We start from the raw sequence: 284187 nt of genomic DNA on the forward strand, positions 1-284187 counted from the left end.
TCCATTTCCCAGGTGAGAAACTGAGTCACAGAGGTTAACAGCAATTTGCTCGATGTCATACACTAGAAAGTGATGGAGCTGCTACCCAGCTCGTAGCCATTACAGGTGTCAGTAATATGTCTTAACTTCGCTTAAAAGGATCAGAAAACCGCTCACCTTTAAGACTGCTTGGCAGGGATTGCCAGGTAAAGCAGCTGACTCCTAAACGTCTTTTGAGATAAGGAATTACTCTGCGGAGAAGGGTGTGTGAGTCAAAGGTGAATTCCCAGTGTGCGTGAGAGGCGAAAGGTCGACGGTCAATTCTTAGCCGGTCGAAGCTGAGAACGTGTTACCCATCTCCGTCAGAGCCCCAAAGCTCGCCAGCCCAGACGGATCACTCAGCCAGAGCCGGCCGCCAGCCACGTGGCCCAGCCTGGGAGCTGAGGGGAGGTCCGCGGAGGCGCGGCCCGAGGGGGCGGGGCTGGGGCGCTGGAACTCGCGGGCCCTACAGAGTGCGCCTGCGCGCGGCGTGGGCTCGCGGGCACCAGCAGCGTTAAAGGCTGCTCCCCGCCCTGCTGGCCGGTACAGTCACGGCAGTGCGCAGGCGCAGAGCTTACTCCTTGTCAGTCGGCGTCGCGTGCTGGCTAGTGGCTTTGTAGCAGCGGCGGCAGCGGCGGCTGGTCTCCGGCATCATGAGCGGCTTCAGCAGCGAGGAGCGCGCCGCGCCCTTCACCCTCGAGTACCGAGTCTTCCTCAGTGAGTGTCGGAGGCCCGCGGCCCCTCCCTGCCCGCCCGCCCATTCATTCCTGAGTCTCGCCTCCCCTCCCGCCCTGGCAGCTTCGGCCCGCGCTCGGCACCTTGTCCCGGGCGCCGGCCGGGCTCCTCGGGCCGGTCCCGGGGGCCTGGGCGGGCCTGGCCCTCTCATTTCTCACGTCCCGCTCGCGGCCAGGACGGCGTGGGTCGGCGTTCCTCTTTCACATGCTCGATTGGACCTGAACCTGGGCCAGGCTAGTTTTGCAGGTGTCTGCCTCGGGCAGTGTCTGATGGGAAAAGGAAACCACTGAGTCACCCTAGAAAAGGTGGCTGGGGGTAAACTAATCCCCGTAAGAGGATTATTCAGTTTGGAGGAACGGCGTGGCGAGGGGGAGGAGGTGATGGTGGTGACTCCCTAAGACCTTAATTCCTCCACTATAGCTCAGATTGTGGGCACGTAGCGGGGTCAGGTACAGGCCCTCGTCCGACAGACGGGGAAGCTGAGGTCCAGATCTGGAGCGATCAGTGGAGGACTGGACCCATCCCTCTGGGGCCCCAGCAGCGCTCCTGCCTCCCTGACGCGTGCTTTCCAGTAGCACTGATGCTGGGAAAACGCCTTGTGAAACAGAAATCTGTTCCCCTCCAAACAGGTGACGTCAATCTGGGAAGCATGAGTAAGAAAGTGCCAAATTTTGGCCCCTGTGCAGCGGATCGCGTCTAAGGGGTACCTCCCCTAAGTCTGCGTTTAGAGCCGAGGAGGCTGCAGGCTCCGCTTTGCTTGGTGCACCACCTTTAGCCTTGTAGGTGGGGGAAAGCTACCTCGGGTTTATCTTTATCCTCTTACCACCTCCCCGCGCCCCGCCCCCCAAAAATTATTAGAGATAACGGAGGCGTTTCTATTTTAACTTCTTTACAATTTTGTTCCCAAGGAAATAGGCAGGTGCCTTGAATTCTATGAGTTCCGGTGTATGAAGGGAAGTAAAGAGAGAGGAGGAGGGGATGAATGGTAATACTGAAAGAACAAAGCTCCTAGCAAAAACTAGCCTGGTGTGAGAGGAAAAGGAAAGTGAACTATAAAGTTACACAACTAAAGTTTAGATTGCCATGTAAAATCCAGTGACGTGTGGGACCTCCCCCACGCATTTTATTTAATTTCAGAATTCAGCAACAAGGGCAGTGCAGGAACTTTTGACAAATAGTTCCCTGAACTGTTTTTCTGGAGTTGATGTTGGCTCCAGAATTTCTCTGTAGGAGGGATTTAGAGAGGTGACCCTCTAGTTTGTAGGTGGGGGGGATGATTAGGGTAATTTTTTCAAGCTATATTTGCAGAACAAATACAGTTTTTTACTTAGATTATGTATTGGTAGTGAGTACTATGTAATTTTAACTTAAAAAATCATAGATTTCTTAATATCCTTCCTTAATAGGAGGAGATTTTTACCTCTATAATGTTACATTTGCCAATCTCTTTAAAATTAATAGTGGGTTGGATCGCAAGTCACTATTGACACTGACGGGACCAATATGCCAATTGGGGATGGTCACAGATCAATTTTGCCTATTCCACTTTGAGTTTTTTTGTCCTTTTTTTTTTTTTTGGCCACGCCATGCGGCGTGCAGGATCTTAGTTCCCCAACCAGGAATCGAACCCGACCCCTTCACAGTGAGAGCACAAAGACCTAGCCACTAGACTGCCAGGGAATTCCCTCCACTTTGATTTTTAATCATGAAGGGATGCAGTGTGGACTGACCCTTAAGGTTTCCTAAAGAATAGTAAGGAAGTTTTAAAATTACTTTTTGGATATGGTAGTTAGGTCTCTAGAGTACAGAAATTACCTGTGAGAGTGCTGTTACAGCTAGATTATCCTTAAGAAAAATCCTAATCTATGATGGCTGTGTCTCCCTGGAACACCACTTAAAGCAACACGGTTTATAATTTGGCAAATTGGTCCCCTGCCTTCTCCCAGAGCCCAAGTATTTCATTAGCTCTGTTAACTGTTAACCGGTATAAAATCAAACAATTTGATTGCCTTTTGTATACCAGGCACTTCTAGGCTCTGATACAAAGGCTTGTAAGGCAGTCCCCACCCTCACCATAGAGGTTAGTACCTTTTAGGCCCCTAAGGAACATGTAGGATGAAAACCTAACCTGATCTTGGAGCAGTCAGGAAGGTGAAGTATATAGCCAGTTTTTCTGGGGTGGGAATAAGATCTGGTGAGTGATGTTGATAATGGGAAGAGAGAGGGCATGTGGGAAATCTTGGTACCTTCTCAATTTTATTGTAAGTCTAAAAATTCTCTTAAAAAAAGTCTTAAAAAATGTGTGCTTCATGCATCTGGAAATATAATTAACCAATAAAAGCAATAACTTTTTCTAATTAATTTTGCAGAAAATGAAAAAGGACAATATATATCTCCATTTCATGATATTCCAATTTATGCAGATAAGGTAAGACATCCTTCTCTGACCTTAGTCTCATTGCTCAGATCAGTTAGTTCCACGTACGGATTTTCTTATATGTCTTAACAAGTGCTTAAAATGCCTCATTGTGCTGTGAGTTAAAGGTGCCTTGACTAAATAAGGAGACAGTCTTAAATCTAGATTATTTGGTTTGAAGAAGCAACTATCATTTGGAGAAGGAGTAGAGGAACAGAAACAAATGTTTTAAAGCCGCCTTGATTAACAAAAATCACCAGAATTGCTGGTAACTCTTTTTGTTTTTCTTTTCTTTTCTTTTTTTTTTTTTTTTTTGCGGTACGCGGGCCTCTCACTGCTGTGGCCTCTCCCGTTGCGGAGCACAGGCTCCGGACGCGCAGGCTCAGCGGCCATGGCTCACGGGCCCAGCCGCTCTGCGGCATGTGGGATCCTCTTGGACCGGGGCACGAACCCGTGTCCCCTGCATCGGCAGGCGGACTCTCAACCACTGCACCACCAGGGAAGCCCCTATTTTCATTTTTGCCTTTTTATATTTCCTTTTTTTTTTTTTTTTTTTTTACAGAGAGCATGCATTGTTTGTGCAAATTTAAATAGTTATTTTTTTTAAAAGCCATTGCTTGTTTTAGCCTCCCTCCCAATAAGAGAAGTTTGTGCTACATTTAGGAACCGACACAAGGACAAATGTCTGATTCTTTTTTTTTTTTTTTTTTTTTTTTGCGGTATGCGGGCCTCTCACTGTTGTGGCCTCCCCCGTTGCGGAGCACAGGCTCCGGACGCGCAGGCTCCGGACGCGCAGGCTCAGCGGCCATGGCTCACGGGCCCAGCCGCTCCGCGGCATATGGGATCCTCCCAGACCGGGGCACGAACCCGTATCCCCTGCATCGGCAGGCGGACTCTCAACCACTTGCGCCACCAGGGAGGCCCTGATTCTTTTTTATACCTTAAAATTTGTTTCATTCAACCAGGAAGGATCCACACTGAGTGCAAATCTTTTTGAGTCGTAAAAGCGTCATAGGTTATTGATCTTCCTTAGCTAGATGTCAATACATAATACATGTGAATATCACATTCCAATGCATGTCTAGAATAATAAAGATGACATCTTATCCATGTGTGTGCTGAGTCTTACTTTTTTTCTGTGCTTGACGATCATAAATTGATAAATTCATGTACTTCTACCAGGAAGATTGCTACAGTTCTGCACTGACACTTGGCCACTGGCAGAAAATCTAACCTGAGTGTTGCTTCTGAGCAGCCAGCCTGAGCTGGGCTCTAGCTGGAGACAGTAGAGCAAACAGCCCGAGGGCAGTTATGTCCCACAGTTACAGGAGGGACCTCTAATTGGCATGTGTTCTCCTGTGGGATTCTCAAAGATCTATTTATTCAGAAACTTTTAATTTGTTACATCTGATTCCCTGGGAGTTGACAAGAACTTCCTTCCTCTTGAATTGGCATCATTTGGTTGGCTTAAATTAGCTGTTGTATAATTAGTATGTATATGAAAGTACTTTGCAGTAACATCTCAGACCATTTTGAATAATGAAGAGGTATAAACTGATGACCCTAAGTTTACTGATGGTACCTTGGCATACAGATGTACTAGGGAAGGGAAACATTTTCTTGACCTGTAGCTGGGTTTCTTTGCGTTCATAAGTGTCTTAGCCTGTTTGGGCTGCTATAACAAAATACTATAGACTGGGTAGCTTATAAACAGCAGAAATTTATTGCTTACAGTTCTGGAGGCTGGAACTCTGAGATCAGGTAAGGGCCCTCTTCTGGTTGCAGACTTCTAGCTGTTTCCTTATGTGGTGGAAGGGGCTAGCGATCTCCCGGGAGCCTCTTTTATAAGGCGCTCATCCCATTTATGAGGGTTCCACCCTCATGTCTTAAGCATTTCCTAAAAGTCCCACCTACTACACACCATCACCTTTGAGGGTTAGGATTCCAACGTATGAGTTTTGGAGGGACACAAACATTCAGACCATAGCCTTAAGTTACTGGACAATATTCTAGCCAAGGACCAGAAGAATCAGCAGTTATGGTGCCTAATCTTGTTGCTGCTGCAAGTTACCCCAAAATAGGAAGCTGAGACTACATTTTGGTGTCGTGTAAAACATCTTCACTCAGGTTACTCTGCAACTCCTTGAAGTCTTTTACAGGACTGGTTGTATCTGTAATTTGGGATTACTCAAATGAAGAATCTGCCTTTTGTACCACATTCGGCTGGCTCAAAAGTACAAGCTCTTGCAATGACTCTGGATTTCACCAGTGGTCCAGACCTCAGTGAACTTCAGCACTTCAGATTCCTGCCTCAGGGGCAGGAAAGAGTTCTTTTTGTTTTGTTTTTAAGGAAGTTTAGTTTATACAAAGCACAAATAAGGGTGTGGCACACATAACCCATTTTGGATTCTAGCCTAAATAAAAGATCTGATTAATTCCGTTGGTTACAGAAGAGTATGGTTTTTGAAAAAAAAATTTCATTATGATTAAGTTTATGTAAATACATTTTTGTGTGGGTAGCCATCGACTTTATCCCTAATATGGTCAGTCATTTGAGGGGTGATAATGAGGGAATGTGCCTTTAACACAACTCAGCTCTATAAGGAAAAAATGCCCAAAGGCTTATATTCTACTCCACATCAGGACCTTTCAACATGGACAGAATTTGATTTAGTATATGTGTCATTAGGTAATCCATCCAGCCAGTTTTGGAAATCCTTGTGACTCAGATACCCTACTTGGGTTATTTCCAAATCCACTGGGTGAAAGAAGGCAAAGGCAAGGACTCACTGGATGTATATATACTGTAAGGCTGTTCTTTGCTTTGGGTCTATTTTGGAATCAAATATAAAAAACCTGTAGCTCAAAGTGTCTTCTGACATAAAACTTCTGAGATAACAGAAAATTTAAGAATCCAGAACATAATCAGCATAAACAGTGTGAAACACTGGGTAGATTAAAAGCTTTATCTAAATCTTAGAGTACTCAAGTATCATGACTTGATGTTCTAATTTTAGAAGTTTGGTATTTTCTATTCTATATCTTAAACTTCCATGTTAAATACTAGTTCTAACAATATAGGCTTCTAAAATGTTTTTCAGCTGACTGTTGGGAGAATATATAAATATGGAACTGTTCTCCTCTAAAAAAAAAGGCAAGCTACTAGTCAAATAGGTGGGTGCTTCAGAAACTGAATAGGATATCTTTTGCAGTTGTGTATCATTCTTAAATTTTTAAAGACACTATCTTACTGTACCTGAAACTTTTAGAGGAGATATGCCACCCAAGTGGATGCTTTTTAAATTATAGTTGAACCTTGAACAATGCGGGGGTTAGGGGCCCTGACTAGCGTATAATTTATAGTTGGCCTCCTGTATCTGAGATTCCTCCGTATCTGGAGATTCAACCGACAGGTCATGTAGTTCTGTAGTATTTACTATTGAAAAACATCCACGTATAAGTGGACCCACACAGTTCATACCTGTGTTGTTCAAGGGTCAGCAGTACTCACTTCCGTACAGGGTTTGCTTTGTTTTGAATTTTCTATTTCTTTTTGTAGACAGTTCTATAAATGGAACTTTAAAAAATGTCACCAAATTAATCATTTAAATACTGTTGGTCTTCTCCAACTTTATATGTATATAGAATGGTTGGGGTTTTGTTTTATGTTTTCCAAACCGAAGTTAGAACTGGCAGCATAGGTGAAAACTGATAACAGACTTAACTGGCATGTCATAACTAAGAATAAACTCCTATTTTTTCCCCTCAGATGAGCTTTAAGGTGACTCAATTTTGAAAACAGATATTCTAACCATAATATCTGTGGTTTAACAATTTTATCAAAAAGATAAAGTTGTAAAACAAACTTAACAAAACAGAAACAGACTCATACGTAAAGAGAACAAACTGGTGGTTGCCAGAGGTGGTTGCCAGAGGCGGGGATGAGGGAAATAGGTGTGGGAGATTAAGAGGTAAATCTTCCAGTTATAAAATAAGTCATGGGGATGTAGTGTACAGCGTGGGGAATATAGTCAATATTGTAGTGACTTTGTATGGTGACAGATGGTAACGACTTACTGTAGTGATGATTCTGTAATGTATATCAGATCACCATGTGGTACAGCTGAAACTTGTATAATATTTTAAGTCAGTTATACTTCAATCAAAAAATAAGTTTTAAAAAGACAAAAGTTTTTTGGATAGCTTTGACTAAAAAAAAAAGTTGTGTTGATTAAATATACATGTAATGTGCAGTCACAATGCCTGGCTTATAAAGTCTCAATATACAAAAACCAAAAAAAAAAAACCCCACAATAGGATGATGATGTTTACCACAATGACTGGTTATGTCTGAAGCCTTTCAGAGCTCTATTGTATAGAGTAAAGATCACCGAACTGGAAGTAAGAAACCTTGGTTTTAGTCCTGGTTTTACCACTAACTGGCTTTGCCATATTGAGCAAGCTGCTTTACCTCTGAGCACTATTGGTGTTCGTGGGTGTTTTAGATTACATTTAGCACTATGCTAAAGCCCTTATGTGGATTTTCTCCTTTAGCCATCATTTCAATCTGTGAGCTGGGTTCTTTCAGTAACTTAGTTGTCCAGGATTACCAACTAGAATTCATAAGCGGTAGTGGCAGGATTCAGACCCAGGCATTCTTGTTCAGAACCTGTGGTGTTAGCCACTGAGCCACACTGCCTCAAGTGATAAAGGGTGGTGGATTTTACTTTGTGTTTTTTGGTATTTTCCAAATTTTCTACAGTAACTATCTCTTTGATATTTACAAAGAAAAAAAGCAGAAAGAAAAGGCTTGCTTAATTTTTTTTTTTTTTTTTTTTACGCTTAGAATTCAAGGGAAATGAGTAAGAACTTCCTTCATTCGGGAAAGCTATTAAGTCTTCTAGTCCAGGAATTCTTGGTGGCCCTGAGACCCTGGAATACTCATCGATGGGTTTCTGAGGTTCTGAGTTCTGTCTGAAATTGCAATTTGGTGTAAATGTGCATTTTTCTTGGAAAAGGTTCTATGGTGAAAATTCTTAGTCATTGCAGATCATAGAAGATGTTGACAGCTGGAAATCCAGACTCTTGCTTGATTTTATAAAGATAAGAAAGTAAACAGATTATGGTTAGAATATCTGTTTTCAAAATTGAGTCATCTTAAAGCTCATCTGAGGGGAAAAAATAGGAGCTTATTCTTAGTTATGATGTGTCAATTAAGTTTTATTACTTTCCGTGTATGTGGCATATGGCAGTATGCATTACCAAATACAATAGTTTGTTGAAACTGCTATGAGTAGAACATCTGTGTGATTGCAAAACAAGTGAGCATTACTGAAAGGTGTTTGTTTTTTAACTATCTCCCCTGCTCAACAACTTGTTGAGCAATTTTTTGGGGGGTTGGTGTAAATCATGTTTTCCTTTGTGAAGTTATAATTCTAAATGAATAAGAAGCACACAGTGTGAACTTCGGTCATCATATTTCTTCTGTATCAGCTTCTCCAATAGACATTTGTCACTTGTCACTGAAAGAAGTCAGGAGCCCATTTATTTTTTCTTTAAAATTTTTTTAAAAATTTATTTTTCAGCTTTATTAAGGTATGATTGACAAATAGTCATTGTATTTAAGGTGTTCAGTGTGATGTTTTGATATATGTGTACATTGTGAAATGATCCCACTAATCACGTTAGTTAACCTCTATCACCTCACATATTTATTTTTGTTGTGTGTATGGTGAGAACACTTAAGATCTACTCTCTTAGCAACTTTCATAGAGCCATACTGTACATTAGGTTTCCAGAACTTATCACTTATAAATGAAGTTTGTACCCTTTGATCAACATCCCCTCCTATCTCCCACCCATCCAGTCTTTGGCAACCATTTTTCTACTTTCTGTTTCTATAAGTTGAACTGTTTTAGATTCCACATACAAGTGAGTTTATGTAGTATTTGTCTTTCTCTCTCTGACTTATTTCACTTAGCATAATATCTTCCACATTCATCCGTGTTGTCACAAATGGCAGGGTTTCCTTTTTTTTTAAAAAAAAAAAAGGCTGAATATTCCAGTATGTGTGTGCGTGCGTGTGTGTGTGTGTGTGTGTATGTATGTATCACGTCTTCTTTATCCACTCATCCATTGATGGACACTTAGGTTGTTTCCGTATCTTGGCTATTGTGAATAATGCTGCAGTGAACATGGCAGTGCAGATATTTCTTTGAGATTCTGATTTAATTGCTTTTGGATAAATACCCAGAAGTGGGATTGCTGGATCATATGGTAGTTCTTATTTTGTGTTTTGAGGAAGTGCCATGCTGTTTTCCATAATGGTGCACCAATTTACAACCCCATTGGTACTGCACAGGAGGAACCCATTTACTTTTAACAACTTAGAATATATCCTGTAATCACAGAACTAGCTTTGAAGCCAAAACTTAAAACCAAGTGTTACTTGGTGAGCACTTAATACGATAAAAATACTCTTGGAAATGATGAAATCTGCTAAACCTTTACAAAAGCACCTTTACGTGAGTAGAGCATTTCCTTACTAACTACATGAGCTCTTCTGATAGGAATTTTATTCTCCAAAAATATTCTAGAGATTAAAAAAAAAGGCAAGCTGCCCTTGTTTTCTATTAGCCTCTTGCTTTATATCTAATCTCTAGATAAATTTAGAAGAAAATCCTCTCTACCACCATTGTTTTTCTCCAAATTTTATTGCAAAATGGAAAAATAAAAGAAAGGATAGTGAAATCAGGATGATTTTGTATTTCTTCGTAAGTCTGGTATTTATTGTACTTGGTTTCTGAAGTTATCTAGAGAAACACATGAAGAGTCATAAATGCTAATTTAAGTAACTTATGCAGTTTTGCAATACAGTAGGTCATGTTCACTAGGCTTCAGGTCCAGTGTTGGGAAAAGATCATAAGTCATAAGGTGTTCGTAAGTCTCCCAATAAAGACACATTTAACTTTACTACTAAGATTCAAAGATGGGATGTAATTAAGAGTATGTTTCCTGTATATGTACTTAATGATATTAGAAATAATAGCCTACCAAGTAGCTATAGCCTATTCATTAGTAAATGACTTGTCAGACTACTGACTTGATCCACAAGAAAACGAACCAGTTTGGAGATGAGACCTATGATCACTGTACTACTGTGATACTCCTGTTTCATCAATGAAGTTAAAAGCCCGATCAAGAGATGTAGGTTATATTTCTTCTATCTGTAAAACAATTTTATTTTAAATCTTTTTGATTAGTGGAATGCTATGATTTAGACTTAAGTTTCTAATCTCCTTAGAATCTGGACATCTATAACATTAACATACTTGTCTTCCTGTTGAAATGACTGTAAATCTGGGAAGTCAGACTGATTGCTATGTCTTTGACTTTGGAAGTCACAGCTTAGAGCTATGCTTTGCCTTTCCCCTGCCTCCTACAGCCTTGTCAGCATCATCCTACTAGGGATACCAACGTCTTCCTTCCTTCCTTTCTCTGAAACTGTAAACAGGGAGCTGAAAGCTTGGTGCCAGAGCAGGGATTGAGAATCCAGAGCATAGTAGAAGTGGAGAACAGTTCTGAGAAGTCCTAACAATGGGAATAATAAGACACTAAATCCAGGATTGAGCTAAGTAATAGTTTAAACCAGTTAGGATTAGAGAAAGAAGGCATGAATTTTTAACTAGGTAGTACTAAATTTCCTAAAATCTTGTCTCATTCTTTTAAATTCCATAAACATTGGAAATATTAGAATGCATAATTTTTTCCAGTTTTTTAATGTAAAATACATAAAGCATAAAATCTACCATTCTAACTATTTTAAAGTATACAGTTTGGAGGTATTAAGTACATTCATATTGTTGTGCAACCATCACCACCCTTCATCTCCAGAACTCCTTTCATCTTGCAAAACTTACTTTCCATACGCATTAAACATTAATTCCCCAGTCCCCTGGCAACCACCATTCTGCTTTCTGTCACTATGAATTCGACTTCTCTAGATACCTCATGTAAGTGGAATCATATAGTCATTTGTCTTTTTGTGACTGGCTTATTTCACTTAGCATAATGTCCTCAAGGTTCATCCATGTTGTACCACATGTCAGAATTTCCTTTTTAAGGCTGAATAATATTCCATTGTATGTACATACCACATTTTGCTTATCCATTCATCCTTTGATGGACACTTGGGTTGCTTCTGCATTTTAGCTATTTTGAATAATGTTGCCGTGAACATGGGTATACAGATATCTCTTCAAGACCCTGCTTTCAATTTTGGGGGGTATATACCCAAAAGTGGAATTGCTGGATCATATGGTAATTCTATTTTTAATTTTTTGAGGAACCACCATACTGTTTTCCACAGTGGCTATACCATTTTACATTCCTACCAACAGTGCACAAGAGTTCCAAATAGAATGCATAATGTTTTAACAGTAAAAGTGTTTTTTTCTAGTAGCAATGGAGTGATTGGTTGAAATTCTCATGTCAGTTGCCCTGAAAATCCTAAGTATCATTGTGTACCTAGTGGCAACTCCCTGAATTGTATCCATGGTGTCTAGGAGAAATAAACTGTTCTTTACTAGTACTTCCTTCTAAAGAATAAGAACGTCCGCCCTCTTTAATATCAAAAAAAACCCCAAAAACCTCTGGGTTTTTTTGTTTTTTGTTTTTTTGTTTTTTTTTTGTGGTACGCGGGCCTCTCATTGCTGTGGCCTCTCCCCTTGTGGAGCACAGGCTTCGGACGCGCAGGCCCAGCGGCCATGGCTCACGGGCCCAGCTGCTCGCGGCATGTGGGACCTTCCCAGACCAGGGCACGAACCCGTGTCCCCTGCATCGGCAGGAGGACTCTCAACCACTGCACCACCAGGGAAGCCCCCTCTGTTTTGATAATGATTGATGGGGAAGGTAGTGACAAAATTACTACACATTCATTGCTTTAAAAAAAGATACTTCCCCGGTGGCACAGTGGTTAAGAATCTGCCTGCCAATGCAGGGGACATGGGTTCGATCCCTGGTCTGGGAAGATCCCACATGCTGTGGAGCAACTAAGCCCGTGCACCACAACTAATGAGCCTGCGCTCTAGAACCTGTGCTCCGCAACAAGAGAAGCCACCGCCATGAGAAGCCCATGCACCACAATGAAGAGTAGCCACTGCTCGCCACACCTAGAGAATGCCCGCGTGCAGCAATGAAGACCCAACCAGCCAAAAATAATTAAATAATTAATTTTAAAAAAGATCCAGTAATCACTACGGTATCTACATACACTTGAAAATGTGCTAAACATTCATTTTACAGACTAGTCTCTCACCTAGATTTGTGGACCCTAGGCTACAGGCTGAGGCCTGCAAGCTGAAATGACCTGGTTTGGCGATCCAACTCTTAGGGAGTTAGAAGAGCTTTAATTCTGTTCACTGCTAGTATCTGGCACAAAACAGTGGTGCTCAATAAATATATGTTGGCAAAAACGAATGAATTGTCTCTGAGGCTCCTTGCAGGATACTCCTTGCTATTTTTGGCCCAGCTAATTTCTAAAAAGTACCAAAACCTCAGGCTTTCAGAGTTCTTCTGTTTGCAGTAGAGTCTTTTCCTGAAAGATGTTTTCTTTCCTGTAATGTTGGTTCTTTCTCCTCTCTTTCTTTTCTTTTCTTCTGCTTTCCTATTAGTTATGTAGGTTTGTAATATTAGGTAATGTGGTTTTTGAGGATCTCTATGTATTTATCATTTAATTCCATTAAAGTGTTCAGTATAGTTTCCAAACTTTGAATCAGTGATTTTAGCTTTATTTGCTACTTTTTTTCTTGAGGCAATTTATTCATTTGGTAATATTTTCTTTTGAAAAACTAGCCAGTTTCTTTGGTTTTCTCTTCTCAGGTGATCTTTCATGTAGTAACAGCTCTATCTTGTGGACCTTTAGGGTATTACTGCTGTACAGTTTTAAGTTTGACTTGGTGGTGGACGTGCAGATCTTTCATTTTAACACCTGAGGCGTAGGGGTGGTGCTAGATAGACACAGGTCTCGCTTACAATGAGTAGAATGAAATGTAATCGAAGATTGGGTCTGAGGTTTCCTACCCATGAACAATGTGTTACTTTTTCTAAAACCACCCAGTTATGACTTTACAGGGATAGAGCAGTTTATTCAGTCCTGGATTTAAACAATGTCTCCATTCATTGTGTTTTTTATATCGTATGGAGTAGGCAGACGTCAGGAGGCTTGGAGCAGAAACTATGGAATACCTTAGTCTCCCTCAGTAAATGACAGAAGTTTTAGCCTCTTGAATGCAAATCTGTGGAGCTTTCTGCTTGGCTAAAATAACAAGCTAATTATTATCTGGAAATCTTTGACTTATTCCCTTGTATTCAATATTTTTTTTTTTTGCGGTATGCGGGCCTCTCACTGTTGTGGCCTTTCCCGTTGCGGAGCACAGGCTCTGGACGTGCAGGCTCAGCGGCCACGGCTCATGGGCCTAGCCACTCTGCCACATGCGGGATCTTCCCGGACTGGGGCACGAACCCGTGTCCCCTGTTTCGGCAGGCGGACTCTCAACCACTGCGCCACCAGGGAAGCCCAGTACCTGTTTTTTGATGCAAAGTAGCAAAGAAGTAATTCTAGCAAGTGTGTAACTAAGTGATTTTCATTTTAAATCAATTGTTTAAAATATGCATTTTATAAAAGTAATGGCAGAGTTGGCTTCATGTGTGCCCTTTGTAGAGGTTTTAAATTGAAAAACTGAACTTAGTTTTATTCCTTGGCAAAAATAATTTTCTGACTATTTTAAGCTCAGTTTTAATTACAAAATGTATTTCAACTTGGTATTTGACTCTGGTGTGCAAAGGAGATAGCAACGTGTGGTTTTTCATTAATTGGGTTTTTAAGCAGTAAGCATCTGAGAATTTTTTAATATGTCATCCAATTTCAAGTAGTCAATTTAAGGCTGTAAACTAATTACAATAGAACTGCCATTGGTTAAACTATTTTTGGAACATAATATTTTATCTTCAGTATCAAACTTCTTGTCTTTTTGAGGAGTATCTGATTTTTAAAAACAGCCTAATTGGGAGAATAATGTGGGTAATCAAGCCGATTGATTTTGTTTGAGGCTAAAACTAAAGTATGACAAATAAATTTTCTGATTTGGGGTTTGTCTTATAAACCACCTCTGAAATAGAAGTTCCAAAAACATTTTGAGTAATTGCACTGTCACTGGAGGATATGCATAGCCTTTGGAGACAGTTGCTTTGAAGATGGCCCTCCTCAGAGATACAAGTTCTGCTGTGTTTAAAACTGTTTCCGTTCTTTATAGGAAAATTCTTTCCACCCCACCCTTTCAACATTTTATTATGAAAAATTTACTGTGTTTATTAAAACAAACAAAAATTCTAAAGAAATACAGTGAACAATCATACACCCACTACTTTGATTCTACAATTATTTTGCTGTATTTGCTTTACCTCTTCATCCATCAGTCTGCCTTATTTTTTGATGCATTTTGTTGAAAGTCCGTGACTTCAAAGATTTGATACAATGAACAGTTTAACTTTGGAAGGACTGGGACATACTCACTGAAGTAATAGAATAAATGAACTCCTGTGACCATCTCACCTTCTCTGTGTTTTTCAGGATGTGTTCCACATGGTGGTTGAAGTACCACGCTGGTCGAATGCAAAAATGGAGGTATGTTTCACCTTTGCTAGTCAGATGTAGGATATTAGTTTTGATCTAGTTGCACCGATTTGCTCAAGGGTTAAACAACTAATGTCCAAGGTTGTCCTCTTTCTAGTCCCAAGCTATTTTCCAGCTGTATCTCCCATTGCCTGCCAGTCTTCCCTCTGTGCTCCAACTAAACTCAACCATTTACTATTTACAAATATGCTACAGACTTTCCTTCTGGCATTCCCAAAGCCTAGAATTACCTTTTTCTCTTCTGCCTTCTTCCCTTTAATTCCATCGTTGACTCCTCCATGTAGTCAACAGGCTTGCTTCAGTCACTCCAGCCATAAATTATTTTATTGGAATTTTTGTCACATTTTGTTAATTTATTTCTTTTTTAAAATATTTATTTATTTATTTATTTTTGGCTGCGTTGGGTCTTCGTTGCAGTGCGCGGGCTTCTCATTGCGGTGACTTCTCCTGTTCCAGAGCACAGGCTCTAGGCGCGTGGGCTTCAGTAGTTGTGGCACAAGGGCTCAGTAGTTTTGGAGCACGGGCTTAGTTGCTCCGCAGCATGTGGGATCTTCCCGGACCAGGGCTCAAACCCACGTCCCCTGCATTGGTAGGCGGATTCTTAACCACTGTGCCACCAGGGAAGCCCCTGTTAATTTTTTTCTGATGATACCTAATAGATTTGACTTTTTGTTATGGATATTTGTAACATTTTCTGTCACTTAATAATGCGTCCTGGCAGTAACAACACGTCACATGTAATAGACAGTCAAATATTTGAATAATTTTAAATGTTTTAAAGGAAAGCTGAAGTTAGATATTTTCTCAAATGTTAGGATTTATTCCAGCTAATTTTTGCTTTCTGGAATTAGAAAATGTTCTTTTTCCCTTCTTGATAGTTCCTCTGTACCTCAAATGTTTTCCACTTGAAGGCTGATTATGGAGAAACTTATTTCAAATTATAAAAGGGTTAGGGGTAAAAATACATCATTAAAGTGGAACTAGTGCATTTCATAATTCATTTCCTTAAATCCTTATTTGAATAGTATTTCACATACAAATATACAATGATTTGAAATTTTTTATTTCAGATTGCTACAAAGGATCCTTTAAACCCAATCAAACAAGATGTGAAAAAAGGAAAACTCCGTTATGTTGCAAATTTGTTCCCTTATAAAGGATATATCTGGAACTATGGTGCCATCCCTCAGGTATGTCTCTGTGCACTTGCTAGAAATGTACTTTTTAGCTTACAAAAGTTTAACCTACTACTGTTAGTAAAAAAGATTTAAACACCTTCAAAAAGTTTTTGCTATAGTAGATTATAAAAACATAAGGGGTAATTAACTCATTTTAATACTTCCTTAAATAACTTATTTTCAAGATGAACTAAAAGGTAAATATTTACAATGTTTGAATTCACATTTGAAAGTTTGTTCTTTTCTGAAGTATTTTTTTATATGGACTGGTTATAAACTACACAAATTCTTTCTTTACAGAACGAGTGGCGTATCTATTGAGAGCGGCTGTGTAGACTAGTGCTTAAAAGCACTGATCTTATGGCACCACACAGATGAGGGTGCAAATCCCAAGTCTGCCACTTTCTTCTTTTTTTAAGATTTTTTTTGATGTGGACCATTTTAAAAGTCTTTATTGAATTTGTTACAATATTCTTTCTGTTTTATGTTTTGGCTTTTTGGCCGGGAGGCATGTGGGATCTTAACTCCCCCATCGAACCCGCACCCCCTGCGTTGGGAGGCAAAGACTTAACCACTGGACTGCCAGGGAAGTCCCAGTTGCAACCTTCTAAAGCTTAAATCAGATTCATTATCATGTCCCTGCTTAAAACCTACCAGTGGCCCTCACTAAAGCTGGAAATAAATCTAAACTGTCTACGAAAGCTTATCTAACTTGCCTCTGCTTCTTCCTCCCTGAGATGTTAATATTTTCTCCTGGGATATTCCTAGTACATAGCTTGTGTGGCTATTTGAGGAATAAAGCACTTAGTACCTGGCACATGTAAGTTCTCACAGCTGCTGACTTGTATCTCTATAGTCCTGATTACTTTCTTTGTGCCAAGCTCTTTGTGGTAAAGTAATAATGGGATTCTGTTTCCTGAACAGTCAAAGCTTTGAGGAGGGGGGATATCTGCATTGTTTACCAATTTATCCCCAACACAATACCAGTGTGTAGTAGACTCTTATTTAATATTTGAATGAAGAATCACTAGAATCATGTCTACTATGAGTAAATAACGTATATTTAATTCTGGTTTGGTTAAGCTAATGCTGTGGCACTTAGGATCTTTAAATGAAATATTCAATTTATTTTCTTCCTGTTGATAAATGGTTTGTTTTTATTAACCATTAAGTCTATTAAGTGGAATCTACTGTGAAACAATCTGTAAGTTACTAAAACATAGGTCAAACCCATCTAGCTTACTAGGTAGTCACAAAGTTGTTTGCTTTCGTTATAGCACTTCACCTTGTGCTTCAGTTGATTCACTATTTAGCCTTGAAATATCATCCCTCTGGGAACACATTGCTGAAATACTTACTCTTCTGTAGGTTGGATTTGGCTTTGTTGGGTCCAGTCTTCCTTTTCCCCCTTTACTTTTATTTCTCTGCCTTTACTCCAGCTGAGTAAGCAAACAAATCCAAGAAATATGTTCCAGATTGGGAGGGAAAAGAACCCAAACAACAGCTACACTTTAAACTGAACTTCCTGGCAGGCACAGGCCATCGCTTCTTCTGTGAGCTGCTCTGCAAGGACTCTGTCTTGCAGTTTAGCAGGGAAGAAACCCAGCCATTGAAAGCTTCAGCAAATCCTGATTAAACTTTTTATTCTTGGCTCCTGGTCAGCAATGACATTTTTGCCACCAGCACACGTCATTTCCATCTTAATATTACCACCTACCCATCTCTGCTTGGAGATTTATTTTAAAGAAAATCTGGTTAGTAGAAGACAGTAAATACTAAAAGTTGACCAAAGCAGTTTTCTTTTACTATATATATATATATATATGTATATATATATATATATATATATTTTTTTTTTTTTTTTTTTTTTTTTTTTTTGTGGTACGTGGGCCTCTCACTGTTGTGGCCTCTCCCGTTGCGGAGCACAGGCTCGGGACGCGCAGGCTCAGCGGCCATGGCTCACGGACCCAGCCGCTCCGCGGCATGTGGGATCTTCCCGGACCGGGGCACGACCCCGTGTCCCCTGCATCGGCAGGCGGACTCTCAACCACTGCGCCACCAGGGAAGCCCTTTACTATATTTTTTAAGTGAACATCTGGCTCTACATTTGTGTTTGCATATTGTCTCAGTTATTAGATAGTTGGGTTTTGTTTGTTTAAAATAGCATCATTATCCATTTTAAAGATTAAATTTAGTTCCACATTATGCGCTTAATAGGAGCCCAGCATTTAGTTAAGATTATTGTGTGTAGTTAAGATTCTTAGACGTGAATAAAGAATTATTTTTTAAAAAAAATTCTTTTTAATGAGAATAAATAGCTGAAGATTCATATTTTTGCAGAAAGATCGTGGGATGTTATCTTTTAATGCCAACATGATCCACTTTGTCATTAGCATATACAGGAATGATATACTGTATCTTATTTTTTTTCTTAGACTTGGGAAGACCCAAGACACAATGATGAACACACCGGCTGCTGTGGTGACAATGACCCAATTGATGTATGTGAAATTGGAAGCAAGGTAACGGAATCTGAAATATTTTTCTGTAGAGTTGAGACGATATCAATGAAATATACAAACTTCATACCTTTAAAATATTGTAAATAAAATATATGAATATTAGTGAAGTTATGATGGGTCTCTTTGGGTGACAAAAGCTTCCATTCCATTCTAAGCATTTCTACATTATAATTTGTACATTTAAACCTAGCCTAGAAAAAATTGTGTATTGTATGCATGTGTGTGGAAGAACTGGACACGTTCTGCATTGCTTTAGAAGGCAGATGAGTAGTCAATAGATGAAGGCTACCAGGAGTCAACAAGGCAAACCTTGCCTAAGGATTTGGAGTGACCAGTGAATTGGCCCAAACCAGGTAACCTCATGAGTTGGAGATTTATGGTAGGGATTCCTCTCTCAAGTAGGGTTGCTCTAAGATTCTGACTATAGTTATTTTCTTTATGATCTTTCCCAGGCTCAAGAAAATATTAAGCGACTGAAAAGAAAGTTGTCATTCAGTTGCTTAACTCATCAAGTTCAGGCATATTGTATGACTTGCCTAACTCAGTGACTTCTATAAAATAAAAGGTAAAGAAAGTACATTAAAATAGGTATTTGAAATAAATTATGGAGGACTTATTCTTCAGCACAATCGATGACAGTTTAAAAACATTAATTACCCTGAACTCTGATGGGACTAATGGACACTTGTTTAGCTTTTTTTTTTTTAACATCTTTATTGGAGTATAATTGCTTTACGTTGTTGTGTGAGTTTCTGCTGTATAACAAAGTGAATTAGCTATATGTATACTTATATCCCCATATCCCCTCCTTCTTGTGTCTCCCTCCATCCCTCGCTATCCCACCCCTCTAGGTGGTCACAAAGCACCAAGCTGATCTCCCTGTGTTATGCAGCTGGTTCCCACTAGCTATCTGTTTTACATTCGGTAGTGTATATATATCAATGCCACTCTCTCACTTCATCTCAGCTTACCCTTCCCCCTCCCCGTGTCCTCAAGTCCATTCTCTACATCTGCATCTTTATTCCTGTCCTGCCCCTAGGTTCTTCAGAACCTTTTTTTTTTTTTTTTTTTTTTTAGATTCCATATATATGTGTTAGCATACGGTATTTGTTTTTCTCTTTCTGACTTACTTCACTCTGTATGACAGAGTCTAGTTCCATCCACCTCACTACAAATAACTCAATTTCGTTTCTTTTTATGGCTGAGTAATATTCCATTGTATATATGTGCCACATCATCTTTATCCTTTCATCTGTCGATGGACACTTAGGTTGGTTCCATGTCCTGGCTACTGTAAATAGTGCTGCAGTGAACACTGTGGTACATGACTCTTTTTGAATTATGATTTTCTCAGGATATATGCCCAGTAGTGGGATTGCTGGGTCATATGGTAGTTCTATTTTTAGTTTTTTAAGGAACCTCCATACTGTTCTCCATAGTACTGTATCAATTTACATTCCCACCAACAGTGCAAGAGGGTTCCTTTTTCTCCACACCCTCACCAGTATTTATTATTGGTAGATTTTTTGATGATGGCCATTCTGACCGGTGTGAGGTGATACCTCATTTTAGTTTTGATTTGCATTTCTCTAATGATTAGTGACGTTGAACATCCTTTCATGTGTTTGGTGGCAATCTGCATATCTTTGGAGAAATGGCTATTTAGGTCTGCCAATTTTTGGATTGGATTTTTTTTTTTTTTTGATATTGAGCTGCATGAGCTGCTTGTATATTCTGGAGGTTAATCCTTTGTCAGCTGCTTCATTTGCAAATACTTTCTCCCATTCTGAGGGTTGTCTTTTTGTCTTGTTTATGGTTTCCTTTGCTGCGCAAAAGCTCTTAAGTTTCATTAGGTCCCATTCATTTTTGTTTTTATTTCCATTTCTCTAGGAGGTGGGTCAAAAAGGACCTTGCTGTGATTTATGTCATAGAGTGTTCTGCCTATGTTTTCCTCTAAGAGTTTTATAGTATCTGGCCTTACATTTAGGTCTTTAATCCATTTTGAGTTTATTTTTGTGTACGGTGTTAGGGAATGTTCTAATTTCATTCTTTTCATGTAGCTGTCCAGTTTTCCCAGCACCACTTATTGAAGAGGCTGTCTTTTCTCTATTGTATATTCTTGCCTCCTTTATCAAAGATAAGGTGACCATATGTGCGTGGGTTTTTCTCAGGCCTTTCTATCCTGTTCCACTGATCTATATTTCTGTTTTTTTGCCAGTACCATACTGTCTTGATTACTGTAGCTTTGTAGTATAGTCTGAAGTCAGGGAGCCTGATTCCTTCAACTCCATTTTTCGTTCTCAAGATTGCTTTGGCTATTCGGGGTCTTTTGTGTTTCCACACAAATTGTGAAATTTTTTGTTCTAGTTCTGTGAAAAATGCCAGTGGTAGTTTGATAGGGATTGCATTGAATCTGTAGATTGCTTTGGGTATTATAGTCATTTTCACAATGTTGATTCTTCCAATCCAGGAACATGGTCTATCTCTCCATCTGTCTGTATCATCTTTAATTTCTTTCATCAGTGTCTTACAGTTTTCTGCATACAGGTCGTTTGTGTCCTTAGGTAGGTTTATTCCTAGGTATTTTTTTCTTTTTGTTGCAGTGGTAAATGGGAGTGTTTCCTTAATTTCTCTTTCATATTTTTCATCATTCGTGTACAGGAATGCAAGAGATTTCTGTGCATTAATTTTGTATCCTGCTACTTTACCAAATACATTGATTAGCTCTAGTAGTTTTCTGGTAACATCTTTAGGATTCTCTATGTATAGTATCATGTCATCTGCAAGCAGTGACAGCTTTACTTCTTCTTTTCTGATTTGGATTCCTTTTATTTCTTTTTCTTCTCTGATTGCTGTGGCTAAAACTTCCAAAACTATGTTGAATAATAGTGGTGAGAGTGGACATCCTTGTCTTGTTCCTGATCTTAGTGGAAATGGTTTCAGTTTTTCACCACTGAGAACGATGTTGGCTGTGGGTTTGTCATATATGGCCTTTATTATGTTGAGGTAAGTTCCCTCTATGCCTACTTTCTGGAGGGTTTTTATCATAAATAGGTGTTGAATTTTGTCAAAAGTTTTTTCTGCATCTACTGAGATGATCATATGGTTTTTCTCCTTCAGTTTGTTAATATGGTGTATCACATTGACTGATTTGCGTATATTGAAGAATCCTTGCATTCCTGGAATAAATAAACCCCACTTGATCGTGGTGTATGATCCTTTAATGTGCTGCTGGATTCTTTTTGCTAGTTTTTTTTTTAATTTTTATTTATTTATTATTTTTGGCTGTGTTGGGTCTTCGTTTCTGTGTGAAGGCTTTCTCTAGTTGCGGCGAGCGGGGGCCACTCTTCATCGCGGTGCACGGGCCTCTCACTATCGCAGCCTCTCTTGTTGCGGAGCACAGGCTCCAGACGCGCAGGCTCAGTAGTTGCGGCTCACGGGCCCAGTTACTCCGCAGCATGTGGGATCTTCCCAGACCAGGGCTCGAACCCGTGTCCCCTGCATTGGCAGGCGGATTCTCAACCACTGCGCCACCAGGGAAGCCCTTTGCTAGTGTTTTGTTGAGGATTTTTGCATCTATGTTCATCAGTGATACTGGCCTGTAGTTTTCTTTTTTTGTAACATCTTTGTCTGGTTTTGGTATCAGAGTGATGGTGGCCTCGTAGAATGAGTTTGGGAGTATTCCACCCTCTACTATATTTTGGAAGAGTTTGAGAAGGATAGGTGTTAGCTCTTCTCTAAATGTCTGATAGAATTCGCCTGTGAAGCCATCTGGTCCTGCGCTCTTGTTTGTTGGAAGATTTTTAATCACAGTTTCAATTTCAGTGCTTGTGATTGGTCTGTTCATATTTTCTATTTCTTCCTAGTTCAGTCTTGGAAGGTTGTGCTTTTCTAAGAATTTGTCCATTTTTTCCAGGTTGTCCATTTTATTGGCATAGAGTTGCTTGTAGTAATCTCTCATGATCCTTTGTATTTCTGCAGTGTCAGTTGTTACTTCTCCTTTTTCATTTCTAATTCTGTTGATTTGAGTCTTCTCCCTTTTTTTCTTGATGAGTCTGGCTAATGGTTTATCAATTTTGTTTATGTTCTCAAAGAACCAGCTTTTAGTTTTATTGATCTTTGGTACCGTTTCCTTCATTTCTTTTTCATTTATTTCTGATCTGATCTTTTTGATTTCTTTCCTTCTGCTAACTTTGGGGGGTTTTTTTGTTCTTCATTCTCTAATTGCTTTAGGTGTAAGGTTAGATTGTTTATTTGAGATTTTTCTTGTTTCTTGAGGTAGGATTGTATTGCTATAAACTTCCCTCTTAGAACTGCTTTTGCTGCCTTGCATAGGTTTTGGGTCATCGTGTTTTCATTGTCATTTGTTTCTAGGTTTTTTTTATTTCCTCTTTGATTTCTTCAGTGATTTCTTGGTTATTTAGTAGCATATTGTTTAGCCTCCATGTATTTGTGTTTTTTACAGTTTTTTTTCCTGTAACTTAAATTTAAAGGCTTGATTTGTAACCCAGGATATGATCTAGCCCAGAGAATCTTCCATGAACACTTGAGAAGAAAGTGTATTCTGTTGTTTTTGGATGGAATGTCCTATAAATATCAGTTAAGTCCATCTTGTTTAATGTATCATTAAAAGCTTGTGTTTCCTTATTTATTTTTATTTTGGTTGATCTGTCCATTGGTGAAAGTGGGGTGTTAAAGTCCCCTACTATTTTTTTTTTCCTTTTTTTTTTTTTTTGCGGCACGCGGACCTCTCACTGTTGTGCCCTCTCCCCTTGCGGAGCACAGGCTCTGGACGTGCAGGCTCAGCGACCATGGCTCACGGGCCCAGCTGCTCCGCGGCATGTGGGATCTTCCCAGACCGGGGCACGAACCCGCGTCCCCTGCATCGGCAGGCAGACTCTCAACCACTGCGCCACCAGGGAAGCCCAAAGTCCCCTACTATTATTGTGTTACTGTCGATTTCCCCTTTTATGGCTGTTAGCATTTGCCTTATGTATTGAGGTGCTTCTGTGTTGGGTGCATAAATATTTATAATTGTTATATACTCTTGGTCTGATCCCTTGATCATTATGTAGTATCCTTCTTCGTCTCTTGTAATAGTCTTTATTTTAAAGTCTATGTTGTCTGATATGAGAATTGCTCCTCCAGCTTTCTTTTGATTTCCATTTGCATGGAATATCTTTTTCCATCCCCTCACTTTCAGTCTGTATGTGTTGCTAGGTCTGAAATGGGTCTCTTGCAGACAGCATATATATGGGTCTTGTTTTTGTATTCATTCAGCCAGTCTGTGTCGTTTGGTTGGAGCATTTAATCCATTTACATTTAAGGTAATTATCCATATGTATGTTCCTATTTCCATTTTCTTAATTCTTTTGGGTTTGTTATTGTAGGCCTTTTCCTCCTCTTGTGTTTTCTGCCTAGAGAAGTTCCTTTAGCATATGTTGTAAAGCTGGTTTGGTGTGCTGAATTCTCTTAGCTTTTGCTTGTCTGTAAAGGTTTTAATTTCTTCTTCGAATCTGGTTGAGATCCTTGCTGGGTAGAGTAATCTTGATTGTAGGTTTTTCCCTTTCATCACTTTAAATGTGTCCTGCCACTTCCTTCTGGCTTGCAGAGTTTCTGCTGAAAGATCAGCTGTTAACCTTATGGGAATTTCTTTGTATGTTATTTGTTGCTTTTCCCTTGCTGCTTTTTTTTAAAAATAAATTTATTTATTTTGGGCTGCGTTGGGTCTTCATTGCTGTGCATGGGCTTTCTCTAGTTGCAGTGAGTGGGGACTACTCTTTGTTGAGGTGCGTGGGCTTCTCATTGTGGTGGCTTCTCTTGTTGTGGAGCATGGGCTCTAGGCGCGCAGACTTCAGTAGCTTGGCTCGAAGGCTCTAGAGCGCAGGCTCAGTAGTTTTGGTGCACGGGCTTAGTTGCTCTGCAGCATGTGAGATCTTCCCGGACCAGGGCTCGAACCCGTGTCTCCTGCATTGGCAGGCGGATTCTTAACCACTATACCACCAGAGGAGCCCTCCCTTGCTGCTTTTAATATTTTTTCTTTGTATTTAATTTTTGATAGTTTGATTAATATGTATCTTGGTGTGTTTCTCCTTGGATTTATCCTGTATGGGACTCTTTGTGCTTCCTGGACTTGATTGACTCTCTCGTTTCCCATATTAGGGAAATTTTCAACTATAATCTCTTCAAATATTTTCTCAGTCCCTTTCTTTTTCTCTTCTTCTTCTGGGACCCCTATAATTCGAATGTTGGTGCATTTAATGTTGTCCCAGAGGTCTCTGAAACTGTCCTCAATTCTTTTCATTCTTTTTTCTTTATTCTGCTCTGTGGTAGTTATTTCCACTATTTTATCTTCCAGGTCACTTATTTGTTCTTCTGCCTTCGTTATTCTGCTATTGACTCCTTCTAGAGAATTTTAAATTTCATTTATTGGGTTGTTTGTCATTGTTTGTTTGCTCTTTAGTTCTTCTAGGTCCTTGTTAAACATTTCTTGTATTTTCTCCATTCTATTTCCAAGATTTTGGATCATCTTTACTATCATTACTCTGAATTCTTTTTCAGGTAGACTGCCTATTTCCTCTTCATTTGTTTGGTCTGGTGGGTTTTTACCTTGCTCCTTCATCTGCTGCATATTTCTCTGTCTTCTGATTTTGCTTAACTTAGAGTGTTTGGGGTCTCCTTTTCACAGGCTGCAGGTTCGTAGTTCCCATTATTTTTGGTGTCTGTGCCCAGTGGGTAAGGTTGGTTCAGTGGCTTATGTAGGCTTCCTGGTCAGGGGGACTTGTGCCTGTGTTCTGGTGGATGAGGCTGGATCTTGTCTTTCTGGTGGGCAGGAACGCATCCAGTGGTGTGTTTTGGGGTGTCTGTGGACTTAGTATGATTTTAGACAGCCTCTCTGCTAATGGGTGGGGTTGTGTTCCTGTCTTGCTGGCTGTTTGTCATGGTGTGTCCAGCACTGGAGCTTGCTGATCATTGAATGGAGCTGGGTCTTAGTTTTGAGATGGAGATCTCTGGGAGAGCTCTCGCTGATTGATATTACGTGGGGCCAGGAGGTCTCTGGTGGTCCAGTGTCCTGAACTCGGCTCTCCCACCTCAGAGGCTCAGGCCTGACACCTGGCTGGAGCACCAAGACCCTTCTGGGAAGTCTGAGGTCTTCTGCCAGCATTCAGTAGGTGTTCTGTAGGAGTTGTTCCACATGTAGATGTATTTTGATGTATTTGTGGGGAGGAAGGTGAACTCCACGTCTTACTCTTCCGCCATCTTGAAGGTCCCTCCTAGCTTTTTAAAAATTGCTTAAAGGAACTATCTTAAGTTTGCAGAAATTTGGCGTCTTCCTCATTTCCTATTATCCACCAAGTAGAACTTTTCTTCCAAAGTTTCATTCTGTAGTATTGACCTGGCTGTGGTTTTTGACTTTCAGGTATGTGCAAGAGGGGAAATAATCAGGGTGAAAGTTCTGGGCATACTGGCTATGATCGATGAAGGGGAAACCGACTGGAAAGTCATTGCCATTAATGTGGATGATCCTGATGCAGCCAATTATAATGGTAAGAAATATTTGTAGGGTCTGAAGTCTTTATACCTAAATCTTACCCAGCACCAAACTTAACCTGTAATGACAGAGTTGTAAGCCCATGCCTTCAAACTGTTAAAGAATGGAGGAGCAAAACATTTGACAAAGCATTGTTATTTCTACTACTGAAGTTCTGTGGTTAACTAAGTAAACTTTCTCCCTCATTCCAGGAAAGAAAATATCTGGTAGTTTGTATTTCCTGTTTTCTTCTTTCCTTCCCCACATGCTAACACTTAGTTGCTCTATTTATTTATTTTTAAAAATTTGAAAACTGAGATATAATCCACATACCATAAAATTCACCATTATAAAGTGTACAGTTCTATGGTTTTTGATACATACACTAGTCTGTTAACCATCACCACTGTCTAATTCCAGAACATTTTCACCACTCTGACAGAAAGCCCCATATCCCTTAGCAGTCACCCTCTATCCCCACATCGCTCAGTCCCTGACAACTACCAGTCTATTGTCTGTCTTTATGGATTTGCCTATTCTGAAAATTTCACATAAATGGAGTCACATGATATCCGGCTTCTTTCAGTTAGCATACTGGTTTCAAGGTTCATCCACATTGTAACGTGTATCAGTACTTCATTCCCTTTTTTTTTTGGTGGTAAAATTAACATAACATAAAATTCACCATTTGAACTATTTTAAAGTGTACAATTCAGTGGCATTAGTACATTCACAGTGTTGTGCAACTCACCACTTATCTCATTCTAGAACATTTACATCACCCCAAAGAGAAACTCTGTACCTTTAAGTAGTCACTCCCTGTTCCCTCCTCCTCCCAGGACCCGACAACCACTAATCTGCTCTCTGTGTCTATGAATTTGCCTATTCTGGATATTTCATATACATGGAATTGTAAAATATGTGGCCTTTTTGTGTCAGGTTTCTTTTACTTAGCATAAGGTTTTCTAGGTTCAGGCATGTTGTAGCATGTATCAGTACTCATTTTTTAAATGGTTGAGTTATATTCTATTATACAGATATATATCACATTTTATTTATCCATTCATCTGTTGATGGACATTTGGGTTGTTTTTGGCTATTAGGAATAATGCAGCTGCTATGAACATTCCTGTACAAGTTTTTGTGTGGACGTGTGTTTTTAATCCTCTTGGGTATATATACCTAGGAGTGGAGTTCCTGAGTCATATGGTAACTCTTATGTTTAGCCTCTTGAGGAACTGCCAAACTTTTTTCCAAAGCGGCTGCACCATCTTACAGTCCTGCCAGCAGTGCATAAGCTTCCGATTTTTCTACTTCTTTGCCAGCACTAGTTGTTATTTATCTTTTTAAATTATAACCCTTCTAGTGGGGTGTGTCTTTTTATTTTTGAGTTATAAGAGTACTTATATGTTTTGGATTCTAAACCTTTATCAGATATATGATTTGTCTGTATTTTCTTCCATTTTGTGGATTTGTCCTTTCATTTTCTTAATGGTATCCTTTGAAGCACTCAAGTTTTTCGTTTTGATGTAGTCTATTTTTTTATTGCTTGTGCTTTTGGTATCATTATCTAAGAAACCATTGCCTAATCCAAGGTCACAAAGACTTAGTTGTTTCCTTTTAAGAATTTTATAAATATAGCTCTTACATTATTTCTTTCTGCTGTTTTACAGAGTACGATCTCATATATATTTAAATATATGCAAATTTATATGTAAACGCATTTAAAAAGGACTCAACAACAACCTTTAATAGTACAATGGGAAGAAAGATGAAAAGAGTCTGACTTTTTGTTTCAGATACTTCTGTATTGACTAAATTTTGTACAATGAGAATGCATTCCTACATTTAGCTCTGATTCTAAATGTAGGAATGTGTGTCCATTTTCAGATGTGCTATTTACACAAGAGTGCACATGCTAAATAGCATGCTTTGGCCACAGTTAATGAAGCCACACCATCATTACATCAGCACAGTTTTCTGGGTGTCATTTCCCTGCAGTAGAGGTTATTAGGACCCTAAAATTTTCTCTGGGGGGCTGGCCCCATGATGCAAGCAGTATGCAGCTTTCCTTAAATGTCAACCTAAGGCAATGTCCATCATCAGTTATAACTGGAAGAGTATTAGGTAGAACTAACTAAGAGTAGAACTCTTGACAAGCCACAACTTTGTGAGGGATACACACAGAGCCATGGAAGAGGATGGCCTACCCAGTAAAGCAACCAAGTTGGCCATATTGATCCCCTTTGTTATTGTGGGCCCACGATGGCCAGTAATCCTTCTGCCTCAGTTGTGGGCATCAGGAAATTGAGTATTTTATGCTCATGGTTGTGGGCTGGTTAGAGGCTGAACCCAGGGAACAGCACAGAATTGGTGCTGTCTTTGGTAGGATCTATTTTTAATTTATTTTATTCTGAAATTCAGTGACTTTGGAAGGGGCTATTTTTATATTTTAATCCTGGGGGTATTTTTTTTTTTTTTGCCATGTTTTTTGTGGGATCTTAGTTCCCTGACCAGGGAGTGAACCTGGGCCCTTGGCAACGAAAGCACAGAGTCCTAACCACTGGACTGCCAGGGAAGTCCTTGTCTTTGGTAGGATCTTGATGTGGCATCAGGAGGCAGTTCAGGGAGCTCTGCAGACCACTGGCTTTGTCTGTACGTGTATAATGTACAACTGGAGGAACAAAAATTGACTGAGTTCTTTTCTCCTACTTTTTTCCTCTGGGTCTGGTGTTCACAGTTCCCTAGTCAGGATCCAGCATAGCTTTCAATACCTGGTTCACAGTGAGTGAGTTAATCAACGGTTACATTTTTCCTTGCTGCAATGTAATACAAAAATATGTTTGATCTTTGTCTCCAGTTCCTGGCAAGGAACTCCTAAAACACTTGGACTTTCCTGAGTGACGAGTGTCTTTTTTATTCATAATGAGCCCCTTTCATCACCCCTGAGTTTATGCTAATAAGGTGACTTACGGTGGGGCCCCTAGCTAGCCTCAGACCAGCTCAGTCAACAGAAAAAATGAATGATTAGAGGGTGGGAACCTCCAGCCCCAACCACTGACCTCTGGGGTCGGGAGGGGAGGCTCCATAAAAAGTCTGGGGTCATGAGATGCAGAGCACTTGTGAGTTGGTGAACACACTGACTTGCTGGGAGGGTGGCACGCCTCCCCACCAGAGGGCATGGAAACTATGCACCCCGCATACTGTGCCCTATGCATCTCCTCCATTGGACTGTTCCTGAGTTGTATCCTTTATACTAAACCAGTAAACATAGCACAGTGTTTTCTTGGGTTTAGTGAGTCTTTCTAGCAAATTATCAAACCTGAGGAGAGAGTTGTAGGGAACTCTGATTTATAGCTGTTGGTCAGAAGTATGGGTGGTCTGGGACTTGCGACCAGCGTCTGAAGTGGGATCAGTCTTGTGGAACTGAACCCTCTGACTGTGGGACCTGATGCTAACTCCAGTTAGATAGTGTCATAATTGAATTGTCGGACACCCAGTTGGTATTCCTAAGGAATAGAACTGGATGGAAAATTTGTTGGAAGATACCCTACACTTGTATTTTGGGTTTCTGGGTTTTCAAACTATTTCTGTATCAGGTGATATGTTTTATATGAATTCTAAGTTCCTTGAAATTTATCAGTGTTTAAACATTTCCCAGTTCAGTTTGTAACCTTTCCATACTTTTAGTGGTACCCTGATAATAAAATGCACGATATTCTCTAACTATGTAGATTATAAACTGGGGTTAAACAAAGTTATTTTATAGAAATATAAATAAGCTGTTGTTGAATGTATTCCTCCTTCCAATTACAATTTTCCTGATGGATTTTTTTTTTTGCACATGTATCTAATATTTGTTTGCATGGAGAAGCAGTTCAGTCATTTAAACTTGAATTTGATGACATTGAGGCTAGGCACTGTTAATGGCTGTACAGAAACTTTTAAAAGTTTTTTTTTTACACAGGACACTTTTTTTTGTTGGCCAGAACTAAAGTATTGTGATACCGAACGCCTATACTGTAGAGTGAGAAAAGCCTATTCACATTTAATATGTAACCTATCAATGAATATGTGTAATGCATTTTTCTTGTCTTTTTGTATGTAATTGGGGTGTGATCCTCGAACACAGCCTCAGCCTGTCTTTTGGTATCTTCTGTCCATCTCTTAGAAGTTATGTACACCTGCCAAACTATTCTCATTATGTAGCTGCCAGTTATTTCTCCCTTCTCTTATCTAATAGGAGTCACTATGGTACTGATTGTTCTCTTAGTATACTTAATGTCAGAGCTATTTTAAGACACTAGACGATTTCCTTTTATTTATTTATTTAATTTATTTTTGGCTGCATTGGGTCTTAGTTGCTTTGCGGGCTTTCTCTAGTTGAGGCGAGCGGGGGCTACTCTTCGCTGCAGTGCCCAGGCTTCTCACTGTGGTGGCTTCTTTTGTTGCGGAGCATGGGCTCTAGGCGCGCAGGCTTCAGTAGTTGTGGTGCAAGGGCTCAGTAGTTGTGGCTCAAGGGCTCTACAGCACAGGCTCAGTAGTTGTGGCGCATGGGTTTAGTTGCTCTGTGGCATGTGGGATCTTCCCAGATCAGAGCTCAAACCTGTGTCTCCTGCACTGGCAGGCGCATTCTTAACCACTGCGCCACCAGGGAAGCCCCGATGATTTCCTTTTAATGTGTGTATGTGTTCTCTTCTCAACAAGGTGTTAGCTCTAACATTGTCTTGAAAGTTTTTGATAATCCATCCCGTAGCTCTTTCCAAGTAAGCGCTTGATATTTTTATTGAATGCATAAATAATTACATACACATCTTGCAATCTGAGAAGAGAATCTTATTCTCTTCTTAGATATTAATGATGTCAAGCGGCTGAAACCTGGCTACCTGGAAGCTACTGTGGACTGGTTTAGAAGGTACAAAGTTCCTGATGGAAAACCTGAGAACCAGTTTGCTTTCAACGCAGAATTTAAAGATAAGGTAATGTGTCACTCAGAACTGTAGCTTTAGGCCTGTTTGTATTGAGACTTATAATTTAACCATATTGTTACCATCTAAAGACAATATGATCATAAAACAGATGTCTAAAGACACACAACAGGCTTGATGTTGATTTATTCATTTAAATGTTTTCTTCCATTGTTGATAGAAAGAAGTGATTCAAAAGAGACAAAGTTATCAGGCTTTGGGAAAATATTGAGAATAGAAAAGAACACGTTTCTATTATTCTAATGTATATCTCTTCAAATTATAGGACTTTGCAATTGATATTATTAAAAGCACTCATGACTATTGGAGAGCATTAGTGACTAAGGAAACTGATGGAAAAGGAATCAGTTGGTAAGCATTAACTCTTTTCTGCATGTTTAACACACAAAGCAGACTAGCTTACTCCAGAGGTTTTAATTACCTTAACATACTCCACCGTTACATTCACTTAGGGAAAGAGACTGGTTTTGTCAGTGCTTATTAAGTCAGTAGGAAGTGTAGACTGAAAGAAAAACCACACAACGGGAAGGTTGTGAGTTAAGTTTTATTTGAGGACTGTAGCCCAGAAGATAGCCTCTCAGAGAGCTCTGAGGAACTGCTCCGGAGAGATAAGGGAGGAGCCAGGATATATATGAACTTTTTTGCCGGGAAAACGTGTAGTCAAGTATAAAAAGATTACTGCTATTCATAAAGAAGAGACCTCTCAAGTTAATGATTTTAGTGTTTTTCTATGTATGGGAAGAGGCAAAAATCTGGGGTCATGTGAAATTTTTTCTTAGAAATGCATGTTAACTATCTAGGGGCCAATATACCCAAATGTTTCCTGGTTTTCTCCATCCTGAATTCCCCTCAGGGCTCACTGTCCGTGGGTGGCTGTAGTAGCTAATGGCTTGATCCTTGTAGAACTGGAATGGCAGGCAACATTTTTTTTCTTTACAGAAGGTAACTATATAAACAACTGAAAAATGCCACAAGATACTCTCTGAATAAGTACAAACTAAAACTATAAAGGGCACAGTGAGATCAGAGCTTTGTAAGGCTAATCGGGAAAACCTGCCTAGAATCAGAGTGCTCAGAATGGGATGGGTATAATCAGGTTGAGTTCAAGGGTTGGTATTCTCTGATGTGAATATGTAAGGTTCATTACAACTAAACCAGGATCTACTATGCACACTGAATTAACTACTACTAATAATAAAGCTAATATGATTGAGCAGTTAATATTTGCCAGGCCTGCAACACAGATGCAGGGAGATTAAACTTAACCAAAGTCATACCACAGTAAGCGTTTTGGAGTTAGGACTCGCATCCAAATCTGTCTGGCCCCAGATCATTTTTAGTACAGTACTTCCTCTTTTAAAGATTATAAGAGAATGCCCACCATTACCACTTAACTAGTGTCGTTCTGGGAATACTAGCTGATGAAGTAAATATGAGAAAGAAGACGCAGAAATATTGGAAAAGGGGGAGCAAATTGTTGCAGATGATATGATTGTGTACCCAGAAAACCCTAGAAAAAAGAACTCAGCAAGGTGAATGATTACAAAATGAGTATATATGTACATTGCTGGCTTTCTATATGAAGTGTAACAGAAACTATAATGGAGGAAAAGATCTCATGTCGAATAGTATTTAAAAACAAAACGCAGTATAAATAAGAAACCTGAAGGACCCAGAAGAAGAAAAGTTTGACTCTATTGAGAAATATAAAAGATGTTAAATAGAAAGGTATATATTCATGAATAACATTCAGTTTCATCTAGAAAAAATCTGCATCTCAGAATAACGAGGGAAATTCTGAAAAAAGTAAGGGTAGTGGTGGTGAGGAAGAGTGTTAATTATTTTGGTACTGTTTAGTAATATTGTTTTACTAAGAATTTGGTACTGAAGAAGAAAGTCAAATTATTCAGTTCTGTTAGAGTTTGATAGACCTAAAGTAGACCTAAAGATGTATGGGAATTCAATTTATAATAAAGAAGATATTTTAAATGAGTGGTTTGGACCAACTGCCTGTTTAGGAAGAAAATAAGACTAGATCTCTATCTCGCTCCTTACATTCCTTATGCCAGATATACACACTGGCAACCACCCTCATGGCTGTGGCCGTTTCATTTTGGAAAGGTGCTGTAAGCAGGCAGGTGCTCCACGAGTGCCCTGTGCAAGCAACCCAGCACCAGTGTTCTTACCTCCAACTACTTTATATCCACATGTTAACTGGGTGCTGGCTGAAAACTAGGGTTTGTAACCCTAGTCTTACATCAGCATTTAATTCCAGACAGATAAATTGTAATGTGAGAAAGTTCTAGAAAAAGTATAGGTGAATTTATTCATTAGCTTGTAGTAGGGAAGACCTTTCCAAACAGAAGACAAACTCAAAATCCATAAAAGAAAGATTTACTTGTGGCATTATTTTTTTTATGTATCAGGGACAATTTTTCCCAGTTTCTGCTTAAACAACACGACAGAGGGCTAAATTCCTTAATTTATAAATAGCTTATTCAAATTGATAAGAAAAAGAATAATAGAAGGAGAGGAACAGATAAAAAAAGAAAATTTACATATAAGAGGATGTACAGGCTCATTTTATAATTTTTTTAAATAAATTCTTTCAGGATTTGTTTATTTCATTCGTAGTGGAATTAGTTTATTCTTTTTTTTTTTTTTTTTTGGCCGCGTTGGGTCTTTGTTGCTGTGCGCAGGCTTTCTCTAGTTGTGGCGAGCGGGGGCTACTGTTAGTTGCGGTGCACAGGCTTCTCATTGCGGTGGCTTCTCTTTGCAGAGCATGGGCTCTAGGCATGTGGGCTTCAGTAGTTGCAGCACGCGGGCTCAGTAGGTGCAGCACGTGGGCTCTAGAGTGCAGGCTCAGTAGTTGTGGCACATGGGCTTAGTTGCTCCACAGCATGTGGGATCTTCTCAGACCAGAGATTGAACCTGTGTCCGCTGCGTTGGCAGGCGGATTCTTAACCATTGTGCCACCACAGAAGTCCTCATTTTATAATTTAAAATGCAGCTCAGAAAGATAGTGTTATCCCCCAGTAGCTTTGCAAATTTTTTTTTTTTTTTTTTTTTTTGCGGTACGCGGGCCTCTCACTGTTGTGGCCTCTCCCGTTGTGGAGCACAGGCTCCGGATGCGCAGGCCCAGCCGCTCCGCAGCATGTGGGATCTTCCCAGACCGGGGCACGAACCCGTGTCCCCTGCATTGGCAGGTGGACTCTCAACCACTGCGCCACCAGGGAAGCCCTGCAAAATTTTTAAAAATTAAATGATAGCGGGGATGGCAAGAATATCACTATATCTATCTATCTATCTATCTATCTATCTGGTTGGTGAGAGTTTAAATGGGTACAACCTTTGTGAAGGGCAATTTGACAATATTCAGCCCAAAATTTTAAATGCATGTATTTCTTTGTAGAACCACTACTAGGAATGTATCCTATAGATATGGTCCCAAAAGATTTATGTATAAGGATGTTCATTGCAGTGTCATTTATAATAGCAAAAAGTTAGAAACAACAAAAATGTAATGGTTAAGCACATCCATATAACAGAACAGTATATGTCAGAGTTAAAAAAAAAAAAAAAGTTCTATGTTGATAAGGAAAGACGACCAAAATATATTAAGTGAGAAAAGCAAAGTCCATAGTAGTATATTTAGTATGATCCCATTTATGCAAGGTGAGATACACAACCCCCCCCACCAGCATCTGTTTATATTTAAATTTTTTTTCTGGAGGGAAACAAGAGCTATAGATAATGATTGGAGATCATTTGGAGATGGGAGGGAGAGAGGCTTTCAATTTGTGACTTTCTGAATTTTCTAACTATATATGTGTATTACTTTTTTTTTTATAAATGTCAGTTTATCTGGGTAGTAAGATTTTTTTCTGATTATGAGAAAATCCTAATGTAAAAATAATTCTCAGGAATCTTCTGTAAGTCAGGATAATGTCCTGTAAAATGCAAACATTGTCTCTCCACAAACATAAGAAAAACTGAGCACACTTACACATTTGTGTGAAAATGTACAATCATGAGACTTTGCTTTTAATAACTTCTCTATTTTGTGGTGTCCTATTATTTCTATGGAAATGGGCTTAATGCATGTTAAGTGGCAGGTAACTGAAGATATTTCTTTTTCATTTTAATAGAATATTTCTGATCATACCCATGTTATAATACACAATAATTTAATACATAGGAAATTTTGAACTATAGTTAACCCAAAAAAGTTTTTAAAAAATCATTTTAACCACAATTTTTCCATAGATACTCTTATTAACATTTAGAGTTTTTTCTTTTTACAGTCCTTTGTGTATAAGTATAATATTTTCAAAAATAATTAGGATCATATTGTATATACAATTTGTTTTATGGTTTAAAAAAGTTAACACTATAAGCATTTCTCATGTCATTAAGAATATAATACTTTTATACTATATAACATTCCATCTGTGTAATACTCCATCTCATGGATAAATCATTTTTAGTCATCCCTGTTGTTGGACATTTTGGTTACTTCCAAGTTTTCACTCTTACCAATAGTGAAATCGTGTATGTTGAACATCTTTGTACATCATAGTTTAAGTCTCTGAGTTCCGACATGTAGAATTTATCTATCAAAGAGTATGTGCTTTTTAAAAGGTTTTAGACACATTTGTTTGTTTGTTTTTTTATTTTTTTCTCTTACTTTTTCTTTTTTTATTTTGTTGTGGACAGATTTTACCAGGTTATTTTTCAGGAATATTGAACCATGTGTTACTCCTGCCAGGAGTGTCTATCTCAGATGTCAATACTGACAGAAACCGGATTCTTTTGTTTTTTGTTTTTTTCATTTTATCTAATTAGGAAAGATATGTTTGTCATTTTCATTTGCATCTTAGCTCTTTCATTGAGAATTACACTGCATTCAATCACATACTTTAAAATGTGAACTTGTTAAGGGATTTGAGTAAAATTGACCACAAGAATAGCTGTATATTAAATAATTAGAATATTTAATATAGGTGAGAAAGCTTTCAACTAAGCCAGACTTGAATCTCATCTGGCCTACCACCTTCAACTTGTTATTTTTAACAAGAGAGAGTTTTAATAAGAGAGAAGTTTTTGTTACTGTGACTCATGACAACTTTCCTTTATTCAATAGCATGAATACAACAGTGTTTGAGAGCCCCTTCCAGTGTGATCCTGATGCTGCCAAAGCCATTGTGGATGCTGTAAGTAAAGGTTTCCTTGAAAAAGAACATGCCTGGTGGCCAAAAAATATGGTGTTGAATGGGGAGGGAAAGTACCTTCAATAAATATTTGAGGATGTCCTGTACACATATTACAATGTGAGATCTTGAAATTACAAGCCATAAATACAAGAAGACATTTGACTGAGGGGAAACCTGAGGAGGGTCCTAGCCAACACTATATTGGGCAGATAACAAAGTAGGACAATTTGTAAAAATCAAAATGACTCCAGAATGTTCTAAGTAACCCAAGTGCCTGGGTACTTATCATAAGCCATTTTTTCACAAAAGTACCAATGGGAACTTACTTGACTTGGTCATAGCAAGGAATGAGAAAGTTACCAAATTTCGGGTACCATTGCAGGAGTGGTTTATAGTCCTAGAGGAGAATTTCATGTGAGGAAGTAAACTGTCCATCAAAGAAATAATTTTGTTTTTGTATTATTTTTAATGATCTGATTTGTATTAACCTAAAGACTGAAGATTGTCTAAAATTATTCTTATTTACAATATTAAATAAGGAAAACAAATGAAAATGAGGTCTGACTTTACAGCCTTGTAAACAGGGTAATACAAGGGAAAAGGACAATTTAATGATGAAGGCAATATATTTAGATTTATTTTTATTTATATATGAATTTTGACAAAGTTGAGATGAATAAGATAAATTGGAAGGGAAAAGCCATTGGTTAACAATCATAACTTTTCAATGAGAACATTCTGCCTACATTTTATATATATGTGTGTATATATAAAACCTTTATATATACATATGTTGGTTTTTTAATTCTTTATTTCAAAAAGCAGGGTTTTTTTTTTATTGGAGTATAGTTGTTTTACAATGTTGTGTTAGTTCCTGCTGTAACAAATTTATTTTTATTATTTATTCTCCTGTATGTCATTAAAAGGTAAGAGGTTTGAATTTGTTAGCACTTCTTAGCAGTAGAGCAAGCTCTGCATTGTTACTATCTATTGTAAATTATTTTTAGGACCTAAAAATTGGGATGGTTGTCTTCTGTTTAGATTCCTTTTAATTTTTGTATCAGTATACTTTTTTAGCTTATTCTTTTTCTGGGATTAGACTAATACATTTTAACATTTTATTTTAGTTACCACCACCATGTGAATCTGCCTGCACAATACCAACAGATGGTAAGATCTATATCTAGTAAAATTACATTAAACATTATGCATATGTGTGGGAAAATTACATCTATATCTATAGATACATCTTACATACCACATACATACAGAGAAAGAGAAGGGCGGGAAGAAGAAGCATTTTTAGAGTTCTGTAGCATATGTGGGAAGAAAAATGGCTGTACATACCACCTTTAGGGCCACCCCTGTGACAGCATGACCATGACCCACTGTTCTCGGAGTTCCTGGTAGATGCCTTGTGGAGGTCGGAGCAGGCTGGGCTCTTCGTCCCCATCTGGCCCCAGGCTGCTTCACCCAGGAAACAGTTCTTTCCACCTTTAGATGTTAGAATTCTCTGTAAGGTTCTTCTGGTGAGAATTGCATGTCCATAGGATCAGCATCAAGAGTAAAGAAGCCCAAAAGAAAACACTGGTAAATTACCTGTTTTTGCTGTAGTGAAGCTTTGCATGTATGTAGGTTTGTTTTAATGTAATTCATAGGAGGATACATTAAAGCAAACATATTATTTATTGTTATATGTTGGGTGTAATTTTGATTCCTAACAGGGATTCTAATTTTTTCTTTTCCCTGACTACAGTGGATAAGTGGTTCCATCACCAGAAAAACTAAGGACATTTCTCTGGAATACAAGCTGATATTGCTGCATCCTTTTCATCTGAAAGCATTAGATGCAAAAGTAGTAACTTTTCCAAGCTTTAAATTTATAGAACTAATCAATCAAATTCTGCTGTGACCAATCCAATATATCCATACTGTTATCCATCTAAAAGCATCTTTCATATCAACTAAGATAACTTTTAGTTCCTGCTTAAATATCAAGACAGTTGTAGTTTGGAAGTCATCTGTGAATAAATGTCCAAGATAAGTATGTATTGGATGTATATGTTTGCCATGTGTTAGGAAATAAAATTATTTTATTGAAACTTGGTTTATGATATTTTTATTTTAATCTGAAGCCTAACACTACCAAGCAGGCTTGGGTGCTGTTTGGTATTTGTTTTCTGTGAATGATCTTATAATTCACTTTTATTTATTAGACTAAAACTGACTTTTTTTGTAGGCACCTGAAAATGAAATCCCTTATATTTACAGCAGTCTTGACACTATACTCTTACCTAATTACTATCATCCCATCGTGAGCCATCAGCCAAGATAGTTTTGTGATTAAATTCGTGGTTTTGGAGCTGTGCAGACCTGCGTTTTTAATCCCAGCCCGTCTACTTATTTAGCTCTATAATCTCAGGTCAGTGTTGGCATCCACTGACTGTTTTCTCAATCAAGTTGTGATTTTCTTGGTTGTTGGTATGATGGGTGATTGTTAATAATATCCTAGACATTTTGTCTGTTATGTTAGGAGACACTAGGATCCATTTAAATCTTTTAGCAGGCATCACCCTATTTAGGGTTAGCACATGGGTCTTGGCCTGCTTTTGTGGACTGTGGTTTCAATGGCAGTTTCATTTTCGGCAGCTTTGCAGTGTTATTTTGGTCAGCTTGGTTTATCTGGTGCCACTGGGGCTTCTGTTGGTTCCTGCTGGTGCTGCCTGAGGGGGCTGAGTATCTCTTGGTAGAGGAGGAGAGTCTTAGGCTACAGGGATAAAGAAGCTTCCTGAACTGGTCTACCCATTATAGCTGGATTTCTCCCTCAGGCTCAGCTCACCTGCCTACCTAGGTAACTCTTGGTGGAAAAGGGGAGTCTCAGGCCTTGTGGGGAAGGAGAGTGTCTCCCTGGTTGTTTATTTCTGCCTGGGCTCCCAATGAGCCCCTTTGCCAGGTAGTGTCGTGCCCACCAGAGGGACCCCCATTCCCTATGGGAGAGGTGGAGGAATGAGCCTATCTGGACTGCCTTCTGTTGCTAGGTTAGGGTTTGGGAAGGACTCTTCTCCTCCTCCTGGTGGTGGTAGGATGCATGTGCCCTGTCACTGCTGTTCTCTGGTCCTGGGGGCCCAAACCAGCTTGCCTTCTTAGCACCTTTCAGAGTTCTTGGTTGTGTCTTGTCATCTCCAGGGTTCATAGCTGTGCTTAGCAGGAGAAGTAGAGAAAAACAGGTCTATGCCTTGTCTGGTCCAGGACCAGAAACATCAGCATTCAGATTTTAGTAATATTTCTCTTATTCCTTTTATAAGTTCTGTTTTTAAATGCTGCCCCAGTCATTGTAATATATGATTTCTGAAGTGATTTGTTAGGATAAGAAATGTGTTTTCTAATGAAAGACTGTACAAAGTGGGGGACTTCACAAGTATTGGTCCAATAAATAGGAATCATCCGCCCAAATTTATGGAAAGCAAAGGGGATAGAACACTAGTCAGAAGAAATGTCAGCAATAGTTCTCCTGTATGAGATCCTCTGTAGAAAGCTTCCGCTCATCTGTTCAGGTAAGAAATGTAAAATACTCTTGTATTCACTTGCTAGGCAACCATAACCAAGTACCACAAACTGGATGGGCTAAACAAGAGAAATGTATTGCCTCACTGTTCTGGAAGCTAGAAGTCTGAGATCCAGGTATCAGCAGGCCCATGCTCCCTCTGAAGGCTATTGGGAAGGATCTGTTCCAGGCCTCTCCTTGCTTTTGATAGTTCCTGGCTTGTGGCAGCATAACCCTAATGTACACAAGGTGTTCTCCCTGTGTGCTTGTTTCCAAATTTCCCCTTATAAGGACATCAGGGGAAAGAATTCCCTGGGGTCCAGTGGTTAGGACTGTGCTTTCACTGCCATGGGCCTGGATTCAATCCCTAGTCTGGGAACCACAGGCTGTGTGGCACGGCCAAAAAGAAAAAAATATGAATATCAGTCAGGGCTTCCCTGGTAGTGCAGTGGTTAAGGATCCACCTGCCAATGCAGGGGACACGTGTTCGAGCCCTGGTCCGAGAAGATCCCACATGCCACGGAGCAACTGAGCCCGTGCACCACAACTACTGAGCCTGTGCTCTAGAGCCCGCGAGCCACAACTACTGAATGCACGTGCGGCAACTACTGAAGCCCGCGCACCTAGAGCCTGTGCTCCGCAACAAGAAGCCCACTCACTGCAACAGAGTAGCCCCCGCTCGCCACAGCTAGAGAAAGCCTGTGCACAGCAATGAAGACCCAACGCAGCCAAAAATTTTAAAAAATAAATAAATAAATAAATAAAGTATACGACACAATGGTTCTTCCTATTAAAAAAAAAGATACGTGCACCCCAGTGTTCACTGCAGCACTGTTTATAATAGCCAAGATATGGAAGCAACCTAAATGTCCATTGACAGAGGAATGGATAAAGAAGATGTGGTACATTTATACAATGGAATATTACTCAGCCATAAAAAAACAATGAAATAATGCCATTTGCAGCAACATGGATGGACCTACAGATTATCATACTAAGTGAAGTAAGTCAGACAGAGAAAGACAAACATCATAGGTTATCACTTATATGTGGAATCTAAAAAAATGATACAAATGAACTTATTTACAAAACAGAAACAGACTCACAGACTTGGAAAACAAACTTATGGTTACCAAAGGGGAAAGGTGGAGGGGAGGGATAAATTAGGGGTTTGGGATTAACATATACACACTATTATATATAAAACAGATAATCAACAATGACCTACTTACTGTACAGCACAGGAAACTCTACTCAGTATTCTGTAATAACCTTATGGGAAAATAATCTGAAAAAGAATGGATATATGTATAAGTGAATCACTTTGCTGTACACCTGAAAGTAACACAACATTGTAAATCAACTACACTCCAGTATAAAATAAAAATTAAATTAAAAAAATTTTTTAAATGTAATCTCAGCAACACTGCATGATCAATACAATTTTTCAGGTAAGGGAATCTGAAGCGTTGGCCCAGTTGTAGAAAGGGTCCGAATGAGAACTCCAATTAGAAACTCAAAATTCATTTTCACCATCCCTGAGCCCAGGCCTGCATGTGCTGCAGCTGTAATGGCAATTATGTCCTATCTAATCAGCATATTTGCTACGCAAGGGCTTATATTGTGCTTTTGCACAGAATGTTCTTTACATTTAGAACAGCTGCCCTTACTGCTTTCTGGGAGTCTAGGCCAAAGGGAATTTGCCTTTACACTGACAAGAATGCTGTGCGAATTGCTTCATGATAGCAAGTATTTACTGAAGAGTTATTGAGTCGATTGCCACAGAGTTTATTGCTCCCTCTGTCTCTCTTTGGGATCTTTCCCTTAGTTATTACAAAATCTTTAACAGAAAATATTTGCCAGAAATAAGATTAAGCAATGAACACCACAAGGGTATGTGGCAATCTGAATTTTTTAAAAAGCCTGAGAGCAATTTGGCAATCTCTATCAAAATTTTAAATTTGTCTTTATACTTTGAGTCATCAATTCTGCTCTAAGAATTCATTCTAGTTAACTAAGAATAGTCAACCGGGCACACAGCCTATGGCAGCTTTGTTAAGTATAGCAAAACCTGGAAAAATATCTAGCAGTCCAGTTGAGGAATGGCTAAATATTCGTACATGTAGCAGTCAATGAAGTCACTGCATGGGCTGATAAGGAAAAGATGTTCAAAATACCTAAGTGAAAAGAGAAAAAGTTGTAGTACTCTATAGCTGCCAGCTATGGCCTGTGGACCAAATCCAGCCTGCCAGAGGTTTGGTAAAAACACTTTATTGGAACACAGTCACACCCGTTCATTTATGAATTGCTGTGACTGCCTTCCAGCTACAATGAAGAGAGAATTTAGTAGTTGGGATAGAGACCACATGACCTGCAAAGTCAAAAATATTTACTATTTGACCCTTTACCAAAACCATTTGCCAATCCCTGCTCTATCCTATGACCCTATTTGTGTTTTTACAAAGGGAGCACTGTGGGGAAAGAGACACATTAATGGATATGCTTGTATGGGTATAGACAATTTCTGGGGACAGACAAACAAAAATAAACCACAGCCAACAATGGTTATCTCAGGGAGTGGGAATGAGTTACGTGCGGAAGAAGGCAGGCCCATGGGGTTTCCTTCCACTTTGTAAGCTCCTATGCTCTTTTTTTGTTTGTTTGTTTGTTTGTTTTTCTTTTTGGTTGTGTTGGGTCTTCGTTGCTGTGTGCGGGCTTTCTCTAGTTGAGGCGAGCGGGGGCTACTCTTTGCTGCAGTGCCCAGGCTTCTCATTGCGGTGGCTTCTCTTGTTGTGAAGCGTGGGCTCTAGGCGCGAGGGCTTCAGTAGTTGTGGCACACAGGCTTAGTGGTTGTGGCTCGCGGGCTGTAGAGTGCAGGCTCGGTAGTTGTGGCGCACGGGCTTAGTTGCTCCGTGGCCTGTGGGATCTTCCCGGACCAGGGCCCGAACCCATGTCCCCTGCATTGGCAGGTGGATTCTTAACCACTGTGCCACCAGGGAAGCCTGTAAGTTTCTATGCTCTTTGAATTGTTTTTCTAAAATCATGTATAAAATTTTAAATTTTTTTTAAGAAAATCAAATGAAGTAGGAGAAGGACACCAGTGGACAGTGCTCAGCACAGCTAGTGGCAGGGGGCTTCTCTTTCTCTCTCTCTCTCTCTATATATATATGTATACATATGTGTATATATGTTATATATATATCATATATATGTTACATATATATACATATATATGTAACATGATATATACAATATATATACTTATATATGGATATACACACGTGTATATATATTATATATACTTTAGACATACAGAATAAGGACTGGGAGGGGATGAGCCCTGGAATCTACTTTTTAACCAGTTCCCCAGGTGATTCTAACATCGCCTATGTTTGAAACCACTGCTCTAGTCGTAAATTTCAGAGATCAGGAAAAATTTCTCATGGGGTTGTAGTTATGATCAGCATGAGATAACCCAGCAAACATCTATCACAGCAACAGCAGCAAATGATAATACCTCCCATTTGTGAACACTTCCTAAGTGTCAGGCCCTGTGCTATAGGCTCTGTGTGCTTCATCTCGTGGGCATCCTTGTCCTGTTCCTCATCTTAGAGGAAATGCTTTCAGCTTTTCACCATTGAGTTTAATGCTGGCTGTAAGTTTATCATATATGGCCTTTATTATGTTCAGATAAACCTACAGATGTTGGCCGTAGGTTTATCACATATGGCCTTTATTATGGCCTTTATTATCATATATGGCCTTTATTATGTTCACTGTATACCGACTTTGTTGAGAATTTTTATCATAAATGGATGTTGAATTTTGTCAAAAGCTTTTTCTGCATCTATTGAGACAATCATATGATTTTCATTCTGTAATTTGTTACTGTGATGCATCACACTGACTGATTTGTGGATGTTGAACCATCTTGCATCCCAGGGATAAATCCCACTTGATCATGGTGTATGATCCTTTTAATGTATTGTTGATTTAATGTATTTTATTTGTTCTTAAAATTACACAAAATTTTTAAAATTAATTTTTTTGGAGTATAATTGCTTTACAATGTTGTGTTAGTTTCTACCATACAGCAAAATGAATCAGCTATACATATATATATATCCCCTCTTTTTTGGATTTCCTTCCCATTTAGGTCACCACAGTACATTAAGTAGAGTTCCCTGTGCTATACAGTATGGTCTCATTAGTTATCTATTTTATACATAGTATCAATAGTGTATATGTGTCAGCCCTAATCTCCCAATTCCTTCCATTCCCTCTTCCCCCCTTGGTATCCATACATTTGTTCTCTACATCTCTGTCTCTATTTCTGCTTTGCAAATAAGATCATATATACCATTTTCTAGATTTCACATATATGCGTTAATATACGATATTTGTTTTTCTCTTTCTGACTTACTTCACTCTGTATGACACTCTAGATCCATCCACATCTCTGCAAATGACCCAATTTCGTTCCTTTTTATGGCTGACTAATATTCCATTGTTATATGTACCACATCTTTATTGATTCCTCTGTTGGTGGACATTTAGGTTGCCTCCATGTCCTGGTTATTGTAAATAATGCTGCTATGAACATTGGGGTGTGTGTGTCTTTTTGAATTATGGTTTTCTCTGGGTATATGCCCACTAGTGGGATTGCTGGGTCATATGGTAGTTCTATTTTTAGTTTTTTAAGGAACCTCTATACTGTTTTCCACAGTGGCTGTATCAATTTACATTCCCACCAACAGTGCATGAGGAGAAAATATTTGCAAACGAAGCAACTGACAAAGGATTAATCTCCAAAATATGCAAGCAGCTCAATATTAAAAAAAAACCCAATCAAAAAATGGGTGGAAGACTTAAACAGACATTTCTCCAAAGAAGATACACAAATTTTAATATGTTAAAAATTCAAAAATTACAGATAAAGTCCTCCTTGCTTGCTGTCAATCCTACTCCCTTCTTAGAGATTAACCACTATTAGTTCGGTATGAATCTTTCTTGATTTTTCTCTATGCTTTTACACACATTTATCTGAATATAAATATACAATTTAGTATTTTTTAAGTATGTATGGGATCATAGTTATATACATTTTGAAATTTCATGTTTTTATAGATGCTACCTAATTCTTTTAAACTGGTGTAAAGATAATACAGATGTATTGTTGAACACATATTCTTAATCCACTCCATGAGACATGTTCCTGAAATCTAATGTGTTGTAGGTAGCTGGGATGCTGATTACAAGTTGGAGAATAGAAGGGGGCCAGGCAAGAAAGGTAGGCAAGGATCAGATAATGAAAGGCCTTGCTAAGGAGACCCTGGACTTTAAGAGGCCCTCGAGAGGCACCAACAGTTTTTAAAACTGGAAAGAACTATTATCTTATTTCCGTAATGGGTACAGAAGTATTCAAGGAATCCTGGTGATCTGCAATGCTGTTTGATAATATCTACCCCTCCCCACCATACCCTTCTCATTAGGAAATATCCAAGCATATTTACTGAATGCATGACTCCTCTATAAATACTGGAATGGTCATGGTGTGATATGCCATTTGAACATGTTCCACAAGCATTTGCTGGGTGGCCCTATAGGAGGCAGTGGAGGGGAGTACAAAGTAGTGTAGTGGCTTCCAAAGCAGGGTCCAGGGCTCTCTGGATGTGCTAGAGCGCCCTCCAGTGGGGCCATTAAAAATCTAGGAGATGATTTCCAAGTACCACTGGACTGCAAGACTCATGAGGGCAGGGACCCTATCTCTTCTGTTCCCCTCTGTATTATAAGCACCTAGCATATGTCCTCACATATAGCATGTACTTCATAAATATTGAATGAATTAATCTAAAAAATACAAATTCTTTCATTGCTTCCTAAAGGGAAATAAATATGTAGCAAAATATCACTATAACTGGGTATTCACAAACTAAAATGTGTATTTTTGGACTTCCCTGAGAACTCTAATTCAATATTCAAAATAGTCAAAAATTTTGTAAAGCTTCCACATTCAGGCTTCTTTTCTTTTCCTTTTTTGCACGTATGGAGGGGGTTGGAATTTCTGCAATGTAAGGAAAGAATCTTTATTTTGTTGCATCCTTAATGCTTCTTGGGGACCTCGACCAATGTTTCTAAATTAAGAACTATTATTAATTATTCTACTAATATTAAGGGAGTATGTTGTGGGTGCTGGGTTAACCCTGTAATATGAATAGATACAAGAGTAGCTGCTAAACCTGTGCCTCCAAAGCCAGAGCCCAAGCCTGAAAAGACCCCTGTAAAGAATGGAGAGTAGGGACCCAAAGAGAAAAGTGGAGGGACTTCCCTGGCGGCACGGTGGCTAAGACTCCATGCTCCCAATGCAGGGGGTCCGGGTTCAATCCCTGGTCAGGAAACTAGATCCCATATGCATGCTGCAACTGAAGATCCCGCGTGCCACAATGAAGATCCCACACGCGGCAATGAAGATCCTGCGTGCTGCAACTAAGACCTGGCGCACCCAAATAAATAAATAAATAAATAAATACTTTTTTTAAAAAGAGAGAGAGAAAAGGGGAAAAGTCGATGTTGGCAAGGATGAGAATAACCCTGCAGAAAATGGAAATGCCAAAACACACCAGGCATAGAAAGATGAAGGTGCTGGAGGTGCCAAGTGAAACCAAAAACTTTTGTTGTTTTTTTTAAAATTTTTTAAAATATTTATTTTTATTTATTTGACTGCATCAGGTCTTAGTTGCAACACTCGGGATCTTTGTTGTGGCACACGGGCTCTTTTGTTGTGGTGTGCGGGCTCAGTAGTTGCGGCACGTGGTCTTAGTTGCCCCGCAGCATGTGGGATCTTAGTTCCCTGACCAGGGATGGAACCCGTGTCCCCTGCATTGGAAGGCAGATTCTTAACCACTGGACCGCCAGGGAAGTCCCCTGTTTTGTTTTGTTTTGTTTTGTTTTGTTTTTTGCAGTATGCGGTGGCCTCTCCCGTTGCGGAGCACAGGCTCCGGACACGCAGGCTCAGCGGCCATGGCTCACGGGCCCAGCTGCTCCGCGGCATGTGGGATCTTCCCGGACCAGTCCCCTGCATCGGCAGGCGGACTCTCAACCACTGTGCCACCAGGGAAGCCCCCCTGTTTTTTTTTAATTGTCGTAAAATACACATAACATAAATTTACCATCTTAACCATTTTTAAGTGTACTGTATAGTTTAGTAGTGTTAAGTACATTCACAATGTTGTGCAACAGATCTCCAAAATTCTTTTCATCTTGCAGAACTGAAACTTTATAACCATTAAACAATTCCCCATTTCCGCCCCCTCCCAGGCCATGGCAAGCACCATTCTACTTTGTCTCTAGGAAGTTGAGAACTCTAGGTACCTAGAATAAGTGGAATCATATAGTATTTGTCTTTTTGTGACTGGCTTATTTCACTTAGCATGTCCCCCAAGCTCATTCATGTTGTAGAATGTATCAGAATTTCCTTCCTTTTTAAGGCTGGATAATATCCATTGTATGTATATATCACATTTTGTTTATCCGTTTATCCATTGATGGACACATGGGTTGCTTCCACCTCTTGGCTGTTGTGAACATTGCTGCTGTGAACATCAGTATACAAATATCCCTTTGAGACCCTGTTTTCAATTCTGTGGGTTATATACCCAGAAGTATACCCAGAATTGCTGGATCATATGATAATTCTATTTCCTATTTTTGAGCAACCCCCGTATTGATTTCCGTAGAGGCTGCACCATTTTACATTCCCACCAACAGTGCACAAACTAGGAAACATACAATTAGTTTAAGAAGAATTAAGGTTTTTTCCTAATTGCACTCCAGATTACGTCAAAGGGAAAACATTTAGAAATCTTAAGACTTTTACCTCTTCAAATTTTAGATGGATTGCTTTTCAGAATGATTTTTCTAATCAACATTTTATGAAATCCTCTAGCTGATAAAAGGCTAGACATTTACATTCTTCTCAAGAATTGAATGAATTTTTATGTATTAACACAGATGGTATTCCAGTTTTTACCATGCTCAATGCAGCAAGGGATCATTAATTTTCAGCATCCATGCCCTTTCGGCTCCCTGGTCTCTCCTCTCCTTCACAGCCACATTTCTAATGGCACCGGCCAGGGTCACTGCCCCCTTTCCTCCTCTCACGGTCTCTCCTTAGGTCACTCCAGTCCAGCATCCATCCCCATTACTCCCCTGAAACTGCATGGGGGTCCCCATGGCCCCCATGTTGACAATTCCAATAGGTGGTTAATTTTATGGGTCAACTTGACAGGAATAAAAAACACCCAGATAGCTGGTGACACATTATTTCTGGGTGTGTCTTGTGTTTCTGGAAGAGGTTAGCATTTGCTTCAGTACATTGAGTAAAGAGATGTGCCCCTCACCAACGTCGACGGGCATCATCCAATCCATTGAAGGCCCAAATGGAACAAAAAAACACAAAGGAAGGGCAAATTCTCTCTCTTCTTGAGCTGGGACATCCACCTTCCTGCCTTTGGACATCAGAGTTCCTTGCTCTAGGAGCTTCAGACTCCAAGACTTACACCACCAGCCCCCTGATTCTCAGGCCTTCAGAGTCAGACTGAACTATTCCACCAACTTTTTTGGCCCTTTAGCTTGCAGATCGAAGCTTGTTGGACTTCTCGGCCTCCATCACTGAGTGAGCCAATTCCTTCATGTATCTCCTCTTATACAAATCTATGTATCCTATTGGTTCTCTTTCTCTGGAGAACCTAACACAGTTGCTTTTCAGTCTCCATTTCAGTTTCTGAGTGCCTGTCAACCTAATGTTGAGCATGCATAGGGGGAAAAGAATAGAGTGGGGAGAAGAATTACATAAAACTCCTCTGCTTAAACCCTCCATCTCCAGATCACTCACAAGAAAGTCTAAAGTCCTCACAGTGGCCTACAAGGCTCTAAACATTTGCCCCTGTTGGGAGACAATTCTCTATGAATCTCTTATATTTCTGCACTTCTTGGAGCAGAGGTCCTGGAGGCCTTTATTTCAACTATCTTTTCAAGGATGTTTATATAAAGAACAGCCTTGGAAGAGACTCTCCATCTGAGGCAGGGGATAGTTTTGTCTGCTGTCCAGTGTAATACTGTCTCCATCTGGGTCAAAAGTCAGCCAGGTTTGCCTGCAGTCCATTATGAAAGACTGGGGTTCCCTAAGCTCTGGGTTCTTCAGCTGTGATGCAAATCCACTCTATGGGCAGCATCCGCCCAGGCTGCTCTGCATCACCCCAGAGGACTTGTCGGGGGGGGGGCAAGTACAAAATACACAAACATTAAGCTCATGCTTTGCTTGAGGTAATAAAGTCCTTTGTCTCTGCCCCAGGAATCTCGTGTTTGCCAGTGTCCATGGAAGTGTGCCTGGCTAACTCATTAGGTAAAATCTCAGAACCTTCCCAATTCTTAACCACCTACCCCACACCTTTCTCACCTCACCTCCTGCTACTACTTCCCTTTTCACTCTGCCTGGCTATGCTGGCCTCCCAGCTGCTCCTGGAAGCTGCCATGAACACTCCTCCTTGAGGCCTCTGCACATGCTGTGCTGTCAGCCTGGAACATTTTACCCCCAGATGTCCTTCAGGTCCTGTCCAAATGGCACCTTGGTGGGGCCTTCCTTGACTACTCTCTACAACAGCCTCGCCACCAATAAACAGGTCGACTTTTGCCAACCTGATGGGTGAAAATGGTATCTCAGTGAGTTTTAAATTTATTAACTTTTGTTAGTTTCTGTATCTATTATATTTGTATTATGAGTTTATTATGATTAAGAGGCATGTGTATTTCCTTTCCTGATAAACGTCTGATTCCTTGTCTATTTTTTTTAACAAGTCTTTTTCAATTTTTCACTTGCCTATGATGTGATTACACATATTTTTTCTCGTCATGTCTTGAGTTTATGGTGTCATCACTATTGCTGTTTTGCCATATAAAATATTTTTATTTTTCTGTGGTTAAATTTATCAATCTTTTCTTTTATGGCTTCTGGATTTTCAATCATAGCCAGAAAGGCCTTCTCTATTCCAGGATTATAAGGAATTCATCCATGCTTTTTTTCTATTTTTCTAGTACTTTTATGGTGTCATTTTTAAACATATATATCTTTGAATCATTTGGAACTCACTTGATGTGGCATGTGACTTATAAATTCAACTTTTAGGTTTTCTTGACAACCCAACTGTCCCAACCCTTTTATTATTTATTTATTTTAAGCACATAATTGAAACACTTCTTGAAAACGTACTCTGAAAAAATTGCTTACGTGCACGACAATGCCTCTTTCACTCATTTTAGAGGTGGGTACACTGTGGTTTGGGGCATTTGTCAACTTGACCAAGGCTGCCCAGCTGGTACGTGAAGTTTGCAGCTCTCCTGAGAATCTGCCTGTGTGCCCCCTCCTTCCTCCCGAGTCCCCCAAGTCATCCTTGTCGTTTGGAAGCCTCTTACCTTACAGCCAGGCTTCTAACAAGGCCCGGTAGTCCAACGCATTAACTTGAACCATTAACTTGCACCGGGGCCAACTTGTGCCTCCAGGTGTGCACACCGGGGTTCCAAGCCCTCTGGACATAGTTCCCCTGGTTTAGTCAAAGCTGGTGAGAGGCCTCAGAACATAGCCCAACCCCTTTCAAATGTGTCTGGGCGGGATTCACACTCAATGCTGAAGACCCACAGGATGAAAGGAGGGGGAAGGTGGTGAGCTCGCCTATCCAGCCCCCTCTGAGTATTGCTGGAGTTGCCAGGTGCCATTTTATCTTTTTAAAATTTTATTGTTTAAAATTAACTTTGGGGGACTTCCCCGATGGTCCGGTGGGTAAGACTCGTTGCTTCCGATGCAGGGGGCGCAGCTTCGATCCCTGGCTGGGGAACTAAGATCCCACATGCCACGCAGTTTGGGCAAAAAATAAAAAAATAGGGCTTCCCTGGTGGCGCAGTGGTAGAGAGTCCGCCTGCCGATGCAGGGGACACGGGTTCGTGCCCCGGTCCGGGAAGATCCCACGTGCCGCGGAGCAGCTGGGCCCGTGAGCCATGGCCACTGAGCCTGCGCGTCCGGAGCCTGTGCTCCGCAACGGGAGAGGCCACAACAGTGAGAGGCCCGCGTACCGCAAAATAAATAAATAAATAAATAAATAAATAAATAAAATTAACTTCTATTGGAATATAGTTGATTTACAATGCTGTGTTAGTTTCTGCTGTACAGCAAAGTGAATCCGTTATATATATACACGTATCCTCTCTTTTTTAGATTCTATTCCCATATAGGTCATTACAGAGTATTGAGTAGAGTTCCCTGTGCTATACAGTAGGTCCATATTAGTTATCTATTTTATATATAGTAGTGTGTATATGTCAATCCCAATCTCCCAGTTTATCCCTCCCCCTACCCAGGTGCCACTGAATTTTATTTCTGCATGTATTTGAGTTTATATCTGTACTTCGTTCCATTGGTTTGTATGCCTTTTTGTGCACTGGTACCAAACTGTTTTAATTACTGAGCATCTATAATGTTTTAATATCTGATAGTGCTAGATCCCTCTCATTGTTCTTCGTCAGTGCCTGTTTTCTGACTATTCTTCTTTATTTTTCCATTTGAATTTTAGGAACAAACAGGGTAGTTTAAAAAACACACACATAACACTCCCCTTTCACTTTGTCAACTGGACTTATGTCTTTATTAGTCATTCAAGTGGGGCAAAGGAAATACCCTTTTAAAACTCAAGTAAACGGGGTGTTTGTCTCGTAACCTGTCAGAGGAAACAAATTGTAATAAAAACACACACATAATAATTAATCCTATTAGTTCTTTTATAGGAATCATGTTAAATTTGTAATTTTACTTACAGAAAATTGAGATCTTTATGATAGAGTCTTCCCATCCAAAAGCATCATTCATCTTTCCATTTGACTCAGCTTTCTTATCTGTAAAATCGGAGTAATAATACCAATCTCATAGGGCTGTCCTCAGAATTAAATGAGAAAATGCAGGTGAAGGAACCAATGATTTGGTTTGGAAGTGAGTTGCCACTTCCTAGGATATGAACTCGGGCTTGGTTACCACAGTATTCTGAACTTCGGTTCTCATTTGTAAACTGGGGATAACAATAGTATCTGCTTCACAGGGCCGTAATGAAAGGGTCAAATGAAATGAGGCCTGCAAAGTACTCAGTGCACTGGAACATAAGTACTCAATGAATATTAGCTGTTCTTCTAGAAAACAGGCTATCCCAGGGAACTGCGATTTAACGCAGAAGCTCGCTGGGATCCATCTTAGGTCGAGGGCTCTGAGGTCAACTCTTCCTTCCGAGAACCTACCTACCTGCCGGTCGCCACTTCTGATTTTCCCCCAGCGTCTGGGAACGCACTCGGTCGGATTTGAAGCCGTCTAGGTCCCCCGCGAGACTCCAGGATGACGCCCCCACCCTCCGGGCCTTGGCGCTGCCACGTCTCGCGGGTCCCGCACTCCCTACGGGAGGAGGCGGGGCCAAATCGGGCCCGCCCCCGAGAGCCTTCGTCTCGCCTGAGGCCCGCCCCTCCGCGGTCCCCGTCGCTGGTAGGGTGGCACCGGGTGTCAGAGCGCCGTGACGCTGCGAAGGGGCGGGGGCGAGCACGCGCCCGGAAGTCCCGGGGGAGGGGGTGTTACGTATATCCGGCGAGTAGGTGGCGGTTCTGGGTGCTTCTGGGCTCTACGCTCTGAGGGAGGGTCTAAGCCGCCTGCCGCCGCCGGAGGAACCCCTTAGGCCGTGAGTCGGGGGCCGCGGCGAAGGAGGGAGCCGGGGCCGGAGGGGCTGGGGTGGCCGGCGGAGAGGGTCGGGGCGGAGGCCGGCGCAGGCGGGATTGTGGGGGGGAAGTGACACGCAGGCGGTTCTGTGGGGCCGCGGGACTCGTTCTGGGCGGGGACGGGCCGGCTTGGCCGGGTCTGCTCGGTCCCCTGCCGGCCTCTCAGGTATCGGGTCCATCAGCATTTCGCTCGGGGGTCTTGCAGCTGCTGAGCAGGATAACAGTTTTCCTGTCGGTACCGTGCACTCTGGTTTACGAATCGGCTTCACATCCCCTGTCTCGGATGAGCTTCAGCCCTCGGTGAGGTGGATTGAAGTCCTTGATGATTATCCTTTTTTTTTTTTTTTTTTTTTTTTTTTTTACAGATTCGGGGACTAAGGCTCGTTGAGGCACAGTGAATTGCCCAAGGCCCCGCAGATAGCAAGTGTGAGCGTTCGAACCAGATCTCCTGGCTCCTAGTCCAGGGCTCTCCCCACCCCCACTTCAGCTGTGTGTTATCATCTGCTGCTGTCCTGGGTCGAACCCCGTGTTTTCTTCTTCCACTTCCCCCTTTTTCCCCTCTCTCTTCAGTGCATGGAAAAAAATCTCTTAGTATTCTCCCTTGTTCTCGTCTTTTCTCCTTTACCGCGATGCATCTGCTTAGGTTTTGACAGGGGGCTTTACAGAGTTTTGCAATGGGGCTGACCTTTGACGTTTACCCTGCAGCCAAGCAGAGTTTCTTAGCTAAAAACCAGCGGCTTGCTACCCCCAGATCTGTCTGAAACAGTGTCTTCAAGTTGCTCTGAGCATGAATAAGAAGTAATGAATATGTATAAGAAGTGATGCATAGATTTTTTACTGGTTAATTGTCAGTCTAGTGCTCCTCCTTTTTATTTATTTGAGTCAGTCAGTCCTGAAATTTTCAAATGTTAGTTTTAGGTACGTTGGCAGTGCTTTTGTTGGTAGTTAGAGCACTTAGATTGTAGTCTAATTTGCCATAAGGTGCCATAAGGTGGTAAAGTGGATCAAGGATAGAAAAGGAATAAAATGCTAGTTATTGATATATAGTTCAGAAGTTGTGATGAGTTGTAAGGAAGAAAACAGCAGGTTATCATCTGTGTAGTTGGTGGTTTAAGGAAGCTTTATGTTTTTTTAAAGCAGTTTTGTGATTTGCGTTGGAATTTTATGTGATATTAACAGGAAGAGCTTTGGCTTTGGCATTAAAAGAGGAGGGTTTAAGTCCTGGCATTGTTACTTTTTCAGCTGAGCAGTCTTGGTTAAGCTAGCTAATCTAGGACCATCAGCGTCCTCATCTTGTTAAATGAGGCTAAGGATTCCTACCTCATAGGGTTGGTGTGAGGCTGAAATGAGATATATGTGCAGGCACTGTATAAACTGAAAAACTACTCACGAGGGGGTACAAAGCCTAAGATCTCAAGGATGGAGGAGCCATCAGACACATTTCCTTAACTTTGGGTAACAATACAATGCAACTCTTTGGGTCCAGTAAAGGGTTTTATTATTTTTTAACATCACCTGAAGAGTTTCTTCAAGTACTTTCCGTAGATCATTTTGGAGGGAAGAATTATGGGACTTTTAAAGCAGGGATGTCAAGGGAAAATAAATTGGAAAGTCAAAGTAGTTCAGTTAACCATGAAAAGTTCCCTAAAATGGGCTTTTCCCCTTGTCACCTTGGGAGAATTTATCTAGTTGGGAATACTTCTAAAATGATGTAGTAAAACTTTACAAACTGTCTAGAAAGTAATGACTGCAAACCAGTGTAGTATAAATGAATATATAAGTGTTGGGTTTTAAAGCCGTAATCATTGGGAGTGACCTTAATGAGAGGTGCTCTCTAAAGGTGAGCCCTGCTTGTCCAAGTGGTAGACGGAGAAAATAGGGAAGGATGACTGGTTTGGTGGGATTGCAGAGGAGAGGCACATTGTTCTTTTACTTAACCTACAGTGGAAACTTAAGCACAGGAACTTTGTAAGTATATTTAAGTCATTGGACTTCTTAAAGTAGAGACAAAGTTTCCGGACAAAACTATTATTTAACATACTAAATTTGGGTTTTCTGCCAAAATATATTTTGATGTTACTGAAGAGGGGAAAAAAACCTTATTTAGTATCCTTTTTTTTTTGGCCACACTGCACGGCATGCAGAATTTCCCTGAACAGGGATTGAACCCGTGCCCCTGCAGTAGAAGTATGGAGTCTTAACCACTGGACCACCGGGAAGGTCCTAGGATCTTTCTATAAAAGCTTTTTCCTTCAGTCTCCACCCCACCCAAATTCCCAAGCTTCATTTGGCCCTTCTATGGTAAGAGCCATAGAATATAAGCACTACAGCAGTCCCTAAAGTTTACCTGTCAGGCCACAGGCCTGATTTTTAAAAAAACGCAGTAATTGGATGAAAAAGAAAATTAACACATACTGTCTCCATTTTTCAATTTCTTCTTAATCTAGCATTCTTTGAATGAAGAATATAGGTGGGTTTTTGTGGCTAACCCTTATACAGTAGACTTCTGTTTACGTTTTTTTTTTTTTTTTTTTTTTTTTTTTTTTGCGTTACGCGGGCCTCTCACTGCTGTGGCCTCTCCCGTTGCGGAGCACAGGCTCCGAACGCGCAGGCTCAGCGGCTGTGGCTCACGGGCCCAGCCGCTCCGCGGCACGTGGGATCTTCCCGGACCGGGGCATGAACCCGTGTCCCCTGCATCGGCAGGCGGACTCTCAACCACTGCGCCACCAGGGAAGCCCTGTTTACTTTTTTTAAAAAACAAAACTTCAGCAAATTTGTTTGATAGCAGTTGGCCACCTTGTGTTCAGGTGTTCTTGCTGATGGAGAGGAGTGAAAATGGGGGATCATTCTTTTTTCTGCACCAAATCTGAGATACTGAGGCAGAAGTTCAGCGTGATCAGGACATGCTGACTCTGAGAAACCTTAACACCCACCATTGGCTCTAGATCCTACCCTCTTAACATTCAGAGGTCCTCTTGCTTATTCCCCAGTGTATGTAGACCTTTTAGGAGCTTTGGGTCATCTTCTGTTTTGTCTAGGCTTATGGGAAACAGTAGAAAAAGTGGTGTTAATATCAGTATTGAGGTATGTACTTGGCTAGGAACCTACTTCTATGCCCTGAATGAGTATTCTTTTTTTTAAGAAAGTCCATATTTGTAAAATGGGTTAGGTAGGTCTTGACTATTCACATTATGATCAGATTCTCTTATCTCTTCATGGTTCTCCATTATAGTGATATCATCTTTTTTTAAGTTGAGATATACATATTATAAGAGGGGTTAAACAAATATTAAGAAGAGATAACATTGGTAAATGGAACAGTGCAAATTGTGCCAGCCAGTAGGATTTTGGTGACCTTGTTTTTTAGAGTTGTTTGCAAGGATGGGTTAATATGCTTTTCATTCAGGTTAATATGCCTTTATTCTTATTTTCTACTTAGTGCATCAGTGTGACATTTTGTTCCAGATTATTGATGGGGCTGATTTCCTAGAAGTTTTGCTAACTGGTAGACAGCAGTGGTGTATCTAGGGAATGCGAATGAGCAGCTGCCTGGAGGAGTGAATCACACAGCAAAAGAGGAAAGTATCTTTAACTCCTAGTCTTCTGAGTATCATAGATTGAAAACTTAGAAAACCAGAAGTTTGTGCAGATCTGAGGACCCCAGAGACTTCCCTCCAGAGTGCACAATCCTTTGTTTTCTTATGCCCCAAAACATGGGACTGTAAACATGCATCAGGGCCAGCGAATGAGAGTTAACTTCTCCAGAAATATACTAGCATTCAGAAAGCTAATGTTTGCTGCTTTCCTATTTTATACAGGTAGTAAGCATTAATAATGTCTTTCATCTTTGAGTGGCTCTACAATGGCTTCAGCAGTGTGCTCCAGTTCCTAGGTAAAGCCATTTCCTTGAAATATATCATAGGTTTCAAACTATGTGTATTTCCTGTAACCATTTAAATGTTGATACCAGTAGGCTTTGGTGTGTAGAGAGCAAATTATGTTAACTTTTTTTTTTTTTCTTTTTAGGACTCTACAAGAAATCTGGAAAACTTGTATTCTTGGGTTTGGACAATGCAGGCAAAACCACTCTTCTACACATGCTCAAAGATGACAGATTGGGCCAACATGTTCCAACATTGCATCCGAGTAGGTTTGAAAATACCCGGTGACCTTTTGATATTTGAGGGTCAGTGTCAGGGCTCTAGGATGAATCCCAAGTTGATACAGTTCTGTTATTAACTGAAGCCCCAAAAGACAGCTTACTTGAAAAAAACTCTATAGGACACACTCAGGTCAAATACCCATAAATTTAAACCTCTGGAACTTTGCCACTATCTGTTCTCACTAGTCCAGCAATGGGATACATCTCCCATATCTACTTCTAAGGAGCAGCAAACACCTTGGAAGAAAAGAAACTTGACTTTTTAGAATTATTTAAGAGTGTGTTCACCCTTGTATCTTTTTTTTTTTTGCGGTACACTGGCCTCTCACTGTTGTGGCCTCTCCCGTTGCGGAGCACAGGCTCTGGACACGCAGGCCCAGCGGCCATGGCTCATGGGCCCAACTGCTCTGCGGCATGTGGGATCTTCCCAGGCCAGGGCACGAACCCGTGTCCCCTGCATTGGCAGGTGGACTCTCAACCACTGCGCCACCAGGGAAGCCCTCCTTTTCTTTACATAGTGAAAGCTTCATTAGGTTTTGCATTTGTATTGGATTAGAATACTGGTAGTTGGGCCTTGTTGGATGGAGAAGTTTATTTCCTTCCTTTATTTTTCAGCATCAGAAGAGCTGACAATTGCTGGAATGACTTTTACAACTTTTGATCTTGGTGGGCATGAGCAAGGTAAGAGATGATTCATTGGAAGGGGTGGTTGATTTCTGGTTCATTTTGTTCCCCTTCTTTTTTAAAGCAGGGTGTCATATATACCTTTTAAATTGCTTGAGATCTTACTTAATGATATTGTATTATTCAATTATTTTTAAGTAATTTCAAATTTGCCAAAAGTTGCATAAATAGTACAGAGAACTCCCCTCCTTTATAACTTTTGCCCAAGTTTATTAGTCTCCCTCTCTGTGTAATACATGTTAATATTTATTTTTCTTGACCCTTTTGTGAGTTCATCATCTTCTTTTACTCCTTAAATACTTTAATGCATGTTTCCTAATAACAAGAATATTCCCTTACATAATCATAATAATTATCAGACCCAGGAAGCTTTATTTGTCTACTCTATAGTGTATATTCCCTTTTTTTGTCATTTGTTCTAATAATCTCCTTTATACCATTTTTCCTTTTATGCAAGATCCATTACAATATCACATATTGAATTTAATCATGTCTTTCTTGTATCCATTATTCAATGGAGTTAAAGTATGTAGGAAATTAAGTTATTTGTAAGTAATTTTAAATTTGTCAAAAGTTGCAAAAATAATACAGTGACTGTTTGTGACCACCGTGATCTGAATTGGTTTTTTGTATACTCTCCCCATTTGGGGCAGTTGGTGGAACATTTTCTTCTGCCTTCTTGCTCTCCATTTGGTTCCCAGTTCTTGTCAGGTGTTTTGGAGATATGCAGAATGGGGCATCTTTATCCGATCAATGCCCACTTTACATTTGGCAAGACTCTAGGCTTAGGAGTAAAACATTGAAGATGTGGGAATAAATATTCTGGGAAGGTAGACGAAAGAACCTATTGAGATTCTGTCAGGTTTACTCATTTGTTATTAAATTGAGTTGAGATGTTTCCTTTTGGAGCATTATGTTATTAGGTTGAATCTAATACAGTTTTTTTTAAAGTATAGTTTAAAAAAATAGAATATTGGTAATTTTAAATGTAAAGTCATATAATTTTAGCTAGAAGGCTGAGAAGAGATCCAAATAATTTTATAGTCAGTGATTTCATTAACATATAATTACATTTATTTTATTCATTTATTATTTACATCCTACAAAATCATTTATGTAGTATGAGCACCATCACATAAAATACCTATACAGGGGAAAGATTGAAAGAAAGTATGCAGAAACATTAGCAGTGGCTGTGTATTGATGGAGGATTATAGATTATCTTGTTTCCTTTTTTTCTGTAATGAGCTTGTATTATTTCCACTTGGGTAGGGATGGGTGTATGGTCTCTTTTCTGCTTCTTTCAAAAGTATTTGTAACTGCTTACAAATTTAAATTCAGAGATAACGCGGTTATAAGCTGAACTGAGACCATCTGGAGAATGCAGAAGGAGTAGGTGTTTTTAGACACCTGCACGGGGAATTGTGTATTATTTGGTGTGATAAATTTAGCTTTCAGGTTTTGATAGAGAAAGGAAATGCGTTTATGTACAGATGGTCCCCAACTTAATGATGGTTCAACTTAAGATTTTTTTACTTTATCGTGATGCAAAAGTGGTACGTATTCAGTAGAAACTGTACTTCAGATTTTGAATTTTGATCTTTTCCCAGGCTAGCCACGTATGGTATTGTACCATACATAGTCTCTCATCATGCTGGGCAGCTCCCAGTCAGCCATGTGATCCTGAGGGTAAACAACTGATAAACTTACAACCATTCTGCACCAATGCAACCATTCTCTTTTCCACTTTCAGTACAATGTTCAATAAATTACATGAGAGATTCAACACATTATAAAATAGGTTTTGTGTTAGATGATTTTGCCCAACCATAGGCTGATATAAGTGTTCTGAGCACTTTTAAGGTAGGCTGGGCTAAGCTCTGTTCGGTAGGTGTATTAAATGTATTTTTGACTTATGAGATTTTCAATTTACAATCTATTTATCGGGACATAACCCCCATTGTTAGTCAAGAAAAATCTGTACATAGTTTTGTTTTGTTTGAGGAAAATTTACTTAACAGAAACACTTTTTCATGATAACCTAGCCACCATTTTACACAAATTACTAAAATTCTGTACATTTGGAGGTTTCCTTTTTTTTTTTTTTTTTTTGGTATAACTGAAAAATTTTAACTTATGCAAGTAGTCCAGGCTCAATGTCACAAATTCAGTATACAATCAGTATCCAACTATGGGAGGTAAAAGTGAAATTCCCCAACCTCCCCTTCCCAGTCCCACTCTTCAGAGGTAACCATTGTTAAATGTTTGATGATTTTAGACACCTAGAGATGCTTCTTTAATCATCCCATTGAAAGGACCAGAAACGAATGGCTTAGAAATTATAATACAATTAAAGCATTACTTCCCAGACCATTATCACTTCATGTCATAAACAAAAAAATAAAATTTATAGGGCACACTGGGTTAAATAAGGAAACTGAGGTAATTGGCCTGGGAACTTCAACCACCTGTCAAGCCTAGTCTCCCTATGGGCTGTGTGGATGAATGTGTCAGTACGCTTACACATTGGTTACTTAGGAACACATTGATTACTTGGGACGAAAGTTATATTGAAAAGTAGTTTGCATCCTGATACTTTAACTCAGAGGTTGCAAACTAAAATGGCTCCAGGGGTGAGGTAGGTCATTTAAGTGAGTGAAATTGGGAGTAAGTAGGGAGTGGTGGTAACTTTTTCAGACTGAAGAACTGAGACCTCATCTAAAGGGGTAGCCACTACTCAGTTCCAGCTGATTATTATCCATCCAGCATGTGGATAGATATGCCAGATGTTGCACTTTTTCAGAAAGTCAGGCAGAAAACCCTGATTTTCAGATTTTAAAAAATCAGATTCAGTTCATGGACCATCATTTTATATCCTCTGTTCTGACTTAATACTGGCTAGGACTTGGAGAATCTATACAGAGTCTAATGCTATTGAAACCTGGCCAGGATTTGTCTACTTTATAGACCATTAGGTTATTCATTTTCAGTATATATGTTTTTAAATTGATGCAGCTGCAAACTTTGTCTTTTAGCCCGTCGAGTTTGGAAAAATTATCTCCCCGCAATTAATGGGATTGTCTTTCTGGTGGACTGTGCAGATCATCCTCGACTCATGGAATCCAAAGTTGAGCTTAATGTATGTTTATATTTTTTTCCTTTCTTGGCCTCTGTTTAAGAAATACAGCTAAGTAGTGCTAATACTTAATCATTCCAGTTAACATTTGGTAAAAGTCCTAGTTACAGGAAGAAAGTGTTTTAAAATCTTAAGACATTGCTTTTTGATGTTCTGAGGAAACTTGGCTTGAACACGAGTAAATTAACTTTGCTTATATCTATCATAGGGTGACTCTTTGTGCAGTTTGCTCAGGACATTCCTCAGTTAATGCCTGTTTTCCCAGCATAATTAATGTCTTTCCCTTTCACATATCACATATGTTCACTGTTTATGAAGTGCTGGCATAGTGAAACTTTAAAGGAGATATTAGTGTTCTTTGTGTTTTTGAATCTGTGTTCTCAGGTTGTGCCTGCCCACTCTTGCACTGAGTGACTTGTCAGACCTTAATAGTCTGTTCTGTCTTCAGTTTCAGTCACGTGCAGTGTTTGATACTAACTAGGACTCACCTCAAGTTTTTTCCTTTCTCAACATTGCATTTTCTTGGCTTGATAATTTCTGTAATGTTGCCTTAGTAATGCCTACTGTGTTACCCTGGGCCTCTTCTTTCTCTTTGATTTACAACTCTCTCTCTGCATTTTTGTTCCTGGCAATTTGAACCTCTCAGGTTTAAGTATGTTTGTTGAATCTGAAGCTCTAGTCTCATGGAGAATCACCTACAGGGCAGTCCTTCCCTTACTTTACCCCTTGGCACTGTCATTCTCTCTCTAAATTCCCCTTTACATTCTTGGTTTTGGTGCTTTCTCTCTGGCTGATACTTCTCAGACTCTTTCACAAGTATCTGTTCCCTGCTTAGCTCTTAAATCTTGGTGCTTTCCCAGGCTGGTCCAGGCTTCTCCCATTCCTTCATCTGCAACCCACATGCCAGCGACCCCCAAATGGATTTCTCTTGTTTAAACCTCTCTTGTGCTCCAGCCTCATACATAATGCTACTTATTAGAAACTCTGCCTACCATTTCTGTTCTCCCAGAATGGAACTGTTCATTTTCCCTCATCTACGTGGACATGCAGTGAATTACTGTAGATTCTACCACCACCCTGCCATATACTGTAATGCTGGAAGGAACTTACTCAGACTTGTCTTTGCCCTACTTAATATTCTTGAATAGATCTCTTACCACTTTGGGGATAAAATCCACAGATCTTTTGCTTAGCACATAAGATCTTTCATGATCTTTCCTCATTTATTTCTTCAGCTTTACTCTCTATTGCCTACCTTGAACTACATTCCAAACATAGATAACAACTTGTTCTCCCTTGCATATGCAGAAGTAACTGTCTCTGCCTGGTTTTCTCACCTGACCCTTACCCCCTTTTGCTGGTAAATTTCTAAATGTCCTTTTAAGAGATTTCAGAATTCAGGTATGACTGCTTCTGGGAAGCCTTCTCTGACCTCTCAGACTGTTAAACTCTCCATCTTATCAGTGTCTGTTGTCTTTGCTGATTTTCTTTTAGGTCTCTCCCATCGGACTGTGAACTTAGATGGTAGGGACCTTGGCTTATTTCTTTGTGAAACCCCTGTACCTAGTAAAGCCTCGGGCACATAATACGCCCTTTGTTAGTATTTAATGAATGAATGACATTTTTACTCTGATTTTGTATAACATTTCCTGGAACTTGAGATGTTCAAAGTAGGTTTCTCTTCAACTCTGCTCTTCTTTCCTAGCTTTTCCTGTCAGTGAAATAGATTCCCAGGCTTGAAATCTCTGCGAGCTTCGACTCCTGTGTTGTCTGTCTTATCATTTAGATATCAGTCTCTTCACTTCTTTCTCCAGAATGCCTGCTGCACTATTCATTACATGCTGCTAGCTTAGGCTAGATCATCATCCCTTACCTGAGCACCACCAGGTAGATACTATTTGCAAATTCATTGTACTAAAAGTGTAGATTCTATCTAATAATTTCTGGATTTGGGGTCTTTGGGATCTATCGTAGCTGACTTCTCAAACTGGCACTATAATGCTCGTCATCGCTTCCCAACCCATTTACTCTGTCAACACCTGTCACCATAAATGCTTTAATCCAGCCAGGTGATACTCCATGTGGCTTCCTGAATTCTTTTCCTGCCATAATGCCATTGCTTATATTCTTCCTTCTTTGGATTCTGCCTATCCACACCCTGCCCCTCCTTCAGAGTCCAGTTTAGTTTCCACATCTTTGCTAAGACTTTCCTCAAGCCCACATTGCCATTTTATTTTCCTGAACGTCTTTTAGTATTTATATTCTCTTCCTATTCATTGAGACACTTAATCATCCACTTGCCTTGCTTGCTGACAGATGAATATAGAGTGAGGATTTCTTGAGCCAGGGATGTCTTACCTTTCCTTTTTTTAAAAAAATTTTATTTATTTATTTATGGTCGTGTTGGATCTTCGTTTCTGTGCAAGGGCTTTCTCTAGTTGTGGCAAGCGGGGGCCACTCTTCATCGCGGTGCGTGGGCCTCTCACTATTGCGGCCTCTCTTGTTGTGGAGCCCAGGCTCCAGACGCGCAGGCTCAGTAGTTGTGGCTCACAGACCCAGTTGCTCCGCGGCATGTGGCATCTTCCCAGACCAGGGCTCGAACCCGTGTCCCCTGCATTGGCAGGCAGATTCTCAACCACTGCGCCACCAGGGAAGCCCCTTACCTTTCCTTTTGTCTTCCTCTCAGTGTCAGAGATAGTGCTTTGCACACATGGGACATCTAGTGGATATCTGGGGACTCCAGTAGTCATCTTTGAGGCTCTGTAGCCAGAGCTTTGTTCTTCTAGGACAGTGCTCAGGGGAGAGCTGAGGATGGCCTGTGGCTGAGTGATTTAGCTCAGAGTTAAGGTTGGGCAGTTTTGCTGCCTTGCAAGTAGACACAGCTTTACATTATAATTGTTTTGAAGTTGTTAGGGGATTTCTAACTAACGTCAAGGTAATTTTTAGGGGCTATAATGTCAAGATTAACTTTTAGTTAATCACTCAGGTATAAATATGGTCAGATTTTCACTTTACATTTGATACCTTATAGACAAGTGAAAGTCAAAGTTGTTTTCATTATTTGGTGGGCTTTTATAGATTCCTCACTCAACTCATTTTTTATCTTGTCTTTAGGCTTTAATGACTGATGAAACAATATCCAACGTGCCAATCCTTATCTTGGGTAACAAAATTGACAGAACAGATGCAATCAGTGAAGAAAAACTCCGTGAGATATTTGGGCTTTATGGACAGACCACAGGAAAGGCAAGAGAAAAATCTTCAGGGGACATATTATAAAGGAAATTCACAGCTTGTGAAACATTCATGTTGTGCTATCTAGATTTTACTTGTCTTTCAAAAGTAACTGGGCTTAGTATTTGTTTAACTAGAGGTGATTTGTAGACTCTCTGAAGCCAGGAGCATGTTCTTTTTTTAACTGTTTTCTAATGAGAGTTTCCTCGGGTATATAAGGATGAAGGAAATGGTAGAAAAAGCAAACTTGTCATTTTAAGAATTTTCTGACTGTCTTTCAAATCCAGTTCTGAGAAATCAATTTTGAAAGCCTCCTTAGCCAGAAATTTTTTTCCACTGGAAATTTCAGGTTATGAAGAGTGATCATTTATATCACTTTCCAAGCATTGAAATCAGAGCACTGGATTATCCTCAGTGCTCCTTGCTGAAAGAGGTAGGACTGTTACCCCTATTTTGAAGATGAGGAAACTCTTGAGAGTTATTGGCTCAGGTCTACACAGCAAGTCAGTGATGAAATCAGGAATAGAACCCAAGTCTTCCAGGTCAGTAGGTTATGCCGTTTCCAGTAGGAAGCAGAACCTTGTGGCAGAAAAGTATGCTTCGGAGAGAAAAATCTAGATCAGCCATAATTACAGGAATCCTGGTCTTCTGAGCTTGGGGTTTTGGCATATTTAATTTTTAAAAATGTCCTTTTTTGGGATCTTTAACTTCCTGACTTTTTTGCATGGCTCCTTAGTCTTGCCTCTTCTTGGTTATCTAGTTCTTTCTAGAAATGCTTCCTTTAATTAATTAAGTTTTCCCTCTTACACGCACATGAATTTTTAATTTTCTTAATGTAACCTGTCATTAGTGTATATTTCTGAATGCTTGTGTTAATGAGAATGTCCTTATTTCTAAGAAGCCCTGGACTTCTTTTGTCCATGAAAGAGCCTCCTGGTTCTGTGGGTCCCAGTGGCCTTTTCTTGGTTTGCTGCCATAGCTTTCCAGATGCATGTTGGTGTGTTCAAAGCAAAGGCTCTTCACAATGAGAGGGAGAACCTGGTAATAGGACTGGGCTGCTTATCTGTCCTGAAAGCACGAACCCCAATGGCCTTGACCACATTTCTATAATTAATCCCTACTCAGATTTGCTTTTGAGGGACAGAGTGATTTTTGTTGTCACCCTTTCAAGTTTTTCCACATGGAGACGCTAATGGACCTTTCTTGATTTTGCCTCCCCTAGGGAAATGTGACCCTGAAGGAGCTGAATGCCCGCCCCATGGAAGTGTTCATGTGCAGTGTGCTCAAGAGGCAAGGCTATGGCGAGGGCTTCCGTTGGCTCTCCCAGTATATTGACTGATGTTTGGACAGTGAAAATAAAAGAGTTTTACTTCTCTGGACTGATCCTATTCACAGCTTCCTCATGAACTTTTCTAATAGAACAAGGAAAGCTCTCCGACCATGTCTGGCGTTGAGAAGCCAAGAGTCTCTGTCAGCCCTCTCATCGCCCAGTGGTGACATGTGCTCTTCTCCACACTGTTGGGAGATAACGCTGCCCCACGTGCTGGTGCAGGTCAGCACCCCGGGACTTGGAAGCGGCAGGATTTGCCGGGTAGAGCTGTGTGCCATCATGGAGCACCTGGAAAGAAAAACACGTCTCACCACTGTGGTTGATTTCAAAAGAAAGTGATTCTATTTTTTAAAGAAAGTGTTATTAGTGTAATTGGTGACCCTCCTAATAACTTCTTGAGTTCACAATCTACTTGGTCCAGAGTTTGCTTTTTTTTTTTTTTAACTAGTGAATGGCATTTAGATACTTCATAAAATTATGCACAGATACACGTTGGAGGCCAGAGCTCAGTCAAATGAACAGCAGGCTGGTGAGAGAGGCTCCCATCTCACTAACTGCCTTGTAGCAGGTGGCACCACCTTGTGCACAGAGTACTAGGAAAGGGCAGAACCCCGGCCTTGCAGTTGAGGCCAGTTCCCACAGTCTCGGGCTACCGTCATTCCTCATCCCAGCATGCATAGCAGATTGTTCACTGCGGAGGAGTTAATTGTAGAGTGGGTTATTGTTACTATTTTTACTCATTAAGTTACAAATTTCAGCCAGTCTTTACTTTTATGTAGTTGTGAAACTTCATTTCCCTCTGTAGCACCTTTTTCATTTTCAGTTGTAAAAAGTGACTTTTGCCTCATGAAAGACTTGAGAACACATCCCTTGTTGTCACACACTGCAGGTGTGTCTCAGCCATTTTGTCAGATTCTAGGGGAAATTTTTCTGGATAGGAGAGTCACACAGGATGAAGTTAACAGCTTAAGGGCTCTTAATTCTGTGAGTTGAGAACTTAAAAATCTGGTAGCATTTGTTTGAATCTAGGAAAGATTCATTCATTGGGCTTTAAAATTTCCACTTGCAGAATTTGGTTTCTTTATTGGACTCTTCATGAGCTCTGTTTTTTTTTATTGGTTATCAACTTATTTTTGACGTTAAAGGTTAACATCTGTAGCTTTTCCAGATTTTTTGGGGTGGGGTGGGGGGTGTTAGGAAATGGCCTTTCTCCAGTCCAGAAATAATCTGGGGAAACTCTAAGCCAAGAACTTTGTGTTGAGCTGTTCTTTTGGGCCAGCATCACTTGTCAGTAAGCACCTGGTATAAAAGCCTCAGCATCCCCAGTAGTGTGATGAGGATTATTTTTATAGCATTCCATTTTCCTAATGCCACCTGTGAAATTGGATTTTCATGATCTTAACCAATATTTTACCCTTGTAGTAAAGGAGGAAGGGATAGGAGATGGTCTTCATGTGGGAGGATATCTTCATTCATTTTTCCTTTAATGAAAGATAAGCGGTATTTTCCTCAAAACTGAAAATTGTAATTCCGAGGCGTATTTGCAGAGGCCTGAACTAAATTCAGTGGATTGTTGCTTCTAATGTGAGGGCGGGGAAGGTGTGGATAATGTATTCCTGGGGTGAGAGAGTATCGTTCTTTAGTTGGATTCCCCATTGTTAGTCTTCAGTACTCACCTGTTGGGAAAGCATACTTTTTCACTGCTAGGTACCAAATGCAGAGGCTCAGTGAAGTATAAAGCTGGGAAGAGCATGCCTTTCATTTATTAGCAAGCATAGCTGGTTTGGAAAGCGGTTAAAGCCTTAAGTGAACAAATCTAGCTAACAGTGAATGAACTAGGTAGTTAACTTGCATACTTTTAATTTTCTTTGGCTAAAGGTAACCCATACTTCTCTCTCCAGAGATACGAGAGGTATGATTGCTTCAGTGTTTTCTGGTTTTTGTTTTTGTTTTTTAATATTTGTCCCTAATCACTTTTTAGCAAGCTAGAAAACTGTGGATTCTACACAGGGCATCTCTTTGTGAAGGTGGTTTATTTGGGCCACTGGAGAAAGAGTCGGGATTGAAAAATCAAGTGGCAGCAGTCTATTTCTTGCCCCACAGAAATAATATACAGGAAAGAAGCCGCTGTGAGGAACTTGGCTCCTGACAGTTAGGTCAGAGCTTTGTACTCGAACTCCCATGAATTGAGACTTTTCATTCTGTTTTATCAGAGTGCATATATGTCCTATTTCAGGAAAAGTAAAACAGTCATTTACAAAAGAAAGTCAATCTGTATCCGAAGCGTTTTAATAAAAAGTTAAAACAAATTTGGTATCTTGCACCTTTTTTTGGCATTGGTTTGTTCTGTGTGTGAACATAGCATGACATTTGTTGTGGGGAGGTGCAAAAGTTCTTCCATACTTATGGGAAGAAATATTTACAACGGGTGTGAGAGACAAACTTTGCTACGGCGGGGCGTGGGGTATGGGTGGAAAGGCCAGGCCAATTTACACATTCCACTGGAAGTAATAAATGTTAGTACCATTTGAGAGCCTTGGGACATGCAGTGGTCTCAGGATTGGTGGTCATTTATGCAACAGGAAGGACATGGCAGACTTTTGAACAAAATCTCCTATTAACATGCTAGCAAGGACTGGGTCCAGTTTAGCTGTGTTTCATCATTTGATACAAAATTGGAGAGAATCTGGTTGAATGCTACATTTGACAAAATAGTAATGAAACCTGTGCTTGTGCATTTACTAGGCTTGTAGGAAGCTTTGCTTTTAAAAAACCCAAATGAGGTTCTAAAACTAAAGTACTGGAATAAAATAGAATGGGAAGCAAAATGCACCAGGTTCTTTTTGACTGAGTATTAAATTACTGGAGGCATCGAGATTGAAACTAATACAGTGGGATGATGCCATGGGTTTTACGCTTATATGGGTTGGTTTTGTGTCATTTGAGTCAGAGCGGAACATGAAAATTAAAGGCTGAGTCAATGAGCCCAGCACTAGGGTGTCTCACTTTGGCTGTTGACTGTGACTTGGGACTCCACTGTGATGTGCCGTAAACAGAAAAACATGCAAACAGTTCATGCTGGAGGCTTTGGCGTCATTAAGGGAGAATCACTGGACTCCAGAGAGAAAGAAGCAATTGCCAGGAAGTTGGATAGTTAATAGGTTTTACTGCGATCAAGCCATCTTCTATGTCACAGAACCAAAAGAAGACAGTACCTGCTATAGGAAGACTGCTGATTTCAGTCCTGCCTCATGCTATAATGGATCATCATTTCCCTTTCTCAAACAGGTTTGTGTCACTGGGAGCATTGAGCATTACCCTGTGTTGTGCTTGGGATACACCAAGCAGTGTTAGTTTATTCAAAATTTTGAGGCAGAAAGGTTATGTAATTTAAGTAGTAATTGAATATTTTCATTAATGCTGACATAAATATGTATTAAAATAATCTTATTAAAATTACTTTAGTTGACATTGTGATAGACCTTCATAAAATGTCTAGCTTGTGGTGACTGCTTCAGGGATATCCTGCAGCCCCCCCAAAACATACTTGTTCGTGTTCCTCTGTCCTCAGGGTGACTTCATTGGAAAAGTAAGGATGTTTTATGTCAGGGTAGAGCAGGGATGGCAAACTACAGCTCGTGGTCCAGATCTGGCCTGCTGCCTGTTTCTGTATGGCCTGTGAGAAAAATTTTAAAAAAGAATGAAATTTTGTGACATGCCACAATTATATAAAATCAAATTTCAGGGCCCATAAGTAAAATTTTATTGGAACACAGCCACCCCATTTCTTTAGCTTTTGCATGCTACAACAGCAGAGCTGAGTATTTAAGACAAAGAAGGTATGGCCCACAAAACCTCAGCTATTTATTTACACTCTGGCCCTTTACAGAAAAAGTGACCCCTGATCTAGATAAATCCTGGGTGATGGTTATAAATCATTTTGTGAAATGTGCATAATGCAAACTATAGGGTTGTGTAATTTAAAACTTTGACTTCAGCTACTGTTTATCATAGTTTTAAAAGGCAATTTTTGGAGCAAATCCAGTTTCCATGAGATATGTAGGGTGTGGCTTTGGCATCAGAAGACCGGAGGTGTAATCTTACAAGCTCCATTATCCCCCCTAGTGGATTACTGTATGGTTTACTTACAAAGTTTCAAAATACTGAACAGCTTCTTTTTTATTATTAGTTAATTAATTAATTATTGGCTGTGTTGGGTCTTTGTTGCTGCACGCGGGCTTTCTTTAGTTGCTGCGAGCGGGAGCTACCCTTCGTTGCGGTGCGCGGGCTTCTCATTGCGGTGGCTTCTCTTGTTGCACGGGCTCTAGGCGAGCGGGCTGAGTAGTTGTGGCACGTGGGCTGAGTAGTTGTGGCTCGCAGGCTCCAGAGCGCAGACTCCGTAGTTGTGGCGCACAGGCATAGTTGCTCCGCGGCATGTGGGATCTTCCCGGACCAGAGCTCGAACCCGTGTCCCCTGCATTGGCAGGCAGATTCTTAACCTCTGCGACACCAGGGAAGTCCCCTGAATGGCTTCTGTGCCCGTCTTATCCCAGGGATCAGAGGTCGGATGTCTCCTACACCTGGGCAGATACTGACAGGTCCTGTCAAGGCCTGGGCAAGTCTAGCCACCTCAGGGCGCATTTCTGTTCCCTTTCCTGCAGCTCAGCGAACAGAGACGAGACTAGGCTCCGAGGGACCAGCACGCCCCTATCTCCCAGTAAAGCCACATTCTTGTCACTCTCCCGGGGCTCGTCCTCCGGTCCCGCTTCGCCCTCCCGTCCCGCTTCGCCCTCAACGTCGCACAGGCGACCTGAACCATCTAGGGCGCGGAAAGGCGGGGTCAGCCCCAGCAGCCAATCAGGGCTCGGCCCCTAGCCCAGCCAATCGGGCCGGGCCAGTTGGGGCTTAGCCAATCCGGCCGGAAGAGGAAGACCTGGGATAGTGCCTGCGCTTCTCGCTGCCAGCCTTGGGTGGCGCTACGTGGGGTCAGCTGGTGGCGGCCGCGGTCCTTGCTCGCTCGCTTGTTCCCCGGGAAGCCCGTAGTGTGCCGTCCCCGAGGCCATGGGGCGGCAGTGGGGGCCAGCCATGAGGGCGGCCGAGCAGGCGGGCTGCGTGGTGAGCGCCACCCGGGCCGGGCAGCCCGAGGCGGGCTCGTGGAGCTGCAGCGGGGTGATCCTGAGCCGCCGCCTGGGCCTGGTGCTGTGCCACGGGGGCATCTTCACCCCCTTCCTGAGGGCCGGCAGCGGGGCGCTAACCGCGGCCGGCGCCGCCTTCCTGACCGGCGACAGTTGCGGCGACGACCTGCGCCTGCACGTGCAGTGGGGCCCAACGGCCGCGAGTCCGGCAGGCCGCGCGGAGCGGGGCCGCCCGGGGCTGTGCACGCCTCAGTGCGCCGGCCTGGAGCCCGGCCCGCCCGCCCGGTTCTGCGGGCGGCCGCTGCAGCCCCCCCGCCCCGCCGAGCTGCTGCTGCTGTTGAGCTGCCCGGCCTTCCGGGGCCACTTCGCGCGCCTCTTCGGCGGCGAGGCGGCCAAGCAGTGGAGCTTCGCGAGCGCCGCACCGGACGACGAGGTGTCGGAGGAGGAGGAGGAAGACCAGCTGAGAGCGCTGGGCTGGTTCGCTCTGCTGCGCGTGCGGCCGGACCCGGAGAAGGAGGCGGAGGCGGAGGAGCGCGGGCCGGTATTGGCCGTGGCGCCTCTCGGGGCTGTGCCCAAGGGTGAGCCGCTGCTGGCCTGCGGCTCCCCGTTCGGGGCCTTCTGCCCCGACATCTTTCTCAACACGCTCAGCTGCGGCGTGCTCAGCAACTCGGCCGGCCCTCTGCTTCTCACCGACGCGCGCTGCCTGCCAGGCACCGAGGGCGGCGGCGTGTTCGAGGCGCGGCCCGCGGGGGCGCTGGTGGCGCTGGTGGCGGCGCCCCTCTGCTGGAAGGCCCGCGAGTGGGTGGGCCTCACGCTGCTTTGCGCCGCCGCCCCTCTCCTCTGCGCCGCCCGAGCTGCCCTCTGCCGCCTGCACCCCGGCGCCGCCGCCCTGGCCGCCTTCCTACCGCATGAGATCGGTGCCCCGGGGGGCCTGCCCCTCCGAGACCCCGGCCCCCCCTGGGCAGCTGCGGCCGTGCTGGTGGAGTGCGGTTCCGTTTGGGGCTCCGGAGTGGCCGTGGCACCCCGCCTCGTGGTGACCTGCCGGCATGTGGCCCCTCGGGAGGCGGCCAAGGTCCTGGTGCGCTCCACCACCCCCAAGTAAGGCCCACAGGGTTGCCCCCACTCCACTCCCTCACCAGCTGTCATATCTGGATCCCAGGTCTCAGATCATAATCCTGAGGATTATGGAGGCCTTCTGGTCTCACGCTCATGCTTGGTGGTGCAGTGTGGATAGAGACCTGGGACCCTCCCCTCATCCTTGGCACCCAGAACCCCAGAGTAGGGGGTTCTGGACCTCCTGGCAAGGGGTGAATGGGGCTTGGGCAAGATGACAAGCAACTCTGGGGAACTGTGGGGTGGTCCAGCATCCCTGGCTAGGTATCTTTGAGCTCCCCCTCCCAGTCTCAATTCCTTCTGGGCAACTTCTCTGTCTCAGCCTTGCACCCACACACCAGAGGCCCTTGAACAGAGTCTTCCTAACCCTGCCCACTTTCCCCTGAATGCCGTAGTGAAGCCCCAGGGGCCCAGGATGCTCCCCTCCTGGGTTAGGAGAGGAGCCTGTTACTCTTACTTGATTTATCTCTTAGATCTTAATCAGAACTTCCCTTCTGGATCAAAATGAACAGATACGCGGTTCCACCTAATTAGAATGTGGGAGTGGGGGCCAGGCAAATATATTTTGAACAATCATTGAGTGCTCTTGGCAGCCAGGTTGGGACTTGAGACAGTCATTTGTTCCCTCTCAGCTGGGAGAGCACTCTTACCCTCCTTTACTTTCACTTGCTGTGACAGTGGAGACAGCAGCCTTGGCTTCCTGGCTTGGTTTTCTAATACACGTTCTGGTTCTTCTGTAGTCCCAGGTGCTTGGCTTAGGCCAAAGCAAACACTATAGCACCTTGGTGTTAATGCCTGTTGTTCTGTACCTGGCTCAGCCTCTCAGCCCAGACCTTTCCAAATGCCTCTGTTGAACTCCTGAGGTTAACCCAGCCCGGCTTTGCCATAGAGTCCCCTCTGGCAGCCACCTGGGCAGCCATGACTTCATAGGGAAGACTGATGATGAGAATTTTCCTCTGTGTGTGGTCCCCAATTGCTCACCCCTCCACCTACCCCCACATACTCTTGGTCCTAGGGAACCCAACAGGTCTGCTGGAAGCTACCCCAGCAGAGTGTGTAGTAGGAAGCCCTTGTGTAATCTTGGGCAATTTGCTGAATCTGTCTAAGCTGCCTTCCCATGACATGTAAGGTCTTGGAACAGCCTGCCACGTAGTAAGAGCTATAGAAGTGCTGGCATGTATGTAAACAGGTACCCAGAGGGATGAAATCGTATCATGTCTGCCCCCCCACCTGACAGGATTGTTGGTATCAAATGAGGCAGTAAAGGAAAATGCTGAGGATGTGTGCCCTGGCTCCTGCCGCTAACTGTGGGACCTTGAGAAATTACTCAACCTCTCTGGGCCTCAAATGCACCATCCAAAATGGAGATAATACCAGTGCCTAGTTCATAGGGCAGCTGTGAGGACTAAAGGAAATCATGTCCGTAGAACATTAACGCCAGGCCTGGCCCACAGTGCCCCCTAGGTGTCAGGTGTTTGTGATGACGGTGAGGCACAGGAAGCTTTACACAGAAGTACCCTGCAGTTGGTAGAGCATGTTTGGAAGTTCCACTGTGGATGTGCCCAGAGTTGCATGCTGGTATGTTTCAGGACTGACAGCAAATCTTTTGAGTCCCAAGTTCATGACTTTTACTGTCACTCTCATTATTTTGCTTCCTCCCCATGCTGAATGTTCGGAAAGCTAGCCTGTCATTTTGTTTCCCTTGTTCCCAGGAGCACTGTAATCTGGGGACATGTGGTATTTGCCACCCAGGAGACATCTCCCTATGATATAGCAGTGGTGAGCCTGGAGGAGGACCTAGATGGTGTCCCGGTACCTGTGCCCGCTGAGCATTTCCATGAAGGTAAAGGACAGAGGGGTTCTCTGGTCTGGGGTGGACCTCAGGAAGGAAAGTCAGTGTTGGGCACCCTAACCCTGCAGATCAGGGGCCAGTCCCGCAGGTCAGCTCCCTTCCCCACCCCTGCTGGAGTAATGAGTCAGGCTGGCACCTTGTTACATCCTGGTTACAGTGCTTTAGCCGGAGTTGCTCTTGGAGGCCTCCCTGCTCATGCCCAGCATGCCCAAGGTCCTGGGGGGCATGTGGAATTCCCAGCGAAGGGTAAGGCATGCCTTTTTCCTGAGGCCCCACAGCAGTGTAGTGTGTTGAGCCTTGGGGTCTCCTTATAACACTGCAGGCTGGTCTGAGAGGTGTGTACTTTTGAAGCTCCAATGGCATGATTTGAGTAAAAGGCTTTGTGACGCTGCCACAGAAGTACCAGAGGTCTCGCTTTGTGGATGTCGTATGCTATAACGTAATAAGAAGGATTACAAGCTCTCTGCGTTGGCATCTTCTGCCACTTATTAGCCCCGTGTCCTTAGGCAACTTAGTGAACTCTGCCTCAGTTTCCACATCTGTAAAATGGGGACAATGCTCCCTACTCCTGGGCCTTGTGAGGAGTGGGTGAGATATTGTCTGTGAAGCACTTGGTGAAGGAAGGTGGTGCCCGCTTTGTAGTCATCATCACCATTTTAGTCTTACCAAGAGACTTCTTAGTCTCAGGAGGTGGGTGTTAATTTCACAAACATTTATTAAGCCCCTGGCTAGGTGCTGGGAATCCTAAAAAGTGACTACCCAGTCCAGCAGGGGAATGAGGGCTGGAGAACAGCCTGATGCTGAAGAGAAGTGGTTGAGCAGAAACAGTGCCGGGAGCTCAGTGGAGGTCCTGGCCTGTTCCCGGGGGGTGCCTGGGGAAAGTTCTCATGGAGACAAGAGTATCTGAGCAGAAACTCAAAGGGCAGAGAGCGTTTGGAAATTTGGAGAGTCCAGGGAGGGGGTTGGGGAGTGTGTGAGTCCTGCCAGACAGAGGAGGCTCCCCAGCTTAACCCTTCTTCCCTCCCTGGCAGGCGAGGCTGTCAGTGTGGTGGGCTTCGGTGTCTTTGGCCAGGCCTGCGGGCCCTCGGTGACCTCAGGCATCCTGTCAGCTGTGGTGCAGGTGGATGACACACCAGTGATGCTTCAGACCACGTGTGCTGTGCATGGTGGCTCCAGTGGGGGACCTCTCTTCACCTGCTCCGGGGACCTCCTGGGTAACCAGCTCCTTGGTCCTCTCCCAGCCTTCCCCTTGCCAGAGCCTCAGTCCCATCCTGGGAGTGCTTGGTTTCCAGCCCTGGGAGCCACCCTCTGTCTGGAAAGATGGTGGGCCTTATGCGCAGAGGTAGTTAGCCAAGGTTTTCAGGCTCTTGTGCTTCTGAGGGTGGAGAGGGACAGATGCTGAGCTTGGAGGGAAGAGATCTGAGTTCTGGTCGCTTCTCTGCCACTGAGCCACTGCACAACCTTGGGTAAGTCACTTAATGTCATTTGATCTGTGAGACTCAGGAGTTGGATTAATCCAAGGGTCACAAACTCAAAAGCCTACAGAGGCTGGGCTGGTAAAGTGAATGAATGAGTGAGTGAGTGAGTGAAGACAGCAGTGAGTGGAGGGCAAGGGGGACCTGGGGTGAACACCACTCAGCTCTAGCACATTGTTGCCTCATACAAAGATATGTGGGCCTAACGCTGGCCGACGTTCCAATTTTTCACAAGAAGCTGTGAACCTTTTTTTTTTCAGAATTCCTAACCAACCACACCCCCATGAGAAACGAATTTACCAGCTAGAGAACAGTATTTGAACATGTACAGTTCTTTTTATCTTTAGCCTTAAAGTGTCCAGTCAAAACACTCTTTTCCAAAGTCTCTTAGATTAGCTCCTTCCCCTTCCCCTTCAGTTATGTGATTCATTTGAAATACAGTTAGGTACATTTGTCTTAGTCTGCATTCCATTTTTCTCCCATATACTGGTTGACCTTTTAAAAGATATATACAGATAAGTGGACACATAAATAAATATAGATGTATGTATGCATGGCTTAGTGTGTGTGTGTGTGTGTATATATGTGACTCCTAGCTCAGTCTGCTGAGAGGGGCTAGAAGCAGTGACATCCATTTGTAATCAACACAGCTAGAGTTCAGATCTTGGTTTCTAAGAGTCATTCTCTAGGGCTGCCTTGTGGTGCTGGAAAGGAGGGAGGGGTAACAACAACAGCAGCAGCAAAATGATGGGCACGTCAAATGTTGAAAGAACCAGGAGCTGACGTGAAGGAGCTCCCACTGGAACAACTTGAGCAGCAAAACAAATAGTAGTAGTTTTGGTTTTCAGAAAAATTCCCATTAATGAATGTAGAAGAAATGAGGGAAATAGAAAATCACTCTTAGGACACCCCAGTAGGAACTGCTGCCGACAGGATCCATCGATGGATGCCAAAATCAGTAGGCAAAAGTTTAAGTAGAAACAAGATAAATGCATAATCCTAAAATATTTCGTACTTACCAAGGGGGTAATAGTAAGTCTACAGCGGAGGAACCTGGCAGATACCACCCAAGTAATGAAGGTTAACATCGCAAGCAGTGCTTATAGTCAGCACACATTTCCTGATAGCATGCACTGAAAAGGACACATTGCTTCTATGGTTTTCTCCTCAGTAATGTATAACCTCAATCTTATCATGAGAAAACATCAGGCAAACCCAAATTGAGGGACATTCTACAGAATAACTGACCTGTACTCTTCCAAGTGTCAAGGCCATGAAAGATAAGGAGAGACTGTGGAAGTGACCCAGATGGGAGGAGACCTAGGAGACATGACGACTAAATGCCATGTGGGATCCTGGATCAGAAAAAGAGCATTAGTGCAAACACTGGTACATCCAAGTGAGTTCTGTACTTTAGTTAATAGCATTTCACCCAGGTTAATTTCTTGGTGTTGATGAATGCTGTATGGTGACAAGGAAAAGCTGGGTGAAGGGTATACAGGAATTCTGTACTATTTTGGCAAGACTTCTGTTAAGTCTAAAATTGTCTTCAGAAAATTCATACACATGCACTGAGCAGGCCAAACAAAAGTTCTGTGTGGGTCTGATTCATTTATTCAGTCACTCAGCTAGTATTTGTTGAGGTCGTCCTCTGCCAGGCACTGTTCCAGGTACTGGGGAGACTGCATGGACAGAACGCAGCAGTCCTGCCCTCATGGAGCTGAAAGATAACAGAAGTTGGAGAGAGGGATAACAAAACAAGTGAAACATGGGCTATTAGATACTGATAGTGCTGGGGAGAAAGTAAAGCCAGAAAGGAGGATTGAGGCATGAGGAGCCCGTGTCCATGAATGAAGCCTGGTGCCTGTCCCTACGAGGGGGCTTCAGGCAAGTCTAGGGCCTCCAGGTTGGAGGTGAGCCTCCCTCCCCTATCCCCTGGCTCACGCCCTCTTTGGCTCCTGAACAGGCATCGTCGCCAGCAACACCCGGGACAATAACACGGGGGCCACCTACCCCCACCTGAACTTCAGCATTCCCATCACGGTGCTCCAGCCGGCCCTGCAGCGGTACAGCCAGGCAGGCGACCTGGGCGGCCTCCGCCAGCTGGACCACGCCCCTGAGCCAGTGAGGGTGGTGTGGCGGCTGCAGCGACCCCTGGCAGAGGCCCCGCGGAGCAAGCTCTGAAGCTGTGGCACCCCTCTGGAGAGAAGAGCAACCATCTGATGCCATGGGGAGTGCTGAGGCTGGTGGCCTGAGGACATGGCACACCCCAGCCAGGCTGCATCCCCATCACCACCCACCTTGCTCAGCTCTGGAGTCTGGACCAAACTTCTCTTTAGCCCCCACAGATCTCTTACCTGGCAGCCCGTTTTGGGGTGCTTTCTCGAGCCGCCACCTCTCCCTGCCCCCGACACTAGGCTCAGCTCTTTTCCCTTCTGGGAAGCTGAGCCTAGTGTCGCCACCTCTCCCTGCCCCCGACACTAGGCTCAGTTCTTTTCCCTTCTGGGGAGCCCAGTACAACCGTACAACAGACAGATCTGGTCCTGACAGACAGATGTCGGCTAGAAGGTAGGCCCAGCCACGGTCCCCTGTCTCCTGACGGTCACTGGCCGCCTGCAGCGGCGGCTTCCCTGGGGCCTGGGCTCCTCTCTGCTCTCGGTCAGAATGGGGTTGACAGCACTGGGGCTTCCTCAGAAGACCTCAGCAGAGAGGCCCTGCTCTGAAGACCAGAGGCGGAAGGGAAAGAGCATCTTCCTGTTCTGCTGGACCAGCGGTGGCGTCCCCGAAAGCCAGGACTCCCGGCTCTTCATATGTCGGGTGCCCTGACCTACAGGGGCACGCTGACACAGTGCCTTAATTTTCCGGCCCGTAAAGTGGCTCTCAGGGGTCGGGGGTGGGGACGTGGCGGGAGGGGTAGAATGTGTCTGGCTGGGGTTTGAGAATAAACAGGATCTACGAGGGACAGGACCTACTTCTATATATCAGCTTCTTTTTTTTCCTTCTTTGTTTTGAGAGTTGAACAGGGAATAGGAAAGCACCAGGCACAGAAATATACCTTTCCGTCCTGCTTTCTCAGGGGAGTTTGATCTCACGGGACACTCTTGCGCCAGACTAGTCCTGGTAGCTGGTCGCGGTGCCAGCTAGCACTGGGTGGGGCTTGCAGATCCCACATGGTGGCCTTGGCCTGGCAGCAACTGTTTACAGGCTGCCTGGATGGGCCCAGGCCTGTGCCAGGTCCTGGGATGGATGGGAGTTGGGGAGTTCAAAGGTGAATGAGGCCAAGGCAGGCCCTAGGAGCTAAGACCAACCCTGGGAGTCAGGAACATGCACTGTGTGCCCAAGGCCCTGCCTGTGCAGGCCGTCAAGAAATGATTGTTAAATCACTGACAGGTTGAATGCCATTGGGGAATGACTGGGGCAGAGGGGGCTAATCTAAGCAGAGAGAATTGCTGTGAGTACTTTGTTTCTAACATCTGTTTGCTGAGCACCAACTCTGGGCGACCACAGAACACCCCTGAGACAGTTGTTCTCCTCTGTGTGGATTAGGAATGGGGCCGGAGGGCAAAGTTAACTTGAGAGAAATCCTATAGTAAATTTATGGAGGTGGGGAGGGAGAGCCGAGTTCTGACTTGGCTGCAAGTGGGAAGGGGAGAATTTATTCCAGCATGTGTGGGTACCAAGGAGCTCAGGCTATTCTGGGGAGACTGGTGTGTCACCCCATTAGTGGAATGAGCAGGGCGTGTCTGTCCTGTTCAGGTGGAAGACCATGTCCAGGGGCCCAGAGCAGGGAGGGTCAGGCAAGGATTCATGCAGCTGAACCCTGAGGGGAGAGTAGGTGTTTACCAGATGGAAACAGGAAACAGGGAGGGTGTCCAGATTGAGGGCAGTGGGAGCTGGGACAAGGAAGTGTGAAACTACATGTGTGTCTGGCCATGCTAAGTGGAGAAGAGATTGGAATGGAGGCTGGGAAACCAGTGACAATGGCCCTGGTGACGGGGAAGATGGCCAAAGCAGGTCTGGTGGACATAGCGATCAAGCATGACACAGGAGGTGGACCTGACTGGATGTGGGGCAATGCAGAGAGAGAGAAGGGTCAAATGGCACTGGGTCTCTAGCCAGGATAGTGATGAGTGTCTGACAAGTTTAGGGACGAGAGGCTTCCTTGGGTGTCTGTGGGATCTCGAGTAGAGAGGCACAGCAGGCTGTTAAGTGGGTGAGTTAGGATACCGCAAGAAAAGGTCCCCTCTCCCCCATCTCAGTGGCTTAGGACAATAGAAGTTTGTTTATTGCTCATGTAAAGTCCAAAGTCATGCACCTGACCAGGAAGGGGGTGGGGAGGGTAGCTCCCATGCTGTTCTGGTTGAAGGACTGAGCTCCTCCCTTCTTGCGGCTCTATCACTGGGTCTGGGACCTCAGATCCTCTGCCAGGTCTTCTGTACCTGGATGGTGGATGGGGGAAGAGAGAGAGGAGAAGATATTCCTGCTGCTTTTTAAAAAAATGATTTTATTTTGAAGCAGTTTTAAACTTACAGAAAAGTAGCAAGAATCCCCACACACCCTTCCCCCAGACACCCCGTAGCATTTGTGCCATATGCCTCAGAGATGTTCTTTGTAACAAAGAGACCTCATTTGGGATCATGAGTTCTACCCACTTGCCAAGGCTCTCTCCCCTTTGACGTGGAGCAGCTCCTAAGGCTTTCCTTGAGTTTGATGCCCTTGACCTTCCTGCAGAAAACAGGGCAGTCATTTTGCAGAATGTGCCTTAGCTTGGGTTTGTCCACACTTCCTCATGATTAGATTTGGGATACACATCTTTGGGATATAACATTAGTGATGTTGTCTTATCATCATGTTCTACTGGGTGGCGCATGATCTTTATTTGTCCAATTATAGATGATAACCTTGATCATTTGAGTAAGACGGTGCCTGCTAGGTTTCTCCACTGTAAAGTTCCTTTTTTTCTTTGTAATTAATAAGTATTTGTGTGGCAATATTTGGAGACTATGTAAATATCCCTATCCCACTTTCGTCTACTATGCTTATCACCCACTGATGTCCCTTGGCTGAATAACTTTAATGTTTACCCAATGGAAATTTTTTATTTTCATTATTCCTCCTACATTTATTCACTGGCTTTCTGTTGTAAGTAAAAGCTTTCCCTCCTCTCTGTTTAATTATATCTGTGTGGAATCATGGATTCATAGTTTATTCAATGGACTATAATCTATTGTTACCATTATTTTGATGCTCCAATTGTCCATATTGGCCAGTGAGAGCTCCTTCATACTAGCTTCTGTGTTCTTTTGACATCTCCCCATCATTCTTTGAGCACTTCCTTCAAAACAAAATGTTTTAGACTTACTTTGTACTTTCCCTGGAATCAGCTACTTCTCTAGTGTCCTCTTTACTAGAGAACGGTATTTAGAAGCAAAGATCTAGGTACTAGGTGTGCTTCTTACTCTGAGGTGTGGCTGCTCCCAGGCCCTCTCGGTAGACAGACCTTACATCTATATTTATTTCTATCTCTATATGTTGCAAGCCATGCCATGCGTTAACACTGATAGTTCCAATTTGATACCACAAGTTCAATACCACAAGGTTCATTCCAGCTCTCCCCTTTTCATATTGGCACCTCCCTCCTGTCAGTGAGAAACACGGCTACATTATCCTCAATATATTAACTTGTTTGCTCCATCCCTTGCATGTGGCTAGTCTTCTGACCCCATCAGGCTGCCCCTGCCACTCTGCTCTGATGCTGCTCTTATACGGATCACCATTACTGCTCCGCACAAGCCTGCCTCATGATTTTTTTGACTTCATTAGGAAGAGGGAAGAAAGCCACCCTTGCTTCTTAACTGCTTCAGCCCAGAAGTGACACATATAACTCCTGCTCATGTTCCTTCCGTGAGAATTTGGCCCCAGCCAGAAGCGAGGTGGGGTGGGGGGGAGATGGGCAACGTAGTCCCCGGCAGGGCAGATGCTCCTCAGCAGGACCCCTATGCCATAGAAGGGGAGAATGACCTTTGTGGAGAGCTTGGCTGGCTGTGCCAAGCTGGGTCTTGTTTTAGTGCTGCTTTAAGAACAAAAACTCACTCGTATTACCAAAATCAAAGTAGGTTTAGTGTTCAGACCCTCCTGCACAGGTGCCAGAAAGCTCTTTGGCCTGGGGAAGCTCTGGGGGCCACTAGGTGTGAATGATGACTCAGCATCCCTCTCTGCTTTATTCCCTCTCTTCTGGCCTCCTGGGCGCTCAGAGTCTCTCCTTCCTCGTAAGTGCAGTTTGGCCTTTCTGGCCCTTCTCTCCATGACCTTTTATCTCTAGATCTCCTTGTCACATGCCCCATTATCAGATTTCTTCACTAAATGCTCAGAGAGCAAATACCTGCTTGAGCCTATCATCTTCTCATGCCGGGCAGCATCTGGGGCCGCCGTGAGAGGAAGTGCAGTGAAGGGCCTGGGGCCACCGGTGTTTAAGGGACAGAGGCAGAGCCGGAGCCTGCAAGGGGGCTGAGAAGAGACAAGCAGAGGCACAGGAAGAAAACCAGGGAGGCTAAGACCTAGGTCAGCATAGCAGACACCAGAATCTGTTTTCCTCTCTTCTTTGTGGCCATACACTAGACTGCATCTCCTGGCCACCCTCACGGTCAGGTGTGTCCGTGAGTTCCAAAGGGCAGAAGGGAGGTGCGCCACTTCCAGGCCTGGCCTATAAGAACCTTCTACTTGGCCTTCTGTGCACCCTACCCCCTGCCCCTGGTGGGAGTGGAGGCATCCCTTAAAAGAGACCTTGGGGGCTTCCCTGGTGGCACAGTGGTTGAGAGTCTGCCTGCCGATGCAGGGGACACAGATTCGTGCCCCGGTCTGGGAAGATCCCACATGCCGCGGAGCGGCTAGGCCCGTGAGCCATGGCCGCTGAGCCTGCGCGTCCGTAGCCTGTGCTCCGCAACGGGAGAGGCCACAACAGAGGCCTGCGTACCGCTAAAAAAAAAAAAAAAAAAGATCTCGTTGAATCTTTTCTACAGTGATTCGGGTAGGTGCTAATATTTGCATTAAATAGGTGAAGATGGATTATCTGTCACCAAATTGGCTTGATCCTACCTCCAGGTTGTAGCTTGCATCAGTACATTTCTTGACAGATCCGAGTGCTTTCTTCTTCTCCCTGGACTCCCCTCCTGCCCAGTTTACCCAATTTCAGGCAGCCCTCCCATTCCCCTGTCTTTTCACCCTCCAACATAACTCAGACCTCACTCTTTAGCTTAAAACCCATCAGTGGCATCCCGTTGCCCTTGGGATCACACAGGCAGTCTTTACCAGGACCTGGAGGCTTGTGCCACCCTGCCACGCTGGGGCACTGTCCCCGACCACTTCTGCAATGCCCCTGCTCTCAGCTATTTATCCTGCCTTGGTCTTTGCACACCCAGAGCATACTTATTTTCCCTCTGCCCAGGACTAACTTCTCATCCTTGGAGAGAGGCCTTGGCACCCTTCTTTTGCCCCCGGTCTTTCTTACTGCAATTAGTGATACATATGTTTTATTGTTGTTTAGTATTTTTCCCTAGACTATTACCTGGAGGAAAGCAGAAACCATGCCTGCATTGTTCTACATTTTACAACCCCTCACTCCCACCCGGCGCGCCCAGCACAATGCCAGGCGTGGAGTAGGTGCTCAACTGGGTTTGCATTTTTGTTTATATGTGTGAAGGCAGGAGGCTAGTGATCCGTCCGAGATCTCACAGCCAGTGCCGGGGCCCGCGCTCTAAAGGCTGGAAAGGCGTCCGGACCGAACTTTGAGCAGAGTCCGAGGGGCCGGGGCAGCGCGGGCGGCCTCGACAGTAGCGGTCGAGTGCTCACGATTGGGGCGATTGGCTTCCCGGGCCGGCGGCGCGGGCGGGCCGGAGGCTGCAGTTCCGGGGGCGGGCCGCCGGGGGCATAGCCGAGGCTGGAGGGCAGACGCGCCGAGGCTGGAGGGCAGACGCGCCGAGTCACGCCGGCAAGGGAGGGGCCTCGGGCCCGGCGGCGACCACGGGAGCTGCTGGCCGGAGCGGGAGCCGGAACAGCGGGAGACCGCCCGCAGGTGAGGGGCGCGTCGGGCGAGCTCTGCGGGACTTCTGCGCCTGCAGGGCCCCATGAAGCCCGAACAGCGTCCGGGGCCGGGGAGGAGAGGGCGGTCGTCTAGGACAGTAGTCCCGAACCTTTTTGGCACGAGGGACCGGTTTCGTGGAAAACAACTTTTCCACGGACGCCGCGGGGGTGTGTGTGGGTGGGAGGAGAACGGTTCAGGCGGTAATGCGAGAGATAGGGGGGAGGCAGAGCGGCAGATGAAGCTTCGCTCGCTCGCTCGCCCGCCGCTCACCTCCTGCTGTGCGGCCCGGTTCCTAACAGGCCGAGGACTGGTATCGGTCCGCGCCCCGGGGGTTGGGAACCCCCGGTCTAGGATGAGGAGCTCAGGCCTGCAGCAACCCAGGTCCCCCAAAACTCAACGGGGAGCTTTGCTCCCAGTGAGGACGGAGCAAACTCGCCTCCTCCGCGTCCGCTCCCCCCGCCCCCGCAAATCCCTGCTAAGTCTTCCCAAGTAAGACAGGCACCGCCCCCCGTCACCACCCCCTCCCCCAATCCCGGGAGGGCTCCGAGGGTCGCCGCTGGGCGGTGGAAGCTGCTGCGGGGCGGACGGAAGCCCGTGTCATAGGCAGGAGGAAAGCCTCAGTGTCCAGGAGGAAAATGCCCGGGGTTACCCAGTGCCCATAGGCTCCAGGATGAACTGGGAGGTCCTGCTTCTCCACGGAGCCCCAGCTTCCGCGGGGGCACTAAGGCCAGAGGTGACCCAACTAACTCTGATGGGGCCGGAGGTTGGGGGGAAGCCCAGGACTCCTGATCCACCGGGAGCTGCTTTTAGTGCCTGATGTTGGGTGCTTTTCTTTCAACAGCACCCACTAAACACACCCTGCCTTTCCCCTCTGATTAGACTCCCTTTGACCCTTGGTTGTACCGTGAGGGTGGGGAGGGGAGAGGTGCTTAGGAGCTGATGGTCCCATCGGAGGACAGGCACAGGGCAGAGAGTCAGACATAGTTTGTGAAGGGGCTTCCAGGTGTCCCGGCTCTGCACCTTGTGTTCAAATGCCAACATGCAAAATATGTAAATATATAAATTATCAAGGAGTCCTGCTTGGGTGTGTGTATGTGCCCCAAGCTTTCAGAGCCCTCCAAGGGAGACCGTGTGTAACCCTGCATCTGGAGGGTCCATTTCACAGGAGAAGACTGAGGCCCAGCTGGGCGGGGCCTTGCTCAGGACTACCCAACAGTTAAGGAGGAGCTGGGTAGAGGGAGTGTGCTCCAGGGCCAGCCTGATCTTTGTGTCTAGTGGTGAAAGAGGAAGCCAGGGTCCAGGCACAGATCATGGGGATGTTAAGGGAACCACGAAGTGACTGGCTCCCAGGAGACTGTACAAGTTGCGTGGCCTAGGCTTCAGCACCGGAGCCTGTATGACACCTGCATGAACCTGTCTGCCCAGAAGTGCCCTCTCCTGAGGGCATGAAGGGACAGCCCTCTTCAGACTCTGAGCCTCTTTCAGAAATTGGTCTTTTTGGGTTTTGTTCACCATGTGTTCCCTGGGGGACTGGCCATGGAGTGCCCACCACTCTCAGCCTGGTCCCTGGGGTCCAGTGAGGGAGGCTGCCCACCCCTCTGCCTTCGCTGGGTTGGAGAGATATATTCATGGTGCTTCAAGTCACACTGTAGGCCCTCTCATCCAGGATGGCCACTCTGGAAACAGCTGTGGAAATCTACCTTGGGGGTAACTGGTGAGCACTCAAAAGCTGGGTGTTTTATTTGTAATCTCTATGAAACAATTCTGGGACGACATCTTTGCTTTGATCAGAGCCCACATGGTTCCACTGTGTGTCTTCAGAGGCATGACCTCCCCACAGCTTTGGCCTAAATATAACTTCCTTGTTTTTCAGTAGGTTCCTAAAAGCCCTTTGTCTGTATTATTAGAGAAGAATCCACCTGGGATCAGGCTGGGTGTCCTTGGCAGAGAAAACAGGATTTACTGAGAAAATTTGAGTGTAGACCATATTGTGTGTGTTGGGGGAGGGGCAAAGGCAAAATTACTTAGGAGTTGCTGCACAGTTAGGAATTGTTTTCTTGGACCTGCTTTTTTTTTTTTTTTAATAAATTTATTTATTTTATTTATTTATTTTTGGCTGCATTGTATCTTTGTTGCTTCGCGCAGGCTTCCTCTAGTTGTGGCAAGTGGGGGCTACTCTTCGCAGCAGTGCGCAGGCTTCTCACTGCGGTGGCTTCTCTTGTTGTGGAGCACGGGCTCTAGGCGCACGGGCTTCAGTAGTTGTGGCACGCCGGCTCAGTAGTTGTGGCTCGTGGGCTGTAGAGCACAGGCTCAGTACTTGTGGCACACGGGCTTAGTTGATCCGTGGCATGTGGGATCTTCTGGGACCAGGGCTCAAACCCGTATCCCCTGCATTGGCAGGCGGATTCTTAACCACTGCACCACCAGGGAAGTCCCCTTGGACCTGCTTTTATGCTAACATTCCTGCATCTGGGAAGATTCAGTTAAGATTCTCTGTGATCATTCTCTTGCCTTGATGGTCAGTAAAATCAGATGGTAGGTTTGCAGTTCCTCAAAAAGTAAAATCTAGAGTTACCATAGGACCCAGCAATTTCACTCCCAGGTACAAACTTAAGAGAAGTTTTTGTTCACACAAAAAGTTATACACAGATATTCATAGCAGCCTTATTCATATTAGCCAAAAGGTGGAAACAACCCAAATGTCCATCAGCTGACAAATGGATAAACAAAATGTGGTATCTCCATACAATGGAATATTACTCAGACATAAAAAGGGATGAAATACTGTTACAAGTTACAGCTTGAATGAATCTTGAAAATACTGCGCTAAGTGAAAGAAGCCAGACAAAAGGTATGGAATAGGCAAATCTATAGCGACAGAAAGATTAGTGGTTGTCAGGGCCTGGAGGGGGGAGGGAATGAGGAGTGAATGCTAATGGATGTGGAGTCTTTTTGGGGAGGGGGCGATGAAAATGTTCTGGTGTTAGATTGTGGTGATGGTTGCACAACTTTATGAATGTGCTAGAAATCACTGAGTTGTACACTCTGAGATAGAGAATTTTATAACATATGAAAAAATATCTCAATTAAAAACATTAGATTGTAGGAAGCCAGGTCTGTCTTTAAAGCTTTATTATTTCACTTAAAAACATTCAAACAGTAAAAAAAAAAAGGGGGGGAAATCTCAAAGAAGAAAGTAAAAACATCATCTGGCAACCACTATTAGCATTTTGGTTTAGGGTGCAGATCTGGTCAGACTGTTGAGGATTGAACTGGGGCAAGTTACTGAAATTCTTTCCAAAATGAGGAGGAAACCCCACCTATTCAATGCAAAGACATTGATAAAAGTGCAGTGGATGCTCACTGCTGTCATCATTACTTGTATGTGTGTATATGTAGCTAGGTGCCTGGGTCTGATGGCCCACAATGGAGATTAGGCTCTACATGACTTTCTATTATCTGACTTTTTGATGGACAAGCTTTTTTTTTTTTTCTAAGACTTTATGTTTTTAGAGTAGTCTTAGGTTCACAGCAGAATTGAGTGGAAGGCACAGAAATTTCCTATATGCCTCCTGCCCTGACACATGCATAGCCTCTTCCATTATCGACATCACTCACCAGAGTGGTCTGTTTGTTACTGAACCTACATTGACATAATCACCCACAGACCATAGCTTACATTACGTTTCACTCTTGGTCTTGTACAGTCTGTGGGTGTGGATGAATCGTGGACAAACTTTTCATGTAAAAATTCTTCCACTGTAAAATTGAATGTCTCCAGAATATTCCATTGTATGGGTGTGTAATAGTGTATCTTCTAATCTCCCATTGGTGGAGGTTTCCATTGATTGATGGAGTCGCCCACTGATTGAGGCTGTTTGCCCAGCACTGCTGCTACATTAGAACATATAATTCAGCATCATCAGTTGCACGCTTGCTTTTTGAGCACCTGCTGGGTGTGTGGCTAGGAGTGCTGGTCCATGGCTTAAGCCAATGATTTAGGTGTGTGGTGAAGTAGGTTATGGCCGAGCAGAGGGGAGTCTAGCTGTCCTCGGGTCCAGGTGAGAATTGGCATTGGAAGAGCCAAGGGAGAGGCGGGTGACCAAGAGTGTTGGGCAAGGGAGGCTGCCGAGGAGAAAGGGTGGAATGGGCTGGAGCGCCACCAGGCCCCCGTTCCCCAAGTGGGTGTATCAGAGGTCAGTGGAGGAGAGAGAAGAACAGATTCCAGGAGAGGCCTCAGGCGGCTTGTGGTGTAAAAGCGCCTCCCCTCCCTGGCCCAGCTGTGGCAGCCCCTCTTGGGCCTGGGTGTGCCCTCAGGCCCCAGACTCTGCACCGGAACTCTAAAGAATCAATTCACCTTTACTGAGGGCTGTGCCTAGTTGGGTGAGGCCAGGGTTTGTCCTTTGGGGAAGCCAGTTAATGGTCCTGGGGGGCTGAGGGAGCAGGGGTTCAACTCCTTTGGCTAACCCACTGCCCATCAGGCCTGTGCCGAGCTCACTGGGCTTTCTTCCCTGCAAGGGCCCCAGGGCAGCATGTAGGCCCAGACACTGCCCTAGCATGACAGGCCCTCTGTGTGTGCTGTCCCCTGTCCCCTGCCCTCCTGGCTGCCCCACCTTGTTCCCTGAACCCCTCCCACCCCCTCCCTTCCTGCCACTGGACTTCTTGGCCTAAGCTGTTCCCTCTGTGAAGAAGGCCCCTGGCCCCAGCTGTTTTTCAAGGCTCCACCTTGAGCTTCCCTGGGTGGTCCACGGTGGACCCCTCTCCCCAACAAGCTGGGTAGCCTCTCTCAGGCCTGTGCCCTGCCAGCTTGGAAGCAGAGCTCTCTGGGTGTGTCTCTGACCTCTTAGCTGGCTGCTGGCCCCAAGGGCAGGCTGGCACAGAGGGGGCCATGTTGAAGGGGCAGGTGAAATGCACCCCTTCCATAGCTTGCCTGACTGCCTGCCACATGCCCAGGCCCTGCTCAGCTCCTGGTGTCCGCTCCTGTCCCTGGCTGGTCCCCGGGGCCCTTTTGGGTCCTGGCCTAGGTGGCAGATTCAGCCTGATGAACACTCACGGGGCCAGCTCTGGACCACTTACTGAGGGCCTGGAGCAGTGAAGGTGACACTGCCTGCTGGGGAACTTGTTTTGGTTCCAGCCCTAGAATGCACAAGCCTCAATGCATTGGGGACCATTTAGCCAATGAGAAACAAAGTTAAATCCCCTCCAATCTCCTATGCCAGATCTACCCTCCCTCACCCAGGTTTTCACTTCCCCAGAGGAGAAATTAGACAGTGTGTATTTGAATACAACAACAGTGTCTGGAGGTCCAACTGTAAGCTGCCCCCGTAAGTGTGGAAAGATCTGGGGACCATCTTGGGGGTCACCATGTCATGGAAACCTATTGTGCAAGGGCATTTTAGGCTGTCTCCTCCCATTACAGGGGGTAAATGGAGGCCCAGAGAGGGGAGGGGTTGTGCCCCAGACTACACACCTGATGGAGGACAGAGTGGTGACCTTCCAGCTGCCTGCATTGCTGTCCGAGAGGTGGGCTGGAATGTTCTTCCCCATTGAGCTTTTCGACAGCTTGCTGTCTGTCCACTTCCTCCCTCCTTGCCGTGCTCACATGTGAGTGTGAGCCTGGTGCACATTTGGCCTGCAGACCTGGCCCTCCATCCCCTGCAGATACTCTCTTCGATTGCAGGTTCCCTTTCCTCGACATCAAGCAGGACCTTGCACCCCCTGCCCCTCTCACTGGAGCCCACGTGATGAGCGCTTCTCCATCCTCTTTCTCACCAGCAGACTTCCTTTTTGGTCCTTGACCAGCACTGTTTCTTCTCCCAGCAGAGATTTCTCCCTGCCCCCTTCCTCCTGGGGGGTGTCACCCACCAGTTGCAATGTACATCCTCTGTTCCAGGAATGCTCAGGGGACCACCTGCCCACAGCAGGCCCCTCCTCCCCACCCCACTGTCATGGCCTTAATCACATCGCATCCTGTTTTGCAGGCTGATTGTCATAACTTGCTAATTGATCTCCTCAGACCTGGGGCTGAAGCTGGTGACATGTGAGCTGCGTGGAATCTGGTCGCAGTGTTTGCTTAGTGTGGTGCTTAAATAATTTTGTTTAGTTCTTTTAATGTGGCCTGTGCTTACCAATTCCCCAGAGGTGTACCCACCATTTTTGGTTACTGTGCACCTGCCCAGTTTCCCACAGCTACATCATCCACCTGGCCCTTTGAGTTTGAAACCCTGCCTTTACAAGGGCTGAGACCGTATCTGTCTGTCTGTCTCTCTGACTACAGCATCCACAGCACAGAACATGTCAAAGAGCAGGAGGTCTATTAATTTATACTGTTGAGTGAATGAATATATTTACGAGTGAAAAAAAGTGCAAAAACAGTTGTTTAACGTGTGCAAAAACAATAATCATGATTGTAGGTGCACAGAATATCTCTGGAAGGATTCACGTAAACTTGGTAACAGTAGATGCCTTGGAGAAGGGAACTGGGTGGTTGAGGGGATGATATGGAATTAGGATACTCCTTGTTCCTTTGGAATTTAATTCAAATTTTACAAAAATTGGAATTTCATAAAAGATGATTATATACTTTTAAAGGATCAAGTCTTGGCATTTGAGGCCATTCTTGATATGGACCCACCTCTGCCCACCCAGCCCTCGAGCCCCCCTGAATCGGATGTGGTCTCTCCTCCTACCCCAGCAGCACCTGGTCCGAGATGGGGTCCCAGGTCTCGATGGACGTGGGAGCCGTGCATGTGGTGATCGTGGGCGGGGGCTTTGGCGGCATCACGGCCGCCAGCCAACTGCAGGCGCAGAACATCCCCTTCGTGCTGGTGGACATGAAGGACTCCTTCCACCACAACGTGGCAGCCCTCCGGGCCTCCGTGGAGAGTGGTAATGGGCTCTTCTCTGGGGCTTTCTTTGTGACCGTGGTCTTGTCACCACTGTGGACCACAGGGTGGTTTTCTCCCGTTAGGGCAAGGTGCCTAAATTCCACCATTAGACAAATTCTGGGGAATCTTAAGGTCCCTGGCCTTAAGCAGCTACCATACCAAGGCCCCAGAAGTCACAGCGAGAGCTTCTCCGAGGACCTGGGGCCCAGACTGGCGCTTTAGGGGGTAGTGGGTACCCAGGGGCTGTTTAACCAAGGGGCCCCTGTTGGCATGCAGGTCTGGAAATGTTCTGAGTTATTCTGGCCTCCTGTGGGCAGCCCAGTTTTACACCGTGACCTCCTCTCTGTCCGTTCCCCAGGGTTTGCCAAAAAGACATTCATTTCCTACTCGGTGACCTTCAAGGAAAACTTCCGGCAGGGCCTGGTGGTTGACATAGACCTGAAGAATCAGACGGTGCTGCTGGAGGACGGCGAGGTGAACCCAGCGGGGGCTGGCCATCCTCAGCTGGCTTCAGGGGGCCCCTGGGATGTGGCTGCTGGTGGGAGGACACCTGGGCCTGTCTCCTCAGGGGCAAGGGCCCCCCATGCCCGCCTGGTGCCTGGCAGATAGCAGATGTCTCCTGAGCAAAGCCTGGGCCCCAGCAGCCACAGGAGAGCAGTGCAGAGCCTTCCCTGTGTGCCGGGCACTGTTTTAAGCCTCACATGATCTCCTTTAATGCCCACTGTGACCCTGTGGGGGAGGTGGAGTAGCCTCGGTTCACCCAGAGGTTAAGAGGCTTGCCCAGGACCCCACAGCTGGAGAGAATCAGCCAGGATTTGGACCCAGGCTGCTTTGCCCCAGAGCCCTCACTCTGAAAGCCAGGGTCCCAGCCCAGGGGCCCCCTCACTGTCTGGAATCAAAGGGTAGGCACCACAATTCCACATCGCCCGGGAGGGCAGAGGTTTTCTTCCCGAAGTTTGTGTCCCTCAGCCCTGGGGTAAGCATGGTGCCTGGTGTATCCTTGTGGGACCAGAGCTCCGTCAGCAAGCTGCCGGCAGCCCACCCGCCATGCTGAGGGTACCCTCCAGCCTGGCCCTCTACTCTAGTCAAAGCTATGGGGGGACTGTACAAAGGGGCTCCAATTCCTGTCCTCAATGAGTGTGGTTTAGTGTGAATGAATCAATCTTCCTTGAATCAATTTTGAGGCTGTAGAATCTCCAGTTGGCAAGATTACTGAGAACGTCCTTATCCTGTGGTTTGGGGTCCATGAGGGCATCTCAGGCCTCCACAGGGTAGTGGGGTCTGAGTGGGATACAGACCCTCCAGTCCCCCTTCCATCAGAGCAGCTCTGGGTTTGTCAGTTTTATATATTTAGGCTCCAAACAGGAATTCCACCACCCCCACTTTGTTTTTGTTGGCCAGGATAAGGGGAAATTTTTTCTAAAATAATGGTAATAGTAGGGAGATTCTAAACTAACTCCACACTGGAAGCTGGAATCCTGCTTATTCCCCACGAGCCGTTTCCTGTTGCCGGCTCACCTGCCCCGCTGCCCCTGTGGGGAGCTCTCCCCGCCCATCCTGTTTCACGGTGGGCGGTCCAGCAGGAGGTAAGCTCTGCCTCCTTGGGTATTTCCTGGGTTCTAGCACCATCCCCTGGTCTAACCCGGGATGGTTTTGCTCCCCAGCAGGAGGCCTGTCCCCCTTGGTGCTCCTTGCCTGGTGGAGCCTGGGGTCGGATGCAGGAGCCCAGGCCTGCCCTCACCGTTCTTTCCCTTGCCCCTCCCAGGCCCTGTCCTTCACATATCTCATCCTGGCCACGGGCAGCACTGGTCTCTTCCCAGGCAAGTTTAACCAGGTGTCCAGCCAGCAGATGGCCATCCAGGCCTATGAGAACATGGTGACGCAGGTGAGCTGCCTGCTGCCCGGCGGCAGGACAGTGAGGGCAGAGCCAGGGGTGGGGGGCCCTGGGAGAGTGGAACAGTGGTGGGGATGCCCAGGGCTGCAGCAAGGAGCCCCCGGGGCTGCAGTGGCGCTGTGGAGATGGAGAGTTACCAGGAAGAGGCTCCTGGGAGGAGACCTTTGGACCTGTCATGAGGTCTGGACGTGAGTACCCAGACCTGCTCATGTAGCGACTGTCTCATGTTTGCACGGGGCTTGTGTTTTATAAAGCGGGCTTGGATCCATGCTCTCAGTCACTTCTCACGGAGATCTGGAGAGGTGGGTGGGATGGGTCTGTCCCCACTGAACAGGTGAGGTGTGGGGACCCAGAGAAGGTCGTACAGCTGTGTGACCAAGGCCAGGTCTTTCCCTCTCTGCACAGCTGCTGAGAGGCCTGGGGAACCTCTGGCGCAGTCATGAGCAGACGTTAGAGTGGAGGTTAGGAACCCGGCCTGGAACTCAGGCAGATCCGGGTCACCTGCAAGGTGGGCAGGTAGTGAGAAATGCAGGGGGACACCCAGCAAGAGCTGGCCCCGAGGCAGCACATTTGGACCCTGAACTTGGAAAGGGTTCTCTATGCTTCTTTGGCCAAGGAACCCACTCCCTAGGCTGGACCCCGAGGCAGGGCAGATTTGAGGGGGCACCTTAACGTTTCCTCCTTCTTCAGGTCCAGTGCTCACAGTCCATCGTGGTGGTCGGAGGAGGCTCTGCGGGAGTGGAGATGGCAGCAGAGATTAAAACAGAATACCCCGAGAAAGAGGTGGGCCGGTGGCCTTGTCCTTGAACTCTCAGAGGCGGGATTCTTTTTTGTCTGATGAACATCAGAATTTGCTCAGGGCCTGGGAGGGGAGCCCCGTTACCATAAAGTGGGAGCATGTGTTTCCTGTCTCCTGCTCTCTGCACTGGGGGACCCCCTAAAGTCCCATTCTGCTGGGAATTTTACCTGGAGAGCCAGGGTGCATCCTAGTTCAGTGAGGGGTTCTGCCCTCTGGGCCAACCCGGAGGACCACGCCCCGGGGGGATACATTATGAAAGGTTAACTCCCGTGTCCCCCTGCAGTAATGTGGCCTTTGCGATATAAACGTAGACTTTTTTTTTTTTTTTTTTGTGGTACGCGGGCTTCTCACTGCTGTGGCCTCTCCCGCTGCAGAGCACAGGCTCCGGACGCGCAGGCCCAGCGGCCACGGCGCACGGACCCAGCCGCTCCGCAGCATGTGGGATCCTCCCAAACCGGGGCACGAACCCGTGTCCCCTGCATCGGCAGGCGGACTCCCAACCACTGCGCCACCAGGGAAGCCCTAAACGTAGACTTTTGATGGCCTCTTTTTGCCAACAACCAGCTTGATCAAAGACACCCTCATGGGTGTCTTGTCTGGAGCAAGCACAGCCTTTTGGTGTTTAAGGGACAGTAGCCCTTGCCCTAGACAGCATGTAGGGGGACCCTGAAGTGTACACCTCACAGCCCATGCTGGGGAAGGACTGGCCAGCACTGCCCCTTTTTAGTGATAGAGGGATGGAGACCCTGCCAGCATCCTGGAGAGAAAGGGAGCAGGCTGTAAAGGCTCAGCCTAGGGCTGAGTGACGATCAGCAGTTATGGGTCCTTGAGGCAAGAGCTTGCCCAGCTGATGCCAGATCATCTTCTGGGAGCCACGCGGAGCCTGTGTCTGTTCTTTTTCCCTAGGGAAAGGCAGGTTGGTTTTGAAAAGTAAGATCAATATGGGCTAATTTAATTATATGGCTATTCTCTGACAAATTATTGGAAATTATTATGGGTGGTTCATGTAGAAGTTTATTAATTTTGATTTATGGGGTAAAGACTGGTCTGAAGTAGTAAATAACTCAGTATAATTCCCAAATGTTTATAACTAATAGACACATAAGAGTAATAGTAGCCACCCTTTATTAAAGAGTCACTATGTGCTGAGTTACGTGCTTTATACTTACTTTCTCGTTTCATCATTACAAAATTCCTATGAGTAGGACTGTGATCCATCTTACTGGGTCTTCAGGAGGTGTGTGAGTGGGTATCTGAGATGGGATTTCAACCCAGGCAGTCTGATTTCAAAGCTCAAGCTTTGAACATCACTGCAGGCTCCCTCTCACTTCACTGTGCTGACCCAGACAGCAAGTAGACGTGCCTGGAAGCACCAGTTTTAGAACCAGCCTTAATGTAAATGTCAGCCTGATTTACAGTTAGAATGTCGATGGCTTATATATAGACTGTATAAGTGCCCAAGGATGCTTGAAAATAATTTTCCACGTGGCCCTCTGTGAGGTATGTGTTGTGAAGCATTGGCACATCTGAAAAAATCCTACCCTGGGAGATGTGGGCTCCAGCCCAGCTCACCATTAACTGGTTCTAGCAGTGGGCAAAGTATTTCTCTGGGGCCTCAGTTTCCTCACTTGTAAACTGGAAGTTGGGGAGGAGGTGGGAGAGACAGGCTGATATGTTTTTAAGCCTCTTTGTGTGAGCAGGAGACTCAGTGGCTCCTTCTCTGCCCTGTGGTTGTTTGTCCCCAGGTCACTCTCATTCACTCCCAAATGGCCCTCGCAGACAAGGAGCTCCTGCCCTGTGTCCGGCAGGAAGTGAAGGAGATCCTGCTCCGGAAAGGCGTGCAGCTGCTGCTGAGTATGTGCCAGGCCCCTCCTGCCCTGCCCCTCTCCCTGGCCTGGTGAGACTTGGCTGAGGCTTGGTCCCTGCTCACAGCCTGAGCGTGGCCGCGCTCAACCCCAGGCTCTGTGTCCTGAGGTGGGGCTGCAGAGCCTGTTTAGCCTTGTCGTCCAGCTGGAGGTGTGTCTGTCCCCAGGCAGGGCAGAGGCCCCTGTACTTACGGGATTTTCCTGTCATGCAGGCAGCACTGTCCTGGCTGTTGCTTTGGATACAGTACAGGTGGTACCCATTTGTTGAATGGTTTAAAAAGTCATATAAAAGGGACTTCCCTGGCGGTCCAGTGGTTAAGACTCTGTGCTTCCAACGCAGGGGGCGTGGGTTCGATCCCTGGTCAGGGAACTAAGATTCCACATGCTGTGTGGTGAGGCCAAAAAAAAAAAAAAAATCATATAAAAGATTTGACCTGAATTATGATATCTCTTGGTGGAGAGAACAGGTGTTTTGGGTTTGTATTTTGAGGGTGGTGGAGAGTGTGGCTTCTGTCCAGAGCAGAAGGGAAGAGACCTACCCAGCATGTTAGAGTGGGGCTCTCGCCCGGGGGTGTGAACCCCCCCCCCGCCCAGTTCACGGGCCCGACCCTCTCACCTTTTGCAGGGCGGGCGAGGTGTCTGCTCTCTGAGAGCCCTCCCGGCTCCTGGGCTCTGCAGAAGTGGCTGTGCAGCCCTCTGCCCGCCTGCACTTCCAGGCAGTGAGGAGAGTGGGCCGGCCCTGGACTTCCCTTGCTTACCCCTGTCGGTGGTGAGCCCAGAGGGCTCATCTTGCCTGGTTAGGAGTGGACATTCAGGGAGGCGTGGTTGAGGTCTTCCTCAAATAGCTTTTCCCAGAACCTCTTGGGAAACTCGGCCTTACTTCCCCAAATTGCTTCTTGGAACTTGCTTTCCATCGGATCCCTTGGGGCCAAATGTCCAGATTGTGCTTCTTGGGGTGGCAGAGCGGACCGGTCTCCGGCCCCCAGGCCAGCCCTGGCTTGGGCCCCCGCCTCGGTGGCGTGCCTGCCCTCTGCCAGCCTCCTGGTCACGGGCCTCCCCTGACAGGTGAGCGGGTGAGCAACCTGGAGGCGCTGCCTCTCAACGAGCATCGCGAGCGCATCACGGTGCAGACGGACAAAGGCGCGGAGGTGGCCGCCAACCTGGTGATCGCCTGCAGCGGTATCAAGATCAACAGTTTGGCCTACCGCAGCGCATTTGGTAAGTGGGAGGCCGGGCCGTGACCCCCTCCCCAGGCTGCCTCCTCCCCCTCCAACCCCCGAGAAGGCCCTGCAGGCCTCTCCCAGAGGAACTGGCACTCCACCCTCCCACCCCCACCCCCAGTCTCAACAGCTCATTTGGTCTCTTCAAACTTTAAATTTAGGTTCGGGGCCACTCTTGCTGGGCTTTCCTCAGATGTGTTGATAGTGATTTAGCCCAAGGTGGCCAAAGTGACCAGAATCTTCCAAAATCGGATCCCACCCCCTAGTGGTGAGAGATGGGAACAGGTTTCAGAAGGAAGAAAAAAGGTCTATTTTTCTGTTACTTTCCTTGGAACACCGATGCAGAGGAAATTCCAGGGTCAGGCCTTTCTCTGTTCACAGGTGTGCTGCTGTCCCCAAACCCTGACCCAGACGTTTGCCACTTGAGCTTGGAAACGATCATGGGGAGAGGCGGGTAATGAGGCCTCTGTTTGTAAAGCTGAATATTGACCTATTGAGCTAACTGGAGGTGGGGGGAGCTGGACCCATGGCTCCATCTGTGAGCTGGAGGCTCAGTGGCTCCTTCTCAGGCCCCGAGGTGGCCATGTCCCCAGGTCCCCATCATTTACTCCCAGATACCTTTCCTGGACAAGAAGCTCCTGCTGTGTGTCTGGCAGGAAAGAATTATCCAATCCCAGAAGGAAGCTAGTCCAGGCCATGTGTGGGGCTGGGATCGAGGGCTTATAATATACAGAGATCCCAGGACTTAACACCTAATGGTCCTAATGGTATGTTTTCAAAGGTAAATTCTTTTAAGTCCCTTAAAAAGAAAAGTTTATCATCTATTAAAGCCCTGCATTTATTTTAAAAAATCTGATCCACATTCAAAAGGAAATCCAAGATTTGGCTAGGTTGTAACTTAATCATCATAAGTGAATCATTGTTAATCGTGGTAACTTACAAAGAGTCACGCGCGTTATATGAAATGACACTTGCTGGTCTTTCTGACCAGTTTCCACCCCAAAATGGTAACCTCGCCTTTGCAGGAAGAGTTCTGAGGGGGGGACTTTAGGCAGAAATAAACCAGACAGGAGGTTTGCCTCTTGAGGATGTGCCTTTGGAGGGTAGCTGGACCAGCACCACAGCCCATCCTCACTGTGTTCTGGTGACCACTTCTTGAGGCAGCTCAGGATCTTGGTTTCGGGCTGGTTTTCTGGCAGGTGATCAGCTGGCCAGCGATGGTGCTCTGAGAGTGAACGAGTACCTCCAGGTGGAGGGCTACAGCCACATCTACGCCATCGGTGACTGCGCCGATGTGAGGGAACCCAAGATGGCCTATCACGCCAGCCTCCATGCCAATGTCGCCGTGACCAACATCGTCAACTCGGTGAAACAGAGGCCCCTCAAAGCCTACAAGCCAGGTCAGGAAGCTCCCCATGCGGCACAGTTTTAAGAGAGTCGGGGTTAGAAACGGTGAAGCCTTTGTGGGCTTTACGATGCCTGACCGCTAGAACACACTCTCAAAGCTGGGGACAGAAACCTCCCCCAGAGCTCTAGGAAAGTATTTCAGGGACTTGCCCACGTCCCTGAAGGCCTTACGCATTTCCCTGCTCTGACACTGAAGGCCCCGGGAAGGGTTTGTGCCCTGGGAGTTGCAGGCCCATGGATGGTGAGCAGGATTCTAGTTTGGCGTGCGGCTCTGCTTCACAGGTTCGCTGACGTTCCTTCTGGCCATGGGGAGAAATGACGGCGTGGGCCAGATCAGTGGCTTCTACGTGGGGCGGCTCCTGGTTCGGTTGGCCAAGAGCCGGGACCTGTTGGTCTCCACGAGCTGGAAAACCATGCGGCAGTCTCCACCCTGATGGGGAGGCCGGGCGGGAGATAGGTACTGCCACCGCCCGGTGATCAGATTTCTTGACAAATGGTACCCGCTTGACAAATGCCAAAGGGCAAAAGCTCTTTTCCTGGAGTAAGATGTCAGTGATGTACTGACCAGAAACACAACTTAGACAAAACCAAAAACTGGGAGAGAGAGAGAGGGATATTGGTGTTAAAAAAAAAAAGACACCCTTAAAGGAGTCTGGGTTTCAAAGGTCTACTTGCACTTGTGCTGGATGAATGGTTCACTTGGTCCTGGGGAGGGCACAGCCCACCTTCTCTACCCCAGCCTCCTCTTGGGTGTGTGCACGTGCACATGGTGTGTGGCATTCAGAGCTCTCAGAGTAGGGGCGAGAGCTCAGTATCCTGGTGGCAGGAAGGGTCTCCCTCTCTGTAAGGGCAGGAAGGAGGGCCTGCCCAAGGAGACCAGCTAAGGAAGGGGGACTGGGGTGGAGAGATGGCCTACATCCCAGCCTCTCCCATCACATTAGGAGGTGGGGAAGCCTCTAACATCCTGCAACACTCAGGTTGTTAAAAGGAGGTTAATTTTAAACTGTTAGTCCCTACCGTCTTTAATCTTCATGAATCTTTCTATATTTCTATTTTTAGATCCTGATTATATACCATGGGTTATATTTAAGAAGCGTTAGATAAAATTTCCCTCCTGGTGAGTCCATCCTAATGGAGAGTGAGTTTTTTACAAAGCTGACAGGTTAAGACAGAAACCTGGCCTGCCAGCTGCTGGGGGTGTTTAAAGAAAGGTAGCCAAGCTAGCGTGACCGTCGGGTGGGTCGTCATCCTGCTAACGTTCAGGGAGCAGAGGGGGTTTCAGTAGGTGAACCCCTGCGTGCTTCCAGGTTACTGTCTTAGGCCAATTTGTAAGTGACAAAACTCCAGCCAATGCTGGGGTACCCTGTGGGAACCTTTGTAGTTTTGTGCTTCTGGTTTCTTGGTCAGCCCCAATGTCACTTATCTGGAGGCGTAGCCATGTGGCAGTAATGCCTGCCACCAATTATGTTAAGGTATAAAAATGACTTCTCTGTTTGGGAGAGGACTTCTAATCAGGATAAACCTATTTTGGACCACATAGGCGAGATCTCTAAGGCAAAAGTTGTTGATGAGTTCATCTGAATAAATTCAGGCCCTGCCTCGGCCTACCCTACCCCTCCCTGCCCACTTTTAATGGTAACCTCTGGGTAGTTGGCCAGAATTCTTAGGATACCAGCCTCACAAGGGTTCTTGGTCTGTCCTGTCTGGGCTGTGGCCCAGGTCTGTTCCATTTTGTTGCCCAGGCCTAAGTGAGACTGTGCCTTTGTCCCAAAGGATGGCCACCCCAGGGAGGCTTCACCCAGTCCTCCATTCCCGTGGACCACAGCCAACCAGGCTCCCCTTCTGGAAGTGGGACCTGTTGCCTGAGAAACACAAGCCATTCCGTGCCGTCTGACCTGGGGCCTAGCATGGTGGGAGTCTCAGCTCCATAGTGATAGGCCTTGTTCTATTTATAACATTCTTAAGTTTCTACCCATAGGGACACAGTTCTCCAAACTGAGCAAGATGTTACAATAAAAGAGTATGTTGTAAGAAAGACACTGGATCTTTTATTTTTTTCCTTTCATTTTCTTTTTCTTTAAAAAAAACAAAACAAAAAAAGCCTGAAGCAAAATCTTTCTAGGAGTAGTTACAGATATTATAGGGGTAAGGGTAGGGGCACTAAAACAGAAAGAAAAGCACCAGTAAGATGCCTTCCTAATTTTCTTCTCTCCATCACTGAATACAGACAGCCAACAAAGCCCAAGTCACTTCTTTGCCCTCTTCCCTTGCAAAAAGGAGAAACAGAAGATTTTAAGAATTCTGAAAGGATTTTGTGTATGTGAGTGTGTAAAAGTCAATGCTATAAATCTAAAACGAAGTCTGTTTTTTTAAAAAAGTTCTAAAACAACAGGAAGAAAACACATGGAAAGAAACCCCTGGTGGAGACCTGGTTAATTATAGACTGAGGCTCTTTTTAACGAGAATATAAAATGCAGAGGGCTCTTCCCGTGGGCAGGACCTGCTCCCGCAGCCTCTGCTACCCGCTTCCCTTTCAGCTGCCCTCCGCTCCCCTGCCGTCACCCTTCCTCTCTCCTTTTAAAAGACAAAACCCCGCTCCTGTGACTTTGATCCTCCTGATTCCGGATGGTGAGCGCGGCGGCCACCAGTGGGCGCGGGGCGGCTACTTGGCATCAAGCTTGGCCATCTCCTGCACATAGATGCCGATGCTCTCGCTGTCGAAGAGCAGGAAGTAGACGTTCTTCAGCGAGGATGCGCTCGAGTCGTCGAAGTGGGCGGAGATGGCTTTGAGGGTCACCTGGGCTGCCGTCTGTTTGGGGAAGCAGTTTCTGTGCCAAAGGAAGAGAAGAGCTGATGTCACTTTGGTCCTGGGACCCATGGAGTAACTCTGCCCTCAGCCCGGGGTAGGGGCAATGTGGTGGTTCCTTCTCATCTTGGCACCAGGTCCTTGTTCCTGTCACTCGGGGTCTCACCACGTGCAGGCTGGTCCACGCACGAGCCCCTTTCACCTCAGAAGAGGGACAGCCCAGGAGGGGGACAGACAGGGCACGTTGTCCCCACTTCACATATGCCACACTGGCTCAGAGAGGCACACTGGTTTTAGGGCTGGCTGGTGAGCGGTGGCCTGTGTTTGAATCTATGTGACCTGACTCAAGTCCAGCTGAGCTTTAAAAACTACCAACTCAGCTGACACAACATTGTTAATCAACTATATTCCAATATAAAATAAAAATTAAAAACAAACAAAAAAACCCTACCAACTCAGCATTTAAAAAAGCCAATATAGGGAATTCCCTGGCGTTCCAGTGGTTAGGACTCCATGCTTTCACTGCTGAGGACGTGGGTTCAATCCCTGGTCAGGCAACTAAGATCCCATAAGCCTCGCAGCACGGCAAAAAAAAAAAAAAAAGCCAATATAGGTTTTATTAGTTCCCTCAAAACTGGTTTACATGCTGAACAGATTGTTTATTAAAGGGCAATAATGTATGCTCAAAAGTACGTCTTCATTAATTCCTGTTTCACGTATTTCATGTTCCTCTCGCTAACCTGCGTGGACGTGCCAGTGTAATCTGAGCGGTGACGATTCTGGGCAGGGCCCCAAGCCCCAGGATGCCGTGGTGGAGCTGTGCGCCAGGGACGCAGCCACTGTGACACCGCTGGTCATTTGGGGTCAGCCACCAAGGCCCTTGGGCGGGTCCAGGGTTGGCCCGTCTAATAAGAATTCTTACTAGCCCAGAACGTCTCCGCACGTGGGCCCAGCTATGCCAAGAATTCAACCCGCAGCGCCTCCGGGCCAGGCTGTGGAGACCCAGCACTGGCTGCTCAGGTTGAGATAGGATTACGGCAGGAAGCTAGGCCTCATTCCTTCCTTCTTCGCCTTCCTGTGACTCGGCTGTAACAGAATGTCTTCAGAGTGTAAATCACATCTGCACTACAGAGGGGCTTCTCAGGAGAAAGGGTGTTCAAAATTAAAGCAATAACTCACATTGGCTGTGAGCGTGAGGGGAGAGGCCCTGCTACACGTGAGGACAGACGGCCTCATTATTTACCTGAAATACTGCTCCCATGCCCAGTCGGGGTCTGTGGCAATTAGAGCAATCATTTCTCCTAAAAGCAAGCCCTTGCTGAGAGCCTTTCACTTCTCCAGCCTCAGCCTCGAGGCTCTCCCAGCCTTAGAGCAGCACCGGAATCCCCTGGGGATTCTGCGATCGGCATCCTAACCCCGTGGGCTCTCTGCTGCTGGTCTGTGGACTACACCTGGAGGAGCAAGTGCCTTTGAGCCTGGTGTTTCGGATCCAGTGCTCTAGATTGGAATAGCTGGTGGGAACGTGGGCTTTCAACACGGCAGGCTCTCAAAAGAGAACTCTGCCTCCTGCTCCTCCCAGAACGGCTTTCTCCCTGCATTTTTTTTTTTTTGGCGGTACGCAGGCCTCTCACTGTTGTGGCCTCTCCTGTTACGGAGCACAGGCTCCGGACGCGCAGGCTCAGCGGCCATGGCTCACGGGCCCAGCCGCTCCGTGGCATGTGGGATCTTCCCGGACTGGGGCACGAACCCGCGTCCCCTGCATCGGCAGGCGGACTCTCAACCACTGCGCCACCAGGGAAGCCCTCTCCCTGCATTTTGAAGGATGGAAACTGTGTCTCTTGCTCTATTGCCTGGTCAACGTGCTTGGCTGCGCTGGCAGCCCTTGATCACGTCCTCTGGGATGGCCAGACTGGATGTGACCAAGCGGGGGAGCAGCTGGTCCCCAGCGAGAAGGCTGGACAAGCGGACCCAGCACCCTTGCCACCCCCCTGGCGGAGAACATCTTACCTGCCGCTGGGGAAGGGCGGGAATGCCACCGACTTCAGCTTTTTGTCCTCTGCTGCCGACAGGCAGTTTTTGATGGTCTCTTCAAGCTGTTCTTCACATTTGTCGGATCCCCACTGAGGGATGTGACAGTGGATGACGAATTTGGCTGCAAGTCCGCTGGACTGGCTGACGGCGGCTGGGACACGAGAGAAATGCCTCAGGTTATTTCCTACATCTTCACCTTAAGCCAGGGTGTTAGGCTGAATCACCTGTGTCCCTCTTAGGAGAGTAGGAGCTGTATCAGAGTTGCTTTTGACAGTTGGCACAAGCTTTGGGTAAACACACTGAAAGCTGATGTGATAGCATGTCACAGACTCTCACATGGTCTGCCTTCTGGCCACAGGTTAGGTGACTCCTAATCAGAGGTACACAGTGGACTCGTCTCTGATCCCTGGAAACTGTGAATGTTTCCTTACATGGCAAAAGGGTCTTTGTGATTAAGTGAAGGATTGTGAGATGAGAAGTTTACCCTGGACTATCCAGTTGAGCCCTAAGTGTAATCACACAGGTCCTAATAAGAGGGAGGCGGGGAAGTCAAAGGTAGGAGAAGGCGCTGTGATGAAGGAACAGGGGTTGGATGATGCGTCCAGGAGCCAAGGAATGCAGGAGCCTAGAAGCCGGAACAGGCAAGGGACGGCTGCTCTGAGAACGAACCAGCCCTGCCAGCACCTTGATTTTGGCTTCTTAAGACTCATTGTGGGGAATTCCCTAGCAGTCCAGTGGTTAGGACTGCGCCAAGGACGTGGGTTCAATCCCTGGTTGGGGAACTAAGGTCCTGCAAGCTGCGCAGCGTGGCCAAAACACACAGACAAGAAAACTGCCTAAAAAAATAAAGGTTATAAAAAAAAAAAAAGACTCATTGTGGACTTCTGACTCCAGAACGCTAACACAATACACTTGTGTTGTTTGTTGCTACCAAGTTTGTGCTAATTTGTTAGAGCAGCGATTGGAAACCAATGCAACGGCTTTTTAAAAATGGACAAGCCCTCCCCTCTTGCCCCGTCTGAGATCCTGACTTGGTAGGTCTGATGCAGGTCTTGCGCTTGGTGATTTGAGGACCCTGCATAAATTTAGAACCCACCTACTGGGTTGTACACATCCTCAGACAGGGATTGTCCTTTCGATCATCTCTACATACCTGAGGAGCCTACAGGGAGCAAGTGTTCACAGCGGGTTGTGAAATTGGATTATGCCTGCCTTGTCTCATAATTTCAGTTCATACTCCCTACTTTTATTTTTCACCCCCCCAAACCTATTTCCCATCAGTGACAGAGCTGATGACGAGGAACACCAGGTAAGTCCCTGTGGCCGTTGATCCCTGGAGAAGGGGCTGGGCCTGATCCACTGGCCACTCTGACCCCACATGCTGCTTGCCCCTAAGCTGCCCACCTTGTGGAGCTGGGGCTCTGTGCCACTCAAGGAGCCGGGTGTAGCAAAGGTCCCCAACCCTCCCGCAGTGGCCAGGCTCTGGGAGCCTGGGGGAGTTCGGGCAGGCTGTGGCTGCTACGGGCTGTGTTTGTAACGAATGTGTGTGTGTCTGTTCTAGGGCAGTGTGTGGGGTTGGTTTGAAAGACTTATTTGAAATATATGATGGCCACCCAGCATGTGAGCCGTGTTTCCTAGTGACGTCCACAGTGCTGGAGAGGCTGTGACTGTACATGCCAGGGCACCCACAGTGCTGAAGAGGCTGTGACTGCACATGCCAGGGCTGGTGGAGATAAATGCAAGGAGCGTCCCCTGCCTGTCAGCTACGGCTGTGAATGCCTCGCCTCCCCAGTGCCCAGCTGGTGCCAACCATCTGATTAGTGAATGAGTGGGTGAAGGAATCAGTCAATATAAATACTGAGGAGGCAGTGGGCATGACTGGTTGACTCTACGACCTTGTACATTTGTACACCAGAAACGGAACGTCCCTGTCGGCCTTGTAGTCCAAGGGAACCCAGTACCCTGGGGATGGGCCCTTCCTGCTTGGGGCAAATTCCCTGAGGCCCTTACTGCTCTCATGTGCTGGAGAGACTCCAGCTCTTTACACACCGGGTAATGATCATGTTACCAGCTGAATGGTATATATATATATATATATATATTTTAATACTTATTTGTCTATTTGGCTGTGCTGGGTCTTAGTTGCGGCACATAGGATCTAGTTCCCTGACCAGGGATCGAACCCAGACCCCATGCATTGGGAGCGTGGAGTCCTACCCATTGGACCACCAGGGAAGCCCTTGAATGGTATTCTTTTTAATGTTAAAGTCATTTTATTTTTTTTTTATAAATTTATTTATTTTATTTTTGGCTGCATTGGGTCTTCGTTGCTGCGCGTGGGCTTCCTCTAGTTGCGGCGAGCAGGGGCTACTCTTCCTTGCCGTGCACAGGCTTCTCATTGCAGTAGCTTCTCTTGTTGCGGAGCACGGGCTCTAGGTGCACGGGCTTCAGGAGTTGTGGCATGCGGGCTCAGTAGCTGTGGCTCACGGGCTCTAGAGGGCAGGCTCAGTAGTTGTGGCGCACGGGCTTAGTTGCTTCGTGGCATGTGGGATCTTCCTGGACCATGGCTTGAACCCATGTCCCCTGCATTGGCAGGCGGATTCTTAACCACTGCGCCACCAGGGAAGCCCTAAAGTCATTTTAAATAAGAGGAATATACCACTAACGGCAATGTTAAGTCAAACATTTAATCAGGAAAAAAATGGCACGCCTTCTCATCCTTCTGACGCCCGCTATTTACACTAGTTTTTTTTTTTTTTTTTGCGGTACACGGGCCTCTCACCGTTGTGGCCTCTCCCGCTGCGGAGCGCAGGCTCCGGACGCGCAGGCTCAGTGGCCATGGCTCACGGGCCCAGCTGCTCCGTGGCATGCGGGATCCTCCCGGACCGGGGCACGAACCCGCATCCCCTGCATCGGCAGGCGGGCTCTCAACCACTGCGCCACCGGGGAAGCCCTACACTAGATTTTGAAGGTAGTCCATGATAGCACATCAGCCTAAAACAAAGTATTTCCATGGCAACTGGAAATGGAAACCTTAGCTTGTAGTTGTAACAATTTATAGTGTTCTTTACAGGTGCCAAGGTCAAGGTCAAGTGATCTCAGGGCTTGGGACACTGATATTTGGTAGAAGCATCTGCTAATGCTCTTTATGTGATGTGATGTCACCTGGTGAAGACCATGCTCTGAGGATGGCAGTGCAGCTGCAAAGGGCCTCCAGAACCTTTCCTCAGGCGAGCCCACCTTCTCAGGGTCACCGCAGCGAAGGGGACTGCAGGGTGGCTCCTTGTCTGGCTGGGAAGCTGCTGCTGCTAATCCCTGGTCTCCATGACACTGTGCTTTTCCTCCTGTCTCAGGCTCCTGCAGCAGCCCCTCTTCTCCCTGCCCGCCCAGGCCCGGTGCTCTTCTCTCTGCTGCCCGAGGTGCTTGGCCCTGGCTTTTAAACAGCCATCTGCAAACCATTTTCGTCCTCAGTTTTCACCAACTGCTTACCAGTGACATTGCTGGTGCCCCAGGTCCAACATGTGCCCAACAAAATCATCCTTCACTCCCGAAGCCTGATTCCCCTTTCTCCATCTCTGTCGCCGGCACCACCTGTCGGTTTCCTCTGACTTGTCTCATTCCAGGCCCATCTGCTTCATTTCTACCACCACCTCCCACCCCTGTCCCATCCACCTTCCTGGCTGGAATCAGGGTGCATTTTACAATGGCTGTGGGCTTGGATTGAGATGAGTTCTTCCAGAGGGAAGTTGCATTTACTTCTATGTCACCTGGGGACCCTACCATACCCAGGTCATGTCCCACTAACTTTCCTGATTGAGGTTTTTGGGCCGCAGTGGATTCGGCTGCAAATCCACAGGAGTACCAGCTTGTGGTTCAAGTTCCCTAGTGAGGTTTTTTGTCCCCCTCGGTCCACCCAATGTCAAGGTCAAGACAGGTACTTGGGGCTTCCCTGGTGGCACAGTGGTTAAGAATCCACCTGCCAATGCAGGGGACATGGGTTCGAGCCCTGGTCCAGGAAGATCCCACATGCCGCGGAGCAACTAAGCCCGTGCGTCACAGCTACTGAGCCTGTGCTCTAGAACACGCAAGCCACAACTACTGAAGCCCGCATGCCTAGAGCCCATGCTCTGCAACAAGAGAAGCACTGCAATGAGAAGCCTGCGCACAGCAAGGAAGAGTAGCCCCTGCTTGCCGCAACTAGAGAAAGCCTGCGCCCAGCAATGAAGACCTAACACAGGTAAAAATAAATAAATAAATTTATTTAAAAAAAAAAAAAAAGTACTTGCTGCCCTTTCTGCATGGTAGTTCATGTCTTGCTAGCTCTTAAACTGAATGTGTCCTGGCTTTGTGTGGGGTCTCCTACTGGACACTCCATCTTGGAAATTTATTCTTTCTTACAATAAGGGCATATCTTATAACTGATGGTGTTTTGAAACTAAATGAAATATGGTGTTAGACCCTGATGAACTGTCTCCCATTTTCCAGATTCACCCTCACCAATCCCTTCTTCCCAGGGAGCTACCACTGTTTGGTCCCAGGGCCATGGATACTTAGACCTGACAGATATGCCCCGATTTCTTAGCTCATGCTTGTTTCCTGCAGCCCTCTCCTTCCTTCTGGATTCACTTCTGTTTTCCCAGTGAGGCCTCTGTGGTCCTTTCAGCAAGAGTCTGAGGGCTTCTGACTCTCAATTTTTGCATGTCTGTAATTCTGCATCTTTCACCCTCCCTGTTGAATAATAACGGAAATACATGGACTTCTTAGTTGACAGTTTTTCCCCTCAGTGCTTTGAAGATACTTCTTTTCTGTCTCCAAGCATGCGTCGTTACTGATGAGAAGTCGGCTGTCAGGAGAACCATTTTTACAGACACTCTGCCTTTCGTTGGGTTGCTTTTCAGGTTTCTCTTGATTTTTCACCTTTAGAGATGTCACCACGATGGGCCAGGTTTTGTTTGGGTTTTTTTGGTTTTATTTTTGGCTTAGCCACACTGCATGGCTTTCAGGATCTTGCTCAGGGATTGAGCTTGAGCCCTCGGCAGTGAAAGCATGGAGTCCTAACCACTGGATTGCCAGGGAATTCCTGATGGGCCAGGTTTTGGATTTATTTTGATTTAAAATACTCAGTGTTTTCAACCTGAGGACTCGTGGGTTTCATTCCGGAAAATTCTCAGCCATGATCTTTTTTTTTTTTTTTTTTTTTTTTTTTTTTTTAATTGAGGGATAGTTGATTTACAACATAGTTTCTGGTGTGCAACATAGTGCTTCAAAATTTTTATAGATTATACTTCATTTAAAGTTATTATAAAATATTGGCTGTATTCCCTGTGTTGTACAATATATCCTTGTAGCTTATTTATTTTACTCATAGTAGTTTATATCTCTTCATCTTTTCACATACTGCCTGTCTACCTCCTATTTTCTGCTTCTGGAACTGTTAGAAGCGCGTTGGAGGCTCTCACTCTATGTAGAGAAGCTATTTTTCCCTCCTTCCCACCCCATCAGGCAGTTTGCAAGACCCCCGCAGTTAGGATCCTGTCTTACAAGGATGATTCAGGGCTCTGTCTCATGGTCATATAGGGGAGGCGGTAGATCCAGACACTGAGCCAGTGGGCCACGTGGCCCTGGGCCTGGGCGAGGGGCTCTCTGCTCCCTTCTGCTACTCTAGAAAACAGATCTAACACGAGCCATAGCCCTGGGTGGCGGTCAGAGCCTTGGCTTCCTGTAAGAGCTTGGGAGTTGCATCCAGCCCTTGCTTTGAGCAGCGAGCCTGGCTCTGGTCCCCTCCAAGCGTGAGGTGACTCTGGTCCCATCAGCAGGTAAGAGTTGACCTCCTGATGGCTCTGCATGTTACCAGACCTAGAGCCCAGCCTGCGGCTTCCACGTCCCCCTGCTGCTGCTGCCTGCAGCTCTTCTCTGTCCACATGGATGTTTATTTATTTATTTAATTTGCCACGCCGTGCGGCACGTGAGATTTTAGTTCCCTGACCAGGGACCGAACCTGTGCCCCCTGCATTGGGAGTGCAGAATCTTAACCACTGGACCACCAGGGAAGTCCTGGATATTTATTTTATATTTCAGTGTGGCTCTGTCTTAAAATTTTAAAAAGGAAATTCTATCTATCATCGTATGGGGAGTGGTATGTGCAGACTGTAAAGTGTGGACTCATGTTCTTTCTTGACCGGAAGCCCCATTACTTTTCTAGCTATCAAATCTGATCATCACAGTCCCCGGCTCCTACTCTCATCTGTATAGTGTCAAATCCAGACCCTTAGCACAGCCCAAGGGCAAGGCTCATCTCTGGCTGCTATTCCTCTCTTTCTCCCTGCTGCTCCTGACTGAGCCTTCTCACACACAGGTCTTATATCCTCCCTGGAGCCTCCCCAAATCCCCCAAGCAGAGAGCATGGCTCCCTCTCTGTGCCCCACTTGTGTGTCTGTCTCTCCTCCTTGACTGTCCAGTGCTTGAGGGCAGGAGTCGGTTTTATTTGTCTTTGGAGCCCCAGCACCAGGATAGCACTTGGCACTGACTAGATGGTCCCTGGAGGTGGGTGGGGACACGGATCTGAAGTTGGGCCTACCTGTCAAAAAGTTACCCAATATTCTTGAAAATAAGTACTCAAACAAAAACCTGTGCACAAATGTTCAGAGCAGCTCTATTCACAATAGCCAAAGGTGGAAGCAACCCAAGTGATGAATGGATAAACATGGAATAGTATTCAGTTGTAGAAAGGAATGAAGTGCTGATACACGGTACAACATGGATGAACCTCGAAAACATTTTAAGTGAAAGAAGCCAGACACAGAAGATCACATATTATACGATTCCACTTACATGAAATATCCAGAAGAGGCAAATCCATCAAAAGAGAAGGCAGACTGGTGGTTGCCAGGGGTTGGGGGAGGGACGATGTGACTACTTGATGGGTGTGGGGTTTCCACAGAAGGTGATAAAAAGTTCTGGGACTAGATAGTGTTGATCGAGGAAAAGCACTGAGTGTACTTAATGCCACCACATTGTACAATGTTTAAAGGTTACAATGGTAAATTTTGTCATGTGTATTTTCCACACAGACACAAAGTTACCCAATCGCTCTGGACCATTTTGGGGTGAGCTGGGATGCAAATTGGCTTGAACTATCCAGACACTTTATAGTCCCCAGAGTGTAAGAAATGATCTAAGCAGGCCTGCTCAAATTATCTGAGAGATGCTAAAATAGCTTCCTGTTAGGTTATGGCCTCTTTTGCTCTGCAAACTGAATGTGCGTGAAGCATGTCATGCTGGAAGGGAAGGTGGTGAGGCTGTGCAGAGAACATGGCCTGATTCCACACTTACCTTCAGCTACTTCCAAAGGGCCCTGGGACTTGCGAAGCTCCTTTACTGTTTCCAAGAACTCTTTCCCCCCAGCCTTTTCCAAGGCCTTACCTGTGAAGGAAACAATGGAAATCCATTGTGGTTGCTCTTTTCAGTCATTAATTACACTGACAGAGTTTTACTAGGTCTTAAAAAAATTGCTTAGAAAGTAAGAATCAAACTTTGCAATTGAAATCCTGTTTGCCAGTGGTCACTGGTGACAGGGGTCCCTGGGCTTCTGTCCAGTGGGACTTAGATTTTAGCAAACTCTTTTTTTTTTAAGAATTATTTAATATTGCTTCTAATGTATCATAGGAGTTACTTCCCCAAAATGTTAATCACAGCTGGATTGAAAGAGTATTTGGGAAACGTGGCAATGTTGTTTCTGTAAGTATATCACATTATAAGTCATCTACTGGAGATCCGAAGGGGTTTGCTTTTGTGGAATGTGAAACAAAGCACAAGCAGCAAAAGTTATTAAGGCAGGTCCAGGACCTTTTGTCAGAACAGGGGAGAGGAAAAGAAGTAGCTCTGAAGATAAAGAATGTCTCACTCCCAAATCAGAGATTTTAAAAATGACTCAAGGAGGGGGAGTCAAGATGGTGGTTAGGGAAGATGCGGAGTTAGCATCTCCCCACAGCTAGCACACCTGCCGGCCACTGGTGGCGGACTCTGACACTCAAGGAGACGGGAGGAACCCCAAAGTGAACCAGTAGGACGCAGGGGGACTAAGGGGGAGGAGAAGTGGAGACCAGACAGGATCGGCGCCCCTGAGGCCAGGGAGATCAGGAGAGGCAGGCGGGAGGGACTCTCTGGGAAGAGCTGGAGAGGAGCAGAGGGTGATTGCCTGGCCCATTCGGGCCAGGGAGCCTGCTGAGCTCCCAAGCCGGCTCCCCCACTCCACAAAGCCCCATCCAGGCTGCGTGGGTCCTGGGGGCATAGGAGGGAGGCCGGGGAGATCAGGAGAGGCAGGTGGGAGGGGCCCTCCCAGACCTCAAGAGCAGGAGAGGAGAGGAGGGCTTTGCCCCACCCACTCGAGCCCAGGAATCCTGCTGGGCTCCCAGGTGAGGTCCTCCAGCCTCTGAGACCAGGGGTGGGGTGCACGCTTGGGCCCCTTCCGTTCCTTGAGCCTAAGCCCCACCCTCCACAGACCCCAGGGCCTTTTCCAGCCCTGTGGGTCCTAAGCATAGGCCCCGCCCACCACTCAAATCTTGCTTAGGCCCCGCCCCCCACAGCAAATCAATAAAATTAGAAATGAAAAAGGAGAAATCACAACCGACACTGCAGAAATACAAAGGATTATAAGAGACTACTGCAAACAACTAGATGCCAATAAAATGGACAACCACGAAGAAATGGATAAATTCTTGGAAAGGTACAATTTTCCAAGACTGAACCAGGAAGAATTAGAAAATATAAACAGACCTATCACAAGTAACGAAATTGAAACCGTAATTAAAAATCTTCCAACAAACAAAAGTCCAGGACCAGATGGCTTCACAAGCGAATTCTATCAAACATTTAGGGAAGAGCTAATACTGATCCTTCTCACACTCTACCAAAAAATTGCAGAGGGAGAAACACTCCCAACTTCATTCTATGAAGCCACAATCACCCTGATACCAAAACCAGAAAAAGATATCACAAAAAACGAAAATTATAGACCAATATCACTGATGAACATAGATGCAAAAATCCTGAACAAAATACTAGCAAACAGAATCCAACAGCACATTAAAAGGATCATACACCATTATCAAATACGATTTATCCCAAGGATGCAAGGATTCTTCAATATACGCAAGTCAATCAATCTGATACACCACAATAACAGATTAAGGAATAAAAACCATATGATCATCTCAATAGATGCAGGAAAAGCTTTTGACAAAATTCAACAGCCATTTATGATAAAAACTTTCCAGAAAATGGGCATAGAGGGAACCTAACTCAACGTGTAAATGTATATGACAAACCCAACAGCAAGCAGCATACTCAAGGGTGAAAAACTGAAAGCTTTTTCACTAAGATCAGGAACAAGACAAGGATGTCCACTCTTGGCACTCTTATTCAACATAGTCTGGAAGTCCTAGCCACAGCAATCAGAGAAGAAAAAGAAATAAAAGGAATACAAGTTGGAAAAGAAGAAGTAAAACTGTCACTGTTTGCCGATGACATGACACTATATATAGAAAATCCTAAAGATGACACCAGAAAACCACTAGACTAATCAAGGAATTTGGTAAGGTTGCAGGATATAAAATTAATGCACAGAAATCTCTGGCATTCCTATAGACCACCAACGAAAAATCAGAAAGAGAAATTAAGGAAACACATTTACCATTGCAACAAAAAGAATACAATACCTAGGAATAAATCTGCCTAAGGAGGCAAAAGACTTGTACTCAGAAAACTGTAAAACACTGATGAAAGAAATCAAAGATGACATAAACAGATGGAGAAATATACCATGTTCTTGGATTGGAAGAATCAACATTGTGAAAATGACTATACTACCCAAAGCAATCTACAGATTCAATGCAATCCCTATCAAACTACCAATGAATTCTTTACAGAATCAGAACAAAAAATTTTACAATTCTTATGGAAACACAAAAGACTCCGAATAGCCAAAGCAATCTTGAGAAAGAAAAACGGAGCTGGAGGAATCAGACTCCCCAACTTCAAACTATACCACAAAGCTACAGTGATCAAGACAATATGGTACTGGCACAAAAACAGAAATAGAGATCAATGGTACAGGATAGAATGCCCAGAGATAAACCCATGCACGTATGGGCACCTAATTTACAACAAAGGAGGCAAGGACATACAATGAAGAAAAGACAGCCTCTTCAATAAGTGGTGTTGGGAAAACTGGACAGCTACATGTAAAAGAATGAAATTAGAACACTACCTAACATCACAAAAATAAACTACAAGCGGATTAAAGATTTAAATGTAAGACCAGACACTATAAAACACTTAGAGAAAAACAGGAAAAACACTCTTTGACATAAACCACAGCAAGATCTTTTTTGACCCACCCCCTAGAGTAATGGAAATAAAAACGAAAATAAACAAATGGGACTTAATTAAACTTAAAAGCTTTTGCACAGCAAAGGAAACCATAAACAAGACAAAAAGACAACCCTCAGAATGGGAGAAAATATTTGCAAATGAAACAACAGACAAAGGATTAATCTCCAAAATATATAAACAGCTCATGGAGATCAATATCAAAAAAACAAATAATCCAGTTAAAAAATGGGTGGAAGACCTAAATAAACATTTCACCAAGGAGGACATACAAATGGCCAAGAAGCATGTGAAAAGATGCTCAACATCACTAATTATTAGAGAAATGCAAATCAAAACCACAATGAGGTATCACCTCACACCGTCAGAATGGCCATCATCAAAAAATCTACAAACAATAAATACTGGAGAGGGAATGGTGAAAAGGGAACCCTCCTGCACTGTTGGTGGGAATGGAAATTGATACAGCCACTATGGAAAACAGTACGGACATTCCTTAAAAAAACTAAAAATAGAACTACCATACGACCCAGCAATCCCACTACTGGGCATATACCCTGAGAAAACCATAATTGAAAAAGAGACATGTACCACAGGTTCATTGCAGCGCTATTTACAATAGCAAGGACACGGAACCAACCTAAATGTCCATCGACAGAAGAATGGATATAGAAGATGTGGCACATATATACAATGGAATATTACTGAGCCACAAAAGGAAACGAAATTGAGTTACTTGTAGTGAGGTGGATGGACCTAGAGTTTGTCATACAGAGTGAAGTAAGTGAGAAAGAGAAAAACAAATACTAATGTATATATATAGAATCTAAAAAAAAAATGGTACTGATGAACCTAGTTGCAGGGCAGGAATAAAGAGGTAGACATAGAGAATTGACTTGAGGACTTGGGGTGGGAGGGGGAAGCTGGAGAGAAGTGAGAGTAGCATCGACATATATACACTACCGAATGTAAAATAGTTGGCTGGTGGGAAGCAGAAACATAGCATAGGGAGATTGGCTCTGTGCTTTGCGATGACCTACAGGGGTGGGATAGGGAGGATGGGAGGGAGGCTTAAGAGGGAGGGGATATGGGGACATGTGTATGCATATGGCTGATTTGCTTTGTTGTGCAACAGAAACTAACACAGTATTGTGAAGCAATTATACTCCAATAAAGATCTATTTAGGAAAAAATGACCCAAAAAGACAACAATAAAAAAGAAGCTTCAGAAGTTTGCAAAGAGGGAATTCCCTGGCAGTCCGGTGGTTAGGACTTGGCGCTTTCACTGCCAGGGCCCGGGTTCAATCCCAGGTCAGGGAACTAAGATCCTACAAGCCGCACAGCATGGCCCAAAAAAAAAAAAAAAAAAAAAAAAAGTTTGCAAAGAAAGCAAAGGTATTTATAACTTTAAGGTTAGGGTTAGATAAATAAGATTTTCATTTTCCTTAACTTATGTCTTTATTTCTTAACTTGATATTTAATTTAGAATTAGAAGTCTCTACTGAAGAGGAAAATGATACTGGAGATATAAAAGATGGATCCCTCTTGAGAGCAAAAAGGAAGCATAAGAAAAAACATAAGGAGAGGCATAAAATGGGAGAAGAGCTTATACCATTGTGAGTACTATCAAAGTCCATCAGCAGTGCTAGTTATAGTGTTGGCAATTGACATATTCCATGGAAACTTGTTAACTTTTAGGGGGTGATTTGGCCATAAAGCAGTCTCATGACACGAACCCTAAAGTGATCTTTTCAAAAAATTGAGGCTCTGGTGTTCTGATCTCTGGGTTTGGTACCCGTGTAGTACTGATTAAATTCAGTGTCTTGATTTGACGGCAGCACTCCACACTGGGGGGGATCTCACAGACCCTGCAGCCTGCCTCTTGTCACCAGCTCCTAAGCCGGGTCCCAGAGCCACCCTTGGGGTTGCAGCCACCACCTTGTTGCTGGGGGGTGAGGAGCAGGCCCCGGGTGACAGATGGCTTAGCAGGAACCTCTGAGTGGAGAGCTCTGGGGTCCTGTTCCCATCTCACCACCACCTATGTGTTGTAAGTCCCTGGGGCCAAAGGACAGACACAGGCCCAGGGCAGCCTGGAATGTTGTTCCCCCAACTTGGGCCTTGGTTTCCAATGGAAAATGCAGAGCTTTGCAAGGCTAATCTCTAAGGACATTTCTGCTGGGAAATCCCTCGAGTTTTTGACGGTAGGACAATTCTCTACGCCATATTTCAGGGTTGTGCTTCTAGAGAGGCCAAGCGGAACCCCCAGGAGATGGCAGGACTCCACCTCCAGCACAGCAGGAGCCCCACCTATGTGCACCAGGGGATCCTCATGCCCCTGAGATGACATGTGGGTGTCTTGTCCAGACCAGGATGACTGCTGCTCTTGGGTGGGAGATGAGGTATTTCCCCTCATGCATTTTCATCTTCAAATGAATCTGGTGAACTGGATGTCTGGGGCAAGTCTCAGCTCTCTCTCTCTTTGTGGTTATTATTATTAGTTGTTATAATTATTCAGATGATGATTATTATTGTTATTATTATTACTCAGTTCAGAGGCTTCCCTAGAGGCTGAGTGAGGGAGCTTCCCCACTCCACACTCAGACACTCAAGTATATTTGGAAGGGCACAGTATGATGTGCAGATCACTTAGGAAAAATATTGATTGCAGCAACCACTCTCCACTGAGGCGGGGGTGGAGGGGTTTCTCCATTAATGTGCTTGGGTTTCAATGACGCAATTTGGTTATGGTGATCGCAGGCTATGGCAAGTGCCTCTAAGTCTCTTTTCTGCCCCTCAGACCCCCGGCCAGTTTCGATCTGCTGGGTCACAGAAGCCTGGAGAAGGCCAAGTAGCTGAAGCTGGTAGCCAAGTTCGCTGTGAGACGCAGGGGAAACAGGTCTAGGCTGCTGTGCTCTGCTTTCAGAGGTCAAATGGGACCATGTAAAAATCAAGGTGAGCCCACCCTCTTCCCTGAAGACATTTAGGAATAAAGTAGCCTGTAGAGTTGATGAGGGGACTTCCCCTGTGTGGAAGCCTCCAGTGAGGAAGTGAAGAAGGAATTAGAATATCTAGGATTAGAATATCTCCCCTTTGCGACCCCTAACGAATGGACAGAACTAGAGAAGGAGCATCGTGAGAGAGTGGGGCTCCTCCTGATGGGAGAACGTTCCATCACTGCCCAAGTAGTCTTGCTAAAAGTTTTTGAACCTGAATCTAATTAAGCCTCTGGGTCCAACTACCAACTTATAAGAAAAGCAGAGAAGAAACATGTTTAATGACACTAGGAGGATGGAATCAACAAAATCCAGACTGTGGGAAACCCTACAGGACAAACAGCCCAGCTTCTTCAACAAATAATTTGCTAAGAAAAAAAGAGAGAGACAAAGGGGGATCCAATGGGTTATAAGTGACTTATCAACCAATTGTAACGTGTGAAATTAATGGAGCCTGAATCAAATAAACAAATTTTAAAAAATTGACATTTATGATGCAGTTGGAATTTGAACACTGGATATTTGAAGATATTAATTTAATTTTTTTTAGTTGTGATAGTGGTCTTGTGATAATGGTATGTTGTAAAAAAATAGCCCTTGTCATTCTGAAATATTCACAGATAATATGTGTGGGGGGAATGTGGGCGGGGGTAGAGCTGAAACAAGCTTGGTCATGGGTAGATGATGATTGCAATGGGGTGTGTAGGGTTTCATTACACTCTTCTGCTATTTTTGTGTAGGCTTGAACTTTTCTGTAATAACTTATAAAGTCTTAAGAAGAATAAATCAGGGCCTTATCTGCATGGGGAGATTGGTTTGGGCGACAGCAGTGGAGAATGGAATCATGATGGGAGGGACCCCTTCTAACAACTCTGCAACCATGAAGGAGACTATCATTTATCAAAAGCCTATGAGCCCGGCACTGTGCTAAGCTCCCTCTTTGTATTATCTTATTTAATCTTCATAGCACCTCTATGAGACACGTACTATTGTTATCCTCACACATGAGGAAACTGAGGTTCAGAGAGGTTAAGAAAACTGCCTATAGTCACACAGCTAAATCCAGGACATAGACCCACGCTGGCTCCAGAACCTCCACTGAGGCTGGGATCTGACCTCGAGTTTTTGCTTCAATACCAGTGTTTTTTCTATCCTACCATCACCCACCCCTTAAAAAATAGAAATATCTTTATAGTTTTCCTGATAGAAAAATGCAAATACTATAGAAATCATAAAGAAGGTAAAACTTTAAAAGATAAACTTGTTTTGTTTGAGAGAAGCTAGAACACACTTCAAAACAGAGCTCAAGGGCTTCCCTGGTGGCGCAGTGGTTGAGAGTCCGCCTGCCGATACAGGGGACGCGGGTTCGTGCCCCGGTCCGGGAAGATCCCACGTGCTGCGGAGCGGCTGGGCCCGTGAGCCATGGCTGCTGAGCCTGCGCGTCCGGAGCCTGTGCTCCGCAACGGGAGATGCCACAGCAGTGAGAGGCCCGCGTACCGCAAAAAAAAAAAAAAACAACAAAAACCAAAACCAGAGCTCAAGATTAAGGCCACGAGGGGTAGTCTTTCCACACAGAGGGAGTTGAGGGCAGTTGGTAGGGCCTGGGCTACGTTTGAAGAGTAGAGGAATTTTCACCATCTCTGTGTGCCAGAGAAATCCTCTTTCTCTGTAATACTGTTTTTTGTTTGTTTTTTGTTTTTGTTACCCCCCACCCGGTGCTATCTTATTTCCTTTTCAGCAAAGCAAGTGGCCTCTGATGCCAAGGGGGAAACACAGGTGAGCCTGGCAGCTACCACCCAGGGCTGAGCTACTGGCATTGGCCCCAGATCACCTACCTCAGAAGCAAGCCCTGTATCCCAAGGACAAAACCCTTTCTTTGCCCATTTCTGTCTTGTAAAAATCGGTGAGATGGTGACTAAATGGTCTTATTATTATTTCTAGTGCCTGGAAGCTTAGCCTCCAGGTTCCTCCACCTAGCCTAGTAATAGATGCCTCCACCACTCGCGGGACAGGTGGCAATCCACCGGTGAAAGAACTCAGTGTATAGCCTTACAGACCACCTAACTTTTTCCAGATGTCCATTTCCTTTTTACCAATGGTGTTCTCAGTATTTCAGCTTAAAATATATGTAGAGGTTTACCCAAAACATGTACAACAATATTTAGAGTAACACCACTCATTACAGCCCAAATTGGAAACTGCCCCAGTGCCATCAATGGTACAATGGATCAACAAACTGTGTTATATACCTACAGTGGTATACTGTACAGTAAAGAAAATGAACTACAACCTCACTCAACAACATGGGTTGATTTCACAAAGTTAAGCAAAAGGAGACAGACACAAAAGGAGACATACTGCATGATTTCATTTATATAAAATCAGAAACAGATGACACCCCTCTATGCTGTTAGAAGACAGGATAGTAGTGGGGACTTCCCTGGTGGTCCAGTGGTTAAGACTCGGTGCTTCCACTGCAGGGGGGCACGGGCTCGATCCCTGGTCAGGGAACTAAGATCCCACATGCCTCGAGGCGCAGCCAAAAATTAAAAAAAACAGAAGACAGGATAGTGGTTACCCTCGGAGAGAATGGTGACCGGGACGAGGGATGAGAGGCCTTGTGGGGTGCTGGCAAGGTTCTGTTTCATGATCAAGGTGCTGGTCCCAGTTTTGTTCGCTTGGAGAAAAATTCATCAAGCTGTGCATTAATGATCTGTTTTTGTATAATACTTCAATAAAAATTTCAAAAATATCTGCAGACCTAAAACAAAATTAGTTTTTCTCTAGTAATGCTGTTCAATTACACACGATGGCAGAGCTTGATTGACACAGTCCGCCAAGCAGGGGCTATCCAGCTGACAATGACCGACTTCACGAGAACTTGCCAGAACAGTAGCTATTCTATGGCACCTCTCCCGAAATCTCAGAACCTTACCTATATCTTCCTTGAGGTCAATTTCAGCTGTGGTTGGGTGGACGATGCCCTCCACTCTCATGGAGCCAATATGGCTGATGTCACTCTGGGTCAAGGACAGCTGCATTGGGAAGAGAAGATGCAGAGTGTGGGCGAGATCAAGGCCTATGGAAAATCTTCATGTTTTACTCACATCTGTTCATTCTCTCAATTGCTTGTGTCAACAGAAAGGGCTGTGCGTGGAGCGACCTTCTGACGTTTCCAAGGTGTGTGGTTTTCAACGGGCTCTTTTGAGCTCAGTGGATTTGATGTTCACCCTGAAGCTAGCAGCAAATCTACCTCCCCTTTTTGGGGGCAGGACGGGGACCTCCCCTCCTTTTCTTTTCCCTACAGCTTATGCCTTCGTTTCCCATCCGGGTGGCCTTGGTGTTCAATATCGTTAATTCTCTGAGTAGCTCCTGCAAGAAGCTACTCGGTTCCCTGCATTCTCTCCAGAGCAGCACAGACCTGCGGGGGCAGGGATGTAAAGCCAACCACTTTGCTGGAGAGGAGTGAGGGGCTCTGGGATTCTGACCTCTACGTCTGGCCGCCTTGACTTTTGGGACCACCCTCTTGGGGCTACGCTTGTGAAATGCTGCCCCATGTGCCCATAGCTGAGCAGAATGGAAGCCATTTTCCATTGTGTCCCCATGTGAGCTAGAACTTCTTGCTCCCCTAGGTAAGGGAGAGAAAGCTAATCATCACGTAACCACAGAGAGCCCCTAGAGTGGACATAAATTCCACCTCTTTGCTTCCCTGCTTTCATCAGTGATGAATTAGGAACCCGCCACGTTTATGCTCTTCTCAAAACGTGCTCTTCCCAGTTGCTTCAACAGAGGTTCGTACTACTGTCAGGCTGCAAACATTTGCTACCCGATATGATTAACTGACTGTTTCCGCGGGTATCATATTGCAGCCCCAGTTGACTTGGTAGATACATTGTCTGTTATGCTTATGGGAATGAATTATTTGCATGTCTGGCTGGGCTGCTGTTGTGCTGCTGAAGACTTTTCAAATGTATAACCCTGTTTGTTTTCTTTCTGCAGCCTAGAAAGGCAAGCAGACTGAATTATTAGCAAATAATTCATTTCTAACACCAGGGATATTCAGGGAACATATCTTTCTATTTTCCTTCTTTGATAAATTACATCACACCATGTAAAGCAGGCCTCCCAAAGCCTGGTTGAGAAAGTTAGCTATGGATTTTTTTTGGTGAGCAAGAGATATCTGGGGAATGGAGACCAGAAAGATCCACTGTGGGTACCTCTGGCTGACCAGTGTCAGCATGAACAATTCTCAGCACTAAAGAGCTTGTTTATCCTCACAATGCAGACATTGCCATTGCTCTTTAGTTTAAAAATGAATAATTCAAGACCAGAGTGAAAGTCATATTAGGGAAGGAAGGGATGAAGGAGGCTTCATTGCTTGTAAACAGTAGGTTATAAAAATGCAATAGTGTTTTATGACAGTACATTACAATTCTCTTTATTACCTTCTGCCCTAGAACAAGGCTTTTAGAAGACAGGATGGTGAATCCATCCCCAGGCCCATCTTCAGAGGTGGAATTTGAAGTTCCTTCTTTATCGCTGTCCTTTGGTTTGGACTGTTGGTAGAAATCAGAAGGACAGATCAGAAATAATCCAGAAAAAGCCCAAAGTGGCTTTGAAGTCTTTCCCATGGTTACCACCAAGTTGGATATGAACGGAAGTGGTCAGAGGTTAGGTTCTGTTGTTTTCAACAGAGGGAAGCAAGAGACAGCAATATGGGGAAAACAGAAGGATACTGCAAAAATCAAGTGTATTAAGGGGTTCGCATGTACCCATAGTCTTTGCTCAAACCTGGACACAGATATGTTATTCTTGTTCTTTTCAACGCCTACAGCTTCTGATAATAAGCCAAGTGGGGTCATTCATAGTGCACTGCTCAACTTCCCTTCTCTCCAGGATTCCCCTGGGGCACAGCGGCCGAGAAATGAACTCTTATACCATCTTTTTTGCCATCATGGAGGTCTGGGGAATGAAAACTTGACAACCCCCAAAGCAGCACTGTCCAACAGAACTTCATTCCCTCATTCCCTTTGTGCTGCTTCGTGTTGTTGAGCGCGTGAAATGTGGCTGGTGCAACCAAGGAACTGAATTTGATTTCATTTTCAGTAATTTAAATTCAAATTTAAATAGCCACATGTGGCTAGCAGTTGCCGTACTGGGCAGCATATGAAAGTATTACTCCATAAATGGCACCTCTGAGCTATAGCTACTTATCCAAAACACCTGAAATGCCATTGGCTGAACTCAGGCGACTCTCTGTGGGAAGCTAAAGGTGTGTCAGTATGTCACATGGGGAGAGGTGGAAAGTAGAGTTCCAGATCAGCTCTCTCACTTGAGATTTTGGTGAGGTCAGTGGAGGGGATCTGGAAACATGAAAACCACCCATGTGTGGGGTTTGGAAAACTCTAGTAGACCCTGCATGATGATCTGAGCTCGTCTCAAAGGCCCTTTATTCTTTTTCACACACATTCCTATCATTTTCTCCCAGCACCAAGCTGAGGTGGGTCCCCAGTCCTTCGGAGATGCTGGCCACGCCCTTCTCTTTGGATGGTTCAACTTTCCTCCCGTTCTGTGAGAGTCCGGAGCTCACAGACACCACTGGGCTCACCTTTTTGGACGTCCGTGGTTTGGCAGCCTTCGATTTCTTGCCCCCTTTCTTGCCCGACGTGGCCTTCCTTCCTCTTTTCTCTGGGGGAGGGGAGAGGATAGTTTCTGACTTGCCTTTGGTCCCTCGTTTTTTGGCCAGCAGTTCAGGGTGAATTCTGGGCAGGACGCCTCCGCTGGCGATGGTCACTCCTTTGAGCAGCTGAAGAGAGAGAGAGAGAAGGCGTGAGCTCAGACAGCAAAGAGCTCGTTGGTTCTGGATTTAATACGGTTCTAACTGTTGGCAAAACAAGTGTTAAATCTGGTCTCTGCTTTCCAAAGAAACTGCATAATACACAATTTAACTGGTTGTCCCTGCCTCATGGGTACGGCTTTTCTCTGTAGGTAACAAGGCATCCCGAGATCTTGTACAGAAAGCAAAACAAGCAAAGCAAAATGAAAGCGTATAGAGGTTGAAATCAGGGAGGTTGCCCAGAGCTTGGAGATTCCAGACATAACCGAGGATAAAGAGCTTCAGACGTGGGAGCACAGCTTGACAAAATGAGGTTCAAAGGTTAATGCAAGGGCTAGACCCAGTTAACAACAGACCTCACTCCTTTTGTGTGTGTGTGTGTGTTACGCGGGCCTCTCACTGTTGTGGCCTCTCCCATTGCGGAGCACAGGCTCCGGACGCGCAGGCTCAGCGGCCATGACTCACGGGCCTAGCCACTCCGCGGCATGTGGGATCTTCCCGGACCAGGGCACGAACCCGCGTCCCCTGCATCGGCAGGCGGACTCTCAACCACTGTGCCACCAGGGAAGCCCGACCCCACTCCTTTGATCATGCATTCCATCAGTAAAATATGTTTGACCACACACCTCCCAACTGATATGTGTTTACTTTAACTAATCAACATGAACTACCACACTAATACATTCCGCACATTTTATAGCAGCGCTACTCCATATGTGGTCTGCAACCAAGGCTGGTCCACAAGCTATTAGTTACCTGTCTGTGACAAAGAGAGTACAGAAATCATGAGGAAGAGTCTAGTAAGTTGACAGAATTTTTGTATACCTATTGGATCTAGTAACAAAAAATTGTAGCTGGTAGTTTGTTTTTTAATTTTTCTAGTAATTATTTTTTATTGTATTTTTGGAAATTATCAGCCCATGTTGGATTAGAAATAAGAACTGATTCTTAACCACAGACAGTTAACATTATAAAATACACATAAATTAAAATTCTCATACTGTTTACCTGCTACCTTGCACATCTTTGGCGGGGGGCATGGGGGTGGGAATTCACTCGATTTTGGAGTCAGCTCTAAAATATAAAGCATTAGTTTTGATATATGAAGAAGGACGCTTCTGCCCTCATCAGAATAAATTGTCAACAAAGTTTGGGGGAAGAAACTGTACAGAGAATAACATATGTGCACTGCACTTCCCTCGGCAACACACAGAGCTTGCTTTTAAAGAGGAAAAGAAATTCTGGCAAGTCTCATAATATATAATGGGATCTATTCCAGAGATAATTTTATTTTGAATCTAAATAATATGGCTAGCAGAATTTGTTCTTCTCCCGTATGATCTGACTCTTTTAGTGTAAATGTGACTGGGTACTGTAGCAGAAAGGATTTCTAGCCAGCCAGGTCCACATGCAGTAGTGCGTTTGGCAAACCCAATCCGTGGCTGGTGTCAATGCTTCAGACGTACCTGATTGAGTTCCTCGTCATTGGCAACTGCCAGCAGGATGTGTCTTGGGGCTATCCGGGCCTTCTTGTTGTCCCTCGCTGCATTCCCAGCCAATTCTAGAATTTCCGCTGAAATTTCAAGCGAGGGTTAATAGGCAATCATAGAATGGGGTCTGAGTTTTCCAAAGCGTTCCTTTGGAAATGGCCTTGGAGTTAGATCACTTTTATTTATTTGTGATTTTTATGTCTGGGCCTGGAAAGAAATCCAGAAAACTGAAAAGAACTCAAGTCACAGACAAGTAAGATATTTTAGCAAGACCTGATATACGATCCTGTGGACAAAGCCTTCTAGTTGTCCCTTGACATTAATTCTCCCCCATCTTCCTTAGTAGATGGACCTCTGATTTTTTGCAGAGCCCCAAATCACAGGAATGAAGACAGTATTTCCCAACCACCCTTTTTGTTAGGTGTGATAGTGTGACTAAGTTCTGACCGATGAAAAGCAAGCAGTTGTGTTGTATGGTACTTCTGGGAAGTACCCATTAATAAAGGGACAGTGCCTTTCTTCCCTTTTTACTGGCAGACTGAGGACATGATGGCTGGAATTTGAGCAGCCATCTTTGACCAAGGGTAAGAAGTTGTGGATGATAGAGCAATAAAATAAGAACCAGAATCTCTTAGGACTGTGGAGCCTCCTTACCAACCTGGACTGTCTTCTATAGACGTCTTTTGTATGAGAGAAAAAGAAACTCTTGTTTAAGCCACTGTCGGCAGAAGTTAATCCTGACCAAAACAGAACCCTAACATTGAAGCCGAGTTTCTTTCAGTGTGCAGCCATCTCTGAGGAGAGCTGAGACCCCTTTCAGAATCTCCTTTTCCTCTTCACTTGATGCCCCTTGTCCCTCTCGTCCTAAAGGAAAGTGGATAGGAAGAACTGATTTATACTAAGGGGTGAGGTACCACTTAACCTGAAAAGTGAATTCTATTTCACGTACTATCAGTTTTTGAGTCAAAAAAACAAAACAAAACTATGGAGTTGGTTTATATCCCTGAATGCTTTCCCTTTCCTCCTTTATTTTTTCTTTCTTTCTCAATTTTGGAAGGATGCTCTGCTAAATCAAATTTGTCTGCCTTCAAGAGCATGAATGAGCCTTTAAAGAAAAATTCTTCCCCTAGAAAGAGTTCTTTCCCTAAAGAAAGAGGCAACGTGCCAGTGTGTTATATGTGGGTGGAAAATTGTATGTGCATGTGTGCATGAATGTGTTGTGTGTATGTATGTGCATACGTGTGTGTGTTGGGGGGATTTGCTGGTACAATGGCATAGATACTAAACCCTAAAATTAATAGGCAATTCTGCATGAATTTTTGCAGTCAACCTAATTTCAAATAAAACACCACATGCAATTGCCATCATTCGTAAAATCTATGGCAATAAAATAAAAACTTGGCATAAGTATGCCATATTAACTAAGCAAATGTGATTAACAAAAAATTAGAATAAAATAAGCATTAGAGTTAAATATTTATATGGCATTTCCATAATGAAAAGCACTAAATCACTGCAAATTCATTCTCACAACATCTTTTTTGGGTTATTAAGCAAGGAATATTGTGTTTACCAACAATTCATTTACATGGCACTGCATTTTCTGAATCAAAGATTGGGGCACTGTAGTTTGAGAAATATGAGCAGGCTTCTTGGGACTGGAGGACACAGTATTTGAAATTAACGCCATATTAGATGCCTGGTTTGCTGCCTTCAGATTTCTGCCCAGCTTTTCTTTCGTTTAAAAAGGGTACCCCGGCTTCCCTGGTGGCGCAGTGGTTGAGAGTCCGCCTGCTGATGCAGGGGACACGGGTTCGTGCCCCGCTCCGGGAGGATCCCACATGCCGCGGAGCGGCTGGGCCCGTGAGCCATGGCCGCTGAGCCTGCGCGTCCGGAGCCTGTGCTCCGCAATGGGAGAGGCCACAACAGTGAGAGGCCCGCGTTAAAAAAAAAAAAAAAAAAAAAGGGTACCCATCAAAAAGAGGTGTATTTATAAAGTCTTCACAAACAGGCTTGCTTTATGGCTCTAGGTTAAAATGTACAGCACCCCACTGAGCACAATAAAAGGACTTTCCTGCACCTGCTGCTCCTAGGGGCCCACACCTGGGAGGAAGGAGCACTCTGCTCAGCCCTTTTTCCAGATGGGTGGAAAGGGGGTCAAGGAGCCTCCGAGTTTTAAGCTTCTGAGAAGTTGAATTTCATTTAGCATCTTGGACCATCACTGTCCTCCCTCTGTCTCCTGCATTTAGAGGAAGCAGTTAAGCATCCTCTTGGGGTTCATCAAATTAACTGTCAGCAAGGCTAACGGGAAGCCCTACACGTTCCCAGCCTTCAGGAAGCTCCTGAAGGTCAGGTTATTTTCAGCTTGACAGCCAGATGCACAGACACTGGATTCTCAGACGGAGAATCTGTCATCGAATGCCACCACGGGAAGAGGCTAAAGGCAGCGATTCGTCAGGCAGCACAACGCAGGCACACAGGTGAGGCTCTGCCCGAGTGCAGCTGGGCTCTCGTACTAACTCTTCCGAAATAATTTATAAGAAAGAAAACCTTGATCGTGTGCTCAAGTGCAAAAACAGAGGTAGAACTTTTTTTATTTAAAGAGAAAAAAACTTAAGAATACATAGCAGGAAATCTAGACCAAGGAGTTCTTTTCTCTGTTGGATGTTTAGTCTGAACATTCCTTGGGCCAGACTCCACCATTTAAATGTTTGAAATAACATTAATCATTATTAATATTTTCAAATGTTATGACAAATATATTCACACGAACTATAAAAGTTTGCTACATTCTTGAGTGATTTTATTGATTTTGGGAACACAAGTATCCTTGTGTGTCAACTGGCAATCAATAGGAAAACTGAATTTAATGTCACACATTTGTTTCACTGCAAATTTTGTTGGAAGATCATAATTTGTTAAGTGGTGGAGATTTCCACGGAGGTCTGGAGACTTCTACAGCAAACCTCTCACTTCTCGCAAGTCACACTTCCAGCAATAGTAACCATCTGGGATACAGCTGAGTATCTGGTAGTAAAAGGAATGATTTCTGTAGCCAAAAAGGAGGTTGGAAAGCTCATCATGCACATTATTTTGGAAGAGCTCGTGTCCGCTCATTTTGGATACAATCTAAACCAACAGTGGATAGCCCAGCCCACAGGAGATGGGAAATACCACAGCAAGTGTAGGCTTGGGACAGAACACATGCATGACTGTCTCCTTCCCTGGCCTCTGCTCGCTTGTCCACCTGCCCACTAGGTGGCGGTGTCTCTGGGCTTCGACTGGGCGCTCTGCTCTGCATCAGGCCGTGCAGTCTTCTGGGGAAACGCCATCCACTCACAGCTCCTGCTTCCACCTTCCTTCCCATGTCACCACATCTGCACTTCCAGCCCTGCCATGATGCCACCTGGGCGTGCCACAGGTAAATCAAGCTCACCACATCCCCAAATCCAAATCATTCCTCGAAACAGGCTCCTCCCATCACCCTTGGGACTGGCAGCTCCATCCACAGACAGACCTGGGAGTCATTCCCTCTCCCTCCCTCTCCTTCTCCCTCTCTTTTCCCAGCCTCATGAATCTTACATAACTTCGCCCCTCTTCTCCAAGCTTATTGCCATTACCCGAGCTAAGGCTGTCTTCTTTTCTTTTCTTTCTTTCTTTTTTTTTTTTTTTTTTGGTAAGCGGGCCTCTCACTGTTGTGGCCTCTCCCGTTGCGGAGCACAGGCTCCGGACGCGCAGGCTCAGCGGCCATGGCTCACGGGCCCAGCCGCTCCGCGGCATGTGGGATCTTCCCGGACCGGGGAACGAACCCTCGTCCGCTGCATCGGCAGGCGGACTCTCAACCACTGCGCCACCAGGGAAGCCCTGGCTGTCTTCTTTTCCAGCCCAGATAATCGTAGTGGTTTTCCTGCCCCCAGTTTTGTCTTCCTCCAGATCCATGCCAACAAGGCCACCACTGGCCCAGGGCACCTTTGTGCAAATTAGAAAAAGATGCCCCTTCCTCAAGACACCTGACTTCCCTAATTTTGTTAGAACAAGAACCTTTACTGCCATCTGCTGGAAATGCTCATAATTAGTCACAGTTCTTTGAGGTCTATGATGTGAATGATACTCCCTTCAATGTGTGTCCTTGTGCAGTGTACAACCTGCACAACCACACATGTAGTCCTGGCTGCCAAAGTGATCTTTTCAAAACACAAATGTAAAAACTGAAAAATCATTATATTAAAAAAATGCTTAGGGCCTCCCTGGTGGCGCAAGTGGTTGAGAGTCCGCCTGCCGATGCAGGGGATACGGGTTCGTGCCCCGGTCTGGGAGGATCCCATATGCCGCGGAGCGGCTGGGCCCGTGAGCCATGGCCGCTGAGCCTGCGCGTCCGGAGCCTGCGCGTCCGGAGCCTGTGCTCCGCAACGGGGGAGGCCACAACAGTGAGAGGCCCGCATACCGCAAAAAAAAAAAAAAAAAATGCTTGGTGTTAAATGGATAGACCCAATTGTCTGGAAATGATAGGTTTCTTTGTTACATAATGATTTCATGAAGTGCCCTGAAATTAATGCTGTTTTAAGGCCTATTTGTCCTATCAATTAAAAATATATTACAGAACATTTTCTCACCATAAAACGATTATAAATTACTCATTCTCAATATCTTACATTTATATTATATCTATTGCTAATGAATACAAAATTCTTTTCCAGAGTCTGGGGCTTGCTTTTTCAGTCCATTTTTTCCTCACTTACATTGGAGATGTAAACTGGGCCAGCATTTACAGATTGATAAACTGAAGGATGAATGTGATGTCCATTCTGGGAGGCTGGTGGATGTCTCAGGTGGAAGGGACCTTCTAGATGAGCAGTCCAGCATGCATTCGTTGCCGGAGTGTGCAATCTCCCCCAACAGGTTGGGGCCAGAAATGCCATATGGCTATAACATCATGATGATGTGTGAACCTAGGGTTGGTCAGGCAGCCAGGACAGAGAAATCAGGTAAGGCTGACTGCTATTTCTCCCCAAGTTCCTGAAAATTCGTGCAACTTTCTTTTTGGCTAAGTAGCACCCAACCTTTTCTTTCTTCCTTCCTTCCTTCCTTCTTCCCTCCCTCCCTTCCTTCCTTTCTTTCTGCATTTCATGTAGATTTTATTTTTGTATTTATAAAATCTTTACATTTTTAATAGATTTTATTAAATTTGGGGATCTGCTCTAGGAAGAATTAAAATGGGCTTTAAAATATGGATAATTTCTTCGTATAGTTTTACTTAATAGAAAGTAAGAATGGTTCATGAATTTCAAACATTTGTAAAATATGACTGCATTTTTACATGCTATTTTTAAAACTCTTTTTCTTTTTTTTTAGAAATTTTATATTGAAGTATAGTTGATTTACAATGTTGTGTTAATTACTGTTGTACAGCAAAGTGACTCAGTTATATATGTGTGTGTGTGTGTGTGTGTATATATATATATATATATATATATATATATATATATACATTCTTTTCATATTCTTTTCCATTATGGCTTTTCACAGGATATTGAATATAGTTCCCTGTGCTGTACAGTAGGACCTTGTTGTTTATGCATTCTATATATACCAGTTTGCATCTGCTAATCCCAACCTCCCACTCCATCCCTCTCCTACCCCCATCCCCCTTGGCAACCACCAGTCTATTCTCTATGTCCCTGATTGTGTTTCTGTTTCATAGATAGGTTCATTTGTGTCATACTTTAGATTCTACATATAAGTGATATCATATGATATTTGTCTTTCTCTGTCTGACTTACTTCACTTAGTATGATAATCTCTAGTTTCATCCATGTTACTGCAGATGGCATTATCTTGTTCTTTTTTATGGCTGAGTAACATTCCATTGTATATATGTACCACATCTTTATCCATTCATCTGTCAATGGATATTTAGGTTGTTTCTATGTGTTGGCACCCAGCTTTTTCTTACTTGGCTATTCCTGTGACCCCAGGTCCCCTCTCGGAGGCAGTGAGTGGGAGAGGGGAACTTCAGAGACCATAGACATGAATCTGAGAGGAGAAGTAAATTGGTCTCCCCCCTTATCCCACCCATTACTGAGCAGAGCTGATTCTCCCCTCCAGACAGCTCCCACATGTGCCCATTTCTTCTCATCGTCTCCACTGAGAACCCCTAGTCCTGGCCCCTGTCAATTCTCCAAAGTGACTTTAAAACAGCCCCCACTGGTTTCCTGGACTCTGATCTTGCTTCCCACCAACTGTTCTCCACCTAAAGCCCACGTGAGGCCCCCAGAATGCCACCTCCTCCCTTCGATGCCTCCCCTGGCGTGTGTGTGCAAAATGTGCACACTCTCATGTGGCCCTCAAGGACCTGTCCCCCTTCTCCCCTTCTCGTCTCGCACCCTTCCCATTTCCCAGCTCTGTTCCAGGTACACAGAAATGCCTCCAGTTTCTGGAAGGGGCCACATACTTCCTCTAAACTTTAGATCTTCACCCTTGTTTCTCCCCAAACTGATAATCAACCCATCTGAATCTAGCCAACTCCTACCAATTGCCCACCCTGGCTGCCCATCAGAATCTTTTGGGGAAGCTTTAAAAAAATCCTGATACCCGGAAGTATCCCAGAATCTCTGGGGTAAGACCCAGGTATCAGGATTTTAAATCAATCAATATATTAAAAAGCAGGATTGAGAACCTGGTTAGGTCTTTTTGTCTTTTTTTAAATTTTATTTTATTTTTATTTACTATTTTTGGCTGTGTTGGGTCTTTGTTGCTGAGCGTGGGCTTTCTCTAGTTGTGGTGAGCAGGGGCTACTCTTCATTGTGGTGTGTGGGCTTCTCATTGCGGTGGCTTCTCTTGTTGTGGAGCATGGGCTCTAGAGCACAGGCTTCAGTAGATGCAGTGCGTGGGCTCAGTAGTTGTGGCTCATGGGCTCTACCGGGCAGACTCAGTAGTTGTGGCTCACGGGCTCTAGAACGCAGGCTCAGTAGTTGTGGCACATGGGCTTAGTTGCTCCACGGCATGTGGAATCTTCCCGGACCAGGGCTTCAACCCGTGTCCCCTGCATTGGCAGGTGGATTCTTAACCACTGCGCCACCAGGGAAGCCCTGGTTAGGTCTTTTGTTTTTAAACTTCGGTTTCCAAGTTTTCTTTTTTTTTTTTTCCGGTACGTGGGCCTCTCACTGTGTGGCCTCTCCCGTTGCGGAGCACAGGCTCCGGACGCGCAGGCTCAGCGGCCATGGCTCACGGGCCCAGCCACTCCGCGGCATGTGGGATCTCCCCGGACCAGGGCACGAACCCGCGTCCCCTGCATCGGCAGGCAGACTCTCAACCACTGCGCCACCAGGGAAGCCTCAGTTTCCAATTTTTTAAATTATTTATTTTTGGCCGTGTCGGGTCTTAGTTGTGGCACCCGGGATGTTTCGATACAGCGTGCGGGCTCTTCGTTTTGGTGCGTGGGCTTCAGAGCGCGTGGGTTCTGTAGTTGCGGCATGCAGGCTCTCTAGTTGTGGCCCATGGGCTTAGTTGCCCCATGGCATGTGGGATCTTAGTTCCCTGACCAGGGATCGAACCTGAGTCCCCTGCATTGGAAGGCAGACTCTTAGCCACTGGACCACCAGGGAAGTCTTCCTGGCTAGGTCTTTTTTATTTTTATTTTTATTTATTTATTTATTTATTTATTTATTTATTTATTTATTTTTAACATCTTTATTGGAGTATAATTGCTTTACACCCCTGGTTAGGTCTTAACAGCCCTTGCTTTATATTAGGCAGCCTCCCTCTGCTTCCCAGAGCTCCTCTGGCTTCCCTGTCCACATGAATGTCATCTTATTGTGTTGTTTTTAATGCTAGTCAACTCTGCTAGAATGTAAACCCACGGAAGGCAGGACCACATCTGTCTGTTTTCCATTGTATCTTTAAGGCCTGATGCAAAGGAGAAACTCAGTCAATATTGTTGTCGTGAATGTTAAAGGTCATTTCAAGGGTGACAGGAGACTTTCACACTTTGAACTCTCTTCCCTAAACAAAATCAATTCATGCCCCCTTCCAAAACAAAACAAAACAACTAACAAAAATCCCCTTTTTACTTACTCAGCAATGGCCTGCAATAACGATTCATTCCTTTGGCTTAAACTCCTTGTCTCATTAAAATGCAATACAGCCCCCAAATATACCACCTTGACAGAGTTACTCATTACACTTTGCCCTGAATGATTTCATCAGCTCTTAGTAGAAGAGAGAGAAGAATTACCATTTACTGAGTGCATCCTATGCACCAGACATTTTGCATACATTGGCTCATTAATGGAATTAAATGAGATTAGCTCTGGAAACACCCAAAGCTCAGAGAGGTTAAGGAAATTAGCCCAAGGTAACAGAGCAGGTAAACTGATAAATCAGATTTAAGCTGACATCGAAGCCCCTACTGTCAACTCCAGCCTGACTTTGGAGGGGAGAAAAAAGCACAAAAGGAAGGGAAGGAAAGGACACTGGGAAGACAGTTCTGGGCCTCAGAACACCCGCTTCATCTTCTCCATTTGACCCAGGACGGTGCTGGAGGCTGGGACTGGCCCTGGGGAAGGAGTGTTATTGGCAACAGCATCCTTCCAGGTGCTCCTCCTCTCTTGTCTCACACTTCATGTCCAACCGTCAGCAGATCCTGTTGACTTAGCCTTCAAGATATCTCAGTACTCTGACCACTCCTCGGACGCTCCACTGCCTCCTTCCCAACCTCACGTCTCTCACCTGGATCTCTGCAACCGCCTTCCTGCTGCTTTCCCTGACCCTGCCTTGTACCCCTCTCCCCACAGGCGGGGTCTTGCACATCTGCTCAAAACCCTCCAGAGCTCCCGTGACAAGCTCTGCTGCGCCCACCAGCCACTCTCCCTCAGGCCTCATTTACAGTCCAAGTTCCCTCCCTCAGCCCCAGCCCTCTGTCCCCATTGCTGCTCCTTGGACACCCCCAGCACCTGCTTCCCTCTGTCCCGAGGGCCCCCCCAGACACCCACATGCCCACTCACTGGCCTCCTTCAAATACCAGCCCCTCAGTGGGGGCCTCCCCTCAGCTCCCCACTTCCTGGAATTAGCCCAAGCCTAACTTCTTTCCTGCTTTATTCATCCCCGAGCACTTAACACCATCTGCTGGACCACATACACTTCACTCATTTGTTTGCTGTTTCTCCCTTCAGAATGCATTCTGCTTGAAGGCAGGGACTCCTGTCTGTCTTGGTCTCTGCTGTATCCTCAGCACCTAGAACAACACCTGGCACATAGTAGGTGTTCAATAAATGTTTGTTGAGTGAATGAAAGACTATGAGAAAATGGGTGACATTCTACTTTGAGAGACACTATCGATCTTTACGGATGTGCTGGCTCGAAGTCCAGAGTGTGACATTCAGGCTATAGTATGCATTGCTATGAGGTCTGGTGGCTCTAATTGAAGATAAGTGAAAAATCATATAAATGGCCCAATGCTATTAGCAGGGAAGAGTCTAAGGACTTACTGTGTGCACTGACAGGTAGATGCTTGACAAATATTTGTTGAATGAATGAAAAGGAAAACATACGCTTTTTCATCAAACACTCTGAACCAAAGAACAGAGTCACCAGTGAACAAAATTTGAAAAGGCTAAATTTTGTTGTATTGTATTATGCACAGTTTAGACTTTTGCCAAGTGGAGGCACAGGAACTACTAACTATTTTGATTATACAAACATTATAATGGGGCAGTGTAGTGAAGCAGAAAGTGTACAGCTTAGGGTTGAAGGACATCAGGGTATCCTGGCTCCCCGCTTGGAGGCTGTGGAATCTCTGGGTTACTCAGGGTCTTCCAGTATCAGTAGGTGGTATAGATCTAAAGGTTGTTTTAAAGCTTCAGTCACTGTTTTCAAAGTCCCTCCTCTCCCTCCAAGCCAGGAGACTTTTTTCCATCAGATTCCTGGGTTTAAAATGCAGCCAGGAACCTGCATTTTAAAAAAGCATTCCCCAGGCCTTTAGACCTGCTGCTAAAAGACTGGCTAAAATGCTCCTCTGAGTGGTCTCTGGACCAGCAGCATAGCATCACATCACAGCAATGTGTTAGAAATGCAGAGTCTCAGGTCCTACCCTTGACCTTGTCAACAAGATCCCTGGAGTGATCCCCACTTTGAAAAGCACTGCTCTATCACACTTGATTGGTTTGACTTTCAGAGCCCTCCAGTCCTTCTCTCCAACCTCCAGAGCAACAAAAAAAAAGCTAAATGTAAAGTTACTCAAATAGGTAAAGAACACACACAACAAAAATGTCATCTTTCAGTAGAAAAAATAATTTTAACAACCAACATGGGAAACTCTTTCCTATGTATTTGTAGACAGAGAACCACCTCTGTAAAGGAGAGTAAAATTAAAACGTTGTCGGCTTCATGGAACCAACTGAAGATGCTTTCAATGCTGGGCTCAACATTATTTATGGACATTGAGTCCTAGGTTCAATACAGTAGGACAGCTGAGGTTTAGTGAGGACCATGAAGTAAAAGTGAAGACTCATGTTACAAAATGAATAGCAAGACCCTATCTTCCCCATAGTTTGTCTTTTGTGGGAACCTAGAAATTTACGTATTACATTTGTCTACAGCAAGACACACCTTTCTTGAGGCTGGTCTAGCAAAGACACTTTATTGTGGATTCTCTTCCTTCCATGTTGATCCTCTGCCCTTATGTGCTCTTCCCTCCCCTAAAGCCTGCAGGAGTTGGTTTTAGCCAAGCAGGCAAACTGAAACCCCATTACCGCGCACAGCGACCTTGAGACAGCCACAGGCGAATCAAGGCTTCCCTGCCCAGCCTGTGTGCAGGGGCCGAGGGGAAGGTGAGATCTGGGAATGGGTTACCTGCCCTGCGTGTTCTCGTTACCTGCCAGGTATTCGATGACCGCGGCCATGTAGACGGGAGCACCCACGCTGATCCGGTACTTGAACGTCCCTTTCTTCAGGTACCGCATCAGCCTCCCCACCGGGAAGATGACCCCGGCCCTGGCTGAACGCGACAGCTTAGACATTTTCTTCTTCCCGCTCCGGCCCGACATCTTGCCTTAGTTTTGCTCTCAGCTTGCTTGACACGGTGGCCTCCCGGCACTAACTCAATGCTGGAAAGGAAAGGTGGCAGGGTAAGGAAGGGTGACTGGCCTACAGCTTGGGAACCGTGCTGTGGCCACAGAGCTCGTGTGACATGCCTGATAGCCCCGGGGAGGCAGCTCAGACCTGGCTGCCACCGCAGGGTGCTGCAGATGGGGAGCTGGGGGTCGGCAGGCCAACCCATGAACAGCTCCCCACCCCACCCATCCAGCCCAGCCTCCGTAGGAGAGGCCAGAGAGAGAGGCCATGGTCCTGTGGTCAGCCTCCAAAGAGGTCCACTTCAACATCCCCAGAACCTGTGAATATGCTACTTACATGGCAGAAGAGACTTTGGAGATGTGATTAAGCTAAGGATGCTCCGGTGGGGAAGATTATCCTGGATTATCTGGGTGGACCTAATGTAATTGCAAGGGTCCTTATAAGATGGAGGGAGGAGATGAGAGTAAGTGACAGGATGACAGCAGGAAATGGATTCTCCCCTCTTAGCCTCCGGAAGGAACCAGCCCTGCTGACACCTTCACTTTAGCCCATTGAAAATGATTTTGGACTTCTGACCTCCAGAACTGTAAGAGAATAAATGTGTATTGTTTTCAGCCACTAAATTTGGGGGATAACTTGTTGCAGCAGCAACAAGGAAACTAATATGGTTCCTCTTTGCCCTGATTTGCTTCTGCCTCTTTTAATAAATAGTACAAAGTTAATACGGCCATGGCTATCATAATGGTTACCTTTGACCCACAACTCAGAGCTGATGTACACTTCTCTGATGGAAGCACTTTTCTAAATTCCCTAATAACGTAGTATTCTTGTTTTTTTTTAAATTTTTATTGGAGTAGAGTTGATTTACAATGTTGTGTTACTTTCAGGTGTACAGCAAAGTGACTCAGTTATACATATACATATATCCACTCGTTTTTTGATTTTTTTCCCATATAGGCCATTGCAGAGTACTGAGTAGAGTTCCCTGTGCTATACAGTAGGTCCTTATTAGTTATCTATTATATATATAGTAGTGCATATATGTCAATCCCAATCTTCCAATTTATCCCTTCCCCCTGTAGCATTCTTAAAAACAGAAACATGCCAGAAGAGGCAGTTTTATTGACTATGCTAATGTAGAGTAACACAGAAAATTAAAAGCCATAATGCAACCCAAGCTTTTGCTCCTTAGAATGGGGAATCCAGGTTGATTTTGGGGAGAAACTTCAGAATCAGCACGAAGAGGTGACTTCAGTACAGTGCACCAAGAGACACGTATATGATTCTGTGTTATTTTAGGAAGCTATCTTTTGTGCAAAGATAAAATAATTATATACTTCTGAAAAAGCCTTTGTAAGGCTAAAACTAATTCAGAGAATTGTAATAGAGCTAAACCTGTTGGTGGAGGGAGTACTGTAACCAAAAAAGGAACATAAGCCAGAATAAGTAAAAGCAAATTACAAACAAGCAGAACCAAAGAAAAGGAAACAAAAATTTTCTAGGAAAAAATGTTAATGAATCAAAGCTCTCTGGCCCAAGGGCAACATCATTCTCAGTGGCCATTTTCTTTGGGGATGGAAAATGAGAAGGTCAAAAATAAATTGAAATTGGTTCTATCTGTTGAGGCAGCCATCTCAAATTTTGGCTTGGTTAGTTTACTAACAGCAAAGATGGCAATGAAAAGGCCTAAGAAAGTGGGTAAGAATATGATGGAAGAAAGTGCTAAATAAATGCATGGCTAATATGAAAGATACAAACCTGGGACTTCTTTAATCTGGATGGAAGATTGAACATAGAGTTCAATTTTCTAAAGTATCTGATAACTCTGTATGACTGAGGAGTTTTATATAAGAACTATGGAATTTAGCAACAAATCCCATTCTCAACACCCGCTTATCTCTGAGGTAAATGAGTTTGAGGCATTTTACTATATACTTCACATACATTCTTTTTGTATGCTCATATGTACTTACTACACTCCTATTTTATGTGTCGTTTTGCCACCAAGAGATGTAGGTATTCATCAAAGTTAAGTACAAGCAAAGATGAGCAAATAGCCTGAGAACATTATCTCTTTCCCAGTAAGGCACAGGGATAAAACAGCATCCCTTTTTTTAGAACTTCCACATTTCTCTGCTTCTGCTGCAAACTCTCATAAATCCACTTACAGCTGTCCTCTCTGTGACGAAGCAGGTAGCTGCATATTAGGATTATAACCATCAGTTCATGTTGAAGAAACTTAGGTCAGGCATCGATGAGCGTACAGAGTACCTGCTGGTAGTTGGTGCTCTCCCAGGGGACAGGGAACACGAAAGCATGTTCAACAGTCCCTGTTCTCAGGGACAGTTACATGGCACATGCTGGCTACCCGCTGGTGGCGTTCAGAATGGGGGTGGCCCCTGGTGTAGTGGAAAGAGCCTGGGACCAGGCAGGAATCCCTGGGTGTGGCCCCACTTCTACATGACTGGCTGCGGGAGCTGTGTGTGTCATTCGAGTGGGCCTCATCTGTAAAGCAGGGAGGTGACTGATTGATACTGAAGGTCCCTCTGGTCTTAAAACACTCCAGTCTTCGGAACTGCACTTTCAAATGGTTCTGGAAAAGAAGCTCAGTCTCTTTAAGAAATGAGTTCTGAAGAGTTAAGAGCCTGTGCAGGTGCATAAAGATGTGTTAGTATTGGTGACTCCACTAAACCGATTATTAGTTACTGATAAGTGGGGGGAGGGGGAGGAGTAGTAGGTCTGGTTGCCGAGGAAACCACCTGAAAAGCCCATCACAGGATGGACATGCTCTGTGGATACCATACGATGTGCGGGATGGTCATAATCTCTCCTACAGAGAGAAAAATGCACGGAGCACAAACACCACAAAGCAGGACCCCTTCATCCCCCCACCCCCCAATACATTTTTCTCAAATGAAAACAGACAGGGAATGACTAGGTGTGCAGGATGAAGCCACCCAGGGACTTTCCCAGTATCAGTCAAATGGAGTCACAAATTGCCCTAAAACTTGGAAATAAGGACGGACAGTAGAAGAAAAACAGGGGACTGTAGGGGATTGATGCCTGACACATTCATGAAGATAAAATAGGAAAGGAAAGGAAAGTCAGGGTTAGATCAAATAGAAACATACGAGCTATTATAAAATGTCGGGATCACCCCAAACACAGCACTTTGTAACGAGACTTTCCTTCTTTGGCTTCCAGACTTTCCTCTAGGTTAGGGCCTTAGAGCTGGGGATGCAGTGCCATTTGAATCTAAGTGTGAGATTGACCGTTGCATGCATGTGCTTCAGTAGGACTAGAGAGTTCTTTGTGGGGACCCATCTTTTTGATAGGGAACCAGTGAGCCAAACCACTCACCCTGGCCAGGCATGATAATAACTGCTTGCATAAGTTGTCTCATAACAGAAGGTCCTGATTAGGAGCATGATATGTCCTGCCAACCTCCCAGGAACCCTCACGCTGGAATCCATCTTCACTGGGAGATGCAAGTGCCACCAGGGAGGACCCTGAGTCAGATCAAGTATGGGCACAAGCAAGATTGGCCAGAGACAACCCAGAAAACTAACTCCACCACCATCATAAACCCTGAGACGGCAAGCCACGTGGCAGAACAGTTCTCCTGGGTTCCCTTTCCCTGCTGCTCTCTGCCCAGGCGCCCCTTTCCAATAAAGCCTTTTGTTCTGTCAGTAGGTGTGTCTCCTCGGACAATTCATTTCTGAGGGTTAGACAAGAGCCCACTTTAGGGCCCTGGAAGGGGTCCCCCTCTGGTAACATTCTCAGACATCACGCTGGGTTTAAGCAGCCAGGTGCCTAATTCCTGGCCCCAAGGGCTGGGAGGCCCCTGCACATTTTAAGAATCAGACTACCTCCAGGAATCCTTAGAGGAAGTAGAGAGGAGCTGACAGGTCATACCTGCCGGAACCCACAGATGGAAGGAAGTGTTGAGCCTCCTTGGCCCACTAGAGAGAAGACCCTACTTTCTATATCCCCCAGGCCCCCAGCCTGCGCTGGACTCTGCCTGCAGTGGTGAGAAGTGATAACCTCTAACTTCCTTCTTTTCTAGGCCTCCCCTGACTCTATGCAGTCTTGGGAAGTCAGGAGTTTAAAAACTTGAATGCGTTTTTATCTACTTCCCGTGAATCAGAGTCTCCGTGGAGGGCCACTCATTGAAAGAGAACTATTGCAATGTGAAATGTTTCCATCAGACTAATACTCAAATGTTTACATTTATTTACCTTCTGCTCGAAAACAAGTTCTGTTCTAATTAGGCAGAGCTTAAGGACTATAGTACATGACATGATGTTTGTTTATAGGTTCGAAGAAAGAATATGGCTGGATGCAGCTCTTCCAAGTGGTCATACACACTACGTGGAGGATGTGAGAGGAACTGGGAAGCAGACCAGATACAACCTAGATCCGCATCATACCTGTCCTTCCACATCTGAAAGACCAAGGTATGACCACAGTATAAAGTCTCATAATTACTCTCAAAGTGAACAGAAGAGTTTTAAGCATGTTAAGTTGGGGGGCGGGGCAGGAAAATAAAACTCAGGGAAGAAGCAAGGAGAATGCAGTGTTGCCTGCTTACTCCTTTCACCTCCAGGAGCACGGCAGTTGGTAGAACACCACTGTTTTGTGTGTGCTGGGGAAGTATGGGACTCTGTTGTTTTAGGATTTGTTTTTATGTTTGGGTTTGAAGCCCGTAAGAACACCAATGAGTTAGATTTTACAGGTATCACAAGGGTAAATATTAAATTGCGGCACTGACTCAGACATGGACAATAAACTCACACTAGCCTATTTAAATAACTATTGTATTTCATTGATTTTATGATATGCCTTTTAAAAAAATTTTACTATCTCTAGAAATCAGTATGCATCTTGCAATCTGTGACATCAGAGATTCAATGAAAGACAGTATTTATGGAGCATTTATTATTGAACAAGAAATGACATTAGATGTTGTAGAATATACATGGCCTCTGTCCTCAAATATTTTCCAGTGAACTTGCATGACAGCTCAGAATAAAGTTTTAAACAGATGCTAGAGCCATGGTTTCCAAACTGTGTGCCAAGGGACCTGGGGACACAACAGCTGATTTTTGTTTGTTTTTAAATTTTATTTATTTATTTTTGGCTGCGTTGGGTCTTCGTTGCTGTGCGCGGGCTTTCTCTAGTTGCAGCGAGCGGGGGCTACTCTTCGTTGCGGTGCGCGAGCTTCTCATTGCGGTGGCTTCTCTTGTTGTAGAGCATGGGCTCTAGGCACGCAGGCTCAGTAGTTGTGGCACGTGGGCTTCAGCAGTTGTGGCGCACAGGCTCTAGAGTGCAGGCTCAGTAGTTGTGGCGCATGGGCTTAGTTGCTCTGCGGCATGTGGGATCTTCCCAGACCAGGGCTCGAACCTGTGTCCCCTGCATTGGCAGGCAGATTCTTAACCACTGCGCCACCAGGGAAGTCCCACAACAGCTAATGTTTAAGCTTTCAAGTGAAATACAGTGATAGTCAACCTCTGTTGGCCTCCACAACTACTAGTTCATTGTGGTTCCACCAGAGGTTCAGGGTAGATTGTACTATCTTTTGTGTGTGTGTGTGTGTGTGTGTGTGTGTGTGTGTGTATGTGTGCTATTTTCCTTTTGGTGATGCCATATCTTTTGCAAAGCTGAATTTTTGGCTTTTGTGATTAAAAGCAAGTGCTGGGTGAAAATCAGTGTGGAACAGAAAATGAGAGTGGCAGTGTCAAATCTGATTCCAAGGTGTGAGAAGTCGTGTAATGTCCAACAGGTGTACACACCCTCTTTGTAATTCATCGTGGTTATTTAAGAACAGGATGCAAATGTTCTTTGTTCTTCTAATTCATGTGTTATTATTTTTTCAAAGAGCTACTAAATTGTCAGGACAGAAATACTTATTAGGTTGTTGAGACCAAACCACTTAATAAATGGAATGCAAGGCATTTCTTCTGGCGTAAGGGCTCTGTGAAGAAATGGCTGAGACCCTAAGTTCTCTGTGAATCTGTACAAGCTGAAACATAATTATGACTTGCTCAGGGCCACCCTAAAGCAAGGAAAACAAGAAAGTTAAAGAAGTTATTTAAAATTTTGAATTTATCTTTAAATCTAACACTTGCACACAGTAAAACAAAGCAAAAAGGTAAAGAACTTTATTATTTTACTTCCTCCATTGATTGCCTTGAAAACTGTATTTTTATTCATTTATTTATCTATACATTTTTGGCCGTGCCACACGGCTTGCAAATCTTAGTTCCCTGACCAGGGATTGAACCCGGGACCCGGCAGTGAAAGCACAGAGTCCTAACCACTGTACCGCCAGGGAATTCCCGAAAACTTTAAATAATACACCTCAATCTCTATTTCCAATTCCACCAACTTTAGGGACTGTCTCCTAAGCCACTGTCATGTAAAATGAGGATGTATGGGTCCAAATCTTTCCCTGATCCTCTCCTCCCAACTTTACCTCCGTACTTGCACCCGTCTTCTGTACTTTCCACTATCTCGATTTATCACATTTCTATTTTGCTCTGTAATCACATAACGAAATCTCCTGCGTTTTCTCCCTAGGTATAATTTTGAAAGTTAAATGCCAAAGAACAGCATTTATATGATGAAGACTCTGTAACTCTTGTTCCCTTCAGAATCAAGTGGGATGTTAGCTTCACATTTCTGTGGTCCAACACTAGGACCCTTGTGTCCTAGTATCAAGAAGTGGAGTCTCTTGGTTCTGAAAACATGTTGTTCAACGTCATTCCACATTTTACTTGGCTTCACATTTGGATCATGTCTTTCTTGTAAAGCCTCCCCCACGCGCCCAAGTTACTACGGGCGTACCTCAGAGATACTGTGGGTGCAGCTCTAGAACACCTCAATAAAGTGAGTCACATCAATTTTTTGTTTCCCGGAACATATAAAAGTTATGTTTTCACTATACTGTGGTCTATTAAGCATGCAATAGCAGTGTGTCTAAAAAAACAACGTATATACCTTAATTAAAAAATACTTTACTGCTAAAAAAAAGCCAAAACTAAAATAGTAACATCAAAGACCAACTGATCACAGATCACTATAACAAATATAATAATGAAAAAGTCTGAAATATTGTGAGAATTACCAAAATGTGACACAGAGACATGAAGTGAGCAAATTCTGTTGGGAAAATAGCGCCAGTAGACTTGCTGAAGGCAGGGGTGCCACAAATCTTCAATTTGTAAAAAAAACCAATATCTGTGAAGTGCAGTAAAATGAGGTATGCATGTAACTACAACTGATCCTTGTTATGTGCAGTAGTTCTGTTCTATAAAGTAGACAGGACACTAAATTAGTGAGTAGTGAACAATTGTTCCTGGGGAAACAGGGTTAGGTTGCTGTCAGCCTCTGATCACAACTTCTTCATCAATGGATCAGTACAAAACCTTGTTTGATGTATGTTTCTTTTAAAGACACCTTATTTAATATGAATTGTTGATTCATTAACATTGAACTCACAGCCAGCAGCAAAATAACTCTTGCTTGAATACAGCTTATCTAACACACATATTTTCTACATGAGGCACAGCTCAGCCTCCTTGTGCTTAGGAACACTAGACAGCACTTCAAGACTACACTTGGGGGCCTTTTTTTTTTTTTTTTTTTGCGGTACGCGGGCCTCTCCCGCTGCGGAGCACAGGCTCTAGACGCGCAGGCTCTGCGGCCATGGCTCACGGGCCCAGCCGCTCCCCGGCATGTGGGATCTTCCCGGACCGGGGCACGAACCTGTGTCCCCTGCATCGGCAGGCGAACTCTCAACCACTGCGCCACCAGGGAAGCCCAAGGAGGGGGGCATTTTGTACAGTGAAATCACTAACAGAAAGCACAAAAATGTGAAAAACGTGGCACTAAATAGACCATGAAAAAGACCCTCGTATGCAGGGTGGGAGATGAAACAGGAAGGTAGAGTGTGGCCTTGTTTGACCTCAGCGGGTAAGGTGTGCAGTGGATGAGTCAGTTTTTTCTGCTCTGTGCCTGTCTTTGAAAGGCCACAAAAGCGCCACGAGTATTGATTTTGGGTTACAAATAAATTTCAGTGAGTAGGCAAGTTCGCAAATATGGAATCTGTGAATAATGAGGGTTGACTGTACTTTTTCTCTGTTCTTGTTGACGAAAGAGAAATGTGCCTTTACCATATTCTAAAAATCACCCAGCTTCTCAGTCACACTGCTCTTTGCAGGGGGCACTTTTTTCCCAGAGACTTTGCTCCTGAAGCCCTCTGAGCTGGGCTTCAGTTTGGAGTGGTTCTTTTACCCAGTGGTCATCTTTCCCAGCTCATCCCTGATGCCTTGGCTTCTTCTTTCTTGGCTTTCTCCCTTGTTTTCCTTTTATCTGCCTCATGTATCTCTTTAGAGACAGTACTGAGAAGTAAATTTTGTTTTCTTACACAAATGGAATTGTCTTTATTGAATGATCTTTGGATTATTATTTGGTAGAGTTTCTAGCATCAAAATCATTTTGCTTTAACGTTTTGAAGCCATTGATCCATCATTTTTGGCATCCGGTGTTAGAGAAGTTTGGTAGCCCCCATCCCCCAAGCTTTAAAATTTTCTCTGTATGTTCTAAAATTTCACAAGGATGTATCTAGGTGTCAGCACTTGATGATAAGCCTGTTCAATCTGAAGACTATTCATAACTCCTGGAATTTTTTTCCTGTCATGTATTTGATTATTTCCTCCCATCTCTTTATTTCTCCCACTTCTCCCTTTACTTGTCTCTTAGTGGGATGCCTGTAAACCGGGTCTTGAATCTCCTAGATTGCTCCCCCAAGTCTCTTAACCCTTTTTTTTAAGGATTTTTTTTATATGGACCATTTTTAAAGTCTTTATTGCATCTGTTACAATATTGCTTCTGGGTGTTTTTTTTTTTTTTTTTTTTAATGTTTTGGTTTTTTTGGCACAAGGCATGTGGGATCTTAGCTCCCTGACCAGGGATCGAACCCGCACCCCCTGCACTGGAAGGCGAAGTCTCAACCACTGGACCGCCAGGGAAGTCACAAGTCCCTTAATCTTTTCCTTCCGTTTCTCAGTCTTTTTAATTTTTATTTTGGTAATCATATTGTTAATTTCCGAACGTTCTTCTTGTTCTCTGATGGTTTTTTTTTCATAGCATCCTGTTCTTTTATGAATGCACCATGTCTTCCAATCTCTCTGAAACTAGTTGGATGTGTTTACATCATCTTCTTTCTCTAAATTTTTTTATCCAGTCAGTTGTCCTATTTATTTATTTTCATCTTTTTCATGTTGGCTTTCCTTACATGTCTGGTGATCTTTGGTCATGCATTCATATTTAAGAATGAAAGACAAGGTTGCTTATTACAGGCAGATGGGATAGAAAAGCTTTCCTCAGATACTGTTTGGTAGGCATGGTTCCTGTTTGGGACCTCTGGGTACATGTGCAGAGCATGCCAATTAGCAGGCATCACCTTAGGGTCCCTGGTTAGGAACTGAGAGCCCCCAAATGCCAGAATGAGGGAGTTTTACTTGGTAGAGCCATACCCATCCTCCAAATTCTAGACCTGCCATGTAGTTGTTCAATTTCTTTAGAGAAGAAACCTCAGATCATTAGTTTGGAGGATAAATGCCAGATTTGCAGAAGCTCTACTAGGAGTAGGGGAGAGAGAGAGGCCAATTCACCTGGCTGTTCTGGAGACAGACCTTCAATGACTCCCCATTTTTCATTTGCCCACCTTCAGGGCAGCTCCCTCCTGCTTTTATTCTTAGCTGTGGCTCCTCCTGTGATGCCATCCACATATTCCTATGTACTTTCAGTCATAGAAAGAAATTTGCTGAAATTTGTTGAAATCTCCCATTTGCTGATGACCATCACCAGCCCCTGCCCCTTTGTTGTGAAGTGTTTATTTTCTTTGTAAGTTTTTTTTTTGTTTGTTTGTTTTTTTGCGGTACGCGGGCCTCTCACTGCTGTGGCCTCTCCCGTTGCGGAGCACAGGCTCCGGACGCGCAGGCCCAGCGGCCATGGCTCATGGGCCCAGCCGCTCCGCGGCATGTGGGATCCTCCCAGACAGGGGCACAAACCCGTGTCCCTTGCATCGGCAGGCGGACTCTCAACCACTGCGCCACCAGGGAAGCCCCCTCTTTGTAAGTTTTTACCATTATTTCTGTGGGCTCTAGAGAAGGAAAGCTCATGTGCTCAGAGTCCATCATTTAGAACTGGAAACCAAAAGTGTGACTTTAACATCTTAACAAACATCATTTGGGAATTAGCCTCGTAAGTACACTAGTAAAAGGAAAAGTTAAGGTGTTTTGTAATTGAGTAAGAATGTCATACTGAAAAATTTAGATTACTTTCATCACCAGGTGAGTCACTGGAAACTAACTGGTCCTGAGATAATTGAGAAATATAAAATTTCATATCAAGAGACTGTATAAGACTCACTAATAGAATCAGACCCTCTGTGTCTGTATTTGCATAATTATAGCATATGGGATTCCTATAAACAATATTTAAAACTACACTGTAATCCCAGATGTGAGGAGAAGAAAGAAAGGAAACATCCTAAGCATTTGCCCTTATTCAATGAATTGCTCTGGGTGAGAAACAGTAAACTTAATACACTGATTGCCTTCATGAAAAGACAAAATAATCTGGTTTCTTTAGACCACTATCTTCCTTTAATTTAAATAAGTTCTTACTCAAGCATAAACAGCTGATAAAGAGTAAACTAATTTTTATGCCTCAAACGACTTCTTGAAGTTTTTATTATACGCAAACTGAAGAGGAACAAGGCAAAGTAGCCAACTGGCAAGACGGTCTATTAGCAGCCGCCAGCAATTCTGATTTAAATGACCATTTTTTCTGCCGCCAAGCTTTTGCAAAGTGTCTTTTAAAAAGAGAGAGCAGTCAACACTTGAGATTTAATTATAGGCCAGTGTGTCACAGGTGAAGTCTGGTTGGGCTGATGAACCACCGTGACAAAGGATCTAGAATTTCAAAACAGCTTATTTTATTTTTTAATTGGAATATAATTGCTTTACATAGTTGTGTTAGTTTCTGCTGTACAACAAAGAGGATTAGCTATATGTATACATACACTCTTTTGAGATCATTGCCTTCAGAAGTATATAAATCAAAATGCTTTCATATATACATTATTTTAAATCTAAAACTAAGAGGTCTTATAGCTTTTTAATGATGGAAATGAATTAAAAAAACTTTAAATGTTTTCTGTAAGGTTCATAAACATGAAATTCATAGTGTCACCCCTTAATGGATTTGTTTTAAAACTGTTGAAATTTATTCAATTTATTCATTTTTAGTTCCCATGATACTTCCCTAATCTGTAGTATTGTGCTTCAGAATATTTTATATTGTAAATATTTATGAAAAAACAAAGTAGTTCTGCAATGAAGCATCTTTACTTTGTCAGTTCAAAACTATCCTTTGGGAGAATAAAATGAGATGAAATAAAACTAGGTAGGACATAAGGGAATTCAATATAATTATATTAACTATATGTAGAAATATATTTTTAAAGGGTATGAAAAAAGTCTCTTAACCTCATACCTGATAAAATTTTAACATATTTTGGTGTGTTACCCTTAATACTGTATTAAAATAAAAGAAGTTTATTAGTATTATTTTGTAGCTGTGAAAACCATTTTCAGTAGTCCCAGCTAAATCACTTGCTCTATTACACTTCCATTTATGAACTCCAAGGGCAAATCATTATTGCACAAGTAATACTTTCCAAATCATTTTCTTCCATGGCCACCTTTAAGTGAATGAGAAGAGTCAGTAATCTTATTGTCATATATGTTAAAGCACATTAACAATTTATAACGTAAGAGCTGTATCAAATGCAATTTCATTGAAATGACACTCGGATCAAATTAATCAAGTTAACCAACCATGAACGTTAGAACCAAGCGTTAACTCAATTTATTTAAATTATACTATTGGATTACAAATCATTCCCTTTTAAAAAAGCATTTCAAGTCCTGTCCTGGAATAATTTGGCGGGAAACTCAACTGCCAGCACATTCTTTATAATTCAGTCAGAGGATACGTGGCCATCTGGGGCACTCTAGAAGGGGTGGGGAGCCGAGCGCGGGATGGAGCAGACGTGGGGTAGATTTAGGATATCTGCTGCTACTGCAGTACATGCTGACTTTTTAAGACGTTTTGTCTTTGTTGAACCAGAGGTAAGTTTTGTTTTGCTTTGTTTTTGTTTTTGCTCCTTTGTTATTAGCCTTATGTTATTTTCTAATATAAATATATTTGGCCACCTATGGTACTAGTTGGATGAGAAATGAATATAAATGAATGAATAGAAATACTCTGAGTTCTCTTTGATTCTGAGTTAGCAACGCACCCCAGTAGAAAATGAACCGGTTTGCCTTCCTGAATCTATTTATTCACAGAAAACATAATAAAAACAAAACTGTTCACTGGGTCCAGCCGGCTTTCGTCTTTTTGCACTTTCGAGAATTAACAAATCGGAACAGTGGACAAGCTATCCTGTTTCCTTAAAATCTAATAGTTTCAAATTAATAGTGAGGTGTATTGTTTTACAGTGATCTGTCTTGCTGCCCTGAGCAGGGGACTAGCTTTGAACCAAGATGAGCTGCTCAGGGAGAGCGAGGTGATGTGGCAGCTCCCTTTGGCAGTGGGTGAGTGGACCAGTACCAGTCGGTGGGTGGGCTGCAGCCCCTGGTGCTGCCTGACCCACCAGGGGCTCCCAGAGACATCCATGACTGCTGGGCCAGTTGTGGGCTCTCAAAGCTAGAGCAGACGGTGTGCTGAGCAGAGGCAGCTGCCCCGGAACGGCTCTTCCTTCATCCCTCCCCCTGCCTGCCCCTCCCCACCCTGTTTTCCTTACTGTCAGGGCTAAGGCAGTGGCTGCACTGCGGGGACCAGTGGCTGGGGGTCTGTTGCTTCAGTTGCAGTGTTCTGTGCTGGTGACAGGCAGTGTTGCTCCCTGGTCAGAGCTGTGAGGGTGCATCTTGTATCACCTGCACCAGGTAAGGGCGACGGCCAGCCTCTGTAGGGCACATCATGGTGGGAGAATGGAAGGTGCAGTGGATGGAGGAGGCGGGGGATACAGTTCTGCATCGACCAGCTGCGGCCCTTAGTCAAATCAGCTGACTTTTCAGAACCTTCCTTTTGCTCAAACAAAGCCTTTCAGAAGCTCTAATATGTATAACACACAGAAGGAGGGGGAGTTATGCTGGTTGGAGTGGGGAAGGCCTGGGAAGCTTGATGGCTTGGTCCCCACCCTTTCCTGCTTTGGGCCTCTGGGCCCTGTGGCGCTCCACTGGAGAACCATGGCACCAGCTGACCTCTGAGGTCCTTTCTGACCTAAAAGTTGCTGCTACTCTAGGAAGATGCTCAAAATGTCACTCCTTCTGAGCCCCGACCCTCCATCTGTTACTTCGTTCATAGAGACGGAACAATCAGGTAGAATTAAATCACATGCCAGTGATCTTTCCTTCAAAGTCACTATTTCATCACCCATGATAACAACAGAAAAGAAAGAGTGGGCTTGAAAAACTGCTTTACTTTGTTTATGGCCTGCCTCTTCTCCACCCCAAGACAATGATCGACATTGTTTACTGAAGAACAGCAGAGGTGAAAATCCAGTTTAGAAGCAAGGGGGCAATGATGACCACCTCATTGAAATTCTGGAAAACTGGTCAATTTGGAAGTTTAGCATTCTGGTGGGGAACCCAGTGAATTATTGTCTGATCTAAAAGTGTACGGTATGAGCTATTGAAATTTACCTTTTCATAGTCTACCACCACTATTTACTGTAATGGCTTTATTGAGCAGTGAAGGCAGCAAAAATACAAGTTACGCAGTTCTGTGTATGAACCATTACTGCTGCCAGGCCAGTGAACACAGGGCCTGGGATTTCCTGGAAAAGTTTGACTTCATTTTGTTATTTTTTTGTCCTGTTGTCATGGAAATAACTCACATTTAGGCATCGAAACTATATCATCAGGACTATCTCTCATATCCAGAAACGATCTCCAAACCTTTGGTCAGACCATGTATTGCAATTCTGACCTAAACAATACGGTCACTGTAGCTTATTCTTGTGGCATCACAGAATCAGCTGAAATAAACGTCCCTGTACGAGGCTGGTGGTCGTACGCCTGTTTCCACACATGTTCTTAAAGCATGGGAATTTTGACTTGAATGACTTACTCCATTCCAAGTCCAAATTGGCAATGCCAGTCAAAATAAATTGGGCAAAGTATGATGGATGGTGAGATGGATAAATGAACAATAAAGGCTTCAGAGAAACCACCAAATTTATCTTATTTAATACTTTGTGACAAGACAGTTTAAAGTACAGTGTGATGTGGCTCAATCTGATGCTCTTTATCTTTTATTGACATAGGTAAAATAGTGATGCAAACAGGAGTTTAAAAAGAAAATCTGCATACACTAATGTTCAAATGAACATAATCTGAGAATCACTGGAACGCCAGCACCTCCTGTTCCGCCACATGCACATGAGGATGTGGGGCCGTGGAGTGAGGCTGCCTGGGCAGGAGTCCTAAATCTACCACCCACCAGTTGTGTGGTGACCTTGGGCACATTTTAACCTCTCTCTTCACTTCTGTAAGATGGGTATAACAACCGTGCCTACCTATAGGGCTGTCGTAAGAATGATAAGCGTTGATACCTTTGAAGGGCTTGGAACCGTACCTGGCAAGCAGTAAGGCATTTAGTAAACATTAGCTACTATGACTTATTTCCACAAAAGAAAGTTTTAGAGACTATTTTCACAGAATGCAGGCTAACATTTTATTTCAAAAGTGACTATTCTAATACTATATTGCTGGATTTGTGTATAACATGAGGCTTAAAAGTCAGTGATGTCTTTCTGCTTCTCTCATTGGTCTTAGGAGGCAGTGTAAAGGGGTGGAAAAGAAACAGTCCTGGGAAAACACTAAGAGCCACATACTCTACAGCAAATACTTTTGTTTTTCCCAAGGCTGGGCACTTTGGGCCCCTCTTGTTCTAATCCCATACTCCTCACCTTCCGTCTGCCTGGGAACCCACAATTATCGCAATGTTAGACCCATAGGATTTCACAAAATCATAATCTAAGACTGAAAAGGACCTGAGTGATCAGTCATTTAGACCACTCCTGCCCAATTTTAGCCACAATAAAAGTGAGGGGTTGTGGTCGTTGAACGACTTGTCCATGGCTACACAGGGACTGGGTGAGACCAGACCCAGTCCCCTCACCCCCACTTCTGGGACCTGGGTCTGGGGCTGTTTCTCTTATACTTTGTTGTATGTTTCATCTCCACTGGCACCTAGCATAGTATTATGTACACATTTGACATTCAAAAAATATTCCTTAAATGAGTAAATGAATAAGTGAAAACAACCTTAAATATTTGTTTTGAAAGTACTTTGGAGTTCCTTTTGTAGTATTTGTGGGGGGCGGAATGAATTATTTTCTCAAACACTTTTTTCTCCAACCTAATTCCCAATATGCATACCATTGTGCATCTAGGGGAAAACCAATCCCCCGTCCTCATGTTTCCACTACATTCTTTTTTAAAATACCACCTTCCAATACCATTGTTAGAACTCATGTCCTCATTTTTTTCCTTCTAAATCTAACTTAAGATATTCATAGAATCATAGTGATGAACAATTGTGACCTGTTCATTTAGTTCACTCCCCAGCCTGAACCTGGGCAGGGCAGGCCAGGATTTGAGGGAATGCACATCATCGTGCTGAGCAAAGAGGAGGTGCTAGCTAGAGCCTGGTGTCTGCATCAGGCTTCCTTCTGCCTGCCTTGTCTCCTCCTCCCCTTTCCCTCCAAATCCTGCTACATTCCCTGTGAAGCCTTGCTCAAGCCTTCCCATCCAGCTTAGAATTCTCTTCTTCCTTTAAAAACTGTCATAGCATTTTAATTATGGCTTTTATTACACATTATTAATCACTTTTAAATTAATTGTGTTTAGTTATCCAAGCAACATATAAATTAATCCAAGTTGTAAAATTTCAAATATTATAACAACGGTTATGGATGGGTATGATTAATATGATTAAAATCCTCCACGATGCATCTAATTCTTGTTTCTTTTAGTGGGTGTCTTGTTCTACACCTCTCCTATCCCTTTTTACTTATAGAAATTCATAGTTTTATTTTGTTTTTACAAAAATGGTACCATTCAATATATATTATTCGGTAATTTGCTTTTTTCGTTAATAATGCATCTCGATGACCTTTCTGTCTTAGTAATATATAGACTTACTTCATTCTTTTTAACTGCTTCCTAATTTTCCAGAAGATGTACCAGAGTTTATTTAGCCATTCTCTATTGATGGCCATTAGGGTTGTTTTCAATTTCAGAATTACCAAAACTCTGCCATGGAAGGGAATCACATAATCTGTGTACATGCCTGCCTGCTTCTCTAGGGTACATACCAAGAAATGGAATTGCTGGGTCACACAGAATGTACACATTATTAATTTTAACAGTGCCAAACTGCCCTCCAGGTTGGCTATATTAATTTACACACCTGTCAGCAGTATATAAAAGTACCCGTTTTCCCACTAGCTTGCCAATCTTAATCACTTTCCCCCTTCTTTTACCTTCCTAGATATTTTGTTTCCTAGGTTTGGGGGTGTAAGCTCTCTGAGAGCAGGGCCCATGATCTCCTCATATTTGCATTTCTTCCCCCATCCAGAGGGGTTTAAAAATTGGTGCTCCATAAACACCTGTTGAATGATCTCTAACCATACGTTTTTCGTTCATCTCTGGGCAGTACACACTTTTCAGAAGCATTTACCAAGACAGCATCTAACTTTGAGAATGAAAAACATTCTAAGAAAGTTGGTTGATTTTTTTGCACATTCCTCCTGCTGAACAAGTTACAGATATCTTTCATTTAAAGTTGCCTAAGACAGGATTCTCTTCTGCCTTGCTGGCAGGGGGCAGTGAAAACAGACCTGGTTATCTCAGACAATAGCTAGCAGCGTGTCCCACCCACTGGGAAACAGCAGACCAAAGGCGCCTCAGAATCCCTGGGAACTAGACAGAAGATGGAATGGTGAAGGAGAAGGGTCACAATCTTGGAACATTCTGGATCTAAGAAAGTAAATTCTTTTATAGAGTTTTGAAATAGAGGAAACCATTAATAATGTCTAAAGCATGGCAATAAATGGATCCAGGTGAGGAGGAACTGTGACAGGGTAGGAAAAACTGGAGTGAAGAACTGGGCATAAGGAAATCTGGATAGAGGAAATAGGGGTTTTAAAGGTGTGAATTACGTGATTCAAGAGAAACACTTCCTCCAGGCCTATATTTATTTATATGATAATCTTGGGCTAAAGCAATTCTAAAAATGCACGAGTGTAGCTCCAAATCTTGGTGCTCTGAACATTTATTTGAAAATAAGAAGAGTTTTCCAAAGGGGTAAGAGATAACTTTCAGCTAAATATGAAAGAATTGAGAATTACGTGTAGCTTGGTTTGTGTTTCACAAAAGAACTGCTCCTAAATAAGAAACATAAAGGAAGACACATGTTCGCTATTAATAATGTTTCTTTTTCTCTCACCTACTGAACCGTTTCAATAGCAACTGCGCAGCCCAGTGAGGGTACAATCGCATTTCGACACAAACAAATGAGAAGTGAGGAAACCATTTGCCGTTCTGGACCGACTGGGGAATGGCCCCCTGAGGCTGGACCGATACACCTCAGTTCATTAGCGCTGTTGGAAAACCCAAACTGCCCTTACTTTACCATCAGGGCCTCGGGGCTGTGGTCCCCGCTGCACTCCCTTAACCAGACACGAACCCGCGGTTTGGTTTCTCGGCTCATCTCTTTTCGCCCCTTTCATCCCTTCTCCTACCCTGGGGCCGTTGCCAATAAACCCATCAGTGACCGGGCCTAAATCAAGCCCGCTGTGGCCCATTTTTGGCCAGGAACAATCAGCGCCTGGAAACTACTGGAGGAGGAGGCGCATTTGGCCCTTTGGGGGCTCAGTGCCCTTCTGGCCACTGTTGTGTGGAACAAAGAGGGCAGGAGCGGAGGGCGCCCCCAGGAGGAATGGCGGGGAAAGACACCCGTGGGCGCGATTCAGGAGGCGGGCGAGACTGGAACTAGGGTGCTCCCGGAGAGCGGGCTAGGCGCCCGGGGAAGCATGGCTGGTCCCCGTCCGCTGCGCCCCGCATCTGGCGGCCGGCGCAGCCCTTTCCTGCGTCGCAGCCTCTTTACTTTTATTCCTCCCCCCTCCTATTATTATTACTATTCTTTCCCGCGCAAAGCGGGAACCCGGGACTGCCCAAGCGAGCGGCGGAGGGGCCGCCATTTCCCTGGGAAAGCTCAGCGCGCGTCGGCACCGGGCGCCCCGGAAAGGGAACCAGAGGGGAGTGCCCGGCCCCGAACCCTCCTCCGCGCCGGCCGGGGACTCAGCCGCCCGCGGCGCCCCGCTCACCGCGCAGCAACCCCCGACCCACGCCTCCGCCGCCCGCGTCCCCGGCCTGACCTTCTCCGGCGCGGCCCACCCCCGGACCCCGGTCCCTTCCCTCCTCCCGGCGCCTCCGCGCCCCTTCCATTGTCAGCCCGGAGCAACCGGCACCCGACCTGGGCACCCTCTGAGGCCCCCAGAGCGGCCCTGCCCGGGCTCTCTCGGCCCCTGCGCAGACCACCGCCCCGGACCAGTCCCCCTCGGCGGCCGGGCGCCTCCCTTCTCCCCCTCTGCGCCCCCAACGCCGCATCTCCAGGAGCCCTCCGCTCCCTCGGGACAGCCTCGCCCGGGGCTCGCGGCTGGACCCCGCATCCCTCCTCCCTCCCTCAACGCCCAAGATGCCCCCGGCTCCTCGCCGGCCACAGGAATTTTACCGCTTCTTTAGCAAGCGCCCCCCCCCCTTTATTTCCTGAGGAGGCAAGTTGGGCAGCTTGATTTATTAATTTGTCTTTCTTTTCTTTCTTTCTTTCTTTTTTTTTTTTTTGCGGGGAGGGTCGGCTCTCTGGGGAGCGCCCGCAGGGGCTGGGCGGTGAGGAGGGGCAGGGGTTCTCTCCAGCCCCTGCACTGCCCCCGCGGCGCGTTTTGTTTCCAGACCCCGAAGCCCCCTGAACAATAATGCCACCGCCATGGCGGGCTCACCTGGTGCTGTGCCGCCTGCTCCGGGCGCCCGGTGCCCTCCGCGCGCCGCTCCCAGGGCGCAGGTTCGGCCCGCGCGGCGCCGGTGCCGGGCAGGACTCTTTGCCTTTCTTTGGGTTCTATCTGTGCGTGTCAATGGCGGCAAGCGGCAGTTCTCCGGGCCGCGGATAGTAGCGGGGGGAGGAGGAGGAGGGAGAAGGGATTGCTCCTTCTCCACATAACCACCTCTAGGAGGAGTCGCTCAGCCTCATCCCCCGCCAGCCCAGGCTCCGCGACGGGTCCTGGGCTTTCGGTGGGGCTTGATGAGCTATTGTCCTTCAGGAGCATTAATGATGAAACCGCGCGGCCTCCGCGTCGCTGGCGGATCCGCTGGGTGCGCTGAGGGCCACTTGCTAAGATGAGGCTTTCCCTAGGGCTGGGCACAGAGGCGCTATGGTCACGATCCAGAGTCTCCTGTTAGCAGGATCCACCTTTGGTGGAAGAAGGCGGCGTGGGCGTTCATCCGGCAGTTCTAGGGAGAGCCTTAGAAGGTGAAAGGGAAAAAATGCCACCTTCGATGGTCTCGTGTCCTTAAATAATAATAAATACATTAACGATTGTGTCCATCACTGGGACGATAGCATAGCATAGGGTGGCCATAGCCACGACAACTGAGAATTTATATCCATGCCTGCATCTTAGCTTTTTATAAATTAAGACAGAATCCAGCGTTGCATATTCTTTGGAGTAGCAGATGTTTGTTTTCATGGGTAAGACTGTGTGCATGGACATAATTTTTAATTCAGTTGCTTTACAGTGTGTTAGTTTGTAATCTCAGCGGGTATTAAGACTAGAACGAAGCTATTGTTTTAAGGATTTCTATTAGTTTCTGGAAAAAAATATTTTTATAGGGGTGTGGTGGACTATATCAGGTGTGAAAATGGGGTTAGTAGTTGCTCTGTTCTACTGGAAGCCAGTGCTGTCCTTTGTAACTCTAGATGTTGGCCAGGGCTTCATGGCTGGGGTGGTGAGTCAAAGGCATTTGTTTATTTCAGCGGGAAATGCTAACTTGCTATGGGCCATCCATGCTTCCTCTGATCTGCTGCTCAGTCAAAGGACTAACAAAAGGAGAGGCACATTTTTGATGTCTTCACAAAAGAGAAACCCACAGGAAAACACAGTTCTCCAGCATTGGCCAAATAGCTGCATTTCAAAACCTCTTCCATTTGGCAATATTATGTGTACTTACGCCTATAAACTTATAAATGTTTAGGCAATGGGGAAACTTGGGGTGACTAAAAGCCTCCAATAGACTAAGTCCACTCCCCTCTGGATTTATACTAGTTAATCAGGGCTGTTGGTGGAATTAGGAGATGGTGCATTAGACTGGGTTCATGTCAAAGTGTTTTCTGAGCAATCAGTTGACTTCCCAAAAGATTATGGATAAAGGTACAAACAAACCTCTCTGTTTAAATCTCATATGGCTTCTCAAAGTCTCCTGGGCCCAAAGGTCTCCATTCATTGGGACTTCCTTCACTCGCCTTCCTACTCTTTTTACCCTCTCTGTGTATGACCTCACTGTTCTTTGTCTTTTTTTTTTTTTTTTTTTTTTGGCCTTACTGCGCGGGCATGTGGGATCTTAGTTCCCCAACCAGGGATTAAACCCGCGACCCCTGCATTGGAAGCGTTGCGTCTTAACCAATGGACTGCCAGGGAAGTCCTGTCCTTTGTCTTTGCAGGCACTTTCCAGGTCAGCAATCTAGTCAGGATGAAGTCCTCTCTTCCCAAGACATATATTTATATGGTTTTAAATGATCCCCTGGGGCATCTCATAATGGTTTCGATTTCCCCTTCTTAGAGGAAGCGCCTATCTCCCTTCTTATATAGATTTCTGATGCCCATTCTAGATCAGAAATAACCTCCAGCCAACATTCAAGAGGGCTCAGGAGCCTTCTGGGAGTGCTTGAAAAATCCTCCTACCCTGTGACCCAATCAGCCAGGCTGACTGAGATAGAGTTGAATAATTCATCAATATATATTAGATTCACATTCTCCCTGTAACTTCCCAATAAAAATGGTACTCATGGTCATTTTTATGTGGATTTTATGTAACTCGTTTCATCCTAGCATTTTGTTATATGCTCTTCCTGAGAAAGGCAGGGTCTAAGAAATTTACTAGTCAGAATTTTTCCCCTTTCATACTGGTTGGTTCCTTCAAATAGATGATGTAGTTGAAATTCAGAGAATCAAGGGAATGTCAGCTTCATAATACTCTGGTTCTTGGAATAGAAGAGATCACAGAGTTCACTTGGTCAAACCCTTTATGTGGTAGGAAAAAAACTGGTATTCAGGAGATATAAGGGACAAATATGCAACCTGATATGCAGATCTAGTTAAATTATCTATATTTAATATTGAACACTTAGCACATGAACAGAAATTTAACACTGAGATAATATTGTATAGTTAAAATACATTTGAAGTAGTTAACATGATTACAAGTTCATCAGGAATCTTGAGTTCTGTGGTGGCCTCCAGCTCAGGGAGCCTCTGACAAGCTGAATAATAAATACTGATAATAAGAGCTTACACTTATTGAATGCTTACTGTGTGTATTGTGCTTTACCATTACTAACTCATTTAATCCTGACAACAACTCTATGGGGTGGGCACTATTTTCTCCTTTTTACAGGTGTAGAAACTGAGGCAGCGAGTGGGTGAGAAAGTTGCCCATAGCTACAGTTAGGAAGTGGCAGCCTCTTATTCTTAATTCACTGTTACTGTGGTCGGGGTGTGCATTTGCTTTAAGCAAAGGAATTCTGTGATTGGTCACAAGGTGGAAAGTCTCTTGGACCATTCCCAATACATATCCTCAAGGAGTCAGTGGAAAGCTGATGACAGTAGGTTTGGTTGATTACCATTGCAATGAAAATATTTTCTTAACTCTTGACCTGTATGTGTGCATGATAGTATGAATAAACGTATTGATTGTGAGTTGACTCCATTAGCAACAAGGATGTCTCATAAACATTTTACTGAGATGCAGGATGAACTGCTTCTTAGAGGCAGGCATGTAGCATGATATAGAGATGAAAAAATATGAATTAGCCATGCAACCAGATTCATATTCTGTTGGATCTACTAGTAATTCATCCACAAACTCATCTATTTTAAAAATAGCTTTGATTTTGACCCCCAAAACCTTTTTACTTTTTCATAATCCAAATTTATGATGTTGTGTGAATTGAGTGGGTTTTTATTTTCCATGATTAGTTCTAATCTGGTTTATGACACTTATTATAATTCGTGATCATTTTACCCTTCTGAGATCTTGCTTTGCAATTGCCCTATTAATTTCCTGACCTCATCCTCTTCTAGAAGATATGTCATGTAGGTATATATTTATATCTGACATATATAAGTATATGAATATAAGATTTAGATGTCCAGATTAATTTCATTTGAGAATTCTGATCTCCTTTGAAGTAACCTGAGATTCCCTGGGAGTGTCATAAAAACAGATGGAAATCATTGGTTTAAGCTCTTCTTTGAATGTAAGTTAAGCAATTCTAGACGGCGTATTAATTCCATCAAGGCACCAACTGGCATAACTCTAAATAGCAACTTGGGAGCCTGAGGTTATGAATGCCCACAAAGCACCAAGCTAAACAGTACCCCACTATTCTAAGAAATAAACACAGCTTCTAAATGTACTTTATAGCCTGGAAAATATTAGGCAATCTGACTTTAAAATATTTTATTAGCTAGAAAAATGCTTAGTCTTTCCTGTTGTTATATTTTGAATAGTGCACATGATTAATGTTAAACATTTATTTCCTTGATCTGAACTGGTGGCTTTCAGATCTTAGTAATTTATGGAAGTGAATAAATATCCTTAAAGAAAGGGCACGTAGGCAATCGTTGTGCCAACAAAGCCCATTCTTGGTATCTCTGGCTAAAATGAACATCTTCGTCCCCTAACAAGAAACATTTTACTGGTTCTGATTCTTAAAAACAACAACAAAATATGTCCTTTATTTTTGTTTTTGCCCATGCTGTCCGGCTTGTGGGATCTCAGTTCCCTGCCCGGGCCACAGCAGTGAAAGTGCCGAGTCCCAACCACTGGACCGCCAGGGAATTCCCCAAATATGTCCTTTTTGACACTATGTCCTGACCCTTTGATTCTGGGAAAGGGGATTTACGTGAGTGTGTGTGTGTGTGTGTGTGTGTGTGTGTGTGTAGAGAGGCATATCTATGTATATACATCTACATATGAACGAATAAATATTTGGTGTGTGTGTTACACGTGTGTACATTGTAAGATGTGTAGTCACTGAGATTGCTGTAGGCTCAGAGTTAAGCCTGACTTGGATTTTTTTTTTTTCCTTTCTTTTTTTTTTTTTGTGGTACGCGGGCCTCTCACTGTTGTGGCCTCTCCCGTTGCGGAGCACAGGCTCCGTACGTGCAGGCTCAGCGGCCATGGCTCACGGGCCCAGCCACTCCGCGGCATGTGGGATCCTCCCGGACCGGGGCACGAACCCGTGTCCCTTGCATCGGCAGGCAGACTCTCAACCACTGCGCCACCAGGGAAGCCCCTGACTTGGATTTTAAAGGAAACTACCAAATGTTTAGCATTTAACTGATGAACTATATTGTAAAGGAAAATGAAATATTTCAGGTTTTTAAGGGAAATACATTGTCAGCCCCAATTATGCAGAGTTGTAGTTAGGAAAATAAGGCACGTAATGTCATTAAGTTTAATGGAAACAGAACCCGGAGCTAAGGGGAGTGTGCCAGTTGGTATCTTGCTCTGTTCAGTGCCGGAGCTCTCTGGAAGATCATCCCAATACTTCCAGGCAGAGCTCTTTACGACAATTGTGATGGGAAGTGGCAGCATGCATCTAGAGACTTTAGACCTTAGCATCTGTGTTGGGAGATCTGTGCAATGTGGCCTCACACCTAAATGAAATTGCTCTTTACAATTTAAACCCATTCTAGAGAATGGGGGCACTGATTTTACAAATGCACAAAAGCAGAATACCATAGTAAAACTATAATTTATTTATACAAATGGTGTGTTTTTACAAAGGCCATCTGTCAGTTGACTCTCTGATCTAAAACAAATCTGTTTGTTCCCCAGAAGAAATAACATGTCTGTTGAAAAAGGATTTATGGACGACAGGCTGCCCAATCCACCAGCCATTGGTATAATAGTAACTATTTATGATATATTTACTTCTAAGGGAGTGCTGTGAGTGGAAACTATTACTTGTGAAGTATGGTAATTAATTTTTCATTACCTCAAAGCCAAGAAATGGAGCCCAGTTGCATTTATTAAGATTGCTGCATGAGAAACATGTTTCTTCTGGAAAAAAGAATATAAAATAAAAGCATGATAGGACCATGGGCTTGAACTCAAGCCCTGGATTTGGTTTTGGAGGACAAGAAGACAAAGCGCTATTGAATGACCCTGGCCACTTGGTCTCTAGGCACCACTGGTAACCCTTATTGAAAATTAGATCCTACCCTTAATTCCAAAAGAAAAGAGGACTCTAGGCTGGGAGAAACAGAGATGGAAGAGACGGGAAGACCCCTGTCTCCACCCTCCTATACAAAAGAGATACTCCAGTGAATATTTATTCATATTTTAATAATTATTTTGGAATGGAATCTAATATTTCTTAATAAGTACCCTTTTAAAGAAACTGGGCTAGGTCACATGAGAGGTACAAAAAGGCATGTTTTCTTCTCTCAGGAAACTTGCCATCTTCCTGATAACTCAGGGCATGGTGATAGATACAGAAATCACCTTGACATTATCAATGAAAAGTGGTTAACCAGAGTCAGTGGTTATCTTATCTCTGAACCCCTTTCTTAAGTTAATACCAATTATATTTTGGTTTTCCAGAGTATTCATAAAATTAGCTAAACCAAGTTCTTGCCCCAAATATTTCATTTTATTTACTTTTATTTATTCTTATTTTTCAGACATTTAAAAAAATATATAATACATGAGTATGACACACAAAAAAGTACAAAGGTAGACGGTCCAAGGGGTCCTTACTCCTTGTCCCCCAGGCAACCAGTTGCACTTCCCAAGGTAACCAAAGTTAAGTTACTTTTGTGTCCTTCCAAGCACCACTTTTCTCCTGGGTTTCTTTTTGTGGACAGAGGTCTTATTTGTCTTTTAAGGGACTCTGGAGAAGTCTTAATATTCAAACCCCAAAGGGGACAGATTCTACAACAGCACATTAACTCCTCTCTGTTAAGATCTTGGGCAGAAGAGTGGACACAGAGGTTCAGAGGCAAGATGTTGGTGAACGTAACTACGAGGATTTTCTGCTGGTGCAACGAAGTGCAAGTCCCTCTCCCCTTTGGATCTAGGAAAATCCTCACGTGAGGTAAGTCAAAACCCAGAGACAAGGCTGGCACTTAAATACATTGTGTCTCTCAGGCTGACAGTCCAGGATCCCAGCTCTGAAGATAGGAGGACCCTCCCTTACATCTTGATTAATCCTTGAAGATGCCTGAATGCCATTCCACTTTATTTCCCATGAATACCTCCCAGTAGTGGGGCTAGAGAGGAAGTGGGCCCTGCCACAGAACCCCCATTATGTAGACAAGTCTCCCAGGACAGTTGGATTGAGCCTGTCTGCCCCCAAGTTCCACACTTCAAAAGGCATCAGAAACGATGAGGTGATTGGATCAGATCACATCCAAGGTCATGTCTGCTTGGGATCTCTCCAGCCTGGGGCTCATGAGCAGGGCTGACTTCATCTGGGGCTGCTGCTCTCTGGTTTGGGCTGCCAACCTTCCCATTTGGAGGCTGGGTCTCAGCTCAGCCCTTGGGGGATCTGAGGGTAGTGGACCAGGGCACAGCATGTCCCTGGAGCCTGCATAGGCAGGAGGTTGATTCAGCCAAGGCACTCTAGAAGCATGAGCTTCAGGGACAGTGGGGATGGGGCAGCTCATGGCTTCCTGCAGCCATTTAGCTATGGCCTTCTGAGGTCTGGGTCTCAGCAGCCCTCATGTTGCCCCTCCCCCATCCTTATAGAGGAATTCCACTCTTGGGCCTCAACACAACACTTCCTGCCTCACTTAAGTATTCCTTCCATTTCCTTTGGGTTGCAGAAGAGTATCAGAGTGAAAAGGAAGAGGGTTCATGCCAAAGGAGACTCAGCCACTCACACCTTCGCTACCCATAGAAATTTCAACCTCTGTTTCTTTCCCTCCCACCCCCCCCCCCTTCCTTCCTTCCTTCCTTCCTTCCTTTCCTCCTTCTGTTTTCCTCCTTGAAAATTCTTATCTTAGCTTGGGTTCTTGAACACATAAAAGTCCACGGAGAGCTGCTGAGCTCTTGGAAGATACTGAGGCTGTGGGATGTTTTGTGTGTGTGTGTTTCTGTTGAGAAGATCCTTCGTATTTTTTGGCAGCTTCTCACAGGGATTTCTGCGACAAAAGATAGCTGCCCACTACTGAGTCTTCTCTCACCCCAGACTCCTACCCTCCCCAGCCAGTTCTGGTTCCTCTGCTACGTGCTCTCAGAAAACTTCACTCCTCCCTTTACAGCATACATTGACACATTTTTCTGTAAAGGGACAGATAGTAAATATTTTAGGCTTGTGGAGTATATTATGTAGGTACTTATATAGCAAGAGAGAAAACAAATTTCCACAACTTTTTATTAATACAATTCTAAATATAATAATGGAATATGGTTGTTTGTAATACACGTCTACTAATGAGAAGAATGGAATTCTATTTTCTGTTTTAGGGGTGATAACATTTCTCCCCCTCCTTCCCCTCCTCCCCTCCCCCTTCTTCTTCTTCCTCTTCCCTTTCTCCTCCCCCTTCTTCTCTTAGACATTCCTCTTGGATCTCTCTCTTTGCATTCTCCAGGCTACAGGTTGCTTTCTAGGAATGCTACCTATTTATATGAGGGATTTACCTCTTCCACCCCCTTGACTCTTCTTCTTTTTTTTTTTTTTTAATTTTAATTAATTAATTAATTTTTGGCTGCGTTGGGTCTTTGTTGCTGCGCGCAGGCTTTCTCTAGTTGAGAGCAGGGGGTTACTCTTCGTTGCCGTGTGCGGGCTCCTCATGGCCGTAGCTTCTCTTGTTGCAGAGCACGGGCTCTAGGCACGCAGGTTTCAGTAGTTGTGGCTCGCGGGCTGTAGAGCACAGGCTCAGTAGTTTTGGTGCACGGGCGTAGTTGCTCCGCGGCATGTGGGATCTTCCTGGACCAGGGCTCGAACCTGTGTCCCCTGCATTGGCAGGTGGATTCTTAACCACTGTGCCACCAGGGAAGTCCCACCCCCTTGACTCTTTCTTTCACCCCTTTTGTGTGTTGTATCCACTGTCTTCCTCTTTCTTGGTAGACTTCCTTGTTTTGGTGGGGAACATTTTCCAGGAACTTCCTGAGAAAGGGTGCATAGAGGTAAAAATATTTGCATATCTGAAAATGTCTTTATTCTACTATTACATTTGGTATCTTTCATCTGTGGTCATTTATCTTACTCTTTTTGTCCTTGAGGGTTTATGCCTGTAAATTCCTTTACTATTATTTCAGTGGAGATTTGGGAGGGAGTGGAAATAAGCATAGATAACAAAGTTAAAATTTCACCTGCTTTTCAATGTCTTTTTCCTTTATTAACCACCCCCCCAAAAAAACACCCCAATTTTAGTTAGACTGCATTTCCTAGCTTCCCTTGGAGCTAGACGTGGCTGAGTCATTAAGTTCTGGCCAGTTCTGCGTACATTATGTGTGTAACTTCCAAGTCAAGCTCTAAAGGAAAGAGGCAGGTCTTCTCCTTCTCCACCCTTTTGCCTGGAACATGGTTATGGTGGTGAACCATCCTCAACCTTGCAGCAGAGGGTGACACACGGGGAAGGCTGAGCAATAGGAGAGAAGGAATATGGGTCCCCAACATAGTGGGGCACCTTATCAGCCCTGGCCTTCTAACGATCCCTGGTATGTGGGAGAGAATTACATCTCTATCTTGTTTAAGTCATTGTTAGTAGAACTTGCATCCTGACTAATCCACTGGATGTTCAATCTGCCATGTTTAACTGGAGGAGATCCTTCATTACATGTAAAATAAATTTCTTCTCTTTTTCACATAAAGGAATTAAAAGGCTCAGAAATGGTAAGCAGTGGAGGAAGAAACACATCTCTCAGTTGGGTGAATAGGTGAACTGTTGTCACATGACCACACTCCTGACTTCTTTTCTTTTTTTTTTTTTTGTTTTTGCGGTACGCGGGCCTCTCACTGTTGTGGCCTCTCCCGTTGCGGAGCACAGGCTCCGGACAGTGCAGGCTCAGCAGCCATGGATCATGGGCCCAGCCGCTCTGCGGCATGTGGGATCTTCCCAGACCGGGGCACAAACCCGTGTCCCCTGCATCAGCAGGCGGACTCTCAACCACTGCGCCACCAGGGAAGCCTCTTTAACTTATTTTCTTTTTATTTACATGGTTCATGGAAGGAAGACTGAGCTTAGAAATGAAAGATATGGTTCTTTTTTGTTTTGTTTTTTTTGGCCACGTGGCTTGTGGGATCGGGCACTCGGCAGTGAAAGCACAGAGTCCTAACCAATGGACCGCCAGGGAATTCCTGAAACATTTGGTTTTGGTCCTAGCTCCTCCACTGTGTAACTTTGGAGGTTATAGAATCTCTTTGAGTCTTAGTTTCCTCATCTATAAAATGATAATAATGGTTAAGAATGGGGTGGGGGATTTATGAAATTCTGCTTTTGTAATTATGTCCTTCTATATTTGCTCTAAAGTGAATCTAAAATGAATCTTTAAAATCAATGTTAGGGAATTTCCTGGTGGTCCAGCAGTTAGGACTTGGCACTCTCACTGCCAGAGGCCTGGGTTCCATCCTTGGTTGGAGAACTAAGATGGCACAAGCCGCATGGCGTGGCCAAATCAAATCAAATCAAATCAAATGACAGTTATTTAACATATAAGCTTAATGTATTATAATATCAATATTATTTATTGAACATTTTCCATGTGTGTGGGACTACAAAGCATTTTTATAATGGTAATGATGTTAATAATAATAACCCCTTATTGCATGCTTACGATGTGCTGTGTATTATGCTAACTGCTTTATACGTATTAACTAATATGCTCCTTAAAATAACCATGTATGAATAGTTCCATTATCAACTCACTTTGCGGATGGGGAGAGTAAGACTTACAGAGGTTATGTAACTTGCCTAAGACAAGGATTCACATCTATGTCTAAACCAACTCCCAAGTCTTTTCTTTTTTCTTTATTCCTTTCCACCTTTTCATAAAGTGTTTTATGTGATTTTTTAAAATTAGTTTTTATTGGAGTACAGTTGATTTACAACATTGTGTTAGTTTCAGGTGTACAGCATGGTGAATCAGTTATACATGTACATATATCCACTCTTTTTTACATTGTTTTCCCTTATAAGTCATTACAGAGTATTGAGTAGTGTTCCCTGTGCTATACAGGAGGTTCTTATTAGTTATCTATTTTATATATTATATGATTTTTTTAAATGAAAAATTAGAACAGGTAGGTAAGATTAGAGAACCACAACTGCACCTTAAGCAAAATTTGCCTCTAACCACGGTCACCCATGGCCATGACCCGACTTAGAATCGCGGAAGGGGATGTGGGGTCACCCAATCCAACCTCTCCCCCAGCATGGAAATTCCCGCTGTGACAGCCTGGACAGATGGTCACCCAGCCTCTGTTTTATTTAATACCTCAGTGGCTGAACTTTTACTGCTTTATTAGGCTGCCCGTGCCAGTGTTAGGGAACCTCAACAAATCTGGTTTTCAGACTCCAGCCCCTGTGCGTGCCTGCCTTTGCAGTACGTATGTACGCCGTCTTTGCAACGCCAAAGCTAGCAGGTGGTGGCAAATCTGTCTCTCATCTTCCCGCTTCCCCTCTCCTGCAGCCCCATTTGGTAGAGAATTTCATGTAGAAGATTGTATTTGAGCGGAATGTGGAGGACTGCATGGGATTTCTGCAGATGGAGGGGAAAGGAGGCAGAGGCTGCAGGTGGGGCAGGGGGAGGGGGCGGGGGCGTGGCCAGTGTCCCAGCCTGGTGGGTCAGCAGGCGCCCAGAGAGCAGCTTAACAGGAAAGTATCTTTGGGATGGCAATGAGGCCCTACTAAGGGGAGCCTTGAACACAAGGGTGAGGACTGGTACTTACTATGGTAAGCAGTGAGATCTTGGAGCTTCTGATGCATAGGGGAGTAGACAGTCTGAGGGGCCTGCTTTTGGGAGATTCCCCTGACATTTGTGCGTGTGTGCTCAAGGGGTGGCTTGGCGGGGAGACTCTGGATCAGAGAGAACAGCCCTTCCCAACCTGCTGGAGCAGGTGCCCCCGGCTCCTCTCATCAACACGATCACTTTTCTCTTTACACAGCCGCATTTTTATTTCCCCTACTGTGTAACAGGATGGCTTATTATACTTATTAAACTAAAGATGTACATTAAAACAAGCATTTTGAATAAGATAAGAAGAACAGCCTTTTGCAACAGATCATTGAAATGTACCTAGGGCACGTTTTCCTTTACTCTTCCAGCCTTCTCTGGTGAGAGGCACCCTTACTTCACAGCCTCAGAGAGAATTTGTCCTGTGGGCCCAAAGTCACATGGCTAGTGGCCCAGCAGGCATCAGAACTGGGGTTTTTTTTTTTTTTGCGGTATGCGGGCCTCTCACTGTTGTGGCCTCTCCCGTTGCGGAGCACAGGCTCCAGACGCACAGGCTCAGTGGCCGTGGCTCACGGGCCCAGCCGCTCCGCGGCATGTGGGATCTTCCTGGACTGGGGCACGAACCCCTGTCCCCTGCATCGGCAGGCGGACTCTCAACCACTGCGCCACCAGGGAAGCCCAGAACTGGGGCTTTTTGATGGAGATTCCAAGGTTCTTTCCATTCCACCCTAAATGCCTCAGTTAATCTCATTAACCATCATTGTGTGTGTGTGTGTGTATCATATAAAAAGGTTAGAATAGGCTCCAAAATAATTCAACATAGGAATTTTTGCAGTTGGGTTTTATGTGGACGAATGAAAATGCCCCAATCTCTTTATTGACACATGCTTATTTTCATAAAAAGATACTTTTCAAAGAAGCTTGTTAAGTAGATCTACCCAGAATCTTATGGTATAGTCATAGATTTATGACTGAAGGACTGTGTAGTCACCATTTACTGATGTAGTTATTTTTCTTACCTGTACAAGGTCACAGCCGCCTGTCCTCTGAGTCCAGTTTTGTCAAGAGGCCCAGTTCTTTCTATTACCCTGTGCTGGCTCTCTCTCTGGTTGCTGCTTTCATCCAGCTCATTAGATGAAGGTATTCTCCACTTTGTTCTGTGTTGATGATCATGAAATTGAGTACTCCCGAATAATATGACAAGTGAGGAAGAAGAACCTTCCTTAGAGCCAGAGGGGATGGTGACAATTAAGATCTTTAAGAACTTTCAAAAAGATGTCCCTGCAGAGTGGCTATGACAGCTGCTGCTCATTGAGATGAGAAACCATTGGCTCAGAACCAGCCAGTTCTGAATAGCAGGGCTTCATGTGCTACTCCAAAGTGTTTGTTTCTTTCCATGGCGCCTGCTGAGATGCAGTCCCTGGAATTCCTGTTTTAAATGTGCTGCTGGAGACTCTGGGCTATTAAGGGTTATTGCTAGTGGTCCTCCGTCTAGGAAACGATTCCAGTTCTATATTATCCATCTTTCAGTTGGCTTAAAGGACCGCATGTATTATTGCAGAGCGTTGCAGTGATTTTTATGTTTGCTTTGGTAACCCGCATAGTCAACTGTAACATAAATTATGTTGTGGACGTTATAGTACATAACCCAAAGAAGCAAATGTTCACCCATCAGATGCTCTCAATTATTTTTTAGAATAAATTCTGTAAACTAACCCTCACATGAACATGTTTTTATTTTCCAAGCAGAATGAGTGTTCAGATTACCTTAGCTCATACTTATATATCCTTAAAATGGTTATATGTATTAATGATTCAGTTGAATTAATAGACCCTAATGCCTCTCTTGGAACTATTTACAATTGTCTTATATATTGCTCCAAGATTAGATAAAATCCCAAATTTTGAATCCCGCTGTCCTGAAGAAACCCTGCATTATACTTAGTGAGAGCTCATGACGTCCCATGTGCCGCCACACTCATTTTCACATTTTTTTAAAAAATCAATAATCAAATTGGGCATTCCTTTTTTTTTTTTAAACTACATTGTAATTCCTTCGCTAATCTTTTGAGTGTGTGAGGTGTTTTCTCGAAAGCACTATAAGGCTGATATTCTATGCGGTTAATCTTCCTTGACCCAACCCTAGTCATTCACAAACAACAGATGTTCCTGGGATATTTTTCACTTTCCTGCTTGCTCTGTGAGCAATTAAGTTTGTAGTAGGCTATGTCTTTGTCAAGTCCTCATATTTCCAGTCAAACCTGGTATTTTCCTTGTGCTGATTTTTCCTCCCTTGGGACACGGTCTTTTGGTGCGGTTAGAGGTTTGTGGCAGGCTTCATTTACGTTTGTTCTGGTTTTGGGTACAGCTAATTCAGGCATAAGGTTTCTGTCAGATGATATTTAGAGACACTGTATATTTCTGTTTGGAATACTGGAAATACAGGGATTTTTCTACAGAATTTGTGAGTGGAATGCCTCAATCTCCTTGTTTACAAAACAATCACAAGATCTTTTAGACAATTCCAGAGCCTCCTAGAGAAATCCCCAGGGTCTCTCACTGTCAATTCTAGCTTCGTGATAACTATTCCTCATTCCCCATCTCTCAGTGAAATATTATTATTAATTAGAAAAACAGATTGATAAAAATGGGTTTTTATCTGCCTTTAATTCAGTTCTGTGCAAAAAAGTTTTGGAATATCTACTGTTTACTATGGCTGTTAGCACACACCACAAAGCAACTTGGATAGGAATGCGTAGGACTGATGTAATCAAAGCAAAGACACAAAGACATGAGAATGATTTTTTTCCCCTGAGGACCATATATCCAATTTGTGGATAAAATATTTCAGTTCAAAGTATTTATTGGTTTTATTTATTTTTTCCTGATTACAAAAGCAATAATATTCATAATAGGCATTTTGGGAAAAATAAGAAAGTAGTTCTCATCCACAATCTCAACATCTATAAGTTAACCATTGTTAACACTTTATTTAATCTCCTTCCTTTTTTCTAAGCATGTCTATATAGTTCTCAAAAAATTTCACTTCGTATTGTTTTTAAGAACTTTATAAGATAAAACCTATATCTAGAAAATGACACAAATGTATGGCTTAATATAAATTATCACAAGGTGAATACTCGTAATAATAGCCAAATAAAGAAATAGAACAACAATAAATAAATAAATAAATAAATAAAAGAAATGGAACTTTGCCGACACCAGAAGCCCCTCAGTCATCCTGATCACCATCTCAACCCTTCACTTCTCACAAAAGTAACCACTATTCTGGCTTTTACCATGTGTAACATTTTATCATTTATAACTTCTACGTATGTTACAAGCCTCATAATATATTATTTTCATTAAACTGTCAATGATCTTTTCAAGAGATTTTTAACAAATAAGAAAAACACTTTATATTAACCCCAATATTTCCATTTCTGGTGCTCTTCATTCTATTGTATAGATCCAGATTTCCATCTGTTATAATTTCCCTTCCGTATGCAGGACTTCCTTTAATATTTCCTGAAGTGCAGGTCTGCTGCTAATAAATTCTTTGAGCTCTTTCATGCTTGAAAAAGTCTTTATTTCACTTTTGTTTTTGAAAGATATTTTTTCTGGGTATAAAATTATAGGATTACAGATTTTTGTTGTCATTTAGTTCTTTAAAGTATTGCTCTATGATCTTCTGACTTGCATTGTTTCCATCTAGTAGTTAGTTGTATTCTTATCTTTGTTCTGCTGGCTGCTTATAAGATTTTATGTTTATCACTAGTTTTAAGCAGTTTGGTTATGATATACCTTGGTAGAGTTTTCTTCTTGTATCTTGTGCTTTGGGTTCACTGGACTTCTTGGATATATGTGTTTGATAATTTTGATAAAATTTGGAAAAATTTCTGCCATTATTTCTTCAACTTTGGCCCCATCTCCCTCCTTTTCCCTCTTCTTTGGCGAACCTAATTGTACTTTTTTAGGCTGCTGGAAGTTATCCCACTGCTCCCTGGTGCTCTGTGGTTTTTCTTTTTCAGTCTTTTTTCTCTGTTTCATTTTGGATAATTTCTATTGCTGTGTCTTCAAGTTCATTACCCTTTTCTTCTGCAATGTTTAATATGCTGTTCCTCCTGCTCAGTGTGTTTTTAAAATCTCAGGTGTTGTAGTTTTCATCTCTGTAAGTTCATTTGGGTCTTTTAAAAGTATTTTGTTCATATTGCTATATGCTCAATCTTTCCTCTACTTTATTGAATACATGTACTGTAATTACATTTTTTTAACATCTTTACTGGAATGTAATTACAGTTTTTTTATGTCCTTATCTACTAATTTTATTTGCATCATTTCTGCATCTCCTTATTATGGGTCACACTTTCCTGTTCCTTTTCATGTCTGGTAATTTTTTAGTTGGCTCCAGATCTTATAAACTTTAACATGTGGGGGACTGGATATTTTACATTCCTGCAGATATTCTTTTTTTTTTTTTGCAGTACGAGGGCCTCTCACTGTTGTGGCCTCTCCCGTTGCGGAGCACAGGCTCCGGACGCGCAGGCTCAGCGGTCATGGCTCACGGGCCCAGCAGCTCTGCGGCATGTGGGACCTTCCCGGACTGGGACACGAACCCATGTCCCCTGCATCGGCAGGCGGACTCTCAACCACTGCACCACCAGGGAAGCCCCCATTCCTGCAGATATTCTTGAGTTCACTTCTGGGATTCCATGAAGTTACTTGGAAACAGTTTGATCACTTTGAGGCTTGCATTCAAGCTTTGTTAGGTGGGATCAGAGCAATTTTTGTTCTAGGGCTGATTTTGCCTCACTACTTAATGCCTCATGAATTACAAGGTTTTTTCTCAGGTCATGGACTTTCCCTGGATTTATGTGAGCTCCAGAAATTGTTCGCCACTCTCTGTTTGAGTAGTTATTTCCCCCAATTTGGTAGTTTCCTTATAATCATGTGCGATCAGTACTCAAGGTTGCTCTCTGCAGATCTCTGGAGCTCTGGCAATGTGTTCCTCTCCTCTCCTGTAATTTGCCCTGTGGACTCTAGCCACCTGGCCTCCTTGAACTCCCAACTTTGTCTCCTCAGCTCAGGAAGACTGTTGGGTTCCTCCTTTCTGCATTCTGGCCTGGATCTTTTCTCCAGGCAGTAAGCCGGGGCAATTTTAGAGCTCATCTCATTTGTTTCCCCTATCTTAGGAATCACTGTTCTGTGCAGCCAGAGAGCCAATATCTAAAAACAGATTTTTTCCCCATATATTTTGTCAGGTATCTTAGTTATTTCAGGCGGGAGGCTCAATCTGGTCCCTGTTACTCCATCTTGATCAGAAGCAGAAGTCCCTATCTTGACTTTGGTAGTGATAGCTTCCTTATGCTACTTTGTAGTTTTATCACCCTCGGGTACATCTCTAGAAACTACAGTTTAGTCTTGCCCATAAAAAAAGTTATTATGCATCTTTTTTTTTTTTTTTTTTTCCTTTTTGCGGTATGCGGGCCTCTCACTGCTGTGGCCTCTCCCGTTGCGGAGCACAGGCTCCGGACGCGCAGGCCCAGAGGCCATGGCTCACGGGCCCAGCCGCTCCGCGGCATATGGGATCCTCCCAGACCGGGGCACGAACCCGTATCCCCTGCATCGGCAGGCGGACTCTCAACCACTGCGCCACCAGGGAGGCCCTATTATGCATCTTTTAAGTCTCTTTTAATATACAGATTCCTTCTTCATCCTTTCCTTTTTCTTTCATTTGATCTGTTGAAGAACTGAACTGTTTGACTATAATTTCGCATGCTCTGGCTTTTGCTGATGCATATTTTTGGTGTAGTTCAACATATTGCTCCAGTCTTTTATATTTCCTGCAAATGGGTAGCCAGATACAGAGGTCTGATTCGATTTGGGTTCAATTCCTTTGGCAAGATTTCACCAGGAGGTGCATAATGCCTGTTTGTTTCTCTTTTGTGATGTTAATATTAATGCTTAATGCCTAAATGTATTAATTCATTGAGGATTGCAAAATGGAGATATTCTAGTTCTTTAATTTCTTTTTCATTTATTAGGTGGAGTACCTTTATAAACAGACACATGTCCTCATGACTATTTGATTATCCATGGTACAGCTTATATGGGAAGGCAGAGTAAATGATTCATTTAAGATAACAAATTGGTTTCATATCATTCTCTCAAGATGACCCATTAGTTTAAAAAATCACTTTTAATATGATTATTAACTATTGATTGATGGGCTTTAACCAATTGCAGTTATACTTTTTGAAGCTCAAATTGCCCCATCTCTGGCTGGTGGCAGCCTCTTCAAGTTGGCTTTGAGTCTTTTTAACACCTTAGTAGCTTAATAAATTCCTCTCTATCTAGTATGCCAAGATGTTCCAGGCTCATCTTGTATATTTCCTGCCCCAAACCAGGAATAGCAACTTCCCCAAGAAGTCTTTTCATAGAAAATGGTATTCTAAACACTCTGCTAGGGATGATCATTGCTATTAGGTTGGTCATTGTTTTCAGACTTCTTTAGTGAACAGAGCTAAGATTTTATGTGTGTGTGTATGTGTCTGTGTGTGTATTTTTTCTTTTAAGAGAGAAAATATCTCTTGAGTTCATATTGATACTTGTAATTCATAAAGACAGAATTGTACAACTCAACCTCTTCTATATTACATCTGTATTTCCTTTCTTCTACACCAAGAATCTTGATTCTTAAGGACAGAAGAGATGATAGAAATATAATATCCCATAATTACCCATCTACTCTATCCCTCACTCACACAAAACAACCTCAGAATAATTGTAGTATTACAATCACCAGTGTTATTACTAAGAGCAGTTAACATAAATTTTTGCATGCTGTGTCCCCATTCTACTCCCGCTTAAAAATAAACTGTATCTACTCGTTTGTACTTCAGCCATTGCATACTATAAACCTCTCCCTTTTAAGCCTCATTGCTGTTAATTCTATAAATGACTACTCGTTTATTACTTATCACCAGTCCTTATGTTAAATGTTCCTTATGTTAAATGTTAAATGTTCATTTTGTTTGACTGAAGCTCATTCTTTGGTATATTTCTCAGGAAGCTCTCACGGGAACAATATTCCCTATATTTCTGTGTGTTGGTAACACTTTATGCCCTTTGCACTTGAATGCTACCTTTACTGTCTATAAGAAACTTTGGCTTGTATTTTCTTTCTTTGAGTATCTTAAAAATATTCTCCATTTGCTTCTGGAGGAATATTAGTGTAGAAATGTTTCATGATAATCTAATTTTCTTTCTCTATAACTCATCTACTGTTTTGACTAGATATCCAAAGTATTTTTTTTGTAAGTTTAGCAATTTCTTTAGAATATTTTGTGATATGGGTCATTCTGTGTTGATAATCTTAGGTACATGATGTATTCTTTTAAAATGTAGTTTCAGGGACTTCCCTGGTGGACCAGTGGGTAAGACTCTGTGTTCCCAATGCAGGGGGCCCAGGTTCAATCCCTGGTTGGGGAACTAGATCCCACATGCATGCTACAACTAAGAGTCTGCATGCCACACCTAAGAAGCCCGCATGCCTCAAGGAAGATCCCGCGTGCTGCAACTAAGACCCAGTGCAGCCAAAATAAATAAATAAAATAAACAAATATAAAAAAATAAATAAAATGTTGTTTCAAAACTTTTTTTATTTTAAGAAAGTTTTTTTGAATTATGGATTTTGGTATTTATTCTGTTCCCTTGTTTTAATTTTCTTCTTTGGAGACTCCTAGTATCCGTATATTGAATCTTCTTTGCCTGTATTCAGTATTTGTTACCTTCTGTCTAATCTTTTTCATCTCTTCTGAAAAATTTTTAATAGACTTTATTCTTTAGAGCACTTTTAAATTCACAGCAAGAGTGTTGAGATCACTTACTCTTGTCTTGAAGATTCATACTGAATCTTACTTAAAACGTCTAAGTAGGGCTTCCCTGGTGGCGCAGTGGTTGAGAGTCCGCCTGCCGATGCAGAGAACGCGGGTTCGTGCCCCGGTCCGGGAAGATCCCACATGCCGCGGAGCGGCTGGGTCCGTGAGCCATGGCCGCTGAGCCTGCGCGTCCCGAGCCTGTGCTCCGCAACGGGAGAGGCCACAACAGTGAGAGGCCCACGTACCACAAAAAAAAAACAAAAACAAAAACAAAAAACTAAGTAAATTAAAAAGCACCTTAATTAATAAATTAATTAATAATTAAAAAATTTTTGGCTGTGTTGGGTCTTCATTACTGCATGCGGGCTTTCTCTAGTTGCAGAGAGTGGGGGCTACTCTTTTTTTTTTTTTTTTTTTTTTTTTTTTTTTTTGCGGTACGCGGGCCTCTCACTGTTGTGGCCTCTCCCGTTGCGGAGCACAGGCTCCGGACGCGCAGGCTCAGCGGCCATGGCTCACGGACCCAGCCACTCAGCGGCATGTGGGATCTTCCCAGGCGGGGGCACGAACCCGTGTCCCCTGCATCGGCAGGCGGACTCTCAACCACTGCGCCACCAGAGAAGCCCTGGGGCTACTCTTCATTGTGGTGCGCGGGCTTCTCATTGCAGTGGCTTCTCTTGCTGCAGAGCACGGGTTGTAGGGGTGCAGGCTTCAGTAGTTGTGGTACGCAGACTCAGTAGCTGTGGCACACGGACTCAGTAGTTGTGGCGCATGGGCTTAGTTGCTCTGCGGCATGTGGGATCTTCCCAGACGACGGCTTGAACCCGTGTCCCTTTCATTGGCAGGCAGATTCTTAACCACTGCGCCACCAGGGAAGCCCAAAAAGGCCCCTTAATTTCTGAAAGATTGTTGCTGGCTGTAACATTCTTTACTTTTTTTTTTTTTTTTGCGGTACACGGGCCTCTCACTGTTGTGGCCTCTCCCGTTGCGGAGCACAGGCTCCAGACGCGCAGGCTCAGCAGCCATGGCTCACGGGCCCAGCCGCTCCGCGGCATGTGGGATCCTCCCAGACCGGGGCATGAACCCGCATCCCCTGCATCGGCAGGCGGACTCCCAACCACTGCACCACCAGGGAAGCCCTGGCTGTAACATTCTTGGCTGACAGGTTTTTCTTTCATCAATTTGAATACATCATCTCACTGCCTTCTGGCGTCTCATTTCTGAGAAGTCAGCTGTTAATCTTGCTGGGGTTCCCTTATATGTGATGAGTTGTTTTTCCCTTGCTGCTTTCAAGATTTTATTCTGGGGTTTGAGCTTCAACATTTTTACTGTGATGTGTCTGGTTGTGGATTTTGTGTGTGTGTGTGTGTTTATCCTACTTGGAGTTTATTGAGTGTTGCAGTCATCCCAGGTTGCCTTAACATAACACCATAGGCTGGGTGGCTTAAACAACAGAAATGTATGTTCTCACAGTTTTAGAGGCTACAAGTCCAAAATCAAGGTGCCATCATGGTTTTTCTGGTGAGAGCTGTCTTCCTGGGTTACAGATGGTTGCCTTCTTGCTATGCCTTCTGATGGTGAGGGGAGAGAGAGAGGGAGAGGGAGAGAGAGAGAGGAGAGAGAGATCTGGTCTTTCTTCCTCTTCTTATAAAGGCACTAATCCCATCATGGGGTCCCCAGTCTCATGATCTCATCTAAACCTAATTACCTCCCAAAGTCCTTACCTCCAAATACCATCACATTGACGGGATAGGGCTTCAACATTTGAATTTTGAGAGAATACAAACATTCAGTCCATAGTAGATCTCATGCCTCCAAATCTGACTGCAAGAAAATACCTTCACATTTCTTTGTTTTTTTTTTTTTTTCTTTTTTTGGTGCTGCTGCTCGTCTTGCAGGATCTTAGTTCCCTGACCAGGGACTGAACCCAGACCCGGGCAGTGAAAGCACTGAGTCCTAACCACTGGACTGCCAGGGAATTCCCCCAACTTCACATTTCTAACTGAAAACATTTTATTTATTTATTTATTTACTGCCATCACATTTATTTATTTATTTATGGTACCTCTTAATCTCCCTCACCTGTTTATCTTAGCCCCTACACTGTCCCCACTTCTGGCAACCACCTGTTTGTTCTTTGTATGCATGACTCAGTTTCTGTTTTAATATGTTTGTTCATTTACTCTGTTTTTAAGATTCCACAGTAAGTGAAATCATGCAGTATTTGTCTTTTCCTGTCTGACTTATTTCTCTTAACAGAATACCCTCTAGGTCCATCCACGTTGTTGTAAATGGTAAGATTTCATTCTTTTTTATGGCTGAGTAGTATTCTATTATATATATACCACATCTTTTTTTTTTCAATTGAAATATAGTTGATTTACAATGTTGTGTTGTTTTCTGGTGTACAATACAGTGATTCAGTTATATATATATATTCTTTTTCATATTCTTTTCCATTATATTTTATCACAGGGTATTGAATATAGTTCCTTGTGCTATACAGTAGGACTTTGTTGTTTACTTATTTTATATATAGTAGTGTGTATCTGTTAATCCCAAACTCCTAATTTATCCTTCCTCCACCCCCTTTCCCCTTTGGTAACCATAAGTTGTTTTCTATGTCTGTGAACCTGTTTCTGTTTTGTAAATAAGTTTATTTGTGTCATATTTTAGATTCTACATATAAGTGATATCATATGATTATTTGTCTTTCTCTTTCTGACTTACTTCACTTAGTATGATATCTCTAAGTTCATTCATGTTGCTGCAAATGGCATTATTTCATTCTTTTTTATGGCTGAGTAGTATTCCATTGTGTATATATACCACATCTTCTTTATCCTTTCATCTGTCGATGGACATTTAGGTTGTTTCCATGTCTTGGCTATTGTAAATGGTGCTGCTGTGAACATTGGGGTGCACGTATCTTTTCGAATTAAAGTTTTCTCCAGATATATGCCCAGGAGTGGGATTGCAGGATCATATGGCAACTCTATTTTTAACTTTTTAAGGAACCTCCATACTGTTTTCCATAGTGGCTGCACCAATTTACATTCCCACCAACAGTGTAGGAGGGTTCCCTTTTCTCCACATCTTCAGCAACACTTGTTATTTGCTGTCTTTTTGACAATAGCCATTCTGGTAGGTGTGAGGTATCTCTTACTGTGGTTTTAACCTGCACTTCCCTGATGATTAGCAATACTGAGTATTTCATGTGCCTGTTGGCCATCTGTATGTCCTCTTTGGAAAAATGTCTGTTCAGGTCTTCTGACCATTTTTTAATTGGGCTGTTTGCTTTTTTGATGTTGAGTTGTATGGGTTCTTTGTATATTTTGGCTATTAACCCCTTATCAGATATATTGTTTACAAATCGAAAAAAATTTTTTATGTTTCCTCTATTGATGGACTTTTAAGTTTGTTCTTACTTTTTTTTTATAACAAATGATGTTACACTGAGTATTCTTGTGCATTTTCTCTCTCTCCCTCTCTCTCTCTCTATATTTATATATATAATTATAATATATGTAATACATAGGCATATATATTTTATTCATATATTGATATATGGTATATAAAGTATTTTGAAAAATATTTTGAAGTTGTACACAGGGCAATTTCTGGACTAAGGATCCGAATTTTTCTGTTTTTACTTTTAATAGACAGTACCTGTCTTCCAAAGAAATTATTTCCCATTTATTGTCTGTTCATTTCCTTTTCTTCCCAATGGTTTTTATCTACAGTTAGAACAATTTTAAGAGAAACATTGAAAAAAATCAATCATAATCCTGTCACTCTACATCAGGAACATTTTTTTGTGAGTTACATTTGTTAATTTTGTCCGTATGTAATTAGAGTCTACCATCTTGTTTCCTGCTTATTTTCATTTCACTTAAAACTGTCAAAAACATTTCCCTGTGTAAACAGTTTTTCATCATCTTTATCATTATCATATGGTTTTATGATTGCATGATAATCTAAAAAGATAAAATAGTAAGTTTACTTAACTGTTTTGATGGAAACCATTCTAAACTGCAATACAAAAAGATGTCCCCATCCCTTTTCCCTAAAGATGCATGGATCTTTGGGTTTCTATTCGGAAGGGCTAGGCTACTTTTAGGAGGCCAGTCAGAGAAATACCAGGTGCTCAGGGAATTTACTGTCCAGCCTAGAGACACATTTTTTTAAAAAGTTTTTCATTCCAAAAGCAAGTTTGGAATTTTGTTACAGAAACTTTGGAGAGAGAGGTAGAGAGAGAGAGAGAGAGAGGGAGACAGAGAGAGAGAGAGAGAGAGAGAGAGAGAGAAACATCAGCCTTAATTTCACCATAGATACTACCACTGTAGTGTTTCCTTCCACTTTGTTTTTTCTATTAGTACACTTCCCCCTCAATCAGGTTACTTTTCTTTCCTTGTCTTTTGCCTTAAAAAGTACAGAATACACGAATACATTCTTACTGTAAAAGATTAAAATAATTATTAAGTGGAGAGGAAACAATAAAACCCTCCTTCATTCTAGCACACGAGTCTCCCCTCCCTTTAGAGGTTAATTACTGTTAAATATTCGGTGAGCATAATTCCAATTTTATTTCTTTGTAGCTACATACATATAAGTACATATACAGTTATTTTCTTTTTACAAGTAACATCATCTCTCTGATTTTCTATGACTTGCTTTTTCAACTCACAATGTATCTTAGAGCTAGCTTCACATTAGTACTACATTATTCTCTTTAATATCCATTTAATATTCTACAGAAGGGATTATGCCAGAATTTTTAAATGTTTCCTCTACTGATGGAAATTTAGATTTGTTTCTGTTTGTTTCTGTAACAGTGTTACAGTGAATACTCTTGTGTGTTCCTTTTTGAAACATGTGAAAATTTCTGTGGTAGTTTCCTTTCAGTTGAATTTCAACTTCACTTAATAGATATGTTAAAAAGTTTGAGAGATGTTGCCAAACTGTCTTGAATTTATATCCTTTCTAATAGTACATTAGAGTATCTGTTTCCTTTTATTCTTGTCAATTTAATATTATAAAACAAAAATTTTTGATAATCTGATTGGGAATGCTTTATAATTGTTTTAATTCGTATTTCTTTGCATTTTGGTAGATCTGGCTTCTTTCACGTAGCATCATGTTTTCAGTATTCACTCATGTTGTAGCATGGATCAGTGCTTCATTCCTTTTTTTTGATTGAATAATATTCCATTATATAGATACATCACATTCAGCAGTTTATCCATTCATCAGTTGATGGACATTTGGGTTGTTTATACTTTTTTACTATTATGAGTAATGCTACTACAAACATTAGTGTACAAGTTTTTGTGTGAACATATGTTTTTGATTCTTTTAGGCATATTCCTGGGAGTGAAAATGCTGGGTCATTTGGTAACTCTGTGCTTAACTTTTTGAGCAACTGCCGTACTGTTTTCCAAAGTAGCTGCACCACTTTGCATTCCCATTAGCAGTTTATTAGGGTTCCACTTTTCCTGCACCCTTGTCACCACTTACAGTTCTCCATCTTTTTTACTACAGCCACCTTAGTGGGTGTGAAGTGTTGTCTCATTGTGTGGTTTGCATTTCTATGCACACATTCCAGAACTGTCTTCTTTTTCCTTTTTTTTTTTCTGGAGTACACCTTCTAGTAATAATTGCAAGGAGAGTTCATGGCCTAAGAAATACTCTGAGTCCTGCACATCTGAACATGTCTTTATTTTTTTCTAATACTAGAATAATAGTTTGATTGGATATAAAATTTAGGTTCAAAATTATTCGTCTCAACACTGAAATTATTCCTACATTGTCTTCTTTTTAAATACATTTTTTTGTAATAATTTCAAAGAAAAATTAGAGTAGTATAGAGAGCTCCTGCGTACCCTTCACCGAGATTTACCAATTGTTTGCATTTTCCCACATTTGTTTTATTATTTTATTTTTGTCTTTATCCCTTTCTATTTTTTTCTGAACTATTTGAGAATTGTAGCTATCCTTCCCCTTTACTTTTAAGTACTTCAGTGTGTATTTTCTAAGGGCAAGAATAGTCACTTCTATAACTACAATACCATTGTAAAAACAGAAAATTTAACATTGACACAATACTATTTAAGCCTCAGGCCATATTCAAATGTTTCCAATTGCCCTATAATGAATTTTATATAGCTTTTCTTTTTTTTTTTCCTGGCCCAGGATCTACTTAGTTCTCACGTCTCTTTAAGCTTTATTCTTCATTATACTGGATCAGTTCCTCGGTCTTTGTTTTTTGTGACACTGATATTTCGGAAGAGTCCAGGCCCCTGTTTTTGTTGAATCTCTCTCTATTTACATTGTATTCTTACACCTCCAGTGAGAATCTGGAGGTGGAGGGACTGAATGAGACTGCATTTAACTCAGCATGACCCATCCTCACTCTTGAAGAGCCAGGGAGGTAAACAGTCTACTTCTGCAATATTCGGTACTCAGACTCTTCAAGGCCTCTTCAAGCTCAGAATCCCTGGAGATGGCATTTACCAGCTCATTTTGGGGAATTTACTGTTCTCTCAAATGAAGCATGAGCTGGGAAAGAGATCTCTATGTGTTGGTGCTATCCAAACCAATCTCTCCTCAATTCCCACCTTACAAATCTTGTCTCTGAGAGGTAGTACGCTGACTGTTTTCAACCACACTTACAGCTGTCAACAACAACTATATATAAATACCATATAAAAATACCAGTGACCACAATGGATCTCCAGGTATCACTGTAGGTCACCATAGTATCCGAAGAGATTTTGAGTTCCGTGATTTCACTTTTTTGGAGAAGTCGAGGCCTTGGGAGATGAAGAGCTAGTGCAGGCCACATCCCTTGTTAGTGTCACAGCCCAATCTTGAATGAATATTCTGATTTGTTATTTAAACTTGAAATCCAGCAATCCTAAGGAAACCACTGTTCAGCTGTGGCAAGAATATTACAGTGACCACTTAAATTAAATTAATATTAGAAAAAAGCAGAGGGGGTGGGGGACTAAGAAGTCTCCAGGACTAAGATGGTGTGAATTTGCCAGCCAGATTAAAAAGGCCAGGTGGGTGATACGCATAAAACATCATTGGAGGGGGCTTTATGAGTTCTAAAAAGAGAGACTGCAATTCATTATGCTAAGAGCATCTTAACTGTCAGCACATTGAATTAAGAGGCCAGTAGCAAAGAGGGCCTTCCTAGTTAAGTCACAAGTGTGAAGAGTCAGGGGTCTTTAATTCAGAGGGAAAACTCTAGCCATATAAACGTAGAGATTTATTCCTTACGCAGTGATGAGTGCTGTGAGACCCAGGGTCAACATCCTCCACTACATCTGCTTTTGATAAGCTCTGCTGAGTTAGTTATTTATGTCAAGAGTTCTTAGCCCCAAGCTAAATGGGAGTGGGGGTGGGGTGACAATGAACAGGGAGAGGGGGAGGGCCCAGAGCTCACAGGGGTCAGAAGGTTAATGCTCAGATATGGGGCTCCATCAATATCTGTTCAAGGGTTATCCTGATTACACTTTTACCAGCATAAGGTACAAGTTGAAAATGATCATGGGTTTTAGTGTTGGTGAAATAAGTCTGGGTACTAAATAAAGCAGAGTATTGCTTTACAATTGTAAAAAATATTTTTGTGTTTCCGTGGAAAACTATGTTTCATCTACAGCCTATCCTTCTGGGTTATCAGATTCTAGACCTGTTCACTGGCTTTGCCACACTTTGTAAGTTGTAGGTTATGGACAGATATGTATATTCTGTCCTGATAGTAATAATGGGCTTTGCTCCCTTTGTAATTCAGCTCAACATTCCATTAGTCTACATAAATATGTACATTTAAAACTTTTCATCTGGACTGGTTAAAACAATGGTGTGGTTCCCTCATCATATGAGTCAAATAAAATCTTTAACATGTGTTCATTTTTATATCTGTATGAGCGTCATGATTTTACCTTTTTCTAAATATTATCTTTTAACAGAAAATCCTTCTGTAGCCTGATTGCTTGTGAAAAAGTTCAGCCACTCCCCTTTTCTGTGTCTTTCTGAGATTTGGTTACACAGATCAGCTCTCTGGCACTTTTAAACATCAGTCATTTAAAACAAGAACAAAACACAGATGAAACCTTTTTTTCTTTTTTTTTTTAAATGCTGTTTTCTGCACTGTTGGGTTTAATCATTAGAAACCACAGGACTATATATCTAAAGTACTTATCTGTTTTATCACTTTTGCATCAAGGAGCTGATAGAAGTTTGAGGGTGGGGGGAGGATGGTGGGAAAGAAACTGTCAGGAAACAGAAAACAGAGAGGTGCTTTTACATGCTTCATCCCTGTGTGATCATTTCAGATCAGGAAGGGTCCCTGGTCACATTTAATGGCAGAGCCAGACCTGGAACCCTTATCTCCTGGGTTGTAGTTCTGCTCTGCTCTTTGGAAAAGGAGGGGAGAGGTAGACGTTTTTACTTTTAGAAGCCCCTCACTCAGACCCCCAAACTGCTCAATGCAATGGCTGTATTTCCGATGCCTTATTTTGAAGACAGAGGGCCCGTATATAGGTGACAAGGTGAATGAAGCAAGTTCCCTCTCACCCGCCTTCCACGAGCATCATCTTGAACAGCAGGCACAGAGAGAGGGGCCGCAGCCCCAGAGAAAGTCCTGGATGGTCCTTTTATCCCAAGCTGTCTTTCTCATGAGCTGGAGAGACCATGATGTTGAGTCACAAAAATTCTGTCTCTCATATACACAAGGAAGGGACTGGAGATGATCTCAAAGGCTTGTTTCTACTCTGACATGGTAGGAAGCCAAGGTCAAGCCTTTTGGTCAGCTGACCTGGGAAGCAACCTGCTATTCATCATGGCTTGCTTTTGAATTGTATAGCTTCAGTTTGGTCATCCACAAAGGGTAAGATGGCACTTCTCAGCTTTAATGGAATTACATGCAAGATTTCCTTGGCTCCACACCCCTTGGGAATTCCTGCCCACTTAGGATGGATTGTCAATTCCAGGTCATTTGACTGTATTTCTGCCTTGGTAGAAGTCTTCTTCATGCGATGTTAGACACCGATGAAGAAATTTTCGTCAAACCAAGAACATATTCAAAGTTTGAGTATTTCATTAAAAATTGTTGAAATTTATTTCTTCCCTAAATGCTCTTAAAGCTAATAAAATAGTTATGGTTATTAATCATGGGTCTTATACATATCAATGGAAAAAGTTAACTTCACATTCAATTTCTTGTTAGTTTTGTCCCCAAATAGACTTTAAGCAAAATAAAATATTAAACAGAAATCTCCTTTATATAAAATGTTTATACTCCAGCCAGTTGGCATAATGAAAGTTAAGACTTAGTAATTCCATGTGCATCTGCTACCTTTCAAATTTTAAAAACAACTGTGGCAGCTGTTTTCATTTTTAGATGAAGCGCCGAGAGGTTAAGTGACTTAGCCAGTCTCACATCTGTTAATGAAAGAGTCAGAACTAAAACCCACTCTCCTGAGCCCTAATCCTTTCCTCTTTATATGATACCATCTTACTTCCATTAGCTAGGAATGAAGGCTCCCTTTAATCATGAAGCTCTTTTTCCCTTCTGAGAGATGTTAAAGGTATATAATTTCTGGGAAAAAAAAAAAAGAACAAGATGTAGATGATTTGTAATTTATTAATTAGATCAACTTCCATTTTAGAAAAGACAAAAAGAAAATATATAATTCACATTTACATCTTTTACAACTGAAAGTATTTACACCATAGATACTAAGTACAAAATATCATATAAAACTCTAGAATGACACAGACAGGAAGGACCACAGTTTTGGCAGGGAGTTTTCTGGCGCTTTTTTTCCTTACGAGTTTAAGTGCATTAGGCTAACAGTTGCCTAACCATTTTGCTGATTTTAGGCAGTTACTGTTTCATCTTTTTAGCTTGATGGCCTCTCCAAAAGAGCCTTTGTTTAGAATAATTAGTAATTGATCTTCCCACATCACTCTCTTGGGTTCACCTTTGAGCCTTAGGATACTGTGGTTCAGGCCAATGGCCCTTGTGGGTTTCCAGGGGGTAGGGCTTTCTACTTAAAAGAGTAGTTGTACTCATTTGCTAAAATCCTACCCACATCTGGGAGTAGCAAAGCTACATTTCAAGGAATAGGCTCATTTGCTCAGCTACATTTTTCGGTAGAGAGTATTCCAGTTGCAAAGAATATCCAGCTTTGCACTTAATGGGACCCAGGACCAGAAAGGGCTGTCACTTACTGCACCACTGCAGGACTGGGACCAAAACGGGGTCTTCTGACCCCCTCTCAGGGCCCTTACCCTGGTGTCACAGTGGCTGGGATGGAGTTACTCAGAATGCCAGGTTGTGGCCTGCCTAGTTGTGGCAAAGTGGGAGGCAAGAGGTTTCAAACAGATGTGGGTATGGGTTAGCCGGGGGCTCTGCCTTCTACTTCAGAACACTTAAGAAGCCACTTGCGAAGCCATCTAGTCATAGGTCCTTAGGCACATCCCGACCACCTGGGATGTTTTCCCTGTGGTTTACTTGTAGCCTGGAAGTTATTGAAATGGAGCGAAGGCCCCACTGCCAAGGCAGAAAGCTGTCTTTGACCCGGTATGATCGGGCATTGGCAAATTGAATCACAGGAAATTAAAAATCAAAGTCAGAAATGGGAAGGACAGAACAATCCAGCAGAGAAACAAGTTTTGTTGAAATAGCACCTGATAATGAAAGAAAACCCTATAGGTAGTGTTTAGAAGAACTGATCTTTTAATGTCAATATCTATCAGAGAGCTTGCTCACTGCTTAAGCAAAGTGCTTTCCTATGTCTACTAACCCCGAATACTAACATAATTCCAAAATATCAAAGGTGATTAGAAAAATAAATTGAGTGCACCAGAAAAAATATCCAAAATTAAGAATGATAAAAGAATAATAGTGATAATGATCACAATTAAAAAAGAGGCAGTACTTAAAATACCAAGATATAACAGAAGATATTTACATGTATGAAGTTAGCTGCAGCACAAAATATATCAATGGGTGTGTAAGATTGAAACATTTCTGAAATCATCTGAAGGTTGTGAGAAGCAGAAGAAACTCTGTTCCATTATCAAGCTCATCATGGAGATAAAATACTGTGCATTTAAACATTGTACCCCAAATGTACCAAATCACAAGTAAAAACAAGCTTAAATGAAAGTGTAAAATTAACAAATGCGTAAAATCCAATTGCTTCAATAAACAGGCTGGAAAGACCAGCCTGGGATTGCAGTGGAAGTTTGCAAAGTCCAGTTAGGCAGAAAGGTAATGCTGGGAATGCGGGAATCAGGCATTTTGCCCTTCATGTTTTTTTCCTGGTAAAATGGCATTTTTGCTGAATCGCTGGAATATGATATGAGATTCTATAATGTTTCTTATAAAGGAAGCTTTCAAACTTAAATTGGAGTCATTAAAATTCTTTGGAGACTTTTTTAGATCATGAATGTAAAAGGCCATGGTGCTAGGTGGAGTCTGGCTATTGGAGAAAATTAGGGTCTGAGGCACAGGGATTCTGCCCAGAAGTGGTCCCTGTGGTCAGTGGAGAGAGGCCAAGGTTGAAGCTAAGGCCTTGGGCTGTCATGCTCTGGGGTCACCACCCTCCACTGAATGCCTTTGTGAGGCTGGTGGCAGAAGACTAAGAGGCCCCAGGTCCCCAGCGCCCCAGGAAGGCGTCTTCCTCCACGGGCAGTGCTGTGGATGGATGGGCTGGGAGCTGTGAGCACTGATGTTCAGAAACGCACTTGCTCTGAAGAGCCCAATGTGAGTGCCTCAGGAGTTGGTAGGGGATGCCCGCATGAGTGGCTACTTCAGAAAACTTCAGCTGGAGAAACCAGACTTCTTTTAGGGCCTCCTTCCAAGTGGGGACCTGCTTGCTTTATGATTAGGTTAACGTTTGGACGGGGGACTGGAGACTGTGTCCCAACGGAGAGCCAGCCAATTCCTCCGAGTCTGTGTGCCAGGGAACAGCATATTTCTAGGCCAGTTGGTATAGTTAAACGTTTTTCTCTTCTGCCTCAACCCCTGCTGGGCAGGGGTTTGGAAGACACGTGTTTTTACATGGTCCACGCACAGTCATATTCCCAGAGACATCACTTCGTCCTGCGTGAACCTGCAGTAACACCTTCCAGTAGCACATAAGACACAGCTGCTATTTTCTCTTAAACACAATTATACACCCCTTTGGCCATAGGACAACAACAGAGCCACTTAGCGATTTACCTTCTTACATTGATCATTCTGGAGCACACACTGAACTTTAATGGCCATGGTGGCAGGAACCCTGCAGACCCCTGCTCATTCATGGGAAACACTGAGGGTCTTTCATGGGGGTCTTGGATGGCTACGGAATTAGCTGGCTTGCTTTTGGCTAAGCTATAAACCAAAGAGTCGGTTTTTAAGAGAAAGATCAGCTCTTATGACTTCTGCCACAAATACTTGGCACTGGGTTTCTCTGAACGTCTCATCATGTATTAGAGACCTCATCCCAGATTCCAGCAATTCATGCATGGAAGGAAACCAAGTGGGTTCCCAAAGGAAAAGGAAAAAATCGGCACAGGGAATTGTTGTCCCTCCTTGTCCAAAACAACTTTCCACCCAGGTTCAGCGGGGAGGGAGTGTTTCTCAGCCCAGGCTTGAGCCAGAGCCCTTCTTTTTTTTTTTTTTTTAATAAATTTATTTATTTTTGGCTGCGTTGGGTCTTTGTTGCTGCACGCGGGCTTTCTCTAGTTGGGGCGAGTGGGAGCTACTGTTTGTTGTGGTGCGCGGGCTTTTCATTGCGGTGGCTTCTCTTGTTGCGGAGCACGGGCTTTAGGTGTGCAGGCTTCAGTAGCTGTGGCACGTGGGCTCAGTAGTTGTGGCTCACAGGCTCTGGAGCGCAGGCTCAGTAATTGTGGCACACGGGCTTAGCTGCTCCGCGGCATGTGGGATCTTCCTGGAGGGAGCGAACCCTTGTCCCCTGCATTGGCAGGCGGATTCTTAACCACTGTGCCACCAGGGATGCCCTGAACCCCGCTTTAAATTAGAAAACATAGACACCTACATGGTTAAAAACCAAACCAAACCAAACAAGTCCCTGATAGGCATAGGGAAAAATGCATTTGATCTGTTCAAATCAGCAAAAAAGCTATTGAATTATGGAATCACAGAATATTACATCTAGTCTCACCCTTTCATTTTAAGGGTGAGGAAGCGGAAACTCTGCGCCATAGCCTGCTGCCTTCCTCTGGAGAAGCAGCGTGTCGCAGGTCTATACTGAAAAGTTTCTCTGACTTATTGAACTTAAACCAGTAAAAACCCCTAGAGACTTTGCTTATGACCCTGAAACCAGAAAACAAAGAAAATAAAGCATTTCTTCACCAGTAGGTCCTAAAAGCAATGTTTTGTCAGACGCAGAATAGAAACCCGAAATGAAATAAAATAAAACAAAGGTGTGGATTTCTCTTCTTATGGGGAACATAATAGGTGAATGATACATCTGTCAACGACTCTATTTAAAGGAAAGGCACTAGGAGAATTTGGTAGGAAAAAAAGCTGTCACACACGTTGACCAGATTGCAGATCTTTCTCCCCAGGGGCCTCGTTTTGCAGCGGTGAGCTCAAATGAGCTAAAATGATGCTCATGGACTGAGCTGCGGGAAGCGTAGGGGAGCTGGGGGGTTGGTCAGAGGATGGGGAGGGAGGCAGAAGGAGATGAGGAGAGGGAGAGCCGAGGGAGCCAAGTGGTCTGAGGGTGAGGAGTGAATGGAGAGAGAACTGAAAAATGAAGAAAACAGAACGTGGGTGGATGCAAGGTAAGGAGGTGAGAAATCCTCAGGGGGCACCAAAAAGAAAGGCCGAGAAGACCGTCCAGGCTGAGAGGCTGGGGGGTCTTACCCCTTGCGGGGGGGTGGGTCAGAGATTGATGAGAGGCCTTGGGAACCATTTGCGAAAGTGACAAAAGCAGCAAGAAGGTAGAAACCTTCCAGGCTCTCACCATCTGCTTGACAAGGGGAGGAGACACAAGCCTAGGGCACTGCAGGGATGTGGGGATGGGGCGCCATGGAGACCAGTGACGGACCTGGAGCTAGGAGAGGTCCTGCCCATTGAAAGATGACCTCTTTTTTGGTAAAAGGCGCTAGGATGTGACAGGGGTCCCTGCAGGGGTCAGGATGGGACAGCCTGCTATTGGGGACACCTAGGGTGGGCACAGGGTGTAGGATGCTTCATTCCAGGAACTTAGCACCAGGTTGCCTTCACAGGAGGCGCTTTTGACCCAAAGGAGGGCTCGGAGGAAATAACTTTTTAAAAGTCGTAGGAAAAATGCAACAGTTAGTAAAAAAAAAAAAAGAAGACATCTCACCTTAACATCAAAACAGAAATGCTAGGAAACTTAAACCATCAGCAAACTATATGCAGGTAATTTTTTTTCTTCCATAGAAAAGACCCACTGCCTGCAGTACGGATAGGTCCTTACCAAAAATAATTACCACAAGGAAAAAAAGTAATTCATGAGCACTTTTATCGTTGAGGAATTATTCTTGGAAACCGTTTTTTCCTACTCTCTAATCTATATAATCAGTCAGATAAGCTGTTGATCTTCATTATGCAACTCGGAAAATTAGGTTCTGACTCCCTTTAAAAATACATTAAACCTTCAATTAACTGCACTGAAGTTTCCTACAAGACACAGTGCAATTGAACTTTTTCTACTGAAATACCAAGGTAATGATTGTTAAACTTAAGATGACAGATTGACTGCATGGGGAATCTTGGCCTCAGTGTCCAAGAGGGCACAGGTGGGGAGCAGAAGGGGGGCGGGGAAAAAAAGAAGTGGGGCGGGGCTGCTGGGGAGTTGGGTACAGGCCCAGAATCAATAATACATCTTATTTTTTTGGTTGTTTTTTGTGTTTTTGTTTTTGTTTTGGCTGCACTGCGCAGCTTGAGGGATCTTAGTTCCCTGACCAGGGATCGAACCCATGCCCTCGGCAGTGAAAGCAAGGAGTCCTAACCACTGGACTGCCACGGGATTCCCAATAACACACCTTATCTTGGAATCAGCAAAAAAGAAAAATCCTCATTCAACCAGGGATATGGGTAATTGGAATTTTAAAGAAAGATTTTTAAAATTTGCTGATTCTTCTCCTTTTAGGGAAAAGAAAATAAAAACCCTATGAACATTTAGGAAATTTAGTTTTAAAAAGCAACTTCCTGGAGAGTGGGGACAGTCCACATCCATCCTGTCCCCACCTCCCCCAGGTTGGCCACCATTTCCACATCTCCATTATTCAGTGTCCATGTTGTTTGTCAAGCAGACCCTCTGTGTGGACACGAGAGGGCCTGCTCTGAACCTGATTTTGCCAGAAATTTTAATGAACCATTTCTCAAGTGACTCCAGTTAATTGAGGTTTGGCTACAAAAAGCAAGGTTTTTCCCCGAACTGAATACTAACCATCTCTTTGTCTAACCTTTATACAGCCCTTTCCCGTGTTCCAGTTCCTTTCATGGAGATAGTCCTTCCATGGCCTGTGAGGTAGGCAGAACCTGCCCCAGGTTACAGATGACGGAGGGAGTGGAGGCTCAGAGCATGGGAGGCTCTTGCCCAAGGTCGCCCAGCCGGCCCCGGGCAGTCAGGTCCAGCATGCAGACCTCCTTCCTCCCAGGCCAGAGTGCTTCCCACTGGCTGCGGGAGCTGCAGGCACATTTATTTTGGCAGACTTTTGCAATAAAACACTTTGTCTTTGGAATGAACGGAGTGCAAGAAACATGTGTCTTAGCAGGCGATTTCACTGCATTTCTACAGTGAAGTGAGCCCAGGCACCAGCAGTTTCCTCTTTAAAAGGTGGGCGTGATGGATCTGTCTTCCTCCAATGTTGTTGGTTCAGAGCTGGTGCTTTGCTGGCAGGTGACACAGACCATTTGACTATATGCAGATGTCCAGGATCCTGTGAGTCATCGAAAGTCCTCAAATCCCTTCACTCATGTATCATGTCATATAGGGATGCTTTTGATTTCTCCCGTGGCCCCAGGGATGGAAGGAGCGTTGAGCGGCTGGTTAATTTGGCAGTGAAAAACCCCGTGGTACCCACCAAGCCTCTGCATATGGTGACCGAGGGAGAAGGAAGGCAGTGAAGGGTAATTTCCAGGCACTGTCCCTTCAACAATTTTGCTAACGGATGAAGGTTTATTCCAGATCCTCTCGCAAATAGGTGGCTTGCTGCCTCTCTCCATCGTTTCTGGACTGCAGACCAGATACGTGAGGCCCTTGGCTCTGAGGGCCAGCCCAGGCATCCAAGCTCATCGCCCAGGAGTCGCTCGTGGGCTTCTCTCCTCTACTACACCGTTGTGCCTTCCTCTCGAAGACAAAGCTCTCTGCTTTTGCAGCTTGGTACGCTGGTCAGCTTATGACGTTTGAAAGAACCCAGGAAGTTAAAGGGTTAATCGTGGCAGCACCGAAGAAAGTTAAAGGAAATCGGTTGAGAAGGCGCTGGGACAGGTGACCGGCCTCTGGCCGCAGCCTCCTGGGGAGGCTTCCAAGTTCAGAGTGTGATAGTGCTGGCGGCCCCTTCTGCGGAGAGGTCTCTCAAAGATGCACAATTCTCCCCTGACCAAAGGGCATCCAGCGCCGTTGCGGTGCAGCAACAGCAGAGGGCGCTAGCTGGAGGGTCGCGCCAGAAACCCCAGCAGAGAGCTGGGGAGACAGGCGGGGTGAGCCTGCGCTCTGCGGGCCGAGCGCTGGCCCTTAGAGAGCGCAGGTGTCCCACGCTCTCCCGTGGTCACCCTCTGATCACCCCCTCAAGCCAGACCCCCGGGAAGGGTTCGGCCCGCGACCCTCTGTCCGGAGGCCGCTCCGTCTTCACCCTCCTCCAGGGAAGGCGCTTTCCCCAAGGCTCAGGCTGCCTGGCTTCACTTCTTGGCGACTAACCATGGACTCTGGCCCTTGAGGAGGCAGAGAGAGGGGGTGTTGGAGGAAGAGCCCTGCGGTGATGGGCATGCAGGGGTGCCTCCGTGAGCCGGGGGTCCCACTGACCTGGTGACCTTGGCAGGTACCCTCCCAGTTTGGACCTCTCTGTCCACTTCCACCACAATCCTGCTTGCCCTCCCCTGATTTGAGAAGCTGGTGTGGCCCAGGATCCTGCCCACCGGAAGATTCTATGAGGGGGATGAGGCAAGGGAGGGGCCCGCCTGTCTGCAGCGGTCAGCTCCTCCTTCTCTGCTATTAATTCCTTCCTGGACCCCCCAGGCCTCGCTTCATTCTGGCCACGCTGGCGTCCGCGGCCTCCTCAGACGCGCCCTCACTAGCACTCAGCACAGTCCTTGCGCTGCTGGGCACCCTGTTAAGTCCTGGAGGCCTCCCAGCGCCTGCACGTGGTAGGTGCTTAATAAAGTAGATTGATAACTCAGCAGGTCAGGGACGTTTATGAGCCCCGGCCAGGGCCCTGGCAGGGAGACCTGAGCTAGGTCCCTCAGGAGCCCCGTGAATGAGAAAGTCCTTCTCCACTAAGAGTTCATTGTCTAATATGGGAGACTGACTTTCCTAGTCTAATAGAAGGTGGAGGAAGAAAAGCAGACAGAGTTCCTCGTTGTTCCAGGGAGGGAGACTCATCTAGCTGAGGAACACAGAGAGGTATTCCCAGGGCCATGGAGTCTGAGGTGGGCCTTAGAAGGAGGTAGACCTTTGACAGTTGAGAAAGCATGGCATTCCAGGCCCAGGGCCCTGCACGGGCCAGGTGTGGAGGGGGAAGCAGAGGGTGCATGCAGGGGCCAGCGAGTAGACCTGGAAAGGGAGGCCCTGCTGGGGAGGCCCCCGTGGTGCAAGACTTCCGTCCCTGGCTCAGCTCTGCCCCCTCAGAAGCAGGGCTGGTCTAGGAACTGGAGGGTCACTGCATGTGGAATTCTGCCTTGGCCGAAAATCCAGCTCCCTTCCCTGCGCCCTCCGCCCCGTCCTCCAGTGCTGCAAGGAACCTTCACCCTTGAAAGTTCCCCTCCTTGGAGAAATGAACTGCTGTTCCTCCCTGTCCCCCCCCTTCCTTCTCTGCCCTCCGTCTCCATGTGGATTTCCTCCTCTTTCCTGGGTCACTCATTAGTGGCCTGCCCTCTTTTTGGTGGTGTGGATGGAGTCTTAGGTGCTTGACATCTCAAGTTGCCTGAGAGTGTGTCCAGGTGCCAGGTAGGGGGCGGGGCCAGGCTGCGGGTGTGTGTGGGGGGCACCGGGAGGGGAGCCGAGAGCCTGGTGTGAGGAAGGCAGCAGTGTCCCTGTACATTCGTGGGGCTTTGGGGCTCCAGCTGCATGCCGGGTGGTTAGAGCTGTACTGCTGACTGTCTGACGAATGCAGCAGCGTGGACACCTCTGTGAGAGACCCCATCTCTGCAGCGATGGCTGCCCCAGGAAAGCTGCCCCAGTCACCCACGCCCCAGGGCAAGTCCAGGAGTCTTGTCACTCAGGATTACGAAGCACACGCATGCGGCACACAGATTTGCAAGGCCAGCTCCATGCATGATACTGTCACAGCCCAAAATGACTCTAGGCGGAGGGGCATGGAATGCTCCAGCATCCCAGTCCTCCCAGGAGCCGAATGGTCAGTGGAATCAGGGGATTTCAGGATGTCAGAGGTCACCTGTCACTGACACCTGGGGAAACTGAGACTTGGAGTGCGTTGCCCTAGGCCAGATAGTTAGCCATATAGAAAGGGCTGGGAGCTGAGGCTCTCGACTCCTAGCCAGTGCCCTCCCCCTTCACGGGCTGACCCTGACCCTCCCCACGTCTGTGGTATTCCATTCTGCCAGGTGGAGCGGGCCCCGGGAAGGGAGGCCAGGCAGGAAGGAAGCACTGGGGGGGGCTGCGATGGGGCAGTGGGGTGTGTGGAAGGGCCGTCACCTCCTGAGCAAGGTGGGGCTTCCTTTGGCCTCATGACTGCGCAGGCACAAGTGGCTGACCTTGATGAGAGTCCTTATCTGGGCCTAGAGGACTCTGTTACACTGTCACCCACGAGGGCACTGGCTCAGTCTTTTGTCCAGCTGGGTGTTTGCAAGTCTCCAAGCAGACAGTGCCGGCTACAAGGTGCGCTTGGCGCCACCGCATGGGGAGGGGAGCGAACCAGAGAAGGTGGTTCTCCAGACCAGCTGCCTGCAGGTCCCAGAGAACATTCACCAACAGGGCCGTGATTTGCACCCCCGGGCAGGGCTTGGTGCCTCACTCACTCCTTGAGCGAGCAGCTCTCAACAAGGGGGGGCTGCAAGTCCCCAGAACCAGAGTGAGCATTTTAACCTCCCCGAGCCTTCTCTGCCACCAGCGCTTTGTGCGGCGCCCCCTGGTCCATCCCTCCTGCAAGGCACCTGCCCCCCTCCCCACACCGTCCCTCTAGCATCTGCCTCTTCCTGTTCTCCTGTCTGCCAGCATGAGTGCTGAGCCCCCCTGCTTCCTGACCATTTGTTTCCCTGCTTCTAACCCATCTGACATGGAGCTGAGTTGGGTTAAGGTCCAAGTAGTGAGGCCTGGGGCTCCCTGACGTCAGGAGCCTGGGGTTTGGGAGTGTGCCGCCCGCAGCCCTGTGATGGGGAGGATGTCCGGGTTGAGGATACACCAGGCACCAAACCCCGGTGGGAGACAGTGTGTGTACACAGCGTCCAGCCTCAGTGAACTGCCCCCCAGGGGAGGGCAGTGTGGATGCTGAAACCAGGCTGATTGTTTTTTTTCTCTGCCCACCAGGCCCCAGGGGGTGAAATGTGTGAGGTTCTTCCCTGCCTACCCTGGGCTCACCTGCCACTGCCTCTGATTTATTTTTCCTTGACTCTGACGTTTAAACTCTTCTTTACACATATTTCTATTTTATTATCTGTATTCTTGCAAGTGACTTTGAATCCTTTGTGGTATTTATTAGCTGAGGTGTAATAAATAAATGAATAATAACACCAGGATGGAAACAGAGTAAGGTTTTGGTTTGCTCAAGAGTTATTCAGGGTCTTCAGGTAACACAGAATCTCAGTTTCTGTATCTTTCCAGTTTATGTTTGACTCTACTTTGAGATCATCAGTGGGCTCTGATTGCTCCAGTGAGACCCTGAAAGGGAATGAGGTGGTGGGTCTAGGAAAACCAGGTTATACTCTGATTCCTCAGGACCTCAGATGAGGGGGTGGAGGTAAGGACGGTGGCATTGCAGAAGGCATAAGTCAGTGGAGCCAGGGCAAGAGCACATCTCCAGGAGCAGAGGCTGGGCAGAGCTGTGCTACGACTTTCAGGGGCTCTGGGCACTTTTGCCTGTGTGGACTCCTTCCTCCAGAAAAATACAAAAAAATTATATTTTGTGACTGCTCTGGTAGAAAGATAAATATAACCCTGGCTGGATTCATGATTATATATTCATTTTTTTCTTTTGAGTTTAAAAGAAATGAAAATTAAAATATTGTCTTAACCCCTGAACGGGCCAGGCTTGCCCTCACTGTGCCTGGTGGAGCTTCTGGGGAGCAGGCTCGGGACGAGGAACATCCCTGGGCTGAGGATTATCGGGGGAGTGTGGCATCCTGGAATGCTCCCTCAGTAGAAAGAGCAACGTGTACCAGCTGGTGGCTGGGGCCTGGGTCCCTCATGCTCTGCCACCAGTGGAGGGGAGAGATGACCCCAGACAGCAGCTCTAATTCAACTGCTTCACTTTTCAAACAAGGAAGCCAAGACTCAGGGGAGGAAGGTGTCTGATTTCCAAAATATCTGAGTGGATGTTTGGTAAGCATGCTGGTAAGGTCCCTGGGGTCTGGGCAGCATGTTGTGGTCCCATGAAGATAAGAGTCTGTGAGCGCGACCTCACCCCACAATGTGGCAGGGGTCGCACGAATGTGAAGCTCATTAACTTGGAGTTTCTGTTACCATGCGTGGACAGGGTCTCCGTTTCAGTGTGACTTTGTACTGTCTATGATGAAAGGATATACATATAAAGACAAACTAAAGTGCAAACAAAATGGGGGGGGGTGTTTAAATTACCCAAGTACTTCGTTATTTTCAAGCCCTCTAGAAGCACCAATTATGTTGTAACACGTAACAGTAAACCTGTGTGCTGCCCCATAGGTAATACTTACCTAGTCTTTAAGTTTATTTTATTTATAAGCAGCAAGACCTTTATAAGCACTATACTAAGAACAGTACAGAAAACCGTAAAACTCTGCTTCTTAAAAAATAAAAACAGCTTCAGATTGCCAATATCTTGCCCAGATTCCTGTTTTCTGAGCGTTCTTTGTTGGAGTGGAATGGCTGTGAGGCAAACTTTTCAACCGCTAGTTGTGAGTAGACCTTGCAAATCTATAGCAAACGAATGGCCATCATCAGCAATAGCTGCTACTAGTGATTGCAGCCCAAAAGAAAGAAAAACAAACAAAAACCCACCAAAAAAAACAAAAGCAGTAGCAAGTAGCCCTTTGTAACCTTGGGGGCTTCGAGGGTTTCAGCACAACTGAACTTTACACACTCACGTGGCACGGTAATGATGAAGTCACACATAAACTAGGCAGCACCTGAGTGCTGGTTGGCCCCCTTTGGCACTGGAACACAATAATTTATTAAGCTTCAATGCTTAATAAGTGTGCACAAATATCATGCAAACGTACAGCCGTACTCACTAACGAAAAGTGTATTAGAGTCTTAGACGTATACAAAACATCTTGTAAACAAAAGGGAAGAGGTTGGTGTTTTCTGTACAAAATATGCAGGCTTTCCTTTTTTTGTAATAATCTGTAAGATGCATCATACTTCGGGCATTTTCAAAAAGTGAAAACTGTATAAAAATAAATATTCTATTTACAAACACACACACAGGCCAATCCCAGGTTAGAGGCATCACTGCAAAACAAAAACAAACACAAAGCAACATGGAGTTAGTGTCAGTTGGTCTGTGAGTGTTTATTTCCCTTGTGGGAAACGAGGTGGGTCTTGTTCTGGGTTGGATGGGAGCTTTGGGTAGGGGAACTGGGGGAGCCAGGAACCCCCTTCATTCCAAGACCCTGGTGCTGACTCTCAGCATCCTGAGGGTGGGAAACCACTTTCTCTTTCCAGTCATTCCCCATCCTGGCCACTAGAGGGCACTTTCTCCCTATGCTGCCTTTGGAGGCCTGGCTGTTGAATTAACTGCATCTTCCCAAAATGAATTTATGGTGTGAACCAACAGACACCAGGCTCTCTAGTTGTTTCTCCCAGACACTGTAGCTCTCGAGAGTAGGCTGTTCTTCCCCTGCTAAGCCCAACCATTTCTATCTCCTAACCATCCACAGCAACCTTGAAGAAGAAAATCTTTTTTCTTAGGGGACACACCCCTTTTCTTCTTGGAGCTAACTAGGTCTACAGGAACTCACCGAGAGGGTGAGGCACAGCGAGAGAGACAGATTCTTGGGGAGGCATCATCTCCCTTGAGGGCTGAGCTTTCCCTTTCTCTGGTTAGGGGTGCTTTAGGTACCTGGGTGGTTTCATTGCTTTTACTGAATCCCGTGAACTAATGAGATTGTGGGCACTTAGCCAGAGGATTGTATTCATCTCATTGTAAGTGTGACTGCTTTCACTGGGCGGGACTAGATTAGCTAAGCGCAAACTCTCAGGCAGGTAGTGGACTCCAGCCCTTTAATGAGGATGAACCCACACCTTGAGACCTCAGTGATAAAGGGCTGGCATGAAGTCTCTGAGTGGGAGGCAAGGTGGAGGGAGGCCGTGGGTGGGACTGCATGGCAGCTGCTACCTTTGCCAGGACCAAGTTGGGCTTCTGGATTAGCAAACCAGTGGCCCCGGTCATGCCAGGGAGCCTTGCACTTTGGAGGCCCTGGATGAGTGGGGTGATTGCATGTAAGGGCACAGCCCAGTGCTGTCAGCTGGCTCTAATGATGGCAAATGCAGGGGCAAGTGTGAACAAATGAAACCTCATTGCTGGTAGGAATTCTGGGAACCCAAGAGAGGTTGGGCTGCAGGTCTCATGTGCAGAAGCATGGAGCTCTGACAGCTTAAGTTCAAGGGGCAAGGTAGAGTGGTGAGCTGGCCAATCTCTAGGAGGAGGTATAGAATCTATGTGACTTTATAGTTTAAAAAACTTAGATTTCCTATATCTGGATAATGGCTTAAATGGCCTCCTACGAACACTATGAGACTAGCTAATAATAACTAATTTAAAAACATGGTTTAGAGCTCCTTGCAGGAGAAGTATTGTATAATTTAACCACACAAAGCATAAAGATTTTATCTGTCTGACTACATGGAAATTCCATACACTCGGGTTTGTGGATGCCTTAAAAATCATTTTTAAATGTTCTCAATTTTGTGCAGTGAGTGCGAGGGTGTTTAATGGGCACCCTGCCTGTGGGATCGTTCCTTTTTTGACCCATGCCTTGCTACCTCATCTGCAGAAAGGCACAGAAAGGAAATCGTGCATGCTTTATTCCACCATAGAGAAAGGAGCCCAAGGACACCGCTGCTCCAAGGCACTAGAACCCTGGGAAACCTTACCTTATTCCAGCAGCCCTGGACTGGCAAGCCATCTTCACCCTGCAGTGAGGAAGGAAGGCAGACGGCTCAGACTCTGCGGGACGGCCCACCAAGCAGCAGGACAGGGGGAACAAGGGCCACAAACATTGCGGCGGCTGATCAGGGTGCGGCTCCCCTGATATAGTCTGTCTCTTTTCTCTACCCCAGGGCCGAGCCGAAAGGAGGCAGGAAGCAAGCCCGCCCGTCTGCCCATTGGCCAAGCTCACATGTAGTTACAGTGCAAGGCCAAGATGCTAGCCTGTGGGCTCAGCAAGCAGAGGTGACCTGAATGCTGTGGAGAGGAGAGACCAGAGGCCTGCTGGTCTCCCCTCGGGCTGTACTGAGTGCGGGGTGCCCGTGGGCGTCACTCAGCGCTTGGGGGCCTCAGTTTCCTCCTCTGTAAAACCTGGGGAAAGTGTGGCTCTATGAAACGACCGCCCCCCACTTCTCCCATTCTCTGATTTTTTTCTCTCTTCCTTAGCAGCTGGGGGAGGACATCTAGGCAATTCCCATCTGGTGATCAGTAAGGAGGAGGAGGGATGATCTCACAGGCATTGCAACGTGGGCCTGAGGTGCCTTCAGCAAGGAGGTAGGGCTCCTGGCACAGCCACTGCTGGGGACTTGGGGGGAAGAGGCAGTGGTGGAATGGGAATCCACCGGGTGCCCTTGTCCCCTTTGCCGGTGCACCTCCGGAGCACCTACAGCCTCAGGACGTCCCAAGTCTCCTCGGGCCCTGCTATCCTGGCTGCTCTAGCACTCCCTGCGGGAACCTAGAAACCACTGGGAGGCAGGTGGGGAGGGTGAGGTTGAACCAGGGCAAAGACCTGGTTCTCAGTCCGGGTCTATTAGAATTGCAGCCCAGAGTTTAGAACTCCAGGCTCCAGGGCAGAGAAAGAGATGCACACGGGGTTTCAGGGGACCGCAGCAAGTGGTCAGCCCCCGCGAAGCCGGAATGGGAGCACCCTGTGCCCTGGACCTACTCATCCACCCGTGACAGGTGCCGAAACCACTCACCTGGCATCCAGCAGACAGCCGGCCCTGCACGGGGGCCACAGAAGTCTAGTTACCTTGTACTAAAATTCCTGATCAACAGCCCCCAAGCCCTGCCCCACGTCCACAGTAACACAGCGCAGGAGACGGTGAACAGTAACAATGAGAAACAAGAAAGGCAAGGCAGGTACACTTCCACAGCAAAAGTAACACACAAATGTTATTGGAGAAAATGCCAGTTTGCATTAAAGGTCAAATCAAGATAACTTTCATTGTCCCTTCTGGGTCTGGGAGGGTCTGCAGGGCGAGGTGGTGCATCCCAGGGTTCCATGAAAACCTCTGTCCCTTTCCCAGCCCGCCACAATACGACACTTCACACGGTCTCTGGAAGGGAGAGGAGCCTCCGTGGACCACAGGGGCATTCCCATTGGCACGTGGATGGTGGCAGGGGGGATAGAGGAGGGCTGGGCAGGCAGAGGGGAGTGACAGTGTGTGGGTGAGAAGCAGGGAAGCCAGGCTGCAGCCGGCAGAACTCAAGTGTTCAGATCGTGGGAAGGGTCACGGCAGAGGGGACGCCTGGCTGCTTGGTTAACGGAGGTGCCGCGGAGGGCGCGGGAGATTCCACGGCTGAGAAAGGCGCCTGTGCGGTGCGCGCTGCATGCTGGGGGTTCAAGGTGGGGGTGGGAAGGTGGGGAGCGCGGCGGGAACGGGAGGCTTGCGACGCTGCTTGCTCTGCCGTCCTTTGTGTTGCCTGTGTGGTCCTAAAAACTCCCTTCAAGGGGCTCTATGGTCACCTGTCAGGGTCACACAGCATCTTTTTTTTTTTTTTTTTTAATAACTTTTTCTCTTCTGTTCAAAGATAATTCCTGTGTTACCCTGGGGTGGGGATGTGAGGCTGGGAATGCTCATCTGACAATTACTGGTATGAAACTAGATCCATGAGCTCCAAACCTCCTCCAGAAATTTAGGAGAGCAGGAAGTTTTTGAGCCAATTGCCTTGGAGTCAAGTGCCCTCTTCTGCTTCCCCTGCAGTATGTTGAAAGGATTGCTGTAGAAGCTTCGGGTGTCCCTGCTTGGAGAGGGACTGGGCCCAGCGGGACCAGAAATGCCACCACTTAGGTGGGACATGCTTGGGAGCGGGTCCTAAATGTCTCCCCTCCCTCCCTGTCTCTCCCTTCCCTTCCTTAACTACATTCTCAACCTTTCCAGGTTCTTCCAGACTTTTTGGTTGTGAACCACCTAAAGACGAAAAAAAAAAAAAAAAACGGGAAACCAAGGGAGGGTCTTGTAGTGTCTTCTGGGATTTAAGCAAAAAGGATGAACCCTACAGGATCTAGAATCCTGATTTTGGACCGTCCCCTGGTTCTGGGGGTGTCACCGGGGCAGTGATCCCAGATCTATGCCGGAAGAACAGTCAGCGTACCCCCTCCTCTACTTTGGTTCTAGAACTCCTCATTCTTCCCTGTGTTCATAAGGTGCCTGTCTTTCCTCTGCTAAATCGTGCGATGCTGGAGTGGAGTGGGACACGGGGCCAACTCAGGCATCTCATTGAAATGCTTTGCCAACGCTTTTCCAACTAACTGCAGTGTGTGAAGGAAGAGAAGTCACAATCCTAATAACTTGTCCTGAGAATCCACTTCCCTGGCTTTCTTTCTGGTGGCAGGTTTGTCTAGAAGCAGTTCTGAAAGGAGGGTCTGATGCAGCTAAGGTTGGCATCGGGTGGGGAGGGCCGCTCACATTAAGGTGATGGGCTTTTTTTTTTTTTTTTTTTTTTTTTTGCGGTTATGCGGGCCTCTCACTGTTGTGGCCTCCCCCGTTGCGGAGCACAGGCTCCGGACGCGCAGGCTCAGCGGCCATGGCTCACGGGCCCAGCCGCCCCGCGGCATATGGGATCCTCCCAGACCGGGGCACGAACCCGTATCCCCTGCATCGGCAGGCGGACTCTCAACCACTTGCGCCACCAGGGAGGCCCAAGGTGATGGGCTTTTGAAGCAGCTGCAGGAGGAAGCCAAGAAAGCATCCTGGCAGACTCTGCATGCAAGAGGGGAACGTGGCGGGAGCCCCCTGAGGACCAGCTAAGGCAGGGTGACCCTTGGTGTCTACAGAGTGAAGAGTGACAAGCGGGAGTGTGCAGGGCAGCGGGAGAGGCACGCAGGCACAAGCCGCACACGTGGGGAAGCCCACACTGGCCATGCAGGCAAGGAAGGGTGATGCCATACCAGTGGGCACGGGGCATCCAGTCCGTCCAGCCCTGGTAACCCCGGCTCCCCTTTCTCTCCTTTAAAACCTCGGTGTCCCTGTTCACAAAACCAACCACGATGATTATTTAGGTCAAGGCTGGCCAGCTCCGACTGTGGCGTGGAGAGGCCCTGTCCTACCCTGGCCAGGATGCAGGACCCTCGAGGCATCTATAAATAAACCTCAGATCCCAGTTGATTCCCGTCTCCCCAGTTCAGCTTTTGCGCTCTCTCTGGCTCCTGGGAGAGTTGAGCTCTGGAACGTGTACATCGAGCCCCCTCTCCATCTAGACTCACTTGGAGTAAACACAGGTGAACTTCAACTTTAGCGCATCATAATTTCAGGACCTTCAAATGGGTCGAGGGACACTTGAGAAGCCCGGCATATGTGCCACGAATCATTCCTCGTTGGCTGGTTTGGGAAGGCTTCCTGGGGGTCTGTCTACAGATTTTGGTCTGCAGCTTTACAGGTTTTAGCCGGATGGCTGGTGCGCGTTGGGAGGCTGTGTATGAAAGCCCCTTTCTGGCCTCATTCTGCCCAGTTTGGGGCATAGATGGCCCTCAGGAGACGCTAACCCCAGTGTCCTGCATCCTGACCAAGTGGGGATTCAGACAGCTTGAACTGCTGGCCACAGAGGTGGCCATGAAACGAAGAAGGCAAATGTGGGGTGGGTTTCCCAATTGCTACACTGGCTTCCAAAGCCAGCCTGGAGCTAAGAGCCAAGGCCTGCTCCCAAATCCCTTTCCTCCTGGTGTCTCCGTTTCCACACATCAATTGTTCCGCATCTTCAAAGGAAAGGGCTTTAGCGGGAATGACTTGCAGCTGTGGTTTTAGGGCAACACCAACAGCAGGCAGAATTTCATCAGCCACATGAACAGGTCGGTTTTGGTAGCATCAGTGGAGTCATTTGGTTTTCATCTTTTTATTTGCCTTCTTTGTTTCCAGCTTGCAAACCTCAAGGAAAAACCCAGAACAACCAAGTGATAGATGGAAACATACCAATGGACAGGGGGCATCTAATCCAGGCGCTCCTTGGTCTCCCTTATCCCCCTTAGGCCCTCTAGAGCCTTTCTTCCCCCTCTCCCCCTGTAAATAATGGTTTAGTCCAAGAAAAAAACATAACATAAAAACTTTAGGATCATTCATGTGTTAACATTAGAGACAGAAAAAAAAAAGAATGAAAGAGGGAAAAATAGATTCTCTCAATTAGGATATTCTCCCCAGTAGGATTAGGGGTCAGTCCCTTAGCCCACCCCTCCAAGAACCTGAGAATTTGGCTAAGGCAGGTGCGGAAGGGGCAGGGAGCAATAGGCTGAGAGCCAGAGGTGGGAGGAAATGCAGGTGGATGATACTGGTGGCCAGTTTTGCTAATTCTGAGCCCAGAGTGCATCTATAATGAACCTGGGGACCCACTTCCTTCTCTTTGAGGGTTCATTTTTGAAAGGGTCTGGCCTGACAGCTTTTGTCCCAACGGGTTTTCGTCCCTTTGATATTCTATTTGATATTCTATGAGGAGGGAAGGTGATTTTGTTTAGAGCCCTGGGGTGTGTGTGCATGTGGATGTGAATGCGGCATGTAGGCGTGTGCACATACATGGTTGTGCATGTGTGTATATGAGCTTGCGCATGTGTACACAAGTGTGTGCATGTACTAGTGTGTGCTCGCACGTGTGTGTACAAGTGCACTTGTATATGTGTGTGTCCACGGCTCATAGGGGGCACCTGGTTCTCAGCTGGATCCTCCCATTTTATGTGTGTCTCTGGTCCATCCTGGTCTGAAGTCATAGGCAGCTATTAGTATATGGGTATGTTGGTTCAAGAAATTCATTTGTTTCTGAAAAGCTTCAGTAAACATCGTCTTTCTAAACTGAACCCTATTTTGTATGTGTCAGGGTCACTCTCCATTTAAAGCGGGGCTATGGGAAATTCTTTGTAATGAATTTGAGTTTGGATTTTTATATGTTGGGTTTCTCTATAAGGGGGCCAAGTGTGCCCCTGGAGAGTCTTCCTGGGAACTCTCCTTCTCTACAGAAGGCCGGTTGTCTAATGCTTGGGGGCTTCCACAGTGTCCCTTGGGGTGGGTGGCCAAGTGGTCAGAGCAAAGGCTTGGAGCCAGAATAGGATTTGCCTCTTATCAGCCACATGACTTTGGGAACTTACTTAACCTCTCTGAGCCTCAGTTTCTTCATCTGTAAAATGGGGATAATAATACCTCCCTCAAAACTTTGTTGTGATATGTATAGCTGAGTCACTTTGTTATACAGCAGAAACTAACAAACCATTGTAAAGCAGTTATACTCCAATAAAGATGTTAAAAAAAAACTTTGTTGCGAGGCCTTTGTGCACATTTAGCGCTTAACACTAAATGTGCACTAATACAGTAGGTGCTCAGTAAATGACAGTGGCTTCATAAAGAGAGCAGTAACGATCGCTACTTCTTGTCAGCCAGTACAGGAGCCAAGGCTGCTGCCAGCGGCACAGTCTTGTGTCTACCGTGTTCCCACAGTGGAAGGCTGCAGGGTTCCTTAGAGGGAGGCAATGGATAAGAATACTTTTGACGTTTCTCCAGGTCTTTGGAAATTACCCACATCTCTTGATTCCAGAGGTTGCCTGCAATTGCCAACACATCTTTCTAAGTGAGTTTTCTAAAATGCAGATGCTTACTTAGAAAATAAGATGTGTTTAAGAGGAAACATGTATATGCATCTTAGGGGTCATCTCATTGGCTCTAAGATATGCCCACCAATGAGGAAGTCAAGGCACGATTAATCTGCAGACAGTGGACAAGCAAAACCACTAGCTGTTTGGAGGGGGAAGCCCCATGGGAAACTTTCTCAGGAATGTGGCCCCTTATTCTCTTTGGGTCAGGCCAGTGCAAAAGTGAGCACAGTTCCCTAAATTCAGAGGGTGAGAGAAGCTCCCGGGGAGTGGGGGATGGTGATGATGTGCCTGTGGGTAACAGAGGGTCGGCGGTGGTCCCTTCAGGATGGGAAACTTGCACTCTGGGCCGTCATGTTCTAAGGGCACAGGAAATAGCCTTAATTGGGTGCCCCTTGAAGACAGTAGAGTAGTAACCTCACCTCCATCCTCCCTGCTCCCCTCTTCCGAAGAGGACACGAAAAGGGCCCTGGTGCAGAGGGGATTCTAGCTGGTACGGGAGAGGGGCAAAGAGAGTCAAGCGGCAGGGGTTTCTTAAAAAAATAAGTAAACGTACAAAACTGCGTTTAGAGGAAATAAGTTGAAGTTGGGGGAGTGGAAGGGTAAGGATGCGGGCTATGGGATTATTATAATGGGGTGAACATATCTAGAGGGAGAAATAGTGAAGGAGTAAAGGAAAGAAGAAGCAGGCTGAGGCCGAGACAGAGAGCAGAGGAGGGAGAGCTAGGAGGTAAGGGGGCCTGGGGAAGCAAGACACGCACACACACAAGTGTGCACACACATGCACACACACATGTGCACCCAGGCACACACGTGCACTCTCCCACACTCACGCACATGTACACACACACACACCCCAGATGGCACCTCTCGCAGAGTGGGAGGAGCCTCACTGCACGCTCTCAGACCTTTCAGTTGGCTGGCTTGCAGGCAGCTCCACGGTTACACCCAATTTTCCTGATACCCAAATTGCCAAATTCACACCACCCTTTATCCTCTGATGGACTGTTTCATCCTAAAAGTGGCTCCTGAGCCAAATTCACAGAGCTGTTAAGGGACAGGAGAATGCCCCTAGTGACAAGGACAGAATCTTTCCCCTGGTATGTGTGTCCCCTTAGAAAACTGCCTATCTTGGGCTCTGGGCCTTGGCCACCACTACAAGGACCGTCCTCCTTCCATGAGCAGAAAGGAGACTCCAAGACCATCCTCTGGCGGGACTTGGAGAAGCATGGCTTTAAGGCTGTGAGATAGGATAACAGACGCTGGGGCGCCCGCCCAAGCCTCTCTGATGGGGAACCCGGGTGTGAAGGGGGCAAAGCTTGGGAGCCCCCTTCCACACTCGGTGGGCACGGGTGTTTTTTTTTTTTTTTTTCGGTATGCGGGCCTCTCACTGTTGTGGCCTCTCCCGTTGCGGAGCACAGGCTCCAGACGCACAGGCTCTGGACGCGCAGGCTCAGCGGCCATGGCTCACGGGCCCAGCCGCTCCGCGGCATGTGGGATCCTCCCAGACCGGGGCACGAACCCGTATCCCCTGCATCGGCAGGCGGACTCTCAACCACTGCGCCACCAGGGAGGCCCTGCACGGGTGTTTTGAACATCTCCAGCTTCACCTCCACGAGAAACAGTGAAGCTTCCAACTAGAATGTCATCTAAGCACTCCTGGCCTTTTACTTTGACAAAAGGGTCAGCATTCTGAGCTTCCAGGCACCAGAAAACACTGGTCAGGGCACAGCACTGACTCTGCCTGGACCTTTCTTCATTTTGGAGGCTTTTATTACCAAGCCCTCATCTCTCCCCTCAGAAGTCCTGTTAGGGCTGGTGGTATAAAGAGGTCTGGAAGAGGAGGTGAGATGTAGGTGGGACTCTTCTAGGATGTTCTGGTATCCAGAGAGTCAGATGTCTTGGATGGAAGAACAAGCTGGTCCTTGATTTGGAAACCTGCCCTTCAGAAGAAGTCGACTGGTTCTTTATGGTGCGCTCAGAGGAAGGTTCAGGTACCTTGCCTGTTTTCTGGACTTGACTTTTACTGACATATTGCTGATTTATATGTGGGACTGGGGGGAAGTGTATAAAACCTTGGACACGGCAAGTGGAGAAGAAATATTTCCCCACTGGATCGTGGGGACTCAGTGGCTTATTCAATGACCTCTGTTCCTTGAGCATCAGAGCCACCAGCCTCCCGCCCCTGTCCACCTGCCTGTCCTCTAGAGCACACAGCCACCACCAATGGGAGGACTAGCTTTGCAGCCTTCAAATGCCCAGTGCCTCAAGCCAACTGAAAAAGTCATAAGAGATAGGTTTAACAAGTGTTAATCGAATTAACAAAGAACACCGGAACACTTTAGACATAAATTAGAAAGGAGGTTAGTATGTCAACTGAGAGGTGCAATGATCAATTATTTTAGTGGCCTAAATTCTTGGATGCCACAGTAACGAAGGTGGGCTTCCCAGCCTGCCTGAACAGGCTGGCCCATTTCTGGAAGTAGGTCTGTTTATTCCAGGGGTTCCTAGACTTGGGCTCCCCATGGACGGTCTGGGAGGGGTCTCTCTGTCTCTTCCTTCTTGTTCATAGAATAGATGGGACAAATTGATTGCTTTTGACCAGCTGCCAGAAAGGAAAATTTAGGAATATGGAAGCGTTCGATAAATCGATCTTAAATGGAAGAGACTTGCATTGATGCCAGATATAAACGTACAGATTCTGGCATGTTCTAGCCATAAACACGGCTATCGGTGTTCAAAGATCAGTGGAAGGCCTGGGTTCTGGAAGCCACCTGCTCTAACACTCCTGGGAACTCAGAACATGTTATCATAGTTCAGGGCCTCGTTTCTCCATCGGTTCGTCCCACTCCTCTTTTACCTCTAAGATCCTTGGGTATTATTCCCACTAGAAGATGCTCCTGGGCTTCTAGGGGACGTGCATCCCACTGAGAACCCATGTGATGAGGCAGCCAATGAGACGTTCTAGAAAGGAACCCAAAAGTCATCCCTCGTTCAGATGTAGTGGGATGATCTCTCCTGGGCACAAACGTGCCACGTGTCCTGTGCCATCAGGTGGCTGTGGGTGCTGTGGACAGATGCTTAGTAACTGCGTCCTGGTGAACACGGCAGAAACCAAAGGGACAGCTGGGGGCCTCGAAAGGCATGATTTGTTTCACAGTCCTGCCAATTCTTCCCAAGAGAAATAATGGCTGGGATAGTTTTTTTTAAAGGATTGGCTGTATACAACAGCTGCCTGCTTGTTCTTGGAACTTGGATTTATTTTCTCTCTCACCAGTGGCCTGGGATGCCTGGTAAAACTAAGTGTCAGAAGACTAGGACTCAGCAACGATGGATATAAAAATATCATTTAGGGGCCCATTATCAGGGCAACCTAGAGAGAGCTGGGCACATGACTACTGTTACTGGATGGCAATGCTAATCTGATGGCTGCCCTGGGATTCAGCCTCCCCTTTCCACGCGGAAAAATACATGCTTCAATTTCAAGATTAGGTCCCGGGCTCCCTGTAACGCTATGGATGAAGCCCCTCACTATAAAGCCTTTTAATTTAGGATGATATATCAGGAAAAACTGTATTTTCGTGTTGGGTCAGGAATCCCCAGTTGGTCATTCCACCTCACCATGATGACATTAGTAACCAGAGCCAAAGTGCGAGGACTCAGACTCACCCGGTTTCCTTTATCCCCGGGTGGTCCGTGTAAACCCTGCAATAAATCAGAGAAACGAAGACACATTAATGAGAAAGCACAGGATGGCCATACAGTTCTTCCTTCCAGGCTCATAAAGCTCTTTACCGGTGCCTAATTCGTCGGAGACAGGCTTAATTATCCCCATTTTACAGAAGGGGGACAAAGGAGAAAACTGCTCAAGGAACTTGACCTAGAGACAGATAACGAGTTATGGGTAAAGTCAAACACAATTCTGGTTTTCCCACTCTGCACCAATGCCCTGGCCTGCGGCCGAGTTCTAGATGGTTCATGCTGAGGACACAGTCTGGGCGCAGAGACCTCTCTTGGAAGGACAGGTATTTGGATGGCTCTCCCACCAGCCTCTTGCTAGAAAAATGACTCCAAAGCTCCTGAGCCCCTCTTTTCAAGGTGCCAGCTGCTCCCCTTGTCTTTAGCTGGGGAGTGGGCACAAGGCAAAGACTGGCTGGAGGTGCCTACTTAGCCAAAGCACAGCCGAGCATGGAACCCACGAACAAGTGTATGACCTTCAAGCGGGTGGGAAACCAAAGTCCTGGCTCTTGTAGGCAGCCGACTTCTATAAGCCAGCAAGGAGATGTCGGCTGCAAATGGAAAGCCAGTCCCGTGGGAAGCTGCCTGTCTCAGGAGACGTCTCCTTGCCTGATGGTGATCTGGACCAGGTTCGGTCCCTCCTCAAGGGTACGGGCCGTGGCCCATTCACCTGTGAGACCCCCGCTGCCTTGAGCACAGAGCCCTGCGGCAGAAGGTGCTCATCTGTGTTTGCTACAGCCAGTCAGACGGTGCACACGGCTGAGGACATGGTTCCCTAACGGGGGCCGTGTGCTCCAGGGCTCGCCTCTAGCGGTGCCTGGCGGGGAAGTTCTAGAGGGTGGGCTAGTGGCTGTTGGCTGCTTCCACTGCCACAGAACTGAGCACTGTCGCTTGGCCCTGGATTTTTTGCCCCAGGCTCTGGGTGTTCGGTTTTGGCAGTGCTTCTGTGGGGGACCAGGGCAGGTGGAGAGCAGCCTCTGAGCCCACGAGACTTACAGGAAGCCCAGCTGCTCCCGTTGGTCCTGTCATCCCAGGGTCGCCTTTGCTGCCCTGAAACCGGAGAAAGAACACATAAGCCTTCTCTGACATGGTAACAACCTCCCATCAGCCATTTTCTGTTTTCATACAGAACTTGGGAAACCTTTCCAGTCTCTTCAAAGAGACACCCCCCCACACACACACAAGGAAGCGAGGGCTGGGTGGAGGGCGGGGTGAAGGTGGGGTGACAGCTGAGGACTCTGCCCCGAGGAGGGGGCTTGGAAGCCTCTCTCACCCTCCCTCCACGGAGCCTGGCCCCGCAACGCGCTTAGGAAGGACTGGACAGTGTCTAGCGGGGGTACGAGTTGGCCAGAGGCAGAAGCAGGGGTGGGGAGAACAGGAGCAGGAAACGGGCACGGACAAGGGAGACGGGGGAGAACGGGGAGAGGAAGAAAGCTCTGATTTCTCTTCGAAGCTGTGTCACCCCTCGGAGCAGCCACCCTGGTTCCCCAAGTGGCTGGTGATCTCAGGGAAGCCCACGCCTCTCTCCAGAAGCTCCCCACCCTCTCCTCCCTCCCCTCCGCCAGCCAGCCGTGGGACCCGAGAGCACAGCGACAGAGCCCCCGGCGGCAGAAGGCAAGAGGGAGAGCTGCTCCCGCAGGCGGAGAGGCCAGCAGACGGCCACTCAGAGGTCCAGCACCCAAGCTGGGCCCCCAGCGACCCCAGGCCCCGCGGTGCGGAAACCGGGCCAGGCTGGGAGGAGCCGACGCGCGGAACTCTCCCGCCTCCGCCCGCCGCCCTGGCTGCGGGAGACGTGACCCCTGGCAGCCGGCCTGAGGCACAGGTTTCCTGGCTTCTCGATGTCTCCCAGGTTTTCTAACACCACCTGGCACTCTGTTTCATGCCGTATCCCTAAATCACTGCAGAATTGAGGCGTGTCCGGTGACAGCAGGGCCTGGGGCCTTGTGTGGCACCTGGGACCGATGCCAGGTGACCGGAAGCTGAGTGAAGGAAGCTCTCCAAGTCTCTGTCCACTTGTAGCTACAAAATGAGCACCTCAGGCCTGCCTGCCACCCCATGGGCTGGGAGGATCATCAAGAGAAGACATGGATGAGGTGCTCGCCGGGTCGAGGAGGAACGGATGGGGGGCCGAGATGGCTGGCTGACGCGGTGGCCCTGTGGGCTGCAGGCGCAGGGGCTGAGGACCCGAGGCTGAGAGGGGCAGCGGGGCCCCTTGTCCCGGTGGTCCAGGCTCCCGGCTCGCTGAGCACTCACCCTCTCTCCCTTTGGTCCCGCTGGGCCTGGAACTCCAATTGGTCCGGGAGTACCCTGGGGAGGTGAGAGAGCGCAGAGGTGAGGGTCCTGACGCCGAGGGGAGCCCCGGGAGCCCCGCATGACACCTGGAGATGAGCAAGGTCCAGAGGCCCAGTTTTCAGGGTTGGCGAGGCCAGGCTTGTTCAGGGCGGTCATTGGACCGGGCCGCGTTCCTGTTTGGGTTTGGGGGCCTCGGGGAGAGAGCACCTCCCCCCTGCCTCAGAGCCAGATTTGAGGAAGGTACCCCTTTGGTTTCACAGCCAAGCTTGCCAAGGCTGAAAACGGCAGAACAGTTGCTTAGTTTGCTCCCAGAAGCGCTTGGGAGGGAGTTGACGCCATCCCAGGGGTGGGGAGGTCGGGGGCTGGCACCCCTTTGCTGATGCAGCTCCACATGCAGCGGGAGGGTCTTCATGCCACAGAGACCGATGCAGACGCACACACAGAGGCAGGCGTGGGAGGGTCATTCAGCCACCGCCCACGCCCCCCGCCCCCACTGTGGGCCCTGGCCCTGGCCTTCAGCCTCCGGCCAGGCCTTCTGTCCCCATCCCAGGCCCTAGGGAACAGGCTGGATTGGAGAGTGGATTAGTACGCTTCGGATGTCTGCTGACACTGGCCTGGCAGGGAGGTGGGTCCTAAGCACTCCTGACTCGGGGCTGCAGCCCAGAGCTGTGTTGATGAGAGACACAGCAGGGCTTGCTGAGGCATAATTAAACACCTTCTCCAGGTGCCTAATTCACGGCCCGACTAGATTTCCAAGCTTCCTATCGCTCAGCCTCGGTGAGTATAGTTCTTGCTCAGGACGTGAGGACTGGGCCTGGGCCTGGGCCTGTGGGCGGTTCCCGGTGGTGCTCCGAATGTCGCTGCGATAGGCAGGGCAGGAGCAAGGTGGGGAAAGGCTGATTTACTTTACATGAAAATAAAAAAGAGGATAAGATGTTCTCGGTGGCTCCTTTGAGGGAAGAAGGAAAGCTGTGGACATCTGTGACAGACTGTCAGAATAGCACTCTGGAGTCACTGGCCAGCTTCAAGTCCTGCCTCAAAGGCCTATAACTGTGATATTGGAGAAGTTTCTTGGTTTCTCTAGGGATCAGTTTTCCCACCTGTAAAATGGGAATAATAGCATGAGTGTCTGCTTCCTAGGTTGCGGCCAGGTTAGAATGGATGAATACATGTCACACATTTGGTGCTGGGCCTGACACCTAGGAAGTGTCCAGTAAATGTCCTGGCAGGGCAGGATCACTCTTCCCAGCCTTTTCCTTTAAGGTTGTGTTATTGATGTTTTAAGAAAAAAACCCTTCAGGTCCAAAGGGGACAGAATATATGAATGTGCACTGCTCCCCTCCGTCCAGTATGAATGAAATAACTAGTTGAGAGGAAAGTCACGGTCTCTCTGATTCCAGCCACAGATAATGCCCCTAGCCCAGACTGGCCACCTGGGAAAGGTGTGCTAGGTGCGAGGAGGATGGAAAGAAAGGGACTGTGGTGGGGGGCAGCTGTGCTGCCACAGGAAGTGCAAGGTGTGGTTGTGACATGCCGTCAGAACACTGAGCTGGGACTCGCCTGTGTGCTCCTAAGTGCTACACCTGCCCTCACCCATCAGTGTGGTCCCCACCCATGTACACACCAGACTGGTGGCTGCACAGGACTAGAAAGCCCTTGTGGGCAGACAGGAGATGGACAGAGCTCACAGCATGAAGACAACACAGCATGACGGGCACATACAGACACTGTTGTGTTTGGTGGGGATGAGTCACGGCCCAAACCCCTAGGGCCGGGGTCCCAGGCTGAAGTCAGCACCCCTATAGGAACAGAGTCTTTGCTGCTGGAGCAGCCTCCCACCCCACAGCCAGTGTTCTGGAAATTCAGATTTGAGGACCCTGGGTGCATTCTACGGGCAGGGAAATTTAGGTGAAGGCCAGCTGTCTTTGGTCAAGAGGCCTGAATAAGCACTTCTGAACTGAGCACAGATGGCACTTTCTGGTGTTGGTGGTGGGATAAGGCATGCCTCACTGAAAAAATGAGGCCACAGCAGGACAGACGAAAGGGATTACAGGCCAGGGGTGGGGTGGGGGGGTGGGGTTGAGGGGTAATGGAGAAGTGACACTCACCGGTGGCCCAGGCCTGCCGTCCAAACCTGAAGCTCCCTGGACAAAGGGAACAGTGTGACCAAAAGAAGGGGAAGGGAGGAATGGGAGGGAGAAAAAGGGACCAGGGAGGGAAGAGGTGAGTGAAGCAGTGACTCTGGACAGACATAAATGCTGGTAATTAAACAAAATGGGAGAAATAAGCTTGGGAGGACAGGTAATGTATTCACATGAAAACCAACAAAAACATGGAGACACTTGAGTGCAGTGTGGCCAACTGCTGAGCAAGCTGGGTGGAGATCAGTGCAGGTGGCCGTTCCGATCCTCTGTGCCCCCTGCTCCCCTCTCTCCTTTCATCCTCTCTCAGAAACCTCTCTTCCAAGGGATTGCAGTGTTCCAGGGAAAGAGATATAGAAAGTAAATTCATGGAGAGGTGTCTGGAACCAGAGCTAGTGCATCCTTCCCGGAACCAGTCTTACTTGGGGAAGACACGCCTACATGGCAGGTGGGGCCCAGGTGAGGGTGGTCTTCCCAGCCTTTTTTGCATACCTGTTGAGGCGAGGCCACACTGGGGGACCCCAGGAGGCTCAGCATTGAATTACAGCATCCAGCTTTGAAATCTGGGTAGAAGCTGGCCTACTTCAACTTCAGCTAGGTGGGAGGAGTTGGGGCCTTGAATGACAATACTAATGATGCCTGACATTTCTCTGGCATTTTACAGTTTGCAAAGCTTAACACAAACTCAGTCCATTCATATTATCCCAGACAAGGCCTCTTTTATAGAAAAAGCCTTTAGGGGCAGCTGACTGGGACAGAGGTCTAAGGCCATGTATCCCTTGGAATAAACTGTCTGGCAGGTGGGATGCTGTTAAGACCCACTCACTGTGCAGCATTAAGTGATATATACAGTGGGAATTAGCGTTCTTGTTCCAATGCTGGGCTATGATGCTGCCCTACAACCCACCTAGGAGAACAGGGGTACAATTATCTGATGATGCCAATAAGACAAAGCAGGGAGAGAGCAACTGGGACACTCTAGGCCAATAAGGACTGAATTCTTGAAATCTGCTTCCAACTGAGCCTCAGGAACGAGCCTAGGCCTCAGGATTTTAAAGGTGGGGGAATACCCCCAGGTAAGGGAGGGCAGGGAGCTGCTTCCTCCTGGGGGAAGGGTGTTGGGTAGCAGGATCCTACAGGGCCTCGCTTCTCAGTCTTAGGACCACGTAATTCGGGGACCAATCTTGCTTATGGCCTAGAGAGCTGTGGTTCTCAAACCCAGCTACAATGTCAGAATCTCCTGGGGTGATGTTAAATAATACAGATGCCTGGGCCCTACCCCAGCCCAATTCAAACAGAATATAGCATACTTGGAAAGCTCCAGGGGATTCCAATGTGCAGCCAGCACTGAGAACCACATCTGTAGGGCAAATAAGAGGAACGCAATAGGATGTGCCTGGAAACACAGGCTGCTGCTCTATGAAGTAAAACACTGAGGGGAAGCCTAAAAACAGAACTTTAGCTAAACATCCATATACTTTGTCTGTGCAGCGTTAATACTGAGTTATCTTGAGAGGCCTGGCGCAGAGGGCATGAACTGGAGTTTTTGGGGCCATACGTGGGCCACTGACGTATTTTGTATGGGTTGCAGTATTGCAGATAATTTTGATTTAATATTAGAAAATGAGGAGATATCCCATCAAATGCCAGATGTGTAGCTTCCTTAGAAAAATTAGAATATGCAGAAATCCTGGACCCTCATTCCCCAAAAGCAACAGTCAGCTGAACTGAGTAGGGCTGTTACCACAGTCCCCACCACTCCTTATTGTCCCTCTGACGTCCACGTTAGTTGCCCTTTATGAACACTGCTTGCTCTGTTGTTTTCTTAAACTAGCCAAAGCACTTCTCTGTACCCATGTCTCTATCAAAAGTAGAAAAATCAAAGATAGACTGGGTACTTTTTCTTTCGTCTGGCGCTTTCTTTGTTTATATTACCTGTATGGTCTTCATTTCAACCCCTGACTGAATTCCCCAATGTTCACTAGGGTTATTGGAGCCATGAAGGTGAACAAGGAGAGGTTTGTGGTTGAGTGGGGGTGGGCAGGAAGGTGCTTTAATAGTAAAGAGTACTTAGTCATTTTGGACACAGCTTAAGACATGGGAAAGTGTCTGCTAAAGTCATCAGTTTACTGTAGTCTGTCAAGCAAATCCGCTCCTTAAATATTCCCACATTTGATGCACTAATGAGGTGTAATCATACCTTTTGTTCTTGCTGTTTGGTTGCTGTGATTACATTAACCAGACCTTCAAACCCTGCCAAGCTGGGGCATCTGGGCTTCCCATCATTCCTCTGCTTTTTACAGCTTCCTGGGGGTGGGAACTGGCCTTGTGCCCAGCACAGAGGAAGCCTCAGTGGCTGGAAAGAGCCCTTTGCAAGGCTGTGGCCTCAGTGAAGGAGCAGCCTCTGGTGTAGCCAGGCCATCGACTTCATATGTGACAAGTGACTCACTTTTTTCTCTGGACCCACCAATAAAATGATTATAGGGAACCCTAAAGTCCCTTCCAGATCTTGAAAAACAAACAAGAAAAGAGTGCCAACCTCACTGGGGTGTGAGGGAGGTTGGAGTCCAGGGCTCTGGGATGGGTGGAGGGATGCGCTCACCTGGAGACAGGTGAGACAGTGATGAGACCATCAGTCACTGGAGCTTGGGGCAAAGGAATTCGCCCAGTCCAGGCCCGACATCCGGAGATGCAGACGCCTTCTGAGCAGCCCCCGCCCTGACCTGGGGCCTTTAGCTGAGAGCAGAGATCTGTTCTTGGGCCCCTTCTGGCTCCCAGCTGGGTCCTCCTTGGGGTGGGGGGCTTTGTCGTATTCAGATTCACATTCCTCCAGAACCTAGGCCAGGGCCAGCCCAGAGGAGGCCCTCGGTAAGAGAGTTAGAGCCTACGGTCTTGTCCAGGTGGGAAAGCAGAACCCCATGGAGCTCTGGAATGCTCAGAACTCTAGAACCTCGAGTTTTCCAGTGGCCTTCTCCCAGGGCCCTGCCCAGCACCTCCTCAGGACCGCCCGGCCAGGCCCCTCACACCGGTTTGCCGGGTCCACGATACTTACGGGTAATCCCAGAGGGCCTCGGTCTCCTTTTTCTCCCTGGACGCCCTTCTCTCCTTTTGCTCCATCTAGCCCTGCTTCCCCCTGAAGGAAAGGGAGATGGGCGAGATCACAGAAGGGCATGGCCCAGACGACTCATTCTTGCATTCTGGGGTCCTGCAGATGGGGATGGGTGGTGGGGAGGGATGGTAGATAGAGGAGGGAGCAGGTAGAGGTGGCTGACCCAGGGGTGGCAGGCCGGGGACCCCAAGAATTGCTGAATTCTTAGCCCGGCTCTACCTCAGTTACAGTCAGTTACTACAGAGTATCTCTGTGGTAACTCTGCGGTCCCCAAAGGGAAAAGGGATGGCAGGAGTAGGGATAAACCCATAGGTCAGTTCCAGGTCAGGCTTTGGCATAGATGACCATTTGCATAGCAGAAAAACTGGGACCCTGCAGATACTGGATGGCGAATGCCTGAAATGCCACCACTGGAGCTCTGAGGCTCCCACACTAACCAGGAGAGGAAACTGCCTAACAGTCCCCTGGAGAATGCCAGTGTAGGAGACAAGGGCTGTTGTCATGCCAGCAGCCTCCAGCCCCTCTTATCCATTTGAAATGCTGGGGGTGGGAGCTGGGAGAGTCCCAGGCCAGAGTCCAGTGGGCTTGGTCCTGGGAAGGGGTCCCTTGCTGTGCCACCCTGTGTCTGCCACCTATACTTCAGGGTGAGTGGAGGGTCTGGGGCAGGTTACATGGAAAACGGATTTCATCACTGGTTAAGAATCTAACCTGTCACTCTGTAGGGTTGATTGATGGATGGGAAAATCCTGAATCCAAAGCCTGCCCAGTGTCAATGATGGATGTTAACGGGACCATAGGACTTTATTCTGTCCTAATGGTGCCCCATTGGCTGAAGTGTCACATGATTTCATTTAGGGAAGGGGTCAGCTGGGTCCCCTGTCTCTGAAGCATTTTCTCTCTTTTCTGCCTTCACTGACACAGCGCCTTCCCCCACCCCCTTCACCCAGCACCTGTCACGTGATCTCTTCTTACCTTTGGTCCAGGAACGCCTTGGAGCCCCTGCGTTTGGAATCAAAACAAAGCACCTCTAGTTAAGTCGATTTCCTTGTCCACAAGTTGGACCACAAAAAAGCAAGGGCTTAGGGTACAGAGCCTGGCCTGGGGCCCCTGCCCCGGAGAGGTAGAAGGGAATGCTAAGGGGGGTCCAGCTTAGGACTTCCTGGGGTGGGGTCTGAGCCAGGCTTCCCCAGCCAGGGACTGAGAATCTCTCTGTGGCCCACACAGCTGACTCATGAGAGAAGATTCAGAGTCTCATGAAGGCAAAATTCAGAGGGAACACAGCAAAAATTAAATAATATGTGCAAAGTGCTTAGAGTAGCATCTGGCACATAGTAAGTTTCAATATACCTTGGCTACTGTCATTATTACTACTACTACTACTACTACTACTACTTGTACCAATGACAATGGGTGGCCCATCACCACGGGGACTCTATAAACTCGGCAGAGGCAAGGACCAGCATCTGTTGGTTTAGGATGCTTGGGGACCCTCGAGGCCCAATGCATAGGGGTCCCTTTAAAGGTGCCTTATCATCTGTAACCATAGAAAGGCCAATCCAGTGGGGCTGCTTTTAAATGGGTCACTTTCTATTTTAATCCTGGTCTTCTTGCTGGCTGGTTAGCAGGAATAAAAGAGGGAGAGGAGCAGATGTCTGATGGCAAAGGGCAGAACCGAGTGACAGAATGACTCCTACTCCTGCAGGGAGGGACCAGACCCTGGGACCAGACCTTGGGGCTGCCATGCCAGTCAACTGCTTCCGGGAAACCGGGCAATGCCCAGGCTCCTTGGTGTCACAGAGACGATGCCTGTTTAAGGTGGGAGGGAAGAGGAGCAGGGAGGGGCTTGTGGATGTGAAAATCCCACCGTGGAAGCAGGAGGTGATAGTGACCTAAGGTTGAGGTTAAGCCCAGTGACCGCCATGGGGAGGGGATGTTAGGGACCTAATCACAGTGGACTGAGACACAGACAAGCCCTCCAAACTTACCGGAGGTCCGGGAGGTCCCTCTGGCCCTGGTGGCCCAGGAACCTAGAAGCCAAAGGGAGACAGTTAGCCCACCCCCTGTTATACTCTAAGGGCTCCTGCCTTCTGCCATAGCCTGGGGTCCGGCTAGGGACTGCAAGGCCGAAGGACAGAACTACCAGCACACAGTCTCCCAAAGGCCTAGAACAGGTCAGAAACTCATAGCAACTCATTAGCCTGCACAGTGTTTTGAAAAAACAAACAAACATTGCCATGAAATATCCTCAAAATGTCTATTCTTCTGGATGTTTCTGAAAAACCAGAAAATCTGGCCGCCTCAGGCTCTTGTTCTTGCATGGCTACAGTCGCCTGGAGCTCAATGAGAGCTTTCCCTTCCGGGTGGGGCTTGAGTTCTTCGGTTTACCTCAGTCCTCACCACCCCCTATTATTTTTAACCCAGACTTCTTGCATTCATTTGTTGCATGCCTGGTCCTGGTTGGCATTTGGGTCTGAGACCTTTAACTTAAAGGAAGAGAGACTGGTTGTCTGGAATGGGGGGAGACTGAGATGCTTCTGAAGAACATTCCTCAAGCTCCCCAGGTTTGTAACAGACAGGATGGGGACTGTGGGTCTCTGTTTCTCTTGAGGGCAGGTTAAAGTCAAAGAGATTCGGACTGGACAGAGAACACGAAGGAACACGGGGCGGTCTTCCTCTCTATGGAGGATGCTGTGCAGGGTAGATTCTGTCTCTGGTGAAGATGGACATCCATTTCTCCACAGTCAGCCACCCAAGAGGCAGGAAGGAGACCTGCCTGCTCTTTTCTGAACAGGTCTCCCCACCAGCTTCTGGACTCTCCTTGGGCACCTCACCTTCCCAGGGACAGAATCCCCTGGAGTGTGGGCAGCATGGGGACCCTCTGCCAGGTGACTATAAAGGGAGCCTCTGCACTGGGCAGACAGGGAATCCCTGCTGTCGCTTGGACATGTGGACTTTTTAACCCCATAACACTATTGTCTCCTTGCAGGGAACTCAATCTTTGGAAACCCTACCTTCTTAAAAAAAAAAGTTTACTGCTTTTTTTCTTATTATAAACAAGTAATTCATATATCTTGATTGGGGTAGAGGTTATATAAATCTATGCATGTATTAAAATTCATAGAACTGTCAAAAAGTCAATTTTACCGTATAATCATTTTACTATATGATAATTTAAAAAATAAAAAAATTTAAAGGAATACAAATTTATTAACATATTAGTAAATTAAAGAGAACTGAAAGAAGAAAAAAGAATAAATATCTCGGAGTAATGCTAATATTTTGCTTTATTTCCTTCTACTACTCTTTTTTGATGCATAAAATGTATTTGAATGTATGTCTATACTTATGATGATATCACATATATATATAAAATTTGGTTCTCTTCTCTTTTTCACTTAACACAAAACCCATTTTTCCATTTTTTGTATGTTCTCCACAAGCCTCGTTTCAATGTTGATGTGTTATTCGTTGACCGGAATAAAAATGAGTTCCTACCTAGCCAGGGCTTGGAGCAGGGCTTGGCATAAGGAAAGCTCTCCAGCATGGGGACTATTATTACCATTAGTATTTTGTGGTAAGTTACTTAATCATTTCCTTCTTGTTAGAAATGCAGCCTGTTCCCAATTTTTAGTTTAAATACATCTGGAAGGAACATTTTTGCATATTTTGCTTTTCCTGAATTTCAGAGCATTTCTTTAGGAGCCTATCCAAATAAATAACATACATATTATATAATCAGGTCTGTGTTACTAAATGCAGATGGGGCTTGGTGACACTGAAGGGTGACTGAGGGTTTGGTGGTCTCTCTCTGCGGTAGTGTCTGGGTGGCCCAGGCCCTTCCACCAAATGGCCTCTCCCTCATATACCCTTGACCACTGTTGCTCTCCTGGCTCTTACCCTGAGCCTGATTCCCTCCCCTGTTATGAGAAGCTGGCTTCCATCCTGACTACCTCTCACTCCACTGTTCTCCCCTTTTCCCTTAACCACCACACTTCTTAAAAGAATAATGCCTGTCTCTGGAAACCCTACCTCTGGAGCTTCTAGGTAAACTCCTACAGAGTCTTCAAGACCCTGCTCCAATGACCCATCTTCTGGGGTGCTTGCCCGACTCCCTGAGCTGCTGCCATTCTAGTGTCCACGGCTGGGGACTGTTTGCTGCACAGGGATGGTCTTGTTTTCCTGTCTCCAGGCTCTAGCACTGGAATGGAACATGGCAGGTGCTGTGTGAATACCGCTGAGGGACTTGATGAATGGGAAGACCGTGGAGCAGACCTGTGGGTCCTTGCTGACCCCTGAGGTGCTCAGGAAATGTTCAGCTTCCTGCACTCTTCCTGTGCCAGGCAGTTGTGAGTTTCTTTCTAGAGCACGGAAGTGATGTGCACACTGGAGAGACAGTGGTGTGACAAGGTCCCTGTCAAATAATCCCTGTGACACAAGCCGCAGAGCAGGCACAACCTACCTCCACTCCTGGGTCACCCTTCTCCCCGGGTTCTCCTTTCTCTCCCTGTGGGCACAAAACAACATGGCGTGGATGCCAGCATTTGGGTGATCTTGGGACAGACACCCTCAAATCTGTGACAAAACTGACCAACATTAGACTAGGCCTAGATATCAGCAAGGACCACCTGGGAGGCTGCAGAGGTAGCATTGCCTGAAGGATGAAGGCCAGGGCACTGGACTTGTGATCACTGACTTCCTGAATTTGAGGTTCTAGCACGTGGGAGAGGCTGATATTCTGTATGGATCCTGCAGGGCAGAGGCTCTAGGATGGATCTGGGACTTGTTTCTAACCAGTAGAATATGGCCTATTGGCAAAGATGATGGGATGTCGCTCTTGTGATTATGTTACAAGCTGACGTTACAAAGTATACATGTTATACAAATGATAGGTTAAGACTGTGTTACAAGTATGTTACACACACACACACACACACTCACACACCTGTCTTGCTAGGATGCACTGAGAGACGCCTGCTGGCCTTGGTCTTGAAGAAGCAAGCTGCTATAATATGATCTGCCTACTATGGGGAAGGCCGAGTGGCCGGGAACTGTAGGTGGCCTCTAGGAGCTGAGGGACTCATTGCTACTATAGAAGGAACTGGAAATTATGCCAGTAGCAGCGAGCTTGGAAGAGGACCCCAGCTCTAGATGGGGCTGCAGCTGGATGGCACCCTGACTGGGCAGAGGCCCTAGCTGTGACGGGCCTGGACCCCTGACCCATGGAAGCTGTGCCATAATACGTGTGTGTTGTTTTAAGCCATTGAATTTGTGGTGACTTGTTACGCAGCTACAGAAAGTGAATACGGCTCTAGAAGCGGAGCCAGGGCCATGGGGGTGGGGGGTGGTTGATGAGGGTACCTCACACCACATCGGAAGCATTCCCTCCAGTTTGGAGGGGACGTGTCAGGAGGCTACCAGCTGCCTGCCTGTCCCAGCTGAGTGGGGCAGCCACAGTCAGTGGCCTTCGAGGTATCCTGCACTGGGTCAGAGGTGGGACTGGTTGACCTCTGAGGTTCTTTCCACTTCTAAGAGGAGAATTCTGAGTCCAAGATTCTAGCACCTTGGAACTATGCTGGCCCCTGGAGATGGAGGCCACCATGCTGTGAGCGGAGGGTGCTGGAACCCCTGTTGACACCCAACTGCCCCTCAGGGAGTAGCTGCTCATCCAGAGGACGCTCCCATCCCCAGGCTGAGCAGGCAGGCTGGCGGTCAGTGCAGCTCATCACAGCACCAGGCACCCGCCAGGCAGGTGACCTCAGTGAGGGCACCCCGCTTGCTTGCCCTCATCAGCAGAGGCCTGCTGACCACCCTGATGCTCGGCCCCCTCGCCTTACCGTGAATCCTGGGAGCCCGATTGGGCCAGGCAATCCGGTCACTCCAGGTCTCCCTTGGTCACCTGGTTCTCCTTTCTCCCCAGTTGGGCCATCTAGACCCTACAGATCGAAAAAGATCTCTGTTAGTCAAGGGCAAGGTCATCACACTGAAGTCTGGGACCTGCTGTGGCATGCACGTGGGGCCACCTTCTTCCAAGGGCAGGTGTTTAGGGTGCTGCCTGGAAACCATGAAGCCCAGAGAAGGCTCCCAAGTCAAGCCAGAGGCCTAGCTGGCCTGGGCTAAGGTCCCTTGTTTGTACCTCTCCTGGGTCTAGGGCTGTCCCTATACTCTCCTGGATATAGGTATGTTGTCCCAAGAGGCAGTTTTACACTCCCAACAACTCAGCGAGGTATCCAGGGAAGGCATTATCACCCCCATTTTAATTTTATTCTTTTGTGTTAAGTCAAATTTATCAATTTTTTTCCTTAATGAATTATGCATTTGGTGTTGTAGCTAAGAAATCTCTTTTTTTGTTTCCCCCTCCCTTGACCACGCAGCTTGTGGGATCTCAGCTCCCTGACCAGGGATTGAACCTGGGCCATGGCAGTGGAAGTCTGGAATCCTAACCACTAGGCCACCAGGGAATTTCCAATCATCCCCATTTTAGAGATGAGAAAACCGAGGCTCTGTCAGGCTCAGTGACTTTCCCGTGGACACAGATAGGAGATGACAGAACAAGACCCAGGTCTCTTGAGGCGGGAAACTGGCCTTTATAAAGTAAAGCTTGAAGGGAAAACGGGTGAGCGCCCTGTCCCCAGCTCCCGACTCTGGTTTCCAGCTGCAGCTGTCACAGCGCACAGCCACATCATGCTGGGTGGGCCCCAGCACTCACCGGTGGGCCTGGCTGCCCCATCTCCCCTTTCTCCCCCTTCTCTCCTGGGTTCCCCGGAAGGCCATCTTCTCCCTTCAGTCCTGCAGGCCCAGCCTTTCCTGGGGGACCTTGGGGACCAGGAGGGCCCACATCTCCTGGTTTGCCTCGAGGTCCCTCGAGAAAAGATCAACAACACGTATTAGATACACTGATGGAGAAACGAGGGGCAAGAACAAGAAAGACTGGCGGGGGGAGGGGGAGGGTACAGCGGACTCGGCTCTTTGGCGCTTGACTGGACCAGCCAGACAGCCTGTCCAGCTCCCGGTGGGAACCTGAGGGGCCGCAGCCCATCCCAGCGTGGGTCGGCCTGGCTCCTCCTGGGGCCAGCAGTGGGGCTCGGCTGGGCTTCCAGAGGCGGGCCTCCCCTCCCCTCTCCCTTCCCCACAAGGCTCCCTTCCAGAGCCTTCTGTACCCTCACCTACCAGGGCAAAGATTATCTTCAGAGGTTTGTCTGGGAGTGTGCTTACCTTTTCCCCATCGTGTCCGGGAGGGCCGGGCAGTCCAATCTCCCCCTGTAGCCAGAACAACTAAAGGTCACTCTCAGACCAGAGAAGAACAATAACTGTTATTTATACAGCACTTCCTATGTCAGGTATCCTCAGCACTCACACAGAAGGTATGTACTTTCACTGACTCTGTTTTGGAGGTGAGGACCCCAGTGCAGAGTTGTGAGCCCAAGGCCTGGAGTTAGTGAAGACTGGATCCCAGTCCACGTTTTAGCCACAACCTTGCACCTCTGACAGGCGCTCCACGGGAGGGGTGCTTGCCTCCGTGTTCTCCCTCCCCCCAAACTCAGCCTTCCAGTCCTGGCCCCCACATGGGGAGCTCCCTTCACTTCACATCAACCCGAGTCCCTTCTTTAAGTCAGGGAGGGCGATAAAGGAGGTGTGGCCTCTTCTTTGAGGCCAGGTAAACAACCAGCCTGCATCACCAAGGCAAGCCGAGAGGAAAGAGCAGTGAATTCCTCCTGATAGATCAGGGAAGGCTTCAGGGAGGAGGTGGCCTTCAAGTTGGGCTTGGAATACAAAGACTTTGAAAGGTAGGGAAAACCGGAAGGGACTTCAGGGCAGAGGACCTCATGAGCAGAGGACAGAGGGGCAAATGTGTTGGCCTTCTGGGAAAAATCACAGGGGTCGGGGGCAGAGGATAAAAGGGAGCAAAGGCAGGAATCGAGGGAGGGGTGAGATTGGGGAGGGCTCAAGCGCCACGTGCCCTGGTGGCGGGTTGGGTCCCTGCTGTGGCTCTGGCTGGGGCGGGGGCTCGTCTAGACCGGGCCCCACCACACCAGAGGGGTCTGTGAATTACAGGAGCCCGAGACAGACAGCGAGGGAAGAAAGGCAGAGCTGAGGATGGGGGGAGTGAAGCGGCCGTGATGTCGGTGGGCAGGTGGTGCCTTGGAGCATTGGGGAGAATTGAAGGCTGGAGTGAGGTGGTGGCTCTGGGAACATGAGAAGGACACAGATGAGGGGCAGCCATGGGGTCCCGCGCTCAGAGAACACACGCAGGGCTTCTGCAGGGTTTGCACCCGCCTTGTCAAGTGTTACCTTCTGGCCTGGGATCCCTGGAGCTCCGGGTGGGCCAATCTGCCCAGGAAGACCAGGGGGTCCCTAGGAAAGGAAAGAAAGACACGTGGGAGAACTTTCCAACTGAGGAGGGGTGGCCTGTCTCCAGAGAAGTGTATGTGGAGGCTGGTTTATAGAGACTGGTCATTTCTAAACATTTCATCAGGGGCAGGAACACTTTTGTTTGCAAAGGAAATATGGAGACCCCACAGTGTAAGGCAGATAAGCACTGAGTGTGTCTGGATTAAAGTGGGGGACGGGGACCCTAGGGCCACGCTTATCAGCCTCTCCCTCCCTGTCCGTCTACACCCTGGGGGCTCCTTGGGCTCCAAGAAGATAAATCTGACCTTCCCCGACAGTGACTTAAAAATGTCTCCAGGAAGCAACCCAAATGTCCATCAACAGCTGAACATCTGGCACATTCATACAACGGAATACTACGCAGCAGTGAAAAAAGAACCGAGCACTGCACAGGCCATGCCATGGAAGGAAGAAACCCTGATACATTATGCAGAGCAAAAGAAGCCAGATGCAGACACCTACATACTGCGTGATTCCATTCATAAGAAACTCTAGAACTAAAGACAAATCTAAGGTATGGTGAGAGGAAGCAGATCAGTGGTGGCTCAGGGTCGGGCATAAGTGTGGGACTGACTCCTGAGATGCATGAAGGAACTTTCTGAAGTGATTGGGGTGGTGGGTACATGAGTATATATATTTGTCAAAACTCAGCAAATTCTACACCTAAAATGGGTGCATTTTATTGTATGTAAATGGTTAATTCAAGGTTGATTTTTAAAATTAAAAAAAAAGTTTCAGAAAGTTTTGCTTCAAAGAGCTATTTCAAATAATCTATTTTAATGTTTCCAAATGAAGCTCACTGATTCCAGAATCATGCGGTTAATACCAATTTCTGGGATTGGGGCACTGTAAGACTGGTGCTGAATTCTGGCTTTGCATCATCCCTAAGTGTGTTCTGTGGCCCACATGGCCACTAAAAATATTAAATGACATAAAATGTGAGTTAGTTTGAGAACGTTGTGATCTCCCCTCTCTTCTCTGCCTTGGAAGTTAAACCTGGTGGTAATCATTTTAGCTACAAATATTGACTGAAAGCCTGGCACTGGTAGGCACACGTGCAAAATCCAGGCTTGGAATTCACTGGTTTTCCAGATGCAGAGAATGAAATTGATTTCTAGGAAAGAGGGAAAGGTAGAGGGTCGCTACTGATTTTTTCAGGATAATGCACTTTATTCATTAGCAAAAGATTGGGTAAAAGGAGAACATAAAAACATCCTCCTCTATACCACTATTTCCTTGACACAGCTGCAATGAGAACCAGTATTTGTCCTGTGACAGGAGTGCACCACTGGGTCGGTGAAGAGCTACTCCAGACGACAGCCATGACCCTGCTCAGGCTCAGGTCAGCCCCTGCCCCGGCACTGCAGGGTCAACCCTAACCTTCTGGAGGCGAGACCTCCAGTCCTGGCTTCCAGGCTGCCCTCCACCAGCCCTCAGCCCAGTGCCCGGGGAAATCAGGAAGGAGGACTCACCATCAAGGCCAGTGTCCGGATCTCCTAAAAACCAACACCATGCGATCAGTTGAAGAGCAAATAAGAGCCACATGGAGGGTCCCCTCGGCCCAGTCCTGGAAACGTGGGCGCTGGGCCCCTTGAAGGAGCACAGTAGAGGTAGACCCTCTTGGGGGGCCTGTGCCTTCCAGCCCCACCCCACCCTCACCTCTCCCCTCCCAGAGGCTTGTAGTCACTGGACAGGGAGCACCCCACGAGCACCAGATGCTATCCTACAACAGATTCCTACATGCCCTAAAATGGACTGCAAATTTTCTCTTTACAAGAGAGGGAGGGAAGCAGCATCTCCTGTTCCTTTTGTTTGTTTTTTTTTGGCCTCGCAGCATGGGGGATCTTAGGTCCCTGACCGGGGGTCGAATGCATGCCCCCTGCAGTGGAAGGGCGGAGTCTTAACCACCGGACTATCAGGGAAGTCCCTCCCATTCTTTCTAATCATTCACTGGGACCCTTCCTTGATCTTTCCTCTTCTCCTAGAACCCAGATTTAAGGCTCTGATGTACCTCCCTTTAAACAGACAGACACAATAGAACAAAACACGGCACCACTGGAAAAATAAATTAGAGGGACAACTCTTGGCATTAAAAAAAATAACTGTACAGCTTGTAAATGGATTCACATAGGTACAAAGATTCCTTTAAAGGAGCGGTTCTCAATCTGGGGTGATTTTGTCTCCCTAGAGATATCTGGCAACGTGCAGAGGCATATTTTGGTTGTCATAGCTGGGAGTGGGGAGGCATCTATTGGCATCTAGTGGGTAGAGACCAGGCACGCTGTTGAACATCCTCCAGCATACAGGACAGGCTTCCCCACAACCAACATTACCCAGCCCCAAACGTCAGCGGCGCCCAGGTTGATAAGCCCCGCTTTTAAACGAGGGTACCTTATGAACCTGAAATATGATTACATTGACACAAAGGTAGATGTGTTCCAGGAAGACAGATTCTACCATGTGAAGGGGGAGGGTGTGTGCTGGAGAAATGGGGTCCTAGAACCCCAAGTGGGCCAGCACCCCGCAGGCACCAGGATGCCCCAGTTATGGCTCTCAGTGACCCAGAGCCAGGATACCTGGCCAGCAGGGCCCAGACCCAAAGCCAGGCCATCTGGATTTCAAATGAGGGGGCCGTGTGCATGGGGGCTGCATGGAGGAGGCCGAAGGAGAGAAGGCAAGGGGATGAATCCCCGGAAGCTCTGTCCAGCGGCCTGGCCTCAGGGACATGAGTCAGGGTGTTGGAACGCTCAGCTCTGTCATCACACAGCCCGGAGGCCCATGAGCACCTCCAGATCTCTCGTCTCTGGGTAAGCCCCGCTCACCTGGAGAGCCTCGTTGATGTTTCCATTGTAGTCCACCATCTCTCCTTTCCCGGGTTCGCCCTTGGAGCCCTACGAGACAAAGGAGACCTGCACCCAGGGCCTGGGCCAGCGGGGACCTCAGGACAAGCTCTCTACCATCACTGGCTGCACAGGGGATGCAGAGCAGCTGGGGCGGCTACTGGGGGCTCCAAACACTCTCAGAGGATGCCCAGGGGCTCCAGAACCAAAGAGAAGACTCCGTGTGAGAACTCTGGACTAGACAGACCTGGGGGAGACTGAGCGCAATCGTGGCTGCAATGTCAGACCTCCTATCTGGGGCCAGAATGCTGTTCCCTGTCCCCCCCACCCCTGCAAGGCCCCGGGGACAAGCCACTTCACCCTGTGACCCCAGGGAGGTGAGATGTGGTGCTATGACTCTGGGTGAGAGATGCACGTACCTTGGGGCCAGCGGGTCCCTGTTCTCCAGCTGCTCCAGGCTGCCCCTGTTGCACGACAAAATTGGAGTGAAATGGGCACAAAGTCGGGTACACAGAATCTGGTGTCCCCAGATGGGCCGTGTGTTAGGGAACTCAGAGGGGGCCAGGAGGCTCAGCTTAGCTCAGGCTGAGAGGCGCAGGGCTCCCTGTACATCCCGTGCAGGCTCCACCCCTTGGGAAGCACCTCCACCGGCCAGCAAGCCCCTCTCCCTCCCAGCTCCCTCCAGCTTCTTGCTGGAAGATCTTCTTTCTGTCCCATGTTGGTTGTTGGTGATTGCACCCATGTCCGTCTGGCCACCTCCCCCCGGTCTCCTAAGTAAGCCACCTCCTCAGAAGCAGGGACCAGACCCTCTGCCCCTCTTTATTTCTATCCTGCTCAAGGAGCAAGGGCTCAGAAAGTTTTTGCCAATTGCCTGGGTGGTTGACAATTGCCGTGGACAGCCCAGGCAGTTCCTGTCTGCTGGTGAAAGACCCAAACTATGGGAGGAAACACGGGGGCCAGGGCGAGGCATTAGAACACCCAGCCTCCTGGAGCAGGTCGGGATGGGGGGATTTGTTCCTGTTGGAAACAGGGCAGAACTGTGGGGAATAAATGAAATGTGGTGTAAATTGTGAAAAGCAAACCATAGTTCCAATTGCTCTGGGATAACGTGAACACTGAACACATTTCAGAAAATCAAGACAGAAAGTAAAAATACAGGGAATACAAACCCTTTAATAGAACTCAACTGCTGCCGACCCTGCTGTTGGCCAGCTCATGGAGCCTCGCCTCCAGGTAACCTGCCCTGCACCTCCCCAAGCCCACAGCCTTTCAGTCACAGGGCACCTGCGAAGGACACAGCAGCACCAGGCTGACCCATCCACAGGGAGTAGCTGGAGGGAAGTGGGGCCCCGTCTTTACCAGGGGTGTGGGAGCTAGCAGAAGCAGGGGCTCCGGGTCAGCCCCAGCCCCAGCGTCCCATCCCTGGGCCTGCCTTTGCCTGGCCGCCGTCTCAGTGGAAGTCCTCCAAAGCCCGAGGCGACCAGGAGAGATGGTAGGCACGAGTCATGGCCGTCAGCCCTGTGCCTGGAGGCCCAGCGGCAGGACGGCCAAGACTCTGTCTCTCTCTCTGAACTCCCAAGCTGACCCTCATCCTGCAGCTCTTAGATCTGGGGGCTCCTGTACCTTGTCTCCTGGCCGTCCTGGGGCGCCCGCCTGGCCATCAGCTCCAGCTTCCCCCTGGGCAAGAGGAGAGAGATGGGTGAGGGCACACGGCAGCTGGGACTGCTGCTTCAGGGGCAAAAGACGGTCTTGATATTGATGTTCTAGTAAGTGTCTCTGGGTCTCTGTCTCTTTCCCTGCTGGCTTCTACTAACTCACCCCATTCCACCTGTCTGACTCCTTCCCACCCTTGGGCCCCACCCAGGTCTCACCTCCTCCTAGCAGCCCTCCCTGACTACTCCCTTCCTCCCCTGGGCTCTGCGCTGCCAGGCCCTCCTCAGGTCTCGGTTAACACACGCGTGCCCAGTTCTGTCGAGGCCCCTAACTGTGGACTGCCACCAGCCTCCAGGGGCAGGAGGCAGGTCATTTTGGAGCCTGGAACTCTTACACACCTCATCAGGTCCTGCCTGGGGGACAGAGGGGAGCAGGAGGGGCCTGGGCACGTGGGGACGGGGTGCCCAGGAGGCCTAGGACAGGAGGAGCAGGGAGAGGTAGGAGGTGGCCCACTCCAAATACTTCATTTATTCAAGATTTTGCCTGGTCCTGGAAAGAGGACATGAGTCTGGGGACAGTCTTCTAGCTTTCCCTTCCTTTTGTCCTAGGATACAGGGACAAGAGTGACCAGATTTCCCCAACCCCAAATCGAGACCTAAGACGTGCCTGGTATTCACGCCCTTCAGGGTCAGCGGGACAGACTCAGCACCGGGCATGCCCTGGAGCCTGGGTGCTCGTACCAGGGAAGCTCTATTCTCACCACAGTCACGTGGGAACGTGGCACTGAGCCCGAGACCCTCCCTGCCACTTCATCTTGCCTGTCTGTGGGGTTCCCTGTGGCTCCCTACGCTATATTCCTGTGAATTGTGGGTTTGCTTCTCCTGCTAGATGGTGGGCAAGCCAAGGGCAGGTTCTCGGCAGCTTCACAGCCCATAGCAGGCCCTTGATAAACGTCGGTGGAATGAATGAGGGTATTTCCTCAAAGCATGCAGAGTAATTAATCCTTTCCTTATAAGCTAAGCAAGAGACCCCCTTATTTCCCTGTGCTGTTAAAATAAACCGAGCAATGCAGGAGGCATCTGCTTTGCAGAACTCAAGTCTTACCACTGCAGCTTGCACCCTCTGCAAGCAAAGTGTGGGCAGCCCCATTTGTAGCTGTCCCACTGCTGCAACCTTACCTGCCCCCACTGTGCCACACCAGGTGGGCCCAGCTGATCCCTGACCTGCCCCTGATTTAGATCCTAAGCTAGGGGCCTTTCTGGTTGTCCTAAGACCTTGTAGCCATTGGTTCTTGACTCAGTTACATCATAGCCATTTGAATCAATGGGACCATCCATCTGCCCTAGAGATGCTTGGAAGCAGAAGCTTGGTCCAAATGACCTTTCTAGAATCCACTGGAAAAACCACACAGAGCAGGAGAGAAGGCAAGGTGCCCAGGACACGGAGTCCCCCAAATGGACTAAGGATAAAGGCCAGAGGCAAACATCTGCCTTGAGCACTGATCCCAGGGAAAGACTCACCTTTGGCCCTGGGGGCCCAGGCTCCCCTCTGCCCCCTCCAATGGAGTTGCCAGCATCACCTTTTTCTCCCTGGGGGTGGAAGGTAGAGGTACCATCACTGACTCTGTAAGGAGGTGGTTGATCCCTGTCTTTTCTCCCCTCACAATTCGAAGGAGTGAAGGCAGCAGACTGCCTCTCAGTCTATGCTGAATGTTGGGGGACATTAAGGGACTGTGGGCTCCAGGATGGCTGGGGACCAGAGGCCTTCAGAAACCTGGCTGTGGGGTTTGAGGAGAGAATGGAGCTGGTTACTGAAGGAGAATGGGTGTAGAGCTAGAACAAGACACCCATCAGGACCAGGATCTAGAGCAGTGTTTCTCAAAGTGTGTTCCCTGGAACACTCCTTCCGCAGGTTGGGAGTATTCAAAACATAAAAAAAAGGGGTCTGGTGGCCAAACAATGTTGGAAAGGCAAAGTGAAATGAAGCTTCGCAGGCTCTTTCACTGCAGGGTGCTAGGAGCCTCTTAGGCCAAGGTGCCCATGACTCTCTGAGGAGCCTGTTTTATTTATTTAAATTTCTACTGGAGTATAGTTGATTTACAATGTTGTGTTAGTTTCAGGTATACAGCAAAGTAAATCAGTTATACGTATACATATGTCTAATCTTTTTTTAGATTCTTTTCCCATATAGGCCATTACAGAGTATTGAGTAGAGTTCTGAGGGACCTGTTTTATATAGCTTTCCCCAAACTTATTTGACCCAAGTCTTTTTTTTTTTTAAGTGGAATATCTTACGGAGCTCACATATGGTGGTGCAAAGAAATCAGACCAGGTCATAGCCACTAAATTCTTTGAATTTGGGCAATTTTTTTGGCCAATCAGGGCCTCCCATGTGGAACCCCATGCCTCTGTCCCCCAAAGCACAATCTGGCTGTGTTCCAGCTGCTTTCCCCCAATCTGGGAGGGACGCCTCCAGTGCTGGGGCCCGTGTGAAAGTGCAGGGCTAGGAATGTGGGTGGGGATGGACACTGGGGCCTTCACACAGAACCCACCATTCAGAGCTGGTTGCTACTCACCTTCTGCCCTAGGAGGCCGAGTAGCCCAGGGGGCCCCGCAGCCCCCTTCTCACCCTGCGGAGGAAATGCAGACAGTTTGGGTTAGGAACTGTTTCTCCAGGATGTTGGCGAAGGCACCAGCCCTCCAGCGTCGGGCCTTGGCTTTCCTCTCTCGTCTCTCTGCCCCTGCATGGGCTCTTCTCGGAAGGACTCCACTTCCTGCTGGACCCCATCAGGGACCTGACTCCTTCCTTGGGACACTTCACACTGGTTTCGTTATCCTCCCAGTCCTGTGTGGGCGGGGCCCTCAGCACTTACGCAGGGAGAGGGGCCAGGAGCATTTAGTCACTTTCGGGGGTCTCCTGGGGACAGGCGAGCAGTTCAGAATGTCAGTATTTGGGAAAGGCTTTTTTAAACCGCTTGGCTCTTTTTTATGTTTGTAATGTCTAGCAATTAGATACCCCTGGTCTCTAGGGAGAGCTTTCTGTCTACCTCCTTCCTACCTCTAGGGAGGACAAAAACCATCGAACCAGAACTTCTCCTTTGGAGGAATATTTTGAGAAGTTTGCCTCCTATTATGGGTTGAATTGTGTCCCATGAAAATTCATATGTTGAAGTCCTAACTCCAAGTATCTCAGAATGTGACCTTATTTGGAAATTGGGCCATTGGAGATGTAATTAGCTAAGTTATGAGGTGGGTCCCTCATCCAATATGATTGGTGTCCTTATAAAAAGGGGAAATTTGGACACAGACATGCATATCAGGAGAACACCATGTGAAGATGAAGGCAGAGATTGGGGTGATGCTTCTACAAGCCAAGGTACATCAAGAATGCCAGCAAACTACCAGAAACTAAAAGAGAAGCACGGAACAGATTTTTCTTCACACCCCGCAGAAGGAACTAACCCTGTCGACACCTTGATCTCAGACTTCTGTCCTCAGAACTGTGGGACAATAAATTTCTGTAGTAGAAGCCACACAGTTTGTGGTCCTGTGTTAGGGTGGCCCTAGTAAACGAGTACCCCTCCCTAACTAGCTTCTTCCTGAAGAACACTTTTTCTCCCTTATGGCACAAGTCCCTGAGCCCTGCTCTCACTGCAGTAAGGAAGGGGCTCCGAGACTGTGGACGACCCCTCACTGCAGCAGTCCAGCACCCAGGTCCGCCTTCTATGCCACAAAGACTTCACTTTGAGTCAGAGCGTCCAGTATCAAGAAGGCCCCTGCCTGGTCAGCATGAGAAGCCCCACTCTCCATAGCCTGAAGGCTGGTGGTTCTCATAGGTAATAATATAAATTGAGGACCCTGGGGTTGTAATGTGCTCACATCTCAATGAACTTTTCAGCTGGAGCCACAAAAGTTGCCACACCAAATCTTTAGCTGTCTTCCCCTTGCCACCTTCCCTTGGGTAGAAGCTGAATGACAAAATGGCCTGAAGCAGGCTAAGGGAGGAGAGGAGGGGCAGATAAGGGCCCAGGTGATGAGAGGGATGTGAATCCTGAGGCCCCAGCTGTCCCTGTTGTGCCTGGGCTGTGCCTTTGCCTTTAGCTGGGGCATCCCCTGAAACAGGCCAGGTCTAAGGGAAAGGGTGCGGTCCTGCACGCAGAGGTCCTGGGGGATGGGGGTTGGGGGAGGGAAAGCTTCCCTTCCTTCTAGGCTTTCCTCCTGGTACCCAACGGCTTTCAAGGAGAAAGGCTGTGCTCTTGAGTGTGAATTTCCTGAAGCTTTGCCAGGCCATCGAGGCACTCCCTTTTTCCTGGAGACACATGCACCCACCGTACACTGCAAGCAGCACACCAGCCATAGGGGTGGGGCAGGCAGTGGGGGACTGGCAGAGGCCAGGATGAAGGGAGCACACACTCAAGGACACAGTGTCCTACCCTCTGCCCCGTCTTTCCCAGCAAACCTGGGGGCCCCGGCTTCCCTGTTGCTCCTGGGTCTCCCTTTGGGGTAAGAAGAGAAAGTCACTGATAAGAGGATGGGGTAGGGGTGGTGAGGGTTACGACGGGCAGTAATCATAGACCAGTGTTTCCAGAATACTTGCCTCATAAGACGCTCCTCTTAAAAAAAGAATGCCCTGGTCAGAAAGTTTGAAAATGCTGCACAAGACCCTGCATTTTTTTTTTTTTTAGAGTTTCCCAATGTATATTTAGTATAGTAAAGGCTCTGAGAAGGCCTGCAGTAAAGACACCTGCGTAATAGTTTTAACCCCGCATTTCTCAAATGGATTTGACCATGAAAACTTTTTCTCATGTTACATCTCTTATTGTCCTGGATGAGAGAGACAGGGCCCTGTGGGTGCAGGGGACAACAGTCACCACTGGAGCTGGTGTGAATGCAACCCAGGCCAGGATCCAGGGGAGGGGGGAGGCATCTGCAGAGCATTCCTGAGGAGCAAGCCCCTCCTGGCAGGCTCTCCTCTGCTCAGTCAGGTCCCCAGCCCCAGGCTAGCCTCGGGGGGACCAGGAGCGAAACAACAGCAGCCCCGCCCACCTCCACCCCACGCCTGATGCTCGGTGCGGCGCAGCCCAGAACGTGTTGCCTCTGTATCAGTACCTTGGCTCCTGGGATCCCAGGCTCACCCTGTGTGGGAAAAAAATAAGACTCAGGTAAAGAAATGAGAGAGCGAGAGTGAGTGAACGCAGGAGCAGAGAAGTGAAGGCATCTGAGGGTAGGGGAAGCATCTGGCCAGCCCAGGGCTTCCCTCTGCCCAGGACTCGGGCCCCTCCTGGACTGTCCCTTATTCTTCCCCCAGGTGAGAGGGGTGTCAGGTGTGAGGCAGCCCAGGAGGAGGGAGAGGAAGGAAGGGGCATTTGCTTCTGACACGGTGTCCCTGTAAGTGTGACCTGCTGGGAGATCCACATTGAGCATTTGTGCTTCCGGGGTGTCCCCTCCCATCTGTTTTTTTCTTTTTTTTTTTGCCGTACGCGGGCCTTTCACTGTTGTGGCCTCTCTCGTTGCGGAGCACAGGCTCCGGACGCGCAGGCTCAGCTGCCATGGCTCACGGGCCCAGCCGCTCCGCGGCATGTGGGATCTTCCCGGACCGGGACACGAACCCGTGTCCCCTGCATTGGCAGGCGGACTCTCAGCCACTGCGCCACCAGGGAAGCCCCCATCTGCTGAATTTTGGAGTGTAAAGGAAAGTGCTAGGTTCCTTTCACATTGGCAGGCTGGCAAGACCTTTAGTTGAGGCTGGTAAACCTTTGCCACTTACTTGCAAGGCTTAGTTAAACATCTGTTGTTCAATCTGTGCATCTGGCATAAATGTTGCTTTAAGAGAAATGGTTCTGAATCCTGTCTGCTCCCTTCTTGGTCCAGTGGCCACCCAATGAGCCCCTGAAGCCCAACTCTGTCCTCTCTCCATCCCTCCCATCCTGCCCCTCAGGTGTTGAGTTACAAGGTCCACTGACCTTCATCCCGGCCACAGCGATTCCAGGAGCCCCCTGGCAGAGAGAAGGAAAAGCATGGAGACTTTCTCACCCAGCGGGAAGCACAGAGGAGGTGGCCAGCCTCCTCTCCCAGCCTCTTCTTGGAGAGATGCGAGATGTGGAAGCTTATGCTTGCCCCCAGGACCACAGGGAAGGGGGTTGCTGAGCTTGGCACAGAGAGAGTGGGTCTGAGGAAGAGGCTCTGCACAGCTCAGCTGGGCTCCCTGGGCTTCCCACCCACCTGCTCAGCCCCTAGACCCTCCTGGGGGACTCAGAGGGCACTGTGTCAGGCAGCCCATGGCTGGGCTAGACAGGGGCATCCCTGGGTGGAATGCGGGGAGGGCTTCTTGGGATAGGAAAGAAGGAGGAGGGGATGGAGGAGATAGGGGAGAAAGGGAGAGCCATGGGGGAGGGGACAACAGTAGATGGCTGAGTTCACCAAGCTCCTGGACCCTGAGGGTGCCCGTGGGACTCTCCTCAAGGGAGCTCTCTGGCCCTATGCCCTGATGGACTGGGGAGCGACTGGGAGTGAACCCCATTTCCTTATCAGCCCAAGACCACCAACTTTGAGGTAAATAGGCTGCCAAGCACACCACTTAGTAAATTCCAAGTGAAGGTGATTTTTAGGGGGTCCCGATTCCCACATGGGTCTCAGAACTGCAGCCAGAGCTGGGGGTACCTGAGAGGACATTTATGACCCACAGTTGCCCACAAGGAGGCCTGGCCATGTCCGGAGGGCACTGCTGAGTGATGGCTCACGGGCCAAAAAGGAGCACCCCTGCCTGGAAGACAGGCTGGGCAGCAAAGGGGAGAGGATGGGAAGAAGTGTGCACTCCATCTCCTGTCTTTACAGTAAGACAGGATGTGGGAAGGGAAGGAGCTGGGAGAGAGGGCTGGGGCTGGGGGTGGCGTACCTTTGCTCCGTGTTTGCCCGGCATCCCTGGCATGCCCCGTTCTCCCTGAAGGAAGAAACAAGAGAAACGGTGAGAAGAGGACCAGACTCAGGGCCCAAGGTCTTGGCCCTGGAAGCATGGCCTGCAAGGATGTCAGTGAGAGTGGTTGCTATGGAAGCTTGGGATGACAGTCCAGCCCATGAGGAGCTTGAGGTCCCCACCATTGCCGGCAGCCATGGTGGGCCACTCTTCTCAGCAAGGTGGACCTGCACAAGGACCCAAGTTGCAGACCACAGAGCAGGAAAGAGCCCCAGAGAGAGGCCCACCGGGAGGAGCCTGAGGCCAGGGAGGGGGAAAGCGGACTTGCACAAGGTCTCCTGCCTGCCAGGGGCCTGGGCTAGGGCCGTGGGCCTGAGCCGCGCCCTTGGCCACTTGCCTACTGCATACCTTCCCTCCCTCCCTGGCCTGCCTCCTGCCCATTTTCACTCTGCACGTTTGCATGGGTGGTACTGCTGGCTGAGCCAGACGGGGCTCCGGCCTCTCCTCTTCCCTGGGGTCCTTTTCCTTCCAGGTTCCTTGGGTCTAACTCTTCCCGAGGACATGAGGGCTTTGGCCCCCGGTCAGGGAGGCTTTGGGCGGTGGGGGACTGTGGATGGAGGCAGGGTGTGGCCCGGAGCCCACCCACTTCTCTGCATTCCTGGCCCTGCCTGGCCAGAGGCACCAGTCACGGGGCTGTTTCTCCAGGACATCACGCTTGGGCTTTGCTCCACCATCTCGGCAGTGTCCTGTCTTTTTGTGTAACCTCTTTACTTCCTGGCGAAAATGCCAAATCTAAGGGGAGGAGTGAGCTCAGGAAGGACAGGGAGTGTCCTGCCCTCCTTGGAAGGACACACCAGGAGGAGATGGGGTTGGAGGTGACAGCCAGCAACAATTGGGGGCCGAGAGCAGGTGAGTCAAGACTTACCCGCGGTGTTAGAGAGGGAGGGGTGCAGGGGAGGAAGGAGGCCTTTGTCTCCATGAGGGGAACCCCAAAAGAAGTCCCAGTGTAAGCCCTAGCCAGGGCTCAGGGTGCTGTGCAGCATGCGTGGTAGCAGCTCAGACCCTGGGGCCTGGAGGCCACGCTGCATATCCCACAGGCAGAGGGGAAACATGGCCCCACCTGGCCTCCATCTTTTCAGCTGACCTCATTCCTTCCCTGACATCTTACAGGAAGCCCTGGTCCACTCTTCTCCTTGCAGAGGCTGGAGCTACTTCCAACCTTTCCCCTCCCTGATTGAGCCTCCACACTGGCATCCAGATAAGCGGCCAACACACAGACTGGACAGTAACACGCCTGTACTTGGACACTGCCACCGCCCGGCACTGACTGTGGGAAAGGGGCCGGGCTCCTGAGCATGGCATTCCATCCCTGCTCCTTCCTGGCCTCATCGCCTCACATCCTGACACCTACACTGTTTCTCTGAAAACCTCACCCGTTTTCAGAATTCTCTGCCTTTCTGCTATTTCCTCTGCTCAAAACCCTATTCCTCCTCGGGGTGCTGGTCAAATGCCATCTCCTCTTGAAGCTTTTTGTTCTGCCCCGTAGCCCAGTGCTGGCTCCTCAGTGCAGCGGGAACCACTGTGTGTACGTAATCTGTATACACAAACCATGTCTGCTAGGGATGGCTTCACCTCCATCCTCTTTGGGCCAAGTCTCTGAATTCTGTGAAAGGCCCAGAAACTTTAGCTCCGAATGCAGAGGCCTTCCCTCACCCGACCCCACCAGGACCCCTGAGCCACAGGCAGGAGTGGTAGAGCTGGACTCAGAAGTGACCACAGCAGACAAGCTGGTGCCCCAGGCCTGCCCCGGGCGCTAAATTCTGGTAAATCCGTCTTGTGGGAAAGAGTGGAGAAAGGCACAGCCATTTAGTGTGTCTGTTATGTGTCTGGCACTGAATTAAGCCTTTACATCCTTCTTCTATTCAATCTCTAAGAATCCCCTCTAATCAGTGAGGGAGTGGATGTTATTCCTGTTTCACAGGTGAGCAAACTGTGGCTCTGGAAGGCCAGGTATGATTGCCAATGTCACACAGAGCAGGGATTTGGACACAGGTGTTTTGTCTGCCAAGTGCAGGTACCAGCGACTGGCGTTCCGTCACTTCCGTTAAACACCCTCTGCAGGCCAAAAGCAGGGCAAAGCCCTCTCTTCTGGATGGCCCACAGGTCTGTGCCCCAGAGGGGTGAAAAGGCAGTGCTCAGACCAGGGCTGTATCTTTTAAGCACAGGCACCAGGGAAAAGAGCTGAGTCGGGGCCGGCCTGTGAGCACAGTTCTGCTCTACGGCCAGCAGAGGGCGCCAAAGGGCTTCATCAGAAGTCTGGCAACAGTGGCTGTAGAGCGCCAGCCGAGGGCCCCATCACTCTTTGCTCTGGAGGACCCCTGCTCAAATTCCAAACAACCCAACTGGGTTGACTCAGCCCCGAGGACACCAGGCAGAGTTCCCTGGGGTGGGGAGGTACAGGTGGGAGGTCAGCTTGGGCGTCCCTGACTATTCAAGGATCTCCCGTTTGCCCCATTCGTCCTCTTCCCACCTTTCCCTCAGCTTGCCCCCAACACATGTGCCCTCACCTTCCCACCTCCACCTAGGGAGCTGGGCGGGGGAGCCAGGAAAGGCTGTGTGACCCTGCATCAGTCACTTCCTCTCTCTGGGTCTGCAAAGTGAGATTGGACTAGACCCTTCCTACCCACCCCTGCTCCTGAGAGGCCGAAGCCGAGGAGCTGACAACTGGGTGTGTTGTCAGTTCCGGAACAAGGCTCCCTGGGGGAGGGAACCTTAGCTCTGGGTAAAACTGCGGCTCTACGAGGGGCTCAGTGGGTCTCCTTCTGCCCCGGAGGACAGCCTGGGATGCCTCAGTAGGGGAGGAGGCTGGGGTCTGCCCACGCCTTCCAATCGCCACGTGAGCTGTGCAGAGCAGAACCCTGGGAGTGAGGGTTTCCGGGCTAATCGGGGTTGTCTTCAGCCCATGATGGTTTGTATATAAAGAAACAACTGCACGCTCCGGGGAAATCTGGGCCCCTTGCAGCCTCTAAGGAGGCAAGCCTCCTCGTTAGGGTGGCTGACCTTTGCCCCTTCCCTCCCCTCTGGGTCAAGTCTCTTAATTCTCTAGGTGACCCAGGCTCCCTTGATCCCCATCTCGGGGCCTCCCTCACTTCCCACCCCTCTGCTGGGCAGGAAGCAGGGGTGGCCCCGGCTGACCCCACCCTGCGGGCTCATTCCACTCTCATCAGTCTCCTTCTCCAGGGCTCGTCCCCAGGGGCTTGCCCCAGCCTGACCTCTGAACCGGCGGCTGGGTTCATTCTGCACCAGAAAACATTGATTCTGGATGGTGGGAGAGGTGAGAGCGGGCTGAGAGTCATGATCAAGGACTCCAGGGTGGCTGAGGGCAGGGCATTCATTTGCAGGGGTGGTGGGATTGGGGACGGGGAGCATTTCCGGGGCCATTGCTAAAGGGAGGACATTGACACACTGTGTGCACAGAGCTTTTCCTCGTGGCATGGCTTTGCGAGAGCACATCTAGAGACTCCTTCTTTCCCGTTTCACTTCGTAAAAGTTATTTTGTTTAAAAGGTTTGAGTTTGGGATTGTCCTAAATTTAGATCCACTAACTCACTAATCTCTTAGTTGGGGAGGGAGAGCTCATAGTCTGCCAAATCGCGAGGGCCCCAATTTATCTCCCGTACCTCCTGTCCTCCCAGCAGGGAGCTCGGCCACCGGATCCGGGCCATCCAGCAGCTGGGAAAGTGGGTGCTCCAAGCATTACAAAGGGTCTTGCCCCAGATGCACGGAGCATGGGCAGTGGTCCCTGCTGTGGAACCTGGCCTGCGACCCCCAGGCCAGCCCTGCCCTGCCTACCACCTGGGAGACTGGCTCTTTAACCTTGGTGCCAAGAACCAAGGACGCCGGCTGGCTGGCCTGGAAGGGGTGGATTCCAGTCTTTGTGGCCAAGAAAGTGCTGGGGTGAGCACAGGTGGCTGCCCTGAATGACCTTGAAGGCCATCCAAGCGCCCACTTTTACGATGCCACTGACTCCAGCTGCCCCTGTGCAGAGTTCGCACCAGCATCAATAGGTTCTCTATTCTGGTTCCGCTTCCAGGTAGGAGGACCCATCCTTTACCCAGATGACAGGATGGAAGCGAGTTCCTTGGAGCACAAACCGGTCGTGCTCTGCTCTCTTAATTGGTGATTTACTGTTTGTTGAACAAGCTGGGCAGGGACTTGGCAAGAAGACATAGTCTCGAAAGAGGTGGGGGGCTTCCAGGTCAGCTCCCCAGCTGAGCAAAGGTCAGGCCAGAGAAGCAGGGGGAGATGCATAGACCTCCCTAACGTGAGGCTCCCGCTGCGGCCCAGCTGCGGGTGAGGAGGGCCCTGGGCCCGAGCAGCTCCACACAGACTCTTTGTTCTCTGCAGGGGAGAAGTGTGGGGAGTGGAGGGCTGGGGGGAGGCCAGCAGGTGACTCAGGCCTTAAGTCTGGACCAGTGCCCTTTCCTGGGTTGGAAAAGCTGGGCGAAGAGGGCTAATGTCTTTCTCTCCCCTAAAGAGTTCCCAGGACTCCCTTCCGGGAGAAAGGCAGCTCGGCTCCCTCTTCTCTGCCCTAGCCACCTCCAGACTGGAGAGGCCTGCGACCGCGGAAACGCCAGGTCCTCCGGTAATTAGGGCCGGCAGGAAGTGATCCGGGGAATTACCGGGGTCAGGCACCCCACCGAAGGCCAGGGCTTTGGAAGGGCGGCTGGCTTGTAATCTCGATTTGAGATCAGTTGATTTTGTAGTTAGTTCCAAAAAGAAAAGTCAGCTCTAATTAATCTGGGGACTTTGGAGTGCAGGAGAAACAGGGCCCAGAGAGCACAGGCTGGGGGCTGGAGTCTGGCGGAGCGGGAGTCCCATCAGCCCCCACGAGGCCTCAGATCTGGGGCCCGTGTCTCAGCTCCCTGATCTGCTTTAATTGAAATGGTCTGGATGCCCCCGCTGGGAATTCATGGCTTTGAAAGCAAGCGCTGTCCCCACTCCAGAAGGCTCCTGCGTCTACGGTTTCCATCTGCACGGACTGCTCTGCTGCACGTGAGTGCGGCAGGGAGCCTGGGGTTGCCCAGGTCCTCTGGGAGCCAGGGGGTGTGGGGAGGTTTCTCCACTGGGGTGCAGGGCTGAGACAGCTGCCTTCTCATGGCTTTATTGGAGGTCCTGGGACCATGCCAGCTCCCTGGGGAAGCTTTCGGGTGGAATCAGTGCCAATGGGAAAAGCACTCCCCTTCCTCAGTTCTTTGACTCAAACACACCAAGTACCCCAAGTTCTCTGCCTTAGATGCTTCAGGTCCTGCTCACAGAGAGCCTGGGAGGCTCGGAGGAGGGCCTGAATCCAGCCACAACCTTTTCACAAGAAGGAAAACAGCCCAACTCCCTCTTTCTTTCCTTCTAGTAGAGGAAGTGGGGGTCTGGGAGGGGAGGTGTTTGGAAATCATGGGTCCCCCCAGGTTCATAAGACCCAGGTAGTAAAGTCATTTAGAACAAGCCTCTGGGGCCAGACAGATCTGGCCTCACTGCTTTGTAGTTGTGGCCCTTTGGGGATTCACCTCTGTGAACCTTGGTTTGCTCATCTGTAAATTGGGGCTAAGAATAAAACCTCCCTCACAGGGTGGTTATAAAGATCCAGTGAGGTGAGGCAAGCCAAGGGCCCCGTACAGCTTGGCACGAAGAGGCCCAGTAAGGTAGATATAATAATACGAGTTATCATTCGACAGAAGCGTGTCCACCCACGTGACGCCTTGCTCTGACTAGCAGGTCAGAACGATCCTGCCCTTTTGCAGAAGGATTGAGGAGGGATGAGGAGGTGGGCGGGGTGGGCGTGCTTCTGCTCCTCACACCCTTGCTCCAGTGCCCTAGCCAGCCGACCACAGGGCCCATTGGATCTCCTCCCCGGGAACCCCTGTTTCTGGGGAGCCCCGCAGCCTCTGGGGGAGCACCCAAGTTTACAGGTTGAGTGAGCACGAGGCTCTCGCAACCTGCCTCCTCTGGTCTGAAGACGCACAGCCTGCAGCCTGCAGGAGAGCTCTGGTCCTTCATGCAACCCCCAAGGCTTAACACCCAGACCACCACATGCGTCAAACTCACGCCCCACTGCCAAGACGGGTGGACCAGCTCTCATGTGCTTAGATATAGGCTCTCACCAGGTTTTGTGATCCACACACAGTCTGACAATACTCGTAGCCTCTTGAAAGACAGCCAAGGTTGTAATGTTTTAAACACACTTTGCGTCTTGCAACATATTTAAAATAGATTGGCGTCATAAATTTGGATCAAATAGGTACCACGTGGGCACACTACAATACTCACAGTGTCCAGGATGCGGGGCTGGGGCAGCGCGGGGCCTGCGGGCGACCCCGGGCTGTGATCTCAAGTAGCTGGTGGAGATGCTGCCCTGCTGGCCTGGCTGGCCTTTGAGAGGATGCCAGGCTGGGACCAGCTGCCAGGGTGGTGGTGGTGGTGGAGGATGGAACTAATCATCAGCAAACCTCACAGGATGAGAGACGTCTTTGCTGAGAGTTAAATTCCACCCCTGACTGAAAGAAGGGCCCCGCGTGTGTGTCAAGTTGCCAGGACAGAGCAATGGAAGCAGATGTGGAGGGTCCATCAGTTACCCTGCGGGTCCCCTCATGCCCTGAACACAAGGGGCGTCTTGGGGCCTCTGTGCCAGCTTGGTGTCCCCACCCATCAGTACGGAGTGGTGGGTGGGAGCAAACTCATTTTCTCAGCATCCGTGACCAAGCTGCCCTTCGTGTTGGTACCTCCAGGCCTCATTCCAGGCAGAGAGCAGAGGGGGAGGAGGAGAGAGAAAAAGAGATCTGACAGATGCCCCAGAAAAGAGCCTGGGGCTTAACCCTCCACATCCCAGAGAAACCACAGGGGAGGGTGGTCTGTGCACAGATGGCTTAGCCTGGGGTGAGACCCCCCTGAGCAGACATTCACTTCTGCACCAGAGCGAGACGACTGCCTTCCGGGTTCGGACTCATGAGACCTAGCTTCCGATTCCAGCATGACTGTTCACCAGCTGTGCAACCTTGGGCAAAGTATTAACCTCTCTGAGCTTCTCATCTAGACAGTGGGGATAATGCGCTCAAACTACTGGGCCATGGTGAGGATGAGTCAGAGAGGGAGTGAATGGACTTTGGCTAAACCAGAGATGTGAAGTATTGCTGCCCTTGTCCTTGGGCACCAGACTCTTCATCTCAGAATTCTGACAGGAAGCAACCTGCTGCCTGGGCATGGTGATCACGGGGGCTGAGGCAGTGGGACGGGCACTCATAGCCTCCTGAGTAGTGCTTGACCTAGAGGAATGACCCCCAAGTCCTTGGGGGCAGACTCTTTGCTGCTGGCCATCGGTCTCCAGTGCATGCCCTCTGGCCTCTGTTGGACTAGGAGGCTGTGGCGTCGGGGATGACAGGACAAGGGTCCCAGCAGAGTGAGGGCCAGCATAGAGACAAGGGCGCTGAGACTACCCAGTGGCTCCAGGAGCGCCTACTGAAAAGTCTCAAGGACAGGCTGGGAGAAGAGGAGGCAGCAGGAGCCTTCCAGAAACCCAGGGAGGTTAGCAGCCTCACAGCCCCTCCGGATTCCCCGGAGAAGAGGCCGTTGTGGAAGGGCAGGGGGTGGTCCGGCAGAGAAAGAAAGAGTGGGGAGCATGAGTTGAGCATGAAGGAGAAGGGCCTCCTCAATTCCTCGAGAGCCCTAAGAGCACTGATGCTTCTGACAAGCCCTGGATGCGGATGAAGAAAGGTCTGGACTGGAGGGGCCTGATCGTCAAGCCAGGGTGGGGTGGCGGGCTGCTCCTCTCTAGCGGGTATGGAGCCAACTCTGTTCTTAGGAAGCTGTAGCTTCCCTGAGCTGGAAGGGATTTTAGTCCAGTCTCCCATCTGACAGAGAAGCTTCTCTTAACACGACCCAGACCCATAGTTATCCAGCCTCTCCTTGAATACCTCACGTGACGGGGAGTTCCCTCCTTCTCAAAGTAGCCATCTGTACTGCTCTACCCTTAGTCATGCACCCTTCCATGCTCAAGCCTTCTCTAGCAGCCCTGAGCCTTTTCTCCCCAGAGCAGGCTTCCCAGGGGTCAGAAGCTGCCCCTCCATCAGCAGAACCACACTAGTTTTCTCTGCAAATTCAGTGCAGCTAGGGCTGAATGATTCCTCCCACAATCTGGCCCAGAATTGCCCAAATCATGGAACCAGGCCCTCTATCATCATGACACCCCAGCCCCAAGCTGACGCCTCTCCATCCTCAGGGCAGCAGACCCCCAACCTCCTTTCTGGATGAACTAGACTTCCCGTTGGCAGGAGAGTGCAGACGCCTACCATAGTATGGATGCCAGCTGCGGGCATCCCCTTGATCCAGGGGGGAAACTGCCGCCCTGAAGTTTCTTCACAGTTTGAAAGAGCTGGTCTGGCTGCTAATGGGAAAGCCGACCCCGTGCTGCATCAGGAGAGGCAGTAAATGCTGTGAGTCTGCGTGAGTGGGTGGAGGCAACCTCGGGGGCTGTAATTTCCACTTCCTGACACAGTACCAACTTTGCAGTTTGTGCAGAACTAATGAAAGATCTCTTGGGTCTTGCCATTTCACCCACCAAGCACCCGTAAAACAATGCGGTGACAGCAACCGCCTGATTACAGAGCTACATGGCGTGTGGAATGTGCCTCTCCAGAGTGATTCCTGCCTTTCCAGAATCCCTCCCCGTCCTTGTCCTGCCTTTCCTTCCTGTCTCTTTTCTTCTCCTGGAAGGCGCCAGAGCCTCCCAGCTGGGGCCTGGAGGGCGGGATGGGCTCCTTATGGCAGGTGGCACCCTGTGAAAGACCCGGACCTGGCCTTGAATTCCTGCTCTGCCGCTTATGACACCTCAGGCGTGCCTCATTTTCCTCATCTGTTAAATAGGAGAAGAAGAGTATCAGCCTCCTAAGGTGGTCTTAGGATTAGATATGATGCAAGTCACGTTGAAGGACAGCCTGGTACACAGTAGGCACTTAGTAAGTGGTGCCTAGTATTGAAATGATTTTTATGTTATATAGTTACCGTAATGACCACCTCTGGGCCTCTGCTCAAATTGTTTTCTTGTCTAAAATGCCATTTCCCTTGAAATCCGCTGCTTGAAGGACCACAGTGGTGGATTAAAAATGGCCACAAAGGCTTTGCCACCCTTGGACAAGAAGAAGCGGAGGCTGAGTCCCCCAGCCCCACTGACTTGCATGCTTCGGCTGTGTGACTTGCTTTGGCCAAGAGGACTTCAGAAAATGTGATGCAAGAGATGTTTTTGAAAAGCACTTGAGCACTGGGACTCACCTGTTTTGAAAGCTGACCTAGGCCTGCCATGCTGTGAGGAAACCTCTCTGCCCTTCTGGGGCTGAGAGGCCACGTGGAGGAGAACAGAGGTACCCAGCCCACAGCCAGCACCAACCCCAGGCATGTGGATGAGGCCATCTTGCCCCCTTCCCACCCAGCCTTTCCGCCCAACATCCCATGTGACTGCATCAGTGAGCCCAGAGGAGACGCAGAACTCCCACAGGGCCAAGCCACAGAATCCTGAGAAAGAATTGTTTTAAGACAGTAAGTTTGAGACGGTTTGTTACACAGCAATAGATAACCGATACAATTACCCATTCACCAGGATTGAGCTCAGAGGCTGTCCCTTCTCAGAAGAATTCCCAAACTCCTCCCAACCTAGAATTAATCTCCCTGCACACACCGCCCCCCCCCCCATATTGACACAGCACTTTGCAATGGTAGCAGTTAGCACAGTCTGCCTTCACCAGGGTTATCTGTACAGGAACCCTGTCTCTCTGGCCTGTGAGCTGCCAGAGAGCAGGGTTGGGACCCTTTCATATCTCCCACCATACTCAGAAGCTCTGCCTGGTTCCCACATACTAGGTCCTCAGGGGGGCCAGTGAGAACCTGGCCTGCCTCTGTGCAGACACAGCCACCCAGGCTGGCGGGGGACACACTCCTGGGTCTGAGGTCCAGCGGGGCCACTGACTTGCCCAAGGCCCTTCCCCTTCTGAGCCTCTTCCTCCCCCAGGTGGAGACATGAACGCCTGTTCAGCCCACCTCAAGGGTTTCGAGGCTCCCGCTGGTATGTGTGCAAAGTGTGTGTGCGTGACGAAGTCCGGACCCTGTGTGCACTGTGGTGGAGCCCCACTTGGGTTGTCACTGGGGGGTGGGGCCTCTGCTCCACTCCTTCTTACCTTCCGGCCGTGGTAGCCCTGGATCCCCGGGTCTCCCTGGGGGAACCAAGAGAAGACCATTAGAGGGGTTTTCTTGCCACCCCCTTCATATTACCATCCCTCCTCCTCCCAATGACTCCAAATCCTCTGACCTCCACCTCCAGCCATCCCTGGAACAATAACAGGGACTGTTCTACTCTTCAAAATGAGTCCTTGCCTTGCGGAGGCAGAGGGAGGTGGGAAAGGTTAACTCAGCAGGGGCCCAGGACACCTGAGGGTCAGTTTTTGTTCTACCATGGACCCTCTGTGGCACCTGGACAAGTCACTTTTCCCCAGGGCTCTAGCTTCTGTATTTGTGAAATGGTTGGCTGGGATCAGTGCTTTGCTACTTCTCATCCCTAGAGCCGCAGGGACTCCAGCTTCAAAGGGAGATTCTGTTTGACATCGTGGGCTTCCAGATAAGGTTTTCAAAGAAACCAGATGACCCTGAAGGTCCTTTCCAGTTCTGGCCCCTTATGAAATGCTCTTTTACTGGGATGTTGTGACAGCGTCCTGGGCATCAACTTTGAGTTTCCAACTAGACCATAATCTCCTTGGAGGGCAGGGTCACATCTTCCATACCAGCCATAGCACTTGCTTGGCCTGAGCCCACAAAAATGCAATCCTTGCAGGACCCAATCCATTTCCAAGGGCGTTCTGGAAATGAGCCACTCGTGATCCTTCTCTCCCCTCTCAGCTCCCTTCAGTGACGCCTCCCCCTCCCTCCTGCAGGGAGCTCTCCCGCCCGTTTGATGCATCACCCAGAGGGCCCTCACCTTTGGTCCCGGAGGCCCAGGTAAGCCCTGCGGAAGCAAGAAAAAAGGTGAATGGAGATGGATTCCTCTGGCAAACGGTGGGGGCTCGTCACGTTTCCAGTGGAGGCTGTAATGGGTTCTGGATGTGTTGAAGAACAGATCCAGAGGGTCCTGGAAGGGTATCTGAAACCTGCTGAGGGCACGTGGGGACAACAGGCTCATGTCCCTCTTTGGAGCCACATGGGCGCCGTGGGCATCTCCGCTGTGCTCGCCCACTGGAAAGTAGGTCAGTGGCATCATGTGAAATTGGCAGTGTGGTTTGGTCCAGATTCCCACCCACCCACCTCCTAACTGGAACCGCTCCCTGGAAAGCCGACCTTGCCCAGCAAAGCCTGGGTTTTGCCTCTGGCCCTGCCAGCCTGTGGGGGAGCCCTCTGTCTCCTTCCCCCACCCCTGGGGCACAGTGAGCACAGCAGCCAGCGCGGGGGAGGTGGCATGGGCCCCGCGGGAGCCCGAGAGAGAAACAAGGGAAGGCGGGCTCCGGCGTGGTCTCGGGCGTGGGTCTGGACGGCAAACACTGGCTGGAGAAAACCATGATGCTCGAGTCTGGCCTCTTTCAGTTGGTTTAAAAGCATGCTTTCTGGTTTTTCTCTTTATAAACAACCTAACAAAGAAAACCACCTGGCTTGGGTTCAGTGATCGGGAGTTACCCACTGTGTTTGGGCAAGGGCCATCAGTAAAGAAGTGAATTTTGAGCTTTGTTTTTTGGTTTTCTTGGCTTGGTTTGTTTGGTTCAATTCCCTAAATTTCACTTCCTTTCAGGTTTTCTGTTTTTGCATCTAGAAACCCACGGAAGCGAGACTAACTTCCCTCCCCAGCGTTCTGGGGAGAAATCATGGAAATATTTAAAATTCGTTACGGGGATCAAGCTGAGCAGGAGAGCTGGCTCCCAGCAAGTTAGGTTTTCACTCTGCTGTGCCGCCTTCTGGCCAAGGTGGCAACCCTGGCCTGCCAGAGCTGTCGTCCAGCCTAGGGGGACCCTACGCCGAACCTCAGCTTTGGCAGCTGGGGTAGTTGAGGGCCCAGATGTGAAGCCAAGCGCCATGGAATGTGGCTGTGCTCATCGAGGGCTTTTTGGCAGGGACACCCTGACCCAGCAATTCCACCTTTGGGAATCTATCACCATGAAAGCATCAGAGATGTGCACATTGACGTTCAAGAATATACAGAAGGGAACTCAGTAACTACCTTGTAGATAGACCCAGCAGTCCTAAAATCCACATCACAGGAGACTCCTGACTTAGGAAGGGGCATGGTTTACGATATTAAGGGAAAAAAGTAACAGGATACAAACTGTTATATTATTCAGAACATCAACAACCTGGAAAACGTTTATGTGCAGATCTAAGGAGAAAAATGGAAAGTACTCTCTACAGCGTTAATGATGGGGAACACTGGATATAAGAAAGCATGCAATTTAAGACTTTGTCTATGTTCCAAATTTTTCACAATGAAGGTATGATGCCTTTGTCATAAGGGAGAAAAACACTTTAAAAAAAAAAGCCTCGTGGAAAAAGCATTATCAAACAGACTATGTCCTTAACCCCTGTCCCTCTAATAACTGCTGATGTCAGTCTTAGCTCTGGGTGGAGAACCCATTTTCTCCAAAGAAGTCCAAGGGCCTGCTAAGTTATTCTGCCCTGGTGCTTTCTTGCACTAAATTGGGCTGAGAAAGAGTCAGGGCTTGGCCAGGGCTTACAAACAGATGACTGGTGGACACTGGGACTGACCTGAGTGTGGTCTTGCTTGGAGGGGTGTCTGTTGGCCCCCCTGGGCCCTCCCGGCAGTGGTCCAATCCCCAGGCTCGATGCAGGGCCCTCCTGGCTGACCAGACGTGTAACTTGGCTGGAAGGTGGCCCAGGAGTGGAAGCCCACACACACCAGCAAAAGCATGTCTGTTAGGGATGCCAGGCAGTCGGATGCCCGCTTGCTACCTCCTTAGAACACACCGTGCCCAACTCAGGTTTTCCTAAGCCCGGGGGTCAGGAGACAGCCATCAGAATGGCCCTGGGAACTTTCTTTCCAAGCTCCTGTCTGCTGAACCTGGGAGGGGGCGCCTGTTCATGGTGTCCTCCCTGGCAGGCAATGACTGGAGTGGAACACACGGTCCCAGGATGTGTGTTCAGAACCAGAGTGTAACAGGTGAGTGTGACAGGGACAGGCAGCTCCTGCAGGGGCCAGCCACATCCAGCGGCCTTGCCAAGTGTTTCTGCCTGTTCAGTGGGGACCCAGGTTCCCATTGGTTATGAAAGGTTTGGAAGCTTCCAGGGAAAGGTTTGGAAGCTTCCAGAGATTTCTTGGGACAAATCTCGAAGGAGAGGAAGCAGTGGAGAGCGGGAGAGTTACTTACGGGTGGCCCCATGGGCCCTGGCAGTCCTGGGTGCCCCAGTCCACTTGGTCCAGGAGGGCCTGGTGGCCCTGGTGGGCCTTGGATGCCAGCCTGGCCCTGTTCACCCTGAGGTTCGTGGAAACAAGCGTTAGAGAGAGAGCCCCAGGCTGCAGAGCGGTCCCGCCCCAGTGCCATGCACCCGCTAAGGCCCCGCCGTGGGCTCTGGGGGAGGCGGTGGTGGCGTGATGGTGATGGTGCTGTGGTGGTGACTACATGCAGGGGCTGGTGGCAGTGAGGAGACGGCCAAGACATTAGCCCCCAGAGGAGGGGCTTCCAGAGAGGACTCGCTGCATCAGCTGCTGGTCCCCAGGGCTGAGCTCTGCTGCGGTGGCAGAGGAGCGGGTGAGATGCTCCCCGGCCCGACCGAAGGCCTCTTCCCAGCCTGGTCAGATGGCCAGGGTACAGCCCAGGTGGCCGGCAGCCTGGGCGTGTCTCGGCACCTCCCTCTGTGTGGCGAATCCACCATCCCTGCGCCCTGGCCTCCTAACTATCAAATGAGAACAGCTGTTCCTTGTTTCCCTTCACTGCTTTTTGCTGTCTTTGATTATCTGGCCCAGAGGATCAACTGAGATCCTTAGGTCAGAGGCCACAGAATTTTGTTTGGCTCACCAAATAATTGGGCAAGAGATTTTATGTAAAAAATTTGGCTTGGTGGCTTCTGATGAAAAACTGGGAGCCCTGGCCAGCTAGGCCCACATTCCCGGGGGGCTGCCATCAACTGGGCTCTCCAGCTGCCTCAGGCCCACCCCCATCCTTTCTGCCTGCAGCCTGCTTCTGTCACTTACGTGATTTGTACCTGACCTCAGGGGACAGTTGAGTTTTGAAAGTGTAAAGTGCTTTGTGCCTCTCTGGAGTCGCTATTATTATTCCTTTGCCTTATCCCCCAGCCCTTGTCACCCACTGTGCATGTGCCCAGGGTGGACCCAGGGCCCAGGGAGGAAGGGGTGGGATCATGCTCCCTCAGGAGGAGGAGAGAGCCTGGTCCACGTGACCCAGATCTTGGGGCTGAGGGCCAGCCCAAGTCAACCTAGATCTACGCAGATCCACGTCATTATGTTATTTTCTACGTGACCTCTCCAGGGAGGTTCTGGGCTCAGCTCTTGATGGGGGTCCAGCCCTGCAGACAGACTAAGGCAGAACAGCCTGGCAGGTGTGAGCGCTCCAGGCTGGGATGCAGGGAGACCCAGGCGGCCAGACTCCAGTCCAGCCCACCCTTCTCAGTGTGATCTCAGTAATCCTCTATGACACTGCTGCTTCCCTATATGAAAAAGGGAGCTGAGAATGCTTGCTGCAAACTCCACAGAGGAGAGTGATGATTACAAATAGGAGTGTACATCCTCACAGTGAGAACGAAGATTTTAGCAGCGTCTGCTTGAATCATATCTCAGATGGGACATCCTAGGTTCAGATGCCACCAGCAGTGCCACTCTGGGGTCTGGGCTGCAACCTGCCACACCCTCTGAGAAGCCACTTAAGGGCGCAGAGTGTCCATGGTGGAGAAGGCAGGTGCAGAAATGGGTCACAAGTCCCATTTTACAGAAGAGAAAAGTGAGGCTCAGAGAAGTTGAGCTCCCTAACCAAGGTCACAAGAAGAATTTGGGGGCAGCCAGGACCCAAGCTCAGAACTCCAGACTATTCCTATTCATTCCAAGTAAGCCCCCAGCAAAAACTGCTCACAGTCCAACTTTCTGCACTTTGGCAGTGACTTCCAACACCGTCTGCTAAGCACATCATATCTCATATAAAGTTTCCTCTTTCAACTAATGTTAGACCCAATGTTTAAGCATCTTCTAGAGCCTGTGAAATCAATATTGGTTTATTGATAGGAAATGGACGAGCCTTTTTATGTCCCACCATGGCTGACAGCATAAAAACCTTATTCTCTAGGCAGAATCTGCAGCAGGCAGCACAGGGGCCCCTATTCTTCTCTCTACTCTGCACATCAGGTCAGGGCAGCACAAAAAGTTCTGGCTTATCCACCTCTCGCTCTTGAAAAGGGGGGCAGCAACTATGCCTCGGCCCCTCCTAATGTCTTCACCTGTGACGTGGCGATGATGCCACCTCCACTGCCGGGTGGCCCATGTGGGATTACATGAGATAATCCATACAGAATTCTTACAACAGTGCTTGGGACCCAGCAAGGGCTCAACACATAGCGGCTAATGCAACCAAGGCCAGGAGGTGGCTGCTGGGGCTTGAGGCGAATGGCCGCTCTGAGAGCAAGGACTCGGCTCTCCTGAAATGGGGTCTGACACGGGTAGGGGTGGCTGAGAGCGGGGTGGGCCTGCTGCTTCTCTGAGCTGCCCGTGGGCCCCCTGAATAGCCAGGCTTGGGCTAAGTGCTAGGAGCACATGGAGGCTCTCAAGGATTTGGCTGGTGTAACGGGATAGGTAGGCTTGGGGGGCACGTGTGTCACATGTCCCTCTGTATTTTTAGCTGTAACTTGGAGTGATTTTTCAGCCTTGTTCAGTCAGGTGCCTGAACATGCAGGCCCCTGGGCTCCTGGCTCCTGAGTCAGGCCAGATGGGGGCTCCAGGCCCTGCTGTCAGGTTTTCAGAGAGCATCTCGGAGCCCTGCCACTTCCAGCACCCCTGTGGCCTTGGGGGTAACCCCTGACCCCGAGTGTAAGGAAGGCTAGGGGCATGGGTGGCAGCCATGGAATTCCTGGCCTGGCATCAAGCTGCAACGCCTGTGCCTGGATCCCTGGGTCTGTGGTCTCTTGTTCTTTGTGATCTGGTCCTATCCCAGCCTCCTTGGCTTAGTTAGGCAGCAAGAAGGAAGCAGTTGCTCACAACGATTACACCTGTCAGTTGTGGGCTACATTTCCTCTGCAAATTCCCTCGCTTCTCAAACTCAGGTTACAAGTGATCAGATGCTAAGCAATCTGCATTTCTAAATATAAAGGGTGTAGGTCCAACTGAGAGAGCCTGGATGTGGGGTCTGAAGACCTGGCTGCCAGTTCCCATTCTGCTTCTTGTTGTTTGTGCGACCTTAGGTACAAATTCACCTCTCTGAGCCTCAACTTAATTATAGCACTATGCCATGAATGATTCCCAGTGCTGTGCATACACAATAACCCTATGCAGTAGGAACCGTCCTTATCCTCATTTTACAAATGAGAAAGCTGAGGTGCAGAGAGGTTAAGTAACTTGCCCCAAATCACACAGCTAATAAGAGCAGGAGAATCTGGCTGCTCTGCGATTTATTGGCTGTGTGACCTCAGGCAACTTACTTAATGTCTCTGAGCCTTACTTCCTCATCTGTGAAATAAGGATGATCATGCCTAATTCATACAACCACTGAGAGAATTAAATGAAATGAGGCCTGTAAAATGCATAGCCCAGTGGCCGGCACACAGTGATGGCTGTCGTGAGTAGTAATGGTGGGGTAGTTGTTGTGGCTTCTGGGCCCGGGAGTTGTGTATTTCCACGTCTACGGCATTCGTTGAGTCCATTTTTGTCCAAATTAATGTAACGGGAGTGCAGTGAGATTCTCGCTTCACCTATAGCCCCAGCTGGCCTGACAGGGACCAGAGACTCACCAGCCCTTGGGAAGCCCCACGTGGTCTGGGAAAGGGAGGTGTCTACCTGGAAGGTCCGCCTTTTAATGACTGGGGGTGGAGCCAGCCGCACTGAATTGAGGAGAGGCAGCAGCTGAGGAGAAAGAAGAGTTGGAAGGCCAGAGGGCAAAGGTCAAAGATCGCAGGGGCTCAGGAGGGTTGAAAGTCCACCAGGATGGCAGGGCGGCCAAGAAGGAGGGAGGAGAGGAAGAGAGAAGAGAGATTAGCGAGTGTGAGGCACAGGAGGGCGGGCGTGGATGGGGCGCTTGATGCTTGTGGGTGCAGTGCTGAGCTTGCCCTTGGATGGCACCCCATCCCTGGAAGGAGGCGGGCCCTCGGGGTATTGGCCAGAAGCACTCCCCGACTGGGAGAGTGGCCCCCCTGGCCAGACCTGCCCTCCATGGCCAAGCTGGGTCGCAGAGGCCTCCTAACATGCGGCCCAACATTGCACTGCCAGCCCCGCCGGTCCCTGGTCCTGGACAGAGGCTGCTGGGCTGAGGGGCGCAGACTCCGAGGCTCTGGCTTGGGAGCCACAGGACCACCCTAAATTGGTACTTGAAGCCAGGCTGGTGTGTGGCGACCTCTGGGTTCTTTTTTTGGCTAAACAAGAAGGGCTGGTGTCAGCGGATCTGGGGAGGATAGTCAAAAGCAGAGCCAAGCCCGGATCCCGAGGGTGTGGCCAGTGTGGGCACCAGCTAAGTGCTACTGAGGTCTCACCCTGGGGCTAGTGGGCTTGGAAAACAGACACTGGACAAAGACGTCTCTTGCATGTTCAACCACGTTTCTGGGGGGAGGCAACTTGCAATCATGTTATCTAATGTAATTTTCATTTCTGGAAATTCTTGCTGTTTCCAGACTCTCAACCCATGGGTGCTGAGCACTTCGCTTTTGGAAGAGGTTAGAACCCATGTGAAAAGAAAGACGGCATATAATCCACCTCTCGTTTTTGAAAGCATTGTGACTCACACGAGGCCACTGGGATGAGCATTAGGAAGCAGGGGCCGCCTGGGCTGAGGATGCACCCAGCTAGGGACCTGGGAGCCCAATCGTGGCCTTTCCAGGTCATTGCTGCCTTCATGGGCGGCCCCATCCCTCCCACTGTGGGGCCTGGGGACGTGCAATGTTGGGCTCTGCATCTAGGGGGCCTCTAAGCAGAGGGGCCTGGAGACCTTCCAGAACCTACAAACCTTCAGGGTAATTATCTGGTTAGAGTGCAGAGCTGCTAGAGACCTGCTTAGGTGCTCCTGGTGTGGGGTGGGGGTGGAGGTGGAGACAGGGCAATGGGGAGAGTGAGTGCCAGGCCCAGACACCAGCCCCCCGTCCCAGCGCACCCCTCCTCCCCCTCCCTCCCTGGGGATGCTACAGGCTGGAACAGGGGCCCGGACCGCCTGGATCTTGTATCTTGCGGGCCAGGAGGCCTGCCACCCCCATCAGGTCTGCAGTCCCCTCAGAAAGCCAACAGATGCCTTGCCCTAGAAGGACCCTGCTTTCCTACCCACTTCCAGAAAAACAGAAGGCGCCAGTTGCCTTGCCTTGCCCAGCGGCTGGATCCCCAAATCCACTCTCAACTGGCCTGACTCGTTACCCACACAGGCGCAGTCATACCCTGGGCTCCTCTGTGCCCTGTGGCCCTGTGGAGCCTTCTCTCCCTGCCAGCTCCCTCTTCTTGGGGTGCGCTGATGGGCAGAGAGCTCTCTCCTAACCAGCCCCATGCGTTCTCTCGGGGCTGATGACACACTGTCAAAGCGTTTAAGTTGTGTTGTCTTTTGTGCTGGGGGATGCTGTCTTTCTTTTGGGTAACATAACAATCCTGTGAGCCCATCGTTTCAAATAAACACAGCTGACCTTCTATTATTGTATCAGGATCAGGCTGGCCGGAACACCAGGGCCCCTGCTTCCCTGCAGCACATGCCGCTGACAGGCTGGCTCTGTCTGTGCTGCTGCCGGCCTGTGCCCCCAACCCAGTCTTGGCCTCACCCCCACCCCAGCCACTGACGTTCAAGGCTGTCCCCACCTTGGCCTCCCCCTGGCCTGGGAACCAGGGGTCAGAGTCTGAGTGGCCGGACCCTGCCAGCAAGGCCCTCCCAGTGGTCTTCTGGAGCCAAGGTGACCGACTCTGAGTCTGGCTTGTGCTTCTCTCCACTCCCTCAAGACCACTCCCTGGCAGGGGTGGGCGCCCAGGGCGGCCACACTGTGTGTGTGTTTGTGGGCACGATGCAGCCTATGACAGGGGGGATGGACACCTAAAGATGCTCCGCTGAGAGAGGCAAGGCCGATCCACAAAAAGAGGGGCATTTCTCTGGTCCCAGCTCACTGGGGCTCCTGCACACCTTCACTCCACCCCATCCCCAAGAATGGCTCTCTGATGTTGGCACACACATCTGAGGGTTCCCGATAGGACGACAGCAGACTTTGGGCTCTGTATCCTGGGCTGAAGCAAGGGAAAGGAAGGAGCTGGGCGGGGGCCAGGGGGGATGGGAGATCATCCCAGCCCTGAAATCCCCCACTCCACTTGGAGGGGCTTCCTTGATTCTTAAAGAAGCAAAACAGAGACTTTACCCTTGAATTGATTCAGTCAGCCTCCAATTATCTCCCACCATGGAGGTTTGGGTCCTCTGAAACAATGACTAATCCAAAAGTCCCTCTGATTCCGCCAGGGCAGGCAGATGGACACACACAAGCTGTCTCTCTCTCCCTCTCTCTCTCTCTCACACACACACCCACACACACGCACACACACACGCTGGGTAGGGAGCCAGACCCAGACTCACACAAGCCGCACGGCCTTACATTGAAGGCCATGTGCAGAGGAGCACACAGCCAGGCGTGCAGAGTTCCAGATACACACACGCGGGGGGCGTGCAGGCCCAGCCAGCACAGAGGCAGACGTACCAAGACACGCAGCTCTGCACAAACACACGCACACAACCAGGCACACTCCCAGGAGCTGGCCAAACACACCACCACCGTCACGGCACCACTCTGGCTGCTGAGTGCAGAGGGGGCTGTGTGCTCCTGGCCCCCAAGCTCTGCAGGGAAGAAGATGAGGCTAAACTGGGGGCTGTGCCCCAGGGATGGATCAGTATTTGGGGTTCACTTACCCGGTGTGGGTACTCTCCACACTGACCCTGGGGAAGAGAAGGAAGGAGAGGAGGAATCAGACCCTTGCTGTGGGGCTGTACCGTGGGGGCAACCTCAGGACTTGGGGACGCACCATGCATGTGCGTCACCCGCTGCCCCGCTCTGTCTTGGGCTGAGCTCTCTCAGGCAGGAGAACTGATTCCCTCCCTCGAGCCTGGCTGGCAGCAGGGCGGTAACCTCCAGGGCCTGCCCGGACGTGGCTCCACAGAGCCAAGGGCAGGACTCTGCCACCATACATCACATGCCATGACGGCAGAGTCAGGAGTTATGCTCCGTGCCTGGCTGGAAGCTTCTGGAAAGGCTGACCCTCTGGGTGGGTCCACCCAATGGCACTGAACAGGAGCCCATGGATGGGAATAGTAGACACCAAGGCAGGCTATGGGCAATGGGGCCCTTGGAGACGCCTTCTTGGAGCCGGGGTGCCAGGTCCCTGCACCATCCGCCTGGGGGCAAGCCCAGAAGAGCCCCCATCAGAAACTCAAGGAAGCAGAGAAGGTAGGAGGCTGGGAAGAGGGCCAGGCCAGTGGTTTACAAACTGACACCTCAAAATCCTAGAGGCTCATGGAGGTGCTCAGGAAATACCATGGGGGTGGCAGGCTGGATGGGCAGAGAAAGAGGCTGAGAAGGACCCGGCTCCAGGCCGTGCCTTCCCCCCAAAAGAAGAGCCCCACGCAGGGCAGCTTCCCTTCTCTCTCTCATATACCATGTACCACAGGGTACAGGGGATTCCCCTGGTTCTGTGGATAAAATCTGAAGTTTGAAAATAATCCTTTCCACCTGTTGGAAGGCTGCTTCTTGAGATGAAAATTCTAGAAAACCTCCATCAGCTTACCTTTTCTCCTTTTTGTCCTGGAGGTCCCTAAGAAGAGAAATGAGACAGTTAGAAACTGAGGCTAAGGACTCAGGGCCCAAAGCCTCTCTGCTGGGAAACATTGGGGCGAGGTACCAACTGGCTATCCTGGGGGACCCACCAAGCACTGTGAGGAGGAACACACACACAGGCCAGTGGCACACAGAAGGCGGGCAGAATCAGAGATGCAGGCCTGTGTAGGATTGTGCAAGAAACTTTTTGGAAAGCCTGCAGTCCTGAAGGCTGGGCTTGGCCACCCACGCCAGGTCTTCCGGTGCCCGAGATGTTCCAGCTGGTGTGGCCCAGCTCCTTCATCCACCCATGGACGTGACTAGGTGTGCCCTGCCCCCCGCACACAGCCGCGATGAAGAACAGGTGCCATCCTTCATTCATTCCCGCAACCACCAGCATCTTGTGGGCCAGCCACGGAGGAGGCTGCACGGCCACGTCAGGCAAGGCTCTGCTACTGCACACTCACGCCGTGTCCTCATGGAGCCAAAGGCACCTTCTAACGCCTACCCTCCGAGGCCTCAGCATCAACCCCATTGAACCAGAAGGGCTTCTGGGGACACGGGGGTTGGGGCAGCGCTGCAGACTTTGGGGGTTTTGGAGAAACCTTTGGCCAGAGAGAGGAAGCAGGAAGTCGGCGACTTAAGAATATTCTGGGCTCCTCGGAGGAACATAAGGGACCTTGGGGTTTCCTTCCAGGGTGTCTTGTCAAGCTCGCAGAGCTGAGGAAGGAGCCCGGGTGCAGGGTGGACCTCCTCAGTTCTCTGAGGAGGACATGGCGTCCAGCTGGGTTTCTCAGGAGCCTGACCCGAGGCCAGTGCTGAGAAGGCTTCACACTTGGCCAGTGTGGAGGGAAGGGGGGAGGATGGCGCACCTTGTTCTGAGGACCCCCTCGGAGGCAAGGCTTTCAGGATGTGCTGAGCTCACACCTGCGCTGGCCCGAGAGGAAGGCGCTGGCGTCACTCCATCTCCCGAATGAGGTGACGGAGACAAGGTCCTGCGGCTCAGTGAATGGTGGCACTGGGACGGTGAAGGTCCAGCTGTGTCCACTCTGCCACGCGCTCTGAACTGGGCTGGACCTCAGGGGGCAGGGCTTCTAAACTTGGCTGGAGCCACAGGCAGTGTCCCAGCCTCTGGGGCCCTGAGCTCCCTTCCATCCTGCAGGCCTTCCTCAGGGCCTGTGAGGACGCACCTGCCAGGCCAGTCTCTTTGGGGTTTGAAGACCACAGGATGCCCATGGACAGATCCATCTGGGTGGGAGGAAAGCCTTCTTTTGTCCCCAACTTGACAACTGGACCAACCCCAAACTGGGAAATTCCCAGGAGGTTCGTGGGAAGAGACAAGTGGTCTTTGGGACAATCCATGTGGCACCTCAGCCTATGCGGTTGGCTAAGTGTTTAGCATCAAGTTTAGCAGAATATGATGCATCTGGCAGGGAACCAGACTGCAGGGGACCAGGCCACCCTCTCTTGGGACAGAGAGAGGAGTATGATGAGAGAAGGAGGGCCAGGGGCCCAGAGGAAGAACCCAAGGGCTTGGCACTGCAGAGACTTGGAGGACTGAGTCCAGACATCCCAAATGGCAGCCCATGGGACAATCGTGGTCCCCAAGGTATTTTGTTGATCTCACACAGTTTTATTTCAATAAACTGAAATATTGAAGAGCAAGGAGAGTACAACAAAAATCTGAATTTCAAGTTTCTTTTAAGTATTTCAAGGTCCAACAACACAGGGCACCGATTAGCTCTTGAGCCTGCCCCTTTAGGACAGGTCAGGGCGATGTGCTAGCTTGGCACCTGTCGTGCTTCCTCTGTGCCAGGCACTGTTCTAAGCACTTGGTGTGAATTAACTCCTCTCGTCCTTAGGACAGCCCTGTGAGTTGTGGGACAAGCAGTGAACGCAGAGTCCTGGTTCTCCTTTACGCCACTTGGGGGGCCCCGATCCTGTCTACACCTTACATCAGATTCTCGGGGCTACTGTGAGGTGGGTGGGGCAGAGGTGACCCCCTTTTGACAGGTGAGGGTGAGCCCCAGCCCCCCATGTTGGATGCCCAGCAGCAGGTAAACCATCCAGGAAGGGAGGCGAGTGGGAGACGGACAGATGATAAGCAGGCCAAGATAATTACATTAGACAGCGTGTTGAATTAATAGCTTGGGGTCCCCGTGCCAAGCCAAACAGAAGCCTAATGGCTCTGTGGCCTGTCGGATTTTGACGGATGACTACGAGGTGGACAGGGGACCTATCACGCTGACGTGAGCTCACGGGAGAAGGGGTGGCCCTACCCTTCCCTGCTCAAGTTAGTTCTGACCCCGGAACAGATGGGGAGGACTCACGGGGGGTGAAGTGGGGTGGGGCAGAGGGATGGCAGAAAGGGGAGTCCCCTAGAAGGGTCCCTTTCTTTCTAAACAAAGGGCCCTGGCAGCAGAAGGAGACACGGTGGAGGGTAAGAGCCTACCATGTGGGTCTCACTCCCTGTTCTGTTATTTAGGCGTTGTGTAACCTCAGGCAATACACACAACCATTCTGAGCCTTGATCTGCCCTTTCATCGAGTGGGGATGATAAGCTGTTAGGAGGATAACAGAGCAGTGCCCCGCTGATGGCCATCACTATTCCTTCCGGGGTGGCACGGACTGTGTTAAGGCTCTCCAGAAGGTGGGAAGGGGCCAGGAGGAAGGTGGGGGCAGAGGTCTGCTTCTCCAGATCTGCCTTGTGCCCGGCTGGGGCAGGAGCGCCTGGAGCCCTGGGAGGCCCAGAGCAGGGAGCATGAGGAAATCAGGCTCAGGACGAAGTGCTGGATGGGTGCCTCTCGGCCCCCCGTGAGTGCTGGGTGAGAGTGGCGGTTTGGGAACACTAGCTGCTAATTCTGTGTGACACTGGCCAAGCGCAGACGCTCCCTGGACCTCCCTTTCCTCATTCTTCAGGTGGAAAAGCCCCCTGCTGCCTCTCCTCCCTGCGCTGAGCGAGGACCTAGGGGGACCCGTCGCACCCAGCCGGGGAGTGACCGTGGGCCGGCCACTCCCGCTGCCGGGCAGTGCTTCTGTGGCCCGTGAGGGCCAGGCTGACCCCCGCACCCCTCGAGGGAAGGCAGGAAAGCTGGGTCTTACCGTCTCCCCTTTTGGTCCAGGGCGGCCCTGGAACGAGAGGAGCACGAGTGCTGGGTGAGTCATTTGCACCCCAGAAGTACCCCAGCCCCACCCCCCAGTCACACAGGGCTCCTCCCGTGAATGTGTGTGTCTGGGGCCCAGTGAAAAGGACTGAGATGAGCAGAGAGGAGCTCTGGACGGGAAGCAGCCTCCATGTGGACTTGGGCACGTGTCGGCGCTCGCTCGACCGAGATGGAGACGCCGAGCAGCACACAGGAGGTGCCCTGCGTGGCTGGGGGGTAGGGCGCGAGCCAGAGCTCTCCAGCCCTCTCCTCTCCCGCGGCCTCCTTGCCTCACTACCTTCCAGCCTCATCCAGGAGGCCCTAGAATCAGCAGATTCTAGGATGGCTCTTGCTCCAGATACTGAGAGTGCAGCTTGGAGGCCGTGGACTTGTGCCCAGGGGAGGCTCATGGGGGACAGGGCAACTCATTCAAATGGCCTCTCTTCCCCTTCCCACTGGCAACGACGTTCCGCCCCAAGAATGTTCATTTTATCTGAAGCGTCTTCCAAGGAGTCGAGGTCTTGCAGAAGGACTAGGAGACCCCGGGTTAGTGACCTGGCCTAAGTAGGGGGAGCCCACAGCCCGAGAGGGTCCACTCACCGGTTTGCCGTCAAGCCCAATGGGACCCTGAAAGAGAAAGAGGCCAGATGTAAAGACCGAGTATCACAGCTGTCCTGGCAGAGAGGCAGCCTGAGAGGTAGTTAAGGGCACAGGTTCTGCACTGTAGCAAGTTAGGGTTCACATCTCTGCTTCACCACTTGCTGCTATGAGACCATGGGTAAGCTTAAACCTCGGTTTCCCATTCTAAAGTGGGGAGTAAAAGAATCTCCCATGAGGGGTCTTTGTGAGTGAACGAAATGCCACCTGCCCCGTGCTGGCGCGAGGGAGAACCTGACGGGTGGCAGTCGCCATGGTATCAAAGTCCTTTTCACCTCGAGTGGAAAGTGGAGGGCGTGTTCCTGGAAAGCAGGGCTGGCCAGCACCGAGGCCTGCGGGAAAGGGGGAGCTGGCTGCTCCCTGCCCTCCTCTCATAATCTGTCTTAGGCCTTAGGCAGGGCTCCCAGGACATCCAGAGAGCCACATGACTGCCCCCAGCAGGCGGATCTGCTCTCAAAGCCAGGTCAGAGGTGGCCTCCGAGTGGTGCATCATCTGCCCCACAGTCCAGGGTCCTGCAGGGCTGGCCAGCCTGTGACTTCACAGCCTGTCCTGTCTGCCATCCCTGTAGTTCCGTGTTGATGTCCCTGTCCCCTCCTGCACTATGAGCCGAGCGCTGGGCTACTCTCCTCAGTTAGTCTCCACGAAAGGCTGTAGGAGAGGGTCCTTACCGATGGGAATTTGGAATGGCAAAAGCAGTCTGAGGGCCAGCCCTGCCTGAAGTTTAACACAGCCAGGCCCAGGAATTGCCAGGGGCACAGCTGACCAGTCCTCTCCACTTACCGGAAATCCAGGAAAACCTCGAGTGCCTGGCTGACCCTGAAAAGAGCAGGAGAGGAGTGAGTGTGGGTGAGGAGGAGAGGAAGCCACACCTTAGTCCCCGGTTCACCTTGGCTCCCAGAGGGTCAGTGGTTTCCCTCCCACTCCTCTCTGATCATCCGTGAGAGACACAGGCTGTGAGGCGGGATGGAGAAAGGAGATGGACCATCATAGGAAATCTCCTCCAGGGAGTGGGGTGGGGAAGGGAAAAGCAGGTGGCCAGCATCCTTTGGGTCTTTCTGGGAAGTAGCCTGCCAGAGTTCCTAACTGCCCACCCGGATGCTCTGAACCTCGGCATGGGAGTGGGATGGAGAGCAAGGACAATGGGGACTCAGCCTACAGCGCGCTGAACTCCTGGACTGGGATCGTCTAAGTCCTCTTCACTTACACAGTCATTGTTCATGGTCACCTATCTAACGATGGTTTGGATATTGGAAATTGGCCTTTGGAAGGTGTTTTCAGACCAGAACAGGTCAGACTGCCCACTGTCCTCTCGCCCTGGCTAATAGGGCTCTCCTGCTTGGGCAATCTCTGGGTCCCCCAATCTTTGTGGGATGCAGAGCAATCATGTCCATTTTTCCGGAGGTACAGAGTGCACAGATCGGTATTCAGGTTGGAGATTAGAAGCTGGTTCACTGGCCAGATTCAGGACAAAAGAGAAGTGCGGAGGTGAGAAGAAGCCTGAGACTGTGCAGACCCAGGGCTGGAACGGGCTGACCAGGTGGTCCAGGGTGATGGAGAGCTAAGAAACCTGGGTCCTGTCACTCCCCTTCTCAAGAACCAGCAAGGGTTCTCTTCTGCTCACATGTCATTCAAGGTCAGCCTCAATCTCATCCTGATGCACCATTTTAGCTCCTTTCCTGCCTCATCTTCCTACATACTCTCTGCTTGGGCACCCTGGCTCACCTGCCTTTCAGTGGACACACCACATCTTTCACACGATTAGCTTTCAGCTTGAAGTCTCCCCTTGACTGAGATGGCCTCAGTCTCTTCCCAAGCTTGGGGTTTTGACTCTGGCAGACTGAGTTCTAATCGTGTCTCCACTGCCACCAATGGCTATGGGACTCTGAGCAAATGGCTTAACCTCCCTGGGCATCAGTCTCCTCATCTATAGAATGGGGATAACTGTATAAACTCATAGGGTCGTTCAGCTATATTTGTAAAGCCTATTGAAATGGTAGCTGCCATCATCAGATGTTTGTTAAACTGAACTGAACCTAGGAGCACCAGAATAAAGCAAGGTTGTCTTTGATCCAATGTCTTAGGATCAATGGAGGTTTGTCCTTGCCAAGCAGTCGTTTCAGAATTGGCCCTTATCCAGAGGAAGATTCCTCTGGGTCCAACTGCTGTAAACCTGAAACATCTCCAGGCTGCTTGGGTCTTCCTTGAAGCTGTGGACGTGGATGCCTCTGTTCCGAGGGGACAAGGCTGGGTGGGATGGGGTCCCTGCCGTCAGGGTCCAGGCAGGGAGCCAGCTGGAGCATGCTGTGGGCCCGGGATGGGCTTGTGGGAAGCATCCCGAAGGGCAAGAGCGTGGAGATGCCACTCATGTACCAGAAGTGCCCCAGGCCTCTCTCCTCTCAAGGATAAGTGATGCTAAGAATAGCACTAAGAAGAAAACCTGGATACCACCCAGTGTAAACTTCCAGCTACGCTGAATGCTGAGAGGCCTGAAGAAGAGGTCAGGAGGAGAGGATTCCAAGAAACATCTTCAAGTCCCACTCTGGGTAATGTTTACATGATAGGGATAATGACACGGTTTGCTAATTACAGAGCTGTCCCTGGTAGCAGGATGCATCTCTCCAACCCAGAGCCAAATCCAGGGCTAACCAAAGCTTTTTCAGGGATCTTGGGAAGAATGTTGTCATTGACCAAATGGAAACTGGGACTCTACTTCCTGGAGAGGTCAGGCCTTGGTGAGGCACTTGGAGAGGCTTGGAAATGGATTTTAGTTTCCATGTCTTCATACCTATACTGAAGGTGGACCTCTCTTCCAACGTTTATTGACCCATCCTATTTATTTGTGAACTGCCTGTTTGTATTCTTTACCAATAATTCCTACTACGTTTATCTTTTTCCTACTGATTTGAGTAAAGCTCTTTGTCAAGAATAGTAACTGAGAGTCATATGTGTTGCAAATATTCTTTCCAATTTGGCATTTATCTTTTTTATGGTATATTTTCTGCTGTATGGAAGTTCTACATTTATGCCGACAAACATATCAATATTTTCCTATGGCCTCTGGGTTTTATTTTAGGTCATGCTTTTTTTAAAATTTATTTATTTATTTATTTATTTTTGGCAGTATTGGATCTTCATTGCTGCACACGGGCTTTCTCTAGTTGAGGCGAGCGGGGGCTACTCTTCGTTGCAGTGTGCGGGCTTCTCATTGCAGTGGCTTCTCTTGTTGCAGAGCACAGGCTCTAGGCAGGTGGGCTTCAGTAGTTGTGGCACACGGGCTCATTAGTTGTGGCTTGCGGGTTCTACAGTGCAGGCTCAGTAGTTGTGGCGCATGGGCTTAGCTGCTCTGTGGCATGTGGGATCTTCCCGGGACAGGGCTCGAACCCGTGTCCCCTGCATTGGCAGGCGGATTCTTAACCACTGCACCACCAGGGAAGTCTTTAGGTCATGTTTTGAAGGGACTTCCTCAGTTCAGAATTATAAATGTTTGCTCATGCTTTGTCCTTATATTTTATGGCTGCATGTTTTACATCTGAGTATTTTGTTCATTTGAAATTTACTCTGATTTCTAAACTGTTTGTCAGTTGTCTCAGCATCATTTCCTGAACAATCTATCTTCTCTATTGTGAAATGAAGCCTTTATCATGGACCAAATTCCCAGATGTGTTTGACTTTACTTCTGTTCTATTTGTTGTTTTAATTGCTCTCTTCTTTTTTTTTTTTTTTTTTTTTTGCTGTACGCGGGCCTCTCACTGCTGTGGCCTCTCCCGTTGCGGAGCACAGGCTCCGGACACACAGGCTCCGCGGCCATGGCTCGCGGGCCCAGCCGCTCCGCGGCATGTGGGATCTTCCAGGATCGGGGCACGAACCCGTGTCCCCTGCATCGGCAGGCGGACTCTCAACCACTGCGCCACCAGGGAAGCCCCAATTGCTCTGTTTCTATAATACGTTTTGATGGCTGGTAGAACAACTAAACCCCTCCTCCCCTACCCCCCTTACTCTAGGTTTCAAAAAGTTTCTGAAATTCTCATAACTTTTTTTTTTTCCAAATGAAATTGAATGTTATTTTGTTGGACTCCTAACTCCACCCCCCAGATTCATGGGTATTAGGATCATGTTAAAATTATGGATAGATTTATTTGTAGATTAATTTACAGATTAATGTTATATCCTTCTATACAAGAACAAGGGAAATAAGCTTTACATTGCTCTCTAAAATCTCTTCCTTTAATTCAAGGCCAGGGAAGACAGGGAGCCAAGTGCATCCCTGTTTTTCGGAAGTGGACCCCTACGTCTACTCCTCCCTACCTTCCTCCTGCCTGCATTTGTGTGGGGTAAAGCAACACAAACTGAAGTTTCTGGTAGGAAGGACGCTACCAGGAGCTCTCCCTTCCCTCTTATCTAACCCCTGAAAGAGGGCCAGTCGTGGATCTGTCCAGAGCCTGCCTTATTCTACCTCCGCTACCCCAAGTCAGTGCTGGCTATCTTTTAAACAAGACTCTGCTGGTAAATGCTTAATCACGTTCGGGAGAGTGGGAGAGGAGAGCCCTGCTTTGTACAGCATTTGCCAAATTCTGTAAATCTGTGATTCTGTAAATACTCCCACCACAGCCCGTTTTAAGCTTGAAAAGTGATGTCACTGAACGCAGAGTTGGGAGGGGGTGTGTATGACCCACCCTCGTGAGCCGTCTCCACTCACTCTGACCTCCGGCAGCAAACGGAGGGCCAAACATTACAAGGACATCCCAAATCTATCACCTTCAGATTGAACTCATCTGCCCCCGCAAAATCTGCTTCTCCCTTTGGGGAAGGGCACTGCCAGGCACTCCGTTACTCAAGTCCGAAAGGTGGGGTCACCTTGAACTCCTCTTTCTCCGTCAATTCTCATTTTTATCATCACTAAATTCCATCGATTCCCCTTCCAACATATCTCGCCAGTCCAGCCCTCCCACCAGCCCCACTCCCACTGACTATGCTCCAGTCCAGGCCTTGACGCTTACAAGTCCCTTCCTGCCAGCCCCCTACCTGCAGCCTCTTCTAAGCATGCTCCGTGCTGGAGCAGGAAGGATCAGGGTAGCTTTTTTTTTTTTTTTGCGGTACTCGGGCCTCTCACTGTTGTGGCCTCTCCCGTTGCGGAGCACAGGCTCCAGACGTGCAGGCTCAGCGGCCATGTTTCACGGGCCCAGCCGCTCCGCAGCATGTGGGATCCTCCTGGACTGGGGCACGAAGCCGCGTCCCCTGCATCGGCAGGCAGACTCTCAACCACTGCGCCACCAGGGAAGCCCCAGGGGAGCTTTGTAAACTGCAAGTCTGATCGTGTCCCTCCTCAGCAGAACACAACCCCAGGGGTCTGCATTGCCCTCGGGGTAAAATCCTGACTCCCGAACATTGCGTCCTTCATGATCGGGCCCTTGCTCACCCCGCCAACCTCCCTCTCACCATCCTTGCTCTTGCTTTGCTCTGGAAAGAACTTTCCCCATTTCTCTGGTAGTTTACGGGAACCGCTCCTGCCTTGGAGTCTCAGCACTCCTCCCCAGCCTTGGTACCTGGGACCTCTGTTCCTCCTTGATCACAGTTTAGTTAACTCTTCCTCCCGGAAGCCTTCCCTGCCTGCCCTCACCCCAAGTCAGGTGCCTCCTCCGTATCTTCCACAGCTCCCTAACCGCCCCCAGCTGAGCGCTGACTGTCTGTACTATAATCACTATGGGATGGCTTCTCTCTGCAAAGGGGCAAGCGGGCTGCAGTCAGGTTTTCATCGTCTACCCAGCACCTAGGATGTCGTAGGTGCCTGACAAATATTAATGGAACGAATAAATGAAGAAACACTCAATGGGTATATTGCCCTGGTGTCTCCTTGTGAATGAGGGCTGGAAAGCTCCTCCTGGCCCCTGAAGAGAACCTGGGGTCTCTGCGAAAGAATGAGCTCCCTTTGAGATGGGGGGCATTTCCTAGCCTGGCAGCTGACCTCCCCAGTGCCTGTGGGGCCAGCCAGCATCTCGGGGTCCCAGCCTCCCGCTCAGTTTAATGGGGCCTGCTGCTCCGGCATCTTGCCTCACTGGAATGTGAAGCATCCTTCTCCAAAGTGCCCGGGTGGTGCCCCCTTTGCATGGACCGTTTACGAAGCTGCAAGACAGGAGGCAGGTGGCCCCTGAGAGTGGCAAGGCTGGTTCTCATTAGCAGCATGTGTCCTAGGCCTTTCCTGGCTGAGTGGAAAGCCACGTGTTCCCCATCATCCCGGGCCGCAGAGGGCTTGCCCACTTGACCTCTACCCCTTAACTGCAATCGGTCCCATGGTCTCCTGCGGTCCCCTGCTCTCAGCAGCTCCAGGTGGCTTCCTAGGAGGAGCTAAGGGGGTTGCCCTGGTGTCTAGCGAGGACTCAGCAGGGGCGGCCCCAGCCATCTGGGTGAAGGTCTCACACACACAGGCCAAAATCCGAGGACACTGGGCTTGATCAAGCCTCCTGGTGCCATAAAGCCTCTCCTAACATCGACACAACACTCACAGGGAGGACTGTTTTTTCAAGGTAAATATCCTTTTTAAACAGTAGAGCTTAAAGCGTGGAAGGCGGTGTTGGAGAAAGAATGCTGGCTTTGGAATGAGGCCGACTGGGCCCAAACCAAGCTCCAGCACTGAGGAGCCGTGTGACCACAGGCCAGTTATGGACCTCTGTTTCCCGCTCTGTGAAATGGGCTGGCAGCTTTCCTGGGGGCCGGAGGGACTGAAGGAGGCTGGCACATACACAGGCTTTCAGCGTAGGACCTAGCATGCCTCCTAGGTGTCCAGGAGAGGGAAGCTATTGCTATTACCGGAACAGAAGGTAATTTTCACCGTTGGAACCATGTCCAGCGCGGTGGGTATAGTTATACACGCTGGGCTGGAAGCAGGGGGAGCTGAGGCAGACCCTGACCCCGGAGCATATTATCCAGAAGTGGGGCCTTTTCAACCACTTCTAGGTATCCAGCTGACACGACACTGCTAAAAGATGCTGCTAAGAGGGTGTGAGAGGACCAGCCTGATCCACACAAGGGAACATCTGTGGTCCGACCAGGAGGCCGACAGAGATACTGGCCAAAGGGTAGGGCCTGTATTCTGTGTTACTGCCCTGTCCTCCTAACAGGTCCACCCCAGACTCAGTCCTTGCCGTTGGAACCTGGGGGACAGTCTTTCTCTGTGACCTCCCCATCTCCTAGTCGCCCCCTGGCTGGGCACCCCACCTGGGCTCAGGGCATCCACACTGTGGCTCCCCCAGTACACGAGGGGGCTTACAGCCCACTGGGACGGTGGCCACGTGAGCCAGAAGCACAGGTGATGGGAACCCTGTGGCTGGGTAGCAGTAGGGGTCAGAGTGTAGACTCTGAGCACACGGCCCGGGCTGAGTGTCAAATCCCAGCACCATGGCCACACTCTCATGTATGACCTTCGGCAAGTCACTCAGCCTCGCTGTGCCCTGCTTTTCTCATCTATAAAATAGAGGTGCTAATAGTACCTACCTGTGGAGTTCTCATGAGGATTAAGTGAGCTGCTATGTGTAAAGGTGTTAAGATACTGCCTGCCACAGTGCAAAGTGTCAGCCCTCAGCACTGTCGCGTGGTCTGAGCTGGTAGAAACCTTGCAGGGAAGGCCTGTCCACGCAGCCCAGGCCCCTTCAAGCCCTGCCTCCAGCCCAGGCCCCTGGCCTGCCCGCCAGCCTTGCTCCCCAGCTCCATCCTTCGGCTACTCTCTCTGACCTTCTTGGTTCTCCTTCTCTGCTCCCAGCTCTCACCATAGCCCCTTCCTGGCTGCATAGCCGTCAGGGCCTTGGACGCCAGCTTAGCAATTTGCTCTCTGACCCCCCTCCTCTCCCTAGTCAGTGGGTAGGAGCCTCCCGCTTCCCATTGAAGGCAGGGGAATGGGTAGGGGGGCTTCATCACCCATTGGGCTAGGCCCTGGGAGCATGAGGCTAGGCCTCTGTGTCCCCACCCCTCTCAACCATGTATGGCAGGTCAGGAAAAGAGCACAGCAGAGCATGGAGACTGCAGCCTGTTGCTGTGGGGGGAGCCCTGGGCGCCTGGGGTCCTGGGTTCTAACGCTGCTTCGGCCTCTATGTGTGGGACCCTGGCCAAGCCCCTTCCTCTCCCAAGGCCTCAGTTTCCCCTTCTGAGAAGGCTGTGTTAGACCATCCTTGAGGTCCTTTCCACCCCGACATTTGGCGATTTTATCAAAGTCCCTTGGGTCGGACGCTCTTTGAGAAAAACAGCCATTCCTCCTTCCCATAGTCGCGCTATCTTCCCGCAGCATCGCCCACGCCCCACTCTTGGTCCCTAAGGAAGCATATCTGAGGGGAAGGCTCTCTGCTTTTCCCAAGCCCCCAGCCACTGGGTGGAGGGGACTGGGACCCAGCACTGAGCACAGAAACAGGGCCTTTGAGGGCGAGAGGCGGGTTGGGCTCTGTCAAGAGCAGGAGTGGGTGCTTGGCTCAGGAGACCTGGGCTCTGGGCTAACTGCTTCTTGGGCTTCTGGAACGTGTCCCCGGGAAAGCTGGAGCATGGCCACCACCGCCCTCCCGGGAGAGAAGCCAGCACTTTCTCCCTCTGCCTGTGAACAGCAGGGCCGCCTCACAGCTGCTGTTGTTTCACGGCTAGAGGCTAGGGCCTTGTGAACCCTCCCGAGAGGCTGTAACTGAGGTAGGTTTAGTCAGGCTGCTTTCTTTAACATCAACAGCAGCACTGAAGCCTGGCCCAGCGGACCTCGTCCCCGGGGCAGCCGTCACACCCAGAGACATGGCCAGGACCCACGCTGCCCCCCCCCCACAGGCCTCCTTACTAACTCACCCATCCCTCCACCCCAAGGAAAGGCAAAAGCCACTTACGGGGGGGCCGCGGGGACCGATGATGGACATCCCGGCATCTCCTGGGGCCCCCTGTTGGGGAGAGAAAGAGGGAGGAGGGGGAGAGGGAGGGGGGCAGGGGTGGGAGGGGAAGAATAGAAGGGGGCAGCTGGCAGGTGGGGAAGGTGGAGTGGGTGAGGGTGGGACCCGAGAGCCAGAGGCCAGAGGACAAAGCGGGGCAGAGGATATGGGGGAAGGTGAGGGACCCAGAGGAGTGGAGATGAAAAGGGAATGGATGGAACATTCGAGAAGGATTGAGAAGGGCAGTGGGGAAGCAGGAGGAACGAAGAGAGAAGAGACGTGAGCAAGAGCATGTGATGTGGGGACCAGGGAAAGAGGGCGGTGGGGTCCCAGGCCGGAAGCGGGAGAAAAGGATTCGGTGCAGTGATGGGCAAGAGCAGGCACAGGGAGAGGGGAGGGGGGAGGGAGGGAGAGAGGAGGCCTCAGCTCAGCCATGGCTGCTCAGGCCCCAGAGGCATCCCCACAGGTCCCTGCTCAGGGTGTTCCCAACCTGCCCCAGCCCCAGCCAAGTTTCACACCCCCTGAGGTCTTCTTCCCCAGCCCCAAATGGCCACACGGCTTCACACCCTGTAACTGCTGAACAGCAGCCCGCCCGCCCTGGGCTGGAGCTGCTGTAAAGAGAGGGTGGGGAGAAGACACACACTTGCTGTGTGGGCCCAGCAGCCCTGAGCCTGAAGGTTGGAGCTGCCTTGGCTTCTAGTCCTGGTGTGAGAGTGACACAGAGAGGTTAAGTCTGGGGCAGAGTTATCAACATAGAGAGGATGGTGGATGCTGGGCTGGGGGCTCAAAGTACCATGTGGTCCAGCTGCCTAGATAAACCTGTGTGTGTGTGTGTGTGTGTGTGTGTGTGTGTGTGTATTTCTGCTGGGGGCTGGGGAAGGGTGACAGAAGGAGGATGAAGGGTGTATGGAACACAGGTGGGGGTGGGAGGTGATGCTCTGGCAGAAGGATCCAGACTGTGCCCGGCTGGAGGAGGGCAGGATGCTGCTTCCCACTAGGAGTCCACCCCTCCTGGCAGAGGAAACACCCAGGCCTCACTTCCAGGTCCTGCTGTGCCATCATGGAACCTCTCTGAGCCCACATACCTCCTCTGTGAAGGGATGCTGAGAGCGGCTCTGCTGTGCTTACAGGGCAAAGGACGGAAATGCATTTGTAAAATGTCATGCCTCACACGCAGGTGAGGAGTGATTTCAAATTAGCAACTGTTTATGCCATTGTAATTACACAAGGGTTTTTATACAAGGTGGTGTAGTGTGACGGTTAGGAGCCAGAACACTCGGGTTTGAAGCCCATCTCTGCTCCCTGACAGCTGACCTTGGGCTACTAAACTTCTCTCTGCCTCAGTTTCCTTATCTGTACTGCAGGGATAATAGCACCTGTCTCATAGGGTGGATGTGAAAATCTCATGAGATAATGGTGTAAAGTGCTTAAAAGGACACCTGGTCTACGAAGGGGCTAGCAAGTGTCTGCTATTGTCCTTACAGTGATTGTGTCCCCCATCTTTCTCCTGGGTGGTTTAGCCCCCTGTGAGGGTGAGACCCACAGTCTTCACTTCATTTGGAGGACAGCATAGCACAGTGGTTAGGGACCCCAGTCTTGGAGTCAGGCGCCATGGGGCTCCTCGCCAGCTCTCTCACTTTCTGCTGTGTGACTTTGGGTATGTGACCTTGCCTCTCTGTGCTTCAGTTCCCTCTCATGTAAATGAGACTTCTAAAGCCTCCCTGGAAGGGCTATATCAGCGTTACTTGGGAGAACAGAGCAAAACACTTAAAACTGCGCCTGATACAATTTATGCTTAATACATGGTAGGTGCTATTGTTACTGTTGTCATTGTTACTTTGGAGACAGAGACTATTGCAGAAATACATGCTGCAATGTCCAGGCAAGGAAATACAGAGCTGGGTATCAGGAGGTCTGCTTCTGGCCCCCAATCATCACTATGGCTGTGGGATCTTGGGCAAGCCCCACCGGCTCTCTGGGCCTCATCATCTGTAGAGCGAGCTGGTTAGCAGCATTGCTCTGTAAACCCTCAGAACCCACCCGGGCTGATGCTCCAGGACTGCCCCTTGGGTTTCTAGCTTCCTGGGAGACTCCACTCTATAACCTCGGGAGTGTGTCTGGGTGTTTCCCTGGGGGGACTCTCTCTGGAGCAGCACAAATAGAGTGTCTAAATCTGAGGGACCAGTGGAGGGCTAGGGAGGGGCTAGAACCAGCTACACAAAACAGCAGTTGCTGCTCTCCTTGCCTCTGGGAAGGGTGAGTGCCTAAGGCTGAAATCAGTGCGAAGAGGCCGCATGCAGCCTCTGTGAGCAGGGGACACCCCCTCAGCCAGGGAAGCTGGGACCTTAGTCCAGGAATCCCAAGACTCCTGCCCGATGGTGCGGAAGCTGTTAGGAAACCAGGCCGTGAGAGGCTGCGAGGGCAGAGGAGGCCGGGCTGGCATGCTCCGCTGGGGCCTGTGTGCCAGGAGGAGGGGACGGGGGCCTCTGGAAGCCCCCCAAGAGTCCAGGAGGTGGAGCAGAGGCTGGGGTGGCAGTGCGGAGGGGAAAGTGTGGACTCACCTTCTCGCCTGGTTGGCCCTTTCCTCCCTGTGGCGGCCACATGCAACATGGAGTGCAGGGAAGAGACAGGGAGGGAGAGAAAAAAGAAAGGATGAGAGAGAAGCACACACACAAGAATTCGTGTTAATGGCACAACAACCCAACACAGGAAGTCACCGTGAAATAAGAAACAAAACAAACACAGATGCTGACACACGACAGGTCCTGAGTCCAACGAGCACAGCACGTGGACGGCTGGTGTCTCAGCCTGAGGGCCGGCCCTAGCCAGGTAACTAAGAAGGAAGGGGCCTTACGAGGCCCCCTTGCCAGGTGTGTGTGTGTGTGTGTGTGTGTGTGTGTGTGTGTGTGTGTGTGTGTGTGTGTGTGTGTGTGTGTGTGTGTGTGTGTGTGTGTGTGTGTGTGTGTGTGTGTGTGTGTGTGTGTGTGTGTGTGTGTGTGTGTGTGTGTGTGTGTGTGTGTGTGTGTGTGTGTGTGTGTGTGTGTGTCAGACAGAGAGAGACAGAGAAAAGGGAGGACACACCCAAGTCAGAAAATCGCCTGAGGAGCCGTGGCCCCAGCTGCCAGGGTCATTTGAGGAGGGGGTGGCCGTGGGAGAGACTTTCCCAAGGACTCTGTGGTGAGGTGGAGTCTAGTTGTTTTGAAGGTCCAACCGAATACCAAGCACAAAACTGCCAATAGATGCGACAGGAGTCGTTAGGGGTGGCCAGGCAAGATGCGAGGAGGGACACGGGAAGACAGATAGAAGGACACACACATCTGGGGGATGGAGGACGTGGCCGGGGTGCAGAGGAAAGTGGGTCATGGCCAAGGACCCCTGCGCGCACAGTGACCAGTGGATAGACGGCCCCAACCCACCCTCATTCGTGGCAGCCCATGGAGCCATCTCTGGTGGATCATGGGAACAACTCAGGCATTTCACACCCACTGGCCACCCCAGCTCTTATCAGGGGGTCCATGCCAGGACTCCTACTGTGCAGCCAAATGGGTCCATTGTCACATTTAAAAGAGCACAAGCAGCATGAAAGCACCAAAGTGGTTTGAAAATAGCTTTGTGTAGAAGGAAATGGGGAGACCTCCTGTGGCTCTCCTTCCTGCTCCACCGGAGGCTCAGGTGGACACTTCCCTGGCGGGGTGGGGGGGACACATCCACAAGGCCCAAGAAGGAGGGCAGGAGGGGCAGGCCTGGAGGGATTGCTTTGCACTTTGCAGGCTTCCCTGCAGGCTGGCAGCTGCAGGCCGGGTAGAGACTCCTGGAGCTGACCTGTCAGGAGCAAGGACTTTGGTGTCTTGGGTACAAGGCCCAATTCTACCCCAATCCTGGGCAAACTGAGTCTCAACACTCTCATTGATAAACAGGATCTCGGAGGGCTACGGTGAAGAACGTGCCTGGCCCAGGCCCACCCACAGCCAGCCTCTGAGAAAGGTGGCTGAATGCAGTCTCCCTAATCTACACAGAGAAGGACCCAGTGACAGCCTGGGGGACTCAGGGTTTGGAGTTAGAGAAGTGAAGCCTAGAGACAGGGTCAGGCAGGAATTGCACGGTGCTGCGATCTGGGACGTGGTTGGACAGTTGCACGCGGGGGTGGCCCAGGGCTCCCAGCCTCCATGTCTTGACAGACAGTTCTTGGGTAGCCCTGGGGAGCTCAAAGCTCTGTGACGTGGAACACTTGTCCTGAACCTCTGAAATGTCCCAGGTCCTAGGCCTAGGACTTTGGCTTCTTCCTAAGGATCAGACCCTCCTTAGAGCTGTGATGCCAGTGGAGGGGGTCTGGGCAGGGTGAGTTCCATTATCAAGGTCAAGAGCACAGGTCTGGAGTCAGACTGCCTGGATTAAAGTCCCTGATCAGCCACTTCCTAGACCTGTGACCTTGGGACAGACACTTAACATCTGAGCCTCAGTTCTCTCATCCGAACAATGGGGTAGAAACTGGGCCCACCTCATGCAGTTCTCGTGAGGGCCGAATCAGCTGACGTGTGGAAGGCCCTTAGCACAATGCCAAGCACACCGGCAGCACTTTCAAGTGTTAGCGATGACTTGGTGCCTTTTCTCTGAGCACTGGATTCACACCAGGTCAGCAGACTCACACAGGATGCCACACCCAGGCCTAAGGCCAACCCGGCCCAGGAGGTGAGGTTACCAGGCAAAGCATGTGAGTGACGTGGAAGGATGGCACGGGGCAAGTTGGGGCACCAGGAGCCAGGGTGGAGGTTGAGGCTGGCGGCTGGTGGGGAGTTAGAGGTCAGACGGGGAGAGCGGCTCGGGCCACGGCCTAGACTAGGCTGGGGGGTGGTGAGGCCAGCGTGTGGCCGTCATTGCCTTAGGCTGCCACCAGCTGCTGCCCATTCCAGCCTCTCAGAGGCTAGAAGCCACCAGGAAAAACCCTGGTGCTGGGACCTAAAGCCTAGCACCAACCTTCCCATTTCTGAGATACAAGCTCCCTATCAAATATTCCCTTTCATCATCTTACTGTTTTCAGCTGGAAACGATGAATGTTTTAACCCCCAGCCTCCTGCTGAGGATTTGGAGGCCCTGCCCGGAAGCAAGCCCTTTCTGCATCACTAGCCTCTGTCTAGGGAAGATGATTCCGGAAGCTGGCTCCACTGCAGTTTCTGTAGAGCATTTTCAGTTTGCATTTCTTGCCATCTTTCGCTGCTCTTGCCGGGGGATGGTTGCAGGAGCAGCTATAAATCTGGGGGTGAGCTGCCAGCCTCGGGAGGTTAGGGAGTGGAGTGGGTGGGAGTCCTCAGTAGTGATTTGGCGATGAGCTTTATTCATGCCAGTTTTTGGATTTTTCCTTTGCCATGGCAGTTCTCTGGAGAGTAAAGCCATATTGCAAGATCGGAAGGATTGGAATAAAACTTTTCCCTCCTCCTTGAAGCAGACTTGGGTGGGGGAAGGGAGAGGTCCGACCCCTCCTTGGGGTGGGGTAGGCAACTCCTTGCCACGGTCTGCAGGACAGGCCAGCCCGGGGAAGCAAGCAATGGCCACACAAGCAGGCACAGATGCTCCAACTCACCACACGTCCAGGCATCCCAATGGCACCTTTGTCCCCCTGATGGAGGCAGAAACATATAGATGTGACTGGAGCCAGGCCAGCACGTGAAGGACCCCATGGCTAGCTACACACCCAAGATCTGGTTTTCATGGGCACTTGGGATGATTCCCAGGCGTCATGTGGGTGAACTCGCCCCTTTCAGTCCCACAGACTGGCCGCATCCTCGTCACGCGGAACTTGAAGCCACGGAGCAGGGTGAGTGACAGCTCCCGTGTGACAGATGGGTGAATCACTTCCCTTGGTCCATCTCTGCCGGAGCTGGGGAGCAGCGCCCACGTCCCCCAGCTCCTCCCCAGGCCCTCTGTCTGCGAAGACCACCAACAGAGTCCTGCCCTTCCTCACTGCCACACCCAGCCCCCACCCCCTGTCCCACGCCAACAGCGCGCCCTGTGGATTCAGCCGCAACAGGAGTTTCAGCTGCTGAGAGGGAGCTGCTTTGTTTTGCAGCCAGGGGTTACATCTTCTCACTCTGGAAATCTGCTTATTAAGTTTTGTTCCTCCCTCTTTTGGTAGAGAATATTTTTTTGCAATCATATATGTGCAAGCCCATAAAATCTGGGGTGGGGCTTGGGGTTTGCCAGGGGCCTGGAAGGATGGAAAACAACAGGGGCTGAAAATCAGACGGTGTTTGTCCCGGCAGGAGAGAGCTGGGTTTGTGGGTTCCCCTGAAGGGTGGGCATTTCTGGGGTGATTCTGTGTCTGCTGACCTCACTTAGGCAAAACACCCCGAGGGACGGTTAGCATCCCAAGATGTATGTGGATGCACCAGGGAATAGCAACCAGCTCTGGATTAGGCTGCTGTTACATGTACGCTGTCAACACTGAAGGTATCTTTAGTAAAGCGTTCAGGCTTTGGGAAAGAGTGGCAGGGTTGCAGCGATACGTGGATATCTGTTTTATATATATATATATATATATATACACACACACGTGGATCTGTTTCTTGAACATCCAGATCTCTCTCCCGGGACTGCTGGGAGGATGCCAAGAGACAATGGTTCTGGAATGCTAACTCCGGGTGCCTGGCACCTGGTGAGTGCTGTGTAAACTGCATCTACAGGTAGTGAGCCCAGTATGGCCACAGGCAAGTGATTTTTATAAGCACGTGTGTACTTCATACTTTTGTATTTCACAAGAGACCAGCATCAGCAAATCTTTCTGTGGGTCACTCCCAGGTCCCTTTGCTCGGAAGCACGAGCAGGACTGTGACCCTTCCTGCTGAGGGCGACAGGCCTGCTGGTCGTCGGCTCCGACTTCCCAACAACCCACTCACTCTTGGGCTTCTGAGTGATATTGCAGGAGGTGTGTTTTGGTTTCTTTTCATTTCTTTTTTAAAACTAATGTTCTTTGCAGTCCTGGCCATAAAATGCTCGGGTTAGGGACTGGCATGGAATGGCCAGAGGCTGGAAACTCTGTGCGGCAGCCCCTGCTCTGAGAATTGCCCCCAAATGCTTTTTAAAGGTGGACACTGTCAGAAAAAAACAACGTCTGCCCACATTCTCCCAGTCAGCTGATTTTCCCCCTCCTTGGATTTCATGGGACAGTGTCCTCTGTCCTCCTTTGCTCCAGGGCTCGTACTTGCTGGGAGAGTTTTCATTTCCAAGGGCTAAACATTTGCCCACATGCATTTCATTAAAAAAGTCACTGCTGGACATGAATTCTAGAAGCTGCTGGTTTAGTCAAGAGGTTACAGTATAATTCATGTCTAAAAGAGGAGTAACAGGGATAAGAGGGATGCACAGAAGGCTCTGGAATCCAGGGGGTGTGGCCTTCAGTACAGGGAGAGAGGGCAGCCTGGTGCCAGCCCTGGCTCCCCCTCCACGCCCACCTCGGCCCTCTGGCTGGCTACAGCATCTCGCCTGAGCCACTACCCATCCAAGGGCCCACGGTATCCGGTACTCAATGCATCTATGCCCCAGGCTACACCCCATAGGGCAACGTCTTTGAAGACTTTAAAGATGGTCCTCAAATGTCGAGTACGGACCACAGGAAACAGCAGTATGGGATGGTGTGTGGTAACACGAGACCCCAAACAGGTCTACAACTGAAGCTTGGACAATCGGACAAGCTATTTTACCTCTCTCTGTTTCCTCACCTATAAAATGGGCATAATAATACCCATTTCATTGAGTTGGTGAACAAATCAGATGTATAAAGAGGGACTAGCAGAGTGCCTGGCACCTATGAAGGTCTCAGTGAGACATGGCTGTTAGTACTATTGATACTTTTGTCCCAGAGTCCCCATGGTTACTTGACCCAGCCTCTCTAGCACTCAGAAATGGTAACTGGGGGGAAAACAAAGTTTTTGAGTCTACTCTTACCAGAGGACCTAGGACAAAGCAGGGACAGTGGCCTTCAACTAAGCTGGTGCATACCAGTAAGGAGGACACCCAGTAAGTCAGGGGACTGCCTCCCCATCCAGCCCCCCATTATAGGGTCACCAGTATGGAAGTCAGGTGTGGCCCTGGATGGGCCTGCATGCAGTCATTTGCCTGCCTGGGCCCCAGGAAAGGTGCCAAGGAGCTTCACCCTCAGCTGTAGGTTAGAGACGCTGGAGAGAGGCCTCCCACCCAGACACACCTGGAGGAAAGCAGCCACCCAACCTCTCCTGTGCTTGGATTGAGAAAGAGCCCGTGAGAGAGGTGCAAAGGAAAAAAGAAATGAAAGCTACTTACCGGGAGGCCGGGTCTTCCAGCAGGACCCTGAAATAAAGGGGGAAAGAGTGAAGTTTAGGAAGGTCAGGGTATTGTTCCACAGAGCCCAGCCACCTGTGTGACCTTGGAGTCACTTGTGCTCTATGAGCCTCTGTTATTTTATGAACAAAATGAAGAGAGGGCCATAATCACTAAGCTTCCTTTCAGTTCTAGCATGCATTCACTCATTCATTCATTCATTTATTCATTCAGAAAAGCAGTTAGCAGCAGTCTCCTCTGTGCCAGGCTCAGGGCAGGTGCAGGGAACAGAAAGACAAGAATGTCCCTTCATATCTCTGTCCCTCAAGGATCATCAGGGCTCTGGGACTCACCGGCATGTCCCCTCTCTCTGAGCCTCTGTGCCTCAGTGTCCCCCACTCATGTGTGTTGGTCCTGGCCTGGGAAAGCGCCCAAGGGGCTGGAGCTTGGTCTTCCCTGTCTTACAACACAGGGGAAGCCAGATGCCAGCTCTGATGGAGCCAGTCAGCCTGGGACACTTCTGTTGGGCCTGCCCCATCTGAGCTGATGGACCATGGCCAGGGAGCAGGAGGTGGGAAGGGTGTGGGCCTCTCTAGGGGGCCTCTTGCTCTATGTTGGGATGGTAAAGGGGGCAGTGGGACTTATTTCCTTTAATGCCTCTAACTAGCTTCAGGCCACTCTCTCTACAATGGGTTTGCACTGGCAGCGAAGCGGGAGGCTGGACCCCACCCTGTGTGGCTCCAGGAGTCTGTCTTCACTGACCACAGCCATGTCTTTCTCAAGCTCTTTTTTATGACCCTAGGACTCCTGCCTAGAACAGTTCTGGGTATAGACTAAAGACTCCATATGATGGATCTGAAATCCCACTGAAAAGAGGAAAACATTCAAAAAAATGTTGATCATAATAGATATTCGCATAGTGATATGCACAGGAGGGGGCTCAGGAACAAAGCAACTTCTGAGAAAGTCATGTGTTTTTCACTCTGGCCCCCAACTTCCAGATGGATCTGATACAAGAGGGTGGCGGAGAAACTGCTCTAGGAGCTGCCTGGTGAGGTGTCACGGGGCGCCATGCGGAGCGGGAGGACCCCCTGCAGAGAGCTTCTGGAGCTGAGCCCCACCCTGGCAAGGCCGGGGCCTGGGGTCAGGAGAGATGCGGTCTTGGTAAGGGAGAAAGAAGCAGGCTTTAGTTAAGAGCAGGGCTGTGGAGTCAGCCGGTGACTTTGGGCCAGTCGCTTGGCCTCCCTGTATCTCGGTTTCCTCATCTTGTAAATGGGAGAACAATCATATCTACCTCTTGGGACTGAATGAGATAATTTGTGTAGAGCAGTCAGCACAGGGGCCGGCATGGAGCGAGCGCTGAATGCTGCAGTCATTAGAAAAGCAGAGGACTGGCCGGGAGGGGCGTGGAGCTGGCCCCCGGTCTCGCCCTCCAGAGGCTCTGCCATCAGGTGAGTTTCTCTCCTTCCAGCTGTCCTGCTCTTCCCATACACCCACAGCGGCGCCAGGAGGGGGTCTCAGGGTGCCCACCCGGAGACAAGTCCATCTGCCTCAGGGCTGCTGAGGCAACGCAGGCAGCACCAGGAGTAATGCCCCTGGCACCACCCCACCCACCGGGTCCCTTGCTCCCGAGGACATTCCAGAGGCAGGGGCAGGGGTGGGGTGATACCACCACAGAGAACCAAGCTCGGGGGATGCTGGTTAGTGGCCCCATAGGCACAGAGCCTGTGCCCACCCTTTCACTCTGCTTTGCCCCCAGGCACTAAAACGTAAGCTCCCAAGGCAGGCAGGGCACTTTCTGTTTTGTTCACGGATGTGTCCCCAGTGCCTTAAGGAGTGCTGAGCTTTTAGTAGCTCCTTAATTCATGTTTGTGAACGAATGAACCTGAGGGCGGGTACCACGAACCGGGGGACTCAGCCCCTTCTCTCCCAGCTCCGCAAAGACAGCTCGGGCACCCAATGTTCTCAAACCAGAGCTGTAGCACTGAGCCAATCCCCCTTCCTGTCATTTCTAAATGCTATCAGGGAGTGGGCCAACAAGGGGCCGCCACCTCCCTCCTGTCCCAGAAGGCAGACGGGCCTGTGGGGAGTTCCCAACCTCACACAGGGGGTCTAACCCCGATAGGGACAGAGAGGCAGTTTCCCCACTGCTCCTGTGTACTGAACAACGACATCACCTGTACGTGGGAGGAACTTCTCTAGGGTCTCAGCACCAGGGAAAGCTACGCTTCCCCCAAGAGCCAGGGGTGCTCCCGCCTTACTGCCCCCTGACTCTCGTAACAGCTCTGCTTCCCTCTTTGCTCTGACCACCAAGAAGCTCAAAGCTGCGTCTGTGGCTCATCTGCACAGGATGTTATGGTGTCATCAGCTCTGGACTCTCCTTGTTTTCTTGCCTCTGCTCTCCACACTCCCCTCCACTGTTTCCTTATCTAGTTTGTAAATCACCCCGAAATGTTTCTTGGAATAAGATGGGGTAGAAATAAAATGAAATAGTAAATTAATTTATAAAAATACAAAGAATAATAATTTCTTCCTGAAAATTAAAGACTTGTCAGAATCTTTGGGGATCATCTAGGGAAGTCTTCTGTTTTTAGAATTTAAATGAGTTAATACATTCTAAACGGAAAAAAATATACGTACATACACACATATATATGTATGCATGATATATATACATATACACATATATACATATACATACATATAATTATATATATTCCTTACAACACCTGGATGAGGTAGGTACTATTACTATTCCCATTTTATAGATGAGGAAACTGAGGCACAGAGAGGTAAAGTAATTTGTCCAAGGTCACACAGCTAGAAGTGGCAGAGCCAGGATTCGGACCCAGGCAGCTTCCCTCCAGAGTCCATGCTTGTAATCACTCGATTACACTGCTTCCATAAAAGCACAAGAGCTCCTAACACATAGTAAGTGTTAGCCAGTATTTCAGCAAGGATCATTTTCAACCAGGGCTGGCAGCTGGACATCATACATTTCCTTATATTCCTTTGGAGAAAGAGACATGCATACTTCCCTTGGTCATCTGCTTCAGTCTCACAATTCCTGTAATTAAGAAATTCTCTCTTAAATCTAGTGCAGGGATGGCCAGCAACTGTCAGCTTGAGTGTGGACTCCAGTGGATTGGTAGTGACTGAGTAAAGCATTCTGTTAAGAAGCCTCTTAATTGATTAGCAATGTCTGCCATGGACAGGAGCGGTGGGGTAGTGGAGGGCCCCACCGCTCAGATGATTCCTGCTGCTGCTTAAATTTATCCTCCATGGTTGTGGTATCTAGGCACTGACCACAGTAACCAGTGTCACCCCAGAGGTGCCCCTGAAAAACACCCAGAGGGTGGCAGACAGGCACTGCGACCAGCTGCCATCTCCCTCTCCCTGCCTCTGGCTGGTGGCATTCTTCCTTTGCGGGAAGCAGAGAGAACGGGCTAGGGGGTGATTTCCACCCCGGCCAGCTTCCCATTTCCTCCTCACCCTGCCTTGCGGTTTCAGCCAGAGTTGGGTGAAGACTCAGGCCTCTTCTGCGTCAGGCTGAGAATTCAGGGAAGCTACCTGGGCTCCTCTCCCTCAGTCCACGGGAGTGGTGGCTGGGCAGGCAGGGATTGTGAGGAGAGGCTCATATCCCGCCCCCCCAAAACCGATCTGCTCTGCACTGCAGAGCCCCCAGCAGTGACAGCACCCTCCCTGGCTGCGGAAAGTTGTGGGGTGAGGCCAGCAGAAGCTCTCAGGATGCTGCATTCCTGGTGAGGGCAGCCCTCAAGTCAGGCAGGGACCCAGAGCTGACTTGGGTTAGCCCCGCAACCTGGCTGTGGGAACGAGGTATATGCGGGAGGTCCCTGGAATGGGGGGAGGTGAGGACTCTTTTTGGCTTTGTCACAAAGAAGGGGAAAAGCAGCCCATTTCCAGCAGGTGGTCTGTCGAAGTCTCCTATGGCAGAGTTTATTTTGGAAGATTGATGACAGGAATTGAGATCTGACATCCAAAACATGGATGATAAATCATCCCTCCTCTTTTCAGGGAATGACAGGATTTTCCTCTCTGTAACTGAGCAGCGAGCGAGCTGGGCGGGATCGTCAGCCCAGGTTCAGTGTGCCTTTCAGGACACAGATGGAATGGAATATCGTGGTCTTATTACAACTTAGGCGGCTGTTCTTGTTGGTTCAGATCAAGAGAACAGCTATGGAAATGACTTCTCCGAGGAAGGGATGATGATAGGGCTGCTTTCAGTATGCTTGAGAAAGATCTGATGTGAAGGGCTCGGCCCTTTCAACTCCGATACCCAGCTCCCCCGGCGACCTCTGGGCCTTTTGTTGGGATATCAAATGCTGTCCTCAGAAGACATGCCCCTGTTCTCTGGATCCATTACTTTGAGGAGACGGTCTCCTCGGGCTCTTCTCAGGTTCTCTGGAAATGGCTCAGCTCCCCCGCCCTGCCTCTGGCTTTAGGGTGATGCCAGGGGAAGGAGCCCGACAGGCTGCCTCTAGTTTGTGTTGTTTCCCAAGCTAACCCGCTGACATCATTCTCTTACATAAAACCCCTGCCACCACCACCAACTGCCACCTGCCCGAAGTGATTTGGCCAGATGGAGATGCCCACTCAGCGGTGCGGACACCGCATCCTCAGGAGCAGTCGACGCTTAGAGCCGCTCACCGACCTGTTTACTGAAAGGGCAGGGGACTTTCAAGGACCAGAAACGACCAGAGATGATCTCTTTCTTCCTTCTAATACTCGGTGCTTCTATGACTCCACTTGCCTCTTTGGGGGACAAAGGAGCAGGCTAACAATGGGGCAAACCAGCCTTTCAGATTGCAACTGGGACGTGTTCTGCCCGGGGCACAACTACGGTCTGGCCCTGGAGGGCGCAGAGGTGGGTGGAAAGCAAAATGACGGCCGTGTCAACCTTCTGGAGGGACCTTGCAGACTTCAGTGGAGGGTGTAGGGGGCTCAATCCCCCCACCCAGGGCCCGGTTACCGGCAGGGAGCAAGGCCTTTCAGATGCGTGAGACCAGGCTTCGAGGGAGTACTTACAGGAGGTCCTGAAAGAGAGAGAGAAAATGCCAGGGTCAGTGCCAATGCCTTAAAGGCTGCTTAGAAGCAGCGTCCAAGAATTCTTCAGCTGAGGGATTTCCATCTGGTCTTCGAAGTTTGTATTTTCCTGGCCCACTGTCACCAATATAATCTCTTCCCCCTTTATTTCATCTCTGTATTTTTACCACTGGATGAGAAATCCAGAGGTCTGGGCCCCAGGTGCAGCCAGGCCGGGGCCCTAACTTCCTGAACTGTCCTTTCCACACCTCAGCTTCCGACCCCCACAAAACGGGCTCCCTGGGACCCGCCCCAGCTTGGGCACACGGTGGCTTTGCCGAACACAGGGCGCTGGGCACCAGGGCTTTTTGCCAAGGGTCAGAGTGTTACAGAACCTGGAGGCTGTGATTATCAGCATGCCCGTTGTCTTTCCACGCTCATATGAAATGCAACAGAAAACAGGCAGGAACAGCAGGGGCCAAAGGAGGTTTCTCATTGGGTTCCCCGCCTGATGTTTATCGGGCCTGTCCTGGTTTCTGTTAAGCTCTGAGTCAGGCTTTCTGCCCTCCTGGGTCCGCTGCCCACTCCCTCTTTCTCACCGCCCGCCTCTGTGCCCTGGCCCTACCCTCCCTCCAGGCTCTCTCCTTTCTTTCCTCCTCCTTGCGGCTACTCTCCCTCCTCCCGCCCACAGGCCTCAGCAAGAGCCCTATCTCATTACGGACAACGGACAACGGCCGAGAATTACAAATTCAAATGGTCAGCAAAAGGGGCAGGAGGACGGGTGGGGAGGTAAGGGAGAGAAAAAGCAGCAGCCGAAAGATAGCAAACTGAAAGGCATTTCTGCAAACATGAGTCACCAAAGCCCCAGGGCCCGTGGGATTCCCAGCTGGGCCCGGTGTGTCTGCCCAGCCCCTGGTGACCTGGCCACGTTAAGACAGCTGCTACTCCCGTCGCTTCTTTTATGCTCAGCCAATAAAGACTGCTTATGTTTCCCCTTGCTCCTCACGTTCCCAAAGCCAGCTTCCTTCTCCGCCTTCATCTGCCTGTTTCTCCATCCTGGTCCCCTTCCAGCAGGAAACAGCCTCTTTCATGCTGGCCTCTGTCAAGCCGTCACGTTAAGGGGGAACAAAATGTTTTAAATTAAAAAAAAAAAAACAGTCAAGGGGTGTAATGCCTGGGTGAGGAGGCCCCAGGCGGGCCGGCAGTGAGGTTTCAGAACAGTGAGAGGGAGGGAGGTCGAGGGAGGAGGGGACATCTGGGACCTATTAGGCTGAGGGGCAGGGGAATGTCACCCAGAACCTGAAAATATCCCCCAAGTGCACTTGCCAGAGGGGCCAGCCCAGCTGGAAGGTCCGTGCCTCTTGGTGGGGGGGAAGTGTCCTCGTGAGAAACAGGCTGGTGGCAAAGTTCAGCCCACGGCAATTTGGGGACGGTTTAGCCACATGGAGAGCAGATGTCCTGCACCCGCCGGGCTCCCAGGGCACAGATTCTTGGTGGTGGTGGAGGTGGGGTGTCCCTGGTGACACAGCAGAACCCTGGTGATGGCCCGGCTCGCTGTTAGCAGCCTCGGCCGCACAGGTATCACCAGGTGTTGCCGGGCAGCTAACGTGAGACTTGGCACTCAGCCTAGTCCCTGAAGGGGAGTTTGCTGGGTCCTCCCAAGTGATGTAAATTCTACTGGCGATTTCAAGGGTTTTTTTTTATAGCCCCATCACCATCACTGCACACACTCCTGTGGTCCTTACTACATGCCGGGCACAATTCTAAGTGTTTTCCACTCCAGAGTAGATTCTGTTATGCCTACCTTGTAGATGAGGAAACTGAGGCACAGACAGGCTGAGCTTCTCCCCCAGGGACAAGCCGCTAGTAACCAGGAGAGCTCCTGACTCTTCATCCCACTGCCTCTCTCCATGCCTCTCACTCAGAAAGCAACTCACCTCACCCCCAAATCGTCCACAGACCTGTTCCCTCTCCAGTCCTCTCCCCTGGATGCCCGCTGTGTTCAGCCTCTGGCCCCTCTCTCTGGACCCAACCCTCTCATCTCTCTTTTACGGGCCCCTTTTTCCGATGCAAAGGAATTTGGCTCTGTCAAGCTCTTCCAGGCTAGTGTTCCCCTACCTGTCACTTACACAGACTTCAGGATGTGAAAAGCCCCTGTTTGTTAGTTGATTCTGTACCTTAGGCAGGGGGAGCGGGATAGAGGAATTATCAAAAAAGACTTTTTCTATCACTAACGTTTTTTCCCCTGTTAATGACAGTCCTCAAGGGTCCCCCTGGAAAATCTTTAGGCCCCTTGGAAAATCTAACTACTGCCCTGCCCCTGGCAGCTTTTATCAGACCTCTGGATTTCAGAGCGGATGCTTCACCTAGTGCTGTGTTCAAAGGCCAGCAGCTCTAAGGTGGATGGGGAGCCGATTGTAAAATCAGTAGTGCTTTGATGTCACTGGTTGGTCTCCAATGTGGGTCACTTGGCCACGCTCAGTAACATGGCTATTAACTGACTGGTCACCCTGGCCAAGCACCAAAAGATAGAGTCACACCAAGGCATGACCAAGCACCCATTGAATGGATGGGGAAACAGAAGCCCAAGGAGGGTAGTGACCATGCAGTATCACTGCATAGATTGGTGGCAGGGATGTGACCAGAACCCAGGTCTCCTGACTCCCCATCCAGGGGTCTTCCTAACAAACTACACGGTCTCTCATGGCTGTGCAGTTGATCCTGTCACCTACCACCTCGGTGAGGCCACTGTTGCCCTTCCCAGGGATTGGCTGACCTCCTCCAAGTAAGACAGTCATGTTCCTCCTAAAGGGACACGTAGGCATGGACTCCAATAAAGAATCCCAGGTAGTGTTCTATGTCACACCTTTCTCTGAACCATCTTTAGTATGTTCATTTATTCATTCAGCAAACATTTAATGAATGCCTGCTGTGTGTCAGTCGCTGTGCTGGTCTATGGCTCTATAAAGATGAATAAGGCACAGTCATTGCCCTCTGAGGAAGGAAAACTTCATTTTTTAAGCACCTAATATCTACCAGGCCTGATGCTCTAGTGATACAGAGATGAGTAACTCATTTCCTTCCGTTGGGAAATCAACAGTTTCCTATGTCAGAGAACTGGAGAAATTCCAGAGAAGAGAACTAAAACGAACAAAAGGATTTAAGGGAGAAAGGTTTGCTGTGTGAGGATTCACCCATTCACTCAATCAACCACATTTACTGAGTGCCTATGACGTGCGAGACATAATGCTAAACATGGCCATTATAACAGCACATTCAGTCCTTATAACAACCACGTGAGGCTGGCATTATCCTCATTTCACAAATGAAGAACGTGAGGCTTAGGGGTTAAGCAACCTGCCTAAGGTGGTCTCCCTGTCTTAAATGGCAGCATCTGTTATTTTTTGTAGGTTTAATTTCCATGTAACAGAGCACGGGTTTGAACCTGGTCTCTCTTAGCCGGAAGCCTGTGCTCTCCAGACTGGAGGTCATCAAGGTCATCAGGCTGGGTGGGGCCCCTCCTCTCTCTTCCCCTCTTACCACCCTCCCCAACCCCCGTACAGAAGGCTCTGCCCTGTCCAGACCTTGGATCCAGTCCTGGTCCTGGACAGAGAAGCAGAGAACCACAGAGTGTGCCCAGGTTCTACGTCATATGAGGCGTGAACTGACCCTGCTTGACTGCTGGGCTCCCAGCAGCTGGGGTCTTAGCCCCAACCTACGCCGCCTGGTGCCTGCTGCCAGGCTGCCTGCAGCTGACCACCTGCCACTTGGCTCTGCCACGTGCCGACCCACCCATCCTGCCAGGACAGATGCTCTGTAACCCTGGCTCTCCTAGGACCTGGGTGGCTAACAACAGTGCCTGTCACACTCTGTCTGGGGGAACATGGGTTCTCAACCAGGGTCGATTTTACCCCTCAGGGAACAGCTGGCAATATCTGGAGACATTTTTGATTGTTACAACTGGGAGGCTGCTTCTGGTCTCTAGTGGGTAGAGGCCAGGGGTACTGCTAGACATCCTGCAGTGCACAGGCAGCTTCCTACAACAAAGCATTATCTGGCCCCAAATGTCAATAGTGCCAAGAGTGAGGAATCCTGCATGGACTAACAGAAGCCGTCCTGTCTCTGGACTCCCCCTGCGCCTATAGTCCTGCCTGTACTCCTAGGATGAGGCCCTGGCCTCACTCCACCCATGGTTTGCCAACTTTGGGGATCTTCTTCTATAGGTTGGCCTGTTCTGCCTCCACTCAAGACCTTGTTAGGACAAATAATAATTCATTTATTGAGCAATTATTCCGAGCCTGACACTATGCAAAGAACATTATGTACCGCCCAACAAACCAGTGAAGTAGCGACTATTATTATTCCACAGATGGAAAAGCCGACACCCAGGGAATTTAAGTATGTGTTCGTGGTCATGGAGCTTACGTGCCTGAGCGGGTAGCCGAACCCAGGCCTGCCACTACCGTGGCGTGCAAGCAGCCTGGCACAGCCTCCCAGGGCCATGGGGCCCCCGTGCTTGAAGGAGGCACACATGTAGGTGAAATAAGGGGGCAAACTCTGCCTTGAGGAGTGGTGAAGGAGGGAAACGCGAGTAGCTCAAAAACCATGGAGAGAAATTTTGTCAGGGACAAGCATGACGGCATGTTAAGGGAAACTGAACAAGATCTGAGGCAGCCTCTGCCCTTTGAGGCGCACATCAAAGAGAACAGGAAGTCCTTCTCCCGTGCAGTCCCATGGCGGGGATACTGGCTTTACAGGGAGTCATGGCAGACCTCTGGGCAGAGCATCTGGATTCGGTGCTGCGGGAGCATGTCTCACAAATCATGCTTTGTGACCAATGCTTCCCCGTACTGAGGTTCACCACAATCCAGATCCCATTCTACAGATGAGGAAACTGAGGCTCAGAAGGGATGTAACTCACCTATGGTTCACAGCTGGTAAGGGATCCTGAATTCTAGTCCAGTGCCCTTCCTGGAACAGCCCACCACTGGCAGAGCTTT

The 284187-nt window shown here is 47.3% G+C and overlaps 6 protein-coding genes, 1 long non-coding RNA gene and 1 other non-coding gene across 15 annotated transcripts in view; 5 read left to right on the forward strand and 3 right to left on the reverse strand.

Annotated features, from left to right (window-relative positions):
• Positions 1–554: 554 nt before the first annotated feature.
• On the forward strand, positions 555–38395 carry PPA1 (inorganic pyrophosphatase 1). The gene is made up of 11 exons (XM_060092173.1): positions 555–735; positions 3123–3181; positions 14799–14852; positions 15932–16051; positions 18475–18561; positions 25982–26108; positions 30944–31071; positions 31346–31431; positions 36224–36293; positions 37421–37463; positions 38050–38395. Exons 1-11 carry the CDS (start codon positions 672–674, stop codon positions 38079–38081), a joined length of 870 nt encoding a protein of 289 aa, XP_059948156.1. The 5' UTR covers positions 555–671; the 3' UTR covers positions 38082–38395.
• A 13098-nt stretch (positions 38396–51493) lies between these two features.
• Positions 51494–51620, forward strand: LOC132501753 (small nucleolar RNA SNORA27). The gene has a single exon (XR_009534309.1). It is a non-coding gene; the product is annotated as a small nucleolar RNA SNORA27 (small nucleolar RNA).
• Positions 51502–52327, reverse strand: LOC132485627 (uncharacterized). Its single transcript, XR_009531417.1, has 3 exons — positions 52175–52327; positions 51700–51777; positions 51502–51602 (listed from the first exon to the last, which is right to left on the reverse strand). It is a non-coding gene; the product is annotated as an uncharacterized LOC132485627 (long non-coding RNA).
• A 166-nt stretch (positions 52328–52493) lies between these two features.
• Positions 52494–67490, forward strand: SAR1A (secretion associated Ras related GTPase 1A). Of its 4 annotated transcripts, none has more exons than XM_060112588.1 (8): positions 52494–52598; positions 52841–52935; positions 56454–56527; positions 56662–56781; positions 57413–57478; positions 60517–60620; positions 63732–63863; positions 65074–67490. In XM_060112588.1, the coding sequence occupies exons 3-8, from the start codon at positions 56470–56472 to the stop codon at positions 65188–65190; spliced, it is 597 nt and encodes a 198-aa protein (XP_059968571.1). In that variant the 5' UTR covers positions 52494–52598; positions 52841–52935; positions 56454–56469; the 3' UTR covers positions 65191–67490. The 4 variants fall into 4 exon arrangements, with proteins under 4 accessions (XP_059968571.1, XP_059968549.1, XP_059968580.1 ...); XM_060112566.1 differs by lacking the exon at positions 52841–52935 and adding an exon at positions 53001–53061; XM_060112597.1 differs by lacking the exon at positions 52841–52935 and adding an exon at positions 53001–53061 and having other exon boundaries at positions 56458–56527.
• Positions 67491–70107: 2617 nt separating this feature from the next.
• Positions 70108–77643, forward strand: TYSND1 (trypsin like peroxisomal matrix peptidase 1). 2 transcript variants are annotated; one of them, XM_060112610.1, is made up of 4 exons: positions 70108–71414; positions 73142–73272; positions 74313–74495; positions 76723–77643. In XM_060112610.1, the coding sequence occupies exons 1-4, from the start codon at positions 70243–70245 to the stop codon at positions 76938–76940; spliced, it is 1704 nt and encodes a 567-aa protein (XP_059968593.1). In that variant the 5' UTR covers positions 70108–70242; the 3' UTR covers positions 76941–77643. The 2 variants fall into 2 exon arrangements, with proteins under 2 accessions (XP_059968593.1, XP_059968601.1); XM_060112618.1 differs by lacking the exon at positions 74313–74495.
• A 5055-nt stretch (positions 77644–82698) lies between these two features.
• AIFM2 (apoptosis inducing factor mitochondria associated 2) lies at positions 82699–100344 on the forward strand. Of its 4 annotated transcripts, none has more exons than XM_060112652.1 (9): positions 82699–82827; positions 89531–89724; positions 90082–90197; positions 91489–91608; positions 92308–92400; positions 94162–94270; positions 95347–95499; positions 96701–96901; positions 99287–100344. In XM_060112652.1, exons 2-9 carry the CDS (start codon positions 89547–89549, stop codon positions 99376–99378), a joined length of 1062 nt encoding a protein of 353 aa, XP_059968635.1. In that variant the 5' UTR covers positions 82699–82827; positions 89531–89546; the 3' UTR covers positions 99379–100344. The 4 variants fall into 4 exon arrangements, with proteins under 4 accessions (XP_059968635.1, XP_059968613.1, XP_059968644.1 ...); XM_060112630.1 differs by lacking the exon at positions 99287–100344 and adding an exon at positions 97191–98943; XM_060112661.1 differs by lacking the exon at positions 99287–100344 and adding an exon at positions 97968–98943.
• Positions 98953–152975, reverse strand: LOC132498686 (core histone macro-H2A.2). Its single transcript, XM_060112672.1, has 9 exons — positions 152668–152975; positions 133324–133555; positions 122430–122536; positions 120736–120933; positions 119573–119683; positions 118058–118162; positions 109078–109162; positions 101722–101896; positions 98953–99736 (listed from the first exon to the last, which is right to left on the reverse strand). The coding sequence occupies exons 2-9, from the start codon at positions 133493–133495 to the stop codon at positions 99571–99573; spliced, it is 1119 nt and encodes a 372-aa protein (XP_059968655.1). The 5' UTR covers positions 133496–133555; positions 152668–152975; the 3' UTR covers positions 98953–99570.
• Positions 152976–193417: 40442 nt separating this feature from the next.
• The window catches only part of COL13A1 (collagen type XIII alpha 1 chain), a 148498-nt gene continuing 57728 nt past the window's right edge, over positions 193418–284187 (reverse strand). Inside the window, 37 exon segments of the mRNA XM_060092192.1 lie at positions 193418–193550; positions 195195–195233; positions 199440–199526; positions 204767–204802; positions 205832–205885; positions 207089–207142; positions 209236–209271; positions 212321–212401; positions 213350–213376; positions 214363–214404; positions 216837–216881; positions 219084–219236; positions 219590–219634; positions 220667–220729; positions 222238–222261; positions 223588–223656; positions 224025–224069; positions 225229–225282; positions 226779–226847; positions 227834–227887; positions 230367–230393; positions 231221–231253; positions 232153–232197; positions 242387–242422; positions 243181–243207; positions 245570–245674; positions 249196–249261; positions 250355–250411; positions 252269–252295; positions 253141–253167; positions 253259–253285; positions 256272–256298; positions 256913–256939; positions 257751–257786; positions 265817–265867; positions 271434–271469; positions 274148–274174. Of these exon segments, the coding sequence (XP_059948175.1) occupies positions 193548–193550; positions 195195–195233; positions 199440–199526; positions 204767–204802; positions 205832–205885; positions 207089–207142; positions 209236–209271; positions 212321–212401; positions 213350–213376; positions 214363–214404; positions 216837–216881; positions 219084–219236; positions 219590–219634; positions 220667–220729; positions 222238–222261; positions 223588–223656; positions 224025–224069; positions 225229–225282; positions 226779–226847; positions 227834–227887; positions 230367–230393; positions 231221–231253; positions 232153–232197; positions 242387–242422; positions 243181–243207; positions 245570–245674; positions 249196–249261; positions 250355–250411; positions 252269–252295; positions 253141–253167; positions 253259–253285; positions 256272–256298; positions 256913–256939; positions 257751–257786; positions 265817–265867; positions 271434–271469; positions 274148–274174 (1761 nt within the window). The 3' untranslated portion in view covers positions 193418–193547.

This window comes from Mesoplodon densirostris, chromosome 1 (genome assembly GCF_025265405.1).
Source record: "Mesoplodon densirostris isolate mMesDen1 chromosome 1, mMesDen1 primary haplotype, whole genome shotgun sequence".
NCBI lineage: Eukaryota > Metazoa > Chordata > Mammalia > Artiodactyla > Ziphiidae > Mesoplodon > Mesoplodon densirostris.

What these genes read in the sequence shown, in the direction of transcription:
- AIFM2 (XM_060112630.1), top strand. Translation starts at nt 89,547, where the DNA reads ATGGGGTCCCAGGTCTCGATGGACGTGGGAGCCGTGCATGTGGTGATC. An exon ending in ATGAGAACATGGTGACGCAG is followed by an intron (nt 91,609 to 92,307) that starts GTGAGCTGCCTG and finishes CTCCTTCTTCAG; the next exon opens with GTCCAGTGCTCACAGTCCAT. An exon ending in CCTCAAAGCCTACAAGCCAG is followed by an intron (nt 96,902 to 97,190) that starts GTCAGGAAGCTC and finishes TCTGCTTCACAG; the next exon opens with GTTCGCTGACGTTCCTTCTG.
- TYSND1 (XM_060112610.1), top strand. Translation starts at nt 70,243, where the DNA reads ATGGGGCGGCAGTGGGGGCCAGCCATGAGGGCGGCCGAGCAGGCGGGC. An exon ending in CGCTGAGCATTTCCATGAAG is followed by an intron (nt 73,273 to 74,312) that starts GTAAAGGACAGA and finishes CCTCCCTGGCAG; the next exon opens with GCGAGGCTGTCAGTGTGGTG. An exon ending in CTGCTCCGGGGACCTCCTGG is followed by an intron (nt 74,496 to 76,722) that starts GTAACCAGCTCC and finishes GCTCCTGAACAG; the next exon opens with GCATCGTCGCCAGCAACACC.
- LOC132498686 (XM_060112672.1), bottom strand. Translation starts at nt 133,495, where the DNA reads ATGTCGGGCCGGAGCGGGAAGAAGAAAATGTCTAAGCTGTCGCGTTCA. An exon ending in ATGACGAGGAACTCAATCAG is followed by an intron (nt 120,934 to 122,429) that starts GTACGTCTGAAG and finishes CTCTCTCTTCAG; the next exon opens with CTGCTCAAAGGAGTGACCAT. An exon ending in TCAAGGAAGATATAGGTAAG is followed by an intron (nt 109,163 to 118,057) that starts GTTCTGAGATTT and finishes TTCACAGGTAAG; the next exon opens with GCCTTGGAAAAGGCTGGGGG.
- PPA1 (XM_060092173.1), top strand. Translation starts at nt 672, where the DNA reads ATGAGCGGCTTCAGCAGCGAGGAGCGCGCCGCGCCCTTCACCCTCGAG. An exon ending in TATGTGAAATTGGAAGCAAG is followed by an intron (nt 18,562 to 25,981) that starts GTAACGGAATCT and finishes TTTGACTTTCAG; the next exon opens with GTATGTGCAAGAGGGGAAAT. An exon ending in CCAAAGCCATTGTGGATGCT is followed by an intron (nt 36,294 to 37,420) that starts GTAAGTAAAGGT and finishes ATTTTATTTTAG; the next exon opens with TTACCACCACCATGTGAATC.
- SAR1A (XM_060112588.1), top strand. Translation starts at nt 56,470, where the DNA reads ATGTCTTTCATCTTTGAGTGGCTCTACAATGGCTTCAGCAGTGTGCTC. An exon ending in TGTTCCAACATTGCATCCGA is followed by an intron (nt 56,782 to 57,412) that starts GTAGGTTTGAAA and finishes TTTATTTTTCAG; the next exon opens with CATCAGAAGAGCTGACAATT. An exon ending in AATCCAAAGTTGAGCTTAAT is followed by an intron (nt 60,621 to 63,731) that starts GTATGTTTATAT and finishes TCTTGTCTTTAG; the next exon opens with GCTTTAATGACTGATGAAAC.